Source organism: Coptis chinensis, chromosome 3 (assembly GCF_015680905.1).
Source record: "Coptis chinensis isolate HL-2020 chromosome 3, ASM1568090v1, whole genome shotgun sequence".
In the NCBI taxonomy this organism is placed as follows: Eukaryota; Viridiplantae; Streptophyta; class Magnoliopsida; order Ranunculales; family Ranunculaceae; genus Coptis; species Coptis chinensis.
In genome coordinates, this window is record NC_141458.1 from 108909495 (window position 1) to 109197852 (window position 288358).

General features: G+C 36.1%; 16 protein-coding genes, 2 long non-coding RNA genes and 3 pseudogenes across 41 annotated transcripts; 14 read left to right on the forward strand and 7 right to left on the reverse strand.

Annotated features, from left to right (window-relative positions):
* Nucleotides 1–44051: 44051 nt before the first annotated feature.
* Nucleotides 44052–56558, reverse strand: HUB1 (histone mono-ubiquitination 1). 3 transcript variants are annotated; one of them, XR_015215118.1, is made up of 20 exons: nt 56297–56558; nt 55450–55611; nt 55266–55347; nt 54528–54755; nt 54231–54392; nt 52791–52823; nt 52514–52707; nt 51806–51889; nt 51562–51681; nt 51277–51463; nt 51009–51169; nt 50865–50936; nt 49564–49640; nt 49045–49239; nt 48880–48952; nt 48699–48785; nt 46357–46510; nt 46088–46290; nt 45842–46007; nt 44052–44816 (listed from the first exon to the last, which is right to left on the reverse strand). XR_015215118.1 is itself a non-coding variant. In XM_086595852.1 (20 exons), exons 1-20 carry the CDS (start codon nt 56411–56413, stop codon nt 44685–44687), a joined length of 2673 nt encoding a protein of 890 aa, XP_086451978.1. In that variant the 5' UTR covers nt 56414–56558; the 3' UTR covers nt 44052–44684. The 3 variants fall into 3 exon arrangements, 2 of the variants coding, with proteins under 2 accessions (XP_086451978.1, XP_086451979.1); XM_086595852.1 differs by having other exon boundaries at nt 46373–46510; XM_086595853.1 differs by lacking the exon at nt 52791–52823 and having other exon boundaries at nt 46373–46510.
* Nucleotides 56559–57809: 1251 nt separating this feature from the next.
* Nucleotides 57810–61355, forward strand: LOC147512836 (pleiotropic drug resistance protein TUR2-like). 5 transcript variants are annotated; one of them, XR_015215120.1, is made up of 9 exons: nt 57810–57950; nt 58346–58489; nt 58798–58945; nt 59034–59193; nt 59301–59651; nt 59762–59852; nt 59947–60248; nt 60397–60678; nt 60776–61355. XR_015215120.1 is itself a non-coding variant. In XM_086595860.1 (8 exons), exons 5-8 carry the CDS (start codon nt 59565–59567, stop codon nt 60427–60429), a joined length of 513 nt encoding a protein of 170 aa, XP_086451986.1. In that variant the 5' UTR covers nt 57810–57950; nt 58346–58489; nt 58798–58945; nt 59034–59193; nt 59301–59564; the 3' UTR covers nt 60430–60796. The 5 variants fall into 5 exon arrangements, 2 of the variants coding, with proteins under 2 accessions (XP_086451986.1, XP_086451984.1); XR_015215119.1 differs by having other exon boundaries at nt 57844–58261; XR_015215121.1 differs by having other exon boundaries at nt 57927–58261; nt 60786–61355.
* LOC147512837 (G2/mitotic-specific cyclin S13-7 pseudogene) lies at nt 60948–62510 on the forward strand (annotated as a pseudogene).
* A 730-nt stretch (nt 62511–63240) lies between these two features.
* Nucleotides 63241–67910, reverse strand: LOC147512838 (uncharacterized). Of its 4 annotated transcripts, none has more exons than XM_086595854.1 (11): nt 67662–67910; nt 66515–66584; nt 65875–65933; nt 65718–65775; nt 65532–65568; nt 64995–65105; nt 64862–64914; nt 64713–64773; nt 64460–64551; nt 64153–64389; nt 63241–63750 (listed from the first exon to the last, which is right to left on the reverse strand). In XM_086595854.1, the coding sequence occupies exons 2-11, from the start codon at nt 66551–66553 to the stop codon at nt 63607–63609; spliced, it is 891 nt and encodes a 296-aa protein (XP_086451980.1). In that variant the 5' UTR covers nt 66554–66584; nt 67662–67910; the 3' UTR covers nt 63241–63606. The 4 variants fall into 4 exon arrangements, with proteins under 4 accessions (XP_086451980.1, XP_086451982.1, XP_086451981.1 ...); XM_086595856.1 differs by having other exon boundaries at nt 65010–65105; nt 67662–67802; XM_086595855.1 differs by lacking the exon at nt 67662–67910 and adding an exon at nt 67148–67559.
* Nucleotides 67911–72339: 4429 nt separating this feature from the next.
* On the forward strand, nt 72340–77789 carry LOC147512839 (sphingomyelin phosphodiesterase). Its single transcript, XM_086595865.1, has 4 exons — nt 72340–73951; nt 76039–76185; nt 76777–76893; nt 76980–77789. The coding sequence occupies exons 1-4, from the start codon at nt 72392–72394 to the stop codon at nt 77577–77579; spliced, it is 2424 nt and encodes an 807-aa protein (XP_086451991.1). The 5' UTR covers nt 72340–72391; the 3' UTR covers nt 77580–77789.
* A 1198-nt stretch (nt 77790–78987) lies between these two features.
* On the reverse strand, nt 78988–91994 carry MSH4 (MUTS-like protein 4). 5 transcript variants are annotated; one of them, XR_015215122.1, is made up of 25 exons: nt 91635–91988; nt 91001–91204; nt 90849–90884; nt 90626–90738; nt 89588–89633; nt 88520–88566; nt 88275–88382; nt 86707–86782; nt 86127–86199; nt 85880–86025; nt 85699–85784; nt 84937–85076; nt 84715–84854; nt 84568–84618; nt 83885–83948; nt 82638–82781; nt 82475–82542; nt 82242–82300; nt 81996–82152; nt 81787–81839; nt 81606–81704; nt 80560–80674; nt 80354–80476; nt 79297–79680; nt 78988–79180 (listed from the first exon to the last, which is right to left on the reverse strand). XR_015215122.1 is itself a non-coding variant. In XM_086595862.1 (24 exons), the coding sequence occupies exons 1-24, from the start codon at nt 91872–91874 to the stop codon at nt 79516–79518; spliced, it is 2547 nt and encodes an 848-aa protein (XP_086451988.1). In that variant the 5' UTR covers nt 91875–91988; the 3' UTR covers nt 79034–79515. The 5 variants fall into 5 exon arrangements, 4 of the variants coding, with proteins under 4 accessions (XP_086451988.1, XP_086451987.1, XP_086451989.1 ...); XM_086595862.1 differs by having other exon boundaries at nt 79034–79680; nt 86707–86776; XM_086595861.1 differs by having other exon boundaries at nt 79034–79680.
* Nucleotides 91995–92102: 108 nt separating this feature from the next.
* LOC147512841 (Cytochrome b561/ferric reductase transmembrane with DOMON related domain-containing protein) lies at nt 92103–95080 on the forward strand. Its single transcript, XM_086595866.1, has 4 exons — nt 92103–92914; nt 93029–93428; nt 94144–94430; nt 94684–95080. Exons 1-4 carry the CDS (start codon nt 92738–92740, stop codon nt 94912–94914), a joined length of 1095 nt encoding a protein of 364 aa, XP_086451992.1. The 5' UTR covers nt 92103–92737; the 3' UTR covers nt 94915–95080.
* A 1945-nt stretch (nt 95081–97025) lies between these two features.
* Nucleotides 97026–101294, forward strand: LOC147512842 (RNA-binding KH domain-containing protein PEPPER-like). Of its 2 annotated transcripts, none has more exons than XM_086595869.1 (8): nt 97026–97412; nt 97495–97596; nt 98313–98534; nt 99380–99438; nt 99517–99608; nt 99734–99846; nt 100637–100699; nt 100907–101017. In XM_086595869.1, the coding sequence occupies exons 1-8, from the start codon at nt 97137–97139 to the stop codon at nt 100916–100918; spliced, it is 939 nt and encodes a 312-aa protein (XP_086451995.1). In that variant the 5' UTR covers nt 97026–97136; the 3' UTR covers nt 100919–101017. The 2 variants fall into 2 exon arrangements, with proteins under 2 accessions (XP_086451995.1, XP_086451994.1); XM_086595868.1 differs by having other exon boundaries at nt 97028–97412; nt 100964–101294.
* Nucleotides 101295–101573: 279 nt separating this feature from the next.
* Nucleotides 101574–108822, forward strand: LOC147512843 (formyltetrahydrofolate deformylase 1, mitochondrial-like). 2 transcript variants are annotated; one of them, XR_015215123.1, is made up of 11 exons: nt 101574–101997; nt 102079–102191; nt 103200–103350; nt 103510–103583; nt 103669–103828; nt 104433–104531; nt 104779–104865; nt 105736–105893; nt 106811–107012; nt 107407–107657; nt 108242–108822. XR_015215123.1 is itself a non-coding variant. In XM_086595870.1 (8 exons), the coding sequence occupies exons 1-8, from the start codon at nt 101842–101844 to the stop codon at nt 105880–105882; spliced, it is 987 nt and encodes a 328-aa protein (XP_086451996.1). In that variant the 5' UTR covers nt 101574–101841; the 3' UTR covers nt 105883–106022. The 2 variants fall into 2 exon arrangements, 1 of the variants encoding a protein (XP_086451996.1); XM_086595870.1 differs by lacking the exons at nt 106811–107012; nt 107407–107657; nt 108242–108822 and having other exon boundaries at nt 105736–106022.
* On the forward strand, nt 105771–108822 carry LOC147512844 (putative aquaporin TIP5-1). Its single transcript, XM_086595871.1, has 4 exons — nt 105771–105893; nt 106880–107012; nt 107407–107657; nt 108242–108822. Exons 1-4 carry the CDS (start codon nt 105882–105884, stop codon nt 108632–108634), a joined length of 789 nt encoding a protein of 262 aa, XP_086451997.1. The 5' UTR covers nt 105771–105881; the 3' UTR covers nt 108635–108822.
* Nucleotides 108823–108947: 125 nt separating this feature from the next.
* On the forward strand, nt 108948–113401 carry LOC147512845 (uncharacterized). Of its 3 annotated transcripts, none has more exons than XM_086599489.1 (7): nt 108948–109274; nt 109384–109526; nt 110486–110618; nt 111442–111754; nt 111861–111975; nt 112072–112114; nt 112958–113400. In XM_086599489.1, the coding sequence occupies exons 1-6, from the start codon at nt 109081–109083 to the stop codon at nt 112086–112088; spliced, it is 915 nt and encodes a 304-aa protein (XP_086455615.1). In that variant the 5' UTR covers nt 108948–109080; the 3' UTR covers nt 112089–112114; nt 112958–113400. The 3 variants fall into 3 exon arrangements, with proteins under 3 accessions (XP_086455615.1, XP_086455614.1, XP_086455613.1); XM_086599488.1 differs by having other exon boundaries at nt 112885–113399; XM_086599487.1 differs by lacking the exon at nt 112072–112114 and having other exon boundaries at nt 112885–113401.
* Nucleotides 113402–118054: 4653 nt separating this feature from the next.
* Nucleotides 118055–119518, reverse strand: LOC147512846 (putative aquaporin TIP-type). The gene is made up of 3 exons (XM_086599490.1): nt 119307–119518; nt 118724–118974; nt 118055–118607 (listed from the first exon to the last, which is right to left on the reverse strand). The coding sequence occupies exons 1-3, from the start codon at nt 119431–119433 to the stop codon at nt 118233–118235; spliced, it is 753 nt and encodes a 250-aa protein (XP_086455616.1). The 5' UTR covers nt 119434–119518; the 3' UTR covers nt 118055–118232.
* A 4183-nt stretch (nt 119519–123701) lies between these two features.
* Nucleotides 123702–124994, reverse strand: LOC147512847 (uncharacterized; annotated as a pseudogene).
* Nucleotides 124995–138080: 13086 nt separating this feature from the next.
* On the reverse strand, nt 138081–142121 carry LOC147512848 (protein DYAD-like). Its single transcript, XM_086598804.1, has 8 exons — nt 142080–142121; nt 141609–141723; nt 141337–141440; nt 140591–141246; nt 140088–140471; nt 139737–139965; nt 138583–139212; nt 138081–138478 (listed from the first exon to the last, which is right to left on the reverse strand). The coding sequence occupies exons 1-8, from the start codon at nt 142119–142121 to the stop codon at nt 138287–138289; spliced, it is 2352 nt and encodes a 783-aa protein (XP_086454930.1). The 3' UTR covers nt 138081–138286.
* Nucleotides 142122–149391: 7270 nt separating this feature from the next.
* LOC147512849 (uncharacterized) lies at nt 149392–160636 on the forward strand. 2 transcript variants are annotated; one of them, XM_086599492.1, is made up of 9 exons: nt 149392–149752; nt 157084–157206; nt 157370–157429; nt 157542–157607; nt 157724–157786; nt 157899–157970; nt 158083–158148; nt 159820–160246; nt 160347–160636. In XM_086599492.1, the coding sequence occupies exons 1-9, from the start codon at nt 149714–149716 to the stop codon at nt 160391–160393; spliced, it is 963 nt and encodes a 320-aa protein (XP_086455618.1). In that variant the 5' UTR covers nt 149392–149713; the 3' UTR covers nt 160394–160636. The 2 variants fall into 2 exon arrangements, with proteins under 2 accessions (XP_086455618.1, XP_086455617.1); XM_086599491.1 differs by having other exon boundaries at nt 149396–149752; nt 157367–157429.
* Nucleotides 160637–170166: 9530 nt separating this feature from the next.
* Nucleotides 170167–176641, reverse strand: LOC147512850 (uncharacterized). 2 transcript variants are annotated; one of them, XR_015217275.1, is made up of 6 exons: nt 176521–176641; nt 176351–176438; nt 175738–176246; nt 173427–173512; nt 172384–172484; nt 170167–170613 (listed from the first exon to the last, which is right to left on the reverse strand). XR_015217275.1 is itself a non-coding variant. In XM_086599493.1 (5 exons), the coding sequence occupies exons 1-4, from the start codon at nt 176616–176618 to the stop codon at nt 173467–173469; spliced, it is 741 nt and encodes a 246-aa protein (XP_086455619.1). In that variant the 5' UTR covers nt 176619–176641; the 3' UTR covers nt 172221–172484; nt 173427–173466. The 2 variants fall into 2 exon arrangements, 1 of the variants encoding a protein (XP_086455619.1); XM_086599493.1 differs by lacking the exon at nt 170167–170613 and having other exon boundaries at nt 172221–172484.
* A 19332-nt stretch (nt 176642–195973) lies between these two features.
* Nucleotides 195974–197490, forward strand: LOC147512851 (uncharacterized). The gene is made up of 3 exons (XR_015215124.1): nt 195974–196303; nt 196839–197128; nt 197262–197490. It is a non-coding gene; the product is annotated as an uncharacterized LOC147512851 (long non-coding RNA).
* Nucleotides 197491–221499: 24009 nt separating this feature from the next.
* On the forward strand, nt 221500–223240 carry LOC147512852 (uncharacterized). The gene is made up of 3 exons (XR_015217276.1): nt 221500–221582; nt 222455–222564; nt 222992–223240. It is a non-coding gene; the product is annotated as an uncharacterized LOC147512852 (long non-coding RNA).
* Nucleotides 223241–225591: 2351 nt separating this feature from the next.
* LOC147512853 (expansin-A11 pseudogene) lies at nt 225592–226743 on the forward strand (annotated as a pseudogene).
* A 39310-nt stretch (nt 226744–266053) lies between these two features.
* LOC147512854 (uncharacterized) lies at nt 266054–266877 on the forward strand. The gene is made up of 3 exons (XM_086598805.1): nt 266054–266482; nt 266575–266778; nt 266853–266877. The coding sequence occupies exons 1-3, from the start codon at nt 266103–266105 to the stop codon at nt 266875–266877; spliced, it is 609 nt and encodes a 202-aa protein (XP_086454931.1). The 5' UTR covers nt 266054–266102.
* A 455-nt stretch (nt 266878–267332) lies between these two features.
* Nucleotides 267333–270770, forward strand: LOC147512855 (3-hydroxyisobutyryl-CoA hydrolase-like protein 5). Of its 5 annotated transcripts, none has more exons than XM_086599495.1 (8): nt 267333–267640; nt 267751–267839; nt 267929–267981; nt 268124–268187; nt 268466–268940; nt 269113–269684; nt 270453–270481; nt 270622–270770. In XM_086599495.1, the coding sequence occupies exons 2-5, from the start codon at nt 267770–267772 to the stop codon at nt 268708–268710; spliced, it is 432 nt and encodes a 143-aa protein (XP_086455621.1). In that variant the 5' UTR covers nt 267333–267640; nt 267751–267769; the 3' UTR covers nt 268711–268940; nt 269113–269684; nt 270453–270481; nt 270622–270770. The 5 variants fall into 5 exon arrangements, 4 of the variants coding, with proteins under 4 accessions (XP_086455621.1, XP_086455622.1, XP_086455620.1 ...); XM_086599496.1 differs by lacking the exon at nt 270453–270481 and having other exon boundaries at nt 268466–268519; nt 268615–268940; XR_015217278.1 differs by lacking the exon at nt 270453–270481 and having other exon boundaries at nt 267379–267640; nt 267913–267981; nt 268466–268519; nt 268615–268940.
* Nucleotides 270771–288358: the final 17588 nt, after the last annotated feature.

Genomic DNA, 288358 nt, shown 5'->3' on the forward strand with positions numbered 1-288358 from the left:
TTTATTCACTAGGACACCCTCTCGTTCAAAGATGAAACCTAAGGTGTATGCTTTCGGTTATGTTATAGGTCTATCGGCTTGGCTTTCATTCCACTAGGCTGCGTTGTCCTAGGAAATCTTGGTGCTTGATTGTGTTTGGATATGTTTTCTTTGTGATATTTATTTATGGAATGATCCACAACTATTTAGGTTGTTGATATATGATAAAATGCATGTTCATACATATGTTTAGATAAAGTCTCGGTATCGACTATAAGCGACTCAATTTTGTGTTTGGTGCACTTCCTTTCATTTCAATATATTATTGAGTGCACCATTCAGGTAACGGGCCCTCCTATGGAGTGTGTGGCTGTAAGTACGGATCCTAAGTCCACGTTTCACATAATTCCGTTTTCCACTCTTGCATGTTTTTCGGTTTTGAGTCATGTTTCTCTATGGTGTGAATTATGTCTTTCTTGCTTATTGTTTTCCTTTATATTAAACCTAATTCATAAAAAGTAAAAAAGTTTAAAGATATATAAAAATAGTAATCTAGCAAGTCTCGGGGAATCGACTTTAAAAGACCCGTTTTAAAACAAATTTTTACAAACTGTTTTCAAAAATTTGTTTGGGGAATAAGTGTTTGGTTTTCCATTCTTGATCACTCAAATTCCTATTCTTACCCCCACCTCGCTCCCTTGAAGAGTAGCTAGATTTCTACTTGTTTGTTGTTTTGATGTTGTCTTTTATTATTTTTAGTAGATAGGATGTTACGTTGTTAAATTCCGTAGTTAATTTTGACTTTTGTAGTGAAATGTTGTTTGAATGACAATATGAATATAATGTCGTTATTTTCATTTGTCGTGATTAGTTAATGTTGATCCCACCTTCCCAAACTGTTTGGGGGTGGTGTTATCTATTCGGCATGATTTTATATAAACTTCATTCATTCTACACTCACAACCCACACTACACCTAATTTCCATCACTTTCCTTTCACTCCCGCGTTTACGTCTCATTTTTCAATTTTTCAGCAACTCAACTTTTCGAGGGCTTTTCTCTGTATATTTTATGAATTTTTTCTGAATTTTTGCGCACCGACCCTCTCATCTTTGGACCTGGCCCGGCATCAGCATACAAGTTAAGCGACGACCGGCGCTAAAACACTGGAATTCTAAAAAATACAAAAAGGCGACTTCGCGCCCTATCTGGCGCTTCGCGCTGACTCCGTGGACGAGAAAAATTCGGTTTTTCTGCGAGTTGTGCCGGTTGTTTTGCATAGCTATTCGGGCGTAATTTTGAGATGACATCTCCTATAATAATACCGGAACAATCTTTCAAAGATTTGTTTCAAAGCACTACTTATGGTGCTTGGTTTTGTGAGTGATCACACCGCGTAGGCTAGGAACGCTTATGGTTCTTGCAAGCATTTGTTCTTGGACTTGCCATGCCGGCTAAAATACAAGACCCATGATGCTATTGGGTAGATAATATGCATGTCAGGAGTGGAGGTAAGTTTTAGTTTACTGTTAGTGTGCGCTTATGTCCCAAGCAATTTAATTACGTTAACCCCATAATGGGTGGAACTCTTATAGAGTTCGCGTCAATTTTTTATTTCCTATATTAGTGCGTTCTAACCTTGTTTTTCTGGATGTTCTGAATTTCCGAATTTCCATGGTATTTTTCCTACCCTCTTTATTTAAATGCTTTGAGGACAAAGCATGCTTTTGTTTGGGGGCATAGAAACCGCGTGTAATTAAGACATCTGCTAGGATATAAATATATAATATGCATTTGTTTTCTAGTTAAAATTTTCAAAATTTAAAAATATAAATAAATAAGTTATGCTATACACTTAGGAATATTGGTATTGTTTATTTCTCCATGCTTTTAACAATCTAGAAGTCTCACATAGTTGTTGCATCGAGAATAATTGTTAGAAACTTAGGTTATCGTAGGTAATAATCTTTGCATCTATCTATAAATATATTACATGAGTATCTATGATTGTTAGCGATAAGTTTCTGAAATCTAGGCTAGAGTACTTATTCTACAAATCTGTGAGAATATAGCCTAAAAAGCCTTATATGGCGAAACATTTGAGAAATGACACAAGGGAGAAGTAAAATCGGATAGAGAAATCCACCGTCCACTTGCTTGATCACTAAACCATATCCTAAGTGAGAATTTAGGCGCTCTTTGGATCGATATAGCGAGAAATTCAAACCTATGAATTTATTTTCGCTAGTAAGCCACTCACGAGCCTTTTCTTTAGCCTTCCATACACCACAATTCCTTTACCTGTTACAAAAACAAAAAAACAAAAAAAAAAAAAAAAATAAATCAACCTACCCGATTTAGAATAAGTCGAGAATAGAATGAGTGAAGAAAGAAGAAGAGAAAAAACACGTGTAAACAAAAATTGTTAGTTGCTTGAGAAAAAAAAAAAAAGAAGTTTCCATCAAAAAAAAAAAAAAAAGAAAAAAAAAATAGAAATAAAATAAAAACTCAAAAAAAATAGAATAAAAAGGAGTCAAAAGCCCAAGGAAAAAAAAAAAAATATGGCTAAGGATGGAAACAAAGTGTAGAAGCAAAAGAAAATAACAAGGTTTTCTCTAAGTTACATAATCTGAAGACTCTATTATCTCGGACTTGTCCTTTTGAATATCCATTTCCTTCCTTCTTAAACCATCTCCTAATCCCGTAACACCTAATAAAGACCTCTAGCTCGATTAGGAATAGGTTAGTGTGATAGTAAAGTGGCGGATGTGTTTGATTGACCCGGCTTCCTTGTTGTCATTGGAGATTGTAAGGTAAAGTGTGCCCACTTGTACACCTTTGAGATATGAAACTTGAGTGAAAAATCAGTGTTGTTTCTTGACTATTATTGTGAGAACTACTTAAGGGCTATTTATTAGGAGAGTTCGAGAAACAAACACGCTAAACATTTGATAGTACTACTCATTGTATATATGTTTATTGTAGATGATTGATTATTATGCATATATTAACTTAGGGTTTGATTTGGTTATTCTTATGTAATTGCTAGAGATGTATAGATAGTTGAGCATGAATAAAGGAAACAATAGTTTTATTTTCTTAGTCGTTGTAGTATAGATGAAGTTTGTGAGTACCTTCTTTGGAAAACTCTCCGCGAGGCTATAACTTCGTCCACTAGGGAATTCCTAGTGGTTTAAAGCCTACTGTTGCATATGGTTGATGCAATGCGCTCAGTGAAAGCGAGAGTAGTTAGAACTCCATTTTTGGTCACTTATTCTAATTTCTCATATTTGCTTGAGGACAAGCAAAATCTTTGTTTAGGGGGGTGGTTTGATAAGAGCCCAAAACTGTAGTTTTAACCCTTAATAATCATCTTTGTTAGACCAATTATGTGAATAATAAGTAAGAGTTAAACGATTACGCGTTTTTATGCATTTCGGGCTTCAAAGTCCATTATGTGCGAGAAATGTACCACTTTAGCGAGATAAAGGAGCAAAAGTCAGTGAGAACTTCAAATGCCGTATCTTTGGACTCGGACCTCGGAATTGGGCATACCTTATGTCAAAACGACCGGCTCGGAAAAGAGCTTTGCAATGGTCAAGCCTTGACCCAATCAGAGGAGCAGAAGTGGACGAAAAGTCTGTGGAAGTCAACTGCAGCTGAAGAGGCCTTTTGAATTTGAAAGAATTGGGTTTTGGGCTGATTCTACGGCCCAAAACCATGGCTCAAGCCCATGCACGAATTTTGGATCTGAATGTATAAAAACAAAAGCTTAGTTCTTTGTTAATGGTAGATAGTTAGGTTAGAAAATAAATTAGATTAGTTAGCCTCCATTAAACCTTAGTTCTAGATCTAGTTTTTTATATTAAAGTTTAATTAGTTTTATTCTTGTTTTAAATTTAGTATTGAATGATTGTTCTTCTTGATTGATTAGATAATAAAATAGTTGTTCTTGATTCAATTTCGATTTTCAATTACAATTGTTAGATCTAATTTCATTTACTACTTGTTATTCATTTTAGTTGTTAATTAGATTTTTTGTTATTGTTTAATTTAGATTAGTTAAATTTCATAAAGTTAGAATCTTTATATTATGTTTAGTTTAGATTCAATGGGAAATGTTAGTTTAATGAATCAAGGCTAAAACCTCCATTAGAGGGGTTGATGAAGCCTTGATGAAAACTTAGTTGTTAGTGTAGAATTGTTTGTAGATTCTATTCCACTCTAGAAAGTGGAGTGTTTAGCCATGAGAATGGGTGGGCGACTTCACATGCTAGTTAGTACTTTCGGTAGAAATGCCATGAACACTAGGGATTAGAACTTCGAATTTCTTGCCGTAGAGCGTGAGAATCGAGATACAAGAATCTATACTAGGTTATTAAGTTGGATTCGAGGTGGATTCAATTCCCCTATAATCCTTTATCTAGATTCAAAACAAGCATATTTCCATAGTATTAAGTAGTTAAATTCAGCGTAGACTCATTTTAGTTTCATCGTAGTATAACACCGCCCGTAAAGCTCTCATTGACTTAAAGGCGACTAGTTAGACTTAGAAAACAATCCATGCTAGGGAACTAGGAGTGGAGCGAACCCGTACTCCATTTAGTGCAATTCGCATTGAGTAGAAGCTTTGATAATAGACTTCGTAAAAGAAGTTTAGTTTACTTACGTTTTGGATTCATAGTTCATTTAAGTAGGTAAACTATTCATTTTATAGTTATCAAATGGTATTTATATCTTAGTTACACTTTAGCATTGTTTTCTTTGTAGAAGTAGTCATTTTAAGTCCCATTAAACCCCACCCACCCTTGTTTGATTCATCTTGTGGTTATTCGTTTTTGTCGAAAAATTCGGAAAAAAAATACGGGCATAATACCAAAGAAAAGCGACCAGCTATATTCTTGGAATTTTTCATCAATACTTTGGCAGCGCCAGCATACAAAGCGCGACCAGCTAAGTTCTGGAATTTTCTTCTGTAATTTTCTTCTACCACCACATAAGCGGCGCGAGGCCAGCGACCAATTTTAAATTCTTGGAACTTCGAATTTAAGCAGCTGGCGCCCGCAAGCCGAGCGGCGCCGGCGCCAGCAAATTTGAAATTTCCGGATTTCCCCGGGTTTGATTCGAACCGAGTTGTCAAGTTTTTGGTGTTCTAATCTCTTATATACACTGAACGAACAGCGTAAACAAGGCGCTATTCAAGCGTAGCAAGGAGGCATTCAGGTACTCCTTCTTCCTCCTCCGCATCTTACGTCCGGAGGAGTTTTAATTCTAGTATAATCGGGCTTGTTTTTCGTAGAAATAAATACAACACGCCTATCTAGAATTTCACACACTACACGATATTATGGGTGAAGAAAAGAGACTCCTCTCTCGACTTTTATAAAGCTTTGGCGATAGCCCTAAATCTTGCATCGTTTAGCGGACCAGCGGGGATTTTGAATTCCCAAACATATTTAATCTGTTACCCGTTTTCCATGGTCTAGACCATGAAAAACCTTACCAACATCGTAGGATTGAACAAGTCCTTACAACATTCCATCATCCTACCGTTGAGTGCGGAACAGATTAAACTAAGGGTATTTCCCTTCACCTTAGGCGATAAAGGCGTCTTGGTTAAGCGCCCTTGGCCTAGTGCAATGGACTCGTGGGCCAAACTTGTTCATTTGTTTATGGAACATTTTTACCCCCCTAAAGGCGGATGAGATGCTTTCCAAGATTCATTTTTTCGACAAAATCCTCATGAATCATTTTACGAGGGCTTGGAATCGTTTCACCCGATCTGCTTATAGAGTGTCCACACCATAGCTTAGCTAAAGACCGTTAGTTAGGTGCCTTTTCAAAGGACTTCTACACCACCATAAAGAAGTCCTTGACATAATGAATGGGGGTAGTTTCCTAAGTAAAGGAGCCGATGAGGCTTACAAATTTTTAGAGGATCAAACTAAAGCGAAATAACAAATTGGGGGTAGTGGCGATTACTCCCGCTCCGCTAGTTCTTCTTCCACGATTAAAGGCTACCGGTATGTTTGAGGTTAAACCCGATCTAGAACTTAAAAATTTAATCGAATCTCTAACTAAAAGGTTGAGGCCATTTCTGTACAACAAAAGCCTATCCCGTCATGAATGTAAATTCAAATCCATGTAGTTTACATTTGGAGTCACGAGCATCGACTCCCATTTGTCCTATAGCCTATGAACATTCTTGTTCCATTAATAGTGAACCTAAGCCCTTGGAGACAAAATCCCAACCGGTTGGAGAAATAACCAACAAGTCACACCTCGAGGTACAATAATCAATATGTTAGGCTGACACCACGGTTATAACCAAGCTCCACCACGGGACAAGGGCGAGTCGGGGTAATTATAATAATTATAACAACCAAGCCAACCTCGACAAGGTCAAGCACAAGGTCGATATAGTTATAATAATTATAATGCTAATAAATTATCGTTAGGTAAATAATAACTATCACAATCCGCCTATAAATAATAACGACATACAAGTCCACACCACCCGTGACTATTACACCCACACCTGCCGGATCGTCTTGACACCTTCATACAAGTGAGCCAACAACTTTTTCCAAACCATGGCTCAATCTAACCAACACATTCTACAATCCGTTAATAATTTAAACCAACGGTTAGCCCAAGAGAAAATGACCAAAGGTGTGTTTCGGGTGGCGATACTGACCCCTAGAGCGACAAACCACGGCCTTTGAGGTAAGCGGTAATACTAATGCGGAAACTACAAGCGTAGGTGAGCTAAATGCCATCACCACTCTCCGGTTACGGAAGAGTGGTTGATAATAAAGTAACTATGCCTATAGTTACCCCATCGATACTCCTACAGCGGATATCGAACTAGATGCGAAATAGAAGCCCTGAAGAGCCTACCTTTGTAGAGGTACCCGGTTAAACCACAACCTAAGAAACAAAAAGCCAAGGTTAAACATCCTGTTGATCCATATGCTAATTATAGAGAAAACACCGTTTCCCCAAAAATTAGCCATGTTAACTAGGGATACAAATTATGAGGAGATTAGGAGCGTTTTCAAAAATCTAACTATAAACCTTCCTTTCTCGAAGCTATTAAAAGCTACCCACACCATGCTAAGTTTCTTAAGGAGTTGTGTACTACTAGGCGTAAGACCAATATACCAAAAGGCGCCTTTTTAGCGGAACAATTCCCAACTTTATCGAAAATAATGGAATTGTTAAGTACAAGGACCACAATTAGATCCCTCTTGTACAATGCACCTTAGGAGATTCTCACCACGACGACCGCTATTTACTAGACACGGGGGCTAGTGTTAACTTACTCCCATTTTATTTGTATAAACAAATAGGTCTAGAGGAGATGCAACCTACTAAAATGACATTGCAATTAGGTGATCGGTCTATTAAGTATCCTAAGGGTGTGGTTGAAAGCGTGCTAGTTAAAGTCAAAATTTTTACTACCGGCCGACCGTTGTCCTAGACCGCGAAGTCACTAACGACTCTGTACCTATCATTTTAGGGGCGTCCCTTCTTGGCTCTTGCCATGGCGGCTCATAAAGCTGCGCGATGGTTCGATGTCCTTGTCCTTTGGCCATCTTTACGTTGAGGTAAATGTTTTCAAAACTAGGACCGCGGTATCGATTCATCTACAAATGGAGAGGTTAGCATGATCGAGAGCTTAGCTCAAGATTACTTCAAAAACATGTTTCGAGGAGAAGCAGTTAACAAATTCCTTTCCCGGAAATTCCGACTTTAACAATGACTCCACGGTAGTAGGCGAAATAGAAGAAGAATTCTGCAACTCTTTTGCACCGCTTCTTTACCGCCAGCGAGTCCCCTTGCCAACAACCATTCATCCTTTGATGCTATGGCCGGAAGATGAATTTTTCAATCTTTATCGGTGATCCTTTTGACCCACCTATTGAGGAATGTCTTGCGTATATCAAGATTTCGATGATATGGACTTGAGAGGCTAGGCTGAGAATCATTCACCTTCCATCACCAATATTCCCCACCCTCCACCTTTTCAAAGGAACCTCGAGTTTGCACTTTCGATCCTTTAGTTTCTCTGTGCTTCATGATTTTTTTTAAATCCACCTAGTAAACAAATACTTCCCGAGGATAAACCACTTGACACTTTCATTTTTAGACTTGAGGGCGGTCCCTAACTACACCATGAATGAGTTTTGTGCTAAACCACATCCTCATTTTTTCCATGCTTTCCCTCTAAAACTTATCCCAATCCACCATATCTTCCCTGACCATTCACTTTTCCACATTTATTCACTAGGACACCCTCTCGTTCAAAGATGAAACATAAGGTGCATGCTTTCGGTTATGTTATAGGTCTATCGACGGCTTTCATTCCACTAGGCTGCGTCGTAGGAAATCTTGGTGCTTGATTGTGTTTGGATATGTTTTTCTGTGATATTTATTTATGGAATGATCCACAACTATTTAGGTTGTTGATATATGATAAAGCTGCATATTCATACATATATGTTTAGATAAAGTCTCGAGTATCGACTATAAGCGACTCAATTTTGTGTTTGGTGCACTTCCTTTCATTTTCAATATATTATTGAGTGCACCATTCAGGTAACGGGCCCTCCCTATGGAGTGTGTGGCTGTAAAGTACGGATCCTAAGTCCGCGTTTCACATAATTCCGTTTTCCACTCTTGCATGTTTTTCGGTTTTGAGTCATGTTTCTCTATGGTGTGAATTATGTCTTTCTTTGCTTATTGTTTTCCTTTATATTAAACCTAATTCATAAAAGTAAAAAAGTTTAAAGATATATAAAAATAGTAATCTAGCAAGTCTCGGGAATCGACTTTAAAAGACCCCGTTTTAAAACAAATTTTTACAAACTGTTTTCAAAATTTGTTTGGGGAATAAGTGTTTAGTTTTCCATTCTTGATCACTCAAATTCCTATTCTTACCCCCACCTCGCTCCCTTGAAGAGTAGCTAGATTTCTACTTGTTTGTTGTTTTGATGTTGTCTTTTATTATTTTTAGTAGATAGGATGTTCGTTGTTAAATTCCGTAGTTAATTTTGACTTTTGTAGTGAAATGTTGTTTGAATGACAATATGAATATAATGTCGTTATTTTCATTGTCGTGATTAGTTAATGTTGATCCCACCTTCCCAAACTGTTTGGGGGTGGTGTTATCTATTCGGCATGATTTTATATAAACTTCATTCATTCTACACTCACAACCCACACTACACCTAACTTCCATCACTCACCTTTCCTCCCCGTTTCGTCTCATTTTTCAATTTTCAGCAACTCCGGCGGCCCTCTGAGGCGCTTTTCGGCATTCTGTATATTTTGTTCTGAATTTTTTTGCTCAAGCTGTAGCGCGACCAGCCCTCATCTACTTGGACCTAGAAGCGCAGCATTCAAGTTAGTAGCGACCAGCTAAAACACTGAAATTAAAAATACAAAAGCGACTTCGCGCCTAGTTATATGGGCGCCAGCGCCAGCGACTCCGTGGACGGAAAAATTCGGTTTTCAGCGAGTTGTGCCGGTTGTTTTCATAGCTATTCGGGCGTAGTTTTGAGATGACATCTCCTATAATAATACCGGAACAATCTTTCAAAGATTTGTTTCAAAGCACTACTTATGGTGCTTGGTTTTGTGAGTGATCACACCGCGTAGGCTAGGAACGCTTATGGTTCTTGCAAGCATTTGTTCTTGGACTTGCCATGCCCGGCTAAAATACAAGACCCATGATGCTATTGGGTAGATAATATGCATGTCGGGAGTGGAGGTAAGTTTTAGTTCTGTTGAGTAATGCGCTTATGTCCCAAGCAATTTAATTACATTAACCCCATAATGGGTGGAACTCTTATAGAGTTGCGTCATTTTTATTTCCTATATTAGTGCGTTCTAACCTTGTTTTGCGGATGTTCACGAATTTTGGCGTTTCCATGGTATTTTTCCTACCCTCTTTATTTAAATGCTTTGAGGACAAAGCATGCTTTTTGTTTGGGGGGCATAGAAACCGTGTAATTAAGACATCTGCTAGGATATAAATATATAATATGCATTTGTTTTCTAGTTAAAATTTTCAAAAATTTAAAAATATAAATAAATAAGTTATGCTATACACTTAGGAATATTGGTATTGTTTTATTTCTCCATGCTTTTAACAATCTAGAAGTCTCACATAGTTGTTGCATCGGAATAATTGTTAGAAACTTAGGTTAATCGTAGGTAATAATCTTTGCATCTATCTATAAATATATTACATGAGTATCTATGATTGTTAGCGATAAGTTTACGAAATCTAGGCTAGAGTACTTATTCTACAAATCTGTGAGAATATAGCCTAAAGCCTTATATGAAGCCGAAACATTTGAGAAATGACACAAGGGAGAAGTAAAATCCGGATAGAGAAATCACCGTCCACTTGCTTGATCACTAAACCATATCCTAAGTGAGAATTTAGGCGCTCTTTGGATCGATATAGCGAGAAATTCAAACCTATGAATTATTTTCGCTAGTTAAGCCCACCACGAGCCTTTTCTTTAGCCTTCCATACACCACAATTCCTTTACCCTGTTACAAAAACAAAAACAAAATAAAAAAAAAATAAACCTACCCGATTTAGAATAAGTCGAGAATAGAATGAGTGAAGAAAGAAGAAGAGAAAAAACACGTGTAAACAAAATTGTTAGTTGCTTGGAAAATAAAGAAAAGAAGTTTCCATCAAAGAAAAAAAAAAAAAAAAAAAAAAATAGAAATAAAATAAAAACTAAAAAAAATAGAATAAAAAGGAGTCAAAAGCCAAGGAAAAAAAAAAAAAAATATGGCTGGGATGGAAACAAAGTGTAGAAGCAAAAGAAAATAACAAGGTTTTCTCTAAGTTACATAATCTGAAGACTCTATTATCTCGGACTTGTCCTTTTGAATATCCATTTCCTTCCTTCTTAAACCATCTCCTAATCCCGTAACACCTAATAAAGACCTCTAGCTCGATTAGGAATAGGTTAGTGTGATAGTAAAGTGGCGGATGTGTTTGATTGACCGAGCTTCCTTGTTGTCATGGAGATTGTAAGGTAAAGTGTGCCTTATTTGTACACTTTGGATAGATGAAACTTGAGTGGAAAAATCAGTGTTGTTTCTTGACTATTATTGTGAGAACCTACTTAAGGGGGCTATTAGGAGTTCTCGAAACAAACACCTGCTAAACATTTGATAGTACTACTCATTGTATATATGTTTATTGTAGATGATTGATTATTATGCATATATTAACTTAGGGTTTTGACTTGGTTATTCTTATGTAATTGCTAGAGATGTATAGATAGTTGAGCATGAATAAAGGAAACAATAGTTTTATTTTCTTAGTCGTTGTAGTATAGATGAAGTTTGTGAGTACCTTCTTTGGAAAACTCTCCGAGGCTATAACTTCGTCCACTAGGGAATTCCTAGTGGTTTTAAGATACTGTTGCATATGGTCAATGCAATGCACTTTCAGTGAAAGCGAGAGTAGTTAGAACTCCATTTTTGGTCACTTATTCTAATTTCTCATATTTGCTTGAGGACAAGCAAAATCTTTGTTTGGGGTGGTTTGATAAGAGCCCAAAACTGTAGTTTTAACCCCCTTTAATAATCATCTTGTTAGACCAATTATGTGAATAATAAGTAAGAGTTAACACTGATTACAGCGTTTTTATGCATTTAGGGCTTCAAAGTCCATTATGTGCGAGAAATGTACCACTTTAGCGAGATAAAGGAGCAAAAGTCAGTGAGAACTTCGAAATGCCATATCTTTGGACTCGGACCTCGGAATTGGGCATACCTTATGTCAAAACGACCGGCTCGGAAAAGAGCTTTGCAATGGTCAAGCCTTGACCCAATCAGAGGAGCAGAAGTGGACGAAAAGTCTGTGGAATTCAACTGCAGCTGAAGAGGCCTTTTTGAATTTGAAAGAATTGGGTTTTGGGCACGATTCTCGGCCCAAAAAACATGGCTCAAGCCCATGCACGAATTTTGGATCTGAATGTATGTATAAAACAAAAGCTTAAGTTCTTTGTTAATGGTAGATAGTTAGGTTAGAAAATAAATTAGATTAGTTAGCCTCCATTAAACCTTAGTTCTAGATCTAGTTTTTTATATTAAAAGTTTAATTTTTATTCTTGTTTTAAATTAAGTATTGAATGATTGTTCTCCTTGATTAGATAGATAATAAAATAGTTGTTTTGATTCAATTTCGATTTGTCAATTACAATTGTTAGATCTAATTTCATTTATTACTTGTTATCATTTTAGTTATTAATTAGATTTTTGTCATTGTTTAATTTAGTTTAGTTAAATTTCATAAAGTTAGAATCTTTATATTATGTTTAGTTTAGATTTAATGGGAAATGTTAGTTTAATGAATCAAGGCTAAAACCTCCATTAGAGGGTTGATGAAGCCTTGATGAAAACTTAGTTGTTAGTGTAGAATTGTTTGTAGATTCTATTCCACTCTAGAAAGTGGTGTTTAGCCATGAGAATGGGTGGGCGACTTCACATGCTAGTTAGTACTTTCGGTAGAAATGCCATGAACACTAGGGATTAGAACTTCGAATTTCTTGCCGTAGAGCGTGAGAATCGAGATACAAGAATCTATACTAGGTTATTAAGTTGGATTCGAGGTGGATTCAATTCCCCTATAATCCTTTATCTAGATCAAAAACAAGCATATTTCCATAGTATTAGTAGTTAAATTCAGCGTAGACTCATTTTAGTTTCATCGTAGTATAACACCCCCGTAAAGCTCTCATTGACTTAAAAGGCGACTAGTTAGACTTAGAAAACAATCCATGCTAGGGAACTAGGAGTGGAGCGAACCGTACTCCATTTAGTGCAATTAGCATTGAGAGTAGAAGCTTTGATAATAGACTTCGTAAAAAAGAAGTTTAGTTTACTTACGTTTGGATTCATAGTTCATTTAAGTAGGTAAACTATTCATTTTATAGTTATCAAATGGGCATTTATATCTTAGTTACACTTTAGCATTGTTTTCTTTGTAGAAGTAGTCATTTTTAAGTCCCATTAAACCCACCCACCCTTGTTTGATTCATTGTGGTTATTCATTTTTTGTCGAAAAATTCGGGAAAAAATACCGCGGGCGCCATACAAAAAGCGACCAGCGCTATGTTCTTGGAATTTCATCAATACTGAAAGCGCCAGCATACAAAGAAAAGCGACCAGCTAAGTCACTGTAATTTTCTTCTACCACATGGCGCCATAATGAGGCGACCAGCGACCCGCTAAGTTTCTTGGAACTTCGAATTTAATTGGCGGCGAAAATTTAAGCGAATAAGAATTTATCGAATGGCCAGCAAAGCTGAAAATTCGGATTTCCCGGGTTTGATTCGAACCCGAGTTGTCAAGTTTTTGGTGTTCTAATCTCTCTTATACACGAACAGCGTAAACAAGGCGCTATTCAAGCGGCGTAGCAAGGAGGCATTCGGTACTCCTTCTTCCACTCCTCGCATCTTACGTCGAGGAGGGTTTTAATTCTAGTATAATCGGGCTTGTTTTGGTAGAAATAAATACAACAACGCCTATCTAGAATTTCACACACTACACGATATTATGGTGAAGAAAGAGACTCCTCTCTCGACTTTTATAAAGCTTTGGCGATAGCCCTAAATCTTGCATCGTTCTAGCGGACCATGAGGGGATTTTTGAATTCCCCGAACATATTTAATCTGTTACCCGTTTTCCATGGTCTAGACCATGAAAAACCTTACCAACCAACATCGTAGGATTGAACAAGTCCTTACAACATTCCATCATCCTACGTTAGTGCGGACGATTAAACTAAGGTATTTCCCTTCACCTTAGCTGATAAAGGCGTCTTGGTTAAGCCCTTGGCGCCTAATGCAATGGACTTCGTGGGCCAAACTTGTTCATTTGTTTATGGAACATTTTACCCCCCTAAAGGCGGATGAGATGCTTTCCAAGATTCATTTTTTCCGACAAAATCCTCATGAATCATTTTTCGAGGCTTGGAATCGTTTCACCCGATCTGCTTATAGAGTGTCCACACCATAACTTAGCTAAAGAACCGTTAGTTCGTGCCTTTTTCAAAGGACTTCTACACCACCATAAAGAAGTCCTTGACATAATGAATGGGGGTAGTTTCCTAAGTAAAAGGAGCCAATGAGGGCTTACAAATTTTTAGAGGATCAAACTAAAGCGAAATAACAAGCTGGGGGTAGTGGCGATTACTCCGCTCGCTAGTTCTTCTTCCCGCGATTAAAGGCTACCCGGTATGTTTGAGGTTAAACCCGATCTAGAACTTAAAAATTTAATCGAATCTCTAACTAAAAAGGTTGAGGCCATTTACGTACAACAAAAGCCTATCCCGTCATGAATGTAAATTCAAATCCATGTAGTTTACATTTGGAGTCACGAGCATCGACTCCCAACGTCCTATAGCCTATGAACATTCTTGTTCCATTAATAGTGAACCTAAGCCCTTTGGAGACAAAATCCCAACCCGGTTGGAGAAATAACCAACAAGTCACACCTCGAGGGGTACTGATAATCAATATGTTAGGCCAACACGGTTATAACCAAGCTCCACCACAACAAAGGGCGAGTCGGGGTAATTATAATAATTATAACAACCAAGCACAACCTCGACAAGGTCAAGCACAAGGTCGATATAGTTATAATAATTATAATGCTAATAAATTATCGTTAGGTAAATAATAACTATCCACAATCCGCCTATAAATAATCAGCGACATAGTTCGTCACCACCCGTGACTATTACACCCACACAACCCGGATCGTCTTGACACCTTCATACAAGTGAGCCAACAACTTTTCCAAACCATGGCTCAATCTAACCAACACATTCTACAATCCGTTAATAATTTAAACCAGCGGTTAGCCCAAGAAAATGACCAAAGGTGTTTTCGGTCAGCGATACCTGACCACAGAGCAACAAACCACGGCCTTTGAGGTAAGCGGTAATACTAGTGCGGAAACTACAAGCGTGGGTGAGCTAAATGCCATCACCACTCTCCGTTACGGAAGAGTGGTTGATAACAAAGTAACTATGCCTATAGTTACCCCATCGATACTCCCTACAGCGGATATCGAACTAGATGCGAAATAGAAGCTGAAGAACCTACCTTTGTAGAGGTACCGGTTAAACCACAACCTAAGAAACAAAAAGCCAAGGTTAAACATCTGTTGATCCATATGCTAATTATAGAGAAAACACCGTTTCCCCAAAATTAGCCACTGTTAACTAGGGATACAAATTATGAGGAGATTAGGAGCGTTTTCAAAATCTAACTATAAACCTTCCTTTTTTCGAAGCTATTAAAAGCTACCACACCATGCTAAGTTTCTTAAGGAGTTGTGTACTACTAGGCGTAAGACCAATATACCTAAAAGGCGCCTTTTAAGCGAACAATTCCCAACTTTATCGAAAATAATGGAATTGTTAAGTACAAAGGACCACAGTAGATCCCTCTTTGTACAATGCACCTTAGGAGATTCTCACCACGGCGACCCGGCTACTAGACACGGGGGCTAGTGTTAACTTACTCCCATTTTATTTGTATAAACAAATAGGTCTAGAGGAGATGCAACCTACTAAAATGACATTGCAATTAGGCGATCGGTCTATTAAGTATCCTAAGGGTGTGGTTGAAAGCGTGCTAGTTAAAGTCAAAATTTTTTACTACCGGCCGACCGTTGTCCTAGACCGAGAAGTCACTAACGACTCTGTACCTATCATTTTAGGCGTCCCTTCTTGGCAGCTCTGCCAGCGGCTCATAAAACTGCGCGATGGTTCGATGTCCTTGTCCTTTGGCCATCTTTTGTTGAGGTAAATGTTTTCAAAACTAGGACCACGGTATCGATTCATCTACAAATGGAGAGGTTAGCATGATCGAGAGCTTAGCTCAAGATTACTTCAAAAACATGTTTCGGAGAAGCAGTTAACAAATTCCTTTTTCGCCGGAAATTCCGACTTTAACAATGACTCCACGGTAGTAGGCGAAATAGAAGAAGAATTCTGCAACTCTTTTGCACCGCTTCTTTACCACTTTGGCGAGTCCCCTTGCCAACAACCATTCATCCCTTGATGCTATGGCCGGAAGATGAATTTTTCAATCTTTATCCGGTGATCCTTTTGACCCACCTATTGAGGAATGTCTTGCATATATCAAGATTTCGATGATATGGACTTGAGCGCTCTAGCTGAGAATCATTCACCTTCCATCACCAATATTCCCCACCCTCCACCTTTTCAAAGGAACCTCGAGTTTGCTTTCGATCCTTTAGTTTCTCTGTGCTTCATGATTTTTAAATCCACCTAGTAAACAAATACTTCCCAAGGATAAACCACTTGACACTTTCATTTTCAGACTTGAGGCGGTCCCTAACTACACCATGAATGAGTTTTGTGCTAAACCCACATCCTCGTTTTTTTCCATGCTTTTTCTCTAAAACTTATCCCAATCCACCATATCTTCCCTGACCATTCACTTTTCCACATTTATTCACTAGGACACCCTCTCGTTCAAAGATGAAACTAAGGTGTATGCTTTCGGTTATGTTATAGGTCTATCGGCTTGGCTTTCATTCCACTAATTTGTGTCCTAGGAAATCTTGGTGCTTGATTGTGTTTGGATATGTTTTTTGTGATATTTATTTATGGAATGATCCACAACTATTTAGGTTGTTGATATATGATAAAGCTGCATGTTCATACATATGTTTAGATAAAGTCTCGAGTATCGACTATAAGCGACTCAATTTTTGTGTTTGGTGCACTTCCTTTCATTTCAATATATTATTGAGTGCACCATTCAGGTAACGGGCCCTCCCTATGGGTGTGTGGCTGTAAGTACGGATCCTAAGTCCACGTTTCACATAATTCCGTTTTCCACTCTTGCATGTTTTTCGGTTTTGAGTCATGTTTCTCTATGGTGTGAATTATGTCTTTCTGCTTATTGTTTTCCTTTATATTAAACCTAATTCATAAAAAGTAAAAAAAGTTTAAAGATATATAAAAATAGTAATCTAGCAAGTCTCGGGAATCGACTTTAAAAGACCCGTTTTAAAACAAATTTTTACAAACTGTTTTCAAAAATTTGTTTGGGGAATAAGTGTTTAGTTTTCCATTCTTGATCACTCAAATTCCTATTCTTACCCCACCTGGCTCCCTTGAAGAGTAGCTAGATTTCTACTTGTTTGTTGTTTTGATGTTGTCTTTTATTATTTTTAGTAGATAGGATGTTCGTTGTTAAATTCCGTAGTTAATTTTGACTTTTGTAGTGAAATGTTGTTTGAATGACAATATGAATATAATGTCGTTATTTTTTCATTGTCGTGATTAGTTAATGTTGATCCCACCTTCCCAAACTGTTTGGGGGTGGTGTTATCTATTCGGCATGATTTTATATAAACTTCATTCATTCTACACTCACAACCCCACTACACCTAACTTCCATCACTCACCTTTCCTCCCGCGTTTCGTCTCATTTTTCAATTTTCAGCAACTCCGGCGCTTTTCATCTCTGAGCGCCTTTTCAGCTGTATATTTTTCTGAATTTTGCTTTCGCGCCTGAAAGGCGCGACCGCCCTCATCTCACTGGACCCTAACAGCGACTTCGACGACTAAACACTGGAATTTCAAAATACAAAAAGGCGACTTCAGCGCGCCCTAGTTAATGGCCTTTCAGCATGCTGACTCCGTGGACCAGAAAAATTCCGGTTTTCGCGAGTTGTGCCGGTTGTTTTCATAGCTATTCAGGCGTAATTTTGAGATGACATCTCCTATAATAATACGGAACAATCTTTCAAAGATTTGTTTCAAAAGCACTACTTATGGTGCTTGGTTTTGTGAGTGATCACACGCGTAGGCTAGGAACGCTTATGGTTCTTGCTAGCAATTTGTTCTTGGACTTGCCATGCCGCTAAAATACAAGACCCATGATGCTATTGGGTAGATAATATGCATGTCGGGGAGTGGAGGTAAGTTTTAGTTTTCTGTTAGTAATGCGCTTATGTCCCAAGCAATTTAATTACATTAACCCCATAATGGGTGGAACTCTTATAGAGTTGCGTCATTTTTTTATTATATTATATTAGTGCGTTCTAACCTTGTTTTGCGGATGTTTCTGAATTTCCGGCGTTTTCAATGGTATTTTTCCTACCCTCTTTATTTAAATGCTTTGAGGACAAAGCATGCTTTTTGTTTTGGGGGCATAGAAACCGTGTAATTAAGACATCTGCTAGGATATAAATATATAATATGCATTTGTTTTCTAGTTAAAATTTTCAAAATTTAAAAATATAAATAAATAAGTTATGCTATACACTTAGGAATATTGGTATTGTTTATTTCTCCATGCTTTTAACAATCTAGAAGTCTCACATAGTTGTTGCATCGGAATAATTGTTAGAAACATAGGTTAATCGTAGGTAATAATCTTTGCATCTATCTATAAATATATTACATGAGTATCTATGATTGTTAGCGATAAGTTTCTGAAATCTAGGCTAGAGTACTTATTCTACAAATCCTGTGAGAATATAGCCTAAAGCCTTATATGAATGAAACATTTGAGAAATGACACAAAGGGAGAAGTAAAATCCGGATAGAAAATCACCGTCCACTTGCTTGATCACTAAACCATATCCTAAGTGAGAATTTAGGCGCTCTTTGGATCGATATAGCGAGAAATTCAAACCTATGAATTATTTTCGCTAGTCAAGCCACTCTCGAGCCTTTTCTTTAGCCTTCCATACACCACAATTCCTTTACCACTGTTGTTAAAAAAACAAAAACAAAAAAAAAAAAAAGAATAAATCAACCTACCCGATTTAGAATAAGTCGAGAATAGAATGAGTGAAGAAGAAGAAGAGAAAAACACTGTGTAAACAAAAATTGTTAGTTGCTTGAGGAAAATAAAAAAAAAGTTTCCATCAAAAAAAAAAAAATAGAAATAAAATAAAAACTCCAAAAATAGAATAAAAAGGAGTCAAAAGCCAAGGAAAAAAAAAAAAAAAAATGGCTGGGATGGAAACAAAGTGTAGAAGCAAAGAAAATAACAAGGTTTTCTCTAAGTTACATATCTGAAGACTCTATTATCTCGGACTTGTCCTTTTGAATATCCATTTCCTTCCTTCTTAAACCATCTCCTAATCCCGTAACACCTAATAAAGACCTCTAGCTCGATTAGGAATAGGTTAGTGTGATAGTAAGTGGCGGATGTGTTTGATTGACCCGGCTTCCTTGTTGTCATTGGAGATTGTAAGGTAAAGTGTGCCCACTTGTACCTTTTGGAGATGCTTGAAACTTGAGTGAAAAATCAGAGTGTTGTTTCTTGACTATTATTGTGAGAACCTACTTAAGGGGCTATTAGGAGTTCTCGAAACAACACTGCTAAACATTTGATAGTACTACTCATTGTATATATGTTTATTGTAGATGATTGATTATTATGCATATATTAACTTAGGTTTTTATTTGGTTATTCTTATGTAATTGCTAGAGATGTATAGATAGTTGAGCATGAATAAAGGAAACAATAGTTTTATTTTCTTAGTCGATTTGTAGTATAGATGAAGTTTGTGAGTACCTTCCTTTGGAAAACTCTCCACGAGGCTATAACTTCGTCCACTAGGGAATTCCTAGTGGTTTAAGGCCTTGTTGCATATGGTCAATGCAATCGCACTCTCAGTGAAAGAGAGTAGTTAGAACTCCATTTTTGGTCACTTATTCTAATTTCTCATATTTGCTTGAGGACAAGCAAAATCTTTGTTTGGGGGTGGTTTGATAAGAGCCCAAAACTGTAGTTTTAACCCTTTAATAATCATCTTGTTAGACCAATTATGTGAATAATAAGTAAGAGTTAACACCGATTGGCGTTTTTATGCATTTCGGGCTTCAAAGTCCATTATGTGCGAGAAATGTACCACTTTTAGCGAGATAAAGGAGCAAAAGTCGTGAGAACTTCGAAAGCCGTATCTTTGGACTCGGACACCGAATTGGGCATACCTTATGTCAAAACGACCGGCTCGGAAAGAGCTTTGTAATGGTCAAGCCTTGACCCAATCAGAGGAGCAGAAGTGGACGAAAAGTCTGTGGAATTCAACTGCAGCTGAAGAGGCCTTTTTGAATTTGAAAGAATTGGGTTTTGGGCTGATTCTCGGCCCAAAACATGGCTCCAAGCCCATGCACGAATTTTGGATCTGAATGTATAAGAACAAAAGCTTAGTTCTTTGTTAATGGTAGATAGTTAGGTTAGAAAATAAATTAGATTAGTTAGCCTCCATTAAACCTTAGTTCTAGATCTAGTTTTTTATATTAAAGTTTAATTTCATTTTATTCTTGTTTTAAATTAAGTATTGAATGATTGTTCTTGATTGAATTAGATAATAAAATAGTTGTTTTGATTCAATTTCGATTTGTCAATTACAATTGTTAGATCTAATTTCATTTACTACTTGTTTATCAATGCTTAGTTGTTAATTAGATTTTTGTCATTGTTTAATTTAGATTAGTTAAATTTCATAAAGTTAGAATCTTTTATATTATGTTTAGTTTAGATTCAATGGGAAATGTTAGTTTAATGAATCAAGGCTAAAACCTCCATTAGAGGGGTTGATGAAGCCTTGATGAAAACTTAGTTGTTAGTGTAGAATTGTTTGTAGATTCTATTCCACTCTAGAAAGTCGTGTTTAGCCATGAGAATGGGTGGGCGACTTCACATGCTAGTTAGTACTTTCGGTAGAAATGCCATGAACACTAGGGATTAGAACTTCGAATTTCTTTTGGTAGAGCGTGAGAATCGAGATACAAGAATCTATACTAGGTTATTAAGTTGGATTCGAGGTGGATTCAATTCCCTATAATCCTTTATCTAGATTCAAAACAAGCATATTTCCATAGTATTAGTGTAGTTAAATTCAGCGTAGACTCATTTTAGTTTCATCGTGAGTATAACACCGCCCGTAAAGCTCTCATTGACTTAAGAGCGACTAGTTAAACTTAGAAAACAATCCATGCTAGGGAACTAGGAGTGGAACGAACTTCGTACTCCATTTAGTGCAATTCGCATCGAGAGTAGAAGCTTTGATAATAGACTCGTAAAAGAAGTTTAGTTTACTTACGTTGTGAATTCATAGTTCATTTCGTAGGTAAACTATTCATTTTATAGTTATCAAATGGCGCCGCTGCCATCTTAGTTACACTTTAGCATTGTTTTCTTTGTAGAAGTAGTCATTTTTAAGTCCCATTAAACCCACCCACCCTTGTTTGATTCATACTGTGGTTATTCATTTCAGCGTCGAAAAATTCCGGAAAAAAATACGGGCGCAAGGCAAAGGAAAGCGCGACCAGCGCTATATTCTTGGAATTTCATCAATAACTTGGCAGCGCAGCATACAAAGAAAGCACGACCAGCTAAGTCACTGTAATTTTCTTCTACCACATAAGCGCCCAATGAGGCGCGACCAGCCGGCTAAGTTCTTGGAACTTCGAATTTACCACCGCTGGCGCCAGCGCAGTCGAGCAGCGCCAGCGCGTAATAGCTGAAAATTCGGATTTCCACGGGTTTGATTCGAACCCGAGTTGTCAAGTTTTTCAGTGTTCTAATCTCTTATATACACGAAACAGCGTAAACAAGGCGCTATCAAAAGCAGCGTAGCAAGGAGGCATTCGGTACTCCTTCTTCCACTCCTCGCATCTTACGCCGGAGGAGTTTTAATTCTAGTATAATCGGGGCTTGTTTTTAGTAGAAATAAATACAACGCCTATCTAGAATTTCACACACTACACCGATATTATGGTGAAGAAGAGAGACTCCTCTCTCGACTTTTATAAAGCTTTGGCGATAGCCCTAAATCTTGCATCGTTCTCTAGCGGACCTATGGGATTTTTGAATTCCCCAAACATATTTAATCTGTTACCCGTTTTCCATGGTCTAGACCATGAAAAACCTTACCAACACGTCGGGATTGAACAAGTCCTTACAACATTCCATCATCCTACCGTTGAGTGCAGAACAGATTAAACGAAGGGTATTTCCCTTCACCTTAGGCGATAGGCGGCGTCTTGGTTAAGCGCTTGGCGCTAATTAGTGCAATGGACTTCGTGGGCCAAACTTGTTCATTTGTTTATGGAACATTTTACCCACCCCTAAAGGCGGATGAGATGCTTTCCAAGATTCATTTTTCCGACAAAATCCTCATGAATCATTTTCGAGGCTTGGAATCGTTTCACCCGATCTGCTTATAGAGTGTCCACACCATAGCTTAGCTAAAGACCGTTAGTTAAATTGCCTTTTCAAAGGACTTCTACACCACCATAAAGAAGTCCTTGACATAATGAATGGGGGTAGTTTCCTAAGTAAAAGGAGCCAATGAGGGCTTACAAATTTTTAGAGGATCAAACTAAAGCGAAATAACAAGCTGGGGGTAGTGGCGATTACTCCGCTCAGCTAGTTCTTCTTCCACGAGTTAAGGCTACCGGTATCTTTGAGGTTAAACCCGATCTAGAACTTAAAAATTTAATCGAATCTCTAACTAAAAAGGTTGAGGCCATTTCGTACAACAAAAGCCTATCCCGTCATGAATGTAAATTCAAATCCATGTAGTTTTGTTGGAGTCCACGAGCATCGACTAATTAATCGTCTATAACTATGAACATTCTTGTTCCATTAATAGTGAACCTAGCCCTTTGGAGACAAAATCCTAACCGGTTGGAGAAATAACCAACAAGTCACACCTTCGAGTACAATAATCAATATGTTAGGCCAACCACGGTTATAACCATGCTCCACCACAACAAAAGGGCGGTCGGGGTAATTATAATAATTATAACAACCAAAGCACAACCTCGACAAGGTCAAGCACAAGGTCAATATAGTTATAATAATTATAATGCTAATAAGGTATCGTTAGGTAAATAATAACTACCACAATCCGCCCATAAATAACCAACAAGTCACACCACCCATGACCACTACACCCACACAACCGGATCGTCTTGACACCTTCATACAAGTGAGCCAACAACTTTTCCAAACCATGGCTCAATCTAACCAACACATTCTACAATCCGTTAATAATTTAAACCAACAGTTAGCCCAAGAGAAAGCCCAACCCAAAGGTGTGTTTCCAGGTCAAGCGATACCCAACCCTAGAACAACAAACACAGCCTTTGAGGTAAACGGTAATACTAGTACGGAAACTACAACCGTAGGTGAGCTAAATGCCATCACCACTCTCCGTTCTGGAAGAGTGGTTGATAACAAAGTAACTATGCCTATAGTTACCCCATCGATACTCCTACACGGATATTGAACTAGATGCGAAATAGAAGCGAAGAACCTACCCTGTAGAGGTACCGGTTAAACCACAACCTAAGAAACAAAAGCCAAGGTTAAACATCAATTGATCCATATGCTAAGTATAGAGCGAAACCACGTTTCCCCAAAATTAGCCATGCTAACGGGGATACTAACTTTGAGGAGATTAGGAGCGTTTTAAAAATCTAACGATAAACCTTCCTTTTTCGAAGCTATAAAAAGCTACCTAACCATGCTAAGTTTCTTAAGGAGTTGTGCACTACTAGGCGTAAGACCAACATACCTAAAGGCGTCTTTCTAAGCTGAACGGTTCCCAACTTTATCTGAAAATAATGGAATTGTTAAGTACAAGGACCGGTAGATCCTCTTTGCACAATGCACCTTAGGAGATTCTCACACGACGACCGCTTTACTAGACACGGGGGCTAGTGTTAACTTACTCCGTTTTATTTGTATAAACAAATAGGTCTAGAGGAGATGCAACCTACTAAAATGACATTGCAATTAGTGGTCGGTCTATTAAGTATCCTAAGGGTGTGGTTGAAAAGCGTGCTAGTTAAAGTCAAAATTTTTACTACCCGGCCGACCGTTTGTCCTGACCGAAGAAGTCACTAACGACTCTGTACCTATCATTTTAGGCGTCCCCTTCTTGGCACGCTAACGGCGGCTCATAAAGCTGCAGCGATGGTTCGATGTCCTTGTCCTTTGGCCATCTTTACGTTGAGGTAAATGTTTTCAAAACTAGGACCACGGTATCGATTCATCTACAAATGGGAGGTTAGCATGATCGAGAGCTTAGCTCAAGATTACTTCAAAAACATGTTTCGGAGAAGCAGTTAACAAATTCCTTTCCGCCGGAAATTCCGACTTTAACAATGACTCCACGGTAGTAGGCGAAATAGAAGAAGAATTCTGCAACTCTTTTGCACCGCTTCTTTACCACCAGCGAGTCCCCCCTTGCCAACAACCATTCATCCCTTGATGCTATGGCGGAAGATGAATTTTTCAATCTTTATCCGGTGATCCTTTTGACCCACCTATTGAGGAATGTCTTGCATATATCAAGATTTACGATGATATGGACTTGAGGCGCTAGGCGAGAATCATTCACCTTCCATCACCAATATTCCCCACCCTCCACCTTTTCAAAGGAACCTCGAGTTTGCACTTTCGATCCTTTAGTTTCTCTGTGCTTCATGATTTTTAAATCCACCTAGTAAACAAATACTTCCCAAGGATAAACCACTTGACACTTTCATTTTCAGACTTGAGGCGGTCCCTAACTACACCATGAATGAGTTTTGTGCTAAACCCACATCCTCGTTTTCTCCATGCTTTTCTCTAAAACTTATCCCAATCCACCATATCTTCCACAACCATTCACTTTTCCACATTTATTCACTAGGACACCCTCTAGTTCAAAGATGAAACCTAAGGTGTATGCTCGGTTATGTTATAGGTCTATCGGCCCGGCTTTCATTCCACTAGGTGTGGTCCTAGGAAATCTTGGTGCTTGATTGTGTTTGGATATGTTTTCTTTGTGATATTTATTTATGGAATGATCCACAACTATTTAGGTTGTTGATATATGATAAAGCTGCATGTTCATACATATGTTTAGATAAAGTCTCGAAAGTATCGACTATAAGCGACTCAATTTCTGTGTTTGGTGCACTTCCTTTCATTTCAATATATTATTGAGTGCACCATTCAGGTAACCGGGCCCTCCCTATGGAGTGTGTGGCTGTAAGTACCGGATCCTAAGTCCACGTTTCACATAATTCACGTTTTCCACTCTTGCATGTTTTCTCGGTTTTTGAGTCATGTTTCTCTATGGTGTGAATTATGTCTTTACTGCTTATTGTTTTCCTTTATATTAAACCTAATTCATAAAAAGTAAAAAAGTTTAAAGATATATAAAAATAGTAATCTAGCAAGTCTCGGGAATCTGACTTTAAAAGACCCCGTTTTTAAAACAAATTTTTACAAACTGTTTTCAAAAAATTTGTTTGGGGAATGAAGTGTTTGGTTTTTCCATTCTTGATCACTCAAATTCCTATTCTTACCCCACCTCGCTCCCCTTGAAGAGTAGCTAGATTTCTACTTGTTTGTTGTTTTGATGTTGTCTATTCTTATTTTTAGTAGATAGGATGTTACGTTGTTAAATTCCGTAGTTAATTTTGACTTTTGTAGTGAAATGTTGTTTGAATGACAATATTAATATAATGTCGTTATTTTTCATTGTGCGTGATTAGTTAATGTTGGTCCCACCTTCCCAAACTGTTTGGGGGTGGTGTTATCTATTCCAGCATGATTTTATATAAACTTCATTCATTCTACACTCACAACCCACACTACACCTAACTTCCATCACTCACCTTTCCTCCCCCGTTTAGTCTCATTTTTCAATTTTCAGCAACTCCGAAGCTTTCGCTTCTACAGGCGCTTTCTGTATGTATATTTTGTTCTGAATTTTCCTCTCGAGGCCGCCAGCCTTCAAGTTGGCGTGACTTCGGCTCAAACACTGGAATTCAAAATACAAAAGAGCTGATTTAAAACTTCTAGTTAAGGCCTTCGGCGCCGCGACTCCGTGGACGAGAAAATTTTCCAGTTTTTCCGCGAGTTGTGCCCGGTTGTTTTGCAGCTATTTCCAGGCGTAGTTTTGAGATGACATCTCCTATAATAATACCAGAACAGTCTTTCAAAGATTTGTTCCAAAGCACTACTTATGGTGCTTGGTTTTGTGAGGTGATCACACGCGTAGGCTAGGAACCGCTTATGGGTCTTGCTAGCAATTGTTCTTGGACTTGCCATGCCCGCTGAAATATAAGACCCATGATGCTATTGGGTAGATAATATGCATGTCGGGAGTGGAGGTAAGTTTTAGTTTCTGTTAGTGTATGCGCTTATGTCCCAAGCAATTTTCATTGTTAACCCCATAATGGGTGGAACTCTTATAGAGTTCGTCGGTTTTTGTATTTCCTATATTAGTATGTTCTAACCTTGTTTTGCGGATGTTCCACAATTTGGCGTTTCCATGGTATTTTCCTACCCTCTTTATTTAAATGCTTTGAGGACAAAGCATGTTTCTTGTTTGGGGGCATAGAAACGTGTAATTAAGGCATCTGTTAGGATATAGATATGTATAATATGCATTTGTTTTCAAGTTAAAAATTTCAAAAATATAAATAAATAAGTTTATGCTATACACTTAGGAATATTGGTATTATTTTTTCTTTCTCTATGCTCTTAACAATCTAGAAGTCTCAACGTGGCTTTTGCATCGAATAATTGTTAGAAACTTAGGTTAATATGTAGGTAATAATCTTTGCATCTATCTATAAATTTATTACATGAGTATCTATGATTGTTAGCGATAAGTTTCGAAATCTAGGCTAGAGTACTTATTCTACAAATCCTGTGAGAATATAGCCTAAAAGCCTTATATGAGCGAAATATTTGAGAAATGACACAAGGGAGAAGTAAAATCTGGATAGAGAAATCACCGTCCACTTGCTTGATCACTATGCCATATCTAAGCGAGAATTTAGGCCCTCTTTGGATCGATATAGCCAGAAATTCAAACCTATGAATTATTTTCGCTAGTAAGCCCTCTCGAGCCTTTCTTTAGCCTTCCATAAACCACAATTCCTTTACCCATTGTTAAACAAAAACAAAACAAAAAAAAAAAATCAACCTACCCAATTTAGAATAAGTCCGAGAATAGAATGAGGAAGAAAGAAGAAGAGAAAACACGTGTAAACAAAAATTAGTTAGTTGCTTGAGAAAATAAAGAAAAGAAGTTTCCATCCAAAAAGAAAAAAAAAAAAAAAAATAGAAATAAATAAAACTCCAAAAAAATAGAATAAAAAGGAGTCAAAGGCCAAAGAAAAGAAAAAATATGGCTAAGGATGGAAACAAAGTGTAGAAGCAAAAGTAAATAACAAGGTTTTCTCTAGTTACATAATATGAAGACTCTATTATCTCGGACTTGTCCTCTAGAATATCCATTTCCTTCCTTCTTAAACCATCTCCTAATCCCCATAACACCTAATAAAGACCTCTAGCTCGATTAGGAATAGGTTAGTGTGATAGTAAGTGGCAGATGTGTTTGATCGACCCGGCTTCCTTGTTGTCATTGAGATTGTAAGGTAAAGTGTGCCCACTGCACACTGGAGTAGGGAAACTTGAGTGGAAAAATCAGAGTGGTTTTTGTCTTGACATTTATGTGAGGACCTACTTAAGGACGCTATTCCGAGTTTTCATAAACGGACCTGCTAAGCATTTCATAGCATTACTCATTGTATATATGTTTATTCGTAGATGATTGATTATTATGCATATATTAGCTTAGGTTTTGACATGATTATTCTGTATTCAATTGCTAGTGAGATGTATAGATAGTTGAGACATGAATGAGGAAACAATAGTTTTTATTTCTTAGTCGTTGTAGTATAGATGAAGTTTGTGAGTAACTTCACTAGAAAACTCTCACGAGGCTATAACTTCGTCCACTAGGGAATTCCTAGTGGTTTAAGGCCTTGTTGCATATGGTCAATGCAATCGCACTTTCAAAACGAGAGTTAGTTAGAACTCCATTTTTGGTCACTTATTCTAATTTCTCATCTTTGCTTGAGGACAAGCAAAATCTTTGTTTGGGGGTGGTTTGATAAGAGCCCAAAACTGTAGTTTTAACCCCTTAATAATCATCTTGTTAGACCAATTATGTGAATAATAAGTAAGAGTTAATACTGATTACGTGTTTTATGCATTTAGGGCTTCAAAGTCCATTATGTGCGAGAAATGTGCCACTTTAGCGAGATAAAGGAGCAAAAGTCGTGAGAACTTCGAATGCCATATCTTTGGACTCGGACCACCGAATTGGGCCTACCTTATGTCAAAACGACCCGGCTCGGAAAGAGCTTTGCAATGGTCTAAGCCTTGACCCAATCAGAGGAGCAGAAGTGGACGAAAAGTCTGTTGAATCAACTGCAGCTGAAGAGGCCTTTTTGAATTTGAAAGAATTGGGTTTTGGGCACGATTCTCGGCCCAAAACCATGGCTCCAAGCCCATGCACGAATTTTGGATCTGAATGTATAAAAACAAAAGCTTAGTTCATTGTTAATGGTAGGTAGTTAGGTTAGAAAATAAATTAGATTAGTTAGCCTCCATTAAACCTTAATTCTAGATCTAGTTTTCATTAGATTAATTAAGTTTAATTTCATTTCAATTCTTGTTTTAGATTAAACTCTCAAATTATTGTTCTTGATTGATTAGATAATAAAAATAGTTATTTTGTCAATTTCGATTTATAGATCTAAATTCCATTATTGTTTGTTATCATTTCATAGTTATTAATTAGATTTCGATTATTGTTTAGTGAAATCGCATAAAGTTAGAATCTTTTCATTATGTTTAGTTTAGATTTAATGGGAATTGTTAGTTTGATGAATCAAGGCTAAATCCTCCATTAGAGGGTTTGATGAAGCCTTGATGAAAACTTAGTGGTTAGTATAGAATTGGTTGTAGAATCTATTCCACTCTAGAAAGTCGTGTTTAGCCATGAGAATGGGTGGGCGACTTCACATGCTAGTTAGTACTTTCGGTAGAAATGCCATGAACACTAGGGATTAGAACTTCGAATTTCTTGCCGTAAGAACGTGAGAATCGAGATACAAGAATCTATACTAGGTTATTAAGTTGGATTCGAGGTGGATTCAATTCCCCTCTAATCCTTTATCTAGATTCAAAAACAAGCATATTTCCATAGTATTCGTAGTTAAATTCAACGTAGACTCATTTTAGTTTCATCGTAGTATAACACCCTTCGTAAAGCTCTCATTGACTTAAGAGCGACTAGTTAGACTTAGAAAACAATCCATGCTAGGGAACTAGGAGTGGAACGAACTCTATCTACTCTCCTATATCTCATAGAATTGAGAGTAGAATAATCTTTGATAAACCACGTATTAGATCAAGTTTAGTTTACTTACGTTTGGATTCATCGTTCATTTCGTAGGTAAACTACTCATTTTACATTTATCAAATGGCGCCGCTGCCGGTAGGTAGGTGGGTCAAAAGGATCACTGGGAATGCTAGGTCATTAAGTTAGATTCGAGGTGGATTCGATTCCCCTCTAATTCCTTTATCTAGAGTCAAACAATAGTATTTCCATAGCATTTGTAGTTAATTTCTAGTAATCATCTTAATTAAGTATCGTAGTATAATATTTAAGTAAAATCTCATTGACCCAAGAGCGACTAGTTAGACTTAGAAAACAATCCGTGCTTAGAGAACTAGGAGTGAACGAACTTCGTACTCCATTTAGTGCACCCGCATTGAGAGTAGAAGCTTTGATAATAGACACGTAAAAGATAAAGTTTAGTTTATTTACGTTTGGATTCTATATCTTAGCCGCTGGTCGCTCTTTGAAGCCTTGGATTTCGAGTTATTGATGAAATTCCAATTAACATAAGCTGGTGGTCTTTCCCGGCGGCGGCCATTTGATAAATGTAAAATGAGTAGTTTACCTCACTAAAATGAACGATGAATCCAAACGTAAGTAAACTAAACTTGATCTGTCATTGGTTTATCAAAGATTATTCTACTCTCAATTCTATGAGATATGGGGGAGTAGATAGAGTTCGTTCCACTCCTAGTTCCCTAGCATGGATTGTTTTCTAAGTCTAACTAGTCATTTCTTAAGTCAATGAGAGCTTTACGAAGGGTGTTATACTACGATGAAACTAAAATGAGTCTACGTTGAATTTAACTACTTAATACTATGGAAATATGCTTGTTTTTGAATCTAGATAAAGGATTAGAGGGGAATCAATCCACCTCGAATCCAACTTAATAACCTAGTATAGATTCTTGTATCTTGATTCTCACGTTCTACACGGCAAGAAATTCGAAGTTCTAATCCCTAGTGTTCATGGCATTTCTACAGAGAACTACTAACTAGCATGTGAAGTCGCCCACCCATTCTCATGGCTAAACACGACCTTCTAGAGTGGAATAGATTCTACAACCAATTCTATACTAACCACTAAGTTTTTCATCAAGGCTTCATCAAACCCTCTAATGGAGGATTTAGCCTTGATTCATCAAACTAACAATTCCCATTAAATCTAAACTAAACATAATGAAAAGATTCTAACTTTATGCGATTTCACTAAACAATAATCGAAATCTAATTAATAACTATGAAATGATAACAAACAATAATGGAATTTAGATCTATAAATCGAAATTGACAAAATAACTATTTTTATTATCTAATCAATCAAGAACAATAATTTGAGAGTTTAATCTAAAACAAGAATTGAAATGAAATTAAACTTAATTAATCTAATGAAAACTAGATCTAGAATTAAGGTTTAATGGAGGCTAACTAATCTAATTTATTTTCTAACCTAACTATCTACCATTAACAATGAACTAAGCTTTTGTTTTTATACATTCAGATCCAAAATTCGTGCATGGGCTTGGAGCCATGGTTTGGGGAGCTGAGAATCGTGCCCAAAACCCAATTCTTTCAAATCAAAAAGGCCTCTTTCAGCTGCAGTTGGCTTCAACAGACTTTTCGTCCACTTCTGCTCCTCTGATTGGGTCAAGGCTTAGACCATTGCAAAGCTCTTTCCGAGCCGGTCGTTTTGACATAAGGTAGGCCCAATTCAGGTCTGAGTCCAAAGATATGGAATTCGAAGTTCTCACGACTTTTGCTCCTTTATCTCGCTAAAGTGGCACATTTACGCACATAATGGACTTTGAAGCCCGAAATGCATAAAACACGTAATCAGATTAACTCTTACTTATTATTCACATAATTGGTCTAACAGTATGATTATTAAGGGGTTAAAACTACAGTTTTGGGCTCTTATCACCCATCTCATCAAACTACAAATTGAATCTCTTCAACAGGTACCCATTTCGATTACCAGTTCGTGTGTGTTAACAACCAGTCATCTTTAAGCTATTGATCACTTTAGGTTACTTGTTAACAACCAAACATCTTTCTTTTCTCTTTCAGAGATTTTGATTATAGGATCAGGAAGACATGTAGACCATGTAAATCCTGAAGTCTGACGTGTAAATCTAACAATCAATATATCTACAAGGTGGATTTTTAGCTCAAATGGCCGAGCACTTTGGAGATTTCCAAAGGAGATGGTGGTTCGAATCCATCATGATCCTCTAAAATTTTAACGTTTATCAAACAGGGAATCAAGTGTGTAATGTGATTAATTTTCAATGTTGATTTTCAAATGTTATAAAAAAGAAGTTCTTGAAATTCAGTTCCAAAAAAAGTTCATAGTTCAAAAAAACAGTTCATAGTTGTTGAGATATGAACAATCATTATTCATAGTCCAATAGGGGTATGAATAATTATTGTCCATACTTGTTCATATTCTAATAGGTTCTCACTGATCATTCATCATGTTGTTAAGGTATCAACAATGATTGTTCATAATTGTTCATACTTGTTCATATTCTAATAGGTTCTCACTGATCATTCCTCATGTTGTTAAGGTATGAACAATGATTATTCATAGTCCACTAGGGATATGAACAAAATGATTGTTCATAGTCCAACAGATATTCTTACTGATGGATCATTCCTCATGATGTTTCTGAGGTATGAACAATCATTGTTCATAGTCCAATAAGAACTGAATAATCGATTGTTCATAGTCGAATAGGTGTTCTCACTGATCATTCCTCATGTTGTTGAGGTATGAACAATGATTGTTCATAATCCAATAGGTGCTCTCACTGATAATTCCTCATGTTGTTGAGGTATGAAAAATCATTGTTCATAGTCCAATAAGGGTAATAGGTATTCTCACTAATCATTCCTCATGTTTACAAGGTATGAACAATCATTGTTCATAGTAGGGGTGTGCACAGGTCGGTTTGGGTTGGGTTTGGGTCTAAACCGACAACCGAACCGACCCTATCGTTTATACTTTTTTGGAACCGAACCAAACCGGCTATGTTATACTAATTGAACCAAACCAAGCTAATTTCCAGCAGAACCGATATCCAAACCGAACCGACTAGGCTATGGTTTAACTGATGTTAACCGACCCAAATCGACCGATTTTCATATATTTTTAAATTAAATCAATTAAATATATTTTTTTAATATATATTATATATAATGGGTCGGGTTTGGGACTAAATCGACAACCGAACCGACCCTATCGGTTTTCAAATATAACCGACCCTATTGGTTTTCAAATATACATAACCGAACCGAACTGACTCATAAACATAACCGACCTGAAACTGATCGGTTCGGTTCGGTCAGTTTTGTCGGTTCGTCCGGTTTTATGCACACCCCTAGTTCATTGTCTAATAAGTACTGAACAATCATTGTTCATAGTCCACCAGGAGTATGAACAACGATTGTTCAGTATGAACAATGATTGTTCAGTGTCCACTAGGGGTATGAACAATGATTGTTCATAATCCAATAGGTGTTCTCACTGGTCATTCTTCATGTTATTGAGGTATGAATAATGATTGGTCATAGTCCAACAGCTGCTCTCACTAATCATTCCTCATGTCATTGAGGTATGAATAATTATTGTTTAGTATAAACAATGATTGTTCATAGTCCAATAAGCGTTCTCACTGATCATTCTTCATGTACGTTGTTGATGGATGAACAATCATTGTTCATAGTCCAATAGGGGTATGAACAATGATAATCTAGATAACAATAGCACCAGTTATTCATCAGCCTTTTTTTAGATGGATTGTTAAGTGGTTTAATAGGCAAAAGGGATTTGTATTCATAACACCAAATAATATAATAGAAGATCTGTTTATTCATCAATCAAATCTAATAGGTAACAAAGTTTTAGCTGAGGGTGAATATGTTGAGTACCAGGTCGAGCAAGGTGATGATGGTAGGAGTAAGGTTGTTGATGTTAGTGGACCTGATGGTTCGATCTTCAGTTCAAGGTGCCCCATCTGGTGGCAATGGTCGTAGAGGCGGTGGCGGCCGTAGTTATGGTGGATTTAGTAGTGGTTAAAGTTCCGGTACGTAGCGGATACGGTGGATCTATAGGTGGTGGTTATGGTGGAAGAAATGAGTGTAAAGAAAGACGTGTCGCTGGTTTAATTTTCTTGTACAGGGGCAAACTTGAACTTTCTGCATCCCTGTCATTGAGAGTGATTATTAAAAAAGTTTGGTTCTGAAAGTGATGATTTCATCCGTTTTGTCCTTGAGAGTCACTCTCTATTATATACTAGTAATAGGCACGTGCATTGCACGTGGTACGAAATAAATATAAGTAAGGGATAAACAATTTTTTTTCTAAAGATATGTTGTGGATAAAATAAAAGGAACGCAAGTACATTGGAATGGTGACATTGTTTGTCTGATATATATATATTACATCTGTGTTCAATAAATTATGTAGTAGAAATCTAAAACAACATTATTTATATGAAACAATTGGGATTGAAAAAAGAAATGAAAGTGTAATTAAATTGATATAACTATTATCAAATTTGTTACTGAAAAAAAAATGTAATTTATTCATAAACTAACTTCAATACGCTATGTGTATTTTCCAGTGTTGAGCTTCCTCTTCGATCAATTTGAGTTTAGTTGTTGTTCGACGTTGCGAATAAATAATATATTTGAATAGTATGGAGACGTTAACTGTCATTGTTTCGTAGGCCAAGTACAACTTGAGTATGCATAGTTGCATACTATAGCTGCGGTTCCTGTTTAGAACCTAAACTGAGAAGATTCAATCCATTCAGTTTCACCTAGATTATCAAAAGACACATGTCTGAATGTAGATTAATTAGCTTCCAAAACATTGGACCTGAGAAGCATCAAAATTCAACAACCATCAAGGAACTATGCATTAATTAATATTGTTGATAAACATGTTGAACATTACTTTCAGGTACATACGACTCAAGTTAGAATGTAGCAAAGGAGTTTTACATGTTTAAGACAATAAATTACATGTGTGGGTGAATGTGAAAACCAGTTTGAAACTTCAAACAACGTTTAGTAATCTGAGGTTCTAGAAGACAACATTGAATTCCTGACTCCTATCAAGACTCCTATCGTTCTTTTGATTTATTTGCTTGAAAGGGCTCCACATGAAATGTCTCCCATGCAATGCAATCATTGTTGGGTGCTTTGGTTTCCATGAGCCAACTTGCACTGATGGACTTTCTAAATAGTTGTTTCTGCCGGTGACGGGAGTAACCTCTCCCTCTGTGTCGACTTCAACTACGGTATTGGTGGGAATAGCTTTGATATCCTTCTTGACTCCCTTGCAAATGATAGTTGACCCCTTACACTACCAGTATCAATCTGAGATTATAAGGTGTTTCGTGGTGACATTGAAGAGAATAACTGTGACCCTGGACACTCAGTAGCAAGAGAAACCCGCCTTTTGGGCAGTGGAATTATAACACTCCGGCTTTTTCTTTTGTTTTCCTAGTATAAAAAAATAATAATAATAATGAAAATAGATAAAATGGATAGATGATAACTATCAGTTAAGGATAAAAGTCCCGTAAGTAATAGATAAGGGTTGTCCTTGTTTTTCGGAAAGTTTTCTCACGTAGAGATTTTGGGGAAAAACACAGCGAGAGTTTTATACAGAAAAACGGGATTTTTCTTAAAGAAGAAAAGGAAGGTTTTTTCTTGTAGCTGGCTGATAATCAGAAAGCGCTACAGGTGATTAGATTTTATCTTTCACAAATTTTTATTTTATCGAAAGGTTTCTCTCGAAAACAAAAAGTTTATTGTTTATATAATTATATATAGATACTGTGTAAGGATTAGAAATTTTGAATGCTTAAACTACTGTGGAGAAGTTGTATTCAGTTCTGTGCGGTCTCATTGTTCTTATTCTCTATCAAAATGTATGTGTGCTGTTAAACAAAAGTGTTGATAACAATTCCAACTACGTACTGGTTTAAGCTAATAGTTATATACTATCGGAAAAAAAATGTTTATGCGAAATAAATTGAGTTTCACAGGTTATTATGTTGTAGTTGATTTGGGTTGGTTGAATTGGTTGTCGTTGATGTTAGGTTGATGTCGACGTGAACTAGGTAAGTATCTATGCGTAGATTGACTGCGATTTGTTGGTGTATTTGAGATGTGGGCTGTCGAAGCTTGGAGGGAGCATCAATGGAGTCGCCTGTTTGGATTGTTGCTTGAACTCTTGTGTTGTTAAGTTGTAATTCTTGGTCTAGTGTTGGTTGTAGTGGAAGGGTTAAATACTAGATTGGGTGGGGCTGTTGAAGCTCCAAAGAAACCATTAATAGCGTCGATTCGAATTTTTACAGTATAAGGAAATTATGATTTGTTGGTATAGGTAGGTGGGGTTTTTTGTGGGGATGAAAACCGTTGGGTTCATTTTGCTTATAGGTGGCCGGTGGTGGCTGTGGTGGTGGAGGCGTCGTGAGGGGAAGAAGATGAACAGCGTTTTCCTCGTCTGTTGGGCTTGGGCCGAACCATTTCTAGTGTGGGTTGGATAGAACCAACTCATCTTGAGTGATGGCCGATGGTGGCTATAGCTGGTGGAGGTTTTGGTGAGGAAGGAAGATGAACATTAAATCTCGATTTGGGCTTGGGCCCAATCGTGGGTGGGCTTATGGGTTTTAGTTTAGATTTTCAAATTTGGATTTTTGTATTAGACTTTGGGCCTTTGACTTTGGGCTTTTGGGTTAGAGGAGTTTGGGGTTGGTTGACTGTTGTTGACCCTTGGCAGGTCGACTTTGACTTTGACCAGAGTTGACTTTTGACCAGGGTTGACTTTGACCAGTTGACCCAATTTGACTTTTTAACTCGGATTATGATTTGGGTTATTAGGATAGGTCTGAAGCTATTAGCATGCTTGGCTTTAAGCTAAGACCTTTTTATATATACGTGTGTTAATAACTGTGTGATATTTTAGTTTTTATGTTATACAATGCTATGACACTTAGACATCGGTATATTAATAATGCGTAACCAAAAATACATAAATCAAGATACTCCTTTGTTCTCTGAAATAATATATGCAATAAAGTTCAATAATGTGTAAACAAATTTACCACCTCTTTTAGAACTCTCCACGCCTCAAGTTTTGGAATTTAGTTTTATGACTGTTGATGTCATATGTTAGGTGGGCATTTATTGAATGTGCCATAAATGGCCCGTTAGCGTTATCTATGGGTATTCATTGAATGTGCCATGAATGACCCGGGTATTCATTGAATGTGCCATGAATGACCAGATTCTTTTGGGACTAGAGAAGAAGAACTAAGGTATTCGCCTTGCGGGTTAGTTGTATTATTTGATTATGCGAGTGTTTGGGTTTACTTTTGAATACCTAATATAATATCTACGTAGGTTATATAGAAGTTCTAACTTCATGAGAAGTTCATGTTAATTAGCATAGTGACTTACAAAAGAATCACAACTTAATTAATTCATTTGCAGCAAGCAAGCTAAATGGACATAATTCTAAGGCACCTTCATTTCCGCCAGAAGATTTTGGGCGCTGAGACCTCTCTCCTACATTCTGCTCTTTCACCTGGTGAAGCAAGTGCCATTATGTCTGGTATTACAACCAACGTACCCGTGAAAATGACCCTGTGGAAGAGAAGAATTGCCAATTATCCAATCACAATCAAAATTCTCTCACTCCCCCAATCAATTATCATATAAATTAATAACTTCAAAGCCATAATAAACAAAACAAAGATCTTAACAATACTTAATTAGTTTTTGTGTGTCCCATCAGATGGTAGAAAGATCTTGGTTTACCAGATAAGTTGGGCCTTGCCAGAGATAGGTTGGTGGAAAGTTTCTTAGCGTCAGTTGGAGCAGCCTATAAAACTCAGTACCACTGTTGTAGGGAATGGATAACTCGAGCTATTTTTCTCATACTGATAATTGATGGTATCTATGAACTAAAACTTTTTACAGACTCATGTGAAAGGTTGGTGGCTACGTTATATAAATAAGTTCGAATGTCGCAACTGGTATATGACTAAAAACTTTCCTTCAGGTGGGATCTCAAGGCAATGGACCTAATGCCATACTACATGATAATATGTTTCTTGGCTCTTTTCAACATGCAGAACAACATTGTCTACTTGACATACAAAGAAAAGGGTATTGATATCTTACCACATTTGACTAAAGCGGTATTTCATCAGATTATATATGCACCTATCACATTCTAATTGGTATACATCATCTACACTTTGTAATTTGCGGTGTTTTTTTCTTCTTTATTATCCCAGTGGGCAGATTTTTGTAAAGCAGTCAAAACCTACACTTTTGTTAACTAAATAAACTATTAACATGATCAAAGGCCTACACTAGAAGGGAGACAAAAGTCCAAGACATTTATGGTGTCCTGAGTGCAGAACAGACCGTCATGTCCTTCGACTTCTTATGAACTTACCCTGCATTTTAGACAGAAGTTAAACAACAATAACTCATCAATCACTACGCCTACGCCAAAAGAGAACAATATAAGAGAGATTAGTTATTCTAGTTTAGTCTGAAATAAGAAATAGTTCTTCCTATGAATTATTATGTGGTATCCTCTTGTATATTCCAATTATCCCGCCTTAGGTTCTTTTCACTCCAAAGGAAGTGATTGATGTGAATATAACGCATCTAACAAGTTCATATATTCTTTTTTGGTATTTCATTTCATAAATGAATTTCTAACTCTGTTTTCCAGTTGTTATGAACTACTCTTTCTCAACACAGATTAAGAAATATATCCAGTTAATATGACTCCCAAAAATGAATATCCTCTCCTAGTCAATCCATTAAAGTTTGGGCCAATGTTTTGTTTCATTACTTGAGATCCATATCTCTAGAAAACACCGCTAAAGTAATAGTTCTACATTGACTATTTCATTAGTAGTATACTTATTTATAACAACCCATGCACTCCTATGTTATGGACAGAAAATGTGTAACACATGAATTGCATGTGCCAATCCACTAATAGTGTAATAGATCGTAAAACAGTCAAGTCAACAGAATTATATAAGCTAAAAAAAAAAAAATGTAATCTCTAAAAACAATTCATAGACGGGAAAAATAAAGTAACAAAATAACAGAAACGGTGGTATTACATGATAAGTTAAGCAATGAATATGCTGATAAAACATAAATAAATAAAATAATAAAATAATTATCTCAGCAATAATAAATTTTACCTTCTGCGAACACCTCTACCTAACTCAGCATCAGTGTTATTCACATGAAGTGCGGACACCTTTCTGCCAGACGAAGCAATGGACAGCAGTGTCTGGTGTGTGAGTGAGTTCACATCCCAAAGACTAATGGCCTCTGCTTCAGCTATTTCTCCACATCCCTCTGCTTCACCTTCCCTCTATTTCTCCAGTAAAAATTTAACAGATTTGCTATAGTAATTAGGTGCCCATAAATCAAAGGGAATGAAGCAACGTGAGCAGATACACAATACAACATGAGAACATTTAAACTAACTAAAATCTATCATATAAAAATGCAACCTTTGGCCATCGTTGACAAGTTATACCAATCTATTGTTAACATACACCCTGAAAATCTTATGTCAAGACAAACCCAAAAGCTAATTCCTAAATTTTCGAAAAATGGAAACAATAGAAATTGTAAATAAAAGATGATTCACTATACAAAACGCTACCTTGGACAATGAAGAAGCTTTCTTAAGCAGATTGAGCAATTGATTATGCAAATCCAACTCCTTAGCCAAAACCCTAACTGTTACAAAGAAAGAAGAAGAGAAGATTAAGAGAATTGAAGGAAAGAGAAGAGAAAGGAGAAGATGACGACTTGACTCAGTGGGCCACACTAGCGGCGGCAGTACAGTAGCAGTAGCGGTTTTCTCTGATGCTTACCTCACTTTTCTCTTTTTTATTGAAAGGGTGTGAGAGATGAGCACGAGAATGAAAAACATCCTCACCCTATTTTCATTTGTTTTCAATTTTTCTTTTGTTTTTTTTGGCAATAGGTGGCTAAATGTTACTAAATAAACCAAATATTTGCCTACAAAATATGTAACGGTTGTTACCATTTCCAACGGAAAGTATGTGTGACAAACATTGTAACGGATGAATAAGTGTTAGCAATCAATTTTACTAAATGTTGCAAAATCAGTGTTATGGTGTAGTGGAGAGACCAAGAGAATAGCGGGAATCCAATTTGAATGAGTTTCATACTGTGTTTTTTTTTTTTCCGCGTATTTGACTATTTGGCATAAAGTCATAAACCACGGTAGAAAGTGAAAAATTTATATACCACTGTTTATGTTTAAGGTAGTAGGGATGTGGAGTACTCTCATGCTGAAAAAAAAAAACTAACCATGGTATATGGCTCAACTTATCCCACGGTTTTCATGTAACTGTGGCATATACTAGTAAACCAATGACCAAAGAAATTTTCGCCGTGATATATAAGTATTTCCCACGGTTTTTGGAAGAACCGTAGTATAAACGTTCTTATTGACCGTGGTATATGTGTCATTCTGTAGTAGTGTTTCTTTTGCAGGAGGGTAGGACTTAATAACATTTTGTACAGGGACACGGTCCTACCCTTATCCAAAAGTGGATATCAGTAAGTTTTAAGTTAGTTACCTAGTTATAATAACGAGTTATGATAATGAGTTAATAGAATGGAAGTCTTGCTTGGGAAGACACTATGCCGGTTGAAATGACGGAACTACCTGTCTTCCAAGCTGAAAAAGATTAAGTTATGGGAAATATAAAGTGATTGTTTGGATAATTAAAGTATGATAATGGTTATATGTGGTTAGTCTACTCATACCAGCAAATTCCATTTTACTGACCCATGTTTGCTTTGTTTTGGCAACGTGGGTGTGTTCTTGGGAACATAGGTGGAAGGCAGTGGAACCGCGGCGTGTGATTTGGATTTTTGCCTGGAGCAGTCCGGGAGGTTATTTTATTAGGTCTGATCTTTTGGAAGTATGTAATAACGTAGTTTTCTTTTCATATGACATGAAAAATACGATGTTGAAGACCTGTTATTCTTAGAGTGGTTTGATGTTTTATTGAGACGGAAGATAGACTTTTTATAAAATAATAAAGAGAATTTTGGAGATTATTTTTGTTGTTAAGATTCTTTATGATGTGGGTTTTAGGTTTTGACATGTGTTGTATCCACTCCGTCATAGCCTGGGTTTTTAGACAATTGAACATAGTGATGTTTGAGATATTTATATTTCAAAATTTTTTTTTATTGTTTAGAAATTCGGGCTGTGACAGGAATCAAGGTCTGGACAGTTGAATAATCATTAATATCCTCCAAGACAACAGTAGGAGTTGGATTCCCGTAGGCATCAGCACCAATCCTCGTGGTTATTTCTCCAACAGTCCCTTTCAGAAGCTCAAGAACTCTAGATGAATTCCCAAGGATCTTCAAAGTGGCAAGTTTATGAACTGGCAACAAATTAAAGGAAAAATTGAATCAGAGGGAGAAACCAATATAACATATCCAAAATAAATTATGGTTACTTAACGAACCTGCAAGTTTGAAAACTTTATGCTTCAAGGGCAACGTAGCATCGGCAGATTCCCATTGCCCAGACACTATGATGGGATAGAGCGGCCAATTTCTATCGCTATCTAAATTTTCTCTTATATATAATGTCTTCCATACCAGTTTTGTTTCGTTTCTTAGGGTAAAAGTAACCAATATATTTTTCGTGACCTGTCGTTCTTTTCAAGCAAGTAATACCCTTGATAAAAGTATAATGGTTATGATCATAGTACAAAATATCAGGATATAAGTATTTATCTATATTCAATTTCTGGATATGTATCGTAGATATATCCCCCTCTTTGGGGATATTTGACATTGTTTCACATACAAATATCGTGGATATATCCAAAATATCGACAAATATCGTGGATATTGTAGATATTTTTTGATATATCATGATACATTATTTATATTTATTTGAAATATAATGGTAAATATTAAATAAAATTGTTATATATACAAAATATCACAAAATATCACAAATATCGCAAATATTATCAAAATATAACTGATATTTACAATCGTATATATCTCTAAACATATCGTGATATTTAAATATCTTTTTCTAAAATATAGATAGATATCCCCAAATATCGCGATATATCGGGATATTTTGTACTATGGTTATGATATCGGCTAACTCAATACTCCTAGCTCATCTATACACATCAGCAAATATGCATTAACCTCCAGAAGTTGCCCATGCCTTGGCCAGGAGAGATATCGAAATGATTTAAGACTTCACGATCAAGGTCAGTCAAGGGAAATCCCAAGTCTGCAGCTATTTGACCAACAGTGGCAATGATGGAACCAATATCGCCACTTTGGCATTTTGTATCTCTCCTCGCTCCAACATAGTGTTGAAGCTTAATGGTATTCGGTATTTAGTAAGCAGCTCGAACCAAGGCTAGATTTGGTCTCCTTGGGAAGCAAGAATTAAGCCCATATTGCTATTTGTTGGTATCTTCAACAATGTCACGCTCGGATTCGGAGCTCAGAGTGGCAAATGGATGACAGGGCAAGCCCTCAACGACATGATTAATCTCCCAGGTTTTTTCATCATGAACGTCTCTTTGAGAGGTTGAGGCCGAGGAGGAAGAATGGGCTCTTACGTCGGACTCGGTATCTTCACTCGACATTTTAGTATCACTAGAAACAATAAATTTATTAGAATTAAAACTATATTTCCTATCGGTATTACTATATCACTATATCCAGCACAATCATATATTACATTATTTATAATACACGTATTGAAGTTTCGAGGTGGTGGTGATGGCATTTTTAGAGGTGGAATCCAAAGCCAAGACCTTGGATTCGACGCCAGAAGTGTATAGAGGTGGTTCGTCTAAAATTACCACAAGTTTTTCTCCTAGCCATACTAAAACAAGTAAAAGCATCAATTTCAAAATCCCTAAAAGCTAAGACAGTATCGGCAAGCAGAATATTTCGAATATAGAACCTTACCCTAAAAACATTAAATTCGTTGAACAAAGAATTTGACAGTAAATTATGCTAGTAGTGTGCATGATAAGACTTGTGGTCTAACCTATTTGTCCTTTGCAGAGGTCGGAGAAGCTTTCGAGTTTTTGTCTTGTCCAAAAAGATAATTCATGCGGAAGCTTTAGAGTTTTTTTAAGGGTTAGTTAGAGTTATCCCCCCATTTGTAAGATCCAACGGTAATGATTCTTCATGTAAAAAAAAAAATCATCTCGTAACCGTTAGATCTTGCAATGGGAGGGAAGGGTATCACTAATATTTTTGAAAATGATGGGGAGTAACACTAATTGCAACTAATAATGGAGGGTATCCCAAGCTAACCCTTTTTTTAATGGCGGTAGAATTTTTAATGACGGTAGGGTTTTGTGTCTTCAAGTATGAATAAGTTAAGAGAGAGAAAGTGACAATGTGTTTTTATACTCGCGATATTGGGTTTGATTTTTCATTTCCAACAATAACCGCTTCATTATTTAAAAATTTTAAATTTTTTGAAATTCAAAACAGTTTTTTGCAGTTAATTCTCGAAATATTCAAATTTTCAAATTTGAAATTTAAAAGTTTCGAAAAGGGCAAAGCGTGGGCAAATATCGTCAAGCCAATATTTCAACCCATGATTTCATGGATAAATCGAGATATCAACATAATAGTCGATATCTCTATTAGGTTTAAGTGTTGCCAGTAAAAGCTGGAAAAGATGAAGAATGTAAAGGAAGATGGACACGCGTCAGGTAGTGATTGGACATCAGTCAAGAAGGAAGACTATAAAAGGACCAAAGAGAGAAAATTATTATATTTTTCTCCACCAAAAACTTGTAAACTAGAGAGAAAGAGAGATTTTGTAATCAATAAAAGTTCGCATTTCATTCATCTCAAATCAAATCCAAATCCAAATCCATCAAAAATGCATCAAGCAAACAACACATATCCTTACAGGAACTATCTTGATAACCAGTGTTCCCATTGTATAAACAGTTGTATAAAAAATATTGTATATTGGCGTTGGCCCCTACGGAAACATCAAAGTTAAAGTTAATTACTTTTTCATATTAAACCAACAAATTAGTCCCAACTGACATGACTATTAGCACGAAACACATATTTTCTGCACAGGATTTGCTCCTTGCTTACGGATGCAATTGGCCTCCACTCCTCTCTCTTTGAGTCACCAAAGAACAACTGATCCTTGTGATGCACCACAAATTTCAGGTTTTCTAGTAACTCACTACTGTCAACATCTCTAGGTGCAATAACGCAGACCTCGGTGGACAGTAAGTTCTCCAAAAAGGTACTAGGTTTTTCCCATAAGAAGTCACCAATAAATACTTCATCAGAACTGTCAACCCACTCATCGGTATTATCTCTGTCCTCTAAATCCAAAATACGCATCATTAGTTGATCATCTGAGAAAATTGTGAGGCACAACGACCCCTTAATAGGTGTCAAGAGATAACAACGCTCTCGAACCATTGGTATTGGATCCGCCCAAAATGGTGGGATTATCGTGCTTCTGAAATTGCCCGTTTCAACATTTAAAGAAACTAAGTAATACATTGGATCATCATCCCGATATCTCCCACTGTGTGAATTAGTGACAAGAATAAAAATATCAGCAACGACTAATAATAACCAAAAAAAATATATCTTATATATAATGGTAATTATAAGAACAGTAACAGCAATATTAATATTGACAACAACAACATTTACATTTCTTGTCATTGATAAATTAATATGAATTGCTGTACCTATTAATGTTAGAATCTGTTAATAGAAACAAATTGGAATGAGTTACATTGAGACTGAAACTTATAGATCCCCTTTGCATAGAGAATGCAAAAGAAAAAGGGAAAAAAAAAGAAAAGTATTCAGACAACTTTTAAGGAATCTGTTCACAGGAAGACTCGCTGTGTGATTTAGCACTCACACGGGGTTCAGAAATACGCCAAGCATTGCAACCGAAGTCATTACTTCATTCAACCATGTACACAACCTCCTTTGGACTTTATAGACACAAGGGTTTTCTGATGCATCTGCAAACAACAGATGTGATTCCAGGAGACGCTGATCAGTTATTGCAAAAACTAGACTTTACAAAATGGGCAGACAGTGCAGGCACCCTCAAATTGGAACATACAAAGGTGAGGCGATGGATGGATGAGGCAAGCCAGACAATCTCATACACAGATCCTCAGATGTACAAATAAAGAGGAAGCAGCAGTCACTAGGTACCATGTTGTCCATTGTGAGACCACAATTAATCACGGCCACAAAGGTAGCACAGAGAAATAACCTCATATGTAAACAGGTTTGACATCATTAGGGCCAAAGCTTGCAGCACAGACTGAGCATTTGCGATGACGAGATCCAAGAATTCTCTGGACGCAAGTATTGCAGAACAGATGGTAGCATTTGGTTATGACAACCTGGAAAAATAAATGTCATACAAGAATTAGTAACACCTTTGAGAAGGACCAAAGTAAATAAAAGACAGATATCCTAACTTGAATGAGCACAACTGCACAAGTGCAGATTCCTCACAAATAGAAATAATTAACCTTAAACCAAATTGGTCTAATAATCCCAAATCATTATTAAAAGATGGCAACTTCTAATTGTATCCACGAATAATCAAAAGAATAGCAAAACACTACGATACAAGAGTCAAGAATCAGAAGACTTGCATGCAAAAATGAACAGTGTCAAAGACAAGATAACAATATGAAACTGCATTGATGGCAGATACATCATAAGACACAGCCATTATCCTATGTCCCAATCAAACCATTTTTTGACAACGTAATGAGAGTTTTTGACAACGTAATGAGAGGCAAAATGTTCAATTTTTGTTAAATGCACCAAGGCAAAAGCGCAACATTGCCAAAGGGTAAGGAACATGTCAGGCTCATGCCACAAATTAAGCATAGGGAATGTGACTATGTCTACCAAGGCATAACTTCTAATTTGCATGCCATGAAACCACAAAATCCATAAGTGGTGGAGGTATAACATGCCATTCTTAGCTGAGGAGAGACTTATGAGTTTTCCCTTAACTAATTATCCCTAACTTTAAACCCCTTAGTCCATTACAAAGAGAAGGCAAAAAAATTCTAAAATTGGAAAAAGTAAAACCTAACTTTCTATTGATAGAATGTGCTCAAACACCACAATTTTAGTAAGTCAAACATCAGTCTACATAATAAGGATGTTTGACTGTCAGACTCCATGTGTCTACAAATGAGGACATGCTCGATATAATTGTATATAATATAAAATTAATAAATTTATTTGCATAATTAATAAATCTTCATTTTTCCTTTTTTTTTTATTGTATTGAATGGCCAAAAACTTAGCAATTCAATAAGGCTTTTGCAGGCGAATATTTGCTCTTTTCGTATTGCACATAGGTGCACAAATGTATTTGGTGTTGGCAATAAACTTCCATCATTACCTCCTTCGGCCTCTCATGGCAGATACTGCACTTAAGTATTTCTCTATATTCTCTGACTTCTTGCTGAAGTTTTTCCAAGGCAGATGATCCTTCAGTGAGTGCCCTTAGACGTCCCATTTTTCTTCTTGCTACTTCCAACTCCTCCTCTATCCTTTTCTTTTTAAATCTACAAATATGGCAAACAGTCCCTAGGAATTAAACATCCAAACAGGTTGTTAACGACAAGATAAGTGCATAATAAATTACCTCTCATTCTCTAATTCTATCTGCCGCTCTGCAATATGCATTCGGCTTCTCTCACACTTTGACTGTGTTTCCTCCAATGACCCCCTTAGCTTCTGAGATTCCTTCCTAACATCCAACAGCCTTTTCTGGCCATTTTCAAAAACTGCTGAACTCCGTCGTCTATCTTCTGCAAGTTTCTCACGCTGCTCTGAGAACATTCTCAACTGCAAAACAGCTATCAATTGCTATGAATTGAACTAATTTTGCAAATCAGTCTAGTTTGGACTTACCAAGGACAAGAAATACCTGCTCTTCGATCCGTGCACCTTTCAAGTGATAAAAATCCATCGATGCGTTTGCTTGCCACAACTCATTTTCCATCGCTTGCTTTTCCATGTGCAACACCACCTGCAGCTGCCTTGCCCTCACACCCTCTTGAACTAACTGTAGAAGCAATTATCATTCATGGTAATGCATTAAAGATGAAAAGGTCAAAATACTGATCATAAATAAGGTAATATTTAAAAATAACTACACAGTTTTCACTTAATCAATCACAGTAAGTCTATAAGCGTTCCAACTTTAGTATCAATATCAAGGCACATCCAATGCCTTAAATAGTTAATTCAACAGCCCTTGACAAGAGCAAAAGCCTGAATGGGCTTATTTTTAAACAGCACCTAGAAAAGTTTTGACTCAAGGCAGAATTACACGAGTTTTGAAACCAAACAACCCAAGCACAAGAATACACACAAGAATACAGCCAAAGATAAGCAAACCAAAAATTGCAATTATTGCCACTTATATTGTGAAATCTCTCCCATCTTGTAAAAAAATATCAATACACAAGTTCTAAATCCAACTAAAAATATTTCGTTGAAAACCAGTAAAATGTAAGTACTTTTAACCAATGGCAACCCGATTTCCTCACCTATATGCATGCCTTTTGGCATGGACCATACATCCAGCACAAATTTCTACCTAAGTTAACATTGACACAGACACGTGTTAGAATCAGAAACGGATACAAAGTGTCTGACACGGTAAAATATAAAAAAATGAGGTATATCACATACAATATGTGTGTGTGTCCGATACGGACACGTGGATACATCTCCGACACGAATTATTTTTGAAATATTGTGCCCATGTAACATTGATTTCTACACATTCAGCGGAAGCTACTCGTTCTTCCAAAATTAGTATGACTTCTAAGCATTAGAATTTGGAACCAATCATTAATGGCCTTCAAATCAATTGGCGAGCGCTTTCCACAAACACCAACCTTATCATGATCCAAGTTGTTTAATAAAAAAATAAGCTATATTGAAATCTATCCCATTTTCTTTCAAATCAATTCTTTAAGAAATGTCCAATACGGGCGCGCTTACAAATTTCTTATTTTATCTATAAAATACACCAACTGAAAGGGGGAATAATAGGCCTTCCTTGTCCAAAGCAATACAGAGTAAGTTGCTATATCCATATCCATGCAATATTGATACAAGCCTATGATGCATGGATACGACACTTTTCCCATTGCACACGTATCCACCAGGTATAATATGGATTCGGGTACAGGATACGAACGGATATGTTAGATACTTATCCCCTCATTGATACCGACTTTCAGGCCCATTCCAAATATCTGATCTCTGTATTTTTATAACTGATAGCCCAATATGAAAAATGAACATATAGTTGTTTTTTTACTGTAACAAAATAATATTAACAAACATAAAATAGTTGGACCCGTATCCTGAATTTATGAAAATCCTGCGTCATAGCCCGTACATGTGTCCCCGTATTGCTAACTGTATCTGTGCATCATAGATACAAGCTGACCAATTAAACAAAGGGGATTTTGTGACCTATTCTATCAATATAATATGATTCATTATTTAATTGTACTTTTCTGTGTGAAATATTATACATGTGTGCCAGGTAGGAGAGAGAAAGTAGATGCTTTTAATCCCATGTGAACTCTGCTGATTTTCTGATGATTGTCATCATGCCTTCTACTTTTTACTTTTTTAGGCAATTACACATCAAGATGCTTAAAAATACAACTTACACAAACACTAGTAAGAAAAACAGATATCATTCCGCATTTCAAAAATCTTACAAAGATAGAGATAAAGGTATGACATCTATGTATCATGCTCCTATTTAACTTTCTTGCATCAAATTATATGTGAGGGGGCATTGTTCTTGTTTGATGAGTAAAGATGAAGATATCGTAACACAATCAAAATGGCATAGGCGAGGTGACATTACAAAAAGACATACAACGAAATATAATAATATTAGGAGGATTACAAAAAGTATAAAAGTGATTTTATTGTAATGCAACAGGAGAAATAAGGCTACAGGTGAATACGTCAGCTATCCAGTATCAGTGTTTTTGTATTGCTATGTGGCCATATGCATCAAGGTATCCACATGTGTAGACACAATAAAGTCTTAATGCAATTTAAACTTAAGTAACTAGTTACAATAATAAAATTAATAAGAAATAATCATAGGAAAGAACTACCAAAACGATACTGCCATAACCAAAATCAAAGAAACATTACAAGCAAAAGAAAAGAAAGTAACAGTCAAGATAACTTGGTTTAAACAAGTTAACCACCTTAATGTTGTAGTCATCTCTCTCTGTGATCTGTTGCAGAAGGTGTTGGTTTTGAGTCTGCATATCTTCGTATGCCTGTCCAATTGTCTGCAGGAGATGTGAAGCAGAGAAACCATGTTTACTATTTTCCCTCTTAAGCTAATAGGTAACTATATCAAACGACAAGGAACGAAGAACCAACCTCAATCTCAGACAAGTAAGCTTCACCTTCCTCATGCTTAGACTTGAGTACTTCGGAAAGTTCAGATACATCACTGTAAGTGTAAAGATAGGGCACTGGCGATTAGTGTTCTCTCAGTCAAGTAATCCAAACAACAATGTCCAAGAAAACTAATTGAAAACTAACCTCCGAGAGCCATCCAACCTTTGCCGCAAATCAGCAATTTCAGCTTCTGCTGTGGCCAGCTTCTGTTGGGATATCGCTTCAGCTTCATTTGCAGCTTTAACTCGTGACTCTAAGCTGTGCTCATCAAGAGATGATTTAAGGCTTTGAACATGTGCCCATGCTTGATATTCCAAATCTCTAGCTTCTAGTGCCTCACTGCAGAACCAGCAAAGAAACTTCTCAGGAGGGAAAAACATATAAACTAATCACATTCTATATACAGCTAGTGTCAATTGCAAACACTAAAGTCAGCAGAAAGAAAACCGATGGGTGTGATGTTCTGTTGGGACTAACTTTACTGGGTTGGTGTCATTAACTTGTGAACTTTGTCAGAAAACATGAACAGTAAAATGCACTATTGTAAAAGTGCAGTGATTAAAAGATGGTTGAACGTATCACCAAGACTAAACAAAATGGGAGTCAGGAAAATAAAGTGGGGTAACACGAAAGTAGTAGACTACTAAAATAAGCTGTGCTAACCTGGACTCGGTAGATTCACGCCGATACATTTCAAGAAACAATTTTAACTCTTTATCACTCTCCCGCAGGTTATTGGCCTGCATCAAATACAAAAAAAGGAATAACATTATTGGAAGAAAGTAGGCCAAAATGACGAAACATAAAAGAAGACAATGGAATATCAGATAAAACCTTCTACGAAACAACTAAAATTTTATTAAAAACTTCAAATGACATGCAACGAAGAAGAGATTTATGATGGGAAGTGATATATTGAAATGTAGGACATGAGAAAAACATATAAAGAGGCAAAGAGCTAATCCTATCAAACACTAATTGTTATATAACGGGTAGCAGATTTTACAGATGCCGATATACTTCCTCTCATAATTGCTATACTCTTACAATTTATTTGCACCCTCGGAAAAGCAAAAAATTATAGAGCCAAATTGCTCAAAATATCTAATAAAATATTATCAAGCGCTATTCATAAAGAGCAAATAAGTAAAACGTAAAATGGCCTAAACTTTTGCATCTGTTCACTGCATATGGAATATAATTTGATCTAGGATATTGCACCTATGATAAGCTTGAGTAAGAAGGAGATGAGAAGATTGATGAATACTAGAATATTAGGTTGAAGAGAAAATGAAAGTTATGAAGAAGATGAGACAGAGATCATCAGTCATATAAACTTGAAACAGAATTGGGTATATTCAACACAATACAAATAGATATTATTCCTTCGACACCTTTTTTATTGATAAAAGGATAGTATAATTATATAATGGACTTTACATCAACACATACAGAATTAGCCAGGAAGTTTGTGATTTCTAATAGAATAAGGTGTTTTGATGCTCAAAACATAACCTAATAAGGATTTTTTTTTTTAATCTTTAAAGAAGTTATTTGGGGTAAGATGACATAAAACATGTAAAGGTTAAGCCTTAAGACGCTAAACCCATAACCACCATATCAGTGCACCTTGAGGCTTAAACTTTAGCGCGTTTTTTTTTAAACTTGACCATGATCACAATGATATGGTCTCTTGGACTCTAAGCAATACCAAAATAGAAACTACCATCTTTTTGAAATAATTCCTATCCTCTGGCTCAAGATTAGCATAGGTATGACGTCCATGTCCTATATCATAAATACACACATGCATATTAAATTGGGCTATATATTTCAATAGGAACCACATTTCCATGTTCTATGTCAAAGCTAGTACATCTAAATCCGATATTTCCTGTTCTTGAGCTACAATGTAAAGATGGTTAGACAGTGGTAAGATAAAATTAGACGATAGAGAAATGTACCATGGCTTTCAATCTCTGTAGTTCAGCATTCTGGTTAGCGCATCTACCGGAAAGATTTTCTAGCTCTTTTACCTGTCCAAAAGCACACATTTTCAGGCCTCCTCCCTAACACAAAAAATTTCAACAAAAGTTGAGATTACCAACCTTCCTTCCGAGTATAATGGAGAGAGATTGCACTTCAGCTCTCAATGAATGCACCCCTGAAGCAGCCGCTTTATATTTACTCAACTGACTTTGCATAAAACTCATCTTTTTGGGAAATGAAGAAACCAAAGCCTTGAATTCAGCAATAACTTCTTTCCTTCCTGATATAGAAAAGATGTGCACAAGGTTTTACGAAGAAGAAGAGAAATAAGTGCAGGGAATACTTTTCAAGAATTTACATATATTGACAACACCATGGGGGTCCCACCTGGTTCCTTTGAAGCCTCATCAAGCTTAATCTCAAGAAGATTCCTTTCATCAACTTGTTTTTGTATCATTTTCTGAAGATCGACTATTCGAGACTCGGCAACTGCAGAAGTTCGTTGGAAGATGTCAGCCATATCCATTTTCACATTTACTTCTGCTTCCCGCCAGAGAAGAATATCTTTCTCAACCTACAATTTAGATTTGAAGAAACCAGTCAGAAAGATCATAACACCTTAAAGGAAACAGTTGATACAGGCAAAAATTAGAACCACGAACCATTTACCACCTGTAGTTTCTCAAATAAAGCCTGATATCGAGCCACTTCTGCTTTTGATTTTTCAAGCTGATCACTAACTAAGTGGTAAGCGTTAGTTGATGATAGATGCTTGACATTCTTCATAGAGGTCTGCCAAAAATATTGTAATTTAAAATTCATAAGGGAAAAAAAAAACAGAAACTTTAATTCACCAAAAGAGTCAGTTTCCTAATTCATTAACACAGATTAAAGATAAATATATTAAAGGCCAGACCTGCATATCAGATAGCTTCTTCAAAATTTCAATCCTTTCCTCATGGAGAGTCTTGATTTCCAGCAGTCGGCTTGAAGCCTTCTCCTGCACAGAGCTCAAATGAACACATACTTATTAGCTCCATTTTGGACTAAAGCAATCTGCATCTTTCTGTTCATAAAGTAAGTGAGCATGCTTTGGCATCCAAAAGTGATGGTTTGTTTGTTATACTGATCACCACTATATACCCAACACATCCTTACATTTTATTTTATTTTTGAAGCACTATTTGAGTGACGATTCAGTTTATGCCAGTTACTCAACTGCTTACCAAGCAAAGCAGATAAACAGAAACCACAAAAAGATTAAAGATAAAATCATCTTCTTTTTCTTCTTTTTTTGATTGGTTGAAGATAACCTTGTCTAATAACATGATACAAGATCTCACGAGTGATCTATCCAATGTGTCACATTAGTATGGAACGGGGGGGTCTTTGTCACAGTTATCTATTGCTTACAATGCAGGAGCAAGGAACTTCTTAAATGCCAAACTTTCTTCCATAAATACCCTCTAATACAAAATATTACGACTCAATGCGCTGTATAAGCAAAGCGGAAAAATGTGAGCTGACATACTGTTTAGAAAAAATTATGATTTGATACTTCATATACATGTGCAATGCACGTGCTGTCCACTAAACAGGAAAAAAAAATGACATTGACATTTACCATCAAATCTTTAAGTTCAGACTCCAACTCTTGCAGGTCTTTTTGCCTATCTCGGCCCTTATCAGCAGAAACACGATTACTCCCCACACTAAAGACAGAGAAGGATGCACCTTTGGCTGCATCTCTTTGTGCTTTCAAAGCTGCCAGGTTATGATTGTTCTCTGCCAACTCCAAGATTGTACTTTCCAATTCACCTTCAAAATACGTGAAAAGGTAAAGTAACCATCAGAACTTTAACCAATTGATGCCTGATTGACTGCTCAAGTCGAATACTTACTACAACACAAAGAACAGCATAATGTGTTGAAAACTGGGGAGAGAGAGAGAGAGGAGTTAAAAATAAGCTTGCAGAGGAATAATGGCAAATAACTTAATACTAGACAATGCCACAAGATGAAAACATCTTCCAGAAAGGAGCAGACATTTCATTCTTGTCATTAAGCTGGCTCGACCAAACTTTGAATTCCTTAGTGTAGTGAACAATGAACATACACTTTTGCTTAATTATTAATAATAAAAAATATGATAAAATGAGTTGCCACTTTGAAAAACTTAACATTGTTCAAATTATATTTGCAACAAACCTTTCAAAATGCATATATCCTGAAAAAGTCAACACAACTCCTAGTTTAGTAGGGTCACAATCTGTCTGAGATAGGAAGAAAAATTTTCACGCCTCTTGATATGAAATAATGAATACAGTATCTTTTTTTTGAGCCTCGCCGCTACAGGCAATTCTCTTGGGCAGGATCCCAATGTTGTTTCCAGAGAAGTCAAACCTCACGGCTTGCAGACAAAAGGAACTAATGTTTAAGCATGCATTGGGTGTACTACAGCTATGGTTGCTGTTAGAAGTTGATCTTTGTTCTGTGTATATGTTGTTTTTCTTCCTGAATACTATGCTATGTAATAAACAGTGGATTCACGGAAAATAACGTAGCAAGTCTGAGCACACGAATTTTGGAAGACTAATTTTTTGAAAAGTGTGTGGGGAAACAGTTTTCTGTGAATATAAGTTGACATGAGGTAATTTTCAGTAACAGACATAATACAGCACATGATGTCGGAGCACACTTATTTTGGAAGACTGTATTTTGACTACTTTCATAAAAAGAATGCTGGAAAATATTTTCCAATGAAACTATGAAAGTATTGACAAACTTTCACGTTTCAAAAACGATAAAATTATAAATGAACAAATATGCTCTGTTAATTTTTTATACCACCAAAACGGCCATCACATCAAACAACACAATCATTGCAATTATATAAGTATTCATCGATAATAGTAGAACAATATTCGATTCCCCTAAATACCCAATCACACTTCTCTGTAAATTAGATACAGTCGATCCTATTTATAAGCATAATTAACCTAGACGTTAGAAACTTACTTGAGAGGCAACCATACCGTAATCTAGCTTATATAAACCATACCCTAAACTTACTTGACGTCATAATTACATAAAAACACTACATCGCCGGTTCCTACTAAATAGAAACCCCAGTAAACCACATCATCCATTTTTAACAAATACCTAATTCAAGATAAACCAAACCATCAGAGATCAACATGTAACACCAAGGAATCTTTTCCCTAAGCTTATATAAACCCTTCTGTTAGACGCAGAGTACAGCCAAGAGTTTGTAAGACCTAAGTACTTTAAAAATTCTTCAGATGATCAAATGGAACTCTTGTTGATGAAAAGGTGTTTACCTGACAAGTGCTTCAGTTCAGCTTTATTCTTCGCATTAATGTCTCGACGGCTCTGCAATTTCCCGGCCACCTGCTTATGCCTTATATGAAGATCACCAAGTTCCACTCTTAAGTTTTTAACCTCCATTACTAGATCATTTGATGTCTTTTGTCGGCTGGTATCTAATTAAAGGAGATACAAAACAGATACAGGTTGAACACCTGAGCACATAATGATAAACACAGAAGATCTCTCTCTAATTTGATAAACATAAGCACAAATGCACAATATATATCTCACTTTGTGTGATGTCTTACCAATGCCTGGAAGAGTCTCCAACACTGCAGCAGACAAACCACCCTCTAAATTCCAAATGTCATTGATGGAAGTTAATATATTTCGCAATATGTTTGTACTTTTTGCACTGCATGCTTCATGATCAACTTCTTCCTGATTACAGGAATTATCCGCTGAGCAGCTTTCAGTTGCACCAGTCTCCAGAAGCCTGCTAAAAAAGGTATCCTCGGGAGATGACAATTCCTTATCTACCAAAAAGAAGAAATTATCATAAACACCAATTCCGACCTAAAACAGATATGTGAGCGTTCATAATGAAGATCTTGAAGTGCTGAAATAACGAAGAGCTGTCTAAGAAGTTGCACCGATTTTCTTACACAGTTCCCATCTAAAAGTATTCCAAAAAGGATAGGAAAAAAAATGTTGCATTAACTTTGTTATGTTGTTGGCAACTAAGAAAGCAAAAAATTGCAGACAGCTTACAATGTGAGACAAGAAAAAACACACCAATATTGTAACAAGACTTTATTTTCCTCTTTTTTGGATAGGTGGGACATAATATGGTGCTGGCAGGTTTAGAACCGCAGAATGCGGTAACCACTCCCACAAAATTTACCACTAAGCTAGCTTACACACATACTGGTACAACCTAACATCTGGCCTCTTTATTGGCTAAGCAAACTTTCATAAACACTAAATTGTGCATGTGTGCAGACATATAAACAGAACAATTTAGAAAATAGAGGGGATTTTCTCACCAACAAAGACAGGGAATTCTTCGTGCCCATTTGCAGTGGCACCTTTTGTGCATATAGAGTGAGATTCCAAATTGTCTATCAACTGTCAAAACAATGCCACAATTTACCAAATAACATCATATAAATAATTGAAAGATAAAAAGAGATAAAGAAAGAGAACGGGTATTCAAACAATGAGAAGTACCTTATTCCAAGACTTCTTGACGACAATTAGTGTGTCGTCCGAAGCCTGCTGCGTATCTTTCAACTCACACAATTTACTCTCACAGGCAATACACTCTGCCTTCTGAACTTCCAACTGTTGAACAAGCTTTTGATTCTGATATTTCAGTACAGCAGTGTCGAGCTACAAGACAGGTGGGAAAAAAATAAACTAGATCACTTGAAAGAATTTGAAACAAACGGAAGACTTTGAGATCATTGCATACTAAAAGCTTTGCTTTGTAGGAAGTAACATGCACCAAAATTTTATTTTATTATCCATAATATGTATTATGCTTTATACAAACCCCAGAGTCGCTGTCTGTTAATTATGTTACTATATGTGTATTATATTCTACATGCCTTGCAACATTGTGGCATTGTAAGGGCAAAAGTTCAGCATCTCTCACTTGCAATTTATTACAGAAACTTACAATCATTTCAGTAAATTTTAACGAAAACTTTACAGTTTGGCAATTACTTAACTTAAAACCATTAGTCAAAACATTCAAAATATCCTCCATTCCTTTTAAAAGACAATCAGCTAGATTTCCATCATTATCTTCCGCCAATAAATAATTTAGCTACATTAACGGATATAACAAAGGTCATAATAACTATACTCCCAACAAGGCAATACACTCGTAAGACATGAATGTAATGCATTTCATTCCCATCACTCGAATTCATTAAAACATTTTCTTCTTTAATTCCCCAGTAACTAAACATGCTTTCGTTGTTTTAACAGCTAATATTGAGGTTGCAGGTATGATAAACTAACACACAGTAAAAGTAAAGCATTGATGTGAAATTAGATTAATGGAAATTACCTTCTTCTCCTCGGAAGTAGGTAAAAGAGGGTGTTTCTTAGCAGCAGCAGTAGCAGCAGTTGGGGAAATTGAACTGAAGTGACGCCGCTTTCTGTCTGTGGGTTCTGTACTTCCCATTGAAACCCTAACACCCAGACCCAAGCCCAAACCCGACTCAATTGTTTCAACTCACATTAATAATGAATCGTAGACTGACGAATTAGAGCAACGGAATTTGGAAAAGGAAAACAAAAAAGGGTAATTTGATTCTCCTTGCAAAACCCTAGAGTTCGGAAACAACTTTTTTGGTTTTTTTAATGTTTTTTTGGAGAAATTAAGGAGAGAGAAAGAAAGAGTTTGGTACTTTGGTTTTAACTTTTAAGGAGAGAGTCAGAGAGAGAAGTGCTGGTTTAAGGAAGAGGGAGAGCTAGTTGAGCAGTTTGAGGTCACGGAGGCACAAGTTAATTTTTTTTCATGTGGGGTGGGGTGTTTTCAAACATGTGCAGTCTTTTTTTTTTCTGAAAAACATTTTTAACAGTGGGATATATAATGAGTCGTATTTGTGGAAAGTTACCGAATCTGGCCTATTCCCTTTTTTCTTGGATGAGCTATAATAATCCTTTGATTTGACTCGGTTTAGAACGGTAGTGAGTCATTTGATTCAACTCATTTGCACCTCGAAAAATAGTACACGTCCAAGTTGAATATCCGCGTACAAAGAAACCCACCCTGCCCCTCGCATTTGCAAAACGTTGCATGACTGACATTTTATACAATTATCTCTACTACTAGTATATTTATAATGATCGTGGCCTCTTAAATTCATCCTAGACTTTTTCTGATGCATAATACCCTTGATGAATAATAAAATCAAATGACTAGCTATTTATTAATGAGGACTACTTACTCTTTTTATGTGTTTATAAATTTTCAGTACCGATATTGTCCTTAAATAAACCAATTGATTAACACCTTTAAATAAAGATAATCAGTTTTTTCATGTGGGAATATATTAAAAAACTAAATTCACGCCATTCTCATTTGTACGCATTACTATTAATGCTATTTAATTAGTAATAATTGCGTTATTTAATAAACTAAGACTTTAATTACCACAAATAAATTCACGAAAACCTTTCTGTTTCAATCTTGACTCTACGTCTCCCATGGACCAAAATATCACCGATATATCACCAATATATATCGGTATTTTGATACACCGATATCGATATTTCCGACATATATCCACTGAATATAGAACTTTTTTTCCCGATATATATCGGAATTTCTGATATAAAACATTATATCACCGATATAATCAATATATCCGATATTTATGATATATATCGGTTGATTTTTTTACTATTTTTTAATATAAATCCAATATTTTCAATATATTTCTGATATTATATTTTCGATATTTTAAATAATTTTGACTTATCACAAAAAAAAATATATATATCCGATATATATCGGTTTTTGGGTACACTGATATATTCATCGATATCGATATTTTGGGCCTTGACGTCTCCACCTCATTTGCAAACAGTAAAAGAGAGCTCGCTCTTAGATTTAAAACTTTTTCCCAATTCTTTGCTTGCAAATCCCCTGAAAAAGCCACTCTCCTTGAAATCGATAAAATCAGTTTTTTCTTTAACAGATGGATGCGAATTGGGTGAGTGAATTCTGACCATCACTTTTATAGTCTACCATGAAGATTGTCTACTGAGAATTTTAATCTTATTGCCCACAGTTCATGTAAATTCATCTCTTAACATACCTTTGTTTTTTCTCATATATCATTCCAATGTTTTTGAGTGTTGCTGTTTTAAAGGTTTGGTCCTAATTTTCAATGAACTGCTTCTCTTTTCTTAATGGTGATAATGGTGTCGATTTTTTGTATTTGCAAATAATTTCCAAAATACCCCGATGACTTCAAAATAAAATGATTACAAAGAGAAAGAAGGGATTCATATAAATCTGAAGGTACTTCTCTTATTGATTAATTATGAATTTGTTGTTGTCACTCCCAATCGTGGACCTACATAACCAAATTATGTGGCCAAACAGGGATTCGCCATTGGCAATGGACTTATTGATTCAGTAGTTCAGTACAAGGCTTCCATGGACTATGCCTTACAAATGAAAATTATCCAAGAGTCCGAAGTATTAATGGAATGGTTCCATAATGCGAGCGAACAGTAGAACTATGTGGTAAGTCTTCCCCACTTTCTTAATACTACTCCCAGTAATAACAATTCTCAGACTACATAGACATCATTGTAGTTTTAGTGTTTTGAAGTCCTAGATGTTTGTCCATTTCAAGATACATCATTTATGACAACGGGATTTGGTCGTTGACACCACTTCATTATTATTTTTTTGAGTTCATCCGAGATGAAAAGATTTTAGAAGGGAGCATCCAAACTGATCTCTCTGCGAATGAATATAGAAAGCTTTCTTCTATACTTTTCACTATGATTATGTTAGACTTGTAGATTAATCTTGAAGTGTTGTTGCAGCGAAAAATGGTGGAGATGATTGCATCAAATCATATGATGCTTGCACTTCAATCTTTAATAAGATTTTGGACATAGCTGGGAATGTCAATGCAGATTCACATGTAGTCAGGTTCACATGTAGAGTGGTTGCACGTAGTCAGGTTCACATGTAAGCAGATTTCTGAAAGGTTTTGTGAGCAGCTAATTCACGATACATTAAATGAATCAAAGTTTGGTTTCCATTCTCGTGGTTGCAGGTTTCAGGAAGAATAACCTACAATGGACATGGAATGGATGAATTTGTTCCGCGGAGGAATTCTGCTTATGTAAGCCAGGATGATCTCCACATTGGAGAAATGACAGTGAGAGAAACCTTAGCATTTTCCGCAAGATGCCAAGGGGTTGGAGCACGATATGGTAACTTCAACTTCTAAATAATTGTGTCAAGTGATGCAACAGAGTAACAGAAAAATATTTTCTCTATATGAAAAGAGTTCTCTGTTTCTAATTGGAATTGTTTACAGATATGCTGTCAGAGTTATCCCGAAGAGAGAAAGTGGCAAATATTAAGCCAGACCCAGATATTGATGTGTTTATGAAGGAGAAATCAGGATTCTTCTTTTTGTTTGTTCAAAGGCTCGTTTGATTGTTTCTTAAATTTTGCTGGGGGGAGAGACGTTTTATATTTAAGCTCTTTCTTATGGTGTCTTCAAGAAGAACTTTTCTGTTTGTTTGTTGTGCTGCGTCTTTTTTCTTAAGAATCCAATGGTTCTGAATCATTTTTCATTATGCTTGTTTCCATCCTCACCCCACTTGAGCAGGCAGCATCACTGGAAGGTCAGAAAGAAAATGTTATAACTGAATACTTTCTCAAGGTAAGTGAGGGGACAGGTTCTATATGCATTTCTCTGTTCTGATAAATGGTTGTTTTGGAAGCACCAAGTGTTATGAGTTTTTCCTCATTAATTTCGTCTTAAATCTTCAGATTTTGGGACTAGATATATGTGCCGATACCATGGTGGGAAATGTAATGATAAGGGGTATCTCTGGTGGCCAGAAGAAACGTGTTACCACAGGTAGAACAAATCAATCTGCTCAGATTCTTTCACTATTAAGCATGAGCTACTCCTTATTTGGGTCAATAATCTACACTATGATTGTTATATGTAGGAGAGATGCTTGTGGGACCAGCAAAAGCATTTTTCATGGATGAGATATCCACTGGCCTGGACAGCTCAACGACTTTCCAAATTGTGAACGCACTCAGGCAGTCCGTCCACATTCTTGGTGGAACTGCTATGATTGCTCTTCTTCAGCCGGCACCTGAAACTTATGACCTCTTTGATGACATTGTTCTACTCTCTGATGGACATATTGTGTACCAGGGTCCTCGTGAGAATGTTCTTGAGTTCTTTGAATCACTGGGATTCAAATGTCCTGAGCGGAAGGGAGTTGCAGACTTCTTGCAGGAAGTATGCTTCTGAAACTCAATCAATTATCTTCAACTTATTTTAATTGTCTAGAACAACATGGTACCTTATTTTGCAGTAGCCTTAGAGGAATTATATGTAAAAACCAAAAGTTTCAGTATGTGACAGCACTCAATTATTTTTATATCAGGTAACATCAAGAAAGGACCAGCAGCAGTACTAGGCCTGTAAAGATGAACCATATCACTATGTTTCTGTCAAGGAGTTTGCAGAAGCATTCCAGTCATTCCATGTTGGCCACAAGCTAGGAGACGAACTCAGCACCCCATTTGATAAGAGAAAGAGCCACCCCGCAGCTTTAACAACTTCTAAGTTCGGAATTAGCAAAAAGGAGATGTTCAAAGCTTGCTTGGAAAGGGAATGGTTACTAATGAAGAGGAATTCAATTGTATACATCTCCCAAATGGTGCAAGTGAGTAGTACTAAAAACACATCTACCATTATTAGTTTATAGTGCATCTGTTTGAATTACTTTCATTCAATTTAACAACTGCAAAGAACAAGAACAGTTATTTGCAGAGAGAAAGAAAGAGAGAAGTGGAGAAGAGAAAAGAAGGTGGCGAATTCAAGTTCTGAAGAAGGCAGTGGTTCCCGTCCACAGATTCTAATATCATCATTGATTTAAACTTTTGGAGGTGTATTTTTGGTGCGAAGCAATTTCAAGAACAAGAAAACGAAGAAATGGGTTCAAGACCTGTTGTTCCGAACCAACCCAGAGGAGGGGCAGTAATTGTAGGTGGAGGAACGCACAAGGCTGGTGCAGCTGAAGGAAATAATCGACGAGCACTCATAAATGTAACAAATAGAGGTGTTGATGGAAGAGGCATTGATGTGAACCCAATTACTCGCCCAGTAACAAGGAATTTCTGTGCACAGATAATTTCCAAACCACAAGAGACAGTCACTGAGAATAACAATAAGAAACAAATTGTTGTAGTTGTTGATGGTCATATTGTTGGAAAAGAAGTTGCTGCAATACGGAACTGCAATACGGAAGGTTGCTCTGAAGAATGTTACTGTGAGGCCAAAGCCTGAGAAGGTTATTGAGATTAGTCCTGATACTGATACTGATACTGATACTGATACTGATACTGAAGAAGAAAAATCAGAAATTCGTAGACAGTCTAGAGAAGCTTCGCCGAAGAAGAAGAAGGTTCATACCCTTACATCAGTTCTAACTGCTCGAAGCAAGGCTGCTTGTGGTATAACCAATAAGCCAAAGGATGCCATTATCGATATTGATGCAGCAGATGTTAATAATCACTTGGCAGCTGTGGACTATGTAGAGGATATATACAAATATTACAAGCTTGCTGAGAATTCGAGCTGAGTTCACGCTTACATGTATACTCAGCATGAAATTAATGAGAAGATGAGGGATATTCTTGTGGAATGGTTAATTGAAGTTCACAACAAGTTTGAGCTCATGCCTGAAACTCTATATCTTACAGTTCATATAGTTGATCGGTACCTTTCCATGAGATCAGTTTCAAGGAAGATTTTGCAGTTAATAGGCATGAGTGCCATGCTCATAGCAAGCAAATATGAGGAGATTTGGGCACCTGAGGTTAATGACTTTGTTTGCATTGCGGCAAAGCACAGATACTTGTAATGGAGAAGCTGATTCTGGGAAAGCTTGAATGGAGCTTAACAGTCCCAACACCATATGTCTAGCTTCCTTGTGTGATATATATAAAGGCTGTTGTGTCTGATTAGGAGCTGGAGAACATGATATTCTTCTTGGCATAGCTGGCCTTGACGCAGTATGAGTTGATACGGTACTATTCATCACTGGTAGATGCTTCTGCAGTCTATGTTGCACGTTGTACCTTGAACAAAACCCCTTTTTGAATTGGGATGAAACTCTGAAGCATCACACTGGTTTCTCTTAATCACAGCTTCTGGACTGTGCCAAGATGTTGGCTCACTTCCACTCAGTGACCAGCAAGGACAGGCTCCAAGCCATTCGCAAGAAGTATACACATCCTCTTCGGGGCGCAGTTGCTCTACTGCCACCAGCTAAATACCTTTTGAATTGATCCAGTTTACCAATAAATGGCGTTCGTAGTCGATGACAGGTCATTGTTTCTGTAATGACCAGAGTTAAGCTTGTGTCCTTGTGCAAGCAGTGACACTTTCTTTTTAGTATGATAGGCGCAACACCAGCGCTCTAGATAACTATAAGGAAGTAGTAGGTATTGAAGTGGATCATGGGTATTGTAATGACCAGAGTTTTCTTTCCCAGTGTGTGTCCTTTTGTGTAAACACTTCTTTGTGTATGTTTGATATCCAACTTCAAGATATAAAGGAAGTAGTTATTTGTTGGCTGTTCAAAAAAAATATTTGTGGGTGTTTCTTTACTTCATACCGGTTAATGGGTATGTTTTGGTTTTAATTTCAAAGTGCATTGCAGTTAACGCATTGTACTCTGTGTGCCAAGTACAATGGATTTCCCCTTTAGTTTTGCTTATTTGTCTAACCTTTGTAATAAACCTTTCCAAGGTAAAGACAGTCGTCACATAAGCTTCCATAAGATTTTTTTTTCACCACGTGCAGAGCATGTGCATGATTGCTAGTATAGTTAATGGTTACCGATCGAACCAATCTGTAGTATAATTTGAAACATATATTTTGATCGATCAATGTTGTGTTGCAATTTTTCGATTTGTACCAAGTGAAGCTTATAATGCAAAGACAAACTTTCTGACATATTAATCCACTTTTTTGCTCTATTAATCCTACTGGCCAGTTTTACTTCGAAATTCAATTCAGTAGTTTCTTAAGAGTTAAACTATGCCAACTTTTCATAAGGAAAATCAAGCCGGATGCAACTTACAGTGTACAAGACTTCATTATTTTGTGTTCCGTCTGAAGGAAAGACAGGCAGCTGCTTTTGAACTGGAACCTCTAAGATGTACCATTGGGACGGCAAATAAATCGAGGGGGAGAGGAAAAGAACAAAACAAAAGCAACGTTTAAGCATTTACAAGTATTTACCATGCCAATTTGTTTATGTCATCCAGCTGATGAAATGGAAAGCTATTACAGTATCCATATTCAATATTTCAATTACATAGAGATTTTTTCAAAATGAGAAAGGGAGAAAAATGAAATCCTCCTACATGAAAAAAAAAATTACAGACGCTGTACTTCTCTGTTCTCTACAGTCATCATCCTATTTGTATTTTTTTGTTTTTTTTTTGGGTAATTAAAATCGTCGTCATCCTAATTAGTCACATACCTAACTACATAAGTATTTTTGCAAAATAATTGCGTACTATTTGACAACACCGAGCCTGCACAACTTGTTATACCATTCCATCACAGTAGCCCAAGTTAGTCAGTCACACCCTTTTAAGAGGGAATCAACATTCGGGGTTATGACAGCTCGTTTGTCAAGTTCCCCTAAGTCACAACAATGCTTCTCTTTAAGATTGATTGCTGCAACGTTCTGGGCAAACACACAATCCAAACCGGGGGAAACCTGCAATCAGAGACATTAACTAAAATTAGATTGTTGAAGCACATTTATTTACCACTTAAAAAAACTTTCTATACAATTGAAGATTTTTTATGTTTTTTATTTTCTCTGACAAAATTCTAACGTTCAATGTTAACTCTTTGTCATATAAGACATCATGACCAAGATCATGACAACTGATAAGCTAATAACAAAAAAGTAAACTCAAACCACCAGGATACAAGGGTATTTTTTTTTTCATTCTCGATCTCCTGTCTTTCTTTTCCTCCAATTGTCTTATTCTTTCCAAGTAGTTTGGATAACCTTCAAGTTATACTCGCTCAAGCCATCAAACAGAACCCCATGGAATAAAACACACTAGTATTAATGTTCAAGAACAAGGTAAGATTAACGATATAAACTCACATCATAAATGATCTCTCCAAGTTTCAGCTTTACCGCACCACTCTTGTACACCAGCATTTTTCCCATGAAGCCCGCAGGCATATCACCCAAACCACAATCCTTTTGTGGCTGGGCCCCCCTTCTGAATGGTTTGGAGCTGTCAATTACTTCTTTCCCGTTGACACTCAAAGAACGCCTGACTAAAGGAAGAGTGGCAGGTAACTGAAGGAAAAGCATCCTTTCTTGTCCACATTCCTCCTGTCACCCATCAAACAATCATCAAACAAGGTACAGGTACATTCGAACATAAGTGGATCAGAGTACGAACCGTCAGGCCAAGTTCGGCAGCTGGACTTATAAAGCTTTCATCATACTCTAAGTCTGCTGAAGCCTCCCCAAATTCCTCATCATCAAGAAGTTCTGAGAGAAAATTGAGAAGCTGTAAGTAATCTTATTATACGAAATGAGAACATATGGTGCGCCATCACATTGTTGCACACTTGCACCCACCAGTGTAAAGCAACCCCTCGAGGAAAAGTTGGTCTGCACAAGAAATGACTCTAGACAAATTCAAAGCATACCAGGGTCTCCAGAATGAGGCCTCCTTATAGGAAGGGTCGCAGGATAGTAACTGTAGTAATCCTGCAGTGGCATCAGGGAAACAAAACGGAGTAAGAGACAACTGTCTCAGCGGTTCCATGAAACAAATCCCAGAAGACGGTATACCCACCCATGGCTCAGCATAATCTTTCTTTTTCTTCTCATATAATAAATACCGACCATCTGGAGAGGAGGAACACCAAAGTTATATTCACTAACTTCATCTGGTTAGATGGAATACAGTGAAAATGAAATTTGCCTACCATCAGAAACAGGACCTTCAATGTTGGATGCACTACTGCTGCTGCCCCTACCAAATGTCCTTATTGACGTTGATTCACCTGTCTGACCAAATGCCACTTGCACTGTTTCTGCTGCAAGTATAAAGAAAGCAAAATTGGAATTTTACAAATCAGGGTGTGTATAACCATCTGGCATAGTCTTTATCTTTTGCAAGATGTAAGAGAAGAAATTTTTTTGTATACAACAATGATTAAGGAAGGTTCAACTTTACGGGAAAATGATACAGACGAGGACTTTTGGTAGGGAATGGCTAAAGGATAGCATTAAATGCCTGCTTATACAGATTGTGTGTGTGTGTGTGTGTGTGTGTGTGTGTGTGTGTGTGTGTGTGTGTGTGGGGGTTGGGGGTTGTTGACAAAAGAGTGCAATGCCTAGTTGTCTGCCAACATTTTAAAAACCAAGCAGAGCGCTATCTAGCTTTCAGTGTTTCAGCAGAGCTTGATCTAACTAAGCTTAAGCACAAGAACAAAACCGGATCTACAGTAAAAACAAAGTACATTTTCTTTCCAGTCTGAGGCCACGCCTGGGACCTTCCTGTAAATGCAAAACAGCAGTGTAAATATGTATTTGGTATGTAATACATATAGTAAAAACTATAAACTTGATGTAAGACAACAACCAAAATCCTCGAGACACTAAAAGAAGATACACTAAAAGAAATGGAAAGAAAAACATTAAAGTACATTGACACGGCTCAACAACTCTTGAATCTGATGAGCATCAGCGGCAGCAACCACTTCACTGAGTATATCGAAAATAGCTAAATAAGTTTCAATAGTGTGCCATGAAAGACAGAAAAACAAGGTTAATTTATAAACAGTGGCGCAAAAATAATCCTACCTTTTGGGTTCAACTATTTTGTGTGTTTGGCGCACTTTAAGTTTTGGTGCAAATCTCACCTGTAGCTCAGAGGAAATCAGTACAGAACTTAGTGATGGAGCCTATCTCCCAATTTTAGACATTCATTCATAGAAAGTGTAACTTATTACAGCATGTACATGTAAAAACATTCTACATAATAATAATAGAGTAATAGACTGAGTTATCTTGGCACACTAACATCTAAAACATAATTGACTACATGCATTCAAGGATATTCTTCAGCTAGTCATTAGTTATATTACCTAAACAGTAGAGCAATTAAAAAAGGCACGCCTCAAGTTGTGCCATTTGATTTAATTGTGAAAAAAACTCAGGCAATGGAACTATAAATCATAAAGGTATCAGACATGGGATTCAGATTACTAACCTAAAAACCATACAGGTAAAAATAAAATAAAATAGCACTAGTACGGGTTGGTGACAATAATAGGTCTACAAGAAGTTAAAAACTCTATCTGCCGACATCGTAGATGAAACTTACTGGAATAACAATTACAACAAAAGTCTGAATGTGTTTGGGTGGGAGTGTGTGTGTGTGTGTGTGTGTGTTGAGGGGGGAGAAGTAATGAAATTCAGAAGTTGCAAAAATGAAACAAACCTTCCTAGCAGTTGCAGCGCTGGATGCTGCTTCATCCATTTGACTCAATTTACCTGAAGAGAAGAGATCCCTGCAACGCACAATACTATTTATAAACTGAGGTAACGGCAGTCATCCCCATTGACGCCTTCACATTGTATGGTGTGCAAGATGAAACCACAACCTACTTAGTTTCTTTTATTTTTCCTTGTAGTTGCAGTCGTTAAGTACACTATAAAACTGAAAATCAATCAATAATCCTTAGAATATTGAATGTTTTATATATTTTAGTTTTCCCCCCTCCGGTGGTACGAAAGAAATAAACTTAAAGCCAATGAACCAAATTTAAAAACAAAATTAGAAAGAGGAAGATCTTATTTAGTTTTATATCAACAAAGATATGAAGAAAGAGGGGCTTAAAACATGTCTACATCTAATCTGTCACTAAAGTTCATCCAATTTATAAGTACTCCAAGATATATTCTGATTACATGTCATAAGCCTTTCAAAATTTGATCTAAGGTATACCAACAAACCAATCAATCCTATTGAACTATTTTAGAAAGTAGAGTTACTTAAATTCTACAACTAAACATGAAAACTGCATGGCAAACTTCAATCTAAAGATTAGTTAGGAATGAAGCTCAGTAGTACCATCAGCTCTAACTCTCTTAAGGTCGTCCTGAGGCCATCCAAACTCCTCTCTTTGGAGTAGCCCACTTCATCCTTCAGGTTGCAGCTAGCATGCAATGATCATAGTTAGCATTTTAGCATTCACTTGAAGATTGTCATCTTGCATATAGAAGTTACAGGTTGAGATAGCTTGGCTTTTTATACCATATCTCAATCTTATGTTGCTGTTTCCTTCATTATCTTAGATAGTGCATTGACCAGTTTGCATGTGTTTCTGGGTATTTTAGTTCAATTATTCAGAGCAGCGCCGCTTGTTCGATTCCCGTAAAATGGATGGATTAATCCTCGAATAAAAGAACTGATATGATGAACACCTTTATAGAGTTATCTTGTTTTGCAATCATTGAAGATTATTAGATTTCAAGTTTACAGTAATAAAGCATTTGGAGTAAAATTGCAATTAGATATATGAAATATTCTGAAATTCCAAAATATCAAATGTTTAAATGATGATGACGGAAATATTAAGACTTACAGATGAGTTTCAATGCCCTCGATGACTTCTTTCTTCTGGACAAAACCCTAGAGATTGTTTTAGGGATAGGTTAGTTTAATAACTTATGCAATCGAAAGAATGTGTGATTCTTCAGCTCGACTGGTACAGATGTAAAAATAATACGCGAGAGGCTGACGAAGGTCAGGAGTTCGATTCCGCAGAATTTCGGTTTTAACTTTTTTCTTTTTCCTTTTTTTTTCCAATGGAACGTCATCCAATTTGGTGACTAAAAAGTCTAAAACAGTTGGACTGGTCAAGGCTGTCGTGGGGTTTGAGCGATTTGCATCGTAGCTTTATGCATGGTAGTGACTTCAACTATAAGATGGGGGAAATAAAAGTTGTAATTGAATAATGAGATCATAGCATGCTAGAGAATGGAGACTGGACCACAAACAGGGGCGTACCCAGGAGTCTCGTCGAGGGTATTCAAGCTAAGTCAGAAATTCAACAACCGCAAATTTTCTTTAAAAGTGTTATATAAACAAATTAAAAAAAAAATAAACTAGTAATTCTGTAAAATCTTGAGGACACTAAAAATAGAAGTTTAAGTATAAACATATGATTTTAAAAGGCAAAATGATACTCGCGAGAAATTGAATTGAGAATTCGAAATGGTTTGAGAAATGAATCCGATAAAATGTCCAAATAATAGAGAAGATAATTGAGAAATCGAAAAGGAAAGTTTACTAGAAAAAAAACGAAATAAATTACTCATTAGAGTAAAAGTAAAAGTGTGGACTTGGCCTACGTTACACAGTCCATAATCTAAAATGTTAAAAATAACTAGTGAACTAATGAGCCAAGGTTTTTTTTTTTTTTATATATATATATATATATATATATATATATATATATATATATATATATATATATATATATTTTTTTTTTTTTTTTTTTTTTGGCTAAATACTAATGGGCCAAGTTAAAAATCTAAAATGTTAAAAATAACTAGTGAACTAATAATGAGCCAAGTTTTTTTTTTTTTTTTTTGGTTAAATACTAATGGGCAAATTAAATATTAAGTTTTTAAGCCTACTATTTTTTTTTTGGACAAACTCGAGGGTATTCACTTGAATTCCCTGGTTATACACTGGGTCCAAAAGATGTTGTATTCTTAATTTTATATATTTTCAGATTTTTTAGTGGCTATGGCCTATGGATAACGATTTCTAGATTAGTAGCAAACTAACACCAGTAGTACTATTAAAATCAAACTTTAGAAAACACACATTTCGAGATCGATGCTATGTGTAAATGTGGGTCATATATATGCAAATGTGGATTGATATGAAATTCCGAGTATTTCATTCAAAAAATTTTAGTAGACTTACTCATATTTTTGTGCGTCTAGAATAAATTCCAAAAGAAAAATAAATGACTTTGGCGAATAAATGCATCATTGCACATTTGCACTGTAATGCCTTTCACACTTTGTTAGGGGGATAATGTGACATACTCGCACAATGTCATACTTTGTCTTTTGGGGCATCGCTAAGGATGTATTGGAAATGGTGTTTTTGTGTTCGGGGCGCTATATGTCATTTGAAAAGTCACCATATAGCAATCTCATTGGACTTTTTTTAAGGTTGTATTAATTTTTTTGAATTTAGCCTAAATATATAGTAGAGAATTATACTTCAAAATAGAACTTGTATTGTTTTTATAAAGAGTCCTAAATTACTAATCAACAAGACAACAACAACATTTTTTTTTATTATTGATCGATATCATCTCATAGATGGGTGGTGGACTTTAATGAATATTTGTGAAAAAGTTTGAGGTTGAACCACCTCCAAGACACATATACTTAAATGACGCATCATTTATATTTAACATTTTCATATATAGTATAAGTAATAAACATTTGCCCTTCTTTTTGTCGGTAAAAATGTATCATATTATAGATAATGAGTAGGAAAAACAATAGAAAGATTATTGTACATTATAGTGACTCATTGAGGGAGATCTTCGTATTGATAACATAAAAAAACCAAATACAAAATAGTATTTTATTATTTATATTTTTGTCTCTACTGCTAATGGAGTGCATGGAGGAAACTTTGAAAGAGGTTCAATTTGCTAAGCTGTTGGCATTCCCAAAGACAAAACCTCTAATTAATACTAAATGCGGGTGATGGTGATGATACTGCTTCGGCAAATCCCTCTGAATAATATAAAGTGGAAAGGTCGGTACAAATTTGTTTGGAGATCTGAACAAAACAATAAAAAATTATGGGGTGCACTCCAAGGTTTTAAATTGTTTTAGTTGATACATATCTAAATTTGTGATTAAGTAGCATTTTGAACTTGTGTGTTATTCTTTTATGTGCTTCTATTTCTTTGAAGTTCAGCTATAAATTTAGTAAAGCAATTCATTGATTATTCTACTAAATCTTTAATATCAACCTACTTTTTATTTGATTACACAATTAGGTGTTTATATTACAATGTTTTTTTCAAAATATTTGTTCCCTCCTCTAACTTTGTAGTTATATTGACTCCCTTATACATTTAGAGAATCCTATGAAAATGACTATTCAAATTCTTTATAAATCTGTTAGATATTTAAACATTTACTTCAATTATCATCCTCTTTATAGTCACTTCAATTTTTTTGTGGTGTTGTTCTAGGTGTTATCTATCAGGTTGTCCAAAACACTATTTTCAAAGTCTAATACTAATGATTCTACAACTAGCTAGCCATTTTAACAAAAATTGTAATAATATGGAGCTTGTATGAGTATGAGAAATAACATTTAAAAAAAAAATATATAACTGAGAAATAAAATAAAAATCGAAGCAATTATTTAGTTTAAATTGTACATTTGACTCATAAATATTTAGAAAAAACAAAAGGGGTGATTTTCTCGAGATTTATGATTTAATAGATAATTTTTCTCAAAATAAATTTTGTTTATTTCCTTAAAGAGTTGTATCGTATTTGGAAAATAAATTAGGGCGGTCTTAATTTTCTCAAAATTTGCATAGATTTACTTGTTTACTATTGAGAATCTCACTCAAAATAAAACTTACTTATTTCTTTAAAATCTTGAAAGTAGTGTAGATATCAATAGAGAATCATACTCAAAATAAAACTTACTTATTATGGGTATTATTTCCATCATTTCAATTTTTTTTTGTGATATAAACACAAAATATATTTTAAGACTTTAGACAATTCTTAAGCCTTAACATTATTTCATTTATTTGGTAATCATGGATGATGGTACAAAATTTGCGGTAATTTTTTAAGTGTCTCCGTTTGCTTTTATTTGTTTTTAAGTTGTTCATTATCATTGAAAATGAATGTTATAAACTCAATATAACTTGAAGGAGTGGTGTTAGAATAACTACACCAAAACGATTTCATTAATTTTATTGAATCAATTTTATGAAGTACCTATCACCAAAACAACAAAAAACAGTGATTGCATAAGGACAAAATAATTTTATGAAATACTTACCATGTTTGATTAATGATTAATATATTTTTGTGGGCGTAGAGTGGAGTAACTGAATCCCTAAAGTTGTCTCATATGATGGACACATGTCATGCATAATTAATGGTTTACAAAATGTGGGCTTATATGATGAAGTATCCAAATCCATATTAACATTTTGACAATTAGAAGATGTTTTCAATTATAGTATAATTTTGATGGAAAATTAGAATCACTGTCAAATTAAGGAAACTGTCATCTTCCATATACACATGCCTTATAGTTGTGTATTATGTCATGTCAAGAAAACACATTAGGGTTAGAGAAAAAGCTTAGGATGAGAAACAAGTTCTCATTCGCCGTTTTACACGTTTCATTCATCTAAAACTATGGATTAATGTATGTCTATTTATGTTTAATTATTGATTTATGATTGTTATGATGTTGGTGAGTTCATGCGATTCAAAATTCTTAGATTAAAGTTAAGAATATGTTTACAATATAGTCTAAATATATATCCACAATAGATAGCTTCATGTGATAAGCTTTTACGAATTTAAGAGATAGCTTAATGTGTTCACCCCGAACAGAACACACCGGAAATTAGAATCACAATGACCAATCTGGACTATATGCTCTTCTATGTAAACACGACGAACTCAAGAATATTATCCAATTTGGTGTGATAAAAGCATTGGACCTTGTTCTATTTGGAGCCGGACTAGATCAGTTGGACTTGGACTGCCCCCAAGGAGAACAAATACATCATTGCACATTTGCACTCCTTCCTTACTTTGTTGGGGTGACAATAATCACAATATATGTAACACGCTCACGTACAGTCATGCACTTGATACACCTCTGGGCCCAACGCTAACGCTAACGGATTACGGATGGATGAAAGTGTACGTGTCTTATTTGGCCCCCAGCATTATATCCCTTTTGAATTTTATATTTCAAACGAAACTAAAATAAGAATCAACAATGACCAAAATACCATTCTCACTCAACCGACTTAAAAAAAACGGTCAATCAATGAACCTAAACAAACGTTTAAACCCTCAAATACCGCCACGTGTCTAGTCACCTACACACTTCTCTTTCCCATTTCCCCCAAAATCATCACCTAAAGGCGCCATTCTATCCCACTCCTCATTTTAAACTCTTTTCACACCCTAACTCATTCTCACACCCTATAAATAACCCCCCACATTCCTCATTTCATTTCATTCTCTCTCTCGTTTGAAACCCTAGCTCAAAATCCCAAAAATGAATCCATTATACTCGATGGATTCATCAACGCACAAAAAATCAACAGAACTAGCATCAATGATTCTATCCTCATCCTCAAAACAATCAATCATTTCAACTATTAACGAAATCGAATCATTCTTACATAAACACACAACAGATCAGAAGAAATCCTTCTTCTCCATCGCTTTTCCATCTCTAATCTGTAAGCTTTTTGGTTTCGATGAATTCTCATCTTCTAAATCGAATAATAATAGTTGGATTGATTTGATTCAATGTAGTAATGACAGTGAGCTTGAAATTAGGGTTTTTAATTTGCTATCGCCGTCTGGTATTTTGTTTTCTAGTATTGGGAATATTGATAGGTGTAATTTGGTTAAGTATGTTTTTCCAGTGGAGAGATTACCTGAATGGATTAGGTTTGTGATTAATAGTGAGAAAGATTATTGTCGCTTGTTACCGGATTTATGTACTTTGTTTAGTGGTAGTAGAGTTAAAGAAGGTTCGAGTAAAAGTAGTGGTGGTGGTGGTGGCTATGTTCAAGTTCAGTTGAATGTTTTTGAATATTATATGTTTTGGTTTGCTTATTATCCTGTTTGTAGAGGGAATAACGAGACTTGTTCGAATAATGCTGTTGTTGTTAAGAAGAGTAAGAAGTTTAGGTTCGAGAATTGGACTTCTTCGTTTCATGGTTTGGCTGGAGTTAGCAGAGGAGGAGCAGGAGGAGAGAAGTCGGGTTATGGGTTGTATGTTCGTCTTCTTTATGCTTATTTACATGCTTTTGTACCGAATTATGGTTTTGAGGCTCATCAGCCTTATAGGAGCTCGTTGTTGCATTACTCGTCTGAGTGTGATGGTTTGGTTATGTTACAAATGGAGTTTGTGGTTTATACGTTGGTGCATTTTTGGTTAGTGGATAATGATTTTTCTCCGTTGCCTGTGAATGTGTGCAAGTCTTTTGGTGTGTCATTTCCTTTTCGAGCTGTGTTAGGTGAGACGCCTCCGACTTCGGGTCTTGGGGAGGTTTTGATGGTGTTTGTGGAGTATCTTAATAGTAGCTTGGTTTCTGTTAGTCATGGGTTTGAACCTGCTGAGCGTACTGGGAGTCCTCGGTTGAGAAGTGGGGGTTCTAATGATTTTGTGAAGTCTAAGAGTGGTGTATCACAAATTGCTAATGGGTGTTCTGTTACATCTTGGAATTTGTTGATTCAGAGGCCGCTGTACAGGTTCATACTGAGGACATTTTTGTTCTGTCCGGTGGAAACTTATATTAAAAATGCTTCTCAAGTATTTTCTGTATGGATTACTTACATAGAGCCTTGGAAAGTTAGCTCAGAAAAGTTTGCAGATCTTGATGCATTCATAGATCAATCTGCTGGACGAGCAAGAGATGGGAAGACCCATAACCGGGACTTTGTTAAAGATAGTGGCCAATCAACATTAGGGTATACATCTTCTTGGGAAGGATATGTGCTGTCCAATTATCTCTTCTATAGCTCTATGGTTATGCATTTTCTCGGGTTCGCGCACAAATTTCTTCACAATGACGTTGATACAATAATCCAAATGGTGTTGAAGGTATTCTTTTATTTTCTTTCTGTGGTGAAACTCATTTCTCTTCCACAATCCCTTGGATTATTGTTTTACTCATAACCAATATTATGATTTTATTATTAATCAAACACTTTCAACTTTCCACACATTGTTTAGTTCTGTTAGCTTGATATTTGTTCTTATCATTCCATTTGCCATGTGTTATACTACAAATGGTATTTTACTGCGGATGCCTAGTTGACTTACATTTCAATAGATCTGTTATTTGCTGTGGAACCAGGAGATACTCTCATTTGACAGTTTAGACATTTAGTAATAGCATTGTAGTGCGATTGTAAAATATAGATGCCATATCTTTGATTGTGGGCATGCCACATATACTTTTTGTGAAGTTTATAGTGTCAGTGTGGACTGCAACGTTACTGTCACATCTATCTCATCCTTGGGGATTTAAGATTCTGGATGCTAGCAGCTCACACTGTGCTGTGGGGATCCCAATAGCTTCTTATACCCAGTCCATCCTTGTGGGAAACTTGGTTCAGGTCATAAATCTTGTGCTTCCCATCAGGCCACCATGCACGTGACTCTCAACCCCTTTTGAAACAGTGATCAGGTTCTACACCTGTGGCTCTGTGAAACCACTGGAATTCGTGCTTAGTATAGATCAAATGGCATTTTTTAGGTTTTTAGCCATAGGCATTTATAGTCTGTTTGGGTAACGTAAGTCAGGGAACCTTGACAGGTATAGACATGCAATTGTGTTGCGATAACAACCAACTTATTTTTTCACTGGACTAAATTTAGATGTAGATACCAAAATTCATGCCCAAAATGTGGCATCAGCAAAGCTGACCAGCATGCCTACGAGCTGGACAAAAATCAGGGCGGAGAAGAGATTTTTAGTAGTTTGGAGAGCCACAGATGCCAAGAATGTCTTGAATCATTTTTGAGATCTAACTCAAAAACAAAAATTAATAGGAGACGCAGAATTTAACCCCATCACCAGCGTCTGTACACTGTAATTAAGAGTGCACTAACTGCTCCGGCAAAACTTTCTTTGTGCCTGGAAGTTCAGATAATTGTTTATTTGTGCCTAGAAGCTTGATAAACATTTCTTTGTGCCTAAAATTTCTGCTAAATGTTAGGGGGTGCCGGAGTGCCTATAGACGTGTGTAGTTGCTGGTCAACTGCCAACAAGGCCTGGTGTAAGATAGTCCTGATACTGTTTCGCACCACCAAACAATGGTTACTGGTAGCAATGGTTGCACTTGGTATGCCAGAAAAAAATAGCAAAACTTTACTCGTAATGCTATAAACAGTTAGGTGGTCTCACTAGCCAATGTTTCTGATGATATTCAATAACAACGTGCTGCCATTTTGTAAGCCAAAAAAAAAAGAAAAAGGTTGAATGGATTCTGCATCCATGGTGTGACATAGGAATTTTTGTTTTATGATAAATCTGTGAGTGGCCTCAAAGTCCGTTTCTTATCATATATTCTCTGCTATTTTTTTCTTTTGCATGAAGCAGAACAAATGAGCTGGTGTTTCAACCCCAATTTTGTTGTCCCTTCAAAAAGTAGGGAAAAACTGTTTTGAAATAATACAGTTGAAAAGTAACATTCAGATTTGTTACCAATCGAAAGATTTAGCTGCTACTTGTACACAAGAATTTATTTGTGGAGTTATGCTGAGTTATATGAAAATACATGGTCCACTTTTAAGGTTATGCTCTTAGGCCAATTAATATTCATCTGTCCTAATTATGGAGAAAACACCTTTTGGCTACTATTCTTTGATCAGAAGTTGCGATTATAATGGAAATAACATTCAGACGACTGATAGAAATATGTAGATGCTGTTCATGCTCATAATGTTAAATTGTGCTATTGTGGATAAAATTAGATGATCCTTTGCACCTCTTTAAATTGATGTGCCTAGGTCAATAATGGTGTAAATGTACGTTGGTTAAATCTTTTTATAAGTGGTTTGGATGATTTAGCATATATTTTTGGAATGCAGGTTCTCCGATTGTTCATGGTTTCGTTCTTCTTTTGAGGATGTTTAACTGGGGTGTGTACTAATATTTTAATTTTTAAATCTTTGGATTGTAGGTACTAAATGTTTTGACGTCATCAAGGGAGCTGAGAGACCTCATAAAGAAAGTTGATGCCACATTTCATTGTAGATCCTTTGGGTCTTCCTCTGTAATGGTTGATAGTTCATATAAGTTTGTCCCGTCCATCCGTGAACAACTGCAGGTATTATTTCCCATTAATTAAATATCCTTACTTAATCGTCAGTGGCTATTCTCTCGAGTAGAGTGGACCCTTCCCTTAGACTGAGCAAGTCAGTTGCAACCTTCTTTCATGATATGTGAAAGCTTAAAGTGCCGTTTTTAGTAGGGGTGGAATTTGGGCTCGTTCATTTAATAAATGAGCCAAACTTGAGCCTATATTGTAGCTCGCTTAACAAACAAGCAAGGTGAATCTCTGCTCAATAAGCTCAAATACCATCATCACAGTGTAAAATAGCCAAGCTAATTGGGCTCGGCTCAGGCTTGGCTGGTTTAAGCTCGGCTCGGGATCATTTATATAAAATACGAGCCAAGCGTGAGCGTAGTGAAGCTCGGCTCGTTAAGCTCAAATTCCACCCCTAGTTTTTAGTTGGTCAGAAAAATTAAAATTTGAAATTGGCCGCCTTCCAGAGATGCCTATTCAATTACATATATGTCTATCTATTTTGTCACAGTTTGGCATGTGAGATGTTTTAATCTACTCGAAGAGTTCATTTACTGGTATTGATGCCCAGTGTTATCCCTTTTGCTCTCTTAACATATTTTGTAACTTTAGGATTGGGAGGATGGCTTGTGTGAGGATGATGCTGATGGATCCTTTTTGCATGAGAATTGGAATCAAGATTTACGGCTCTTAAATGATGGTGAAGATGGTGGGCAACAGCTACTTCAGGTATTTCTTTATACTCTACTCTTTTCAAGGATTCTGCATATCAGCTCTGTTGTTCTCAAACCAATTCTATGATTCCCTGTTTGTAGCTGTTGATTTTGCGTGCTGAGTCTGAGATTCATGCTATATCTGGTGATAATCTTGCAAAGAATCTTCAGAATTTGGACTCTCTTAAAACCCAGGTTGAAATCCTTTTTGATGGTGTGGGTGGAAGTCCTAAATCGGTTACCCCAGAAGTGAAGCAACACCAACATGCCAGAGATGATTTATTCAAACCTAGGTGGGTTGGAAATCATAAGCTGGCTGACGTAAGATACAAAGGTGACTGGATGAAGAGACCGATATCCAGTGGTGAGGTTTCATGGTTAGCAAGGCTGCTTGTAAGGTTGTCTGTTTGGTTGAACGAGATCCTTGGGCTAAACAGTGGACAGTGCAGTGACGTGAATTCATCTGTATCATATGTGGACGTTCATAAGGATGGCGTGGCTAAAGTAGGTGGTTCAAAGGAAGCAGTCAAGGTGGTTTTAGGTTCTGTTGCGTCTTTTATTCTCTTTTTGGGCATGACTATCTTGAGGTTCACGAGGGAGCATGGATATAGAATTAACTTGAGAGTTTTGGCGTCAAAGAAGTTTGTAATGGTTTTGCTATTAGCTGTCCTGATTAGTGTGATAAAGAAAGCTTTTCATTAACAACCAGGTTCACCAGCCTGCAACTCCGTTTTATGCTAGAAATCACAAGGCACATCAAGTTGCTATGTTGGTAAAGAAATAGTGGAATGCAGGCACCTCAACACGACTTTGTTTTTGCGCTGACATGTAGATGAGTGTAAATCAGTAGAAAGTTTTGTTACCACTAATTCTGTTGATACACGTTATACTGTTATAGTTGTCTTTATTGTTTGAGGGTTGTTAGCACTTAGCAGCATCTTCAAGGGGTCAAAACCGTTCGGGGTAAAATGTCCCACAGCCAGCTTCAGAATCCAATGGCAGTATGGCACAAGGAGATCGATGGTTTTCAGGCAATTATGTGTCCAATATGTACAGGCCCAGTATGATTAGCACCTATCTAAGTCCAGGCCTGGCCCAATACTGAAATTGTGTAATGCGTTTTTCGTCGGATTTTAACCCCACGTCCACCTGACCACCAGTCATGCTCACCTCTCTCCTCTGCACTAGAAATATCCACCCTCTTTCTCGCCTTGCCCTTAGTGGTTCATAAGTTTTCATCTAGCAGTTGAACCAATTTGATTCGCACGTGTTCGAACCTGAAACAAGAAAGGACTTGGAAAAAAATAGCCAATAAGAGCTGATTAGCCGAATCTTTCGAGGGTCCTTAAAAAAAAGGTTTGAGGTCCATATAAATACTCTTTCGGACGTAATTGCGCTTCACTACCCAGTCCACTCATCATACCAAAAGTAGACCCTTGGGTCGGTCCTTTATGGGGCCAGAAAATATTATGCAACCGACCCTTCACCAGCCGTTGACCTTAAGCCTAATTGGGCTTCAGAGTGGTCCAGCCCACTTATAGTCCTAAAACCTGCAGTCCTGCACTACACTCAGTGAAGTTTTCCTGTACAAATTTATACGTTGTCTCAAGTTAGTGGTTTTTTCGGTTCTTTTGCGTTTGATCACCAATTCTTCAGATTGCTGGTAATGCCTAATGAGGATAAGATTCATCTGCCTGTTAGCAGTCCATTCCAACCAAGTTTTTTCTAGACGCACCAATTCCGTTTTGACTTTGGAGATTGAACAACATACCAATTCGGTCAACAGTGCGTCCGTAGGGATACAGACGGACAGTCACGGACTGTAACCTTGTAGGATAGTGAAAACAACAGAAATTTACTTTTGTCAAAGGGGTTTCTGTATAGTAATTGTGAGTCGGTGATCAGTTTTGCGTCTTTTGCGAAATCCAAATGAATACATTGCAAGGCTTTCCTGCATCGTTTACAGGCAATGAATTATCTAAGGAGAATATACAAATCGGATTTTTTTAGGAACGTATCGAGAGAGAACTGTATTTGGTTAGACAATGTTGTTGGTAAACAAGGATCGGTTTTTTAGCAAGGTACAGAATGTATCGTCAAATATGCAATATGATTCCACAAGATCTATTTTCGTTCAAGTAACGGATGCTAGCCAATTGAAAGGATCAGAGATCATTTTGATTCCATTAGTAATGAGGATTCGGAATACTATGTCACTTACACCATCTTGGTTATGCCAATTGGTCTTTGCGCTCTACCAGACGAACTTGGTACTGAGCCTAATAACATAGCCTGGGGAGTTTCTGTAGAACAAAGACATTAGAACGAAAAAATCACCATAGTATGGGTATGATACTAACATGTTGGATCTATTCTAGTTGAATGTGAGTTGGCATAAGGACCCTTGCTGACGTTATACCTAATCATCCTTGTGACGATCAAGACTGAGTATGTACTTGCGGCACCCTTCATTTTCTTGCCTTGGCACAGTTTAGCACATAAAAATCAGCATAGCTGTGTCACGAAGATGATGGTAACAACACATACAGGATCCTGTTTTCACGTAATCGTTTTCATGCTCAATTCGGCCACTGTTTCACTCATGTCCCATGCAGAAATTGAAGCCTGAGCTGATTGATTACAGCCTTCCATCAATGTAGCTTTCCTTGAGATTCTGCAATGCTTCCCGAATTGAACCCTCATCCTGGCTAGAGTATTTTAAGCATATCAGTCGCTGAGCAACATGATATGCCAACTGAACTGATTGATACTGCTTGCAGTTTACTTCCATCCTTCTCACATCCTACAAGAAAAATAAAAATCAACAAGTAATACAATCCACAAATGAAGTTCCGTCTCACTTCCTATGATTTAGAAAAGAAAATAATGGAAATATTACAGAAATCTAGCAAGAAATTCTGAAACAGAACAGAATTGTTCAGCAAAACCTTAAGATTAACTCCAGAAGATACTTTCTCTCGCTTCATAATTTGACTCACATAAAAAGAGCAGAAAGGAATATCTGATGGACTGAGATCACCTTATCCATGAAATAGTTGTACAGACATTAAATTGATAACACACCTTAGATCTAACAACTTAGAGCTTTCTAATAGCAAAGTACTAAACAAGATGCATATATAGTCAATTTTTGCAGAAGCGTAGCTTCCTACTGGTAGTCATTCTCCCTTTGAAAAAGGTAAGGAAAGGGTTTGAATTTTAAAGCTTGGTAGCGTGGTGGGAAGATTGTTTATGCAAGTTGAGGTTTTATCTGCTTTCAGGGAAAAAAAAAAAAAAAAAAAAAAAAAAGGCCACGACTTTGGGTTTTTAATGCTACCTGCTGATTATAAATCAGCAAAAAACTGTTTTTAAGCATTGCCAAAGGGGTCTAGTGCCTTTCACTTCAATTAAGACTCAATAAATCACGATGAAATAAGGTATAATAGAGAGTACATCTTTTACATTAAATATACTACCTTTTCTGTAATCTTTGAAGTGATACTTTTTGCCGATTCAATAACTGAGCAAGGCAATCCTGCGACCCCAGCCAATAGTAAGCCATAATGTGGTATATATTTTGGGCCGTCATTGAGATGAAACTGGTTAAAACAATTGGACTATGAGCCGATAAACTCCTCTGAATATGAAAACTTCTCTAATCAGTATGAATTCAAGAGGCTACCTTGAAGTCCAAGCGGTTGTTTTTGACATCAACGTCAAAATGGAGAATCTTCACATTTGGGTAAACTGTTGCTAATTCTGATAGATTTTCCATATGAGTTGCAAAGATGGTATACCTGAAAATTAAGGGATGGAATAAATCAGTTAGCTGCATATAGACTCAACCCAATTATCTCCAAAATGAGTGTAGGTATCGGGATAATCTAATTGAAAGAAAACCAGAATGACAGGAAACTGTATGCCTAGTGATCCTGTGATCAGCCCTTGCTAGATTCATCATCAAGGATCAAATCAACGAAGCAGATTGTCCATTAAATGGTCAACATGACAACATCTAACAATGTAACAATAAGGTAAAAACTGAACGCTTCAATCTCCTCCAATGTCTTGATCCATTCATAGCAACGAAAACAAACAGTAAACAAACGTTAAAGGAGAGAGAATATGTCAAATACTTTCTTGAATTCATCCAGCTATATTTTAAAGTGACAGATGTATTGCAGTAGTTAGAAATTTAGCTCCGCTAAGACCGCATTCAATGACATTGTTCAAGAGTATCTCAAAGCGTATTGTCCAAAATGCATGGCCATCCACACTAATAATTTTGCTGATCCCAGTGTCTTGTTAGTTACACAAAAATGTAATTAATAAATGAACTTATATGGTAGATGAGGAATGAGGCGAGCACTTGACTAAAAAGTAGCATTCGGGTATAACAAATAACATTCACCATGTTTAGCACTGGCACCATCAAACAAGATTCACTTGATCGAAAGAATGGTTGACACTAGGGAAATGGCCTGAAACCAATTCAAAGTTACACTACTTCCTTTTCATTTCTTTAATGTAGGCTACAACATGTCATATGTGGAATTCATAATTTAAAATGACTGTGATTCACTTTAGTTCTTTCAACTATTTCCTAGCTGGGGCCAATCAGGCCATAATAGAGTAAAAACTGCTCATTACCATTTAAAACAACTGATTAGCTAAAGTTCATCACAGAAAACTTAAGAGAAATGGCAAAATTGTGATGCAAGTACTTACGCCTTGAGTGATAACAGATGCTCACAACAACTCCACGCAATTGCTAATCCATCAGAAGAAGAAGTTGCCCTCCCAAGCTCATCCATAACAATCAGACTCCTGATCATATCTCCAACTTTGTATATAAAAACATTTTTGTAATTTTAGGTCAATGCAAGCATAAATTTACAGGTACACATACCTTGAGGAAACATTTTGCATAATAAAAGCCGTCTCTTTCATCTCTGTCATGAACTGCAATCCAAAAAGGGATATAAAATAATTAGCCATTATGCTCCCAGCCACATCATTGCATGGGCAGAAGAATTTCCAAAGAATCACTCACGTGATAGTCAAAGAAGGTGACCCACAAAACTTAATAGAGAGAACAACAAAGTTGGGGAAACAGACCGTGCTAGAGTTGGATTCAAGATTGTCCCCAGTTCCCATCCGAGTAAATATACGATCTGCCACCCTTAAAGATGAGAAACGGGCAGGAACATAGCAACCTATCTGTGCAAGAATGACCACTAGACACACTTGTTGAAGGTAAGTGCTCTTTCCACTCCTGAAAGGACCTTCATGTTTGAGATAACTTTAACAAATTGAATGTTAAAACCACAGACAGGAACAACTTTCCATGCATGGAATACCTACATATTTGGGCCCATGACAATCACCATGTTCGATGCTTCAGAAAGAAAAACATTATTTGGCTGCAGGATAGGAAATACAGTATCAGCTTTAATTGTATTGACGAAGTTAAACTAAAACTCAGGGACCCAAAAAGAGAAGTAGCTGTAGATGCTATCTACATAAGAAAACGAAGATGTATGAATAAAACCGAAGTCCAAAGAAAACAACCTAAAAAGGCCAGAAACAATACTTACAATAAAATCAGTGTGTAAGCTTTCCAGAATAGGGTGCCTTCCAGCATCTATTGCCAATGGACCATTCTCTGAACAGTAATTTCAAAATATCATGCATCTAACCGAATACATTACACATTCTTAAAATCTGGACAGATATGCAAGGGGAATCTCAAATATCTACCTGTAAATTTGGGCCGAGTATACTGGTCGACTGGTTTAGTCGATATTGTATGAGCAAATGAATTCACAATCATGTCTAATAGACATAATACCTCCGCAAGTAGTGTAAGTACAGATACATCCTTCCGTACCCCATCCATTAGTGCTGCAAACCATTCTATATATATTTAGAATAACAATAACACTGGAGTATATGCAAAGAATATAATACTAGCTGAAGTATGCAGAGAGAAGAAAGAAACGTACATGTAGTTTTGAACTTTTGAGGCATATGGGAAAGAAAATTTTGCAAAAGCAACTGAGCAGATAAAGTATATTAAAATGAGAGTGGTGCTAGGAATCAGATAGTGTCGTCATCATTGTACTCTACTTTATCATTACAATCATCCATCTCAGCATCCTTAGAGCATCTCTAGGTGGAGGCAAACATGGAGGCATCAAGTGTAGCCGCATCTGTGGAGGCAAATTTGCTGTTTCGGATGCGGATGTGGATGTGGCGCGGCACTCCCACTGTTGCGCGACAGTGGGAGTGTTGCATGTTTTTTTTTTTTGACTTTTTCAACTTGGGGCTACAGTGGGAGTGTTGCGTGGGGTTTTTTTGGGGGCATCTCTCGCCACTTTTTTAGGCAAAACAAAGTTTTAATAATTTTAAAAATTAACTTGGGATCTACTTTTAACAAAAAAGATATTTAAAATAAGAATGGGTCCACTATTAACTAGATTTGCTTCTACCACCTAGAGTTGGTCATTGTTTGTGGATGCTTGCCTCAAATTTAGCCTCAACATGACACTTGATGCCTCCACCACCTAGAGAAGCTCTTACATCATTTACGCTCTCTACAGAAAATTCTCTAGATTGCTCATCATTTCTATTTCCCAAAAACTGGTTCCAACACTATCTTCCTAAAGTCTCTGCTAAGTTTTGTTGATTAGCACTTCTGACGTTACGAAGGCCACCTCCACTTTGGTCAAACCCGAATTGTTTATAATCAAAATCTCAAGATTCGTACCCCATCTTGGATAAGGGTTTATGCACCATTCAAGTAAAAAAGAGAAACTGGGGAAGAACAAAAGATACAAATTTTTTAAAGGAATTCCTTATTATAAGAAATATCCACATGCAATTGTCAAAAGCTGAAATCCTGACAAGTTTAGAAGACTGTAATCACAAAATTTAATGTTGTGCAATCGTTTGAAAGATTCATACTTTTAAAGTCCACTATACTAGAAAGTAAAATAATTTATAACCTTCCAAGCATATTTCCGTTCTTGTGTAACACTCAGCAGCTGCAGACTTGTTCCTAACATTTAACTGTTATTTTTAGGAAGTGGATCAGAAGAATGCAACATTTTTATACTACGTCAAAAGGAAAAAAAGATAAGAGATTCCGAAATGTACGAAGTTAGAGAACTGAACAATAGGCTAGGTTTGCTATTTTGTTGACTACAAATAAGAAGCATATTTTGAGCATTTTCAACTACTACTGCCTTCCTATATCACCTTTCTAAAACAATGGGGCATCCAACTCAAAACCAATTGGTGATGAGTGGAGATAACATATATCCCACTTGTTGATAGTTTCCACAATAAACAGATAATTAATACAATTGTGGATGAAAGTAGAAAACCATTACTAAATAAAACTTTTAACTGTTTTAAGTAGAAGTAAAATAAATTATAAAAAATATAGATAAGAAACTCGGCAAAATGAAACACATGAAGAAAGAAACAAAAAAGCTAACTAAAGATGTGCAAGTTATGCAGCAACAGATCTGGTAGAAGAGAGAGACAAATATGTATATATGAAAGGTAGGGATACAAAGAATATTATTTTGTACATGGACACATTGACAAAACCTTGAAAGAAAACCATAAACTCTGGAAGGGGAAATCAGAAAGGTATAGAACTTCTGAAAAAATAATCACTCACAGAAGCAAGTTCAAGAGTTGAGCAATGTACATTGTTCCCATGTTTCACGACCTGAGATTTTTCCTTGTAAGAAAGCGTTAAAAAGAAAATAAAGATGAAATATACAGACACGCATGTAGATACTAGATAGCAATCCCTATTCACAACCTGAATAAACTTGCTGGGAAGCCTTCCCTTTATGTCTTTTTGTGGAATGCTCAAGTAAAATCCCTGCCTATTGTTGAATGGTATTTTCAAATTCGGGAGCTGAAAATCTTCACGGTATGTGTTGGCAAGGCTGTGTATGGCTGTCAGTTCAATCTTAATTGGCATCCTGTTGTGATAATCATTTTATATAAAAACAATCTAGGTGAGTGGTAGATAGAGCACCTTCACTACTGTCACAGAATGATCTACGTGCAACATCTAAGAGTCCATCTATTCCCGCCTTAACAGCAAAACACTGCTGGGTGCGAGCAACAAAAGGAATCCGTGCGTGAAGTACATCATCATCAATTACCTCGCCAATTCTGAAAGACAAGCACAGGTCTCTCAGAGATTAAGCCAAATACTTCTAGTCTTGAATGTTTAGCAGTTTCAGCGTGTGGAGACTCAATTACATTGAATATAAAGAGCCGCCAAATCAAGAAAAACTTAGTAAAAGATCTAGTCCCCACGGAGAGAACACTCAGCCTCAAGGAAGCCCCGAAGCAATCGATTTTAAAAAATAGATTTATTAACACTGTCTACTCCCATATTTTCAACCCTGCCTGAATATAATTTGGAAGAATAAGATAATAACACAACCACGATAATAGTAATATATTTGACAACTTTGATTATTGAATGATTTCCATAACATCAACCCAAACAATTAGGGCATGTGGTGAAACAGTTTCTTAACATTTACCATTTATTGAGTTAACCTTTTTTATATCTATATGGTCTTTCCTTTTCACTTTTATTAGCTTCAGTGGTCATTCTTAAAACCCGGTTACTCGGTATCCTTATGATCCCAGAAAGACATCGTACATTTCATGCTTCAAAGTTTAAACATATACAAATATGTAAATGGAACCACTTTTATTATCCCAAAAAGTTTAGCATAATCAAGACACAAAATGATGATGCAGAACCAACATAAAGTTTTACCTTTTCCTTATAGATGCATACTTCTCGTTTTCGCAGATAGACTTGTAAATGTTTCCAAGAAGGAAACTTTTCGCATCCTTAAGCACCTACAACAGTCCAAGGTTCCACTACTATTGCATGAGATACAAAGATTACAGAAAATGAAGCTAAGTAAAGAGCAAAGTCCATCCCAAAAATGTACCTTCGACAGTAAGGGAAGGGCCTCCAAAGCAGTTTTAAGAAGAATAATGCTTGATATCAACACTTGACTCCTTTTCGCATCACCAACTCTCAAGACCTCATTTGTGACTTTTTTTGGTTTGAAGCAGAAGTGACAGAGCACCCTATCTGGAGAATGAACGCGTGAAATTCATTTTTCCTTTATCAAAAACTCCTACAGCACTGAAATATTTAACCAATTGAATAATTGATCATTAAATTCCACTTACCAGTTTCTTTTGGAAATCTACGGAGAACCTGTGTAAGCCCAAAAAATAGCTCCTCGTTGCTCATCAACTCATCCTGATACGGTATATAACAATATTCAAGCCATGTTTAGAACAGTTTAAAAACATATTGTGACTAAGAATGGAAATTATATTAAACACCTCTAATCACACCAAACTATTTTCCAAAGAGGTTGCTATTATAAAGATGTTGAAATAAATAAGTGTATAAAAATGTGATTCCTTCCATCATGAAAATACTGTAAGTGTTCTACTTACTTCAAAGCCTTCCTGTTTGTCCTCTTGTTACAATTTCATCTTTAACAACATTTCTGTACTATCCTCTAGTTGCTCATGTCATCATTATATCCATGCCTCTGTCCAAATACGTTACTGTCTCTTGTATTTATTTAACAGATTCTAAACCCCAAGTTGTATGTCCTACCTCACTAAGAACAGGTTATACTGAGCAATCCAGACTAGCAGCCCTTCCAATTTCTTTCTTGATAGTACTAGCCCTTTCATACATAAGATCAAAGCTTTAAATAAAAAAATTCATATAGAAACAGTAAATGATACTGACCAGGCAGTCAAGACGAGCATTAATAGTCTCAATGTCTTTCAATGGCTGCAAAAGATTAGCCCGAAGAAGTCTGGTGCTGGAATTAAGATTTAGGATACATTAATGTTGTCTGCTGCAAAAGTTCTCAAATTCCTAAGTCATGCACCACCACAAACATCTGTAATGGCATACACATATCTAAACATCCACTGAAGACATTTACAGGATGCATATGTTCAAATATGCATAAACAAGGCAAACACATACGTATACACTTATTTGATTTACTCCAGCCCCCAAAAGAGAATACCAATAAGATCTATTCTTATTCCACAGCAGACACCAATAGGCATCTCGTATGCTATCAAGATTCCGTTCCTCTCCTTCGTCTCAAATCTCAATGTATGCTTCCTGAGTGTTCTCTCTCTTTTATATTTATATTCACAGAAACTTTTGTTTTTTTTCCTTACTTGGCTGAGAGATTTTTTTTTGCAGATTTTATACATTTTGCAGCAAGTAATAGTATTCACTTCTTGGCTTCTTGCACAGGTCATTCAGAGGTTACATATCTGAATGTTTCCACTAAATTGGAGAACTCCTCAGGCCATACTCACCATGCTTCTCCATCTCTTCATGCCATTTCCATCAAGAAAAAATAGGCGCATTATGGACTGTCATGCATTAGGGGATGTCAGATACTTTGAAACTCTGGAAAGTGGTAACTTTTCTTCTAAGAGGAGTTAGCTTTGTTCTCCAGTTTCTTGGGTATATCATGCTTGGCCGCTTGGGCTATAACATCATAAAATAGGTAGTTTTGTTTTGGCTCTTTGAACTATTCCTGACCTCGAGGTCATATGCTTCTTTTACTTGGTTGCTCCTATTTCTCCTTATAAAGTTTAGTTTTCTTCTAACAAGTTCAGCAATCTTCTAAAAATGCCACGGACGGAAATGAAATGTCATATTATTAATAGCAATAATTTGGAACACCAGTTTAAGTACCTTAACTACTTTATATATATAAATATAATATGGAATAAGCATCTGATTCTTTGCAAGTTCCAAAATACTTTTGTTTGTGGCAGTCCTTTAACCATTAAAAATGTATTGGCATCTCTTATGGTGTCCTATATTCCAATGAAAAATGGAAGTTATCCAATCATCCTGTCTCATGTATAGAGGGACTCATAGAAGAAATATGTATAATATGTATAATATAGGATATAGTATGAATAGAAAATCAGTTCACGTATCTCAAAATGCATAATATGGACTCCGGAATAAGCTTTATTAAAAGAATAATAATTCTGTGTAATGCATTTTACTTTGTAAACTTCGAAAACAAAAGTTTTTTGGCTTTTGTTGAACCATAGCAAAATTGTAGCATCTCTTATGCCGTCCTTTAGTCCTCTGAAAGATGAAATTTCTCCCATCATTATGTGCTTTGCCTAAAATAACAGTGCTAATGAGATGTTTCCTTTAGGATAACTAAACCGCAGTATGATGTATAAAACAAGAGTGCTAAAGATGATAAGATAAATATAAAATTAAACAAGAACTAACAGATCTCCCACCGTAAATAAAGAACTTACCCCCCAATAGTTCTGGTCGTCTTAAGCATGTGAAATAGACTTCTCTTTTTGTTGCTTGAACCCCAAAGGTTTGAGTGTAATGGCTCAATAATCTCCAAATTCTGAACACTGGCATGCAAATTAAGTTGTACTTTTAGAAGTGCATCGTCGCATCAAAAGACATATCGGTATTAATAACTTCATAGGCCCTATAAAGAGAAGTTGCTACATATATAATTTACAATTCATTGGATCAAGGAGGGTACCTTGTAGCATCAATATTCATATGGTCAAATGAGCCATTGAAGGTAACCTGGGAAAGTTAGTGATATATCAAAAAAACCAGTTAAGTAAGCCCACCATTTACAAAGAGGCAATCCTCAACAGTCAACACAGAAGACATAACATAATGTCGACTTGTAGCACAGATGAATGCATTAAAGCTTAAAATGGACTCAAAAGATTCAACAGAAGTGATACAGGAACTCTATCGCCGCTCAACAAGAGAAACTCCACGCTCTCACTGGCTTTCTTTAAATGATAAAGTGAGTCAACCGTGCTGGACAATTTCGAATCCAGATCATTCACCAACTCCGACAAACTTTACCAACTAGACTAGTTTTTTTTATATGGAGATCAGGATTTTAGGTTACATGAAAGAAAGAAACATTAACAAGTTAAGAAGAATATTGACGAAATTGGAAAAATAGGAAGGTGTAGGTTTCACACTTTCACCAAGGCAAGGCATTCTAAAAACTGTATGACAATACATTTATAGCTTGCTTCAAGGGATAGTCTTTACAAGCCTGAGACTTGGGACGTCATCAGAAGCCAGTAAACACAAACAAAAATTTAAGATGAAGTGTCTGCATATCTCATTATTATAAGAATAAAGTGTACATTGGGCATCTAGAAGCATTTGCCAAGAACCAAAAATGTGAAATTTCAGCAGATGCACACATAACATTAGAATGCCAGACAAAATTCATTTTAGCAACAGTATACGATCACCCTTGTGTAAAAAAAGGAATGTTTAATCCCGATTATATGGACACCACTCCTCATTGACCTTAGCTCAAGAGTGAGATCTATCTGACCACTTTTAATCATCTTAAGTCATTTATGACAAAAGGTAGCAATATGAGCAACCACGCATTACAATTCTAAGCAATATGACACAGCCAAGCACATTGCGCTGCACTTCATTAGCGAGTGCGCAGTTGAAGAGGACAATGTATGGTGCTTTTATTTAAATGAAATTAAGATTTGAACTCTAACTCGAAAACTAAAATATACAACCATAGTAAAAGCACAAATAAGAAATGAAATCATACCAACAACGAGTGGTTTGTAACAATGACTCCTTTCTCAGCCTCTATCCTGCATGTGATATATATGGAAGAATCTGATTTAGAAGCAGACCAGTCATATAAGCTGTCTTATAAAATGCAACCGAAAAAACAGAGAGTGATAATTGACCCTCAAGATGAAAATATACATCACTAAAGTTTGTAAATAAATGAGAATTTGAATGGTGAGCTGATTTCATGAATAGGCTAACCTGTTCTTCTAAACATGACTAACATTTTTTTAAAGGATATGTTAGTCTGTGGTGACAGCTCTCGCAGACTTAATTAAAAAAATTAGCTGGTTTATATCGTTGCGCAAAGAGTAAGAGTTATGGGCACAAAACAAAACCGGTCCACTCATCAGTATCTACTTAACAATCCCACTTTCACAACCATCCACTAGTATTGTGAGTTTTATATATTTTGTTTGTCCAATCTACATAATAGCATATGGATCAAAGAAGATGCTACTGAAAGATCTCCTAAATCAAGATAGACTGCTTTTCTTTCAACTTTGATTTAATAACTGGTATAGAAGAATCTTCTAGAGATAACAAAAAAGTTGAGACCAAGCATTTATATCAACTTGTTCCCAATCCAACAGACACACTGGGACCTTAATGATTTTATAGTTGGACAGGACCGTATTATACCACATACATATTGTTTTTAGTTCAAGGACAAGGCTTGATAGAAATTTAAAATATTTGTTGGCATTGTTCTCTATGATGGCTGGATGGTAACACTTGTCCCTCTCCCTAAGTTGGACATGGACATTGGTTATGAACAAGCATATCCAACTAACTATTTCGTGAAACTTACAACACTAAATTCAATACTACGGTTACTACCTATAGAAAAACTCGCTGCATACCCTGTACCCACAACATAACCCGCAGATACACAGTCTCTGGCCATGTGAAGGTATCCTTTTATCAAAGTGTCCATCTTTATTTCAAATCCTTTGCAAAATACTAAATCAAAGAAAACACATGATAGTAGCTTTATAAAAAAGTAAAGTACCACTTAATAGTAGCGGCAACTGCAGCCAAGCAAAGATAATACTGCTTGTAGTAAGTATCCAAACCAAGTGCCGATGGCTCTTTGGCTGCCAAACTTTTTACCAGGACACTTCCCTGTAAACAAAGAAAACACAAGAATAGATCCATCAATCCATACATAGATATAGAATTGTATTTATTTATATAATGGCACAAAAATCAGTCAAGGAGACTTCTCCAAGGACCTTGGTGTCATCAAAGCAACCACGAGCCATAATGACCTGCACAATCCATAGGTGGCATTAGAAATTAATGTAATTACAAATTAGATTAACAGTTTGTATCGGGAGGAAAAAAGCATTAACAGTGCGTGTATTCAACCAGTTTAAGAGCCAACCTTCTTGGAAGCTGAGTAAGATTTATCCACCAGCTCAGAGACTCCAACCATACCATCCGCAGCCAGCTTGTTTGGTGGGACAATGATCACGATAGGATCATAGAAGTGAAGCAACGTCTTTGTATTTTGGTATGAACTACTAGTTTCAATATACTGAGAAAGGTGCAGTGAAGCTGACCTCATGTCAAAAGCAGCCACTCCCACCTGTAAAAAGTTTATCATGACATTCCGAATCCAGCCTTATACTTTTCAAACTCATTAAGGATCAACACTTGTAAGCTCAAATCTAACTCAGATGCAGAACACAAATTATATCCATCCAAAAAATTTCTTCTGATTCAATTTATCACAATCTCTACTAATTACCATCAATTAAGAGAGCAACAAAGAAATTCACCAAATATCACGTTAGATCTACACTTAATTCAAAAGCATAACTATGATTACTTGTCTCGTTTAACACACGATCTGAAGCTTAATTTCAACTAAGTAAGTTAGAGACATTTCATTTCGATCATGTAATATTACTTCAATTCATCAAGATCCACAGAGATCTAAACATAACCCTAGTTTTATTACAAACGATTCATTCACCAACAAAAACCAGAAGAAAGTAGGAATTTGAGAGGCGTACCTCTTTAGCTCTGTTTTCAATTAAACCGATCACGATGCTAGATCTTTCGCCTCCTCCTCCGCCTACTTCTTCTTCCATTTTCTCGTTTCGAGAGTTAATTATTAGTGCCGCTCGTTTTTTGGTTTTTGGAAATGTGCCTTCTTTGAGCGCCAATGTCATGGGGTATTTATAGACGGTTAGAAAGAATATATTTTGACATATGCCGAGATTGAAGAGTTGAAATTCCACACATCTCGACATTTATATTTGGTCGAAATATAGACCTCTGAATTCTGAAATCCAACTGGTCAAGGCTTTGGGGGATCAGAGTGCATGAGCTAACGAAAAGTCTACCCATGAGGCCATGATCTGAGATTCCGAGTAATGCGTTATACAAAATGCAATTCAATCCATATAGCGCTGTAAAATAAGAGTGGACCCAAAGCAATGACTAATGATCACCACTAGGGCAGGTTTCATATAATGGACAACATTAATCTAAATTCTAAATTATCAGCAGAAACAATTCAAACAAATAAAATAGCTTCCTCCCCCTCTAATTTTTAACCATTCTAGTGAAGCCGTGGGGCCATTCCCAACCACTTCAAATATTTATGAATTATGATCAATAGAGCGAGAGAAGAGGAGGGCCCTGTTTCACAAGTTTACCTCTCAACAACTTTTCCATCTCTGGGTCCTGTAGCAGAGGAACTACGACATTGCTTGATGCAAGTTTGCATCATATAAGTCGTGGTTGGTGCAAACTCTTATTTTTTAAATTAACTTGGCCTGTTTAGTGTTTACCGGTGTTGCATATTGCTTTTGACCATCAAACAAATTTTAGCAATCAGATCACGGCAGAGGATTGCTTTTCTCTTTAAACTTTCTAAATGACCCATCATATGAATAGATAGTCAAACTTTAAAATAATATTCCTTACGTTCGCACCTTAACTACGTTCAATAACTTATAGTGTTGTACATAATTTTAATGTTTTGGTTGGTTTGAAAATGATAGTAGTAACTGCCTCGTCTTTGATAGACATGGCCAGCCTACCACCATTGCTGTCTTTATACTTTACCTCCAAAGCAAAATAAAACAAGAGAGAGAAAAGGAGACTTAAGATGGGGATCAAAATTTATTTCACTTCTATCTTTTTGTTATCTTTTGTTTTGTCTTCCTTAGTGAGTTCACAATCTGACTCATGTAACTCAAGTCCCAATCTCAATGGCGTTGTTCCATTTGAGACCACTTCTCTTCAATGCCATCCTGTTTGGACTGCTCAAGACTTCATTCTCAGAGTAAGTTGTAGTTACTTGTGTTATAAGTACTAGTTAAGTTTGTTACTAATGGCAACATATACATAAAAACTATTTTGTGATGACCACTGAAAGAATTGTTTTCCCAATTTTCAGTATTCGCAGGTTAGTTCAAATTTATGGAGCTTTGTCTTGTCGACGCCAAATACAAATTCATATGTCGCAATTGGATTCTCAACAAATGGAAGGATGGTTGGGTCCAGTGCTATAGTTGGATGGATTCCAGGTGATGGGATGGGTGTTGTTAAGCAGTACTACTTGGGAGCAACTAATCCAAGCCAAGTTGTTCCTGATCAGGGGAGCTTACAACTTGTGAATAACTCGACCGCTATTATAATGGAATCGTCGCGTCTGTACATGTCTTTCCAATTGAATACTACGCAACCTGAATCTAGGTTGCTTTATGCAGTTGGCCAAACAAATATAATTCCTACGTCGAACAATGTATTGACACAGCATCAGGATAAAGTCTCTACTCGTTTGAATTACGCATCAGGTGAGTTTTTTTTTTTTCCCGGTAAAGTGAGGGTGAGAGCATTACATAGATGCATACATGCTCAACTTCAATCAATTTTAAAAAAATTAGACCATGTAAATATTACATAAACTCAAATTTACACACTGCCTTCTACAGTTGCACTAGTTTAATTTTGAGTTCTTCCAAGCCCATATGATTTCATTTAGAAATAGGCAATTTTCTCTTTTTTTTTCTAGGATTGACTATCTTCGCACTATTTTTGAACGGCTATTAGGATTTATACTTGAAAACTTGCTATTATGGTCTGAAACTTTGAATAAGAGTATAAGACACACCTGATTTCTCAGTGATTTTAATTGACATTGCGTCTTTCGGACTCTGATTTCTACATCATTTTAAGGCAGTCTAGCACTTCATCCCTTGGTTATAAATTATAATCAGTCATAAAAGAATTTTGAATCAGATGACATCAAAATCCATGAAAAATCATTTTAAATTCAGGGAGCCATTCGATCGGAAGCATTAGGATTATGAGACTGTCGATAATTTGACACTATGATCATTGTATTGACAAATATAATTCGGTGGGGTCGATAAGATTATAGCGTTGCAAACTGTAACATAATCGATCAACTGGTAATATAATATGTATTTTGCAACAACGATTTTTTCTTCAATCCTGATCTGAATGACAGAATGAGCTGAGGTTCTTGTCATCTTGTGTCATATGCAGGCCAAATTACAACAGAAAGCAGGCCATATACTAGACTGAGAAGGGCCCATGGGATATTAAACATGCTTGGATGGGGTATTCTTTTGCTAATTGGAGCAATGGCTGCTCGCTATCTTAAGCACTGGGATCCCATATGGTTCTATTCTCATAGTTCTATTCAATTAGTTGCTTTCATGCTGGGAGCATCAGGTGTGATTGCTGGATTTGTCTTAGAAGATTTTCTAAGTACCAACGTCGACAGACATAAGACCCTTGGGATCTTCATCCTCGTACTTGGATCTCTTCAGGTCTGTATATATCCATCTGATTTCATCACATTAGCTAGTTACGTTGTTGAGGGCTGGGGTTACGTAATTGTCAGAAGTTATTCTTATACATAATAGAGAGATCTTATGGAAAAGCCGTATGGACAAAAAATATATTTTATAGTAGAAAATTTATCATTCAATTTAGAATTTTTATCTAAGACTTTAATTAAGGGCAATTAATTTAGGGAACCTTGTGCTCCAACATCTTACATTTCTTCACCCGACTGTGTAGGTGATGGCATTTCTAGCTCGGCCTGGAAAGGTTTCTAAGGTGCGAAAATATTGGAATTGGTACCACTACATTGTCGGAAGAGTACTGATCATTCTCGCACCAGCAAACATTTTCTATGGGATTCATGTAGGTAATGAAGGGAATGGATGGAACGCTGGTTATGGGGTTGTTCTTGCAATTTTGGTTCTTGTCGCCGTATGTTTGGAAATAAGGATGTGGATGAGAAAATAAAACATAGATTATTACCAAGAATGTTCGTGCTCTGGTTATTACAGTTTTTCACTAACTTGACCTGGAAAAGTTTTATGGTGAAAAATAGATTAATGAAGATTGTTAATATTGTGGATATTCAGAGCATATGACATTATATTGAATGGTATTTAGGGTTATGGGAACAGTGTTCATAGCTATCCTATTCTCTATACTCATTTTCCCACTTCATATTCACCTTTTGGACAAAGTAAGACTTCACTCTACAATAACATAATTGTACATAGAAAATAGGGCAATTCACTTCACTCGCTCTCTCTCTCTCTCTTAAATTATATTGAATAACACAAGTTAAAAAAAAAATCGATAACATTAACACATATATAGTCACATTCTATTGTCTTGCTTTAGGCCACCAAAATATCAGAACCCTGGCACTGGTTGCATATACTAAAATTGACCAAACCAAGAAATTGGTTAGGTAGTGGCATTTCGTTCTATGCTTGTGACAATGCTCTATAGGGGTGCTTGTGACAATGCTCTATAGGGGTGCTTTATATGGTGCTTTATAAGGCAAAAATGAACATGGTAAAACTTAAAAAGTAGGTAGATGTATAGGAATATGCTTAGGGGCCATTTGTTTTTGTTTATTATAAGACCTTTGAGGTCTTATAACCTCTTATAAGATGTGACCCAATGATTTAAGACATTTTTTTGGTTTGTTTTGTGTCTTATAAGAGGCATTATATTATAAATGTCTAGGCTCCAATTTTATAAATATCAAAATTGGATCTACTTCAATTCTATAAGTTTTATAACTTGAAAAATAACTCAAACACCCCCGTCCATATACCCCTATTCTCATTTATCTATTTTTCTATTTTCATTATTTTCTTCTCCAAATCAAGGCCTAAAATATCACCGATATATCGCCGATATATATATATATATATATATATATATATTTATATATATATATATATATATATATATATATATATATATATATATATTTTTTTTTTTTTATTTTTATTTTTTTTTTCCGAATATTGAATATTTTTTCCCCCGATATATATCAAAATTTCCGATATAAAATTTTATATCGCCGATATAACCAATATATGTGATATTTATGATATATATCGTTTGATTTTTTGACCATTTTTCAATATAAATATTTGATATTTATGATATTTTAGATAGTTTTAACTGATCATAAAAAAAATAGATATATCCGATATTTCCGATATATATCAGTTTTTTGGTATATCAAAATATTCACCGAATTCGATATTTTGGGTCTTGCTCCAAATAACTCCATTGCCCTAGCCACCACCACCACCACCACCACCACCACCACCACCGCCAAACTATTAAAATCATCACCACCATTGCCGCCACTACCACCACCACCATCACCTCCATCACCACTATTACTGTACTATTAAGACTATCGCCACCACCACTATCGTGCTATTAAAATCACCACCATTTCTACTACCACCACCACCACCATCATTACTATCGTGCTATTAAGACCAATATCATCACCTCTACTACTACTACTACCACCACTATCACCGTACTATTAAGACTATCACCACCACCACCATAATGCTATTAAGACATCCACCATTTCCACTGCCAACACCACTACTGTATTATTAAGACAAATATCATCACCTCTACTACCACCGTGCTATTAAAACCACTACCACCACCACCGCCAATTAAGGTAGTTTCTTAAAATTGATATTCTAATTATCAAAATTGTTTTGAAACCGAAAATCAAACTATACGCTTATTTAAAATTAATATATTCAAGTTAAATGTGATGTAAATCAGGGTTATATTTATCAAATAACCATTTATAGGATGTCTTGTATTTGTTTTTTTTATTTTTATGAGTGATTGTAAGAAAAACTTAAAATGAAAAACAAACCACTTTATAAGACCATCTTATAATACCTGTTATAACACATGGCCCTCTTATATAACTTAATCCAAAAAAACAAGTACCTACCACTCAAAACGCTAAACTAGCGTCCTCTCATGTTAGATACTGACTTAAAAAAAAAGCCCATTTAAAACCATACGGGCCCATATAATGGGCCTATTTCCTTCGTCCATTTACTCCCTTCGCCCCAAAACCAATTTTGCCGCTGCACAAGGGGTTGCTCTTCCTCGATTTTTTATATATAAAAAAACCCGGTCAATTTTCTATTTCATAATCAGTCTACAAAATGTCAGAAGAGCAACAAAACCAAAACCCAGATTCTATTCCTCCTTTACAACAACAAGGACAACTCATTGCGAAGCGAACTTGGAGCGGCGCATTTAATGCAGAAGAACAAACCGATTCCCAATCATTGAAACGAAGAACGATACCACATGACGTGTTGTTTAGACTTGTGGTCCCATCAAGACATATTGGAAGAGTAATTGGTAAAGAAGGTACTCGAATTCAAAAAATCAGAGAAGATACTAGAGCTACTATTAAAATTGCTGACGCAATCACAGTAAGTTTTCCCCATTTTTAATTAGGACATAATTTACTTCAGTAGAAAAATCTGTATTTAATTAATTGATTGATTGTTGCAGAGAGAGGAGGAGCGTGTTATTATTATTAATTCTGGTGGGAACGATTGCGAAATATCTGATGCGGAGAGAGCACTTCTTCAAATAGCTAGCCTTGTTCTTAAGGTGATGTGACTCGTAACAAATAAATGGACATATATTAATATGTCGAAAATGTGTATATGATTAAATATGTAAAGTTGAACTCTGTTGAAGTACTAAGAGGTCAATTTCCAACTTAGAGCGACAGTTTGTTATAACAAGGTTAGGAATAAGAATTAAACTTGGTAGGTTATAGTATTTTTCTGATTGGAATATGTTATTGTAAGCTTGCACAAGATATCCTTTCATTTGTGGTATACGATTAACGAAAAAAATGAAAATAAAATTTGTGGTTACATAATGTAGGATTTAATGCACCCTGCTTCTTGCTTGCACAAGACAGTTCTCAGAATGATATTTTGCTTGCATTTGATAAGTAAGTGAAAACAATAGCTAGGAAATAACTTTCTTTTAAAGATAAAAAGCATAGAAAGTAGATGTTGAAACTCTTACTTCAAAGATGAATAGTTGAATTGAAGAACAGAAATATGGAAGTTATACTTAAATCTTTGGTTTACATTTCAGTTGGAAACAGTTTTCTTTTCCTTTGGCTACTCGGTTATGCATTGTTTGTATTTTGATGGTGATTGTCCGTAGCACAACTGCAAGCAACTTTTCTTTTATTCTTATTATGGTTAATAGACTTCGTATGCTTTGTAGGGAGGCCTTGAGTCTGTCTGTGGTTTGTTTTACTCTTATGCAACAATTTACTGATGAACTGTCTCATTTTCTGTGAGTAGGAAGAGGATGTTGGTGTTTTTATATCAAATATGGGTATACAGCATGTAACTACAAACATGGTTCAGCTTTTGATTGCTGGGTCGCAAGCTGGCTGCCTGATTGGAAAGTCTGGTCAGAATATTGAGAAACTTAGGAACTGCTCTGGAGCCACAATCAGTATAATGCCTAAAACGCAGTTGCCACAATGTGCTTCTGCTCACGAATCTGATCGACTAGTACAGGTGATACTGTCTTTGTAATTGGTTACAACTTAAAACCAATGGATATATGTTTACGTCTTTTCTAGTTGTTCCATTTCTCCATGTTTCTGCTCCTTGGGTATTATTCAGCGCCAGAAGTGAAATGCAGATTTATTTAGAACAAGTACAGTGTACCCCCAGCTTTTTTTTAGCCAAGTTATGTTGACATGGATACGTGTGTATGTATCTGACACGGATACGAAGTATCTAACATAGTAACACGGCGAAACATAAAAAGCTGAGGTATATCACATACAATATGTGTTCGAGACTTGTGGTTTTTACCTAATTGTTCTTGCCTTAAAATATTTGTTGACAGGGTGTTTGGTTACCCCTGCAATTGGAGAGGCTGTCTCCATGATTCAAAATTTTGACCCTCAGGTCACAATGAGCAACCTTACCGTTGCGATAAAGCCTTAGCTCAGACCCACATTGAGAATATCTATATTTGTGACAAATGAGCACTTGAGCAGCATGTCATTGTTACAGTAAGAAGTTAATTAATAACATATTGACTTTCTTAAATACTCATTACTGAGACCAAAGGCGCCCAACATTTTGACGAGGCACAAGCAGGTCCTACTACATAATTTTAGATCAGATCTTTATAGCTATGTCAAATATTATGATTTTTTCTTTGTCAGGTCTCAATGTCACTAAGATTTTTTCCAATGTCCATGAACTTACATTAACCTGCTTTATCTCTTCTATTCGTCACCATTTGCTTTTAAGAGGATAACCCACTTCAGACCTCAGAATGTTGCAAAGACCTATATATTTCATTCAGGACACTGAATATATGCTCTCTTTTTGCATGCAAAACTCAGATATTGGGTGGTATACCACAAATACTCAAAGCCTTGGAGATAATTAGCTGTCAAATAAGGTATGGTGCTGGTATTTGTTTATCCTTTTTATTATTGTTAAATGCTAAGATTATAACATTTCTTTTCCTGTTATGCAGGGAAAACTCGCCCAGCAAAGTAATTTCCATCAGACCAACACAGAATTTGAGCTCAAATTGTTCAAGTCAGACATTGCTGGCCCAAACTTCAGGTTATTTAGTGATTGTTCAGATTAACATGATCGTATCTTTATCTCCCCACATTACGCAAAGTCTGCAGCGAATCATATTTTTTTGTCTAATAATGACATCATCCTTAGGAAACCCAATCTTGCAGCTGATATTTTAACCTCGGAGATGTTTATTCCGGAAATATTGGTTGGTGGTTTAATTGGAAAGTCTGGGTCCAACATATCAAGGATCCGAACTGAATCTGGAGCAACAATCAAGGTATGTACTGATAATGTTTTTAGTTTTTAGTTATTAGTGATTCTCTTTCAAGAATTTGCAACCAATGATCTTGGTATTAGGAAACTACCACAAATGAGTTCACCGCAGAGAACAGTGATGTGTAATTTGTTACCTCTTACATGGGACCAAAACATGCCAACATCATTGGCCACTTGTCTTATAAAAAATCAGAAGGTGTTCTCTACGCTATCCAAAATGAAGTGGCTAGAAGAAACAAAATAGTTAATGAAGTGACTGAATGGTAGGATTTGGGCCTTAGATTCACGATGGATGACCCTACTGTTCATGGGACGCAAAGAGGCAACTCCTTTGATATTTTTTAACTTTGCTGTCAAAAGTGCGCCTATGTGGCTAGGCCCATGCCCTAGACTCTAGACTCACACTCTTAGTCTTCACGCCAAAGCCTGCCTAGGCTCATCTCTAGCAAGTAGCACTTAGCGAGCTAACTGCATTGCTGCCTGATATATATTGAGTCTAAAAGTCAGTAGAACTCTGTTATTGGCCACTTGTCAGTTAGCTTTATATTCTCAACTGTTGAGAAAAGTGCACCTGATACATCTACAAAACCTAATCATGACATGTTAGTTGATGGTCCTGACTCTGGAAGACATGCCACATGGATGACACTGAGAGGACAGGTGTCTTATATTCTTATTGAGAGATGTCAGAATGTTTACTTAGCAAGGTTCTGATGCTCAGACGTGCAAATTATAGTTAAATAAGGCTCATGTTTATTTATTATTTTTCTTTTGCTTCTGTGTTTTCCCAGGTTAGTGGTAGTAGAGGTGAGCAAAACCTGAGGCATATTTTCCTTGGTGGTACTTCACAGCAGGTAATTTGATCTTCAGTTTTGAGAGTGGGTTTTAAGTCTTGATGCTAGAGCGCGGTTTGGCTTTAAATTTTGTGTAATTAGTCTGTTTCTTGTGTTTTCCGTAAATGTTGACCCATAAGGATACCTCTAATGGTTCTGTTGGGTCACATAACTTAGCTGGCTGCGTTCACATTGGTGGATTTCTTTTCTTTTGTTTTTGAGCTACAGTTCAGCTACTGAATCCCTGCAGTCTCTCATCTTTATAATTTGCTACGGCAAAAGCAGGTAGCTGTGGCAAGGAAATTAATTGACGACTATATATATTCTCAAACATCACAATATCAAGGAAGTCAATTACCACAATGGCAAGGAAGTCAATTATCACAATGGCAAGGAAGTTGACTGGCGCACATTCCAAATTGCAATTTATTACAAAATCAAGTTTCCGATCTCTTATATATCTACTTGTACAAGTAACTTTTAGTTTATGTAGTCTGGCACACTGCGTAGCACATGTTTTCAGTGGATTCTATGCTCTATGCAGATTGCTGACACTGTTTGCTGGAAAACTGATTGTACAATTTTGAGAAATTATTGAGATAGGAATTGTATTCAATCGATCAGATCTCTAATATAATCCTGCTGGAAGTAACCATCTTATTCTTAGGCTAGAAACATACGCATTTGACAATTAAAACTGCACAAGAGTTCACGGCTGCCAAAATTTCCTAGCCAATTCAATTGGGGTCGAGGGTCCTATTTCACACACTGACACACTACTGTGTCAGGATTTGAGGTGGCGTGCAACCGGCCAAACGCATTTGCTATAACAACAACTTACATCTTGCAACGTTTTTTATTTCTTATAATGGCACCCACACGGCCACAGGTGAGCAGTGAACACAAACATTTTCTTTTCGTTGTGAGCTGTGAGAACATAAACAGCATAACCTCGATTTGGATTAGAAAGACCAAGACACTTTTCCAGGTCAGAGGTCAAGGAAGCAATTGAGAAATTCTTACAGAAAGGGAGGAGAGAATCCTGATATATATATAGTAAGTTAAATAGCTAGGAAGTATAAACTATAAACTAACTAACTTAACAGTAAACTAGTGTAGCTAAGGTTGCAAAGTGGTTGGCGTGGAAGTGAGAGAGAGATTCCATGACCCTCTTCCAAAGGGTATCTTCAAGGTTCCCAAGAATTGTAGGATTCCCAATAAGTGCCTTTGATTCATCGAAATTCTTCAACAAGTCCCTCTACTCCTCTTTCTCTTCAACCCCAAACACTGCTCATGGAATTCACGTCTTTCAATGCCCCGTAAGTTCCCTATACAATCTTCATATTTCGGTAAATTTAATCGGAATATGTTGAAATATTGATTGTTTTTTGTATCACTAGGATGGAGTGGGGATTGTGGCGAAACTTTCGGAATGTATTTCATCAAGAGGAGGAAACATATTGAGCGTGGATGTATTTGTTCCTGAAAACAAGAATGTTTTCTATTCCAGAAGGTTTCTACTCTTTTACTTGAAAGCTATGCAATGTTTGAACTCCTGTATGGAATTGTTTTTGTATCACAGATTAGTGTATGTCTAATATGAGAACATATTAGAATCTAATTAAAGGCAATGTACGCACCATTAGTAATCACTTTTTATTGGTAATGTAGGTGAGTTTTTCTTTAGGTTTTAAAAGAGTCATCTGTATACATGTTAAATTATAGTAGACATATGTGTCAAAAAGTAGGTGTGATTTAACTGCCGAACCATGCATGCTAGCTAAAAGCTCTGCTATGAATGGCAGTTGTCATATTCCATACTTGTCAAACAGAAGAGCACTTTGTAAAAAGATGAATATTGTTGTTTTCCAATGGCGCATCCCAGAATGAACTTGACTTTGACCAGAGATTTTTACCTTCCACACTAGCTTGTAGAGAAAGAATTGAAGCTCACTAGTCACCACTCTAGTGTTTCGTTCCTCCTTGAAATGTTGATGGGAGGTCTTCACCCTGAACTTATCACTTCTGCTCCAGCTCCATTCTCATCTAATCTCTATTTCCCCATTTCACATCTTCAATGATGAGTGCGAAAGAAGCTATAATATTAATGCCCTTAAACTTGTAGCCTGGTCAAATATTGAGGTCCTAAGGCAGCACTTACTCTCCCTTATCAAGGACTTTTTTCAGGAACTTGCCTCTACTGTAAGTCCTGTTGTAAATTAGAGGAAATTTTATAGCAAAGAGGTAGAATGTCATACCATTTATCAAGCCAAAAGCAAGTGTAGTTACGTACGCCGACCTCGCAAGTGGCTCTCTCCATGAATTTCTCCTTTGCTGCCATTATACTGTTTCCATAGACTGTTCTGCAGAACCTGAACAGCTGCAGCAGATTGCACATTTGCACCTCTTCTTGGTGTTGCGATCCTGCAGTTGTATCCTGTCATAAAAGCTGTAATCTGGTTGAAACATAAGTTATATATAACAGTAAGTTAGGGTACTAACGTCTTGTAAACTTTTGCAGTGAGTTTGTCTTTGATCCCAATAGATGGCCACGGCCGGAGATGGATGCAGACTTCCTTAAACTATCGAAGCTGTTCAATGCTATGAAATCTGTTGTGCGAGTGCCAGCTTTTGACCACAAGTATAAGATTGCAATTTTGGCTTCGAAACAGGTACATCCTGTTTCTTTTCCATGTTTTTTCTTTTTTCTTTTTCCTTTTTTTTTCATTTTTTATGCAAAAAAAGAAAAAGAAAAAGAAATTGAGGCTTCTGGTTGACTCACTGCGTACTGCAATACTACATAATATAATAGTTCTACTATGCCATTGCAGGATCATTGTCTGGTGGACTTGTTACATGGATGGCAAAGTGGGAGGTTCCCTGTAGATATAACTCGTGTAATAAGGTGATTTTCTTATGAGTCTGCATACTTGGTCTAGTTTTTCTTACTTTTTATGTGTTTACTTATCAATCCCAGTCTGTTCTTACAGTAATCATGATAGAGGTCCAAACACCCATGTGATTCGGTTTCTTGAAAGACATGGCATTCCATACCATTATTTGGGCACGAAAACAGGAACTGAAAGAGAAAGTGATGTCTTGGAATTGGTTCGAAACACTGATTTTTTAGTGCTTGCTAGGTACATGCAGGTATTTTGATGTTTTGTCTTCTGTTTTGCTTAGTATGCAAGTTTAAAGTCTCAATCACCCGATATTCATTTTTGAAGACTTTATATTGCGTGTTTTCTGTTGCAAGTATTTTTAGATTCTAAATGTTGCGGAAAATATGGTGTGGATTATTTTGGACTAGTTTAGTAGGTTTCTAAGGAGAAGAAAAAGAACATTGTTGTGAAAGTTAATCAATGCGGTTCTTCTTGAAGATGGATGATCAATTTCATCTCATTGTTTGATTAACCTGACATTCTCTCATTATGTGAATTAAAGAAAGTACTTTGTGGAGGATAATATGTCAATAAGGCTCGTTGAGTAACTATTTTTATTGACTATAAGAATTACATTACTGGTTAGCCTTTTAGATTTGTTTGTTCACACTGTCTGTAACAAGAAGTACTGAGGACAAGTTTCTTAGAGTCCTGAATGTTTCTGTCTGTACACATAACTCAATAGCAAGCCACAGCGAAATCACCATGCTTTACCCGGTGTGATATTATTCTTTAGCTTATTGTAGGACTGATTCAGTAATATCATCGTGTATGCTATGTGTGAAGTCAAATAACATCAATACTTTTTTCAGATAGTATCAGGCGACTTTCTGGATAGCTATGGGAAGGATGTTATTAACATTCACCATGGTCTTTTACCTTCATTTAAGGGCGGTTACCCTTCTAAACAGGTATAGTTCCTAACAATGTCTTTTAAATTCCTATGACTTTCTCATTTCAGGCCTTTAATGGCTACTTTTCCTTTATTAATTAGTTCTTTATATTTACACTGGCATCCAACCTGATGAATTCCTGTTTAACACTGCTTGTGACTGGTCAGTTCGTCCTTACTGCTAGAAAAACTAAGCTGGGAAGTTGGTTATGTCATTTAGTTCATGATTATGTTCTGATAATAATTCACATGAACAAACTTTTCAGGCATTTGATGCTGGTGTAAAATTGATAGGTGCGACAAGTCACTTTGTAACTGAAGAACTTGATGCGGGGCCAATTATCGAACAAATGGTAATACTCTTAGCTACAGTAGTAATATTAGTTATACTGTGTGTACAACTTTTTAGTTTTTATATGACCTTGCCAATGGGTGAAACACTGAAACTCTAGAATTATGGGTCTTGTACAAATTGAACTCTAGATGATTTAGCTTTTTGTCGTAGGGTCTTGTGTAAAACTAAAGAGTCTCAATCTTCTCTGTTAGTTGTTGTCTTGGCTGAACAAGGATGTTATTTAAGTTTAAAGTTGTATATGTAAGAGTAAGACTGAATAGCAGGAAAGTTCAATTCATTGCAAACCATACTTGAAAGGAAAGAGCATGGAAGGTTCTTGATTTCATTTATGGTTCCAATGTGTGTCATCAAAGTTGAAGGGACTTGAGTTTTGCATCCATGTCGTCTATAACTAAAAACCTTGCTGTAGAACGAGATCTTAAGCATAGTGGAAGTAACTAATACAAAGTAATTTAAGGAAATCTTTATATGGAAATATATTTCTGTCTACATTTATTTTGGTAGACATTGTTAAGTTCATGACGCCTGAATATAAACGAAGTCTGCTAGTCTCATAGTATTAGTAGTGTCAGTGATCACAGTTCTGTCTACGTTTATTTTGGTAGACATTGTTAAGTTTGTGAAGCCTGAATATAAGCGAAGCCTGCTAGTCTCGTAGTATTAGTAGCGTCAGTGATCACAGTTAACTCAATTTCGGTTGTGGTTGTCCATTTATGCTAAGTATTTACTGTCTAGTATATACCCACTTGAAAACATTAAGCTGTATGCCGTCATGTTAAGTAGGTGCTGTTTTTGTGTGCAATGGTCTCATTTATAATAAGCAAATGCCATACGAGGAGACTAAATATCTTTCACCATCATTATGCAGGTTGAAAGAGTTTCCCACAGAGATAACCTGCAGAGCTTTGTGCAGAAATCTGAGAACCTAGAAAAACAGTGTTTGGCAAACGCAATTAAATCTTATTGCGAGCTTCGGGTGCTTCCTTACGAGGACAACAAGACTGTTGTATTCTGATGAAGCAAAAAGTATTAGAATTCCTCTTTTTCTTTTTATTATTATTTTTTTAATAAGACACTTTTTAGTTGATAATAGGCCAATGTATATGCTTCTATTTCCAATATGAAAAGCGGCTCATGGAAGTTTAACACAACAAACTGACAAAACTTATGGTCATCAAAACGTTGACAGTCTTACAGCTCTGTTTGGACCCAAGGACCAAAATATCACCAATATATCCGATATAAATCGGTATTTTGGTACACCGACATCGATATTTTTGATATATATCTACCGAATATAGAACTTTTTTTTTCCGATATATAATGGAATTTCTGATATAAAATTTATATTGTTATAGGATATTTATGATATATATTGGTTGGGCGATATTTCCAATATAAATCTGATATTTTTGATATTATATTTTTAATATATATGATATTTCTGATATTTTAAATAGTTTGGACTGGTCACCAAAAAAAATGGATATATTCGATATATATCGGTTTTTGGGTACACTGATATATTTATCGATATTTTGGGCTTTGGTTTGGACTATGTTCATTTACTGTTTAGGCTTGTGGGCTGTTGGTTATGAGTGGGCGAGTGGCTGACCCTTCACTTCTCATTCCCGCTTCTCAATTGTGTTATCCGGGAAGGCCCATGATGGAAAAAAATTGGCCTTAGGGCCCCAAAAATCGAAAATTCCAGGTCAATCTTCAAATGGTATGGATATGTCCGGGCAGTTATTAGTTATTACATGGTCTAACAACGGTCTCGCTTGCCATGTAGGCTGGCGGTTACAATTTAAATTCCTCTTTCTACACGAGTCTTATTAGAAAAGACGCGCCTCTTTGGAGAACAACTCATGGTTCTCTATATAACTGTATCAACTTCCTCTTTCTTTCTTTTTCACTACGCACTCACAGTTATTATTTTTCAGAACTCACAAATGAGTAGGCATTCATCAAACACATTGCACACTGATTCTCCTCCGTGCTGTTTTGATAAGATGGCTTCGTCAACTACATTGAAAATCCAGTTTCAGCAGTCCTTCACGCCAAACGCTCTTCGATCTTATCTTGCGGAGTTTATCTCCACGTTCATCTTCGTCTTTGCTGTTGTTGGTTCTACTATGGCGTCACGTACGTTAGTTTTCTCAAACACCATTTCTTTCCATTTTAATGGATTTAAATATATAGTTTTAAAGTTAAATATTTCACATTCATTTGTGTTTGTATATGTTTACCATACGATGTACCAACCCTTTTGTAACAAGCATTCACAAAAAAATAAAATAAGGGAGATCCACTTGATTCATAATGGAACACAAAATCAAATTTCCTGCAACCTGATAATACACATTTCTTGTATTTATCAGAAACGTTGTAACGTTTATCATTGCAATTGAGTTTACTGTGAAGTGTGAACACAGTGTCTACGTAATTATTTATGCAGTGAATGTTGTTTCTTTTGCTTTTTCATTTCACATACACGTTTCAGTAATTACGATTTGGGTTTGTTATTGCGCTTGTACAGAAAAAATGATGCCCGATGCCACATCAGATCCAACGAGTTTGGTTGTTATCGGCATTGCAAGTGCCTTGGGATTATCATCAGCAGTTTATATTGCAGCCCATATATCTGGTGGTCACGCTAATCCGGCTGTTACTTTTGGATTGGCTATAGGAGGTCATATTGGTGCTGTAACTACCATCTTCTACTGGGCGTCCCAATTACTTGGTTCTATCTTAGCATGTTTTCTATTGAAACTGTCTACCGCTGGCCATGTAAGTATCATCTAATTTTTATCTATTTCACAATTTAGGTTAATACGTACTTTTTCCTATCTATTTCACAATTTAGGTTAATACGTAGTTCTTCCTAGTGATCGATGTATGAACAATGTGGCTTTCATCTAATAATATAGTTGTTGTGCATAGGGTTTCAAAAAGTATGAGTTGTTGTGAATAGGGTATAATGGGAGATAGAAATAATGTGTTATTTTTGTACTTGTGGTGAATTTATAAAGTAACCATGTTGTTGTACACTTGTACATAGGGGTATGTATGCAGTAATGCACACAATGTAGCGCATTCACGAAGAATTAGGTGATTGTTATTTACGTAAGGAAAAGTATGAAATATTGCCACGATGGGCAGTAGCAGTGCAGCACCACGCAGTGTGACGAATCACAGACATATGCTGCCTTGATTTTTCGTATCTAACCTTTTACATCGGAAATTTATGCTGGAACAGAATTGTCGAATAATTATTCACCGCAGTACATTTCTTACTATAGTATGATATAACATGGAACCATATCAAAGTATGCTATATATGTTAGACTAACGTGAAAACATTATTTTGCCAGCCAATCCCTACACATGCAATTGCGGAGGAAATGACCGGATTTGGAGGAGCAATTCTGGAAAGTGTGCTAACATTCACTCTGGTGTACACTGTGTACGCAGTAGGAGACACAAGAAAAGGTTCACTTGGTGTTATTGGGCCCGTCGCTATAGGATTTGTGGTGGGAGCCAATGTATTAGCAGCAGGACCTTTCACTGGTGGATCCATGAACCCAGCTTGCTCATTTGGATCTGCTCTCGTCAGTGGAAACTTCAAGAACCAAGCTGTTTACTGGGTTGGGCCTCTGATTGGAGCTACAATTGCTGGGCTTTTATACGAGCATGTAGTGTTTACTCATTCATCAGATTCTTCTCCGCCTGGTTCACCCGGAACAGTCGAAGGACCTATTGTTTGACAACATTTCTACCTTTGAGTTTAGTATCTAACATTAGTACATGACGTAATTGGTTGTTGTAATGAAAAATATGAAAGACTTTTACTGTAAAACCTATGTTTGTTGAATTGAACATGTATTTATCTTTCCATCGATTTATTCATTTACTTTGTAAACATGGTTCAATCTTAAAACTCTCATTTTGGTCCGTGGTCTGTGTCGCGATAATATTTGATATTTGTGCGTGCGTTACACATTTTTTTACCGCGGATATACAAAAATATTACCAAATGGGTCACCCTGAAAGTTACATTACCAAATGGGTCACCCTTTTCCCTTTGCTGCACCAATGGCAGAAAGCATCAATAGAGAAAGTAGCATAACCCCTTAAACTACCAATATATCCGTTAATCCAAATTCGTCAGCATTCAAGTCTCCACTATTTGCATGCTGGAGGGTAAAACAATATGTCAAAAACTCTGCAACAAAAACTGGATAATCAAGGCAAAAAATTCTTCTTCACCGAGTATCCCAACATCTCTACAGTATATCAACAAAACGTGAAAGCATTACCTTCTCACATTACACAAATACCACCTTGTCTGGTGGGTTCAACAGATGTTGTGTATAGATTTGCAAGGCCTTTTCAAGAGATTCTTAGGTAAATTTATTTTCAATGTAACAAAATTCAAACATTTACATTTAAAAAATACTTCGTGTATTGATTAATAGCAAACGTTTTTTTTTTTTGTGTGGCTCTGGTAATATAGGGCAATTGTTAAAGCTTTGCGTAAGTTCCATAATTCAAATTTGGTTTGTGGACATGTGGCTGATTTAGGAAATATTTATTTCCTCAATGATGATGACTCTACAAAAGTTCATTTCCACTACATTGATGATTCTGGAATACCTGGTATGGTTTTTAATTTAATTTAATTTCTTTTGTTTATGGTTTAATGTCCAGACCCCATAGTATATTAGGATTTTTAGTGTCAATGTTACTTAGATGATACAACTACACCTGGAAAAGGTTAAACACAGAATCATCTATAACTTACTAGCATTTGTAACTTGGGGCATTGTGTTATACTTTTATCTTCAAACTGTAGCATCTCGCATCTGAATAGCGATGGTCCAAATCCCCACATTTCAATCTTGCATGATTGGTTTTCTGAGGTGTGTTTTGTTAATGACGCCTAACTAGCATTGTGGTAAATATGTAATGTGCTTTCTAATCTGGAGTAACAAGGAACCCATCAGGTTGAGACATTGACGGAATTTCAAAAGATTAGATGTTGTGAAAATTCAGTCTGCTACCAGGATCTCCATCGTCCATCAGCTCAGGTCTTGTTGCAGCCTTGTCTAAATCTTGCATATTCGTAATTTGGACTCTGCATAGTCTCTTGTATTCGTACCTTATTACATGCATACGTCTCAGATCTGAGGCACACCTTATTGTAAGAGTGTTTTTAACTTTTTTTTCCTTTTTCTCCCACATATAACTCCAGACATTCTTACAACAGCATGAACTTACCCTCGTCCTCAAGTGTTGAAGCGAGATGTTACCGCTGAAACATCATAAGCAATGTTTGTTGACTGCCTTAAGCGAGATTTCGCTAACAACCACGATAAAAGCGATTATTTTGCTTGTAGGAAATTTATGTTAAGTTGTATTTTACCCCATGTTACATGGACACACCATATTTTGAAAAAAAATCTGTGTCGGACACATATTGTATGTGATTTACCTCAATTTTTGATATTTCGCGTTGTCGGAGATTTCGTACCTTTCCTGTTTTTTTTTTGTCATTATAAGTTACGTCTAATATATGTTACATCTTACAATTTTATTTTTCTTTATATTATGTTTAGGTGATGATTGGAGGAGAGACTATCAAGATTTGAAAAGGTTAATTCTCCACATTATGGATCACTTCAATATTCCAACTGGGGGAGAACCAGATGAGATTAAACATCTATTCAGCCTTCTTGATGCTCCTGAAGGGTAAGAGTTATTAATGTGAATATTTTAATTGTTGCCGTATACATGAAATAATAGGAGTTACTTTTTATTTAATTGGACGGACTACGCAGTTCTTTGGTGGGTTGAATTTAGTAAGGACTCTTCTTGTTGTGGCTTAAATACATGACTCACGTTTTTTAACTTATGTCAGCGAAGAGACGAAACTAATTTTTAAATTCAATACTACCACTTCACATAAATAGTATCACTCAACCGGAAAACATAAAACCACAACAGAGTAGTACTTAGTTTTACGTTAACATGGAATACTTGAAAGTTCAACTTGTATTTGCTATCATGTCTATATTACTAAAGTTTTGAAATTTTCATTTGCATATGACTAAATACAAAGGGGTAGCAACAGTAGAAGTTATGTTGATTTATCTGTGGTACTTCACTATGTAACTCCAACAAAAAAATTCTGGCTTTACTACTTAAGCAAACTACTGCCGGAAAAGGAAGAAACACTTTGTCGACAATGCTTGTTATCTGCCTTTAGTTCTGCATTCTCCCCATATAGTTCTGAAAGAAATTTCGGCAATGCACAAACCACTTATCTCTTGAGTATGATAGATTGTAAAAAGTGCAGTTACTAATGGACTGATGGCTTATCATACACCAAAAAAATGGGAAAAAAAGAAGATTGCATAGGAAGTTAAAAAGGTTTATTTTCATGCATCTTATTATATCCTTAAATTACACCTGTGTTAATTGACCCCATTAGCCCTCCTATATGTGCAGTTAAACTATTATTGTTATTTCCTGTGGTTGTTAATTTTAGCATTTATTGGTATTTTTTTTTCAGGAAAACAATGGAAGTGGAGAACCATTTCTCCCTTTGGGATGCAATTCAAAGAGCACACTTTTTTAAGACTTTAGACAAGTTTCTTAATAATAAGGACTTCGTAGATGAAGTTAATTATGAATTTCGTATGCAATTTCCTCTCGACTTCAATTTTCATTTGTACGTGTTTCGTAATTCCTATATATGCGAGAGATTGTGGACCTCATCTAAAGGAAAAGGAAAGAAGGCAACTAAGCCAAACTTCGCTAAAGATGTAATTGGGATGTGTAAGATTTTTGGGGACTCTTACGAGAATGGAGATGTTGATGCTATGGTACAAAATACTAAAACTTGTTTTTTTCATTTATTTTTTTGTTTAAATCAATTTTAGGTTTTCAAATTTATATTTTGTTTCCTCTTTTTTTCTTACTGTTTTGCAGGGTAGACAGTGGAGCTTAAGTGTAGTTGATAAATGTTTGCATACGGCATTCCCATTTGCACTGGGAGCATTGGGTTGTGCCTTATCAAACATGGGCTCGATTTCATTGTTTTGGGGTAAGCTATTACGCTGTGTGGTGTATTACTCATCTTAGTGTCTGTCATTTAGAATTAACAGTATTTACTCTGATTATATGTGGAACATTATTGCAGGTCCTACGTTGCAGTAGATTAGACCTGATTTACTGAAGTTTTGGTACTTTTACTACACACTTACTATGATATTTAATTCATCCTGCATACTCTTCCTAATCCAATTGCGTTACTATAAGAGGAAAAAAATTGTTTCAACATAATCTACTGGATGTAACTTTTGCTGGCGATAACATTTTTTATCGTGTTAATACATTTGTAGATAGTAGTTGGAATGCAAGAACTGTAGTATAGAACTTCTGATTTTCAGTTGTGATCAATGTTTGGTCCGCAAAATAGCAGCTTGGGCGTGGGACATGGTGCTATTGATTCTTTACGTTTTTCATCATATTAAAAAAAAGAAAAGATCTTTTTGAAGTGCTATTTCGATGTCACACAGTAAAAATTTCAGAGTTTTCTTTTGAGTTTGAATCTCTTTGACTATTGTGTCATAAATTAAATGGAAGAATATGGAGATAAAATTGAGGTATCTGAGCCACTACAAGAATCTTTTTAACATTTAAGGAATCATTATTTCATGTGCTTGAGTTACTGAGTTTATGCAACCTACATGGCTATATGTTGTTTGGTAGTTTAAAAAAGAAACCTAAGGAGGCTTACTATGACTTATCAAAATCTTGTTGCAGTCATCGTATGTTGTGTTCCAGGAAAGGACTGGATTGCAGATGTTAACTATATACATGCATTTGCACGCTGAATTCTTGTTTGTTCCCAAATGTACCTCATTTGCTCGACTTGTCAGACTCACTTTTGTAACACATGATTCTCCTTGGTGAAATAATCTGTTTGTCATGTTTTCATTTGTGATGGCAGTGGTAGTCAGAAAGCCACCTTCACCAAGAGGAGCCCATTGATTTGATTTCTCTTTGTGCTTTGCCGTTGGTAGTTATGTTGCAGGGGAACTGGTATGTCACGTCCAAAGCCACCTAAAGAAAGTGGTGGGCCACCAAATTCTCCTTGCATACCAAGTGGGCTACTTAAGCTGAAGCTCCTCTTCTAGGAAAGGGTTCCAAACCAGCCTTAGAACCAACCAACCTTCGACTGGCCGGACCCAGAAGCAACCAGAAGAGAAAGCCTCCAAACTCAACTCCCCAAGACAGTGCGGTGACCACCCCTAAGATTGCTCTTGCTAGTCTTGCTCTGTGGATGAACGAGGGAGATGGGACGTGTATAGTAATTGGGCGCGAGAAAATGTTAATGTTCCAGACTTGCAATAGTTTTATGCAAGTGGGTTAGGCTTTGGCTTTTCTGTTGTAAATTGTAATTGATTTGGATGGAAGGAAAGTTGTTACTTGTACAAATTATTGATGGAAGGAAATATCTTACCCAAATTTCAATCTACTGTTATTAGTTCTCATTAAATGCTATCTTGTTTGTATTGAAATGTACTTTAATATCATTCTTTGTAGTTTGTACTGTACGGTACAGGTAATGCAATTCCATATTGTACTCTAGAATCTAAATTGACAACTTGTTAGGATTTAGAGCATCTTCTAGAGTGTGTCAACTTCTCAAGGTAATTAAGTGTCCCAAGGTTGGCGGAGGAAGATGAGAAATAACAGAAAGATGAGTGTTACGTACTTACGTTCGTCGATTGTTCATGATGTGTTGGGCTGTGTCTTGGCCTCTTGGGTTCAATGGTCGTGAACTTGGGGTTGGCTGAGTTGTGAACCGGACCCTACCTAATAACCATATCCCAAACTGTAGTGGTTTTGTTCCCAAGTCCTAACCACTTTGGCAGCTGATCCGAGAAAGAAGAGGGAAAAAATCCTCCCCATTTTGAGATTTCTATTGAGAAGATGAAGAAGAGCGGAATGAGCGAATTAAGGAAGAAGATCACAGCAACTTCGACCAGTGATCATCAGCCAAACTACCTAAGGGCGACAAAAACGTCGTCGTCGAAGTCGAAGGTGGTCCAGAAGAGGGAAGATCATAAGATGACAACCGTGAAGAATAAGAAGAAGAAAGAGAATATGATTATCTATCTTGCTGTCCTTGCCTTGCAACCATCAGGTGTTACTGATACTCTTTGGTACGCAATAGATCTTAGCTCCGTAGCACTACCAAGAAGACAAACAAAAACTAAAATCAAGCTCTCTCCACTTTTCAAGTTACCCAATTCCCACATTTCTTATGGTTGTGCTGCCTTAGACTCCAAGTTATACGTTTTCGGCGGTTTTGATCAGTGCTGTCGTACTGCTATAAACCGTGCTCTAGTTTACGACACAGCTGGGAAATGGACAGAGCTAACTCCTATGTTGTCACCCAAGCTTTCTCCCACAGTTTATCCTACTGCTGATGGCGGTTTGTATGTGCAGACTAACAACAATCCCTTGGCTCGCGACGACAATGGTAGATTAGTCAGGGACGAAAATGGTGATAATGTACCTTCTTATGTTATGTTTGCTGAAACCTACTATCCATCATCAGGAACATGGACACCCCATTACTCTGTAACTGGTGGCTGTTCGACAAGACCTCACCCTCCTGTTGTTGTTGAAGGTGTTGAGTATACTCTTTTTAATGGTCTGATTTATGCCAAAGATTTAAAAACTAGGCAACGCTCTGCAGTAACTGGTCTGGAGGATGCGTTTTCTTGTGCGCCTGATAGCGAATATAGTGGGACATTTCTGTTTCATACAGGAGAAGATCGAAATTTCTGCCTTGTTTGGTCTCCCAACTTTGATCTCCCTTACGACAATGAGAAAATCAAGATTCATTGTTTAAAATTTCATTTCCTTCCTTGCAATGGTTCAGAAGACATAAGCCAACACCCCCCTGCTGCTGTTATTGATGGGCACTCACGTTATACTGCGGATGGCTACTATCTCCAACATTGCTTGGCTATGCCTATGTGAGTGAGTGAGTGTGCTTAGCTTGATACCCTTTGTGTTACTTAAATCTTGTCTCTTATTGAAACTTTGCATATCTGTATTGGGTTATGTTCCTGATTCTGCATTCTCGAATATTTATTGGTGCATCTCCATAACGCCGCAATAGTACTAAACGAGAGGGGGCACAACATAAATCCTAGGAGGCTTATTGAAAAAAATAGTCTAATGCATGTGTTGATAAAAACACGAAAGGAACCGTAGATTGTACTGCCGAGCTCCACATTGGGTCGGTTGAAAAAAAAACTGAGAAATACAAGCACGTCTTCGTAATGCCCAGCGATATACATAGACTTAGGGCTGGCAATGGGTTGGATCGGTTCGGATATAGGCAAATCCAAAACCGATCCGCTTTTCAATAATACAGACCTAGAACCGGACCTGATCCGAACGGATATTTGAGTTAGAGAACCAGAACCGAACCGAAATTTTTTTTTTGATTCCGGATCCGATCCGTTCCGAACCGATAAGTTCAATTTCAACCCGGTGAACCGAGTTTTTAATAATTGGATCCTAATTTTCGTTATATAAATATTAAATAATTTTTTTTCCTAAACACAAAAACAAGATATACAAATAAAAAAGGCATAATGAATGATTTGAAATCCAAATTTGTAATAGAAACCATCTTTTTATTATGTAAAAAAATATCGTAATATTACATATGTATTTTGCATATCTTATTTTGGAACTTTAAATATTGCAATGTTGTATAAGGTAATAGAAATATATGGTGGAGGAAAATTAGAAAGAATAAGACTAAAAATTTTAATTGGATTAGGCCCATAATGGTTCGGTACATACTTAATCTAGAACCAATCCAATAAGAGTCCGGTTCTGATCTTCAAGACCCAGAACCGGTCTAATATGCTAACTACCTGTCCCAGACCCGTTTTTATTGGTTCGGACTGGATCGGGTATCGGTTCTTACCCGACCCATTGCCAGCCCTACATAGACTGCAATAGGTAGGGGCAGGTGCATGGAAAGGGTTGTTTGTGGGTAAGAAAGCGTTGTGAACTATGGCTGAAGCACCACTGAGGTTTGCAAACAGGCGTGCGTGGACTGGATGGGCTTCTAACACAACCCGAGGCTCCGAGGTAGCAGTGGATAGGTGCATATTACGAGCATGTCTACTCATCTTTTCACGAGTTTTATGGGTGTTTTCAATTCATATCTCTCATTCCAGTTTGTAATTTTTTTTCCACCACAAAAAGGCTGAACATAGCATGGACCAAAATATCGCCGATATATCCGATATATCGCCGATATATATCGGTATTTTGGTACACCGACATCGATATTTCCGACATATATCTACCGAATATAGAACTCTTTTTTTCCCGATATATATCGGAATTTTCGATATGAAACTTTATATCGCCGATATAATCGATATTTCCGATATAATCGATATATATCGGTTGACTTTTTGACCATTTTAAAATATAAAACCGATATTTCCAATATATTTCCGATATATATCCGATATTTCCGATATTATATTTTCGATATATCCGATATTTTAAATAGTTTGGACTGGTTACCAAAAAAATGGATATATCCGAAATATCCGATATATCCGATATATATCGGTTTTTGGGTACACCGATATATTGATCGATATCGATATTTTGGGCCTTGGAACATAGCACGACCCTCGGGTGGGAAACTAGACCGAAACCCAATGTTTTGCTATGTTACCCGACCCAATGACCCACCATGGATCGATTTACTTAATATATAATTATAACTAGCAAAATTGCATGCTAAGGAATGAAGTCTTTAGGTCGGGTAACAATACAATCATATTTTTTTTTCATCAAAAAAATATTATTTATTGATATGAAAAATAAATCAAACAAAAGATTTAGTCAAGCGTCGCGGTACAAATTGTGCCGCTAGCCCCTTCTAATTAGCAAAACCAATCCTCCTAAATACATATTGGAGAGAACCCGCTCTCTATCACATTGGCTATCTAACACTTTTTGCACCCTCTAATATATATTTTTTTCCCAATAAACAAGGTAACAATACAATTATACAAATACCATCATTTGACAATTAAGTTTAAACTTAAAGTCATAAATTTCATTTGATATTTAGATATAAGTTTAAATGATACAACAAAAAAATATGAAATCCGATAATTGTTGTTGTTTAGATATGAGATTGACGACGCTTCATTAATTGAAAAAAAAAAAAAAAAAAAAAAAAAAAAAAAAAAAAAAAAAGAAAAAAAGAAGAAGATTGTGTACTCATTTGAAAATCTATGAATTGCGTATCTTAGAAAAACAAAAACAAAAACTTATTATTTTCATCAAAAACAATATCAATACAATTGCCATTAGAATTGGAACATATTGACTGAATTGGTCACTTAACTCCCTCTTGTTCTCCATTTACTCCAATATAATTTTAGTTATCGAGATATATATATATATATATATATATATATATATATATATATATATATATATATATATATATATATATATATTTAGGGTTTTGAGAAAACAGAATGATGTAGTTTAATTGTGCAACACAAGATCTCTCAACTCGTGTGAAAAGTCCTGTTTTGTTATCTTTATTGGCAAAATTTGATTGGGAGAGATAGAGTCGCTCCCTTATAACCACTCCACTTAGAGCCACTCCACTTCAAAACCAGACCCTACAAAATGGTAATAATTGAAGGGATGATTTTTCGGTAGAGATGATGTCCATGACAATCATCTTCCTAAATATCATCTCATTTCAATATGTCTATTTATGCGAAAAATTGTGTTCAAATTCTAAGATTTCCATCAATGGTCCGAAATTCTACAACTCTTTTATCAAGGTTATACATTTTCAAATGTTTGACTCGCTATATCCCTCCCTAAATTTCATTTAGTACTGTTCTAAACTTCTAAAGTATATATACGACAACTCAAGACTAGGCTTTGCATATTTCTTGAAAACCTATTCTTATTAACCCAGTCAATTGTGATATCTAAAATCATGCATCATGCTCACTGAAATATTCTGGACAAAGAAAAAGAGGAACAATATAACAAATTCAAAAACCAAAAAAAATATTTGTGCAAATTTTAACTTTGATCTAGAATTTTCTCTTAATAAAAAGATCATAGAAACTGAACAGCCCATACACATTTGAAGAAGAGTACGAAAAGCACAAACATACTGTAATTTACATTTGTTATTCACTAGATAGAGAAACCATGAACTCAAAAATCACAAAACGCCACCAACTCAACAGATGACTTAAGCAGTTAAGCATAGTCCTCTGAAGCGGGTAGTGGAGCATAGGAACCAATGAAGACATCACCATAAATCAGTCCAGCAAGCCCACCACCAATCAATGGGCCTACCCAGTAGATCCAGTTCCCAGAGAAGTCACCACTTGCAACTGCTGGGCCGAATGAGCGGGCTGGGTTCATGGATCCACCACTGAATGGACCAGCAGCAAGTATGTTTGCACCAACAATGAATCCAATTGCAATTGGTGCAATTGTTCCTAGTGATCCCTTCTTTGGGTCTGCTGCTGTAGCATAGACGGTATAGACAAGAGCAAATGTGATGATGATCTCCATGATAACACCCCCAATTGAGGACATACCATCAGCAACACCATGAGTTGGAACGGTCTGCAAAAAGATTTGAAATGCTTGATTAATATGTAATGTAGCAAAGGGTCAACTAAATATGCAGAAATAAGATTTTCACTCGGAACAATCTCAAATATATTAAGGTGCTTAATTACCGCGGCGCTCGTGACAAATTTCAGGAGGAAACAAGCTATGATGGAACCGAGCAATTGGGCTACCCAATAGAAGATGCCAGTGAGGATGGTGATGTGGCCTCCAATTGCCAATCCAAAGGTGACAGCTGGATTCAAGTGACCCCCTGAGATGTTGGCAGCCATGGAGACCCCAACAAACAATGCAAATGCATGTGCGAGAGCAACGGCAACAAGGCCAGCAGGGTCCAATGCAGCATCCGATGTTAGCTTACCTGTAACAAGAAACCGTTAATATGCCCGCTCAACATTTTTATCTATTTTCTGATAAGGAATTTAAGTGATCTTGAATTTTCAATTCCATCCCATTAACTAACTCTCTGAAAAAATCTATAATTTGCCACCTTTGTTACGTTTTAGTTCTTAAAAAAAGTATGTAGTAATCGAGAGACAATCTTCATTTCTCAGAGATTTTTTTTTCCCAAGACTCTAGGAGTGGAAAAGAAAAAATGCCTTTAAGTTAATTTCCTGTCAAATACCAGAGAAAAGAATATTGTCATTGTCATTTTCTAGTAGACATCTAGGCAATGGGCTCAACAGCACTTACTGTAAGCAATTGCAGATCCAACACCAGCAAACACAAAAAGAAGTGTAGAGATGAACTCCGCCAAGTAGGCCTTAAGAGCCCCACCACTGAAAGAGTCACCAAAACTTCCAAGAGCAAGCTTCACCATTTTCGATTACTTACAATAGGATAAAGAGCTAGCTTAGAAGAGTTGATCAGGAAACTTTCTTCCAAAGTTATTTGTTTTGTTTGAGTTTTGAAGGTCAATTGTCCATGGTTTAAATAGTGCCTAAACATCACATAGGCTTACTAAGAAGGGCCATAGCCGGCACCGACCAGTGGCCCATTGTAAAATAAATGGTGATTAATTTGTGTTAAGACCAAATGATTGGGCGCCGACCCACCGCCCCCCCACTTTTTTTTATCTATTCCCTATTATGAACATCAGGACAACTACTTAACATATATTTATAAGCCCGTATACACCAAACCCAAAGTCATAATGAATAATTAAGATAAGCATGTCTAAATAAAATGGATTAATTGAGTATGAATTATAGTCTATGCTCCATGATGCAAATTATAAAAATGGAACAAATTTTAAGTGATGGTCATAAGAGATTCTACTTGATCAATATTAAACAGGCTACATACAGCAAATTCGAAGTCATAGGCATTGAAGATAAGCATTTACTAATAGAATGATAACTACTACACTATGCTCAGTCACATAAAAGTGTAGATTTATTTGAATGGCGATAAGGATGTTGGCCCGTCATACATTCAAATAAATGTAAACTATGGATGAACAATGAAGAATGTTTGTTATTTTATTTGAAGGTGGGTTGATTGAGTTGTTTGAAAATGCATTTAAACTCAGCCTTGGGATCCACTTAGAATTACTTATGATTTATGTAGCCAACGTAGGTCATTGAAACAGCTTCGATCTGTTTTCTTTGAGTGATGAGTGAAACATCAAGTGTAGACGTGTAGACGTGTAGTCGAGTTGCCAAAGATAAATTTTCTGCCGCGTCTCGGAAATGGGCTCAAGCCCAAAGCTATCAAAATTGAACAAAACCGATAATATCATCACTAAATTCCGTCTGCCATTTCAGATATGGGCTCAAGCCCAATGGGAAAAATGGTCAATGGTGTAAAGTAAACATGGGCTAACCCTTTCTACTTACAGACTGTGCAGGAAGTCAGGAACTACATGACTCCATGCTGTTTCCAACTTTAATTTTATGTATACTACAGTTGGTTGGGTTAAAAAATTTATGATGAACTAGCCTCTTTGTACATGTCTTTGCCACGTAATACACGTAATCAATACAAACAATTTCCAATTTTTTTTTCTCACGTGGTGGACTCTACCCGAATTTAATTTATTTTTCTTTAATAATTTATTTATGGTCGTGAAATTACAATAAATCTACTATCTACTATCTATATACTAAAGCAGAGACCTCTCAGAGAGATTTCTCTCTCCTAGGTGGCATTCTAATATGAGAGATAACTTTTTCTCTCTTTTACGTGGCTTTCTACATGCCATGTGGATTTTTAGAGAGTTTGATTTAATTTCCATTTTCCAATCCGAGGTGACATTCTAATATGAGAGATAACTTTTTCTCTCTCCTACGTGGCTTTCTACCATGCCATGTGGACTCTACCACATGGTTTTCTATTTTAGTACAACTCTTCCAACTTAAGTGTAATTCAAATTAGTCCCCATAAATTCCGCAAATGTAATTATATTTAATTTTAGTACAACCTTCCCAACTTAAGTGCAATTCAAATTACTCTTCACAAATTCTGCACACATAATTATGTTTAACTAGCAATTATCTCCTCATAAACAGGAAAGAAATTACCACACAAATTCCATATGTATAAAGAATATATCAATTATTTCATAAAAAATAGGAAACATGGTCTTATTACCCCCAAAATTATGTACTTATAGATTTTTCTTCAATGTTGGAATTAAATATCAACATCAGCCATTTAACAAGACGTACTACTTTAGTACAGCTCTCCCAAATTTAGTACAAAAAACAAAGTTAATATATAGTGTCTGACCACCACATCAAGACATAAATAGTACTATATACCTACTACGACATACGTAATTTTGATGTCCAGAAATTATAGATTAATTTTATGAACAACACCACCAAAAACACAACCAAACAAGTAGAAGACAAGTCAATAAGCACAAGTTAATAACTAACATGTTGGGATCCTATTTTCTGAATAATAAGAAATAATAAATTGCTCCAGATGCATAAGTGGACAACATGCAATGATTGATTAAGTATAGTTAGAGCACGCAAAAAACAAAATCTACCTACAATTCCAGGAAAGTATTACAAGAGATCAGTTATATTGCCTGTTCAATTTCAGAGAACTTCACAAAAGAGTCTTTAGGATTCGACCAATCAAAACAGTAAAGATTCTCCATCATCCATGCCACTTAGGCATCACACTATTACCCATTTGGAGTCCCCAACTAAGAGCAATTTGTGCAGGAGTCTTCAACAATTTCTCTGACACCATACTTAATCTTAGATGCTTACGCACAATACTCTTTAGCCATGCTGAACTAGGCGAACCTAATGGTTAATATCCCTACAAAGTGAAGGCCATGAGATCTAGAAAAAAGCTCTGCAAAGAGGGGTATAATATTAAAGTCAGAAGCTTAAGTTTTTTAAAACTTATAACTCATGGATAGGTGTACTTCGCTCAATTGGCAAAAGGCACGCAACTGAGACTGTTGCCAAGCTGGGTGGCATTCCACCTGATTGACACCAACAAGGACACTTGAAACTTCCAAAAGCTCTCCGATCCCAACTTTTTTGAAAAAAAAAAATCTAATACCAATAACACGAGACTTGCCAAGACCCTCCATTGCTTTCCAAGGTACTAGGAAATTCAGGTTGGAAATTCATGTGAATTTATTATAGTTTTCACACATGGGCAATTATATGTGGCGGTTTTAAGAACAACATCTAGATAGGGATTGAGATAAATATGTAAATTATCTGGACAGTGTAGTTGAATCATTTAAATGTGAGAATAAAACCTCATTAATGATTTGACCTTATTTTGGATGTAGAAACTGGAGCATGTATACTGATTACTCAAAGCAACATACATGCAAATATACAATGATATACACTAATACTGTGATACACAATCACACATGACCGAGTACACTAAAGATTGGAGAACAAAATTTTCTTTCTCTAGAACATAAACAACTTATCTAGCCTATTAGTTTAAAAATCTCAACAAAAAAAAAAGAATGGGCTTCTCAGAACATCCCATAGCATCAGTGTTACTTAAACAATTCAACAACCGAACCGTTACCTATATCATATTATTGTGAACTAAAATACTGGACAGGTTAAAAAGGTGATGAGGTGGGATGGTCAATGAAGTAGTATATTTCCAAGGAAACAATAAGCAATGCAACAATATACTATACATTACTACGTACATATTTAATAAATTACCAATTCTCTATAACAGATTTACTCATTGCACTAAAAAATATATTTAAAAACAAATATATCAAATAAATACCTATAATAACACTGTCAATAACAAAAATGAACTATTAAAGGAGACGAATGCAACTGATGAAGAACATAAAAGGAATTTAAAAATCCAAAAAGAATATAATAACTTCAAATTAATCCAAAGAGAAATGAAGTAATAACTTCATTCTCAGTTTTAAGTTTCAACTAAAAAATTAGACACGGTTTTCACGAAAAAAGGTCGAAATAGGAGACACCATGACACATATTTTAATTCAAGAGACATGTACTCTTCACTCTAATAACAACTAAGTTTGGACCAATTACAATAGCCAAGCCCAAAACCCATTAAAGTACCAGCTATTAAAGTCAGTTTATATGTAAGTCGAATCCGGTATAACTCTCAATAGTCTCAATTTAAACATATGAAACAAGTTGGCATTATACACGTGCAATGTTTTTAGGGTTTGGATGGATGACATATCTGGCTGCAGACCATCTTTCCAAGCAATGTAAGTCACAAAAATAAGCATAATGGTTTTGAAAGTTTTTTTTTGTAAACTCTATTTCAACTTGGAAACTTCAAGTGATGATAGTAAAATTAGTAGTGGGTCACTGCCTCATTGGTTGGGTTAGTTGCTGGATACTCTTAGGAGCCTTAAGCGAAAAAACCATACACATTTTGTGCTTGAATTAGACCATAAATTTTTTAAATATAAAAACTATAATAATAAAATATTTCATTTACATCACGAAAGATACCTAAAAGATCCCGGGCGTATGCCCGGGTTCAAAATCTAGTCTATATATTAAAGTAGAGACCTCTAGGTGAGATTTTTCTCTCTCCTAGGTGGCACTCTAATATCAAAGCTTTTGAGTCTGCTACGCCACGTGGCACTCTAATAGCAAAGCCACGTGGATCTCTAATTGAAACCCTTCCTACTCTAATTGAAACACTTCTTACGTGAAACCCTTCCTACTCTTAATTGAAACACTTCCTACGTGTAATTAAGGAATAATACTACTCTAATTGAAACACTTCCCACATGTACTTAAAAGTTTACAATCAAACAATAACCGTGTATGAATGCAACAACTATGTTATGATTTCTGCTTTTTTGAATTGAGTCTTGGTCCTGCAAGTTTGATGTGCTAGACGATTTCCTGACTCCATCAAATAAACTGGTCACTATAGAGTCTCCAAGTCCCACTGGGACTGCATCAGCATCTGCTACAAGGGCAATTCAACTGATGGACTTAGGCCTCAGGGCTAGACCTTTCCTTTTTATAGATGAAAACATACTGCCCCCACCATTGTCCTCCATCAATGGTATATTGAGGGTGTGAGAGCCAATGTCGGTTGCAGCCTTTTGACGCCTACGGACAGACTTCTTCAATTTCTCAAATTCACCATCCCTTACTTCAACAACTGGCACATCCTCATCTAATCCACCTTCGTCTGACAAAATGTCGTTGACCAGGCTTCTAGACTTTCTATGTCGATTTGGAGGTGGCTCAGAAAACGAAAATGGTCCATCGTCTAAGTAGTGAGCTTTGACTGTGCTATAAACTGCCATCTCTGTTTCCTTTTCCGTGTGTTTGTTATTCTATGGTTTAAGACGGTAATAGCCCTGTAAACTGCTCATGGCTGGAGAAACCTTACGTTGGGGTGACTCAAACTTGAGGGATTGTAATGATTCCAATATATCAGAGCATGCACTTCGGGATTGGGTTTGCTCGGCACTTCTTTTCCTGTAATAAGTTCCAACAAAGTATTATGAAAAGCTTGCCTATTTTTTAGGAACTATATAAGAGTCCTGCTAAAAAATAGGTATAGATTGTTACCGAAATTTTTTCCATCCTGACAACACAGAGTCAAGCAATTAAGTGATAATTACAACTACTAGAGTTACAATAATTCCTTCCAACCCTACCTTAGATACAAGGAAACCAATAACTGAAAGAAGATAATGAATTTGCTTACTACAACAGCAGGGGAGTGTATGCCAAAAAATGGGACAATGTCCACCTGCAACCAGTTCTCAACTGCCGATCCCACCACATCACCCACAACCAGTCCCCCAATAGTTATCACAGTTGATTTTCCTGCAAGATGCACAACAACGCACTTCTTATATACTCTCACAAACTGAAAAACTAAATGTCTAGGTGCATTTGGAAACATATTCATATTAAGATAACAATCAGCATAATAATCTTAACAATTTGACCTCAAGACGTACCCCGACTTAATTCCTGAAACATATGGCCCCCATTTGGAAGGAAACTATTCACGTAATATAAGCTTACTACAGAATACAAATACTCCGACAAAGGTCATTTGAAACTTCAAAAATTGCTGCAACAGTGTCCTCTTGCAAAACACCTGGAGATTGTTAGAGGAAGGCACCTAGAAGATTTCATTTACTCTTTTATGACATGGATGAAGTACCCAAACACTAAACAAAGTATTAAACAACCGAAAAAGCAATAAGAAAAACAAACAGTCTCTCCCCAGATCATGGCGATAGTCTAGAACAACGAGTTTTAGTTTTTAAATGCATCAATCAATTGTGTATGTACAAGCACGAAACTAAGTTTCCAGGCCACACCCATTATTCAGAAATTGCAAAATGTGCACTGTAACGTACTAATGTGTGCGGGCGTGAAGTGCAGTTAAAACTTCAAAAATGTCATACTAAAGCGCGAATCAAACAATGTCACACAAAATAGAGCCCAACAATGTCAGACTAAAATCATGTCAAAAAATGGATATGAAACGTAGACTTCCAACACTTCTACCCAATCAAAACCACAATAGCGTCTTAAGAGGATGATTATGTAATCACAACACAAGCCTTAACTTCAATTTCAGAGACAAACTTAATGAATAAAATCAAGTATTGATATACCATTAAGCAAGGAATAATAGATGAGACACCTATCGTGCTTGGTACAATATGGAGGTACTTTACAACTATGCCTGTTTGCAGATTTTCCTTGCAATGCATGTTTTACAGGAATTACACCTATTTATATCCAGTTTGCTACTAGAACTAGGTATGTTGGTACTTTACAAATAAAAAAAAGGCATGGGTACGCATACAACTACAAAAATTCAGTAGAGATGAAAGACTCAACACTTGCAGTTCAGATAGTGAGGGGAGCTGAGGGGTGAATCCACCTTGGTACATCCTAAACACAGTGTTCTCCATTAGGAACAAGGTGCTCATGCCAGACCAATGATTTTTTTTTCCAAGTATTTAGAGGTTTAGGTTGACCTCAACCTACAGTACTACGTACCACACAACAAAAAGCACTTGAAATTGACCAAACTCTATGGGGGAGATACAAAATGTAAAAACGGACAAAAATATAACAAACTCACAGAGTTTGACAGTGTAGGTAACATACTTGGATATCAAGACTTAATGAGTTTGGCAAAATTGTACCAACCCTGTTAGTGTATACTCACTGTTTACCCAGATCTAAACAGATATGCAAAAAGTTGGTATCATAGTCAAACAATCAAACTCTTTCAACCATATATAAAAATCCCAAGAGTTTGATTGTATTTCTATTTCCGCAAGAGAGTCTAATTTGTATGATCTATAGAACTGACCTGCTAAAATATATAACATATTCTTTAGGGAATTATCCAACAAACAGTGAGTAACTGATCTACTGCTTCTATGTATATACAACTTTGTAGCATCAAGTAAAGGAAGCATTTGAAAGTTTGAAACCTTGCAATAGGCATACAGTACTACGTACCACACAACACATAGCACTTGAAATTGACCAAACTCTGTGGGGGAGATACAAAATGTAAAAGCAGACAAAAATATAATAAACTCATGGAGTTTGGTAGTGTAGGTAAAATACTTGGATATCAAGACTTACAGAGTTTGGAAAAATTGTACCAACCCTGTTAGTGTATACTCACAGTTCACCTAGATCTAGACAGATATACAAAGAGGTTGTAACTATTCCAGAAATAAAATTGACGCTTCTGTAACCGAAGTGAGCCAAACTACCAATATAGTTTAGGCTCAAATCTTCAATGGTATTGTAAATCCACTAACACAATAAATCCAATTGGTGATAAACTTAGTATTGATTATTATTCTTTTCAAAGTTCTTATAGAAGCGTGAGTTTTTTTTTCATGTAGAGTTCTCAACGGCTTTGGTGAGGTAAGCCATGATTAGTTATTTTTTTTATCCATATATATTTTTATTAGGTGATGTTTGACATGGTTTTCGGATTGATCTGATAGAAAGCAATAAAACTCAAATGCCAATCCCTATTTCTGACGTAATTATTACATGTTGTATTTTTCCTTATACATGAATATTGTTTTTTAAACAGGTAGCCATTTGGACTGCACAATGATTTTAATAGACTGTTTTCTTCCAACGTAATATATGCCGGAGAAGTTTCTTCAATGATTCGAGTGTTCAATGATCAAATGATCATAATCTTGGAAGTTTTGCTCCATCGACTATAGGGGTTTCCTCAATCGTACAAGATAACGCTCTTCAGCTCAAAACTTAAATGGATGTCGCACCCTCTGTTCTACCTTTAATGTATTCCCTTGGAATTGATTGTCATTTTCCATCAAGTTATATTCAAGTATTCAAGAATCTAAATGGTGCTTACCTATGAGTCTATGACCAGAGTGATCCTAAAGGCTGCTTCATCACGTGGATGCCAAATTCAAGGCGACTATAGGAGTTTCGTCAAACAAGATAACGCTCTTCAGCTCAAAAGTTAAATGGAAGGCAAATCTTTAGTATCTAACGTTCTAAGTGAGTGGGTACCTAGATGATAGGGAGGGTGTTAATAAGACGAATATAAGAACTATATGTATTTTTGTTTTCTTTATTTTTTTTTCTGATAAATAACAGAAGAACTGTATAGACATTAGAGGGTTACTTTCAAAAACGTTTTGTTAGTAATTGTAAAGTAACTTTTGTATCCATTTAAAGTATACTTGCATATTTTCTAAAATAGATTTGCTTAGCAACCTTGATTCTCGATCTAACAGTCCAAGAGATGTAGATCTTACCAACTGTTCATTTGTTATTGTAATTCCAAGATATTAGCACACTGTGGAATTTGTAAAAGTAATGTATATCCATTACGGTGTAGCATTTGAGTTCTCTCCAAAAGCTTTGTAGAAGGTAATTTTCTATTACGAATCAAACACTTTTAGTGTTCCAATTCTTATATATATTTGATCAAATAAAAAAATATTGCTAAAAAATAGGTGATTTGTAGAAGCTAATTCCCTATTACAAATCATACACTTTTAGTGTCTATGATAAAGCACCGACTTATTTCTATATGTTCTTCAGTTAATAATTTATTATAGGGTGTAAAATCAGCTTCCGACGGTTCTCCACATTCTTTAAGGATTATATGAGATATACCGAATTAGAACACTCTAAATGTTATTCGCATAACCCTTTCATATACCTAGAGTTTGCATTTGTTGTTGGTTATTAACTTCTTAAAAAATAGACCAATATACTTCCCGAGTAAGTGCCCGAATACCCATCACGCACTCTCACATTTTTAACATATGCACTTTTCTTCCTTTTCATTTTTCTTTCTTGGATCTCATTCTGATTTTCAAATACATGTAGGCTACAATATGATAATACATATTAAAAGTGTAAACCTGTAAAAAGAACACCGGCTTATTATGAAAGGGTGCTTTTATTTGCACATTTGATTTATGTTTCTTTGTATGATATTGTTTCTTTAGACAATCTAATGATATATCTAATAATCATCCAAACACAACCTTTAATATACATACACTCGATTCAGAAAATGCCAAAATTAACACGAGATCAAATACCAAGGTGCAAACTCTCCCAAGTTCTTTCTCATTAATGTAGAAAACTGTGTTTCTATCAATTTAAGAACACTATGAAAGGATCGAATGATCACTGATAGTCATATTTGGAAGACAGGTAGATGTAATATATAGTTATGCATGTGATGTTGTTTTTCTATTCAATGTATATTGAGCAATAGAGTACGTTTACATGTGAATCCATAGAGCTTTTTCCATCACAATAAGAGCTAACTGTAAAAATCTAGATTTTGTATTCGGATATCATTAGGAAACACAAATGAACTCAAAAGCAAAATTATATTTGGCACTTGGGACAGTTTCTTTTATTGCCCAAATGGTAAGCAAAACCTTAAGTATATTTACTTAACTAATTTCATTTATAAACAATATATTAGCTTTCTTTGAACTAAATATATACAACCTTCTTACATTTCATTTCAGCTCCTGGAACAAAAATTGGAACTGACTCTTATAACAAATACAAGATACGATGAGTGAAATCACTTCATTCAGGAGCGAGGATTAAATTAACTGATCGAGGCGGATGCCTTTGGTTTCCTAAGTTTTGTTATTTTTTTTCTCAAGTACAGAAAAATGGGATAGTGCTAAAAATAAATATTCCAAATTTGTGCTCATTCTGAGTGCAAGAAAATGTGATAGTGCTAAAGATATGGGTCAGGATGCTTATAGAATGTCCATATCTTGGAGTAGGATCCTACCAAGTATGTTTCACCCCTCTAACTTTATAAATGGGTGTGGATGCTTATAGAATGTCCATATCATCATGGAGTAGGATCTTGCCAAGTTGTATAATAATATGATGTCTTATATGAGCTACTCTTGGTATTGTATAAGAAAGCTATTATTGATTTTGCATTATAATGAGCATTTCAAAGCGATGGAACTACAGTTGAACTTGCAATAGCTCAACAACCTTTATTCGATACGCAACAAACTTCGCTTGCAAAGAAAGCCACCTAAACATTTTTTTGTTGTAGGAATTTTAATAATTTTGGAGTAAAATATATCAAAGCTTGAAAATTCTTACAATTGTTCTACTGATAATTGATGATAATTCTTTGGTCCAAAAGAGTGAAGAGTGTTTGTGTGAATTATTGTTATACTTATTTTTGTGACACTTTATTGATATTATCAAATTTAACCCTTTCAACACTTTATTGATATTGGAAGAACTTTGTGGTACTATTTCTTCATCCGAACTTTGTTTTGCAATGTGCTTGCAAAAACATTGAGAATCGATAAATCTACTATAAGAAATAAGTAAAAATGTGGAATAAGATGGAATATTTGAGCATTTTATTGTAAGTTCAAGGTGTGTGTTAGAAGCTTCAAATTTGGAAAATGAATGTTATTTGAAAGGCACGCTATTTTTCCATTCATTTGATTATTAGATTGTTCAAATTTGAAAATTAATGGTCATTATTCATTTAACCCACCCAATTTTACGTTAACACTTTGACATGTTCACATTGACGAAAGACATAGAACGACATGATATTCTCTGTTATTCATGTTGGAATTGAATAAGAATATTTTGCATGTATACAAACAATCACCTAGAAAAAGAGAAAATACTTGGGGGAGTATTCTAAGTAGGTGAACGCATTTTTTTGAAATATAATTTTTTTTGTATTCATCAATTCATCGTAGACATGTTCATGTGATAAATTTTTTCAAGTGAGAGTAGTATATTCTTTGAGGATATGGAAACAATCAATCTATTTTAGTGATTTGATAGATATTTTAGTGATTTGTACACATTAGTACGTAAGCTAAGCGGTGATGATTTACCGCTAAATCACCATAAATCTAATAAAACTATTATACAAGCTAAATTGAGTTTAAGATAATTCTATTTGAAAATTACGAATTAATATCCTAAACCACAAAGTGAAGAGGTTATCTCAATTTGATCATTTAGTTTTCAAGTACGTATGCACCATAATCGTTGCTCATTAACGTATTTCGGTTTATTTTCAATAAAAATATATTCTAATTTGAAAATTTATGTGAGACATTTTGTAAAGTTTTTTCAGCACACAAAATATTTAATAGATCCCGGGCGTATGCCTGAGTCCAAAATCTAGTAATTAATATAAACAAAGACAGCTTGGACAAAAAATGGTCTGGACCATGGGCCTTGACTATCTCCCGAGTCAACTCTCTTCGTTGAGCCCAACAAATTACATTTCCAAACTATATATATAAACTAGCCTTTTTGTACGAGTCTTCGCCACCTAATCAATCCAAACAATTTCCAATTTTTTTTCTCACGTAGTGGACCCCACCCAAATTTAGTTTATTTTTCTTTAATAATTTATTTATGGACGTGAAATTATAATTTTACCCCTTAAAAAAACAAAATAAAAATAAAACAAAAAATGACATGAACTGTAATATTGGCATTTGGCAAGAGGCAAAGTAGAAAAGAAAAATTAATAACGTGATTATTATTTACAGTAGAGCCCCCCATTTTCTTTAAAGAAGTAAGATGTACGATCTCCTAACCATCTTCATTATTATTTGTGTAGTAAGAATCAACTCAGTCTACAAGGCTCCACCAGGTTTACCCTTGTAAGCGGAGTAGCTGTTTCCAAACTAGAATCCTTGATCTCCACGTCAAACTGGAGCACCTCACCGTTGTGCCTAGACTAGGGGTGAGAATTTGGCCCTAACGACCCTAACCCGGCCCTGACCGACCCGACCCTAAGCCCTATAAATCCCTCACAACTAAAGCCCTCACAGAGTTTAGGGCAGGGCCGACCCGGCCCTAATGCCTTCTAAGGCAGGGTCAGGGCTAAGGTTCTGAAACATAGGCCCGACCTAACCAAGCCTTAGTTATAATTTCACTATAAAATACACAACTAAAACTATCCAACTCCTTGTTACATATTTTCAATTAAAATAACATTTGTCCTTGAATTTATCACTTACCGTATGGGTACTTCTAATAACTTGTCTTATATCATAAAAAATTGTAAACCTAATTGTTTCTATCTCACAACTCACGTACACCTCACAACTCCCCGTCTAACCTAGTCACCAAGAACAATAATGAGCACTAGGCACTAGCCTAATGAAAAATAGGTTGACGTCTGTAAAAACTCATTCCATACTCTTATTTGTCTTTGTGTTCTTCAATGTTAAATGTAATTTTGGTGAGATTTGAGTACAAGAAATAACGGATTTATGTCAGTGAAAGCTCATTCCAAAATGTGTCTTGTGCATTTTAACTGTTATTTTGAAATATAAATATGAGTCTCTATGTACTTCAGTTTATTAGATTGTGGATATGCATTTTAAATTGTTGGACTTATCAAGAATTATTACTAGATTGGTTGTTATTCAAATTTCAAAGTGGTGGGACTTTGAGTTTGCAAATCTTTGAAATTTTTTTGTAATATAAATGAGATTTAAAACTGATGCAGTAAAAAGAAGAAAATATATAGGCCCGGCCCGACTCGACCCTAAACTGTTAAAAAGGGCTTAGGGTAGGATTAGGGTTTGAAATTTAGACTTATGACCCGGCCCTATGGGGACTTTAGGGCCGGGCTGGCCCGACCCTAATAATTAAAAGGCTTTAAATGTTTTAGGGCCGGGCTAGCCCGACCCGGCCCATTGCCCACCCCTAGCCTAGACCCACTATCATTCTTCATTTCTTTGTGAAGTCCAGCTTTAGTATTGTCAAAATTCTCAAGACCCGAAGATAAATTTAATTGTTCATACTCAGTGGGACTTCGAGGCCAACAAAACCCAAATCAAATTTGACATAGTCTCGATCATAGTACAAAAATATCGTGATATTTGTCGATATCTATCGAGATTTCAGATTAAGATATACAAATATCATGATATATTCAGAGATATATACGACTGCAAATATCGGTGATATTTTAACGATATTTGCGATATTTGGGGATATTTTGTGTATGTAACAATTTTATTTAATATTTACCATTATATTTCAAATAAATATAAATAATGTATCATGATATATCAAAAAATATCTACAATATCTACGATATTGGTCGATATTTTGGATATATTCACGATATTTGCATGTGAAACAATGTCAAATATCTTAAAAGAGAGGAATATATCCACGATAAATATCGATAAATTGAATATTGATAAATACACATATCTTAATATTTTGTACTAGGGTCTCGATAACAAAATACATACCGTTCAATATTTATTGTTGGCCCACCTAATTAGGACCCAAAACCTGGAGTGTAGTCCAAAAATAAACCCGGTCATGCGGTCATTGTTACTACAGGACAACCTCATCGTTCAAAGCTTCGAAGAGCATATTTGTGAGGCAGATTCGCAGATCCAACGAAAAGACGCCGTGAGTTAGGACTTGGGGTTAAATAAGCTAAGTTCTGATTCAAAATATGAAATCAACTGTTAAAACTTCAACGACTCAAAACTTATTGTTTTCTAGGAGATCGGTACTCAAGATGAAATAGTATGAACTTTTATTGTGGTACAACCTTTTTAGCATGCCCATTTGGCCATATAGCATGTCCCCATTGGACTTCATTGGACTTGCTCTTATAATTCACTGAATGTAGCTTGATGACTTGATCTTAGCATCATGATATATAAGTTTAGTTACCTGCATTTCTACTGGGGGTGGGCAATGGACCGGGTCGGGTTAGTCCTGTCCTAAACATTTAAAACTTTTCAGATATTAAGATCGGGTCGGTCCGACCCTAAAGTCAGTATAGAGTCGGGTCGGATCAGGCCGGGTCACAAGTCTAAATCTCAAGCCCTGACTCTATCCTAAGCCTTCTTTAAAGGCTTTAGAGTCGGGCCTATATATTTTCTTATTTTTACTACATCAGTTTTAAAACTTATTTATATTACAAAAATGTACAATGATCTACAAACTCAAAGTCCCACCAATCTAGTAATAATCCTGGATAAGTCCAACAATTTAAAATGCACATCCACAATCTAATGAATGGAAAGACATCGAGAGTTCGAATTTGTTATTCCTTGTACTCAAACCTCACTAAAATTGTATTTAACATTGAGATACATAGACAAATAATTATATTATCATTTTAAATGAAGAAGTAATAGATATAAAGAAGAAACATAATAGCTTTGGTTAAGAGCCAGGGAAGTTGTTAAAATGTTTCCAATATCATAAATTATTTTCATAATAGATTCAAACAAATATAATATTACCTTTCTTCTAATTTAAAAGTGATTCAAGTTTTGTATGTGGAAATAAAAAAATTGGCTTTTGAACAAGTGATGGAGAAATGTTTGAGATTACAAATGCCATTTTTCTGACAAAGGTTATTTTTTGGTTTCTATGTTACAAATGTTTGCTCTGTATTTCGATTTAATGGTATGGAAGGAAACCTTTAGTTCTAGACTTGGCTTGGATGTGAATAAAAATATAATTTATAAGAAGTAAGTGGGAAAAGAAATTGAGAATAATAAGTTCTGGACTTTGACTTGATGATCAAAAGAATAAAGTCTTATTTTTTATTAGGTTAGTGCTCATTGTTCTTCATGGCTGCTAAGTTGACAAGTTTTTGTTATATAAGACAAGTTATTGAAAGTACCCTTGGGTGTAAGTGATAAATAAATTACAAATGACAATGTTATTTTAATTGAAAATATTTAACAAAGAGTTGGACAATTATGATATGTGTATTTATAGTGAAAGTGTGAAACAGAGCCGGGCTAATGAGGGCTGAAACAGTCGGGCCTATGTTTTAGAACCTTAGCCCTACCCTAGAAGGCATTGTCCTGCCCTAAACTCTGTGAGGACTTTAGTTGTGAGGGCTTTATAAGGCTTATGGTGAGGTCGGTCAGGGCCGGTTAAGGGTCGTTAGGGCCAAATTCCCACCATTTTCTACGCATTGCTTGTTCATGCAAAGCAATTACGATTCAGGCATTTAGCAACACGTACGCGTTCAAATTATGTTCTACAGTGCACATGACTAGTGTAAATGTAAAATAATTAATCTGCTCCAAGCCCCCAACATTTGTTTTTTTCGATAATCTAGCCTCCAACATTTTGCTACTATCCAACGAAAGCTGACTAATTAGACAGAAAATAATACAGGTCCCAGCTTCTGTACTTGTACGCTTCTAGACAAAAATCCAAAGCTACCCCATGACATCCATTTCACCAACGAAGTTTCAAGGAACTTTCCTGGTGCTCTTGAAGTTCTATAATAGTGTTTGTAGGGCCACTTTCTCCTATTGCCTTCATTATCACAAAAATATTGGAGACCTTAATACTTGATAGGTAATTCATGAACCTAATTTGCACTTCTCATGTACACACTGACATACAGTATAACTATATAAAGGAGTCTAGTATATATCTACTCTAAATCTCCTTCTTCATCCCTCAAAAACCAATGGGCCTACACATGGTTGCATTAACAAAGCTCCATCTTCTGACTACAACACATAGTTCTAGTCCATTGATCACTGCCTTAGGAATATTCATTCTCAAGGTTCCCTTCAGTATTAGACATATTAATAGAGTTTATACTAATGCTTTCACCGCTTCAAGACTCTTTCTTTTCCGACTGGGTGTTATTATGTTTGGGGAAGAGCTCGAAGCATACAATGGGCAACGATGGGAGAGAGCACTTCGATTGGTTCGTGAGAGGCTGATCAATGCTCGACGTAGTTGGACCACTCAAATTCATGAGGATAGTCTTCATGTCGCTACCATGGTTGCACTTTGATTAATTAGTTAGGCACTTCTCTCGTTCCCCTGTTGTAGCTCATTTTAAATACTAACACGTAAGTATACCATATATGGAAGTTGTTTTGTGAACAGCAGTTACATTTAATTTACTGTATGGAACGAAAGTGTCAATCGTACTTGTGCTACTGTTGTTCATCAACATGAATATTGAGGGTTTCGCTCTCTCACGTAGCCCTTCGATCTTTAGTTTTGAATCACATTAGCGAAAAATTAATACAAGTCTTGATGAGTTTATTATGCTCTTAAGTTAATTGTATTTATTTTTATTTTATATTTTTGGATAAGGAATTGTATTTAAATTGATCACACTCAAACAGCATATATAGGTACGTTTGTCCCTTATTTGTTGCCACTTGAAGTTGCTTCAGTGTTAACAATACATTTCCACCAGCCACAAGGGCTACCTCAAGAGAATTGGAGTCATAATTAAGGAGAATACGAAAGTTGGCCATTGTTGTATTAATTGTATACTTGTATACGAGTGAAATTTTGAATATATACATAATTTTTTTAAGATTCTCGGGGCAATTTTGGATCGGACCGAACTATTGAAACTCCTTTTTTGATAATCAAATATTTTATTAATATCAACTTGGGGTTATATTTGCATTGTCATGCTTCAGGCTTTGTTTCAGCCATATTGGAGCTATATCACAACGCATACTGGGAAATATATACTGATAGTCCACCTCTAGGTGTTGAGGGATGAGTGTCCAGTTGTTAGAGTGTGGATTTCTAGAAGCGTAAGCGGCTAGCTTGTGAGCAACTAAGTTTTCACTTCTGTGTACATATTTAATATCTACATAACAGAAATGTTCGTTCAAAAAGTTTTGCTGCATCTGACAATATCATTTGTGTTGTCCAAGTTAGATTGGTTGCTTTGTTTTCTAGAAATTCGACTGTAGCTTTCGCATGCATCTCCACTTGAAGCTTTATGGAATGGTTGTTAGAGCACCAATTGAGGGCTCTAAGAAGTCCTCGACATTCCGATTCTTCTGCATTGGATGACCAGCTTGTGTTTGTTTTTGTAGCAACCAATTTCCCTATGTGATCTCTCAAAACATACCTATAACCTGCTTGTTTATTTGTTATATTAAAACTAGCATTTACATTTAACTTTAGATGGTCAGGAGGAGGTAAATTTCAGGTAACAGGGAGGGAAAAAAGCAGATTGTTAGAGTTTGGAGTAGGTATAATAAGTTCATCAAAAAAATTTATGAGGACTTTTCTTATTCTAGTCAGAGAAGGTGTAGTCGAGCTTGTTATGAAGGATGTTACATCTATCAATCCAGATGTTATAGTATACAAGAAGGCAGAATTTTGTCCACTGTTTAGTCTCTATTGGCCAATCAATAGGTGGCTTGAACCAAATGTCAACCACTTCTTAGAGGAGTATAGTTTGAACTCCTCAAGTCGAAATAGTCAAGGTGTTTGAAACCACAAAACTCTAGTGAAAGGGCAGACCAGGAGAAATTGGTGAACACTTTCTAAACAATTTCCACATCAAAGACAAGATTTATCTGATATAAACATAATATACGATAAGTGATCTCTAGTAGGGATAATATCATATGATAGAATTTCCATGCCAGGAGAGTTTGTCTAGGTAAATTAGCATTGTTCCATAAAGAAAGAATGGTAGAATGGTTTACATACATATTTATAGGCATGGTTAGTTTATCCGTGAGCGGAGCGAACATTTTGGGAGAAGGGGGGGGGGCTTATGGGACAAAAACCAACTTGGTTGGTTTCTGTCTGTCTGTCCTCATCTTTTCCACTCCTTCTTCTCCATCTTCCTCTCCCACTCCTCCATCTTCCTGTCTGTCCTCATTTTTTCCACTCCTCCTTCTCCATCTTCCTCTCCCACTCCGCTCACCCCCACTGCTTAGCAGTATACTAGTTATACATAAATTTAACACTATATGCATTTTTTTGTAAGGTTCCAGTGTAAAGAGTCTACTAGATTTCTACTAGATTTAACACTATTGAAACTCTTAGGGTCTTGGCTAGACTTCTCGGCCACAACTCGAACTGATAATCAAATGGAACATTTTTAGTTGTTACTCTATGCTTGGGTGTCCTACAAACTATGGAATTAGCTGGTCCGATAGGTTCAGGAGATTGAAAATCCGTTAGGTCCGGTCTAAGCCCATCTACGCTTCAACCCCGAAATTTTTTGTTCTGGACTTTGGTGGTAAAAATAACTTACTAGTAAAGGTGTAAGATTTAACATGCATGGTCCAATCCAAGAAGGGCCCAACTTGAACTTTTTCTTTGGTAACTTGAACTGAAATCAGTGAATGTGTAAGCTCTAGCTCATTGCCGCAAAGGAAGATAAGCAGTCAAGTTAGTTCATGGTACCACTCATACTTGGTACGCCTAAAGGAAACCTTTCTGAATGATATTGGATTTTCACTAGGGATTAAGCAATTCAGTAGATCAGTTGGTTTAATTTAACCTTGATTCCTTAATTAAATCATGATGAATTGGTGACGGGGGCCGGTTATAATCCAACATGTTGAACGTATGTAATATGATCTAACTCGTGATCAACGTACGCGTTGTTGATTCAAACGACACCTTGTGGGATCATATTACAATCACTAAATTCAGTGCAAACAATGCTTCAGTAGCAGTCTAGTCGATCAACACGAGATATTTAAATTTCCCAAATCAGATACACTTGAATACTTGATGTGTGATTGGAAACTAATTTGAACATGAAAATGTCTTAGGGTTGAAGTAAGAATATATATCTATATTAAGGTGGGCCTTCTCCCGTTGTCACAGAATACAGAGACCACACCTTTTACATAAGAACATCCTCACCCTTAATTAAAGTTCTTAGAAATTGGGTTCAGATTTAGAACAAGGAGTAGCAAGAGCTAGCCAGGAGTGACCATAATATGCCTCCTGGTTCTCAATCTGCTGCTGTTGCTGTTGCTGCTGTTTCCTACAATAAGTCCTTGTTAATGGTCTACTGCTCTCCATTGCTCCCCAGCTTGCCTCATTATCACCACCTGCAGCACATGGCACCTGTCCAAAACAAACAAACAAACAATAAACACAAATTCCAAGGGTGTCCTCGTAATTTACTCAGAAGTGAAGTAGAGTGAGAGTATATTCGTAGGAGTACGTACGGGTGGGAGTACGAGAGGAGTACGTTGTTGTTGGTGAGTGGAGTATGATGAGGGGGTCCCACAGTATTCGTTATTGTCGTTTGTGAATTTGTTAACATTATCTCCCTCACAAATCGTGGAAGTTGAAACGGTAACAATAACGGGACGTTTTTCAGCTATGGTTTTAACGGGGGAAGTTGGTTGTTGTTCAAGAGTTATTGAAGGAGGGATGAGGAAACGAGGTGGTGACGTGGCAGAAGAAACAGACGGTGGAGTTGGGACCACAAGAAGTTGGTCAGCAACGAAAACCTGAGCAGGCGACAACACGTTACTGGTAGTACTATTGTTGCCGGCGCTGCTACTGTTACTGGCACCCATGTTGGGCCACAGAAACGTGCCTTGGGGCTTGCAGATTCTGAACCCACTTCTTAGCCTTTGTCTCATTTCAGCTCTAGCTGCTTTTGCTGTTTCTGCCTCTTTTGATTCCATGACAGACGCTGATGAGGGTTGCACCTGCTGCTGCAGATCATCAACGTTTTCTTTCACTTCATTTAAGTCTATGATTTCGTTGATTTCTTCTCTATTTGCTTCCACTACTTCGGAATTTGCACCACCCTCTTTCACTATAAAACCACTTCTTTTCATATCCTCCTGCACACATCAGGACCATCAATCAAACATCTCAATAAAAATGACAATAGATCGAAGGTCCAGAATAGTTTTTCAACACATGATTACATGTCTCCTTTTTAATTGTCAAACACTTGCACTGCTGCACACATGCCTAGAAGGATTGCCTACCAAATGAGGAATAAACATATCAAAACTTTAAGCTCATACTGGGCCCACTAAACAAATCCTTTGGGATTGAGGTATTGTCATAAGGCTTGAGTTATCACGGAATAATCTGTGATTTTATGTGACCCCGTCACATGCCCACGCGCACAAATAAAATAATTAAGAAAACAAATCAGATTTACACTTGTACGCCATCAGTTTTTTAGTCTTTTAGATGGTATCTTAATTAATTAAACAAAAAAAATTCTCTCTCCTCTTCATTGTTTGATTTTCTTTTTTCTTTTTTCCTGTGTTTCTAAATTTTAGCTAAAACCTGAACAAACCAAAATAACAAGCAAGTAAGCAGTAGACACAAAAAAAAGTGACTGTTCCATTACCTGCATTTCGTTCAAAGATTCAGAAATTTGAATAAGTTGGCGTTCCAGGTCTGATTTCCTCTTGACCAATTTCTCATAATCACCCAGTTCAACTGATGCATCTTTATTATTTGCTTCTGATGACTCTATGAGGTTATTGCAGCAGTTTCCGTTGTTAGTGTTTGAATCAATCGCCATAGGATTATCAGCAGCCTCTTTGTCCCTCTTCAATAACAGCTCTTTCACATCACTATCCAATGAAATAAACATAGAAAGAGTTAAATAAACGAATGAAACTACAAACATGCATTTCTATAAAAATTAATGGTACTCTACGCTCAAATTGAAGTAGTATTAAGTAAGGGTGTTTACTTTCTGATGTTGTCAATCTGTTCTTTGAGCAATTTCAACTCCCTAGCACAAATTGGATCTTGCGATGGGCAATCACCAAGCTTCCAACCAGGTGCTGGAGTCCAATAAGAATCCCTCACACCAGCTTCTTTCCTTACACTCATTAAATCAGCACTCTCAAGCCAGTACTCCATTGTTCCCTCGGCATTGTGCCGCCTTCTAAATCGATCTTCTCCATTTGGTGCCACTTTACCAGCCATGTGTTTCAGTAGGTGGTCAAGTAGTCCAGTATCCCCAATGTGTTTCCTTGCTTCTATTCTAAGGTTGTTTCTTATCACTGGGCTCCCAATCACAGCTCCTTTCTCCTTCATTATTTCCAACATCTTCTGTTCAGCATTCTTATACCTAGAATCATGCATGAAAACATCAACATCAACTACAAAAATTAAACAACCCCCAAGTCCAATGTAGTAAACAATGAGCTAATGACAATAATAGAATTGAACAGCTATCAATTCAATCACCTTTCTTTGGACCATCTGTCATATGAGAGTATCAGTTTCTTCTTAGTGATTTTGCTGCTGGGTTTCTTGACATCAACTTTTGCTGCTTTAGACTTCTTGTAGCCAGACTTTCCACGTTTTCTCTTTCGAGTGACCCTCATGGTCGTCTCCTCGCGATCGACTTCTTTGTCCCTGTTCACTGTGTTCAAAACTTTTTCTTCTTCTTCAGCCAAGGTTGAAACAGATGGAACTCTTGGGGTAATACTACTCTTTTTTCTCTCTTTATGTTTCCCAATGAAAGTGATTCTTTTCCGATAACCCCACTTCAGTAAACCAGGAGTGTCATTTAAAGACGACATACACAAACTAGCCTTCACTGAAGTTTCATCTTCTGAATCTGGATTAGTTAGGGATGTGGAAATTTCAGCTACTTTTGAGGGTAACAACCAAAAGCTTTGGAGGTGACGTTGCTCGGTAAACTCCGGTGGAAAAATCGGTCTAACTAGGACTTCTTTCGCGAGCTTCGATCGGAAAACAAATTGTTCATCTAATTCTGGGTTCTTTTTCACACTACTATAACTAGTACCTGCTTCCATTTCGTTGCTACTGAAATATTTACGCAGAGAAAGTGTACTTGGGAATCTCACTGTTACATTAAGCTCGTTCTTCTCAGTTACCTGTTACTCAAATCAAACAAACACCACCATACTCAATATTTATCATTGGGCTTAACAACATGTATGATGATTTAATTGATTAGAACTAACCATAACAACTCTGATTGATTTGAGTTGGATTGGGGATTTGGGGCGAAGTAATTTTTGGTCAATTTCATAAAGAAAGCCCACTTTCAAATCTCCAGGCTCTGGACCTAAGACATTTCCCAAGGTAACAAAAAATTAGATGAACATAGATATCTGTTTGACAGAAAACATATCTCATCGATCTGTCTATAGCCAGAAGAGAAGACTGGAGCATTAATTTGTAGCTAGAGAATCATATCAAATAAAGAGAGATTTGTCATCAGGTTTACTATTACCATTGCATGCAAAGTTGCCATCCACTGTGACTACCTCTTGTTTTGCCAATAATGGCATTTGAACAGTTTCCTCATCCATGTATAATGATTCATTCCCTTTCCAACACTTGATTTCCTGCATAAGAAAAATATATAGCAGCAAACAAAACACAACTCACTGTCAATTCAGATTATTTGCTCCCCACTACCAACTGACCAACTCCCCTCTTTCTCTTTCCTTAAAAAATATATCTGATAACGACTTCAGTGAAGGTATTAAAGTAATCAAGTAATGTTATTTACACCCCAAATTATCATTTTCAATTGTAATTAATTTCATCAATCATTAAAATTGGTTTGATTTGAATTTTTTAACCAAGCAACTACACACGTGGCAAAAAAATATCAACACATTCAGAAATAAAAAATAAAAATAAAAGTTTTTTTATATTCTAACAGCACGCGGAAAGAAAGAGAAAGAGAAAGGCTTACCCTAATGGTGATATCTCTAGCCTCATTAAATGCTGCTTCCATAGTTGACGCTCTGCTAAACCCTAAAACCAGAAAAGAACAAGACATTTATTTTCTGTTAAAAAATGTAGAATAACGAACAAATAAATGTAAGAAAATGGACATGTTCATTTATTTCAAACTGAAAATCCTGAAAAGGAAAATTTTGAGTGAAAAAAACAAGTGTGTTTTATGAGTGTGCTTGATTTGATCTATAGGTTGGAAACCAAAAAAGGAATCAAATATCAATAACTCCCATTCAAGCAATGCAAACTTAACATTGATATAGTAAACTTAGATACATACCAACATTTTTCACTACGTACAAATAGGTAAAAAACAAGCCAGATTTCAAACGAGAAAACCACCACAAAATAACAAGAAAGTGGACTAGAAAACATAGATCTATTTTGTGTTGAAATAAGAAAATATTGGTCTAGACTTCAAAAAGTATAGTAGTCTCAAACCGGAAAATCTCTTTAGTTTACTGTTTGAAAATTTGAAATGAAGTTGTGAAGGAAACAAGAACAGAAACAAAAGTTAATACCTTTAGTAATGAAATTATTTGATCTAAAAGGCCAATCACTTTAATAGAAGCTAAACTTGCTCTTTCATTCAGAAAAGAGAAAAATGTAAGTCAAGACATATTATTGTGTTTAGAAACGAAATATGAAGATGGTGAAATGAGAGTGGAGAGAAAGAGATGCTTTAAAGCAGTAGTAGTGCAGTGGAACCTTCTCTCTGTGCATCAGCTACGTGAGTGAGAGAGAGAATGAAATGATTTCGTTTGCGTAGAAGCACGTGCCGTTGTTGGTCACGTGTCTGGTGTTTGTTAAGATGATGAGCTTTATTGTTGAGTTTTAATGACGGATTTACCCTCAAAACCAAAATCATGTCTCTACTCTCTTGGCGTCCATGTAATAGCAGAGAATAAACCTACACTAATTTGTGACTGGAGCACGTGTCCATACCCGCCCAGTGTTAACTGATTTTACTCTATGGACTTGTGGTCCTCAGTTTTTCAAATTGGTCATGGAGTCATGGTTGGTGATATGTGGTTCATTAGTCATAAGTCCTCTCATTAACCACTTCACATAATTTGCCATAGCACATCCAGCACATACGTGGTTCTAATTGGTGAACTTTTTTTTGGTAACTTAATTAGTAGTTGCCTTGCAAATTGGCACATGATTATGTTACATGCAATTAATCAACTCGATCAACAGCGCACATCAAAATGTTTTTTTTTTGGCCCACTGAGATTAGCAGTATGGATATGTACCAATCGAGCGAGTATGCTGATAGTATTCTGATCAAGTTATCCTGCTAGATAACCCCAAATAAGAAATTCAATTTTTGACAGGGTACCTGAAGTGAATTTACAGATCACCAATAATACCGAGAGTGATTTTTTCGCACCTGAGTGCCCACTGGATATCGAGTTGTACGCGCTATTCTTTCAGTACATTGACGACAATTGTGACATTACTTTCACTTAGCCTCTTATCTACGATTCAACATTCGACCAACTTCAATTTTGTGGAATAGTAATTTCGTCTAATAGACACACAGTAAAAATCATTCACCAATTATAGACACAAAGTAAAAATCATTCACCAATTATGGACACAAAATAAAAATGCAAGAGGCCACATTATGTTAGTGGTGAGCAAGGCACAATTTTTCCATATCGACCCATAAATCGGACCCACAAAAACAGAGATATATCTGTCTATATCAATATATCGGAGATATCAATTATTTTGGCGAAACAAGGCACAATTTTTGCATATCGACCCATAAATCGGACCCCCAAAAACAGAGATATATCTGTCTATATCAATATATTGGAGATATCAATTATTTTGGCGAAACAGTGAAAATATCGATACATATCAGAATTATCGATCAACAGTCAATAAAATCAGTCAAACAATTAACAAGTCAAACAAAGTCAATTGATACATATCAAATATATTGAATATATCACTGATATATGGGTCAATATATCTCACCAATATATTGCATTATTTATCTACTCTGTATTCTGATATATATATATCACTGATATATTGGACGATATTTTGGGCTTTGGTGGTAAGTACAAATCATATTTTTGAGTTTTAATTTTTGCATTATTTTTGAGATGTTTGTGAGAAGGCTTTTGGTTAGAGTAAGTCCAACGGAGGGCTGCTAAAAGGAGTTGTTAAAAAGGTATCACATTAGATTTTTGGCGTTTTTAGCTAGAATGTCAAATTTGCCATGTCAAAAACTTGAAAATTGTTCCAATGAGATTTTTAAACTTTGAAGTGCTAAAGAGATACAGATGGCACAATTTGTGTCGTCCATCCATTAGTTATACACATGGGTCGAAATTTATGGAACAGGCGACACAATATCTACTGTCTGTCATCATATTTTAACACTGGCGATAGAAATAGTGTTGTCTGTCTCCCGCAAGTTAATTATGGTAGTTGCTAGACAAGGGTACAATTTTAATTGGGTTTATAACACCAGCCAAATTTAAGACCCTTCTAAGCAACTCCATTAGAACGGTCATTTGGTGTTTGGGGTGGCTATATGAGTTACCATATAACTAGTGTTCAAGATTCATTCCTAACGGAATATCAGAATTCCGCTATATATTTTGGTTTTAAAAAAAATCGGGAAATACAATAAAGAGTTGAAATATTAATTATTCCGAAATCGTATCGAAATCAAAATTTGACATGCGTTGAAATATTGTCAATTTCGGTTTTTTTATTTGTCGGAATTCTGAAATCCCGAACTATGCATATAACATCTCCATTGGACGAGACTTGCTCTTATGTTTATACTTTAAAAAAAAAATTACTACATGACAAATTAATTGGCTGGTGTTAAACACCACTTCATTCACTAGGTGTTATATATATATATATACATGAGCAGGTTCCGTTTGCCATACTTTATATATATATATAATAGTGAAATGGTTAATAAGAGGACTCGTGAAAATTGAACCGCATATCACCACGAGTCCACGAACAATTTGAAAAAGTGAGGACAACAAGTCCTCAAGGTAAAAGTATAGTCACAAATTCGGAATTTGGCATCAATATAATTCGGCAAAGAAGAAATCGTTAATTCGTAAAAATTCGTTAAAAAAATCGGAAAAAATCGAGAAATTCTTAAATAATTAAAACATAAAATAGTATGTAGTGTGTGACTGTGCATCATGTCAGGGTTACTTCGAGCATATATCAAATTCAAATTTTACAAATATATATGTAAAATCTTGTTATATCTTACGATATCCTCAAAATAATTGCAATTTAGAAAGTAAAATATTAAAAAAATTAATATAAAGCTATCCATTATAAAAAAAATCGGAAAAAAATCGTTAAAAATTGCTAAACATAAAGAATTCGGAGACTTTTACCGTTTTTATTGTTTATTCGTTTTGAAATTCGGTAATCTGTCAATTCGGAGACTTTTTACGTTTTTTTTAAAAAATCGGAGATTTTTGTGACTATCAGTAAAACCATAGTTCGGGATTTCAGAATTTTCAGAATTCTCAAAATTCCGACAAATCCAAAAACCGAAAATCATCAAATTTCAACCCTATTATATTTGAACTTTTGACTTATTTCAGAATAATCAAAATTTCAATTCTATATTCGGAATTCCAATTTTTTGAAAACCCAAAATATTAGGCGGAATTCCGAGATTTCGTTCGGAATCACGAACACTGGGTAAAACCAGTTAACACTGGCTGTCGCGCTGTGCTGGCGTGCTGCTTCTATTACCTAGAGGCGTGGAGACACGATTTTGTTTTGGAGGATAAATCCGTCATTAAAACTTGTCGTCTTAACAAACCCCAAATACGTGACCAACAAAGGCACGTGCTTCTACGCCAACGAAATCTTTGCATTCTCTCTCACTTCTTCTCTCACTCACTCTGCTGATGTAAGAGAGAAGTTTCCACTACACTACTACTGCTTTAAAGCATCTCTTCCTCCTCATTTCACCATCTTTATCTAGTCCTTTGTTTCTAACCAGAAAATTTTCCATTTCCTATATTAGTCTCTTTTAGCAGGCTTAGCTTCCATTACTAAAGGTATAAGCTTTTGTTTCATCTTTTAGCCATGGTGGTCTAAACAAAGGCACGTGCTTCTACGCAAACGAAATCATTTCATTCTTTCTCTCACTCACGTAGCTGATGCACAGAGAGAAGGTTCCACTACACTACTACTGCTTTAAAGCATCTCTTTCTCTCCACTCTCATTTCACCATCTTCATATTTCGTTTCTAAACACAATAATATGTCTTGACTTACATTTTTCTCTTTTCTGAATGAAAGAGCAAGTTTAGCTTCTATTAAAGTGTTTGGCTTTTTAGATCAAATAATTTCATTACTAAAGGTATTAACTTTTGTTTCATAAAACAGTTCTGTTCTTGTTTAATTTCCTTCAAACGGTAAACTAAAGAGAGTTTCCGGTTTGAGACTACTATACTTTTTGAAGTCTAGACGAAGAGTTAAAGAAACAAATAGATCTAGTTTTCTAGTCCACTTTCTTGGTATTTTGGGGTGGTTTTTTCGTTGGAAATCTGACATATTTTTTAACCTATTTGTACGTAGTGAAAAATGTTGGTATGTATCTAAGTTTACTATATCAATGTTAAGTTTGCATTGCTTGAATGGGAGTTCTTGATATTTGATTCCTATTTTGGTTTCCACCATATAATTCAATCAAGCACACTCATAAAACACACTTGTTTTTTTCACTCAAAATTTTCCTTTTCAGGATTTTCAGTTTGAAATAAATGAACATGTCCATTTTCTTACAATTATTTGTTCGTTATTCTACATTTTGCTCAGATATTAAATTTCTTTCATTTATGTTTTAACAGAAAATAAATGTCTTGTTCTTTTCTGGTTTTAGGGTTTAGCAGAGCGTCAACTGTGGAACCAGCATTTACTGAGGCTAGAGATATCACCATTAGGGTAAGCCTTTCTCTCTCTCTTTCTTTCCGCGTGCTGTTAGAATATAAAAAAACATTTATTTTTATTTTTTATTTCTGAATGTGTAATTAAGTGCTGGTGTTGATAGTTTTTTGCCACGTGTATAGTTGCCTGGTTAAAAATTTCAAATCAAACCAATTTTAATGATTGATGAAATTAATTACAATTGAAAATGATAATTTGGGGTGTAAATAACATTACTTGATTACTTTAATACCTTCACTGAGGTCCTTATCAGATAATAGGGGTGGGAATTTAGCCCTAACGACCATAACCCGCCCATGACCGATCCGACCCTAAGCCCTATAAAGCCCTCATAACTAAAGCCCTCACAGAGTTTAGGGCAGGGCCGACCCGACCCTAAGGCCTTCTAGGGCAGGACTAGGGCTAAGGTTCAAACATAGGCGGGACCCTAATTCAAATACCTAACCAAGCCCTAGTTATAGTTTTACATTTTCACTATAAATCTGAAAGCATTCATAATTGTCCAACTCTTTGTTAAATATTTTAAATTAAAATAATATTGTCCTTTGTAATTTATCACTTACACCCAAAGGTACTTCCAATAACTTGTCTTATATAACAAAAACTTGTCAACCTATCTAGCAGCCATGAAGAACAATGAGCACTAGCCTAATAAAAAAATAATATTTTATTTCTTTGATCATCAAATCAAAGTCTATAACTTATTATTCTCAATTTATTTTCCCATTTACTTTTTATAAATTATATTTTTATTCACATCCAAACCAAGTTTAGAACTAAAGGTTTCCGTCCACACCATTAAAGCGAAATACATAATAGACATTTGTAACATAGAAACCAAAAAAACAACCTTTGTCTGAAAAATGGCATTTGTAAAGCGAAGAAAATATATAGGCCCGGCCCTAAAACCCAACCCTGAAGCCTTTAAAGAGGGCTTAGGGTAGGGTCAGGGCTTGAGATTTAGACTTGTGACCCGGCCCGACCCGACCCTATGCTGACTTTAGGGCCGGGCCGACCCGGCCTTAATATCTAAAGGGCTTTTAAATGTTTAGGGCCGGGCTATCCCGACCCGGCCCATTGCCCACCCCTATCAGATATATCGGATTCAAGTTGTGATATTGTCAAACTATTCGGATTCGGATTTAGATATAGCCATATCCGACCCGTTTCCTGCCATAATTCCAGTAGTACCTCTTAGTAAGACTCAGGAATTTGAATGAGAGTTGGTGTTGCCAGTTTTTTGTTTCCTCTTGACCAATAATATATCTAGTCATAGTACAAAATATCAGACAATTTCTTGATATATATGTATCATGGATATATCCCCTCTTTGGAGGTATTTTACATTATTTGATATACAAATATCGTGGATATCTAAAATATCGACAAATATGGTAGATATTGTGAATATATATTTCTTGATATATCACGATATATCATTTATATTTATTTGAAATATAATGATAAATATTAAATAAAATTATTATATAAGCAAAATATTGCCAAATATATTCAAATATCACAATATATCTTAAAATATCATAAATATTACTGATATTTGTAGTTGTATATATCTCTAACTTATCGCGATATTATGTATCTTTTGCTGAAATCTCGATATTTGCAGTTGTAATTAGATATGGAGAAAATCGAAGAAAAAAATATAGGCAGAGTCATTGAAGAGCTGAACCTAATTAGAGTGAGTTGCAATTATATGCTTTAATTTATATATATATATATATATATATATTATTTATTTATTTATTTTAGTACAAAATAATGTTTTTTTCTACTAACAAAACTTACATGCTTTATATTTTCAGGATGAGATACAGCTGGGGGATAATGATGAGAAGGCTTTGCAAAGGGTAAATATTTTTAGTTTTTACAATTAAGTTTGACCAAAACCAGAATTCGACACATGTCAACCCACTTTTGGAAGTAACGGACAAGAATACCCTTTTTATTTATTTGTAACTACTGGAAATAACGAGATTTCCTCCTCTATCATCTCTTAAAATTTTATAAATATTAAAATGCACTTGATTTAATACATTTTAACTCGATAATTAAGTTATTTGAACTCAACATTTTAAAATAAATAGTTGAGAATTCACTTATAATAACATACTTTACATTTTAAAATGTATATGGTGTAAAACTTAAAAAGTGCTAAAATGCATATTGTGTAAAAACTTAAAAATTGCTAGGCCCCCATATAGGCACTTGCATTAGACCCCAAGCATAAACTGTAAAACCCCATATTATTGGGCTTAGGGGTTAGACCCATGGGAAAAAAGCCCACAAAAAAAAGAGAGAAAAGGAAGAACAGCACCATCGCTGGCTCGAGGCATTCTCTCTCTCGGACTTCGATCTCTTCTCCTTCTAAAGTCTTAAAAAAAAAGAATATGGTTTTGTTGTGGAGAAGAATTTACTCAATTTATCGACTAGTTGTGAGATTGAAGGTCTTCTAATCATCACTATTTCTAAGAAATACAAAGTAGGGTTTTAATTGGTGGGGGTGTTAAATTGGAACCATTTTGATGGGGAAAATTGGGGGTTTTACTATATGGTAGTATGGAATTTTTGGGAAAATCTTTAAGAACTGTGGACTTTGCTTGGAAGGATGCATCTTAAAGGAGCTTATTCGACAACTCAAAAACAAGTAAATATTTATTCTATTTTTTCTCGAATCTAATGAGGAATTTGTCACTGACTTTGAGAAAAAGGTTATATATATATTTCTCTTTACTGTTTCACATGTCTAGAACGATTTATGTTCGAAATGATTGTTGATTGTTTTACTTTAAGTTCGTATTGGTATTGAGTGTATAATTAATTTAAGTATATAGATCCATTGTTAATGGTGTGTTGTGATTCGTTATTGTCTTAATTAGGATGTTAATCTATCTGATTTGGTGTGTGTCTAAACCTTTTTGAGTTACTAAAGTGTTTAATTGTGTTATTAAGATGTGATGATGGATTAAGCTGCTTTATGCATGCATTTAGCTAAGTGTTTGGAAGACAGAGGACCTTGGTGATTATTTTACGTTTGACCATAACTAGTTTAATCTTATATACTCGGCATAAACATTATAATACTCATTATGGTCAGTTATTGGTTGCCTAGCTTAACATGCACATCATTTTGTTGAGTGCCGATGAAGTTGATAGTACACGTTATTATCTCATAGTTCTTGCTACATTAGCTTTGATGAATGAATATTATGGTGTGATACATTTCTAAAGTAAATGTATGTGTTACATGGTGTAGACCTTTTATTTGCATTGTCGGGTTCTAGTGTTGAACTGATTAATGTTAATATTGCGTTGTCAAATTCTAGTCTTGGCTGTGCAGTTAAATCGCTACTCGCTCTTCAGCGAGTAGGTGTAATAGGTCGGAGATTAATCGGGATTAATCGGACAATTTTTCATAACACTAGATTTCTTTACAAATAATTATTAAATAAATTTATTTAACTTTAAAATACCAACATAATTAAGCCAATTAAGAACCCACTTAATCAATAAACAATTAAAACACTCAATCAACTAAAATAAATATGATTAAAGTGTAAAACTTTACAAAATCGAGGGTTGGTCGAATCGGCGAAATGTCGAGTTCAATGTTTAACATTGAAATAGTTGAAATAGTGAACACAATTACTCGGCTAATCGGGACTAATCGGCCGAGTACTTGGGGAGTTTTTGAGCCCGATTGTGATCGGGGATTAAATTGTTAGTCGGAATTGCGGCTAAGCGTAGTATGAAGTACTCACCCGATTTCGAAAGTACTCAACGATTTAATAGCCCATAGTGTTGGATTGTCGAGCTCTAAAGGAAGAACTACGTATGGCTAGATCCCTTGAAGGGTACGTAGGTAGCCACTTGGCATAACCACTTTATGATAAGAAGTATTGGTTGTCTTTGTAGATATTTGATCATTGTTTGATTTCGTGATAACGTTGGTTAATATGCGTACTTAGGAGACGTAGTACTCTTATTTGTAGATTGTCATTTGGCTGTGGATAAAGTCTTCATGTTGACCCCTGGTGGCCCGAATGATGTTATGTTAAACCCACTTTGACGAAAGTGGCATGACCATGTTGAACTCATGGTGTTAGAATGGTGGTTGATGCATGTGACCATGTGGAACCCATGACGTTAGCGTGGCGGTCAATGCATGCGACTAAGTAGAACCCATTTAGCACATGACGATCAAACTCATTGAGCATGTGGTGAAAGACTTATCATGACCTCATTGAATGCCTTGGTTGATATTGTAGCCCTTTATAAGAATTACGGTTGGGGTGATTTAGTTTGTATAGATTTGGTTTAGGTTCTCTCACCAAGGCTTAAAACAAAATCTAAAAAGCACTACCTCAACATTATCACACAATTCTTATAACACCTTAACAACACCTCGTCCTTACCATGATGATTTCCACAACGTATTAGAAAGGTAGAACAACTACCACTCAAACACCCATAGTGTAATGAGTCATCCATTTTTCCAAGTGAATTAAATGTAGAAAACAATATCTAAACACTACCAACAACCCATTTCCTTCATAAGAACAAATTTAGTTTGTAATAATTTCTTTCGGCAAGGCAAGTAATTTCTTATTTCTAATGACAAAAAAAAGAGTACACAAAAAAGTAACCTTCAAGGGTATTAAAAGAACTTCGCTACACACTCAAGATTTAAGCAAGAACAATACCTGAAGGTGAACTTGGATTTCATTCTTCTAAATCTGATGACTCAAAACTAAATTTACCATGTCTAGACATAATAGATTATATCAACGTAAGAAGTAAATATACCATGTCTTTGGATTTCATTCTTTTGAATTTGATGACTCGAAACTAAAATTTTGCCTTGCAGTCATCTCATAAATAATCATTGTTTTCCACACCCTTTAAAACATAAGAAAAGCAGTCAGTGTGCCAATTCTTCATCCTATTAAGGAATGAAATAAGAGAAAGAAAAACAAATATTAGAGGCACACACACTAAATCATTCATACCAAGTTATTGTAGTGTAAGGAATTTCATGCGGTCATAATAAATGAATACCAAAATGAACAGTACATAATGACGGAATATCAAGTACTCAAATTGCAAATAAAACTAACTAGTGAAACTCTTGAAACTGACATTGATACAAACCCGTTACTTGCTAAATGAAATTGACTACAGTCTATAGACAGTGATATAACCCCGTTACTTGCTAAATTCATTGCAGAATACGAGACTAGCTAGTAACATACTAACATGGTCCATAGACATAGTTCACTGACAAACTAGTGGCATACGGTCAAGTCGCTCCTAAGTCGTGTGTGTACAAAAAATGAAAACAGTCACGACTGAGCCATTACCACACACTACTCGAGCTGCGTTCACACTAATAAGGCACTCGATGTCTAACTTACTTGAAATTCAAATCTCAATCTTGGCAATTGCTAGCAACTTGTTATTGGGTCATTGCAATAAGCATTAAATTAATAAATTAAATAAACTGCTGAAAAATCGTAAACAATGATCTTAAAGCATGGTCCAATTTTGTATGGACCTGATTTCATGACCATACAGGCATAGGACTAATTAGTTACAAGTTACAACTACATGTCGATGTGTAATATAATCAAGTAAACTAGACAAAAATCAGCTGCAAAGGTATAAATACATATATATTGAAAATGAAATTTACATATAAATCAAAGTGGAAGCAAGCAATTGCTTATATTGAAATGAAGTTACTTGATCTTCGCACACTACTTCAGTCCCAAAAATCAAAATCAAAATAGGAAAGAAGAAAGCAAAACGAGTTGCGTGTGTCCTACAACAAAAATATAAAATTTTCAGTGAGTAAAAAATTTAGCCATTCAATGATAGATGTGTCAGGTTCTACATGGCTAGAAGTGAACATGGATCCAATTTATTTGAATAGGCTACTTAGCTTAGATCAATCAATAAAGCAACCCTTGCTATTAAGTATTAAACCAACAAAGATTTAACCTTTTACCTCAAAGTTAAACTTAGTCGCAACAGGAAACCATTGTAAAACCAATAGACAATAGTTCCTCTTGCAAACAAAAGAAAAATGATAGATGGAAGAGAAGAAAAAACTGTACCTAAAATTCCAAAGATACTCAAATTGAGAAACCCAAAAAGAAAAATATTTATAATTTTGTGTGCAAACAAAAGGAGAGAGAAATTAGACTGAAAGGGGGTTTACCTGATTCATCTTCCTCCTTGATCTAGTTCATCTGGTTCATCGTCCTAAACCACAGAAGAAAGAGAGAAGGGTTGCTCCAAAGTTCGAATAAAACTAGTCATCTTCCTCTTTGACTGATGGATCTGGAACCCTAAACTTCATTGCACTGTTACAAAATGGCCATTCTGGTGTAGTGAATCCCAATGAGCCATTAAGCACAAATAAACTTTTTTCCTGAATTAAGAAAGAACTATCTGAACTACTTTATTTGCTCCATATGTATAAGCTAAAGCTATGAGCCAATGTCTTAGAAACTAGATCGACATCATTCACTTAGAACTGAAAACCCCAAAGCAACTACTTCTCTTAACATTTATATTTCAAATCCAACAATAACTAATGAAAACAGATAAAAAAATAACAAATTGATACCGGGTGTCTTGAGAAGAGATTCTGAGCCAATTTAATGGAGTTCTCTTGTATGGCAAAGAAGAAAAACCCAACTGTAAACACAAATACAAATAAATGAGATACAATGAATCAATAAAAAGGTGAAAAAATAGGAGAGATTAAAGTTACCTTTTGAGAGTGTATTCACAACAACAGGAGGGCAAGGTAGGAAGATAAATGCCAGATGAGGAATCTATGAAAGGGATTGAAATACTTGGTGAAGATTCCCCCGATTAACCCAGAGATGGGCGCCGTCTTCTTCTACCTTCGAATGTGCCACCAAAAAAAAAAAAAAAAAAATCGATCTCGTGAGAAGAAGATGAGTTGAGTGTTTGATGATTGAGAAAAACATAGGGGTTTTGAACGATTCTTCTTCAATTCAGAATTTATCCCTATGATAGCGAATGATAGTTATTCACCCAAATCTCGGGTTGATTTGGGTTAATTGAGCGGCTTCAGCAACAGAAAGGGAAAAGTTGAGTTTTTTAGGTTGCTTTGTTGAAGTGAAACAATGCATATAAAGGGGGATTTTGGATGGCGACGACAAATGGTAAATATTACAAAGGCTTTGATTTGTGTGAAGCTGAGAAACACAGGTTTGAAAGAGGATTGAAGAGAGAGAGACGAGAATGTGGAATTTTGATCCGAGCAGGTCATTTAAATTTATCTTATGTTTTTGGCCACAAAAAAAAAAAAAAAAACTGGTGTTGCTGCCCAGAATCGAACTGGGGACATTGAGCAAGTAAACTATCGGTGCGACCAGTGCACAACAAAATTCGTTGTACTCTCAGTGTTTTCTAACGGATATTAACGTTAGGTTATATTAGAAAAAGTTTATAAAATAATTTAAAGAATAAAAAGAAATAAAATAACTGGATAACCTGATCACTAACGCTTATATTCGTGACAACACTAGTTACAAATATATCCGTTGGTAATGAAAAATTTGGTCTGTTACAAATTTACCATTCTGATGTAGTGTACCTTGTAATAGCTTACAATTATTTGCTCGCGAGTTTTGAAGGATTCGGATGCATAGGCAACTTTGTTTAAAGTGCGGCCTTTATATTAAATATATAATGTATCTTATTTTGATAAGCTAGTTCGCAATAGAATGTGTTTATTTACTAACAACATTATTAGTAACGTATAACTTTAATTTAACGTAAAACTTTGTTATACCTGTGTTGTGTATTAACTTTCTCTTCGCAATCATTTTCCTAATTTTTAAAGATTAGTTGGTAGATGCTATTTGCTAGGAGTGTGGTTATTACACCCTTACGGGTTTTGCAGGAGTGCTGGTTAAATATACTAAAAAGCTACTAAGGTCTATAAGTATTGTCTTTGTACCCCTTTCGTATCTCTTTTAGAAAGTTTGATAGTAAATATCATTTGTTAAGGGTGTAAACCTTTCGATAGCTATGGGACTCGGATGTATGTATTTTACTCGTGTTTTCGGTAATGACTTGGTATGAGGTACTTGGATGATTTGGTATTAGTTGAGACATTCAAGTACTTTGGTGTATTAAGTCCTAATGTTGAAGTGATCTCATTTTGTATGCCAGTTATTTAACTGCTCTGGCATCGGTCGAGATGGTTAAGTAGCTGGGTTAACCAATGAGAAATGTATTATTGTGATTTTCAGGTTATGACAGGTTTATATATATGAAATGTCGAAAATACAGAGGAGATGTTGCCGAAATTTTACTATAAAAACCACGTGTCATAGACTCATAGGTTTGTAATTGTTTGAGTTTTGGGGCGTTACCTAAACCCTACACATCTAGACACTAAACCCAAAATTCTTATAAACTAGATATTAAACCTAAACCCTAAACCCTTACAAACTAGGCCTTAAGCCTAAACCCTAAACCTTAAGACATTAACCCCTAACCCCCTGTAAACTAGGCCCTAAGCCTAAACTCTAAACTTCTAAACACTAAACCATAAACCAACTTGTTGCATTTCATAGTAGTTGGTCGAACTCACATCATAATAAAATGCATTTTGTATCTGCATTTTAAAATGCATTGTGCATATGCACTTTAAAATGTGTAAGCAAGTTTATAATGTGGGTGCATATGCATTTTAAATGTGTTGTGCATCTGCATTTTAAAATGTGTTGTGTTAAGTTTATAACGTAGGTGGTTTAATTTTTGTGGTTTTTGTTTGTGATATACCATATTAAAATGCAAACCACGTGGTTATTTTATTTTTAGTGAAAATATTTGGTAGTTATTTAAAGGTAAAAGAGAGAATAAAACGGTTATAAAACTCAATAACTAAATTGTCCACTTCCACAAAACTTTGTGGGTAGTTATAGTCAAAGCTTGAAAGTCCTATTTTTGGCCTTGTCTACTGTGTTCAAAACTTCTTCTTCTTCTTCTTCAGCCAAGCTAACCGATGGAACTCTTGGGGTAGTACTCTTTTTTATTTCTTTATGTTTCCCAATGAAAGTGATTCTTTTCCGATAACCCCACTTCAGTAAACCAGGAGTGTCGTTTAAAGACGACATGCACAAACAAGGCTTCACTGAAGTTTCATCTTCTGAATCTGGATTAGTTAGGGATGTGGAAATTTCAGCTACTTTTGAGGGTAACAACCAAAGCTTTGTAGGTGATGTTGCTCGGTAAACTCCGGTGGAAAAATAGGTCTAACTAGGACTTCTTTCGCGAGCTTCGATTGGAAAACAAATTGTTCATCCAACTCTGGGTTCCTTTTCTCGCTACTATAATTACTACCATCCATTTCGTTACTGCTGAAATATTTACGCAGAGAAAGTGTACTTGGGAATCTCACGGTTGCATTAAGCTCATTCTTCCCAGTTACCTGTAACTCAAATCAAACAAACACCATCATACTCAATATTTATCATGTATTGGGCTTAATGTACGTTAAATAACAACAGATATGATGCATGATAGATTTAGTTGATTATCACTAACCATAACAACTCTAATGGATTTGAGTTGAATTGGCAACTTGCGGGGTAGTAATGTTTTGTCAATTTCATAAAGAAATCCCACTTTCAATTCTCCAGGTTCTGGACCTAAGACATTTCCCAAGGAAACAAAAAATTAGAACATACATATCTGTTTGACAGAAAACATATCTCATCCGTCTATAGCTAGAAGAGAAGACTGAAGAGCATTAAATTGTAGCTAGAGAATCATACCAAATAAAAAGAGAAATGAGATCTTTGTCACCAGGCTTACTATTACCATTGCATGCAAAGTTACCATCCACTGGCTACTTGCCAACAGCAAACCTACTTTCAGATTTTTTATGCCTTTCGAAATATTTACTAATTGTGACTTTTTTGCTATTAGAGAGAAGCACTTAATACCGCTATTGAAATTTTGAAAGAACACAAAGAAGTTGATTTTAAGAACAAGATTCAAAGAGAAGTTTTATTAATGCTGAAGGACTACGCAACAAAATCTGATATTCAGGTAAGATTACAATCGGATATGAAAGAATGTGGTACATGTATTACTCTAGTCACGTATACTTGTATTATTCTAGTCTTGTATTGAAAATGGATATTGGTAACTGCTTAGCTTCTCTTTCCATGTTAGCATTATTACTAAAATCTTGGCGTTTTCATTTCAGGAGAAGGTGGATTCTTTAAGGGAGAAGGTTAACAATGACCTCCAAGGAAAGCCAGATATAAAGGTGTTTGTCTGCAAAATTCGTACACGATTTAGATTGTGTTAAGGATTACGGAATGCTAAATAAGTACAAAACTAATAAGTTTATACCTTTCTGACTTTGGCAAATATCACAGCATTTTGAAGCCACAACAAATCTTATAAAACTGCAGCTAGGGTGTGACTTTGAAAGCAAGATGACGGTAAGTTACTATTTTTTTCTCCCCTTTTTTGTATTTAAATTAGAGAGGAATTGGTACTGCTTAGCTTCTCTTTCCATGTTAGCATTATTACTAAAATCCTAGCGTTTTCATTTTAGGAGAAGGTGGATTCTTTAAGGGAGACGGTTAACAAGGACCTCCAAGGAAAGGCAGATATACAGGTGTTTGTCTGCAAAATTCATACACGATTTAGATTGTGTTCAGGATTACGGAATGCTAAAAAAGTACAAAACTAATAAGTTTCTACTTTTCTGACTTTGGCAAATATCACAGTATCTTGAAGACAAAGTAAATCTTATAAAACTGCAGCTAGGGCAGGACCTCCAAGGAAAGGCAGATATACAGGTGTTTGTCTGCAAAATTCATACACGATTTAGATTGTGTTCAGGATTACGGAATGCTAAAAAAGTACAAAACTAATAAGTTTCTACTTTTCTGACTTTGGCAAATATCACAGTATCTTGAAGACAAAGTAAATCTTATAAAACTGCAGCTAGGGCAGGACATTGGAAGCACGATGATGGTAAGTTACTATTTTTTTCTCTCTCTAATGAAGATATTTTCTCATTACTCAATGCAGAATGTTTACAAGTATTTACAGACACAGCGTAACCAACTATACAGCTGTCATTTAACTAACCGACTACAAACTGCTGGGCTTCTAGAATTACATCAGTATACCTTTTACAATACTTGCTAAACAAGGCTATAACTTATTCTATGTTATCCTCTCTCAAGCACTATCCCTCTCCCAATCTGAAATGTCAGAAACTTGAATAATCTTCATTATCCTTTCTCAACTAGATATGGTCTGATGGCCAACTTGTACGGTAGAGTTTGAAACCTTGATGCAGAGAGACCCTTAGTAAAACTACCAGCTAGTTGATCAAGTTTACATAGATATTTCACTTAATTGCTTTGTTCACAACAAGTTCTCTTATGTAGTGGTAATTAACCTCTACATGCTTAGTCATGGCGTGAAAATTGGATTGGAAGCAAGTGATATAGCACTTATATTATCACACCAGTGTTGGAGGATCCTTTAGATAGACCTTTAAACTTGATAAGATCAAACACAACCAATATAACTCTGCTGCTGTGTGGGTATGAGATCTGTATTCAGACTCCGTTGAAGACCTTGCAACCGTAGATTGTTTCTTAGCTATAGGACAATTGTCTAGAAAGACAAAAGCCACTAGTAGATCATCTATCAGATGGGGAGACTGCCCAGTCTGCATCTGAGTATGCTGTTAGAGACATAGGCCCTTTTGTGAAGCAAATACCCTGATTTAGAGTGCCTTCGACTTATATCAAAATCCTTTTAACTGCAGAAAAATGTGGAGTTCTAGGAGAGTGCATATACTGTGATATTGTAAATCAGTTCTTGTCCAAACAAGATTTGTAAACCACCCACCAAGGATATGTAGAACTTGAATAGGGTGTTTGGTAGCAATGAAACGTTTAGGCTTGAAAATGCCATTTTTGGATCTAGTGGTCATTTTGTGATTGAGGTTTTCTTGTTGAATGGCAGTTTTGGATCTTGTATTCATGGAATGCACTGGTTGATGTTGTAATTGGTTTATTGTGGATCGAATTCGTTGTTGATGATATATGAGATTGTGTGGAGTTTGAATGAGCTACATAATTGGATTGAGTTTCAGAGTGAACAGGGGAATTTATTTGACAAGTTGAGTCTGAAGATTAAGAAGCATGAGAAGTAGGACTAGGTGATATCGGAGGAGGTGGAGGTGTATAAGATTGGAAAATGGAATCAAAAGTTGGTACAAGAATATCATTAGACTGAGTTATAGAAGAATGTGAAGACATTGAAATTTTTGGTTTGAAAGGAAAATGTGCTTGCTTGGTCCACCTTGTTCACAGATTGCTGTAATGAATTGGAACCATTCTGAAAACTGAAGAGCTCAGGCAACCAGGTCCAGTACCAAATTAAGTACTGCAAGTCTTCTTTCTTCTCTCCACACAGATAACACCTTGTAGCTCCTCAAGTATGCTAGAGTTGTAACTTTGAAATATTGTGTATTTGGTAAAAGATACTAGCATATAATATGAGGACACACTGTTGTGGGCATCTAAAACCATCAAATGAGGTTAAATTGTTAAACATACTATTAAGATGCTTTTATTCTTTATTCTTTATTTTTTATTCTTTATTAATTGTATTTTTTTTTTACAGCTAATGGGAGAAAGAGTAACAAAGATGGAGGCTGACCTTGCCAAGAAAGAAGGTTTGGACTTGTTGGAAGCCGAGATAGGAGTGAGGACAAGAGCAAGGGAATACGTAAACCGGTTTCTTCAATCAACTCCTCTGTTTATTGGTTTACTAACCGTGTTATTTACTATTACGATTCCTTGTAAGGCACGCACTACGTTAACTAGGTTGGTTTGGGGGATTTTCTTTGGAGTTTTAGCATTGGCCTGTACAGCTGCCTTTGATATTTTGGAGTCGAAGAAGGAAGTCAAGAAGTTGAAGAATTCTTTTTCAACAATTGTTCCTTGGTGGAAATTGGTGCTGCCCGCTTTTATTGAACTAGCGGTGCTTTGCGTATTGACTGCAATCCTCTCTTTTGTTTTCGGCTATTTCATGGATGAAGAACATTGTGGTAAGACTCTTAACATTGATTTCTTAAGTTTGTGTTGTATTGTTTAAATGCTCTGTTTAATAGTTCTAACTTCTTCTTTATTTGTGTTTTTTTTCGAAAGTTGGGGCACCTCCTCCAGCTCCAGGTCAACTTCCTCTCTGGATGTGAATGTTGGATGATTGCAAACTGAATAAAAAGGATACGAGTTCAGAGTTCTACAGAAAAAAATTTGTCTATTTTTTATTTTGTCTCATTTCTGTTTCTTTTAAATGTGGATTTATTTCTTTTATTGTTTCCAGTATGTTATCCTTAGATATTCCTCTTGGCTCTATTTTTCAAGGCTTAACAGAGTCTCCAACTTTTTGTAAATTCTAATACTAATTACAAAAAAAAAGGAATTCACAATCTTTAGATATATATTATAGTTATACCTTCACCAATCAATCTATTTTTTGGAGCACTCACAGAGACTCTAGTTTTTTCAAAACTCTATTACTAATTATGAAAAAGTAGGATATAAATAAAGAAACAATCCCATCTAGAGTTTCACAGAGTTTTCAATTTTTTCTAAACAATATAGTTAATTACGAAAAAAAAAATACTAAATTGCAAAAAACATTATTTTCAACCAAAAATGATTTTCCTAAAATGCTGACATAAAAAAGAATAGTTTCCATAAGTGAAGTTTAACATAACAAAGTTTTTTTCTAGAAAATGATAATGAAACTATGAAAGAACAAAGGAAAAAATGATAAATTGAGTTGCTTGAACATTTACTTTATGCATTTGTTAATTACAAAAAGGAAAAAAAAGTAAACTAATCACAAAATAAGTAATAGTGTATACCCAAAACAATAAAATTGTATTATATGCACTATATATATGGCCCTAACAAATAAAGTTGGATCAATTTGAGGTGTCATCCACTGTGGGATTTAGACATTTAGCTATATTTAAGGATTTAAAAAAATCATAGGCCATAATAATTATGACATATTCTAATTAAATTTATGAATTTTATAATTTCCAATTTTAGCGGAATAACCGGATTCAGTTAAAATGGACGTTAGCTTAAATAAATCATATAACTATTGATTTACTTCAAGTGGACGTTGGGCTTAAATAAATTATATACCAAACCAAACCAAATCAAAACAAATTACATATGAAAAATTAAATTATACAAAAAATAACATCACAAAATATATAATAACAAATGAACCCCCTCCCAATAATGACAAATATTTTAAAATATATATAATACTGAAACTAATGTCAAAGATCAATTGACGAGAAACAGAAAACTAGATGCAAATGCATCGAACTAACTTCAAATAATATTTAATGGGAAATCGAAAATTGGATGCAAATACATCAAACTAATACCAAAAAATAATTGTCGGTAAATCATAAATTGGATGCAAATGCATTGAACTAACCTTCAAAGATTAAATTAACGGGAAGTCGGAAACTTGATGCAACTGTATTGAACTAACCTAAAAAAAATAACTATAAATTGGAAACATGATGCAAATGCGTGAAACTAATCTTTAAAAATAATTAACGGGAAATCGAAAACTGGATGCAACTACACTGAACTAATTTCAAAAAATAAATTGGATGCAAATGCACTGAACTAACCTCAATAAATAATTAACGAAAAATCGAAAACTGAATGCAAATTCATTAAACTAACCTCAAACAATGATTAACGGGAAATCAGAAACTAGATGCAAATGCAATCTCATCGAATAATAAACGAGAAATCAGAAACTGGATGCAAATGTATTAAACTAATTTCATAAAATGATTAACGGAAATCGGGGCGGATGCAAATGCATTGAACCGAGCTCGAAGAATAATTGAGGAAATTGGAAATTAGATGCAAATGCATTAAACTGATCTGAAAAGAATAATTAATTAAATCGAAACCTGGATGCAAGCTGCATTGAATTAACCTTAAAAATAAATAATGAGAAAATTAGAAATTGGATGCAAATGCATTGAACTAACCTCAAAATATAGTTGTGTTATATATTATGGGAATATCCCGATAAGTATAGTTTTGCATTTAAAAGCGGTGTTTATCTTATCTTTTTTCGTATAATTGGGGACACCTTGCTATTTAAGTAGCTTCAATATGAATTTCGTCTTATTAGACAATCTCATGAAAACTTCAATCAAACTTCTATTATTAAACAACAAATGAAGTTGAAGGGTTTTATCAATGGCGAGTTTTTTTTAATAGAATGCGTGGGGTTTTCATGTTATAAGAAATTTGGATGAGTGATCAATATAATATTTGTATATAATTGTTATGCATATATTTTAAGAATAATTAATATGACAGGACCGTTAAGTAGATAATCTTTGAAGATCCCACATAGTGAGTCGAGGTATATAATTTAAAAGAATAATTAACGGAAATTGAACTGAATAATCTTTGATGATCCCATATAGTATATCAAACATGATTTATTTTTTATGTCATGTTTGCAAAGGACTACCTGAGATAGATAGGTAGAAAGTTGGTATTACACACCACATTGAATAATTAAAAGGAAATCGAAAACTAGATTCAAATACATTGAACTGAGCTCAAAGAGTAATTAATGGAAAATCAGAAACTTTATGCAAATGCAATAAACTAAACTCAAAAAGTAATTAACTAGAAATAGGAAATTATTAGATGCAATTGCATTAAACTAATGTCAGAGAATAACTAATGGGAAATTAGAAATTGGATGCAAATTCTTGAAAAATATTTAACGGGAAATCGGAAATGGTATGCAAAAATGCATCAAACAAACCTCAAATAATAATTAACGGTGAATCAGAAACTGGATGTAAATGCATTGAACTAACCTCAAAATATAATTAATAGGAAATAAAAAACCAAATGCAACTGCATTGAACTAACCTCATAGAATAATTGATGGGAAATTAGAAACTATATGCAAATGTATTGAAATAATCTAAAAAAATAGTTAATGAGAAATCAGAAACCGGATGAAATTGCATCGAACTAACCTCAAAGCATAAATAATCATAAAACATAAACTAGATGCAGATGTCTTGAACTAACCTCAAAGAGTTATTAATGAGAAATCGGAAGCTGGATGTAAATGCAATGAACTAATCTAAAAACTAATTAACGAATATAGAAACATAAAAAAAATGGATGTAAATGCACTAAACTAACCTCAATGAATAATTAACGGGATATCATAAATTTGATACAACTATATTGAACAAACCTAAAAAAAAATTAATGGGAAATCGAAAACTTGCTGCAAATGCATTAAACAACTAACCTCAAATAACAATTAACGGGAAATCGAAAATTGGATGCAACTGCATTGAACTAACCTCAAAGAATAATTAATGGAAAATCGGAAACTGGATGCAACTGTATTAAACTAAAATTATATATTAACTAACAAGCCGGGAAATCAGAAATTAGATGCAATATCCTTGATAAATATTTAACGGAAAATCAGAAACTGGATGCAAATGCATTGAAATAATCTCAAAGAATAGCTAACTAGAAATCGGAAATCAGATGTAACTACATCGAACTACCCTCAAAGCATAAATAACTGGAAATTTGAAGCTAGATGCGAACTAACTTCAAAAAATAATTAACGAGAAATCAGAAACTGGATGCAGATGTATTAAACTAACCTCAAAGAATAATTAACGAGAAATTGAAATCTTAATGCAAATACAATTAACTAATCTCAAAGAGTAATTAACGAAACATTTAAAACTAGATGGAACTACACTGAATTAACCTTAATGAATAACTAACGGAAAATCGTAAACTTGGTGCAACTTCACTGAACTAACCTCAAATAATAATTAACGGAAAATCAGAAACTTGATACAGCTACATTGAATTAACCTCAAAGAATAATTGATGGGAAATCGGAAACTAGATCTAACTACATTGAACTAGCCTCAAAGAATAATTAACGTAAAATCGGAAACTTGATGCAAATACATTAAAATAACTTCGAAACATAGTTGTATTATATATAGGGAGAATATAATATCTCAACAAGTATAGTTTTGTATTTTAAGTAGTGTTTATTATAATTATTTTATTATGATTGGGAATGCCTTGCTATTTAAGTAGTTTCAATATCATCTTCGCTATATTGGGCATTCTCACAAAATTTCAATCAAACTTCTATTATTAAACATAACAACAAAAATAAATCAATGAATTTTACCAAAGTTTGGTGCTTTCTTTTGATAGAGAGTGGTGCAAGAAATTTTGAACAAGTGATTAATATAATTTATATATCTCATAGTTATGAATAGTTACTAATATTTTTTAGAATAATTTAATATAACGGCACCCGTTTGTAGTCTTCGCTATATTGGGCATTCTCACAAAATTTCAATCAAACTTCTATTATTAAACATAACAACAAAAATAAATCAATGAATTTTACCAAAGTTTGGTGCTTTCTTTTGATAGAGAGTGGTGCAAGAAATTTTGAACAAGTGATTAATATAATTTATATATCTCATAGTTATGAATAGTTACTAATATTTTTTAGAATAATTTAATATAACGGCACCCGTTTGTAGTACGGATTTGAAAGCTAGTTTTTATTGAAAGCAACAGTGGATTGTATGGTTCACTTCCTAACGTATTTGCAATCTGAATTGTAAGCTTTGATTGAAAGAGTTATCAGTTTAACGTTTCAGTTGGTTCGTTCACTGTATCCGGCTCGGGTTCGAGATCCCTACATCTTTGTTTTGCCTTCTCAATTTTCTCACGGAGATTTACTTTTCTGTAAAAAATTACCTTAAGGTAAGACGAGAAGTTACTTAAAGAAAAATTAAAAACTGAAATAGTCAAATGCACAACACAAATAGTCACATATGGAGTATGGACTATGGAGAACACTGGTTAATACCGACAGATTCTTAAACATTCTAAGTTCTGAACAAGCACCACTACACCCTTTCACAAAAAAGAACAAGTAACTTTTTGAACAGCGATCCATATTGGGGTTCAATTGTTTCTGATTACTTGATCATCAGGTTTCTTATTTTTTAGTACCCAGCTTTTCTCATGCACAAACACAAATTTCCTAGGACTACAATGAAGTCATACGAATCTCAGTACTGATTGGAGAATCCGTGTGAAGAGATCAACTGTAGCAGTCTCACAAAAAGTGAGAATAGTAATACAAATAAAAATAACTAAATTATCACCAGTATTTCCTCGTCACAATGGTCTCCATGAAAAAAGAGAGATACTAATCAAAATCAATAACCAGGGTATTTAAGTGAGGGACTGCAACCACATGCAAATCATTCTTAACACGCTTACCGACTCTTCTGCAAATACCAGTATGTAGATGGTTGGCGGGTGAACATAAAACCCGCAAAGACGAGATCCAAGAAGGTAAAGCAACAATTACATATCGTTCTGACATGTGATTCCACATAAACACCATGTCTTTTTTATTTTAACTAGATTTTTGGACCGTTAAACGAATGAGGACCGTTTTTATATAATTTTTTTTTTCCATTTTTTAGAGTCCTATTATTAACAGACCCAAATTGTGTTGGGCAAACTCCGGCCCAACTCGGCTCAAATTTGGAGTCTGTAATTATGTTGGGCACAACATAGAGTTCAATACACCCCCCACATCCAAAACCTATTTTCTTTTGCGATTGAGGTCACTTGCTTTTAGAATTAGATGCAAAAAATTACAATTAAAAATGATAAAGTTGTTTTCAATTAAAACAAACACATTTATATTAGAATGCAAAGAAGAAGGTGTGGAGTCTTTGAAGATAAGGCCAATAGGAGGTTGTAAAAAGTTATTTTTGATGTAGTTGGGGGAGGAGAGGACACATCATGTTTTTTAGAGTAATGACAAAGTTGTAATAATTTTTTGTTTTTGGAGTCTGCCCAACACAAAATGGAAGGTGCCCATAGCGAGTACCTTTTATTATTATGTATCAAAAATCTTAGTTCCAAACTATATTGAAACTCAGACAGTAAATTAATTTATCAAAGTTCCCATCGCCAATAATTTGTTATACTAAAAGGCTGTTTTTTTGCATCAATGGGCAGTGTAGATCAGTTATGCAACTTAGGCTGAGTCCAATGGCTCCCCATCCTTTTAAAAGTAGTGTTAAAGTCAATAAAGTAGAGCTAAAGTCAACAAAATAGAGCTAAAGTCAACATATTTTACTCTATCATTATTTTTCTATGTATATATACAAAGGATTCTACTCTCTATCTCTATTTTACTCTCTTTATATAAAGGGATAGGGAGCCATTGTATATATAAAGAGGAAATTAATGATAGAGAGTAAAATTTGTTGACTTTAGCCCTACTTTTAAAGGGATAGGGAGCCATTGGACTCAGCCTTAATATACACTTTACTAAGCATTGAATGGGTGCCGTTTTACTTAATTTATGCCAGGGAATAAAAAAATTAATAAATATATTTTTTTGTAAAAAATGTGAAGTGAACAGGTTCTACTATAAAATCATTTCAACAGTTAAATTTTGAATTCAATGACTTTTCCAATTTGAATGTGTGCATGAGAGAAAACCTTTATAATTTTCTCAGAAAGGTATAGACATAGATCTGAGAAATTTCCTGTGCAAAGACTCGTATAAACAGATTAATACATACAACACATTTATAATTTGCTTGTGGATGTATGAGTAAGTTTTTTTGGTTTTGGATGCATTTAGTTACCACTCCCTTGGAATCGCCTTTGTTTTGGTACGCTCTGTTTTTGGCATGAAGACCCAAAATGGAAGGTGCCCATAGCGAGTACCTTTTATTATTATGTATCAAAAATCTTATTTCCACACTATATTGAAACTCAGACAGTAAATTAATTTATCAAAGTTCCCATCGCCAATAATATGTTTTTTTTTATTGCATCAATGGGCAGTGTAGATCAGTTATGTAACTTAATATACACTTTACTAAGCATTGAACGGGTGCCGTTTTACTTAATTTATGTCAGGGAATAAAAAATTAATAAATATTTTTTTTTGTAAAAAATGTGAAGTGAACAGGTTCTACTATAAAATCATTTCAACAGTTAAATTTTGAATTCAATGACTTTTCCAATTTGAATGTGTGCGTGAGAGAAAACCTTTATAATTTCCTCAGAAAGGTATAGACATAGATTAGTGAAATTTCCTGTGCAAAGACTCGTATAAACAGATTAACACATACAACACATTTATAATTTGCTTGTGGATGTATGAGTAAGGTTTTTTGGTTTTGGATGAATTTAGTTACCACTCCCTTGGAATCGCCTTTGTTTTGGTACGTTCTGTTTTTGGCATGAAGACCCAAAATGGAAGGTGCCCATAGCGAGTACCTTTTATTATTATGTATCAAAAATCTTATTTCCAAACTATATTGAAACTCAGACAGTAAATTAATTTATCAAAGTTCCCATCGCCAATAATTTGTTAGACTAAAAGGCTGTTTTTTTGCATCAATGGGTAGTGTAGATCAGTTATGTAACTTAATATACATTTTACTAAGCATTGAACGGGTGCCGTTTTACTTAATTTATGTCTGGGAATAAAAAATTAATAAATATATATATATTTTTTTGTAAAAAATGTGAAGTGAACAGGTTCCACTATAAAATCATTTCAACAGTTAAATTTTGAATTCAATGACTTTTCCAATTTGAATGTGTGCGTGAGAGAAAACCTTTATAATTTCCTAAGAAAGGTATAGACATAGACAAGTGAAATTTCTAATGCAAAGACTCGTATAAACAGATTAACACATACAACACATTTATAATTTGCTTGTGGATGTATGAGTAAGTTTTTTTGGTTTTGGATGCATTTAGTTATCACTCCCTTGAAATCGCCTTTATTTTGGTACGTTCTGTTTTTGGCATGAAGACCCAAAATGGAAGGTGCCCATAGCGAGTACCTTTTATTATTATGTATAAAAAATATTATTTCCAAACTATATTGAAACTCAGACAGTAAATTAATTTATCAAAGTTCCCATCGCCAATAATTTGTTAGACTAAAAGGCTGTTTTTTTGCAACAATGGGTAGTGTAGATCAGTTATGTAACTTAATATACATTTTACTAAACATTGAACGGGTGCCATTTTACTTAATTTATGCCAGGGAATAAAAAATTAATAAATATTTTTTTTTGTAAAAAATGTGAAGTGAACAGGTTCTACTATAAAATCATTTCAACAGTTAAGTTTTGAATTCAATGACTTTTCCAATTTGAATGTGTGCGTGAGAGAAAACCTTTATAATTTCCTCAGGAAGGTATATACATAGATCAGTGAAATTTCCTGTGCAAAGACTCGTATAAACAGATTAACACATACACACATTTATAATTTGCTTGTGGATGTATGAGTAAGTTTTTTGGTTTTGGATGTATTTAGTTACCACTCGCTTGGAATCGCCTTTGTTTTGGTACGTTCTGTTTTTGGCATGAAGACCCAAAATGGAAGGTGCCCATAGCGAGTACCTTTTATTATTATATATCAAAAATCTTATTTCCAAACTATATTGAAACTCAGACAGTAAATTAATTTATCAAAGTTCCCATCGCCAATAATTTGTTAGACTAAAAGGCTGTTTTTTTACATCAATGGGCAGTGTAGATAAGTTATGTAACTTAATATACATTTTACTAAGCATTGAACGGGTGCCGTTTTACTTAATTTATGTCAGGGAATAAAAAATTAATAAATATATTTTTTTTGTAAAAAATGTGAAGTGAACAGGTTCCACTATAAAATCATTTCAACAGTTAAATTTTGAATTCAATGACTTTTCCACTTTGAATGTGTGCGTGAGAGAAAACCTTTATAATTTCCTCAGAAAGGTATAGACATAGATCAGTGAAATTTCCTGTGCAAAGACTTGTATAAACATATTAACACATACAACACATTTATAATTTGCTTGTGGATGTATGAGTAAGTTTTTTTGGTTTTGGATGCATTTAGTTACCACTCCCTTGGAATCGCCTTTGTTTTGGTACGTTCTGTTTTTGGCATGAAGACCCAAAATGGAAGGTGCCCATAGTGAGTACCTTTTATTATTATGTATCAAAAATTTTATTTCCAAACTATATTGAAACTCATATAGTAAATTAATTTATCAAAGTTCCCATCGCCAATAATTTGTTAGACTAAAAGGTTGTTTTTTTTGTATCAATGGGTAGTGTAGAACAGTTATGTAACTTAATATACACTTTACTAAGCATTGAACGGGTGCCGTTTTACTTAATTTATGTCAGGGAATAAAAAATTAATAAATATTTTTTTTGTAAAAAATGTGAAGTGAACATGTTCCACTATAAAATCATTTCAACACTTAAATTTTGAATTCAATGACTTTTCCAATTTGAATGTGCGCGTGAGAGAAAACCTTTATAATTTCCTCAAAAGGTATAGACATAGATCTGTGAAATTTCCTGTGCAAAGACTCGTATAAACTGATTAACACATACAACACATTTATAATTTGCTTGTGGATGTATGAGCAAGTTTTTTTTGGTTTTGGATGCATTTAGTTATCACTCCCTTGGAATCGCCTTTGTTTTGGTACGTTCTGTTTTTGGCACGAAGACCCAATTATTTAGAGTCTCTTTAGCAAGTCAACTTGTAAAGGTGGAGCTTCATGTTGGAGCTTCACATCGTCTTTAAATTCCATCAAACGGGTTTCACATTCCTCATTCAATATGTATTTAAAAAATAAAACAAAACAAAACAAATCAAATGTGCATTAAAATCTATATTTCAATATGAGAAGAACTTCAAGTAAAATCATGCGACAAAGTATTAAACCCGAGTCCACACTTTCTCAGTTAACTAATAATTGAACAAATACAATAACCCAATATCAGTAGCATCAAACATTGCAAATAGATTTCTTTGATGTTACCCATCCAAAACAATATTTCACAAATTGTTGTAATGACAAATATATACCTACACGTAAAAATCGTTGGTTGTTTATTAAGAAATGACTAAAATAAACTATTCATGGACTAAAATACTAATACTAACACTAAAAATGTCCAGTTACTTGACACACGATTGTAAAATAAAAATCCTTTAAATGTTAGGTAGACAACATTCAGCCAAATACACGGATAACCCAGTCCTTGTACGTATTAGTTGAGAATTGAGATTAGGGTAGTAGCCAAACACGGTTATACCAGCCCATGCACATATTTCCCAGGAGTAAGAAATCACTTGTCATCATAATAGAATAAAGTAGTGTTCAGAGATGACTGGATGAGAAGGTCGCTCAACTCACTCCACACTCCACAGTTGAATAGAAAACAAACTTGGTCTTGAATGCGCTTATGATGTAATCAACCTGCAGAAGACGTCGAAGGTAAGCAAACTACATGATAAAAAAAAAATTATACACATAATTCAATACCTACTTCATATGTTAATGGACTTGAACGTACAAAATTCCAACAAAACAGAGTGTACTATTAGCACAATATACCTTTATAAAGATTAAGTTTAATGAATCCAATAAATATTAAAACTTATGACCAATAACAAGTCCACAAAAAGAAAACATGTTTCAAAAGGATATTGAAGCGCCCAACAACAACATGAGAAGGCGTTTATAAAGGATTGCTAGAGTTTTGGCAATACAATTCTCCAAGATATTGTAATGATTTTCGGTTAGTCTTGCTTTCTTTCATAAGAATTGTCAGGAAGATAACATAATTAATATTTTAATAGAAAAAAAGATAAATGCTCAAGGCGCAACACGTGTTTTTACAAATTAGTAGCAAGAATGTAGGCCGATTTGTAAGCAGTTATTGGGGTAGTTGGTCAGGTAAAGCTGACCAAGACAATTATGCTTAGCCGGATTTTTTGGATGATCTGCCACGTAGTGATGTCGTGATGATACATTACGTTATTATTGACATTGTTTCTTGATGGTTAAGGCTCAAAGATATAGGCATATAAGGTCCTTGCATAAAAAATAATGTCACACATACACACATGAAAAATCAAAATCCCTTAATAACAAAAATACTTATATAGATGAAAAAATCCCGATTAAAGAATAAAATATCTCATCCTCACTTGGCATGCAAAGAAACAACAACAAAGAGAATAGTGGATTACATGCATGAGTAAATAAACCTATATTATTGCTATGTCGTTGGCATATATTTAGGGTTTATCTAAGTTTGGGCCCTTGCTAAGACAAAAACATTCAGAACTTCAGACTTGGGAGCCTTAAGCCCAAGATACACTAAGTTACCATTTCATACAAACATAATAAAATAACTACTCCAAACAACCCAAAGACAATAAACGAAGTGAAAAAACATTCAGAACTTTAGACTTGGGAGCCTTAAGACCAAGACACACTAAGTTACCATTTCATACAAACATAATAAAATCACTACTTCAAACAACCCAAAGATAATAAACAAAGTGAAAAAAGAGCCACTTAAATATCAATATATAAGTTGTTCATTCTACATGTCGAGTGCACTCCCAAAAAAAGAGATTTGAGATTTGATCAGTTTCCCTCACATCAAAAGTGCCTAATTAGTCACACCACACACTTACAATACAATCATCAAATCTTTTATAAAAAACCAAATTTGGTCTCAACGAAATTCAAACCATAAAGAAATAATCAATCTAAATGCACCATTAGACACCACAACTCCTCATTTTATATTATATATTTTTTCTACTTTTCATAAACCAATTTAAAAGATACTAACATTGTCTATGAGTGTAAAAGAAATTAAACAATCTACGAAAACTTTAATCCAAATACCAAAGATTAACCATAAACCCATAAAGAACACAATCAAACACAACAATTGAGAACCCCAAAAATCTAAGAAGGCATTAAGCAATCAAGAACAATATGCTAGAACAGTACCTTGAAAAAAGAAAATGCTCTATGGAGTCGTGAAGAAGATATGATGCACAACTAAAAGAAGATGTAGATCAAATAAAATGTGGTCGTGTAGAAGACAACACCTCTTAGAGAACATATTGGCGGTGCTTCAATTTGAGGAGTCGACGTACTGTTGACCTGACATTATGGTATAAGAAACCTAAGTGAATGATCAATGCCTATAGTTATTCATGTTACCTTCTTGATTAAATCGAAGCACAGACAAATCTTTGTTAGCTCTATCTCATCTCTTCACCAATTGGTTCAACAATTATATTTACAACGCCATTCAAAACAACCTGAAAATAGAATGAAAACCATTTAAGTACACATACTGAAGCAAATGCAACTACCACTCAGCACATAAGCAGTTTTTCAGTGCCGCTTTAGTGGTGGTGAAAGCTTCTCATATTTATAGTTTAAACATATAGGTCATCAGCACAACAGGTGCACATCAATTTCTATATTATGTAAAAAAAAAATATGAAAGAGAATGTGGGAGCAAATAATCGTGTGAACATAAATGTGTTATATATAAAAAATATAATGGTCACTGCACCTTAGTGAATTTGCACTAGTGTGAACGTTTCTCGAGTCAGTGAAATTAAAGTTATTTACTATGAACATTATCACTATTATATATTGGTTAAGGCATGAAGCCACCTTTTGGTCGTAAGAGTTAATTGGTTACCCTGATAATTTATTCCTCATTAGGGAGTAAATAAACACGTGGAACAAAGCAAAAAAACATCCAGCTGAATACATCACACACCATACCTACAAATGGTGTGAACACCCAACTTGATGGAGTATACTCTAACACTAAACTTTCACTACCCTTCTCTTTTGCTTTCAATATATGATAAGCAATGACCTTTCATATTAAAAAAAAACCCCACACACAGTAGGGCTTGAACCCACAATAACCTAATTAAAAGTCCTTATCCAGAGATTAGTATCTCTCAAGTCCCAACCTTTTTTTTCGTATATGAAGTTTACATTAAAGACATGCATGGTTGATATTTTTATATAATTACCAGAGAAGTGAAAGGAAGTGGAAGTTGAGAACAAATTAAAGTATAGATATCAACATAGATTTGAATTATATAACTTGATCCTTTGTGTAGGTTATTTTGTGACCAAGAACTTGGAATGTATAGAAAACATCCTAGCTATATATAATTCAAATTTCCTCATACAAAGAATAGATATAGGGAAGAAATAAAGATAGTGTAACTTACATATCAGTGCTATGAGCTTTGAGAGAGCGTAGTGGTCTGGTTAACAGTAGAGAAGAGTCTTTCTATCTCGAAGCACTTTAAACACCCTGTTTAACAACGTGGAAACCCCACAACAAAATCACAGACAAAAAGATATTTAAAAACAGGTTTTCAAGCCCAGTAGTTATATCGAACTGCTGCTACTTAGTAAGAAATAGTAGAAACCACACAATCACATTCTACAAAAGATTAATTCTGGCTCAATAAGTTGTGATTCTGTGCGTGGACTAATTTATCCATGGTTTAATATCGCCATACCAACCAATATCTCTAATCCAAACATGAATTCGTACTATTGACTTTATATCGGAAAAATACATTCATAAACAAAGAATATATATAGAAACAATTAAAAGAAGATGAACTTGAATGCAAGCATGGTTGTTGCTTAAATTACAGATAATAAATAGTGATGGAGTGTGTTGGATTCATTGTTCGGGTCCAATAATTAATTTCTCGAAGCATTGAACTTCCTTTGATCAAAAGGAACTTAAAGATGTATAAATACCAAAAAAATATAAACATCTTAGCTGTAGTGTGTTAAGAGTACTACAACATTTGAGTTGGTATGAGCTCGATCCATATAAGAGCAAAAATTGTGAAAGGCTATGCAGTCAAAAGTTGTTGATTCCATTACAGTTTAAATGGCCGATTATAAGAACAATGCAGTGATTAAGCTCAACATACCACAAAATGATTTTATTTTTGTCACATTTTGTCTAAAAAAACTGCATCTTCCATTGAAAGAAGTTCAAAAGTTATTGAGCCTACTTGCTCAAAAATCCCAACCTATTTGTTTTCCTCTAATTGCATTAATGTAAACGTAGATGAGAAACATTATTTACCATGCTAGTTGTGCTAGTAAAATAATGCAATTCTTTTTCCTTAGCAGTCGTGTGCTAGAGTACTCTTGGTCATATATGTCGAAACCTCAACATTGAGCCTCATTGTATGACATTTCAGTAAGAAGAAAACGTGAACAACTCAATCCAAACTCTTTAGAAGACCTCTTCAACATCACACCCACACCAAATCTTTTTCTTGTCTAAAATTAAAGTCCATAAGTGTTTCATTAAAGTGAAGTTGGAGAGATCAAAGGTGTAGGAAGTTTAGAACAAATATATACTAATTATATTGTGAAACTCAAAGCATTAAGTCCAATTGCTCAATCAAGTGTGAAACACTCAAATCAATTATTCCTATGGGAAGGTTTCCCTAGACTTGTACTATAGTTATGTGGAAACCTTACAGAGGCCTTAGAGCAAGATGGAAAGGAAATAGAGATTTGTTTAATCAACGGTATTTTGGAATATTTGATCGGTCATTGTTACAGTTACTATGACTACAATAAAGTTACCAATGCATTCTTATGCATCTATAATGTTGAATATGAGCTAATTTCTGAAGGGTGAAAATGCATATTGTATACTTACCAATGCATACTTGTATAAGTGCTACTATGCTTGGTGTGTGTAAACCTACTCATAATGCAATGAAACACCTAAATATAAATAATTAATGTCATGAAACTACAATATTTTTTATCTCAAAATACAACTGTAAGGAGATGTTCAAACTTTAGGCAGTAGCCAAATAGTTGGTACTACTAATATCATTTGAACACATTTTGTCATCTAACATATTAAGACGTGTCTATTCAACGATCATCATAACTATAAAGGCGTTCAATCTCAAATTTACAAAACTGTCAAACCTGTTTCACATGAAAACTATAAACCTAATTTTTGCATTGCATCATGATCAATAGGTATAAATCCAAATTGGACACGGCCTATATCCTAATTTTTGTTACGCAACAGATTCCTGGATTACGTAAACTTTTTTCAGAGAAATATTTAGGGAATTAAAAAGATATCATAGAGATAATAACTAAACCTTGTAAAGTTTAGTACAACAGAGACCCAAAACATTTAAGTCAACAAAAATTGTGGAAATTCTACTCGTATTGTACCACAATAAATTATATTATATCAAAAGTTATGAAAAACATAAGTTTGTAAAATATATATATTATACCAAAAATAAATATTCAACGATCTTAATGATAATGTCTTTGATAAGGATTATGCCAGTTGACTGAAATTGTTTCATTACTCAAAAAAAATAAAGAAACAACCAATATAAAGTATTGAATAAGCAAGAAAATAAAATAAATGCAATGAAAAATACGATCAACAAAATGATATTGAAAAGGCAGACCATGCAAAATTAAACAACAAATTTTCAGTAGAAGTTGTAAATTTTTTGGTACCTGGCGGTGCTTCCACTGGTACTTGCTCCATTGAGTTTTTGAAAGACATAACCAAGACGTTGTAATGCTAGGGCTCCATGAGTTGGCAAAGCTTGACGTTGAGCAGACCCACTTTTCTCAGGAATTTGAAATTTCGTTTCATTGTTGTTGGTCCCAACTGCAGGTAAACTGTCAACCTTTGCAGCATTTTGAAACTTTCTTTCGTTGTTACTACTCCCAAATATTGAACTATTCTCTGTGCTACGTAGACCAAATGCAGGTAAATTGTTTGGGCTCAAAGCAATTTGAGAATTTGTATTGTTGGCGGTCCCAAATACTGACTTATCCTCAGTGCTACGTGAACCAAATGCAGGTAAACTGTTTCGGCTTGAAGTATTTTGAGACTTGGTTGCATTGTTATTGGTCCCAAATACCGACTTATTCTCAGTGCTATGTTGGCCAAATGCAGGTATACTTTCTGCCTTTGCACCATTAGCTTTTAGCCAATCAAGAACATCTCTGAACGTATCCTACAGTATAGGGTGAGTGCCAGAAGAAAAATTAAAGCCACAACGGGGAATACAAAAGAAACAGGGTTTATAACCAACAACATAATGTGTTTGAAAGAGTTTACCATAATGTCTGAAACATGAGTTAAATAGTCTTGAAGACCATCTTCCCAAAGCTCGTCAGGGTGATTCTGTAGTTGTGATTGAACCCAACTAATGATAAAGAAGAAAATAGTAAGAAACTTATATTATTAGATTAACATGCTAATAAAGTGAGAATAATAATAATAAGGACCTCGCGAATTGGGTGTTGAGAGCACGCACATGCTGTCGAGAAGATTCAGCACGCTGGGGATCCAAAGATTGAGCATTATCAAAAGGGGATGCTCGCATTATTCTTTTACTCCCAAACTGCCCACCAATAACAAAACAAAACAATCTTTTACTTCATTAACCCTAGCTGGAAAAAATATAAATTAAGACAGAAATAATAATTACAGGTGAATCGGCACAGACATTATAACACCCCGTGTTTTTTTATACGTATTTTTCTATTTAATTAATTAATTTAATTGTTTATTTTAAAAAATTCGGATTGGATTTCGGGATCGTGGGCTTGGTTTTGGGCCGAAGTGGGTGTTGGGCTTGGGTTTGGACCCAAAGATATAAAACACATTGTTTAGAGAATAGGGTTTTGAAGATAATAAAAATATAAAAATGGAAGCGAGAAAAAGTTTGGTTTTTTGGAGAGGTGGAGCACGACGATTCGGGCTAGGAAAATTCGTCCCGTCCGAAGTTAGCTAAAGGTGAGTAGAATTAACTCTCACCACTACTAGAACTATGATTTAAAATACATTTTAATATTTCTGTTTTACTTGTCCATAATATTGTTTTGATTCGGACGTCGTGTTGTCGAAGTTGTTAAAACTCGAAAGTGAAACTTCGGAGTTGATTTAGAACTGTCGAAACTCTGTTGAGGATTTGAAATTTTATCAATGGAGGCATGAGCCCTCAAGGCCCAAACAAAAACAATGGTCCCGCATATATTAGTATTGTTGTGTTTTATTTTTCGGTTATACACCGATTGTGGGTTTTTTTGAAATCGCATTGATTGGGGATTAGTGGGGATTAAATGCCGGATTTGGGGTGGGATTGTGAAGCTCTACTTGAGGGGTTAATGGAGGCGCCATCATCTTTTTTTTTGTAATTTATCTTGGATTGTTATTTTTGTTTGGATGTTGGTTGTTGGGTTGTGTAGTGGGATTATGATGGGTCGAATGGGTCTTTGGGAAGCTCGGTGGAAGCTCCCAGGACTTGTTAATAAGCGTTCTTGCCGGTAATCTTGGAACTTAGGGTTATCGTTTTTAAAAATTGTTTGAACCGGGTTTGTTTGGATTTGATGTTTGTTTGTATGTTGGATTGGTGTGGAATTTGTCTGAGGTGTTGAAGCTATCATCAATGGTAGCGATTTGGCTTGAAGTCGCTACAGTGGTGGTGAGGGGAAGATGAAATCGAAGTTTTTCATATATTAAAGGTGTGGGTTTTTCTTTAGGAGTCCAACCGCTTGGTTGGAATGGGTAGCGATCGGTATTTGTGGTGGTCGATTTGAGGTGGTGGTGGTGGAGGAAGGAGCCCGATAGAGAAGATGAACAAATGATTTCGGTGTGGGCTTGGGCCTTGGGTGAGATTGGGCCGATCCAAATCTTTTAGTTTTGGGCGGTTCTATTTTTAGTTGGGGCCAGTTCTAATTTTTAGTGGCTGGGCCGAAATTTAAATGTTTGGTTGGGCCCGGATTGTGTTTAATTTGGGCCAGTTTAAGTTAATTTTTGTGGACCGAGTTCAATTTAAGATTTTTGGACCGAACCACTTTAGTTTTGGGCGGTTTAATATTGTTGGGCCGGACCATTGGACTTAAAATAGATCTAATTGGGTCTTTAAATGTTTATACTTCCGGGTTCTAAGGTTTGGGCTTGGCCAGTTGGGTCCGAACCATGACCTTAGCCATGAGCCCATGAGCCATGCACTGTTGACTTTGACCATCGACCTTTGACTTTGACCATGATGGGTTGACTTTGACTTTGACCATGATGTGTTGACTTTGAGCCATGCACCTTTGACTTTGACTTTGACCATGATGTGTTGACTTTGAGCCATGCACCTTTGACTTTGACCATAGTTGACTTTGACCGTTGACAAGAGTTGACTTTTAACTCGGATTATGATTTGGGTTATTAAGATAGGTCTAGGACTATTAGCATACTTGACTTTAGGCTAAGACCTCTATATATACGTGTGTATGTGTATTAACTACTATGTGATTTTTGCGGTATTTTATGATATACTGGCGTTATGACACTAAGACATCCCGAAATTAATAACGCAGTAAATCAAAAATACTGAGGAATCAAGATACTCATTCGTTATCTTAAATGATATATAAAATAAAGTTCAATAATGCATAAATAAATTTACGCGCTCTTTTTAGAACTCCACGACTCAAGTTTTGGATTTGAGTTTTACGAGTGATGATGTCATATGTTAGGGGCATTTATTGAATGTGCCATAAATGGCCCGTTAAGCGTTATATAGGGGTATTCATTGAATGTGCCATGAATGACGGGTATTCATTGAATGTGCCATGAATGACCGCAGATTGTTTGGACTACCTAGAGAGGAACTAAGGTATTAGCCTTGGGGTTAGTTGTATTCCTGAGTGTGCGGGAATGTAGGGTTGGGTATTCCTTGAATGTGGCGGGGAATGACCTAAGGTACATAGGTTGTGAAATGGGTGTATAAGATAAAGTAATTGATTAATCGATAAGAGAAATGGATTTGTTTATACGAGTGTGCTTGGGTTTACTATTGAATACATATAGAATATCTACATATGTTATATATACAAGTTCTAACTTTTTTTGCGGGAGGGTAGGACTTAATAATATTTTGTGCAGGGGAGGGTCCGGTCCTACCCTTTATGGCGGATATCGGTAAGTGTAATTCAATTATTTAGATATTAAAAGGAGTTATTAGAATGAGTTAATAAGATGGGCGTTAATAAAATGGAAGTTTTGCTTGGGAAGAAATTATGCCAGGTTAAAATGGCGGAACTATTGTCTTCCAATTTTGTGAATGATTAAGTTATGGGATAATATAAAGTGATTGTTTGAATAATCAAAGTATGATAATGTTTATATGTATTTAGTCTACTCATACCAACAAATTCAATTTGTCGACCCATGTTTGCTTTGTTTTGGCTAGCGTGGGTGTGTTCTTGGGAACATAGGTGGAAATGAGTGGAATTGCGGCGTGTGATTTGGATTCTTGTCTGGAGCAGTCCGGGAGTTTATATTTTAGGTCTGTTCTTTTTGGAAGTATGTAATAGCGTAGTTTCATATTCATATGGAATGAGAATAAGATGTTGAGGACCTGTTATTCTTAGAATTTTATATTGATGATTTTTTAATGGAAGAGAGAATTTTTTTGGAGTTTTTGTTGTTAAGATTATTTATGATGTGGGTTTTAGGTTTTGACATGTGTAGTATCCACCCCGTCATAGCCTGGGTTTTTAGACAATTGAACCAAGTGATGTTTGAGATATTTATATTTCAAATATTCATTTTTTTAATTGTTTAGAAATTCGGGCTGTGACATTTAAAAATAACAATCCAAGATAAATTACAAAAAAAAATAGTATGAGCGTGCGCCTCCATTAACCCCTGTTAAGAGCTTCAACAGTCCACCCCCAAATCCGGCATTTAATCCCCCACTAATCCCCAATCAGTACGATTTAAAAAAAAACCACAATCGATTAGTATAACCGAAAAATAAAACACAACAGTACTAATATATGCGGGGACCATTTTTTTTGTTTTTGTAGGGCTCAAGCTCCATTGACATGACAAATCGCCTCAACTAAATGAGTTTCGACAGTTCTAAATCAACTCCGAAGTTTTCTTTCGAAGTTTTAACAACTTCGACAACACGTCGAATCAAAACAATATTATGGACGGTAAAACAGAAATATTAAGCGCATTTAAAAATCATAGTTCTAGTAGTGGTGAGAGTTAACTCTACTCACCTTTAGCTACTTGGCTCGGCGAATTTTCCTAGCCAATCGTCGTGCTCCACCTCTCCAGCAAACCAGCTTCTTTCTCTGCCTCCATTTTTTTATATTTTATTATCTTCAAAACCCTATTCTCTAGAACAATGTGTTTATATACTTGGGTCCGAAACCCAAGCCCAACACCGACTCGGGCCCAAAACCAAGCCCACGTATCCCGAAGTCCAATCCGACCTAATTTTTAAAATAAACAATTAAATTAATTAATTAAATAGAAAAATACGTATAAAAAAACACGGGGTGTTATAGACATAAAATCAATATTAATTTCTAATGAAAGAAATGAGATTATACCCAAACAGCAAGAACACCGAGAAACTTATATCGAAGAGACTCAGCTTGAGCAATATCGCAAAGACCCCTATTGTTAACCTTCTCAGCATAAAGCTCAACACTGTTTTTAGGAAACTTGAACCTTTTCTGAACGACAGATGTCAGTTCCCTAATCCTCCTCCCCTTCTCACCTTTAACAAACCAAATGACCCAATAAACAAAATATAAATATCGGGAAAAAATGAGATTTTTATTTTGATTTAATTTACCAAGAACGTTTTTGTTACTGGTGGCACGGATGATGATTTTAGTACGCAGGAGAGTGACCATCTTCAACAAATTCTCTTGTCAATACTTCGTTCAGTTCGTCGAAAAATACTTCGTCAGCCATAAACTGTTAACCCAAAATGAATACATTAGAAAAAAAGAAAAAAAATATTAGATCTAGTAAGAGAATGGGAAAAGAGGGAATATACATTTTTTTTTTCTTTTTTTGCTCGTCTGGGTTGTCATGATTGGAGGATGAGATTTAGTGGTGGTGAAAGAGAGGAGGTTTGTTAGTAGTCGTCAGCTGGAACTTTTTGGTTTCTTATTCGTGGTTTGTTTTTGTTTGTTTTTTTTAAAGTGGAAATTTTATTGATAATGATAACGAGTTTTACAAATGATTAGGACAAGCGTGTAACAAGCTGCGGTGGAAGTCCTTTCTGAATGACAAATCCTATCCTCCTAAATATAAGTTCGTTTTTTTTTTTTTTTTTTTTTTAAGTGAAAATTTTATTGATACTGATGAGGAATTTTACAATTAATTAGGACAAGCGTGCAACAAGCTGCGCCACAAGTCCTTTCTGAATAGCAAATCCTATTCTTCTAAAAACAAACTCGTTAGAACCTGCTGTCATAACGTTACTGCCCATAACTTTCTGAAGTCTGTTTAGAAGCTCAACAGCCTGTTGTTTCAAGAAATCGAAAGTGTCGAAACTAAACGGAATGAAACAATGCTGGTTAGCCGTGCAAGCTTCCTCATGCTTCTCCATCTTCCCCTGTCGCTGCTCTCTTAGCTGCTTCTCCCACCTCAAAGACTCCATTCCCAAGCCTTACCAACGGAGAGGCGCCAGTTACATCAACACATGCATGTCTCCCCTCAGACCAACTGTATATCAATACATCCGCAGGCCGAAGTGTAGATCTTCCCTCATTTGTATCAGTGAGAAAATTCATGGGAGCCTCCTTCTTCACTTGTACCCCAGCCCTCCAAAATGCATCACATAAAATATCTCTGACATGATCATGTCGGTATTTGATTCCTGGAAAATGTCTACAATGTGTTGCATGGTCCCCGAAAGCATCTAGTATACTATTTTTGCAAACAGGGCATAGACCACCATCAGAGTACAAAGGAATCATGAGGCTGTATGCAGGAGAATAACGATACTCCACGGGACATCACGCCTAAGTCCCTCCATCAGAATAGCAAATAGAAAATCATTTGCGTGTTCTGACTGCAAGCATCCAATGACTACTTTCTGACGAGCAGATAACACAAACTCCCTCTTAAGACCAGCAACAATCTTACCATAGAACGCTTCCGCCAAAACTTTTTGTGGTTTTGAGGGGACGGTAGCATTCACAGCTATAGAACTGAGGTCAAAATTGGGTAGACAAAGACTCAATGCACTGCTAGCAATATCAAGAATCTCATCCAAAGGCACTGGCCCACAACTCCTAAGAATGTGGTTCTGAAGCTCAGATGTCTAACAACGGGATGCCACGAACGCAAAAGTAGAGACATCAGTGGCACAATAAATACCTAACCCACCCAGACGTAATGGGAGTGTCGATAAACGCCACTGCAAATCACCGAAGTTAGGACCATCAGAAACCACAATACCCTGGAGAACACTGAGGAGATGCCGATAAAACGTTTTAGCTGCCTCTCTAAAAAGGGATGGTGGACAAGTACGAATCGCAAAGACCAACTTAGAGATCCCAGCACAAGCACGTAAGAGAGCTAACTCACACTGTGGATCTTCTAATATATCTAAACGGTCCATCAAAGTCACAACCTTTTCAACATGCTTGCGAGCAAGCCCCATGACAAAGGATGAATTAGTGCTGACCGCACCTCCAAGTAACTTGACTCCCTGCTGAGGACGGGACAAATCTGAAGGAAAGAGACCAGGAGTGGAGCGACGTGGATCTAGTGATGGCCAAAATATCTCAATTTTAGCCACATTAAGAACTAGCCCGTAAGAATGTCCTTTTTCCTGAATCATACCCAAAGCTGTCGCCACCTGTTATGTATCTCCAATCAGAGTCCCATCATCTAGATACCAAGCCTGTAGCAACAACTGACAACTGGACGGATCCGCAGACTCAAGGGATGCAACACCAGTGCAAATAGAAGGGGACCCAAAGGGTCACCTTTGAACGGACCCCAAAGAGGACCATATGTAGCCATCCCTATATATATAACCTCGCAGGTTGACAATACAAGTACTCAACCCAAGGGGCAATAGCTGGGCAACGGATACGAACCTCTCTCAACATGGTGGTCTGATCAACCATGTTAAAAGCATTCTAAAAATCAACAAGCAGCATCGAAAGAGAGGTACTGTCACTGTTAGCATACACTATGTGGTTGACAGCGTGCAAAATAAACCGCTTTCAACCGAAACACCAACCCCATCGCGAAAAATCACGTAAGTATCCTACCACATCTTGGGAAACTCCTTTCATTGCAATCTTGGAGACTAGACGACGCCAAACCATCCCTACAGCTATAGGACAAATACTATTATCTGGCTTGAGAAGTGGAGTAAGTAGAGCACTCGCAATGAATTTTGTTAACGGCTGTGGACATCGACCCCGTAACCAAAGATTCACCATAGGGGTCAATGCATCTAGCAAATCAGACAATATAGCTGCTGCAGCACAACTCATGGTATCCAACAAATGCTGAGCTCGAAGACCATCACGGCCACAAGAAGTACCTTTCGGAAATGACCTAATACATGATATTAGGGCATCTATCTCTACCATTAGAGGGGGTTCAGCAAAAGGAACAGTCGGTCTCATAAGTGGTTGTCGTATCGGGTGCTTCTCCTCTAATGCACATATAGTCTCCGCAGTATTAGAGGCAACTCCTGATGATGATAACACTTTAACTGCTGCAGCAAAATGTCCATCAGGAACTTTCTGTAAGCAGCGACACACATTCTGAGTGGAGGCAGATTTCCTAGTTGGCTGGATTGAAGGAGGCTCTATTACAGATTCTAAGAGACGAAATATCCCGCCAGGCTCATTCCATGTCGTCAAAGCATGGAGAATTTGTTTTTGCTGAAAGTTTTTCCTAGTTCCAGAACGACGTTCCTGACTATTCTGTGGCTGGAAAACTTGCAGAGTGCAACGCGGCAACAGGAGGAGACGAACCCAAGGCATAACTGAACTAGGATCAGTTGTAATATCCTAGAGAGCCGATTTCAGTGCACCAGAAAATGCCAATCGACAAGCACGTGGTATACTTTTCACGGTTCGAAAAGGCATATGAAATGCATTATCCAGTAATTTCTCATTAAGAGAAGAAGGAACAACAAGCAGATCAGGTATTAACCGATTTTTTTTGAGTGGAAATTTTATTAATATTGATAACGAATTTTACAAAAAAATTAGGACAAGTGTGCAACAAGCTACGCAGCAAGTCCTTTCTGAATAGCAAATCCTATCCTTCTAAAAACAAACTCGTTAGAACCAGCTATCATAACGTTACTATTCATAACTTTATAAAGTCTCTTGAAAAGCTCAACAGACTATTGTTCTAAGAAACCGAAAGTGTCGAAACTAATCGGAATGAAACAATGCTGGTTATCCCTGCAAGCTTCTTCATGCTTCTCTATCTTCCCTGTCGCTGCTCTCTTAGCTGCTTCTCTCACCTCAAAGTCACCATTCCCCAACCCTACCAACGGAGAGGCTCCAGTTACATCAACACATGCATGTTTTCCCTTAGACCAATTGTAAATCAAGACATCCGCAGGCCGAAGAGTCGATCTTCCCTCATTCGGATCAGTGAGAAAGTTAACAGGAGCTTCTTTCTTCACTTGTACCCCAGCCCTCCAAAATGCATCACATAAAATGTCTCTGACATGATCATGTCGGTATTTGAAACCTGGAAAATATTGACAATGTGCTGCATGGTCCCCGAAAGCATCCAATCTACTCTTTTTGAAAACAGGGCATAAACCACCGTCAGAGTACAAAGGAATCATGAGACGGTATCGGAGAATAGAACGATACTCCACCGGCGACATACACTGTCCAAGTCCCTCCATCGGAATAGCAAGTAGAAAATCCTTTCCGTGTTCCGACTGCAAGCATCCCATGACTGCCTTTTGAGGAACAGATAAATCCAACTCCCTCTCGAGACCAACAACAATCTTTTGACAAGACTAGACATATCCGATTGAGGTGATTTTTTGTGGAGATACTATCCATAGTAGGTAAGTCATATCTACAAAAAATCAGCCCTTAGTTCAATATGCAAATATGCTTTTGGAATGCATATGTCAATTTTGTATGTCGACGTAGCGAGCCCGTATGTATATATATCGGGCTGGCTATGTCGACATACAGAAATGACATACGGAATTGACATACGCAATCCTACCTACTTACACAATGAACTAAAAGCCAATTTTATAGGGATGTGATCTCCACAACATGGAGATCATCTCCACAAAAAATCAACTCCTTTGAACATGTCTAACCCTACCAAAAATTGAGTTCAAATTAGAAATTTATCTGACGGTCCAGAATTTTAACACTCTTTTGACAAGACTAGACACATCCGATTGAGCTGATTTTTTGTGGAGATACTATCCATGGTAGGGAGATAATGTCTACAAAAAATCAGCCCTAAGAACAACGTGCAAGTCCACTTTTAGATTGCGTATGTCAATTTCGTATGCCATTTCTGTATGTCGACGTAGCTGGCCGGATAGGTTGACAACCGAAAGTCTAACAACAACCTTACAGCCGAAACTCACCGTTGGATCACCCAATCTAAATTAGAAATCAAAGGCCCAAATATTGCCTTAACTAAATAGAACAGGGTATTTTGGTAAATTATTTTCTTTCTCTCCCAATTTTCATTTCTATTTTGCGATCAAAACCCTTACCTTCTTACTCTCTCTCTCTCCAAAAACTGAAAATTTCCATTTAAACTATCAAAAATCAAAATCAAACCATACTCAAAACAAACTCTTACCTTCTCGAGTGCTCTCACTCTCTCCTCCACTACTGAAATCAAACCCAAAACCAAACCCAAAATCAAACCAAAAATTGAAATTCTAAAAATCAACTTTAACAGAGCTTTGTGAATAATCTATTTTACATTTGAATTTTTTGATTAAATAATTTAATCAAACTGAAATACGTGTATAATGGAGTCAATGGCAGAAAATATAGCCATCAGTATGGAAGAAGACGTAGTTGTTGGGTTTTCCTCCAATAAATCCCCGGACAGAGAAATGCATAAACTAGTTGCTCCGTTTGTAGGTATGGTTTTTAGTAGTGTTGACGGTGCAAAGACTTACTACAAACAATATGGTCAACAAGAGGGATTTGAGACTCGTGTTTGGTCGACGGATCAGAAAAAAAGTGGTGTGGATTTGGCTACGAGCTGTTTAATGGTTTGCTCTTGTGAAGGGCTCCATAACAAGAGAGAAGTGGGAGAAGTGGGTGTTTCTAGAAATACTAGCACTATCAGGTGTAGTTGACCCGCTAGAATGCGTGTTACGAAAAGAAAACACGAAGATATATACTATGTAAGTTATGCTGAAAATGAGCATAGCCACGGTTTGGTTAGTCCAGTAAAGAGAAATTGCATGAGATCAAACAAAAATATGCCTGAAGTGGCGAAGAGGTTGACTAAATTTTTTGGTGAAAATGGTTTACCAGTCGGCAAAGTTGCAGCTATTTTTAATGGGGAAGAACTTGGGTTTACAAAGAGGGATTGTTGGAACCATCATTACGGTTCGACCATAAAAATGCCTAAAGAAGGTGATGCAACTGCCGTGCTTAACTATTTTATGTAGAAGAGTGCCGAGAATCCCCAGTTTTACTACGCCATTAATCTAGATCAAAATGGGACTGCAGTAAATATTTTCTGGGTTGATGGGAGGTCTCGAGTGCAGTATGAGTATTTCGGGGATGTTGTCTCTTTTGATACCACATATCGTACCAATCCATACTCTATGCCTTTTGCCTCTTTTACTGGAGTCAACCATTATATGCAGTCGATTCAGTTTGGTTGTGCATTGTTACTTGATGAGACAGAAGATATATTCATATGGCTGTTTAAGGTCTGGCTTGCAGCCATGGGTGGCCGTGCGCCAACGGCAATCATCACTGACCAGAATAGAGCGATGACTGCAGCTATTGCCAAAGTGTTCCCTGATACTCGTCATCGTTACTGTCTTTGGCATATTATGCAAAAATTTCAAGAGAAGCTGTCATTTACTAAAATTGAGACATTGGTAACTGACTTGAAGAACACTATTTCTTTCTTGTATAGGATTAGTGATTTTGAAAGAAGATGGTGTACAATAATAGAGAATAATGAGTTGTCTGAAAATCCTTGGTTGACAGAAATGTATAATATACGGGAGAAATGGGTGCCTTGTTATCTCAGTGACACATTTTTTGCTGGTATGCATACGACTGGGAGAAGTGAATCGATGAATTCTCATTATGACCAATTCGTAAATTTGACAACTAGGCTGATGGAGTTTGTACATGGTAATGAGAGGTCTTTGGCTTTGATTGCTAGGAATGAAAGAGATTATGATTACCGCACCGAGCATAGTTCACGAATTGTGCCTAAAGATGCTTTTCTCCTTATATATGCTGCGAAGGTCTATACAATTAATCCATTCAATAAATTTAAGGAGTAATTAGAGAAGGCAAAGACGGAGTACAAATTTGATGGGGACGAGATTGTCAACAATGGAACCGGAAGCTACATGGTGAAATTCAGAGACCCGCAGAAGAAGTCCGTTTGGAAAGTGAGTTTCAATAGAAAAACCTTAGAGGGAGACTGTGAATGTAAGCATTTTCAGTTTATGGGGTTACTTTGTGGTCACATGTTAAAGCTTTTTCAGTGTTACGAGCTCGAAGAGATTCCAATGCATTTTCTTTTAAAGCGGTGGATGCAAAAGGCAAACACGTATAGAGCGGAGTTTGATACTGGATTAGTGGTTGGCCATGAAAACCATAAACCTTTGAGAGTGGCTCATTGTATTAAGGTTGGTTCTCAAGTGGCTTATGATGTAGGGAATATTGTTAAGGCTTATTCATATTTTATAGAAAAGATGGGTGAAATGGCTATTGGAGTTTCAAAGTTGAATGAAACTTCCGAAGGAGTCGCATATAATGAAGAGCCTCCAGTTGAAGAGCCTTCGATTGATACCTCACAGGTTAATTGATTTTAATGTTTAATTTGATATAGGTTTAATGTTTAATTTAATATTAATATTTATTTCATTTTGACTTTCAAATCTTTATTTAAGATATTGATTTTGAATCCTAACATTTCTCAAACAAAAGGGAGAAAGAAGAACGCAGAGAGATTTAAATCCCCTAGGGAGATAGCCCTAAACAATCCAGAAAGAATGTGTAGAAACTGTGGAAAGATTGCTAACCATGACTCGAGAAATTGTCCAGAGAAAAAGAATATGTAATTTGTAAAATGTAAGTATTTTTTGTTATTGATTGCGTTTTCATGGTCTATTATTAAGGATACTGATGCAAGCTGAAGTCTGTCAGAGTTTTGAGTTCTATCAGAGTTAAGGGTGTTAGAGTTTTGAGTTCTGTCAGAGTTAAGGATACTGATGCAAGTAGAGTTAAGGATAATGATTATTAAGAGAGTAGATAGAAATAGTTTTCGTTCATAGTATACATATCTTGTTTTCTTTTGAACTTGTGATGTGGATGTTTGTTTTAATTATGATTGAGATGGGAAATGATAAACTAGATCTTTGAGTTGAATTGAATTGTTGAAACTCCATTGCCCAAGATACAAATGAAGGTGCACTATGGGGGAAAATTCATTGACTATGGTGACTACTGCTAAAGATTATATTAATGGGTCTGATTATTGAATTTTCAATGTTGATGCAAAAAATTTGTGCTTGGTTCGATTGAATGCATTGATTCTTACACTTGTCCCGAACCCATTTCGTTATGAACTTGAGATTGGTGGTGACCCAATATATTGCTTAAATGGGGATAGACTAAATATAAAGAATGACAATGATTGTATGATGTTTGTGAAGGATTCTGATGTTGATAATACTGGGTTTTGAATTTATTTGTGGAATTTGTTGTTGTGCCTCCTAAAAGATTTTCAATTGGGGATGGTGAAGTGTTTGAAGTAGTATGTGAAGGTAATGGGGTGGAAGAGATAACAGAGGGGTATCTCAAATTGACCCATGAACATTCAGTGTTCATACTCCTAGTGGACTATGAACACTGAATGCTCATACTCTTGTTAGACTATGAACATTCAGTGTTCATACTTCTAGTGGACTATGAACACTGAATGTTCATACTCTTGTTGGACTATGAACATTCAATGTTCATACTCCAACAAGAGTATGAACATTCAGTGTTTATAGTGTATGAACACTGAATGTTCATACTCTTATTGGACTATGAACATTCAGTGTTCATACACTATGAACACTGAATGTTCATAGTCCAACAAGAGTATGAACATTCAGTGTTCATGTTCATAGTCCACTAGGAGTATGAACACTGAATGTTCATAGTCCAACAAGAGTATGAACATTTAGTGTTCATAGTTGATGCAGTACAGTTTGCCAATGCATATGTCAATGAAGTTGGCATACGTCAATGAACTGGAAAAGTCGGTAACAAAGTCGGAAAGACATGGATGTAGCCATATTTGATTGGAAACGTCAAAATAAGCATAACCCACAGCTTTGCTGTGGGCATCACCCTCTCAGGCCCTAAATCCATCGTTTAGGCTTTCAAAATCACGTTTTTGCCGTTTTAGGAAAATTTTGTTTTTGCTATATCTTTTGATAGGAGAGTCCGTTTTCGATTTGGTAAGTTGGGTTAGTTATATTTTGATTAATAGTTTCTTAATATGTGGTTATCCCAAAACTTTCCATTTTTGAAAAATTTCGAGTTTTGTGGTAATTAGGGTATTTCGGGTAGTTTTTTAATATGAATGTTCGAGAGTATGAACATTTATTGTTCATAGTCCAATTGCCACAAAACTCGAAATTTTCCAAAAATGGAAAGTTTTGGGATAACGACGTATTAAGAAACTACTAATCAAAATAGAACTAACCTAATTGACCAAATCGAAAACGGACTCTCCTATCAAAAGATATAGCAAAAACAAAACTTTCATAAAATGGCAAAAACGTGATTTTGAAGGCCTAAACGATGGATTTAGGGCCCGAGAGGGTGGTTCCCACGGCAAAGTTGTGGGTTATTCTTATTTTGACGTTTCCAATCAAATATGGCCACTTCTATGTCTTTCCAACTTTGTTACCTACTTTTCCAGTTCATTGACGTATGCCAACTTTATTGACATACGCATCATATGCCAACTTCATTGACATATGCATTGGCAAACTATATTGTATTAACTATGAACACTGAATGTTCATACTCTTGTTGGACTATGAACATTCAGTGTTCATACTCCTAGTGGACTATGAACATGAACACTGAATGTTCATACTCTTGTTGGACTATGAACATTCAGTGTTCATACACTATGAACACTGAATGTGCATACTCTTGTTGAAATATGAACATTCAGTGTTGATACTCCTAGCTAGTGGACTATGAACACTAAATGTTCATACTCTTGTTGGACATTCAACTTCCAGAAACCTTTAAGATTCTGTGCGTCCAAAACCAAGAAAGGTGACCATTGCTTGAACTTAGAAGAAGCGCACATGTTTGTATCGTTTAAGTTCATCTCTAAAACAACAATCGAACCGAGCCCGCTTCAACATCGAAAACACAATTCAAAGTTTGGTTTTCTCGTCCTTTCCTCTTCTCTCTCTCTCTCCTGTTTCTTGATTTTTCTTTCTCACCATGCTTTCTTGAAACTTGAAAGCCAGCCACGACAAACAACTTTGATCCTAGGTTATGAACTTCGTACATCATTGAAAAGAAACTTAGCTGTGACAATGTGACATCGGAAGTACACCAAGCTAAATTAAAAGACCAAAACGCTGCTAACCTTGCTATCAAGATTCTTGACCTAAGCCAAACTGCTTCAAACTGCTTCAACTTTCTACTCGATTGAAGACCTACCACCACAAACCCCAACATTCTTCCTCATTTACATATCAAAATCACTGAAGATAACTATTGGGTAGTTATGCCCCTAATGAACCATGGGTCTTTCAGCAATCTTGCATCAAAGTTGAACTCTGGGTTAACGGAAATTGAGGTTTGTACGATTTTGAGAGAAGTTGTGAAAGGGGTCCAGTTCTTGCATGAAAATGGGTGTGCACACAAGGATTTGAAGATGAGGTCCACAAATCAAAAATGGGTTCTTCAAATTTGGATGCTGAAAATCGAAAATAGGGGGTTTTGGGATCTTTTGATTTTAAATTTGGGTACGTGAATGAAATAGAATAGTTTGTTGGAGGAGAGGCGTTTGTTTTGGGTACGGTTTGATTTTGATTTTTGATAGTTAAAATGGAAATTTCGGTTTTTGGAGAGAGAGAGAGTGAGAAGGTAAGGGTTTTGATCGCAAAATAGAAATGAAAATTGGAAGAGAAAGACAGTAATTTACCAAAAAATACCCCTGTTATATTTAGTTAAGACAATATTTGGGCTTTTGATTTCTAATTTAGATTGGGTGATCCAACGGTGAGTTTTAATTTTGTAAGGTTCTTTGGTTAGATTTTTCTTTCGTCAACCTATCCGCCCGATATATATATATATATATATATATATATATATATATATATATATATATATATATATATATATATATATATATGGGAGGGATAGAGCCATTGTGCAATCTTGTAGCCACATTATAGGCACAACAAATCCCGGCCCTTTATCTATTCCAATCCAACGGATATGACATAAAGTCCTTCTCCAGCCATCTCCAGTTTTAAGTGAGGAAATAAGGGAGGGTAGTTTTGGAATATAAATTTGACCGAAACAAAAAAGAAAACATTTTCACCCAAAAATTTGATCGATCATCTCTCTTCCAAACATTATCTTCTTCACTCAACCATTGACTCTCTCTCCAAAATCAATCCGTATACACCACCCTCTCTCCACCATTCCAAAACTAGGCGACTCCACCACTCTTCACTCTCCAAAATCAGGTGATTATTGAGCTCCACTTCTCCCTCTCTCTTAATAGATAGTAATTGATTTCGATTATGACCAAAATTTTACTTCGTTTTTAGTGAATTTTTCTTATAAGAGTTTGGAAACATAGCAATGTTTAGTTTCTAATTGACAATTACTCATTCTATTGTAAATTTACTGTAATTGAAAATTATGATATCTATACATACTCTGATTAAAAGGATTCAAGGCCTCTTAAGGTTTTTTCTTTTTTGGTATTTTGGGGGTATATAGCGTCTTGATAGACTGACAAATAAGCTATATAAACTCTAAAGAACCACGTCTCCAAGATGATGCAGATTGTTAATTGTGTGGATATCCCTTTTTTGTGTTTGTGGTTCCGAACGCTTTGTGAAGAGCGTTACTTTTTGGTTTGAGGAATAAATGATAATTTTGACTTGGAAGTTGGAAACCTAAAGTATCATGCATTCAAGATGATAACGATGATGACAAGGCTCAAGGACTGGGTTCTTCATAGTTGTATACTTAATTAATTAATTATTTATTTTCAATCAATTAATTTCTATCAAGTGATGTTATTCTACTTGAACCAAGGCATCAATTATTGTATCATGGTTTCCGCAGCATATTTAAATAATTGTTAGAGTGATTTGTATTCCCACAATCCCCCGTTTGTGTAGTTGATGCATATCATTAATTATGTTTTTCCCTCTGTTTTGTGACACGAGGTATAACCTTTGCCTTCAATATTTTAGGTGACTAGCCCACGAGGAGATGAAAATAGGTGAGTGCTTCTTGCTTTTTCAACTTGTGATTACGCTTTGACGTTGATTTCAGTGCTTGCAAAATGCTTAGTTGGCAACTTGGCATGAGTAATCCGATCTGTAATGAAATTTAGAACACAAAATATATGACAAAATATTTGAATCAAATTTCCAGTAATGAAATTTCATTTATAGTAATTAATTTACAATTATTGTAAATTAATTATCCTTGAAATGTGTTTGTTGGTTTTTGATTTTGAGTATGGTTTGTTGATTTAGAGTAATTAATATTGATTTATATGTTGGTTTGTAGGTTTTGCCATAGGTGGAAAGAAATCTCTTTAACAGGTGTGGTGATTCCACTCATTATTCAGAGAAATGTCGTTCGGTGACCACACCGTGTTGTAATCGACGAGGAGGAGAACGAAGACGAGGACACAAATGATGATGAAGATGATTGAAATTGTTTGGAGCTTGTATTTTTTGTATTAGAGTGTTGAGCGTTGGAACTTGTGTTTGTCTATTCTAGAGTGTTATTGGATCTTCCGTAACTGTTAGTGTTATGGGATCATTTTTAGTTTACTTGTTTGTTAAGGCAATAAAATCTTGTGTTTGAGCTTGTGATTGTTAGTGTTATGGGGCGGTTTGTGACTGTTAGAGTATTGGTTTTAACCTGTCAGAGCTTGTATTTTGAAGCTCACACACAATCTTGTGACTGTTACAGTGTTATGGGGCAGTTTGTGATTGTTAGAGTATTGGTTTTAACCTGTCAGAACTTGTATTTTGCAACTCAAAATTGATTTCCATTATATTTGCAGCTTGAAACCTAAGATTCTTCTTAGCAGCTCAAAACTGGTTTGCTATAATTGGAGCAACACACAATTAACAACACATGTTAGAGCACTTATAAGTAAAACATGGCACAATATTGGTTTGGTAATCTTGTGATCTTCACTCTTGTTATTCTAATGAAAATGTGAGCACTTATAAGTAAAACATGTCAGAGCACTTATAAGTAAAACATGCTAGAGCACTTATTAAGTAAGGGGAACATGTTAGAGCATTGTTTGGTAATCTTGTGATATTTACTCTTGTTATTCTAATGAAAAAGTGAGATCGGTGGCCTCAAATATTCTACACCCTTTGGTATTTTCAGTGTTAGATTGTTAGTCAGTGGCCTCAAATATTATGCACCCTATGTAGGGGGTATAATGCCAACAAGTCTTGCAAGCCTATTGGGAGTTTGTTAGAAAGACTATTAATGTCTCTCTCTAATTGACACATAAATGATTGACATAGATTTTGGATGACAAGGAAAACACTTGCTGCTAGAATCATATGCTGTATTTGAGAAATTGAGAATCTAGTTAAGATGATCCACACTATAATGTTGTTCAACATCAATTTGACATCAATAATCTAATAGTATGATATACTTTGAACTCTGAACTGATTGCATGAAAAAATGTCAGAAACTATGCTGCTCGCAATACACACCACTTACACATATAAGCAGCAACCCACACAGTAACACAACAACAACCCACACAGTCACACATCAGCACACGCCACCAACACACACCAACAGCCCACATAGTCACACAGCAGCCCGCATAGCAGCACACACCTACACCACAAGCACATTGCACACACCACACCTACACCACCACTTGCAGTACACCTTTGCACCATCAAAATAGAATTGGATCCCGATGGATTCGAACCATCAACCTCTCAATTATTTGAGCGCTCTGCCATTTTGAGCTTATGGATCCATTGTATCACATATACGCATCAACAAATTACTAGAGAAAACACATGATTAGCTCACAAAAAATATGTAAAGAAGCGAAAAACCTATATATATGCAAACTCAAGGTTCTAACTAAACCACTACCAAACCTGACTCAAACATACCCATTTGAGTTAAACTAAGTACAAGATATAAAAACAATGAATACCCGAGTTTTTGTTTGACAACAACAACAACAAAATTAGAAAGAAATGCACGCAGACTTGCATCTAACTAAATGGATCATGAAAATTTTGGAATAAGGGGTGACAATCATACATTTGAAAAAATAGCAAACACCCATATAATACAAAAGAAAATGTGAGAAAAAAGAATCCACAAGATCAAACATATAACTAACCTTTAAGATCACTAGACCCGACCCACACCTTTATTTAGAACCTAGGCCATCCCAATAAGAAACTTCTTACTACATGTACGAAGGACCTGGCCATGGAAAAATGACTTTTTATTATAGACCACAAACCAACAAGAACAATATGCATTCAGGTTTGCTTTAAATTTCCTCCTAAATACCCACTTAGGAAAGCTAAACAAAATACAAAATAAATTCATTAATCCTAGATAAAACCAATAGAATCATATTTTATATCATAGGACACCATAAGCACAAGAACTATATTTATGGTAGCATGATAAAATATGATTCTGTTATGCCCTTGATAATTATGGTCCATGTTATGCCCTTGATAAAATATGATTCTTAAAGGCATTGAATAATTGATTTTAATTCTGAATTGCTTAAGTTGTCATGAGAGATGCATGTCCGTAGAATCAAGTTTAGGTGCATCTGAAATACTTTAGATTTGAATCCATGCTCTAGCAATTCAGTTACTTGAACCTGTTTTGTTGTTGTTTGTTATTCCTTTTTTTTTATTCCCTTTTTCCAATTTCTCTTAAATTCTCATTATTTTTTTTCAAGTGTTGAATACAGTTTAACATGAGCCACAATATTAAGTATTGTGTAATATTAAGAACTACATGACTGTGCAGGGAAATCTGGTAAGCTGTATAATCTTTGGTGACTTAATTGTAAGGCATGTGTTCTTCATGTGAAATATATTGTGCATGGTCATAAATGGACTGGAATCCCCCAATGGTATGGCCGTATGGGGATTGGGGATTGACACCATCTGTTCATTGGTGGTTTGGTTATCGTGTTGTCCTTTTTAAGTTACTAATTTGTGGTCTTCAATGATACAAGAGTTTCTGAATTTTTTGAATAGAATCTGTTTTGCTTGCATTGGATTTTGCGTATTCATTCTTGGCTAAGGCCCTCTTTCATCTTCTGTTTTTTGGGTTTCTCTCAATTAATATTACACTTGTAATTTTCTCTATGCTGTCGACTTTGGATAGGGTCATGCTTAGAAATATGCACTAAGAATACCATTATTTTACGTAGGATCGGATCTTCGGGGAACTATGGCGACAATAAAACACGGTGAAGTCGATGCAAAATTTAAGAAGAGCTGGAATGACCTCCCACAATTTGTTCCCAAAGGAATTCTTAAGGCTTCACATGGTTCTTTATTAGCACCAATTGGATGGCAATGAAAATTCCCGATGCCATTCGTTCTCAAAAGGTCATTGCATTCTCACGAGAGACGATGCGGACATTGAGTCTCTTGCGGTGAAGCTCATGGAAAAATTGAAGTCAATGAAGGACATTGTGAACGACAGTTTATCCGTAAAAGAGTACTCACCTACACCTCCTAAATATACTGCTGATGAGGTACATCAACAAACATACTGATTAACTCTTATCGTTATTTACAACAGCCTATGCCAGTTCCTAAAGTACCATGTTATTACTAATGTCAACTGTCAAGACCGATTTAGGATACTAGCTAATTAACATGTTGTGTCCAAATTATCAATTCAGAAGCATCTTGAAAGTGAAGATATGGATATAGCACTAAGCTGATGACTATTGACAACCCATGTGTGCTATCATCACAACCACCTTCATAGTTTTCACATCAAACTGAAGCTATTTAATACTATGGGACTCTAGCAATTCAGTTACTTGAACCTGTTTTGTTGTTGTTTGTTATTCCTTTTTTTTTATTCCCTTTTTCCAATTTCTCTTAAATTCTCATTATTTTTTTTCAAGTGTTGAATACAGTTTAACATGAGCCACAATATTAAGTATTGTGCTCCAGTTAACCATTGAGTAAACTTGGCAATTCTCTGTTTTGAATTCCATTTTTTGAGTAAATGAGTGCATTTCTTCTTAATCTTAATATCAGTTTAATTTCTTCTTGCAGTTGCATCTTCGGAGTAAGATGACTCACTGATGCAAAAGGCTTAGAATCAGCGGTCAAGCTTCTGAGGATGAATTACAAGCAGCAAGGAACTTTCCATTAGCACTTCGTCGAGTTTGTGCTGCTGGTGAAGGTGGGAATTGGAAGATAATGGGAAGTAGTTCAAAAATTTATGGCAAAGATGGGAATGTCGGGTACAAGAAGCCGTTCAGTTTTTATAGAGAGAGGCCTGGTCGTGATGAAAAGACAGAAAGTTACTGAAACTTGAGTTTTCGTACCTGGTTCATAAAATAGTGAGTTGTCTTTTAGGGATTTTTTAGTTCTGTTAGCATGTCTTAATGGGAAAACAGGTCGTATCTGGGTATCCGTTAGTGTGAACTTCTTTTGATTCTTTTGTCCCTTATTTTAAGTTTTGATCTGAAGCAGTTCTTCCTCAAATTGAACCAGCTGGGTGAGCCTCGGGCTTTGATCTTTGAGGCAGATGTTGAAGGAATAAGGGCTGCTGTAGTTGAACTAGCTGAGGGAAACTAAGCCGTTCACCACCTTAACAATAACTTGATTTTCGAATTTAAAGAATCTGAACTCTACAATTCCGAACTATACGTCTGGGAAGTTGAATTAATGGGTATTTGAATGAACTGATCCACTTATACTATACCAGTCCGATCTCCTTGGGTATCTCCATTTCCGCATCTGAGATTCGCAAGAACATCAAGCCAGAGACAGAAGTCACAAATATTACAATTGTCACTCACTTTGTGCACGAAACCACCATTTTGCCAACTTGATATGCGCTGACCATTAGCTTTTAAAGTCGGGTTGGCAATCCATAGTTTAAAACGTCTTGATTTCGCTCGAGGCCTGCGATCCACTATTACCATGCCCCAAGCTGATCTCCCTTGCTTAATCTCATTAGAGAAGTCGCAACTGCCTTCAGATCTATGGCACTGTAACTGCCTTGATCCGACGGAGGAAGTAGCAGTGGGGTTTCATGAGCATTGGTTAAGGACAAATTAAAAATATGATGAAAGTATACCAGTTCAGTGTACTGGACCTCAACTGGTTTCTCTAACACCAACAAAAGATACATCTTTTGTAAAAGGTTTCCCTTCTGCTATTAAAACTCACATGGAGAGCCAACATAACGGGGGATTACTTATTGAAAACAATTACGCATTTGTGAACTCTCAGTCTGAAGTCCCCCATCGGTGGGAACGAGTTAGCACACCGCAAGAGGCCTTTACGCTACAGGACCAACCACAGGTATGCACATTTACTCAGCTACTCATCAGTAAATCTCATTCATACTTGAATCTGTACGTACCTTGCTTTATGCCTTTCTATAACTGTTTTTTATTTACTATACTTCATCTAAATCCATTAGCCTGCTGTTAATCGAGAGATCCTGAAGTTTCATATATTGTCACAACATGTGAGTAGAATCAGGTTTCCCGTTTAATTAGGTGGCCTAATTATTGAGAGTTCAAGACACAACACACGTACGTACACACTCTCCTACAAAAAAAAATTGTGTGCTTTCTCTACAAATTTGCTAGCTTCCAAAAAACCCAATTTGAAGATTAATAAAAAATGGCGAAGTAAAATTATGTTTACACTTTTCGACAATTTTTTTTTAACATCGCGTGCATAGCACGTGCATCTTGCTAGTTTTTATAGTTAGTATATCCCACAAAACTGATTTTTGTAGTTCCCAAAACTGATCTGGCTCATTTCTCTCTCATGTCCGTTTGCGGAGAGTCCGCTTAAGAACCGGACTGCCAACTATAGATAGATAGATAGATAGATAGATAGATAGATAGATAGACTAGGCTTCGTGGAGCGATTTTCAGTCCCTTTAAATAGATAGAACTATAGAAGTAGCCCACTGTAGGAACAATAAGGGACAGGCAAAGCAAACTCCTGTAGGGACACACATTTGGAGATCGTCCTACCCAATTCAAGACTTCATCCGTGAAATGAACAATAAGTTTTACGCGATATGGAAAATCACATTTCCCATGACAGGAGCAAGGGCAATAACTGGAGTAGGAATAAGGTGCTTGTCAACAAAAGCAGGACTTCTTGCCAAAGCACGAAGGGGTTTACATGCATGAGCACAACGGACTATACACTCGGCAGGAAGTCTACTAAAGATGTCAACAATGATCTCATTGGGTAGTTGCCTATCAGTTGAACTACTCGGATAGAATAGTTGATATACCGTTTCCCAAAGAAACTGAACGCATGATTGACATGAAAACCCTACCATGATATCTGTAGCGAAAAAATCGGAAGTAAACAAATTAAACATTAAAAATATAACAACATAGCCCAGCACATACAGTTAAATAAATACTAATGAACATGAAAAAGAAAATGATTGCGAGATAAGAGAAGCCTAAGCTAAGGATAATCAATTATTTTAATTCAGTCTAGAAACAAATACAAACTCAAGGATTATCAATTGAAAGCATCAGTGGATCAGGTAGGGTTCAATTCCTAAGGTACTCGCAACCCAAACATCGGTTTGGTGGTGGTTTTTTTTTTTTGGGAAGTGAGCAGATTGTATTGATGTGTTGAAATATACATAACTATATTACACATCAAGTTCAGGGGCGGCTCAAGGCAATCGGGGCCCTAAGCAAAGTTCGAATATGGGGCCTTCTAGTATTAATATATACCAATAAAATTATTACATCTTATGGATGTGTTTACATTATTTCATATGAATGCAAACCTCAATTTATTTAACAAAAAATTTAGAAGATAACAATTTGTAAAAATTGGTCCCAACATTTTTTTTTCTTGAATAGTCATTTCATAAACTTAAAACTTCAATAGATTTATTTAACTAAAAAATGCACAGGAGAGAGAAAAAGAATTCTACACCAAATAAAACAATATATGTAGAAAGAATGAGGGATTATAGGGAAAAACCAAAGAAGACAAAAAAAGGATAGAGGTAAGGTTGAAGCGTTGGATTCAATGCCTCGCTCATATTTGATTATTTTGTTATAGAGTAATGAAGAACTTTAATAAATTATAGAGGTGTATATGTTTTTTTGTTAGAGAAGGCGAAAATGTGAGGGAAACAAAGGGATTTAACATGACTTTATAGTTTCTAATTTTCCAATGTAAAAACGTTTATCTAACAGATTAAAATAAATGAAAAACAATAATGGGTTTTTTTTTGGCTAATAAAGCAATAGTGGGCAATGAGCCAAAATATATTGGGGGCCCCTTGGGTTGCGGGGCCCTAAGCGGTTGCTTATTATGCTATGGGGTAGAGCCGGCCCTGATTAGGTTAGTTGAAGGGGATGAGGACTGCATCATTGTAAATAACATTATCTCTTCCCTACTAGGTAGGTCCAATATACATTTACCAATCATATGCACAACACCCTTGGGTTAGTTCACAAATCTATAGATCGACATAAAGGGCATTTCCCATTTAGACATTTGGTGACCCAGTTGGGTCTCCCTTCAAACAAGAATGTCATAGTGCTAGCCATTGTAAACACATAGTTTGATGCTGTGTGAGTTGATGTATTAGCTTCTCTCCAAGTGCTGGAGAATGAAGATCCTTAGCTCTTGTATTGTCTTTTTGCACTGCTTCCACCTTTGTTGCATCTGCCATGGTAACATATCTGAGTTAAACGCTTGTACTGCTGCACCAAAATTGGATTCTACCAGGAGTTTCCTCCATCCTCTTGCCACTGCCATTTCTACATACACTCTTGAATATAGCCATACATTCTGCGAAATAATTGGTATTGACACCAATTTTCCTCCATAGAACCAGATGAAAGTCTCCATTAGAGTTTTTAAAGGTTGCTCCAATAGATGCCGGACCTGGGGTTCCCCCTTGCAACACCATCACAGTATAGTGGATTTTGATGGTGCCATGATTAGGGGATTTCCAAAAGCAAGTTTTGATATGATTGAGGTGCTTTGGGAAGCTTGATCGTAACTCCCCAACCCCTCAATATTGCTTGATCAACTGAGCTCTTTACCGTGCCTTTAGAGAGATGCTCACTTTGTCGAATGCTTTTCCAGACTTCATTTTTACAGAAATCCAAATTTCCTTTCTTGTCTTCAAAGATCTACTATTTCTACGCTTTCACAAACCAACAAGTCTCCAATGATGGTTGTGATAAGCGCTAAAAACTGTAGTTTAAACCCCTTAATAGTATTCCATTTAGGCCAATTATATTTATAATAAATAAGAGTTAGTACTGTTTACATGCTTTTGTGTATTTCAGGTCTTGAAGCTGTTTATATGCTTAAAGACGTCATTTTGTATGGAAAACGAGTCAAGATGATTGCTAGAAGAGTCCTATGTTTAAAGCCCAAGAATCAAGAAGAAAAAGCCTTTTCAAACCCAGTCAAAGCTGGGAAGTCAAAGTTAATTCGGTAGAAAAAGGACAAAAAACCACCAGAACTTAAAAAAGGCATATCTTTGAACTCGGCCTCGGAATTGGGCCTACTTTATGTCCAAATGACTGGCTCAGAACGAGCTTTCCAATGGTCCTAGACGTGCCCTAATCAGAGCTGTAAAAATAGGAGAAAAGGGCACTGAAGTATTTTCTAGCAACATTGGCCCTTTTAGACTTAACCTAGTGGACTTTGGGCTCACTTTAGAGGCCCAAAGTCTAACCTCCAGGCTTATGCACGAAAATGTAAACCTAATCCTTTCCTATATAAAGAGGATTAAGGATAAACTAAAGACTTCTCTCTCCATCATTAGTTTAATTTTAATTATGGTTCTTATTATTTCTTCTCTCCTATCTCTTCCCCCATGGTTTAATATAATTTAGGTTTTATGTTCCTAGCTTAAAAACTCCATTAAAATACCTTCAAGTTATTATTTAATTCAACATTCAAGTTATTCTTTACATTATGTCTTCTTCTTATTCTTTATTCTATGATAGTCTAATGAATCATAGCTACACCTCCATTAGAGGGGCTTGATTGAAGCTTTGATGAGGAGTTGATTTATGTCAGTGTAGAGTAGTTGCTATTATAGAGCTTCAAGCCTAGGTTTCTCTACTTAGACATAAGTAGAATTAACCTAGGCTAGAGGATAGTTAATCCGCCATGAGAATGGGTTTAAACTTCATCTTATGTTAATTATTATATGACTAGAGATACCATAAATAATTAGGGATCATGCATTAAAGGCCTAACCTTTATGTATAAATCTTGTGTGAAAACATAAAGATTAGGGTTTTTGCAACAATCTCTCTGCTAGAATAATTCAATTGTCTCAAATAGGAGAGGTTCTCCTAGACTTTATCAGGTTCTTAAACTAACCAATTCCAAGTCCACGTAGAAGAACCAAATCTTAGTTTATAAGAAATAATGTCAGAAACCACTGACTTTTAGGTAGTAAACAAAGAGGTCTGCACTGATCAAATGATTAATTAAGTCGTAACACTACTACAGAATGACACATATACCACGGTCAATAAGAACGTTTATACCATGGTTCTTCCAAAAACCGTGGGAAATACTTATATACCACGGCGGAAATTTCTTTGGTCATTGGTTTACTAGTATATGTCACAGTTACATGAAAACCGTGGGATAAGTTGGGCCATATACCATGGTTAGTTTTTTTTTTCAGCATGAGAATACTCCACACCCCCACTACCTTAAACATAAACAGTGGTATATAAATTTTCCACTTTCTACCGTGGTTTATGACTTTATGCCAAACAAGGACCAAAATATCGCACATATATCCGATATATCGGTATTTTGGTACACAGATATCGATATTTTCGACATATATCCACCGAATATAGAACCCTTTTTTCTCGCTATATATCGGAATTTCCGATATAAAATTTTATATCGCCGATATAATCGATATATCCGATATTTACGATATATATCGGTTGACTTTTTGATCATTTTTTAATATAAATCCGATATTTCCAATATATTTTTGATATATATCCGATATTTCCGATATTAATTTCTGATATTTTAAATAGTTTGGACTGGTTACCAAAAAAAAAAAGGATATATCCGATATATATCGGTTTTTGGGTACACCGATATATATCCATTTTGGGCCTTGATATCGATATTTTGGGCCTTGATGCCAAATAGTCAAATACGCCAAAAAAAAAAAAAAAAAAAACAGCGAAACTCATTCAAATTGGATATTCCCGCTATTCTCTCGGTCTCTCCCCCACAACTTCTACAGTTCTACGACTCTTAGGATTCCCGCGGGTTTACGATTCTCACAGCCCGTTTGGATAAAAAACTGCTAGAATTAGAATTGCCGTGGACTCCCACAACCTTATCTCGTGAGAAACGGGAATTAGATTTTGGGAGAATTATCGCAAAGTTAGTTGTGGCCTATAAAACTACAACTCAACTCGTCTTCTTCACATCAACTCGTCATCGTCCTCACTATTCAATCACTCGAGGTAACCATTTTCATAGAAATAGTAACTTTTTTTTTGCTGATTTTAACCATGTCTTCTTCACTTGCTTCTTTTAACATCTTCTTCTTCACATTTGTTTTTGTTGAAGGTGACCAACTAACCAAGTTCAAAGGATTCTGGTAGTCTCTATTTCAGGTATTTTTTTTATGTATATATTTGTTTTTTGCGATGAGATGTGATACCCTATAGTTTCAAGTATTTTTTTGCGATGATTGTATACCCTCTATTTCAGACAAGCTATATTCACTATAGTAACGACACTAGTTTCCGCTTGGTTACTGAGAACGATCCTCTATAGGAGGAGTGAGCCCATCTCTAGATTACTCAAGGAAACAGAGGTATTTCCTTATAGAACAGATCCTATTCAAGTAAGGTCGTTTCTATTTTATTGTTACCTAAAATCTCAATGAGATTATGATCCTAGTTTACATTCCTCCTTAGCAAAGTTTACATTCCTCCTTAGCAAAGGTTATGATCCTAGTTTAATACCCTAGGACTCAGTATTCTCTAAAACGTTAAACAAAAACCTATGGTTTTATTGAGCAAGGTTTCCTATTATCACTGTAACAAAATCAAACTGATGAGGGACAATAGCCAGGCATAGACAGTCGGGAAAAACTAAGAACGCTCGTGAAGTCACATCCAAATCTGCCCCTAGAAAGTGGAATGTGATGGTCGGTAGTATATTGTCATTACCCACTTTTCATTACCCGAATTTGAAGTAGCACAAATCCATTCCATACATTGGTAGGAATGGCTGCTTTTAGGGGTAAGAAGTACCATGCGAGCCATTTTCACAGAATCATAGGCCTCTGTTCCATAAAAACTAAAGGGCTTCCATCGTCAGGACGATTACCACCTTTACCATCACTTCTAATTCGAAATGTCCGGTGGGTAGTCAAGGGAGCAAGTCAACATAGTAGAAACTTTGATATCTTGGTCCTTGGATCAATTGAGTAGTAAGTAGTTGTGCATCGGTTTAAACCGAAAGCATTTCGCGAATCTTACAAATGTACTACTTGCTGCTGGATTGTCTCTATAATGTGGTATATGCAGAAGACATGCGATCTAGACTACTGAATAGGACCTAGTTGATTTAAGTGAATCTCCAATATTTTCATATGGAACATCCGAATGAGCGGCTAAAGCTCTAGGCAACTTTTGTCTTTCCTCTGGGAAGAGAATAGCGTAAAAGTATTAGGGCTATCTGTTAGGCTAAACAACTGGAGACCAAAGCCTGCGTATAGTCGGGATTAGCCTGCGTAATCGAAGGGTTTATTTATAGCTTGAGCGTTTTTCATCATGAATTAGCGGCCCGGTGATTTAGTGACTTGCTCGCGAGTACCCTCACTCTGGAAAGATTGACTTCACGAACTTATGGAAGACTAAAAGTGCGTTTTTCATTCACAAGAGAGCTTGAAACAGATAGCTTTGGATTTGCAGAGCTTGAAACAGATAGCTTTGGATTTGCAGAGCTTAAAATCGATTGATTGATTACACAGATGGAGGAGCCGAGGGAGGGCAGTGTTGCCCTACCGGTATCCAGTATGCGGGATAAGATTCCGTTCATTGGGTCTCCTCCGGTTTATGAATGGGGTAATTGGTCTAAGCCTCCCGCGAGAGGTTATGATCCTCACCCATGTCATTGAAGCCGGTCAACCATCCGGTGGCTTAGTGACACAACTGCTTTAAGTCGGGGAAAGCTAAGATTACGAAGAAATAGCTGCATAGGTTTAGCAGCCCTTGCCGATGTGTGGCTTCTTTTTTGAGCGAAATGAATTTCTACTAAAGATAAATTGCCATTGTTGCGGGATTCTATAAAATAGCTACTATCGAGGTCTTTGGCGGAAGAACTGTGTTAAAGGAGAAAGTAACTTCGTCGATAAGGGTTGAGTTATATTTGTAATATAATACTTATAGTCCTAAAACGCGGCGTTTGTTTATATCTGAAATAATTTAGAGAAGCTTGTATCCGCTCTCGGTGCCTTACCCTAGGACTCGATAGTCCTAACTATACAACAACTTTGTTAGGACGGGCTAAACATCTAGTGTTTGAATATGAGGAACCATTTTATTTACTCTCGATCTAAGTTCGGATTGCAATGCTTATCCTTGCTGTGTAGACCTTCCTTTTGTAGAGTAATCTCTTGAAAAGAGACCTCGTATTTGTTTAGTACGGGCTATAGGTTCTAATTTGGTATTTGGACGCGGGATGAAGGAAAGGTAAAAGATTTACCTTTTATTCTTTTAGAACTGAAAAACTTAATACAAAAGCGGATACGGTTGCGGCGGTTTGAAGTTTGTTAACAAGTGGGAGGAGCTTTTCAGTTAGTTACCATGAGGGATGTTTTACTCTAATGTGTGGCATACTTGTAGAGGGTATAAAAAGCTTACATGTTAGGATTTTACTTTGTTTGATACCCGATGGCTTTCGGCGGTTTGAAGATCGTTAACATGAGAGCTGTTTTTTTTCCTCTATACTATGATATAGTTAGTATTGGTATTTCATCTACAATTAGATATTTCTTTGACTCTAAAGTGTGGTATACTTTATAGGGTATAAAGAAGCTTACATGTTAGGATTGACCTTTTGTTTGATACCGGTAGCTCGGCGGTTTGAAGATCGTTAACATGAGAGCTGTTTTATATCTATAGTATGGTATACTTCTATAGGGGATTTTGAGTTGATATTTGAATTCTATTTATGGAATAGTCATCAGTTAGAGTTGTTTATAATTATAGAATAGTATGTTTGAAGTTATAAATACCATGATTATATAATAGTAGTCATTTATAGAATAGTCATAAATACCATTAGTTATAACTCTCTTTTTATCTAAAGTGGTGCATATTGTATAGGGTATTGAGAATAGTAGTAATTTATAAATACCATTATTATAAAATATACTATTATATATATATATATATATATATATATATATATATATTATATATATATATATATATATATATATATATATCTCTTTATTTCTCCTAAATTAGTTCTCTGGCAATTGGGTGGTAAGGCTTGACAGAGACTTGAGTTGTCTTGTTGGTTCGTTGTGGGTAATTCAAGAGAATATATTCTGCACCTCTATGCAATGATCCATTCTTTAAAACTATTTTAAAAGTTAATAATACAACTGAAATGTATTGCACTCTGTTGCTTGATCAAGAACACTACTTGATATATGACGTTTGGATTTTAGCTATAAGCTAGATGCTACCTAAAACTGAATGGTCTAGAGTGATGCACAGATAGATATAGTACGTGTTAATTTGTATGTGAAGTCACCATGGATATCCATTGCCTACTACTTCCAACAGACTTAAAAAGGATCAAGAAAATGTGGACTTCAAACAAGTAGAAAATTAAGAAAATAGATGGGAGCTTATGGAAATTTTGAACTACCTAAACTCATAGAACCTGACTCCTGACGATTTAATTGTTCCATTTGACACAAGGATAAAATACGAGTTTAATAGAAGTTTTTTATCCACCTACAAGAGCGGTGGTTCAAGATGCAAGATTGGTCCTTGGTGTGGCCACTTGGAACACTTCAACCTGCAGAAGGATCATATGGAAACTACTTCCTTTTGCTAGTGTGTTTGTTGTTTGCGTTCGACCATGCCTTCAACAACAAAGCAGTTAATGCTGGGAAACTAGTGATTGGCATGAAGGCTACTTTCAGCTGGTACTGGTCATCACAGTTGGTTGAAAGGCATGGATACAGGTTTGACATTTGAGAACCTTATAAGCAGCTGAACTCTACTGTTAGACCACTTTAAGTCATAAGCTTGATTTGAGATTCCCAAAGTAGTAATTGCAGTAAGTAACTTGAGAGTTATTGTAAACATTCTTCCTTTGTCTTGCAGATTCTTGGGAAAGCTCTTGGAGTTCTTGAGAATAGTACGTGTAAGGACTTGAGTGGAAACCAGTATTCTTGCTAGGTATTGTTTTCGCATTCAGTTCTCGAACTTTTCTTTGTACTTTTCTCAGTAGCTCCATGTAGTTGCTTGTTTTATTTTTGTGGTTACGGTGTTTAAAATGACTTATCTTTATGGGTTTTAGGTTTTTGTTTACTTGCAATAGGAATAAGAATGGATAGGTCATGGATGACTATGGATAGAGTAACGAACGAATTCGAAGTAGGGGTCTTGTACTTTCTTAAATGTCTTTGAAAAGAGTGTAGGCCGAAGATGCTTCATTGGATAAGATGCCCATGCTCGTTTGTGGGAATAATCAACACCGGACTTTGGTGGAGATAAAAATCATCTATATGAAAACGGTTTTGAAGAAACCTATACAACATGGATATTACATGGGGAAAATTCTCCTAGTGATCAACCCTTGAAGTGGTGGTAGTACATGTCAACCTCTTTCTCAAGATTTTGAGACCCACGATGATTTTTCTTGACACAACTAGAATGGTTGAGGATGCATATGAGCATTTCACAGGGGATCTGAAAAACTTTGTAAGTTGCACGAAGATCGCGGAGAAGCCTCTCGTACAAAGGTTGCACAACATTTACAAAGTTGTCATTCCTTGTCGAAATGTTCAATTTGAAAGCAAGAAGCGGGTGGTCAGACAAGAGTTTTAGCCTTTTATTGAAGTTGTTCGGAAAAGCCCTTCCGGAAATTAATGAGTTGCCAAAATCCATGTCCAACGCTAGAGATATTTTGTCTACGTTTGGAATGCGATCTGAGAAAATACATGCATGTCCCAATGATTGTATACTTTATAGAGGTAAGGAGTACAAGTCTAGAACTACTTGTCCGACTTGTGTAGCGTCAAGATACCAAGAAAACAAGGGTAAAGCGCCTGCAAAAGTATTGTGGTACTTTTCACCTATCCCAAGATTTGTAAAGATGTTTCAATTGGCTCGGACAGCAAAAGATTTGGTATGGCATGCAAATGAGAGAGAAGTAATTGATGGTCAAATGTGTCATCCTGCTGATTCTCCTGCGTGGAAAGAGATCGATAAGTTGTGGCCAACTTTTGCTTCAGATCCAAGGAATCTACGACTAGCTCTTTCGATAGATGGAATCAATCCACATAGTAACCTTAGCAGTAGGCATAGTTGTTGGCCCGTTATGTTGGTCACTTACAATCTTCCTCCATGGTTGTGTATGAAGAGAAATTTTTTGATGTTGACAATGTTGATATCAGGTCCACGACAGCCGGGTAATGATATTGACATTTACCTCGGACCTTTGATTGAAGATTTCTGACTCTGTGGGGTCGATGTTGAGGTTTTGATGCCTACAAGCAGCAATCTTTTACATTGAGGGCTGTACTAATGTGGACAATTAATGATTTTCCCGTTAGGAAATTTAGCTGTTGTAAGCGTCAAGGGGTATTTTGCTTGTCCGGTTTTGCATGAAGAAACAGATTCCATCAGATTGAAACATTGAATAAAAACATATATCAAGCACATCGAAAGTGGCTTCCAAAACCATCGGTTTAGGAAGCAAAGAAAGAGGTTTAATGGGCATCAAGAATGTCGATCAAGTCTAGAGTCATTAGCGGGAAGAAGATTTTAGGAAAGGTCAAGGGGATCCAAGTCAAATGGGGAATTTTTTTTTTGGTGATTCCGAAGCCAAAAGCATCAAAAAGGAAGTCAAAGGTATCCAATGAAAAGTCAGATACACGAAAGAGGAAGCGGCTTGCCTCGACTAATGAAAGCGAAAGTAGAACTTGTTGGAAGAAGAAGTCCATATTTTTTGAGCTCGAATATTGGGAATTTCTGCTTGTACGGTACAATTTGGATGTTATGCATATTAAGAAGAATGTTTGTGATAGTATTATTGGCACACTCCTCAACATGAAATATAAAACGAAGGATGACCTTAAAAGTCATCTTGACCTTGTTGAGATGAATATTATGAAGGAACTGGCACCAGAAGCAAGAGGAAATCGAACTTACCTTCCACCAGCATGCCATACATTAACTAGAGAGGAGAAAGCAAAAGTCTGCAATACTTTGCTTGAGCTGAAAGTGCCAGATGGATATTGTTCAAATTTCAGGCATCGCGTGCAGTGCAAGATTTGAAATTGTACGGTCTCAAGTCTCATGACTGTCATACATTGATGCTGGCAACTTCTTCCGGTGGCTATACGATCGGTGTTGCCAAAAAATGTGAGATATGCCATCATTAGGCTGTGTTTCTTCTTCAGTTCTCTTTGTGCCAAAGTGGTGGATGTGCCTAAGTTGCAGGAAATCCAAGACAATTTGGCGGTTACATTGTGGTTTTGCTGGAAATGTACTTTCCACCATCATTTTTGACATTATGGTGCATCTCACAATTCATCTTGTACATGAGGTCGAGCTTTGTGGTCGAAATATTCTTCGGTGGATGTATCCATTTGAGAGGCAAGTACAAGCTAATTTCTTATATTTTTCAATAATTCAACGAAGCTTCCCTTTTTCTCTAACTCTTTATATATATATATATATATATATATATATATATATATATATATATATATATATATATATATATATATATTAAATTTTAGATTCATGAAGATATTGAAGGGATATGTTCAAAATTGAAATCGTCCAGAAGGATGCATTGCAAAATTATCTTGTTGAGGAAGCTGTAGAGTTTCTTACTGAGTACTTATCAGTTCTGCAAACCGTGGGAGTTCCTTTAGGAAGAAACATGGATACCAACAACAAAGAAAAAAAAGATACAATATCCAACGGGAAGCCTCTTGGTGGTACGAAAGTTGTTGGAGTGGAACAATACTCTTGGGAGCAAGCGCATCAGTGTGTTTTGCAAAACACAGATGACGTACAACTTTATATTGAGTAAGTTGGCATTAATTATACCTAACAATGTCGTCTACAAGAAACTATGAAAGTTTCTTGCTTAATTTGGACAGTTTGATGGTTATTGTATTTTCCTAATTATGTCTTTGTAGGAAGCATATGGAGCACCTAAGACGTAGTAATCCCCTTAGGTCAGGGAAATGGCTACAAGATGAGCACCACCACACCTTTATTTACTGGCTTCGTAAAACGGTATACTAATTGAACTTGCATCACATTTAATACCATATTATAAATGTGACTAACAAGTTCCCAAAACCTGCATAAGCAGGTTGAGGAAGAGGAAATGATTCCCGGGAACGATCTCTCAGACATCTTGAAAGTTGTAGCTCAAGGACCTCGTCGAGACGTTATAAAGTGCTCTGTCTATGTTATTGGCGGGTTTCGCTTTCATACAAAGGCTCATGAAGCATCACTAGTAAACCAGAATAGTGGTGTAAGCTTAGTGGCTTCAACAATGCAAATTGCTAGTGCCAAGGATAAAAACCCAGTCATTTCGGAGATGTGTTATTACGGTGTTATTCAAGAAATATGGTTGCTTGACTATATGACGCTTAAGGTCCCAGTATTCAAGTGTGATTGGGTTGACAGCAGAAATGGCGTCAAAGTGGATGAATTGGGTTTCACATCTGTTGATCTTGGTAGAATAGGCTATAAATCAGACTCTTTTGTTATGGCCTCCCAAGCCAAGCAAGTATTTTATGTACCCGACCAACTCGACCCAAGATGGTCAATAACATTGAGGGCTCCTGAAAGAGACTACCATGAGGAGGAGAATGAGGATGAGATCAACGTTGGTTGCTCTATTGACCATACAAACAGTAAAAGTTTGCCAGAAGTTGACTCTTTGGGTTCTTATGCTCGTGCAAATTGTGAGGGGATATGGGTCGATTCGACCTAAAACATATTTTCTTTCCTTCCAAAGGAGTTGGTTTATCTTGTATTAGATATTTTATCATTTTAGTTTATCACTAAGAAAAGTTTGTTTCATTAATTTTTTTCCACAATAAAATTTATTTGGGTTTATTTTGATTTGTTATCTTCTGCTTAAGTAAAATTGTGTAATCATTTTAGAAGTTATAGTTGTTATCTTATTTGGCTTCATGTGCTTTTATTCATGTCTACACTCTACAGGAATTTAACATGGATCCAGAAGAAAACTTCAATCCTAACACGGAAGTTGACTAGACTCTTGACTCAGACATGGATCCAGAAGAAAACTTCAATTCTAACATGGAAGTTGACGAGACTCCCGACTCAAACATGGAAGAAAATGTGACACAACGTACTGGAGAGAAAAGGAAAGGTAGAGGAGCAGTTGTATGCTCACGTCTTACAAAGATGAAAGAGAATGAACGTGTGGATGTTGTATTCAATCAAAATGGTCAATGTATTGGTGAAGGTGGGAAAGATTTGGCTAGCTACTCAGGTTTGCTAGCTGCTTCTCGAGTTTCCATTGCTACTTATGACAATTGGCATGATGTCAAAGGAGAAGCGAGAGACAGATTATGGAAATTTATAAAGGTAAAAAGTTTGAAAATAAAATTACTTAATTAGATAGTCTTAATTCTTTGCTAGTTTCAAAATCTCTTGTATGTGTTTAAGGGGAAATTCAACTTGGAAGACCATGAAATGAAAGGTACTTTTACAAGATATCGATGAGAAATGGAGAGAATTCAAGAGCGGTGACCGGGTTCTACATCACACCATTTAAAGACCAACTCGAATTGCTTAGAAAACCTCCCAAAATATCTGAAAAATATATCAGCCAAGAAGATTGGGACAAGTTTGTTAAATCGAGATTGGTGATGAATTTCGTGTATACTATTTTAACTTGAATTTCTGCTTTAGTTTTTTTTTTTGCTTTCTTTCTTTCTCTACTTGCATGAATACCATTTGGTTGTATATGAGTGTGGAAATTGGAGTCACTACATAAGAATATATGATGCTCTGCTTCAAGCTAGGATGAGTTGTTTCATTTAAGTCATAGAAGAGAAATGATGGGCTTATCTGCTTTTTTTGATCTAGGCGGGTGTCGGCTTTTGAACCGGAAGGAATGCCAAGTGCTTTAGAGCGTATTACTTAGGAAGTATAAACTGGGGCGGGGATCAGCCCTAACGAGAATAGAAGCGACTTCGGCTTCGGGCCGGGCTTGTAGTTAAGTAGTATTTTAGTTTCTGTAGTCGGCATTCCCATAGAAGATCTACAATGTTCGACAAATGTAGTTGTGCCGAAATCATAGTAACATAGAAAACTTGGAAGGGTGGACAATTAGCTATAGCACTCGGTTCTCTGGGCTTTTTATTTGAGGAGGGTCTTGCTCTCTCTGCTCTTCCTAAAGCTCTTATTCCTTAGCTGGCCGTTCTCACCGACCTTTACATTCTGAGGCTTTCTTTCTAATGAAAGGGTAGAAGAAGAAAGCGGGCGTGTGTGGGTCACATCAGTTTAGTTTGGTCTTAGCTTATCGTTAGGGTACTAAAATAAAAGGCTTGAAAGCCGGCTAGCTCGCGACTTGAAATGTGCGGGCTTCTATAACAAGGGCATTACGGGATTGAGAGCAAGTGGTACGATAAGAGCTGCAAGAAAGGCCCCGAGCTCACGTATCTATCGTGACTAAAAATCAACTGGGCGGGAGCGGAGTTGAAGAGCAGTACTCCTTCTCTTGAAAACTCACTTCTTAAGGTTAGGAGATGCTCGCCCGTCTACGGGATTGGAGAAAGAGAAGATCTCGACTAGGATTTGAGAGGAATCTCTAGCGGATCTTTTCTAAGCCGAGGAAGATGCCTCTGGCTGAAGTATTGGGGTTTCAAACGAGATTTTACCTTTTCTAGTAGGTTTACCGGATCGAAAAGAATCTCGTGAGCAAAGCGGGATTGATTCCACTTCCTTGCTGTTAAGTATGTCCCTCTTATCTCTTGCTGATTCGAACTCGGGGAGGAGAGCATTCGACCCGACTAAAGCTAAAAGCGAGTTGGAGCTTGGCAATGCAGTTGATCTTCTTGCACTTTAGAGAGAAACCTCAGACCTTAAAGTGAAAGTCAAATTGCGTAAGAAAAGAAGATTCAATTCAAAGAAAACAAAACCTCAGATTGATATAATAGAGAAAAGAACAATAGAGTACCCTTAGGTAAGGGGTGAACGGTCCTAAAGTAAAGAAAGTCCGGGCTTGCTGCAAAAGCGAGAGTGGAGCTGGCTTCTACTTGACTAAGGGTATAGGATCACAGCTAGGGTAAATAGCTACCAAAGCTTTAGAATATGGTTCACGACTGATCGGTGTTTATCAATAGGCCGATCCATTAAAACTTGCGGCTCTAGTAGAGCCACCGGTTCTTATAGATATTACAGAGGCCGTGGAGATGCATATCTTGGATATGTTGGAAAAATGGCCTCTGAATTCATAAAGAAAGAATGTTCTCGGTTCGCCCTTGCTCTCGGTCGATGATTGAGATGATCTTCCTTGTAATAGGCTAAAACGTCCTAACAACACTTGCCGTCACGCCCACGGGGAACTTGTTCAAGAGCCTCATCAATAATGATAAAATAAAATAAGGTAGGTGCTGATAAGATACAAATTGATTAAATAACCGGTTTTAGGAGGGGATTTTGGGAAATGATGAACTTCAGAGGAAATAATTGAAAAAAATAGGAGGAATTGTAGGGGAAATAGAGACTAGAGAGGTCCTACACACATGCCATTTATGCGGAAGGCTGTGATTAGATCAGTTAATGCAAGTCAAATCTACTTAAAATTCTATTTTCATGCCATTGCTTATTTTATAAAATGTAATAAGCCAATGAGCTTAGAAAACTGATTTTGAGCAGATATGAATATGAAAAAAGCTCGTGGAATTTCAGAACGAACCAATCAAAATATTTCAATTAACATTTGTGAATTAATTATGTCAGAAGATAAGCTTCATTGGCTACTACAAGATTCTTTATTATCATAAGTACAAGTGTAGGAGAGTCGAGGAGTTCGTATCTTAGGCGCATTGTGTTATCTATTTATCTAATAGTATTCCAGTTAAGAGAGTTCTGACTAATACAGTTTTTTCTCTGGACTTTTGTATATATATAATTGCTAGGGTTTGATGAGGAAGTGTATTTTTTTTAGAGCCTGATATATGAGCATGCATCTTAGATAAACGCATTATATGTCCTTATATAGAAAAAATTTAATGCCATTTAATCAAATTAAATTAGAGAACGAACGTAACAACAATAGGTCTTAGTTATCTACTAGGTGAGACTAACCTATTATAAATTTGTGCATGTACAAGAAGATTAGAACTGTTGAAAAATTTAGCATAATGAAAAATTTGCACACAGAAAAGTAGAGTGTAGTGGAAGAAGACTGAAATTGCATAGTGATTAGCCTGGCCCATGTAAATTGTTATCCTGTACATAGTTCATTAAAAACATAGAAGTTGTGTTAGATATGGTTGACAATAGGCTCTGATAAACGTAAAAATAATAGAACACTAATATTAATGTTAACAACACTAATACGTAATCCTACCGTTCTTACGTTTAAATCAATTCTTCTTACTCTCAAAACGTAATCATGCAATATAATGAGTAAGGATTAGATCCACTCTTAACTCTCTAGACTTCAATCGAATTCAACTAATCAAACCCAAAAGGAACAATGGTGAGAGTAATGATTTGATGTGAAATTTCTATACTACCATTCCCAACACAAGAACAATAATAACAATAAGACATAATTAAATTAAACTGAAATTAAAACTAATTTAGAACTAAGATTGTGAATAACTAATTATGAATTTAAGACAACTAAATCTAAATAAGAATTTAAGCAATAATCTAAATTGAAATGAAGAACTAATACTTTATTCTAAAAACTAAAATATGATTCTAAACTAACTAATTGAATGAATGTAAAAAAACTAGATCTAGATCTAAAAACTAGATCTAGATCTCTCTTTTTCTAACCCTAAACTCCATTAACATTAGCTTCCTAACCTAACTGCCATTAACAAAGAGTCAAGCTTTTGTTTTTATACTTTCAGATCCAAAAATCGTGCATGGGCTTGGAGCCATATTTTGGGCCGGAAAATCGGGCCCAAAACCCAATTTCTTTAGTCCAAAATGGGCTCTTCAGCTATAGTTGGCTTCGACAGATGTTTCGTCCACTTCTACTCCTCTGATTGGGCCAAGACTTGAACCATTGGAAAGCTCTTTCCGAGCCGGTCATTTTGACATAAGATACTCCCAATTTTGAGGTCTGAGTCCAAAGATATGGCCTTCGGAAGTTCTGCTGACTTGTGCACTATTTCTGCCCGTGTTGACTTTTCAGCTTTTGACCGGGCTTTACAAAGGCTTTGTCTCCTTGAATCTTGGCCTTTATTCACAGAACTCCTTAGCAACCGACCTTTGCTCCTTTATCTCGCTAAAGTGGCACATTTCTGCACATAATAGACTTTGAAGCCTGAAATGCATAAAAACACGTAATCAATATTAACTCTTAATTATTACTCACATAATTGGTCTAAAAGTATGATTGTTAAGGGGTTAAAACTACAGTTTTGGGATCTTATCAAACCACCCCCAAACAGCATTTTGCTTGTCCTAAAGCAAAGATGAGAAATTAGAATAAGTGAAAAAAATGGAGTTCTATCTACTCTCGTTTTCTTTGAGTGCGATTGTATTGACCATATGCAACAAGGCCTTAAACCACTAGGAATTCCCTAGTGGACGAGTTATAACCTTCATTGAGAGTTTTCCATGAAGGTACTCACAAACTTCATCTATACTACAACGACTAAGAAATAAAACTATTGTTTCCTTATTTATGTCTCAATTATCTATACATCTCACTAGCAATGAATCTGAGAATAATCATGTCGAAACCTAAGCTAATATATGCATAATAATCAATCATCTACGAATAAACATATATACAATGAGTAATGCTATGAAATGCAGTAACAGTCCGTTCTGAAACTTTGGAATAAGCGTCCTTAAGTAGGTTCTCACATAAAAGTCAAGACAAAAATCACTCGATTTTTCCCCTCAAGTTTTGCTACTCCGGTGTAATGCGTGGGCATACTTTACCTTACAATCTCAATGACACACAAAGGAAGCCCGAAGTTGATCAAACACATCTGCCACTTACTATCCCACTAACCTATTCCTAATTGAGCTAGAGGTCTTTATTAGGTGTTGCGGGGATTAGAAGATGGTTTAAGAATGAAGGAAACAGATATTCAAAAGACAAAGTCGAGATAATAGGGTCTTCATATTAATGTAACTAGAAAACCTTTGTTCTTTTTTTCACACTTTGTTTCCATCCTTAGCCTTTTTCTTTTGGCTTTTCGACTCCTTTTATTCTATTTTTTGGAGTTTTATTTTATTTCTATTTTTCTTTTTCTTTTCTTTTCTTTGGATGGAAACTTCTTTTCTTTTTTTTTTTAAAGCAACTAACTAATTTCTGTTTACCGGAGTTTTTCTCTTCTCTTTTCTTCACTCATCCTATTCTCGGACTTATTCTAAAATGGGTAGGTTGATTTTTATTTTTTTTTTTTTATTTTGTTTTGTTTTGTTTTAACAGGGGTAAAAGGAATTGTGGTTTATGGAAGGGCTAATGAAAGGCTCGATTGGGGAAGACTAGCGGAAAATATACTTAGGTCTAAATTCTAGCTATATCGATCCAAAAGGGCCTAAATTCTCTCTTAGGACATGGTATAGTGGTCAAGCAAGTGGGCGTGTGATTTCTCTATTCGAATATACTTCTCCCTTGTATCATTTCTCAAATGTTTCACTCATATAAGGCTTTAGGCTATATTCTCACGAGGATTTGTAGAATAAGTACTCTAGCCTAGATTTGAGAAACTTCTTGCCAAACAATCATAGATACTCATGTAATATATTTATAGATAGATGCAAAGATTATTACCTACATATTAACCTAAGTTTCTAAAACTATTATAATGCAAAAGCTACATTGAGACTTCTAGATTATTAAGAGCATAGAAAAAAAAACAATACCAATATTCATAAGTGTATAGCATAAAATTTTTTTTTTTATTTTTATTTTTATTATTTTTAAGACAAATATCACGTAATATCGACCTAATATGTGCTTAACATTTACATCGTGTTTCTATACCACCCCCAAACAATTTGGGAGAAGGGGTTCATGAAACAATTCAATAGCACAATTAAATTATGTAACTAACTAATTTTTATAATTTTTAACATTTTATAAATAAAAGTCGTAATTTACATCCTAAAAAAGTGTCTAATTTTTGCAAATGTTTCTATCCACCCCCAAACAATCGAGGCGCTTTGTCCTCAAAGTGTAAAGAGATAAGGAAAGAATTTACCATAGAAGCGTGACAAAATTTGGCGTGCAGAATATGAGAAATATTGTAAAGATGATATGATAATATGAAGCACAATTAAACTGGTATGCGTCTTAACTAACACAAACTCTACTTGGAGTAAACATGACAGGCTTAGGGTGGCAACATGATTTGAAATGAATACCAAAATCGCCACCCCAAACAAAATTGGAAAACTCTTTTTAAGTTTGAAAATTTTGTTTGGCCTATACCTGAAAAAGTTTGTATTGTCACGAAAACTTGGGTCTTTTAAAAGTCGGATTCCTAGACTTACTAATATATGTTTATGTTTTTATTTTATTTAGTTTTATATGTTTGATTTTTAGAAAAACAAAACAAAATTACGATAAAGAAATAAAAATGAAACTCACTCCATAGAGAAGCACTACTCAATCCATGAGAAAAAGTGCAAAGAGATAAATCGTGAGTCACATGAAGCGTAGACTAAGAATCAGACACTTACAACCACTCACTCCAAAGGAGGTCCGGTTGCCTTAATGGTGCACTCCCATAACATAAGATTGGAATGGAGTACAAGAAGAATAAAATGAGTCTTTTATAGTCGGATACTTTCGAGACTTTTATCTAATATATATGTATTAAAATGCAGTTTACCATATATCAACAATCGAAAAAGTTGTGGGTCTTTCCACAAATAATTAACATGGAATGCACCATCAAAAGAATTAAGCACCAAGATTTCCTATGGCGTAGCTTAGTGGAATGAGAGCAAAGCCTTATAGATCTAAAAACCTAATCGAGCATCACGGTTTCTTCTTTGTCCTCCCTACTGAAGGGGATGCCAAGTAAATGAATGTGAGAAAATTGATGGTTGTGGAAGATCATTAGGATGTGGATAATTTTGAGAAGGAAAAAATGGAAAAAATGAAAAAGTGTCGGTGGCTTGTCCTTGGGTATTACTTCTTCACAGTTGGTTTTAGATAGTTATGAAGCATAGGAGAAACACCAAGGTCAAATACAAACTCAATGGTTCTTTGAAAAGGTAGAGGGCGAAGAACATTCGTGATGGAAGGTGAATGAGTGACATGAGGATGTGAGGTGGGTGAATGGTGTTCAACTAGTGTTCTTAGGGTCTATATCATCGAGGCCTTGAGATATGCAAGACATTCCTCAATAGGTGGGTAAGAAGAATCACTTTGGGATAGAGGGAAAAATTCTTCTTCTTCGTCATGGTAGTCAAAGAGATGAATGGATGTCAATAGAGAGAACTTCCTTGAGGCTGACAAAAGAAGGGTTGCAAAAAAGTCGAAGGAAATCCTCCTTGATGTTATCTACGTCTAGGGAGTAGAAATTGTGATCCTTGTCTTCTTCCATAAGAGGGGTATCTACTAGTGTGGGGACTAAAGTGTCGGCCGCACTAATGTTAGGTACAAAACTCTCAATGGACTTCACTTCCCCTTTGAGGCAAAACCTAGTTGTCCCCTGTTTTTTGTCTAAACATGTTAACTTCTACGAGAAAGATTTCCAAAAGAAAGAGTCATTGAGCCATCTCGACAATTGATTTGGGCATTGGCGGTTGCCAGAAAGGGCCCTAAGATGATGGGAATGGAATCATGAGCAGACGTGTCAAGAATAACAAAAGTAATTTGGATAGTAAAAATCACGAACTTTACTTGAGAATATTTTCAACTACACCCTTGGGATACTTAATAGAGCGATCGACTAACTAAGCGCAAAGTCATTTTGGTTGGTTGAAGTTTTGTTAGACCTAGTTGTTTATATAAATAAAAAGGGAGTAAGTTAACATTAGCATTCGGTCTAATAAAGCAGTTGTTATGAAGGTATCACCTAAAGGTGCATTGTATAAGAGGGACGACCGGGATCCTCAGACTTAACAATTCCGTTATATTAGGATAAAGAGGGATATTGTTGATTAAGAATGCTTCGTGGGGTATGTTGGTTTTCCTCTTCTTGGTGCAATAACTCTTTTAGAAACTTAAGCGTGTCCGTAGTAGACTTTTTATAGCTTCTAGAAAAAGGTAGGTTTATAGTCAATTTTTAAACACTTCCCTAATCTCATCAAAATTGTCGTCCTTTTGAGCGGAAGGGATAAAAGTATTATTAGTCTTTGCTTTATCTCTAGCGTTTTCCATCTAGGTGTCCATATTGGAACCTCTACAGGTGTAAGTCTTCACTTTCTATTATTGGGTATTGTAATGTTTTCCCTTTTGGTTGTGGTTTAACCGGTACTATACAGGTTGTAGGGTCTTGGTTTCTATTATAGTATTTAGTATGGTATCATTTTTAGTTTTCGGGTAATCTTTAGGCATAGTCACTTGGTTATCAACTACTCGCCCTGAGCGAAGGGTAGTGACTGCTTTGTAGGTCCCCCTGGTTTATATTACCATTACAAGAAATCTTGTTTATTTCAAAGGCGGTGTTTGTTGACTTAGGATTAGGCCTTTGCCTGACTTGGAAACACGCCGGTTTGGGTTATTATTTTGGTTAGAGACATATGTCAATAACCTTTTTGGCACAAAGCTGCATCATTTGCATCATTTGTTTCATCATATTAGAGTTTTGATCATGTTGATCTTTCATCAAGTTGGAGTTTTGTTGCATAATTTGATTTTGTTTTTCTCAACAAGGTCACTACTACTTTTGTCTGTAGATGGTTGTATTGGAATTAAAGCTTGTTGGCGTTCATGTCTTGATGTTGATAGTTCTGGGTTATGGGTACTAAACCTTCTATTCTGGTCACCTAAGTTCCCTTGTCCTTGATGTTGGAGTTAACCGGGTTGAAGTGTGATGGTTGTGGTGGTGTTTGTGCATAGACAAAGAGAGGATAGAAGTCGGAATGCTCAAGACTACAACCCGGACATTACAGCCAGTAGAAGTTAATGTTCATGGTGGAGTGGGTTGTTGTTGAGCAGAGATGGCATCTACCTTTTAGTGAGGGCATCGACAAGAGTTTTAAGCTTCGGGATCATATTTAACCTCGAGAGAAAGAAGGAGGAGGAGGGAGGGAGGAATCGTTACCTCCCCAATTGTTGTTCTTCTTAGATTGATCTTCTAAGAATTTATAAGCCTCTAAGGCTCCTTCTTAAGAAAACTACCAGGTCATGATATCTAGAACCTCCTTCGACGCATGTAAAAAGCCCTCGCTAAGGTATGAACAAAGCGTGTCTTTCTTAAGATTATGATCGGGCATTCAAATGAAAGATCGGTGAAAAGATTCCGGGTGGGAAAAGGATTCATGAGGATTATGGCGGTAAGAAATGAATATTTTTGAAGCATTTTATCCTGCTTCGAGGGGTGAGTCAAAACTGTTCCATGAACAATTGAACAAGATTAGCCCAAACTTGTTCTAGTTTTTCTAATTTATCGATATATTTTATCCATTCAACTATTTGACTTGCTTGTATAACTGAAGTTTTAGTTGCTTTACTCTTGAGGAAAAGGAGTTATTTGTTTATGGAGTTCTTGTTCTCTCTATTTTTTTGGCTGCATTTTGCATTTCATGAGTTTGGATTTAGATTGCCGAATCACGGAAGGAAATTTCGCATCCGCACTCTCTTTACGCAGATTTCAAACATATATTAATTGATTTTTGTTTGTTGTTTTTACGTTAGTAAGTTTTGATAATGGATGGTGTTTTTTTTTAATGGATGTGTGGTAGCACAATGACAATTTGATATTTTTTTCAATTTTTCATAAGTCTTTGTAGTGAGAAATTTCTTTCTCGTAGATGACACTCATGGAATTCAAATATTTTAATTAAATGAGCCCCATAATGAAGAGACAAGGCATTTTCTGTTTTATTTCATTATCTCATGCTCTCTGTTTTTCCTTTTGGGTCTGGGATTAATGATTTGCAATATCCAGGAAGAGGACATACACGCATTGAGGATAAAGGTTGCAAACATTGCTATTGAAGAAGGTCAAAATGCTTGAAATTGTAAGTCATGCAGGGTGATAGTAACTATTGAATAATAGTAAGCCTTCAATTTGTTTTGACCATGTGCACTTTATTGTTGGCAGTTTTTGTGAGTGCTTTGCTACTGGAATATATTGTGCTGAACCTTGTGCATGCCAAGGATGCTTTAACAAACCTGAATATGAAGGTATTGTTCTTGGAACCCGACAACAAATTAAAACACCCAATCCACTTGCGTTTGCTCCAGAAATTGTACGTCATGTGTCGGCATCCCCATCAAACAGTGGAGTAAGGACTCTATTTCTATTGTCTTAAAAAGGAGCATACATTTGCAAGATGTCCATATGTACGTCTTGAAAATATTGTGACTGCTTTCTGGTTTATGCTTGTTAACTAGCTAGTTGAAGTGGATCCGTATTTGTTACTCAAGTTATTAGTTCTACTGTCTATGTTATGTTACTTAAGTTATTAGTTCTACTGCCTATTCTTACTCCCTGTTGTGGCACCCACATAAAATGCACAACGGATCAGTAATTGTACATTAAAATTTGAGCCCATAATGAAGATCAAGTTAAGAGGAAATGCCTAACCTATATGAAACTTCAACCAAAAATGAAAATTCTAGAATGCTGAATTTTACCAACATAAAGAGTTTGGCTTTAACGGCATAAAGAGTTTGGTGAACGGTTAGATTGACTAATGTCGGTGCAACTAGAGGGAGTAAGTATAGGAGTATATACAGAGGGAGTCATGTGATACTTTATTGCTATAGTAATATTCGCGGTAATCATTTTTGTAATTTAATTGTCTTTATTATTGTTACAAGATTTCCATTTGCTTATGTATATGTATTGTTGTTGCTTCAGCCAATTTATGGCTTTGCCTCGGGAGATCCTTTGTGTTTCAAAAGAGCTGTGGGACACAAGGATTTGTTTTATATTGATGACAATTATTAAGGATGTTGAATTTAAAGATGTAAGATGCTCTTATTTTAAGAGTGCGTTCAAAGGCTTTCCATACCATTTTGGTCTGACGGTGTACTTTCTTTGGGGTTTGCAGGTGATCAAAGAACCTATACCAAAAGTACCACTTGATACAGCAGGAGCTGCCCATTGGTTAGCTATTGAAGGAGTACAACCTACCATTCCAGAAAATGCTCCAGTGGAAAGGTCCGTGTCTTAGTTTTTTGCATTTTTTTAGTTTTTCATCGATAAAAGATACTGCACTCATACAAACATAACTATTACAAGATCAATACCAAGATTAACCACAAAAGGTGAAGATCAAGGACCACAGCCTCATTACACCCAAAATGGTGTAGTGACTGCTTGGGACATTCCTCATTCTTGCATTATTTTCTTTATTTTTGGCAGGGTGCATTTTCTTTACGTTGGTTAGTATAATGATGTTTAGTTCTAGTTCACGTTAGCTAGTTCAATGGTGTTGAATTTTGGGATGGTTGTATATATGCTTAATCTAAGATAGTTGCAATGATGTTTAGCCAACCAGGACAAAAATGGTAAATATGCAGATGATGCCACTGGGGAAGTTGGATCCCTGTTATGTAGGCACCACTGATTTCTCTCTATCTTGTAGGATGAATAAAAAGCAGGTTGAGGAGGGAACTATAGAGGCTGTGGGCAATTAAGACGTCCCCACTCTAGTGTTGGGTGCTCCGGAATGCAGTGGTCATGTTAATTAGAGGCTAGGAGATGGAGTTTGAATGGATTTTAGTTACATTTCCGTGGGTGTAATGTTTTCATTCTTAACTTGAAGTGCATTGTTAGCTGTAAGAGGGGTCCAAAAGGAAGCTGAGAAGTTCTCAATCTCCAAGTTGGCATGCCATCACGGTAAACAATTACAGTCACTATATATCTATGTACTCATTGATTTAACTAAGTATCACATCCCTAATTTTCAATTTCAAATGTTGTTTATATATATAGGGCCTGAGCAATCAGACAATATACAATGCGGTATTCATGCGAGAAATAATGGATGATCCTTCTCCTCCATTGAAAGTGAAAACAATAAAATTTCACATTTTTACTTTAGTCATGATATCTATACCAACGGTGTTTTATCTTTCTTTTTATCTCTACCAATTGTATTTCATATATAATGTATATGTTGTTTCTTATATTTCAGATAAAGATTAATCTTGATCATGAAAATGCTTACACCTACAAGGAGAGAGATAGATGAAGTTTGAAAAGACTTCGTTCAGTTCATAGAAGAATGTATTGTGAACTATCCTCATGATGAACAACCACAACGCTAAGATGACGTGAGTGATCGACTTTGGTGAGATTAGGTTCTTCTTTTCATTTGGATTTGGATTTGGATTTGGATTTGGATTTGGATTTAGATTAGGATTAGGCTGATTTATATATATTAGATTGGGAATGTATTATTTACTTTATTGTGTTTTATGAAGAAGTACAAATATATATTGGTTATGTTATCCAGTTATCCAAGGGGATTGGAATGTTTTAATGGAATTAACACTTTATGAGTATTACTTGAAAATTAACGGATAATAATATTCAGGTATGTAGTTTATTCAGGTGTACGTGTAGTTTATTGCAGGTCCCCAATTTTGTGAGTTTTCATATATATATTCACATTTTTTTTTCTTTTTTTAATAAAAAAAACAATATATACATATCATGGTTTTACCCAAACCGTCATGACTAATGGTACTTTTTATGACCGTTAAAGGATGAATGTATAACTGTTTATTTAAAACCGTCACAAATGATATGATTTGTTGTGACGGTTTTTGAGCAGTTGTTACTGTTTTTTATGGTAGACATATGCTAGTCTGGAACAAATATTTGTGACGGTTTTGGGAAAAAAATAAATGACTCTCACTCCGTCACGGTTTTGGAAAAAAAAAAAAAAACAGTGACAAAAGACTTTTTGTCACTGTTTTTAACAGTGATATAAAGCCTTTTTTCTTGTAGTGTATTAAGTAGCATAATTTTCATCTGATAGCAACATGGTGTATGCTTACAAAAGAAAATTATACAAACAGTGAAGCAGAAACTAACATATAAAGAGTACTCAACATATTAAATTATAAATGAATATACGACTTTGAGGGTCGTCCTATTATTTAAAAAATAGATTGATGTGGTTTTTCATATAACTTAACCAATAAATGGTTGACAAAGGTGTTCAGAAATAGGGAACAGGAAAATGAGACTTAGATATAAATATAGATAAGATAGATGAAGTAAGCTCATGAGCAATCTCAAACTCTCAAATGCTTTTCTACATTGCTTGTGAGCAATCTCGATTTTTATCTAAATTGCACGACACGGATTGTAGGAACTCGGACCCTTAATATACATACCTGTTAAAACCAACATAAACATGTCCAAATGTGCCTTTTCCTAGCAGCCTTCCCTTCTTCCAAAACCCGAACCGGGACTTGTTGGATTTTCTGCTCTTCCGGACTTAATGGAACCCGAAGGTGAGGTCGCTTCTTTGTTAAATTTGAAGGAGAATAAAGAGAAGAATTTGGAGGAAGTGGCTTTGTTGTTTTCCGTCATCAAGCCCGACTTTGCCGATGATTCTCAGAAGTTGCTCCATTTGCCAGCGGATGCTTGAGGGATTCTGACACCACTCTGAATTCTAGAGCTGGGTCCCGGACTTGTCATTCTAGAAATGGGTATAGGAGAACATTCAAGACTACCCCGCATTGCTTTGCCAAAATAGTCGTCCCATATCACCTCCCATTGAATTATGTCCAGAATTTTGACTGAACCAGATCGAAACAGTGACTTAACCCAATAGAGCAACATCCGGATAAGGTTTTCCGCCCGGAAGGCAGAGCTGTTTGCTTAGGGCTGAAGCCTCTCATAGGACTCCTAGAAGGACTTGACATTGAGGCTATGCGGAGCACTTGTGAAAGCACCATGGTGAGGAATTTGTAAGGAGGGGTGCATAGCTGCTTAAAGCCCCTCGCCTAGGCGATGTAGATGGATTTTGACTATTGAACAAAGGAATAACTGGTTTTAGCGACTCTCTTGAGTTCTTTTTATGATGACAGGGGGATTGAGCCTTGTGCAATGGCTCTTCCGCTTGGGCAAGCATGTGGGTGTGGGGTGTAAGGAGAGGAGAACGGGGAATAATTGAATTAGCTCCATAAATCTTCAAAGCCTGCAGAGGTAATAGAGATGGTTGAAGAATACATTTATTATTAATTAAAAACAAAAACAAAAACAAATATAACTTTCTCTAGTTGCAGTTGTCACATGTGAGTTAATGTATCAACTATCAAATGTGAATTTCCTATTTATAGAGGAAGAAAGTGTTACAAACTTAACATAAGCCATCTTCTATCGTCTACCATTACATTTGAGTCAGAGAAATGGCAATGAAGATCGTTCTGGCATTGATAGTAGTGTATGGCTTGATATCCATTGTTGATGCCTTTTCGCGCTCGGATGGACAAAAGCCCATGCTACCTTTTATGGTGGCGATGATGCCTCAAGAACAATGGGTAAGGAAAAATTTCACTCTTTATATATACGGTTAAGTTTTTCCTTTCCTTATTTAAAGTCGAGAAAGACATGTAGCTCAATTCTCGGTTGTTTACGAGGAGGAGCTTGTGGGTATGGTAATCTATATTCCCATCGATATGGGACCCGGGACAGCAGCATTAAGAAATCTTGCTTTCTGTTCAACGATGGGGCTTCTTGTGGGCAATGCTATAGGATCATATGTGACTATAACGCAGATTCAAGGTGGTGTTTGAGAGGAAAGTCAGAATCACATTGCCACCAAAATTCTGTCCTCCAAATTTTGCCCAAACAGCGATAACGGTGGATGGTGCAATCCACCACTCCAAAGATTTCGATATGGCTCAAACTGCATGGGAAAAGATTGGTATTTACAGAGGCGAATCGCGCCCTCATCTCCAAAGGTTGGTTACTTTCATCTTTCCTACAATTGTTTCTTCTCTTGTATTAGCCTACCATGTAACTCACAATTTTGGCGTGTGACACTGCAGGTGCCATGCAAGAAGCATGGAGGTGTAAGGTTCACAATTAATGGGAGAGACTACTTTGAACTTGTATTGGTAAGCAATGTGGGAGGAAGTGGATCAATTCAGTTTGTGTCAATCAAAGGTTCAAAAACTGGATGGCTGACAATGTCAAGGAATTGGGGAGCTAATTGGCAATCAAATTCCTATCTCAATGATCAATCACTCTCCTTCAAGGTCATTACTACTGACGGAGAGACTCGATTCTTCCCCTAACATTGTTCCATCTGGTTGGCAATTTGGTCGACCTTCTCTAGTCGGGTACAATTTTAGCTCACCGGAGATCTTAAATTAAGAGGCGCTTTAATATTTTTTCAATGAAGCAGCCCACCACTCTTACATGCTCTACTTGATCATGTAAAAGTGATGAAATTTCTGTATTCTTGTTTAAAGTCGGATTGAACCTCGTGAACCAAAGGCTATCATAAACCCGATTAATCGTCCAAACCGAGGACATGGGTTGATCTCAAAATGGTTAACATATGTGAATTAAATCTATTTTAAAAACACAATTGTAGATTAGAGAGGTGTTGGTGGTTCTGTAAAGCATTCTAAAAGGATAATGATCATAATGTGGAGTCCTGGAATAGGTTGAAAGTTGCAACACAGGGTGACTGGATCAACTTCTCCTCTTCATCAATAGGGAGCTAATTCTGGTGCCTATCATTGTGGAAAAGAAGGTTCACGATCGGGATCGAAGCCATAGTTACTTCGAATCCATGCGGATGCACCTTTAATTAGATTCATCTATCAAGTATTAAATGTAAATTCTAAATCTCGACCTTAGTTTCTAGGTGCACCCACAAAATAAACAACAAATATAAAATAGAAAGAAACTAAATCATAAAAGGAGCGATCACCGATGGAGATATGACCTACATACCTTGATTCTTGAATCAACACGGATGGGTTCCATGTTTTGGTGGGAGGTATTAGGAACCATACCGGTCTATAGGATTGAAGGTGTTTCACATATGAAGTGCTTCCGTGGTCAACCATTCATGTGTCTGCATCGAGATATCTTATTCTCGCTACCAAAACAACGGAAAATCAATCGGAGTTGACTATATATATATATTTTTTTACCGTCTTAATGAATCATGTATAACTCCATCACTAAAATTTAAAATCAAAGTAATCAGTTTTTATGCTTCACGATTTTTCTACAAAATTAAAGTGGTTTCCTATCACACACATTGAACTCAATTATACATGCCACCATAAACTCAATATCAAAACATACCATGAGAAATTGCTTTAAGTTTCATACATGCCACATGCCACGTTACGTAGATAACCCAAGAAGCGATTAACCTCAAAGACCAATTGAGACACCTATATTGGCAAATAACTCATCTGGCAAACGAACGCGAGGCACTTTTGATGGGGTCCTATTTCAACAAAAAAGTATATCTATATAACCACTGGACTTTTCATAATTATTTCATTCCAATAATGGGAAATGTAATCATACATTTACTTGAGTGTTTACTAACCCTGATGCATTTGACCAAGCGAATTGAGCAAGCATACCAATAAGCAATGCAAAGAAAACCATAGTCAAGAGATGGTAATTAAGCCATTCAAATATCACCCGGGCAGACGCGTGGTTTCACTATATGGATCAAATCCATCCTTCTTTCGAATAAAAAATAATAATTGTTCGCCAGAGATGGAAATCATACCTTTGATCATGTCAACTTTATCAGAATTGCTTAATGCTTTTGACATCTTGGCGGCATCTTCATCAAATGGTATATTGGTAGTCACCGTCTTGGAAACCGAAGAGCTTCAAATGGCTGTTTAGAAACAGAAATCTTGAAGATGTGGATCCAAGTTCTCTGTGCTATCCAGCTTGACATCAATAAGTGCTGAAGACAAATTACTGGCCTTCCCTCCAGGTTGATCCTCATTTCCATCAGTCCTCACTTTAGTGTCAGGTTGCAAAAAGCATGGTGACGTGCTATTATCTGAATCTTGAAGAAAACGACTTCACACTATCTACTTGATGTTAAAACATTTGGTGCCTAAATTGGGATGCAACTGGATCTTAATAAATTCTACTAAAGATTTATGTACACCTGATTAACTTCCAATCTAGCTCCCAATTTATTATTGACTCCAATTGAATTTTTGTCGGCCAAATTATATATTCAGCAACTAATACATAAATAATCTGTCACCGTTTCATGTGTTCTAGTCATGATCATGCGTGATGGGACTTAGACATTTGGTCTCCAGTTTCTTTCTATTAAAGAAAGGTTTCACAATCCATGCAACTGTCCATATGAATTAGAAAAAATGTCTCGCGACTTTCATAATTAATAAAATGTGAGTATCACGCATCATCGAGTATCGGTATCATTTCTGAGACTGCAATCGCAATACTATAGAAGTATCAATAATCATAGCTTTGATAAACATATACATAGTGTGAGTTTCATTACATCCCTCCGGTTCATCAACAATATTCTTGCAGTTCACATCCCTTCGTTGTCTTCTATTGTTCCTCGGTGTTAAATTACCTTGGACTCGAGATTCATGGCCTAGACATGAAATTGAGTTTCTTTAAATGTAGCTAAGTTAAGTATACTTGAACCTTCGGTACATTCAGATCAATAATACACGATGCCGGTATCCACAAATATCAGTTAGTAAATCAATCTTTATAATCAAGTAAAGCAAAAGTAGTGCTGAAATGAGTAGATATATAAATCTCTTTCTAGCATGATGAAGGAGAAGTCAAAATCTATGTTATCAAAGACCAAAAATATTTCTGTGATGAGATTGTATTCATCGCCAAAATCTAATACATTGTTTACATCCATTGAATTCAAATGTGAATGAAAATGTGTTGATGGATATTTACATTGTTTACATCCATTGTTTGTGGAATCAAGCTCATCGGCTGTGTCGTTGTATTCAAATGTGAATTCAAATGAATTCAAATGTGAAATAAAAAATTTCACTTTTGAAACCAAATTGGTTAATTATTCAACTTCCGAAACCGAATTCTAAACCCAATTTCACTTCCAAAACTGAACTCATTAATTATTCTACTTCCGACAACGAATTCTAAACCCAATTTCTTGGTCATTGTTTTTGATTTCTTCGATTTTGATGTTTTGATTTATGGAGAACTTACTGTGTTCTTGACATTGGTGGGGCTTGATATCTGATAAGACAAAATCTTCTTTGCAGCCGAGGGCCTGCCGAATAAGGAGTACCAGGAATAAGCATCAATTTCCAAAAGTAAGATCCACCATCACCTTGAAAGCTACAGCATACAGGCTACAACATACTCAAGAAAGAAATAAATATACAACTTTCATTTAGAACTTTCTTTCATAAAGATTGCACTTTCTTCACTCATAACAAAGCGCTTCTGCATCTTCCAAGGAAATTGAGAATGATGATTCCTCGTAGTAAAAGCGATATTAATGCATTGTTGTCCGAGGAGATGAGTGGAGAAATTATGGCGGCGTTTGTTGCTTTGCCTTGTTAGGCAACATAAATATATCTTATCAGTCAGGCACACAAAAAAAATCTTGTGGAACATGAAAGTGATGAAGACGACAACGAAGACAACGAAAACGGGAGGAAAAAAAAAACGAACCTGTTTTATGTGATTGCCTGCAAAAGGAAATCAAGAACTTCATGGACAACTTTGATGCTGAGAGAGTTCTGCTTTAGAAGAAACAGTGCTAGCATTGGATCGATGGTTCCATTAGTGTTTTTTTTTTTTTTTTTTTTTTTTTTTTTTTTTTTTATGGCGAAGAGTTTTGTTTTATTATCTTAATTTGTTTGGGTTACGAACAATTGAAATATGGAAAAAGGGCGTAGATTTATTTTTTTTAAGAAAAATCTGATGTGTCAGTCTCAGAGAAAAAAAAGGGGCTGACGTGGGTCACTGGGAGCATTCTCAACTACTCAGTATTAATGGTCTTTGATGGACTGTTAAGTCGGCCTAACAGTAACCATCATTTTAACAAACTAATCGTTGTACAATAATAGCATTCAGTCGTACTGCTGGTTTAACCAGGGATATGAACAATCATTTATCTGTACATGATTATGTGGCCAGGATCAATGGGACGACATATATGTTTCTTCGTTATCTTTAATTTGTATGTCATGTTAAGTTTATGTTGATTTTTTTTTTCCTCGACACTAGCTACCCAGCAGTGATTGTCCGATTGAGTACCAGATCAACAGGACCTACGTCATGGGTCCATGTAACTTAATCTAAAGTCTGTTTTAAAGTGAAGAAAATCAACATAAATGCTGGAGTATTGGTATCGGTTGGCGTAGTTGACTGAACGTGTTAGGGACCAAGAGCAAGCGTTTTGCCATTATAGTTGCTGCTTTGATCAATTTGTCGCTGATAGACGTGTCAACAGATGGTCGTTCACCTCTAGTAAGAAGTAGTTTAGCTATTGGAAGTTGCACTCTGATTAGGTTTATGATACAAACTCAAAGAGTTCGATGGTAAGAACATGGAATTGATTGTTATCAACCTGGCCAGAATTTGTTGTCTTGCTGTAGTGGGTAGGATGACTAGCATCATACGTTATTCATACTTACATTACTAGCTCAGCCGACGACCTTGATGTATTATTATGATGTGTGAGTTATTTCTTTTTAGGACTTTGTCATCGGATTGTGAATGGCGTCACATCGAGTTTCTATCTGAATGTGATTGAATGGGAAAGTTGTGTTGATTTGGCAAATTCAATTCCAGAGAACTGTTTTTAAGACTTTTGAGGTACATAGTTGTTGTGCGGAGGCTCCTGTAGGTATGCATTTCATGCCCATGGGTCATTTGCCTCATTGGATTGGCACTTGTTTGGCTGCGGCTATACTCTTGGACCATGCCAACTGCGAAATATCCATGGTATAGGCATATAGCGGAAGCTCACTAAAGGCAGCCGAATTAGCAAGCGGCAGTTTTTCACTTTGTATATTTTGTATGTAATGAGTTAATGACAGTTTTCAGAAAGCGTCTGCTGATTTATCTCTTAAATGTGCTTATTGTCAAAATTAAACTCTTACATAATTACTTGTTACAAGTATGGAAGTAGCCACAATTACGATTCCTATGGGTTGGTTGGATAACATGAAAATAAGTACTTGGATTAAAAAGGGAGAACAGGTAAATTTTATACTAGAAAAACTGCATCGCTGTGAGGTGTGAGCGGAGAGATGGTGAAGAGAAGAAGAAGAAGAAGACAGGAGAAAAAGAGACAGAAACGGTGAAGAGAAGATGAAAGAGGAGAGAAAAGCGAGTGAAAGAGAGACAGAAACTGACCAAACTAAAGTTGCCCCCCTCAACGCAAGAGTTTCTGTTAGCTCACGGATAATGCCATGTAACAGGAATTCTCAGAATATCCATCCCTAATAACAAAGCATCACAAAGAAAATCTAACTACTTTGGATAACATTCTTAAGTATTCTCAGTTAGGTAACCATTGTCAATCAACTGAAAAAGAATAATACCATGTGAGGCAGCACACTTTATTCCATCAGAATTGTTATCACATTTGAAAGGATTTTGAAAGCTACCAAATCAATAAGAAATAGGATGAGCTCAAGCTGACATATATGAAATGTTGTGCCCAAAAACTATGGAGCACACCAATCCAATCCAACAGAAGTGAACAACCAATATCAAACGTGGTAGAAACAACAATCCACAATTATGGTATATGAAATCAACTAAATAACTTCTAAACAATGTAAATTACTCACCAATTCAAACAAACAACCAAGAGAATATAGACAAAGATTTACGGTTTTAGCTTGTACCTAATCCAAATCAAATAGAGAAATTTCTAATAGAGAGAATATTCAAAAGAGTACAATAAGCTCTCACCTTGATTCCAAAGAATCCCCAAAGTTTCCCAAGAAGAAACTCACAAATCTCTCTGTCTCTCTTCATAATAATCTCATAATAATGTTTTCTCAACTCTACAACTTTCAATGGCGTAGACAACTACCAAAAAATTTGGGCATAAGCAAATGAAGAAAAGACTCAAGTTTTTTTTTTTTCTTTCAAAGCTCTTTCAAGAGGCACCAAATCCCAAACTTTAATTAGCAACCAATTTTGTCTCACACTTCTCTCTTCTAAACCCTAACTTTGTTTTAAAGTGTAGCTTAAATTTCGGTGGGTTCATTTCGGCAAATGGTTGCCAAAATATCAAGGTCCATTTAGGCCCATCCCAACAATTCTCTACCTCGGCGAGAATTTCTCAAATTCGAGCCGACCAATTCATTACACCAAACCAAACTGACCAAAGCGCTACACCCAACCAACCAACAAACATCAAAGAGAGAACTAACCAATCCAACCATCAATGTCCCTAAGGATTAGGGGTGACTTCGGATCGGATCGGATAAAGGACTTTCGGAAAAATTTCCAATTTTTTTCGGATGACAATATCCTTTCTATATCCGATCCGATTATTTTTGGGATGGTAATTTTTTTTCCGAATTCGGAAAGTTCGGAAAATCGGAAAATTTTCAGAAATTTTGGAATTCACAAAATATGGAAATAAATCGGAAATTTAAAATATATAATCTGATTCTCTTTTAGAATAACCATTTTTTTATCCAGTTAATACATTTATTTAGCAATCATTTTGAAATGTATTATTTCAGTAAACAACTTAGACCTTTTAACACGTTCATTCAGCAAATTTTTTCATCATGTTAATGCATTAATTTAGTAAATAGGAATATGGGATAAATTGAGACATGTACTAGAATGACAATATTGATTTCTTGAAGTTGTGAGAGAGACAATGTTCTACTTCTTTAGGGTTTTTATTTGGTTTGTAAACTATATGTAGTTTTAATTTAGTAACTATATGAAATAAACTGCTATATGTTAAAAATTTGGAAATTAATCGGAAATCGGATCGGATCGGATTTTGAAAACACATCCAATTCCGATCCAATTATTTTTCGAAAAAATTGGATATCGGAATTTAGGATATTGAAACACAAATATTATTGCCAAATTCAGAAAAATATCGGATCGGAATTCGGAAAAATTGGGTTTTCGGAAGAAAGAGACACCCCTACTAAGGACCCAACAATGACTGCACCACGAAATGGTTACCTACGTACCCGGTAAAGGGATTAAGCCTTCGTAGTTCTTCCATACCCCCAAAAAAGGGGTCAATCAACAATCATGCCCATATCAAACTTCAACACAAAGGGGTCAAAAGTACCAAATATCATCTCCACTTCCATGTCAACTAGAGAAGTTCCAATACCATCTTTCGGATCATAAGATGTTTTAATTCCATCTCTAGGATTTGGAGATATTCCAATACCACGAAACCTCGTATGGTTTCCAACAACAACAAGTGGCTTCGTAGCTACAATATATTCATGGACTTGAGTATTTTCAACGATAACAGTGGATTCTTTACTTTCACTAGCTGCATACCCAACCAATTTCTCATAACAAGGAGCGGCATCAATCTCCACTTCTTTCGATATCTTTTCCACATCCGAATCAAAATGCCTAAATTAAACAATCTTCAGTTTCTTTCCAAAGCCACAACTTTTTCTCCTAGTAGCATTTCCAACAATCGAACAACAAGGAAAATGATCTCCACCTGCCCCAACCACACTTCAATTTAGAAAGTACAAGCTCTCTCGTCGTGTGCCTCTCATTACTACACATGCACCGGCAACAACCTTTAGAGTTCCGTCAGATAAAACAATTTTCAACCCACAAGACTCTAAAACACCCAATGAGATGAGATTATTTTTCAAATCAGGAATATACCTGACATTAACCAAATTTCTAATTGTTCCATCTTCTAACTTCAACAGAATTGTTCCAACTCTACCAATTTTGTAGACATGACCATTGCCTAACAAAACATCACCAACTAACTCCTGAAAGTTAGCAAACCAATCCCTATTGGAACACATATAGTAGGAGCAACCCGGATTCAAAATCCACTATGACGTGGAGCAACCAATAGAAGATGTAACCGACAACGACAAATTTTCAACCACAATCTCATATTTACAACAACGTGCACGATTCAACTTTTTCTTCAATTTGGGGTACTTATTTTTCCAATGTCCCTAACGATGACAATATGCACATTCATTCTTCGCAAGAGCTCTTCTACTTCTCGACTTCTGCCTAGAACCAACCAAACTATCAGTGTTTAAATAGAGGCGGTCCTCTACATTCCTTCCCAAGTACTTATCTTCTAATGTCTTGAACATATCCTTCGTAAAGTTAAGGTTTTCGAAATGACATAGTATTTCCATTCATTTGAGAGATAGTACCGGATAACATCACAAGTTTTCATGTTCAACATCTCCTAAACGTCTACTTTCATATCTCTTGGCTTATCGCCAAGAGCATCATCCAAACCATTTACAGTCAACATATCAACAACCTCCATTTTCCACATATCAAAGTTGATGTTCCAATCTAAACTCTCGATATCAACCATTACAATAGGAGTCCCAACCATAGAATTTGACATACTTGTCACATTCTCAATTTCTATAATACCCAACCACCAACAACCAAAGAAACACACTCTTGAAAATTTCTTCAAACATTACCAATGCGGAAACAACCAATGAAACCAAAATATTTGATTTCAACCAAACTTTCACCACAAACAACCACCAACTATGCCAAGGTAGAACCTTTGGCTCCGATACCAATTTGTTGTACAACGAAAGCAATAACAACTACAAATGCCGATAACAACAACAACTTGAGAGGAGTGGTGAATCACTAAGAACCGAAACAAACAAAGTATCAACTATGCAACAAAGTAGTAGAGACACAAAGATTTACTTAGTTTAGCTTGCGCCTAATCCATAACCAAATAGAGAAATTCTCAATATAAAGAATATTCAAAAGAGTACAATAAACTCTCACCTTGATTCCAAATAATCCCTAAAATTTCCCAAGAAGAAACTCACAAATCTCTTTTTGTCTCTCCTCACAAAAATGTTCTCTCAACTTTCCAACTTTCAATAGTGTAGACAACTACTAAAGAGTTTGGGCATAAACAAATAAAGAGAAGACTCAAGTATTTCTTCTTCTAAAACTCTCTAAAAACAGACACTAAATCCTAAACTCTAGCAACCAATTTTATCTCACACTCTTTCTTTTAAATTCTAACTTTGTTTTAACGTGTACCTTAAATTTCGTTGAGTTCATTTTGGCAAATGGTTACCAAAATATTAAGTCCCATTTAGGAACATCGCAACATCAAAAACATTATTCTAAAATGTTGGTAGAGTAAAGCATAATATAGAATTGATTGGGTTGTCCTTTCTTTCTGCTAATGATCAATTTTTTTGTTATAGTTTGTTGCAAGTTGAGTTTGTGACCTAAGAAAGATAACTTCGATGTTTGTACTCTCGTGTTGAGATATATAAAAAATAACCGGCCTGGAGCTAATAGCTTTGTATTCTCGTACATAAGTGCCAGCTGGGGCGGCGCTTCACTCATTGCTACCTGCGACATTGTATGTAAACGAAAAATACCAAGAAAATATTTTGAAGCGTGCAAAAAACTATATACAAAAATGTTTTTTTGAAGAGCTTCTACCATGTCACTGCTTTTTTTGTTATAGAGTGTTTCTAGTGACAAAAATCGCCATCACAACCTACTTCAAGGTGGGTTGCTAGATTATAAGGATTTATAGCATTCGTTTTCGCCTTTCTACAACACCGTGTCATGAAAAAAAAAGATAAGTTAGAAAAAGCGTTATGATAAAAGATAAGGCTGCTGTTATGGACGTAAGAGCTTCCCACTAAATTCAACAGAATTATATGATCCCTGCGTTAATCTGTTTTTCTAAAATATTCCAAGTAGACACTGCACTAAGACAAAAAGTATGTATGGTTGTTTGAGAAAGACCTCTGCTTTTGGCTCTTTCGGCTCTGGGGACTGTGTTTTCTTTTCACCTTTTAATAAAAGAGTGCAAAGAGCTTATTAGGATCACATCAAAATGTCTAAGTGAGAATGTCATTTGGGGAATTACAATATAATTGACTGGCTTTGGATCTCGCACTTGGTAAATTTATCAGAGGCCGAAGCCCCATGGCTCTAATATGATTAAAGGTAAAAAATTTAACGGACTGGACACTGCTCAATGCATCTCAAGTGTCAACTACTTTACTTTTCGAATGATACAATGACCATCCGAATTCCGAAGAGTAATAGGCTCATCACACAAATATGTTTTTCCCTTAACTATATATTTTCAAGTGTATCATATATGATTTGTATATTTTTCCTTTAAAAGTCCAGTTTTCTAGTTTTACTCCCAGAACTTAGGCCAATTAGCTTTATCCTCGAGTTCTTTCATCTAGAAGTTTATCCCTCGAGATCACACCGCATCCAAGTCAACTGTTATCTTTTTAGTCAATGCATGTAAAAAAACTTCATTGTTCTTTGTCCTTTTAATAGTTTTCTGGCTTTACCCTTCCAGAACTTAGGCTAATTAGCTTTATTCTCCCAGTTCTTTCATCTAGAGGTTTACCCCCAGAACTTAGGTCAATTAGCTTTACCTCTCTAGTTCTTTCATTTAGAGGTTTACCCCCCCAAGACCACAACACATCTAAGTCAACTGAGTTTGACCGTAGTGTTTTTGGTCAATACAAATGAAAAGACTCTAATGCCCTTTTTTAAGTATAATTACATAAATACTATGTGACTTTGGCAAATACAAAATTCAAATTCAAATCATCTAGGACACATGTCATGATTTTGTGAACTCTATCCGACAGTCATACACCACTCTAAGGGTGTGGATGTCATTTGATAAGGATTGGTATATAACAAAATATATAAAATATATAATTTATTTTTTTTATTTTTTATTATATAAAATATTATATAAAATCATAAACTAATAATATAAAATTGTAATAACAAAATAATAATAATAAATGATAAATATATATATTTATACTAGTTTTTATAGTGGTAAAATGAATTATTCAAAGCAAATAAAATTTTAATTAATTTTAATTTTCGGATCGGATATTATCCGATATCCGATTCGGATATCCGAAATCGGATTCGGATAAATTTTTTAATCTTTGTCGAATTCGGATACGGGTTCAGATATCGGTATAAATTTTCGGATTCGGATTTGGATACAGCTATATCCGAATCCAAACCTATCCGTTTGCACTCCTAGATGGTAGTGATGGTGTATAGCCGTCGGATATAGTTCACAATATCGTGACATGTGTCCTAGATGATTTGAATTTGAATTTTGTATTTGCCAAAGTCACAGGGTATTTATGTAATTATACCTAAAAAAGGGCATTAGAGTCTTTTAATTTGTATTGACCAAAAATACTACGGTCAAACTCAGTTGACTTGGATGTGTTGTGGTCTTAGGGGCAAACCTCTAAATGAAAGAACTAGGGGGGTAAAACTAATTGACCTAAGTTCTGAGGGGTAAACCTCTAGATGAAAGAAATGCAGTCTTTTTACATGTATTGACAAAAAAGATAACAGTTGACTTTGATAGATGAAAGAATTGGGAGAGAGTAAAACTAATTGTCCTAAGTTCTAGGAGAGTAAAACTAGAAAACTGTTGAAGTTCATGTGTACACTCGTAACTTTTCCTTATAAGAAACATATTTTTCAATAGCTTGATGAGGACTCTTCTTATCTCCTTCTCCATGGCTCAATACACACACGCCACATTGGAAAAGAGAAAAGAGTTTCTTTATTGATATGATCGTTTAGACAAGAACATATCTTTCTTTATAGCGCAAGCAAAAATATTAGGTGCAGCAAAGATTCCTTTTGCTTCTATTTGTTGCCTCAGCTCATACCTGTATTGAGAAAGGTTGGATGAGAGGGGGGCCATGAAATGTGACCCCCTTGAACATTTTCATCACATGCTAATGAATATGATTATGAAGAAAGTAAAGAGGAATTCTTTATCAACTGTCTTTGTTCTTTTGGGAGTTCAATTGGTTTTAGACCTTATGTTTGGTCAAATCTCCTAACTTCACATCTATTGTACCCTCAATCCAGAGTTGCGGTGCACCACCAACACCACCGATAACTATATGGAGGAATTAATATTGCCACTGGTGAAACTCATTATCCATACGATGTTACTGACAAACTAGTTATGTGGATCACATGTTTATCGGAAAAAAAAGAAGTTATAGACTTATAGGGATCACATGAAACAATAGTTTTTTTTTTTTTATGAGTAAAATTGAAATTTTATTAATGTCTTGAGATAACATTATAGACATTGATTCCTTTCTATCGTAACAGAAGGCCTAGCCACATGCCCAGGAATGTTTACCTGTGGGGATGTGGGAGCCATTGAGTAAGGTCAAAAACATGATATTAGGATCACCACACCCCACCTGTGAGAGGGAAAAACAGTGAGGAAGGTCCTCATAAAACAGACACAAAAACGTAGCAATGCAACAAGCTACAGGCCGCACCCCAAATCAAATGATCCAAAACTTTCACTTCCCACCTATACCTTGCCTTAGCCCTTAGATGAAGAAGCAGGCAACTATATGGGACTGAAATGAAGAAACCGCACCATTTCACGAAAGCTAAGTTTCAGTAATCAGATTCACCCCAAATCACATGAAACAATAGTTATGGCGTGAACTTGACATTTGTTTTTCATTTCCATTCTCTTGATCAGATTCAGCTATGTGCACTTAGACTTCAGTTTCAATTTTCTAAATCCAGCCAAACTCTTTTTGTTTAGAGCTAGAATACCTAAGCTCATGAACAGAACCAATAAACCAGCTAAGTTATTCTGGAATGAAACGAAAACAAAATTGTATAGAAATTAGATACTATTAATGGCAATTACCAAATACTAAACTTTTTTCTAATATTACCCATCAAAACATTACAGCTAAATATATGACTTTGTCATACTTTTAAGAAAAAGAAAATATGAACATGACTAGTTCTTCTCTCTCACTTCTAAAATCATCCATTCATCCCCATCAACTCACTGATATATTTCTTTGAAACAGCCTCGAAGGATCAGCATACCGTGCAGAGAAAGACCTTGGAAGGTTATCGGGCTCAGTCCATGCAATTCCTTGATCGAAGTTTTGCGAGTAAGTGTAAGGATCATAAGGGACTTGAACCGGAACTGGGGAGAAAAATAGCCTTTTCTTTTCTTTCTTAAATTTCCTCCAAAACAGTCTCCACCTTGGCTTACTGGATTCGGCAATCGAAAAATTGGACGCTGCAAGCTCGTCGAACTCGCTTTCCATGTACCTTTGATTTACTCTGAAGCTTCTCCTGCCTGAATTCCACCAGTTTCCAATGTCCATGGCAAGACAAGCACAATCACAACTTCTCTCCTTGTGAAGCTTGGAATACCAGTTCATCTCCTAGCTAGCAAGGTGCATTTCTGACGATGCATGTGTGCTACTATATATAGTAGATTGACACCAAATATTAATTATAATAAATTGACTTGGAAGGCTCATGAACGGTTCAGAGTGGCTAGCTATCTTCAGTTGGCTGGCTAGCTTCGATTGTGTTTTCAAACTTAATTGCTCGTATTGTGTTTTCAAAAGTTTGACAATTACTCAACTTGGGCTCAAGGAGTCAAGGGTTTGATTATTACTAAAGTAAGACTTTTCAGTGAATCAGTGATGAGTCAACGAATTTTATCAACAGAACAAAGAAGGGTGGTGTGGGGCGGAGGGCCTTCATCCTACGGCTCTAACAGTCTAATTCTGTTTTCTAGATTTATGACGTGGAGGAATGTGGCGTTATATGGTGGTACCCTATTTTAGTGATCTCAAATAGGCCCATAGAATCCCCTCTTTTATTTTCTTCACCAAATAAACTCCTTTTGTTTTCTTCTCCAAACACAGCCGTCATCACTTCTTGCCTTTGCACCGAAGGTGTCACAGCCCGAATTTCTAAACAATAACAAAGTGAATATTTGAAATATAATTATCTCAAACATCACTAGGTTCACTTGTTTAAAACCCGGATATGGCGGAGAATCTACACATACAAACCCACAATATCAATGTCATAAAAGAAACAACTTAAATAACAATAATCCCAACAATTATCCGAAATCTCTTTATTAAGATAACATCCTTCCAAATAAAACATCAAAACAAACTCTCCAAATAAAATTCATCACTACCATGTCCTTATGCCATGAAAAAAAGTAAACTACGTTATTACATTCTTCCAACCAAGAAAATCAAACCTAAAAGAAAACTAACGGACCGCTCCAGGCACGAATCCCAATCACACGCCGCGGTTCCACTGCCTTCCACCTATGTTTCCAAGAACACACCCACGCCAAAAACAAAGCAAACATGGGTTGACAAATTGAATTTCTTTGGTATGAATAGACTAAACACATATAAACATTTTAAACTTTTCTTATCCAACTAACACTTTAAATTTATCATAACCTAATCATTCTCTCGACGGAAGACAAGTAGTTCCGTCATCTCAAAGCGGCATAGTTTCTTCCCAAGCAAAACTTCGAAATTTATTAACTTCCATCTCATTAACTCATTCTAATAACTCGTTTTAATATCTACATAATTGAATTACAACTTCACCGATATCCATTTCTTTGTATAAGGGTAGGACCAAAGCCCCCACTGACAAAATATTATTAAGTCCTACCCTCCCTTAAAAGAAAGTTAGAACTTGTATATATTACATATGTAAATATCCTATATGCATTCAAAAGTAAAGCCCAACACACTCACATAATCAAATCAATTTCTTTTATAAATTAATCAATTACTTTTCTTATACACCCACCCTTTAGTACCTACTCCATTTTGCACTCCACACATTTGCCAAATCACACATTCCTGTGCCTCTTTCCACCGAATACCACAATATTATAGCCATCTCCGGGCTTTCATACACATATTTCAACTCTTTTGGGCCAAAACTCGAGTCATTCATGGCGCATTCAATGAATACCTATCATATCACTAACGGGCCATTCATGGCACATTCAATGAATGCCCTGGGTCATTCTCCCACATTCAAGGAATACCCAATCCTACATTCCCGTACATTCAAGGAATACAACTAACATGGCTTAATACCTTAGTTCCTCTTTTTAGGCGATCCACTCACAATCATCGGTCATTCATGGCACATTCAATGAATACCCGGTCATTCATGGCACATTCAATGAATACCCTTATATAACACTAACGAGCCATTTATGGCACATTCAATAAATGCCCACCTACATATGACTTCATCATAAAACTCAATTCTAAGACTTGAGGCGGAGAGTTCTAAAAGTGCGCGGTAAGTTTTGTTTACGCATTATTGTATTTTATTGCATAGATTATTTCGAGGAACGTAGGAAAATCTTGATTCAATTATTTTTTGGTTTACGCGTTATTAATTTCATGAATATATAAGTGTCATAACGTTGTGTATCTCAAAAGACGAAAAATCACCAAGCAAAGAAAATACACGCATTACCAAGTATATTTATAAAGGTCCTAGCCTAAAATCAAACCGTTAATAGTCCTAGACTTATCCTATTAGACCGAATCATAATTTTAGGAAAAAGTCAAATCTTAGGGTCAATCGGGTCAAAGTCAACCACGGTCAAAGTCAACAATCAACTCTGGTCAAAGTCAATAAATAACTCGTCAACCCGGTCTAAACTCCTAAAACCCAAAAGCCCAATCCTAAGGCCCATAGTCTAATCTAAAAGTCAAATTTTAAAATCCAAAACCAAAAAGAGAATATAGCCCACGATTTTGGCCCAAGCCCCAAAATCGTTTTTAAATCTTGTTCATCTCCTTCTTCTCTACTTTCAAACAACCACTACCGACCACCACACATCCACCACCATCCACCCATCGCTAAAACAAACCCGGCGGTTTGGTTCAGTGGAGAAAAAACCCTCTCTACCCATATCAAAAATACTTGATTCTCGTTATATCTTTGAGAAAAATCGACCGACTCCATTAAAAGGTTGATTTCAAGCTTCAATCACAAATTTCCAACATCCAATCCACCACCAACAATCCCCTCAACCCAACAACATATCCTCACAACAAAATCTAAACAAAACGCGATCCAAACCCGACAACGGTTAAGCAACAACAACACTAAATCGGTTATGTTCTGGCAGAACGCCATTAATGGCTATTCAAGCTTCACAAAGACTTCCCCTCATCCGAAACAACCACCTCTACTTCACCACGCCCAAATCAAAACTCATTCATGACATTCACAGCAACAATTCAACAATACAAATAAAACCATACAAAAGAAAAAAGACAAGGAACGGTTTGAAGATGCTGGCGATGGCGACGCCATCACCACCGATCGTCCGGACTTCGCGGTTTAATTGCCAAGAGTCGCCCCTAATTGATCGTGGGTTCAAAATGGTGTTTAACCATTAACAGAGTTGACAAAAAGAATTTGAGAAAGAACGGCATTCTTGGTGTGTTTAAATCAAACGCATAAAAAAATATGATACAGTATGACTACTCACTGTTAAAATCGAATAGCTCCCCGAAATCAAAAACCTCCAAAGACCGAAGTCGACAACGATCTTTCTTGTTCAAACCCCCCTTTTTTTTTTCTCTCAGTAAAACTCTCACCTTTTTTTCTTTCCTAAAAACTCTACGTGAGAAACCCTTATTTTCTAGTTTTTCCAAACCTCTCCTAAAACCCGGGTTTTAAACCTATCTACTTACTTTCACGGGCTTTTTTTCAAAACTACCGATATCCTATTTCTGTTTTCTATTTACATTATTATTATTATTAATATTTATATTATTATAGAAAAAGCAAATAAAAAGACGGGTGTTATAGAAGGTGTGCGATTTTTGTGTGGTGCTTGGCAAATACTAGTGTTATTATAAATACTTGAAAGTTGGACTATGCCCCGCCTTTTCATAACTTGTTTACGATGCGGATATCACGAGTCATATATATCCCAGCTAGATGACCTATACACCAAATACCAAAAGAAAAAAGTCAATCTAGTTAGGAGTGATTATATATTTTGGTGATTCCATTGGGCACTCATCAAATTGGATTGGGCAACCCCTAAAAAAAAAAGAAATTTTACAAATTTGCCATATTACAAGTTTGTCATCAAAGCCCAAGCCCAGCAACCAATTTAACCGGTATCGCCAAAACGAACCCTCCGGTCGTTTCTTTACACTTAAACGACTTGGCCAAGTCGTTTCTGTTTACACTCAAACGACATGACCATGTCGTTTGAGTGTTAGTTTGAGTTTTAGTTACACTCAAACCACATGGCCAAGTCGTTTGAGTGTATACTCAAACGATATGGACAAGTCGTTTGAGTGTTACTCACACTAACACTCAAACTACGCGTCCATGTCGTTTGAGTTTACACTTAAACTTCACGCTACACCCATGTCGCTTTGAGTGTACACTTAAACTACGCTAGCCTTTGTCGTTTGAGTGCACACTCAAACTACATGACCACGCCGTTTGAGTGTACACTCAAACTACATGGACACGCCGCTTGAGTGTTACTCACACTAACACTCAAACTACGCCATGTCGTTTGAGTGTACACTCAAACTACGCGGCCTTGTCGTTTGAGTGTGCACTCAAACTACATGACCACGTCATTTGAGTGTACACTCAAACTACATGACCAAGTCGTTTGAGTGTATACTCAAACTACATGGACACGTCGTTTGAGTGTTACTCACACTAACACTTAAACTACGCGGCCATGTCGTTTGAGTGTATACTCAAACTACATGACCGCGTCGTTTGAGTGTACACTCAAACTAAATGACCAAGTCGTTTGAGTATACATTCAAATGATATGGCCACGTAGTTTGAGTGTTAGTGTGAGTAACACTCAAACGACGGGTCCATGTAGTTTGAGTATACACTCAAACGACATGGCCGCGTAGTTTGAGTGTACACTCAAACGATATGGCCGCGAACGATATGGCCGCGTAGTTTGTGTGTTAGTGTGAGTAACACTCAAACGACTTGTCATTGTAGTTTGAGTATACACTCAAACGACTTGGTCACGTGTTTGAGTGTACACTCAAACGACGTGGACACGACTCAAATAATTCCAAAGCGACTCAAACGATTTCAATTGAATTAGAAAAATTGAAATCCGATTTAAAAATCGTTAGAAACAACACAATTACATCAATAAAACTACATGCACTCTGCACTCTTTATCTGTTATGACATAGTATCTTTATAACCAAGTTAAAACATGTAATCAAACATGCTAAAATCTAAAATAATAATGTGTTTTATATCTAAACTTGTTATTATTATTATTTTTTCAATTGTTAATCATAAACTAGTTTGGGGTTTGGAGTTCAGAGTTCAGGGTTTAGAAATTGCGTGACATAGTATCTTTATAACCAAGTTAAAACATGTAATCAAACATGCTACATGTAATCAAACATGTTATAAAATCTAAAATAATAATTTGTTTTATATCTAAACTTGTTATTATTATTATTTTTTCAATTGTGAATCATAAACTAGTTTGGGGTTTGGAGTTCAGAGTTCAGGGTTTAGAAATATCGTACCAACATATTTCACTTAATTATTTGAAATAATAATTTGTTTTATATCTAAACTTGTTATTTTTTATTTTATTTTTAAAATTGTGAATCATAAACTAGGTTGAGATTTAGGGTTTACAAACTAGAGTTGTTTACAAATTTCGTGGTAACATATTTTACTTAATTATTCAAAATAATAATTTGTTTTATTTATAAACTTATTATTTATTATTTTCTTTTTCAAATTTTGAATCATAAACTAGTTTGGGGGTTTGGGGTTTGGGTTTAGGGTTTAGGGTTTACAAATTTCGTACCGACATAAAAAAAAATTTAATTTCAAACATATTTCACTCAATTATCCAAATCTAAAATAATAATTTGTTTTATATCTAAACTTGTTATTTTCCATTTTTTTTATTCAATTGTAAATAATAAACTAGTTTGGGGGGTTTACAAATATATTTCACTCAATTATTCGAAATATATCAAAATTTCAAATATATATAGAATACTCATTCACTCAGTTTAGAGTTTAGGGTTTACATAGAATACTCAAGTTTCTCTACATACTCAAGTTTCTCTAAATGGAACATGAAGATGAAGAAGAAGTATTTGAGGTAATGTTTGAGGTACAACAACAAATTAGAGAAGAACAACAAATTGGAGAAGAACAACAAATTAGAGAAGGAGAAAATAGAAGATATGTTGAAAGTGAAGAAGTGGAACAAAATGTTGAAGGTCAAGGTGAAGAATTTGAAGATGCGACAAGTCGAGCAAATGAAATGCCGAGAAATCGTCGACGACAAAGTGCAAACCTAAATAATGAAGTAACACTTGATTAAAATGAATACAAAACACTTGATTGATTGAATGAATGAATGAATGGATGCAAAATGAATAAATGCAAAACCCGAGCCCAAACGACATGGCTGGGTCGTTTGGGAACACTATCAAACGACATGGTCGTGTAGTTTGAGAACACTACAAAACGACATGGCGGTGTAGTTTGAGAATACTACAGAACGACATGTCCGGGTCGTTTGATTACACTATAGGACTACATGGCTGGGTCATTTGGTAAAACTATAGAACGACTTCTCCAGGTCGTTTGGGGACACTATAGAACTACATGGCCGGGTCGTTTGGACCCTCTATGAAACTACATGGCTGGGTTGTTTGGACTAAATTTAATTAAAAGTTTTTTTTTGTGACTTCGAAAGTAAATGCAAATTGTTTGAGACTCTTGTTTTATTCTTCTATATGTAGAATTCTTTGCCGCTATCCGGGAACCGATCCTCTGCAAACTCGAATGATGTGGATTGTCAACCAATTTTAAGTGATACAACAGAAATTTTTACTACGAAAGAGGTATGATGAGTAGGCATTGATTTCATTTTTTTTAAAAAATTTTCTAAATATAATTTTATTAGTGTATTAATAATAGTTGTTCTTTTTTATGTGTTTAGGTCTTTCATACACGTAGCGAGGCAATCAGTTGGGCAACCGCTAAAGGAAGACAAGTTAATGTTGTTGTGGTCATTGAAAAGTCGGAATGTGCCAAAGGAAACCGAGTAGCAAGATTGAATTTGGCTTGCGAGTGCTCGGATGTGTATCGGTCACACAAGAAGGAAGGTGAAGAGAGGGCTAATAAGAGAAGGTCGGGAACCAAGAAATCGGGATGTCCATTTAAGTTAAAAGGTGTTTTCCAACGCGGCACTATCGATAGTTGGAAAATTGTCGTTCTTAATGGTGTTCACAACCATCCATCGGGCGAAGACCCTGAAGGACATGCATTTGCTACTCGACTAACCGCTCCAGAGTTCGAAAGTATTTGTCGAGATGAGTAAGTGTGGAATAAAACCTAAACAAATATTGGATTCCATCAAGAATAGGTATCATGATAACATCTCTAGTATATCCTAAGTCTACACCGCAGCGTAAGGTGAGAAATCGATATGAACGGTCTCACACAATTGCGAGATTGCGTGAGTTGTTAGCAAAAGAACATTATTTTGAGGAGTTGAGACAGATGAGAATACCGAGGAGATAACGGGATTGTTATGGGCCCATCCGTAAGGTGTTAAGTTGGCTCGGACTTTTCCAACAGTTTTCATGTTAGACGCCACCTACAAAACTAACAGTGTATCGGTGGCCCTTTCGTGCATTTTTGGGGTGACTTCAACGTGGAAATCTTTCACCGCGGTGTCGTGTCGCCACCAAAAACAACAAATGACTATGAGTGGGCCTTGCATCATTTTAGTGGCTTGTTGGTGACATAAGCCCATCTCGCGGATCGTGGTTCCGACAGGGACTTAGCCCCTCCGAAAGTGCGACGACAGAGTTTTCCCCTAACGCATTACAAGCATCTATGTAGATGGCATATCGCTACGCAAGTCCTTTCAAAATGTTACGATATTTTTCCAACTACAGAACTTGTAGAGAAGGCCCAGTTCTCGGAACACCAGAGTCAAATCGAAGACAGAGGTTATTTTCCAAATAAGAGATGGGATGCTTTGGAAAAATATTACGGGGTCGAAGTACTCCAATTTTGTTTGTTATTTGGCGAGAGACTTGGTTTCCTCACAGGGGATCGATTCATATGTTATTGGACTGACCAACACATTCACTTTGGGGAGTACAACGACCAATAGAGTTGAAGGGTCTCATGCTCGGTGAAGCGTGTACTAGGAAATGCAAACCGCCATAATTTTTTTGAGTATGTTTAGCTTAATCCACCCGATTCTAGAGATCCGATGTCCGAGATTAGAGCTACCTTCGAGAGAAGTATGATTGTAACTTCAAAGACCACCACCGATTCCTTTGTTTCGCGAACTCGAGGCCTTGTCTCACGCAAGTGGTTAGACTTGTTATTTGAAGAAATAGATACTGCAAAAAGCGTGTTTAAAGATGGAGAGATAAGGTGTTGGTGTTATTTATGCATCTGAGCCATGGACTGCCATGTGCTTATGAATTAATTGAGTTTGAAGAGCAAGAGCGGTCCATCCCTTTGATCGCTATCGACCCCTTTTGGAAAACATTGTCCGCTTCTCCCAATGTGTCACTGGGTGTTGGTCCCGATGTTGCACCTTCACGGACTTGTTCATGAATAGGTTTGCAATGGTTTCAAGAAGAAGCGCGCAGGTTATGATTAGGAAGCTTATGGAGATTGCCGCATGCAGAAAAGTACATGGCTAGTACCGCCTTGTGAGGAAGCAAAACCAAAGATCGGCCGAAGGTAGCCGCAGCTGAAAAGCTTCAAACCGAGATGATAACTCTTCAAAGCGAGATCCATCTCATTTTGAACATTCTCAACGTGACCATGAAGAGTGGGTCTCACACAACCAAACACTACCCCACCCAAAACACCCACACTACACCAAGAAAGAAGTCTTCTCCAAAACTACCAACCCAAAACATTCACACCACACCAACAAATAAGCCTTCTCCAAAACACCAAAACAACCACACCAAGAAATAAACCTTCTCCCAAAACACCAAAACAACCACACCACGAAATAAACCTTCTCCAAAACCGTCACACCACCTAAAATGTGAGAGATGGCTTAGACTTTGGAAAGACGAGGGGTCCTAAGGATTACGGGTTGGATATTCCCCCAAGAAATGCATAAATACATTGTTAGAGTCCATGACCACGTTGATGGCAACCATGGGTTATAGAGCTTTCTGCATTGCATTAGGAAGAAGTCAAGAAGAATGGCCACGCATTTGATGAGAGTTGTACGAAAGAGCTTATCGACAACCTCCCCTTTATTGTACTTTGTACAATCAAAGTGAGGTTTTTATTCGATGAAGGAAATCCTACATGAAGAAGGTTTTTATTCAATGAGCATGCCTTTTGGTTTGGATACTTATTTGCTTCAAGATTTAATGTTGTCCTTGTGCATTTAGGAGCTCGTTAGCTTCCTTCTCATGCCACCCATTTGATAAAAGTAATTTTACGTGATTCTAACTATCTACGTAAACACAAAATAATCAATTTACGTAAATACGTGTTTATATCAATATTCCTACTCTCAATAACGAAGTAATATAAGAGAGTCAGGATTCGTTCCACTCTTAACTCTCAAGACTTAAACAAATTCAACTAGTCAAACCCAAAAAACAATGTGAGAGTAATGATTTGATGTGAAATTTCTATACTACCATTCCCAACACAAGAACAATAATAACAAGAAGACATAATTAAATTAAACCAAATTAAAACTAATTTAGAACTAAGATTGTGAATAACTAATTATGAATTTAAGACAACTAAATCTAAATAAGAATTTAAGCAATAATCTAAATTGAAATGAAGAACTAATACTTTATTCTAAAAACTAAATATGATTCTAAACTACTAATTGAATGAATGTAAAAAAAACTAGATCTAGAACTAAGGTTTAATGGCTAGTTTTCTTATCCTAACCTAATTTATTTTCTAACCTAACTATCTACCATTAACAAAGAGCTAAGCTTTGGTTTTTATATGTTCAGATCCAAAAATCGTGCATGGGCTTGGATCCATGTTTCGGGCCAGAGAATCAGGCCCAAAACCCAATACTTTCAGTCCAAAAAGGCCTCTTCAGCTGCAGTTGACTTCGACAGTATTTTCGTCCACTTCTGCTCCTCTGATTGGGCCAAGGCTTGAACCATTGGAAAGCTCTTTCCAAGCCGGTCGTTTTGACGAAAGGTAGGCCCAATTCTGAGGTCTGAGTCCAAAGATATGATATTTGGAAGTTCTGTTGACTTTGTACACTGTTTCTGCCCGCGTGGACTTTGACTTTTCATCTTTTGACCGGGCTTTACAGAGGCTTTGTCTTCTTGAATCTTGGCCTTTAATTACAGAACTCCTTAGCAACCGACCTTTGCTCCTTTATCTCGCTAAAGTGGCATATTTCTGCACATAATGGACTTTGAAGCCTGAAATGCATAAAAACACGTAATCAGTATTAACTCTTACTTATTATTCACATAATTGATCTAAAAGTACAATTGTTAAGGGGTTCAAACTACAGTTTTGGGCTCTTATCAAGTGACCCAAGTGTTGGGTAGCGCACATGTTGGTGGAAATCATTTTGTCAATGTTGAACTTGTTGAAGATTGTTCGGTTCCTCCAGTAATGCGCCAATGGCTTAGAGCTCGATATGATATTACTGAAAGTTGGAATTTGGCCTTGACAGCAAGGCAATTGCAATTTATGGCATTGAACATTCCCAATTTAATATGGGAAAAGGAGGTTGTTGAAGACCCAACAGTACATGTTATCGACTAAGTTGTTTGTATGTTGTCGATATGATATTTTGATATAATTTGTATCTTGATGTAATTTGGAACAAGTGTAATTTGATTTGATTTTTATGTTATCAATGTTAGGGCTTTTATTTGATTTGATTTGGAAATCGAGTAATCGACTAAGTTGATTCGGACGGCAATCGAGTGATTTTGAAATCGAGCGATCGACTAAGTGATATATTGATGTAATTTGATATTTTGATGTAATTTGGAACAAATGTAATTTGATTTGATTTTTATGTTATTTGGAAATAATGTTAGGGCTTTTATTTGATTTGATTTGGAAATCGAGTGATCGATTAAGTTGATTCGGACGACAATCGAGTGATTTGGAAATAGAGCGATCGACTAAGTTGATTCGGACGTCGATCGAGTGATTTTGAAATCGAATGATCGACTAAGTTGATTCGGATGGCAATCGAGTGATCGACTAGTTGATTCGGACGGCAATCGAGTAATTTGAAATAATGTTTGTATGTTGTCAATAATGACCGAAACTACACAGTCAAGTCGTTTGGCTTTAATCCCAAACGACCCAGCCACATCGTTTGGGATTAAAGAAAAACGACATGAACAAGTCGTTTGGCCTTTAGACCAAACGATGTGGCCATGTCGTTTGGTATAAAGGACAAACGATGTGGGTGGGTCGTTTGATATTAAAAGAGAACGATCTGCCGAGGTCGTTTGGTATAAAGGAAAAACGATCTGCTGAGGTCGTTTGGCCTTTATGCCAAACGATGCGGCTGGGTCGTTTGGAAATTTTTTTTTCAAAATTCATTTTGTTTTTACAACACTTTCATATTCATCAAATTCCATTTTTCCATTCAAACATCAAATATCAAACACTCTCATTCATCAAATTCATCCATTCATATTCATCAAATTCCAGTTTTCCATTCAAACATCAGATATCAAACACTCTCATTCATCAAATTCATCCATTCATATTCATTAAATTCCATTCAAACATTAAACATCATTCATCCATTCAAACATCCAACATTCATGCAAACATCATATCCATCAATTCATTCGAAGTTAACAAAATTACAAACCCTAAACTCAAAACAAATTACATCCATCAAACTAAATTACAAAGTTACAAACCCTAAACTAAAATAAATCAACTATAGCCCCCACCAATGTACTTTGCACCTAGTCAAGTTGTGCGCTTTGCTCAAGGAGGACCTTGCTTCCTCCTCGGCATATCATTCCCAGCCAATTGCGAGACCTCTCTCTAGCAAACGACTGGTTTCATGGATGACGCCGCTCATTTAAAAAGGAAAATCAAGATAAGTTACCAATCAATGCAAAAATCACGCTTAGAGAAACTCAATTAAAAATCACAATACTTACAATCGGGTGAACAGCTAAGGGCGTTGTCTCCGGGAGGGATGAATAGGAAGAAGCTCGGGGTTCACCAAAACTACATGAGAATTCCTCGCATACCAAGTCATGTAGTTTTGATGACACTCCCATGGATAAGACGAAATAGGTCCTTGGTTGCGAGTTGGATCACGGATTTTGCCACGACTCCCATAAAGTGGCCCAATATTAGTCCAAATCACCTCATACCCGTCCCCGCCACAGTTCTTGTTCTCCAATTGGGTATTGGAGGATCTTTAGGTACAAGCCGACGCGGACCTAACCGACGCGACCACCCTTTGCGACAGTAAAAAGCTCTCGACAATGTTGAAAAACATAGCAATCCCTCAAAAATGCAATGTCATCGATCGGGTTTGTATCTCTCGATATTTTTGTAGGGATGCCAAACAACCTCGAAACAAAATCAAATGTGTCATTAACAACTCTAATGATCAATTACTAAAAAAAAATATAAACAAACTTAAATACCAAATTGTCATTGAATTTAATACTTACATTGAACTCATTCAAATCATCAATTATCGCCGATAAAGCTGCAATGCATACGTTGTATCGTAATAGTGTGGAGCCGGCCGGGATGTCTATGATGAGCACGCCGCTGAGACGAGATATAGTTGAAGTTTGGGACTCATGAATACCGAAAATACTCATAGATCCATGCCTAGATATACACAAATAGTTAACATATTGATAGAGTAATAAAATTAACATTAAAAAAATAAACTCTAAAATACTTAAGTTTTAGCTATAGAAGAGTCATATAGCCTGTAACCCCTTTCACCTTCGCACATGTGGCAGCCCTGAGACCTCTATATAAAAACGCCAAAATTGCTGCACCCCATGCATACTCTTCTATCTCACTGAATTTCAACAACGGCCTCAGATAACATATAGGCACTCCAGTCCTAGACTTGTCAGTAAAAACGGCACATCCAAAGAAAAACAGAATAAAAGCTCTAACAGTCCGTTGAACATCCTGGAAACTCGAGGCCTTCTCTACCACATTCCCAAAGAAATAGCCACATATAGGGCTATCATGAACCTTGTTCGCAAAATGCTTCCGGATGAATTCTAGCCTTACTTTTGAAGTGAACCTGGCTAGCTTCCATCTCCGCCCTAATCAAATCAATAGGAGCCCCAGACCAAGATGTAAGAGATTTATCGATTGTTGTAAGTTCAGCTCACTGTCCCCTTGCACCGCTCTTCCTCTAAACTGTGACTCCACAGATTTGGACAACATCGTCCAAAGTCACAGTCATCTCCCCAACTGGCATATGGAAGGTGTTGGTCTCCGAATGCCATCTCTCCACAAACGCAGAGATCAATGGTGGATCCATATGCTCGTGATAACCTTCCACGAGATCAAACAACCCAGTCCTTCTCAACTGCACGGCAAATCTCGGAGACCTTTCACATTCATTTTTGAAATTCCATTGGGATAACTTCGCTAAGTGTGAAACACACTTCAACGCTCTGCAATCCTCCTAAAACAACCGAGCACGCATTAGATATATATGAACAGAAACAAAAGATTTTGTAAAAGAAAATCAAAGTACACAAGAAAAACAAAATATTACCCTTCTCTCCCAAACATCGCGAGCGACATGCACCGCATAGTCATACAACAACTCTGACTCATACGGGCCTCCCCCATACACACCTCTTTGAAACTCCAAATCATCATTGGATTTTCTTACGAAATCCAATACCGGAGGTGCTTCTTCCACTGGTGGTACATCTTCTACCACATATTCTTTAACATCATCATCCTGCTCATCCTCCTCCTGAGTCTCCTCCTCACTCTCCTCTTCTACTATACTCTTCCCTTTGTCCATATTTACATCTAAACCTACATTAGTATCACTATCTACACTATCTACACTATCTTCACTAAACGAATCAACCTCAGGAATCTCTTTTTTCCAAATGGTCCCCTCTACGCTACCGATGCCGTTAAAAGCGTCGCCCTATGTCTTTTTCTTCCAACTGCGTCACCGCTAGAGGAACCGCCACCAAACAATTTCTTAACACCCTTGAATGTAGTTTTCGCTACATTCTTCACATTCTTTGATCGAGGACCCATCGCTACAAAGAAAAATAAAACAAGTATTAGTAAACCATATTTAAATAAACAATGTACAAAGAAAACCACTAGAAAAAAGAGATCATCCCAGTCACGTAAAACTAATATACTTATAAGCTTGCTATGATAACTCCAAGTATATATGAAGAAATAGAATGAGGCGTTACACTATCCAAATTCTATCGAATTTTGGGCAGAGTTTGCTTTGTTTAGTCAACATTTCGTATACTTAAACCTGTCATAACCTGGAAATCAATAATGACATCCTTCCAACAACCATATGTACATAACACCCTATAAAATATTTAACCCACAATACAATTTCTAGCCGCATAATAGGTGGACGCAAGTAGAAGGAAAAGATAGACTTCCAAAAGAAAAGTTTTTGTTCTTTCAAAACGCCATGGTTATATGTCTTGTAACTTGTTAACAATATTAACAGTATTAAGAAAGGACAACCACTACAAGTTTGATAACATACATTCAGTAAGTTTGATAACCAAAGAAAGAGCTTCTCACCTATAATGCTTTACCACTTCAGTTTGTTTCCCCAGATCCGACCTTATGCAAGTACTCGTAAAAGCTGCATGTGATCAAGGTCATTACTCATTAGTTAAGACTCAAGAACATAAACATTACTCTAAAGGGTTATAAAAAAAAATCACTTTTCGAATACTCAGTACAAATTACTAATCAGCTCTAGTTATACTATAAGTTTTCATGTCAAACTGATATACTTTGTCGAGACGTACGTGAAAAGGTAAAAAAAATACCAATTTCCGTATGTCTTTATACAATTCAAATATCTTATGATTTACTTAATCCATAATGTCAATTCCGGGAATCCTACATTTTGTGGTTTACGCTCAACACTCTGCACCAATATGATTCTGACACTAATATCTCACTTTACACAACACATACAGGAATAACAAAGCACGCTTACCCGGTCGATAGTTCAAATGAAGTTCTATACCATCGCGCAAATGGATAGTTCAAATTGACACTCCTAACACATCCAAAACACTTTACCAGATATGCGAAATGAAATGACATGATTATAACAAGCAAATAGATCATAGGAGATAACTAACAACAAAAACATTTTTTTTGCTCAAAATAATGTCTTCAGTTTTCAAATTTCACTTGAACTATCACCTTCAGTCTGACCTTCTTCGATGCCAACTTAGTTACATGATGCTTTTTATATAACTAAACTAGTCGGTGCCAAACAAGAGAAAAATAAAATTTACACTGCTGTTACTTTATAATGATATTTGCTACACTAGCAAATGACCTCTTTCACTTTACTATCCAACTGACAAGTTTACGAGAAAATGAATTTTCTAAAGTACAGTTGGACATAGTATATCTTCTCTTTGCTACTTATTTCCTTTTTGTCGACAAGAACTCGTAAGTTTACACAAAATATTATGAGCCTTGTTCTTACTAAGTATAGACTCTGGCTAACATAGTTTAACGTGAGTTAAAGCTCCCCACCGACTACAAATATCACAAAGAAAAGATTGATGAGAATCATCTCCGAAGAAGGATTATGCCAGAAAAAAAAAAGCCTTCAAGAGTCAGCTGGTGCAATTTGAATACTTTAGGCAGTCTAGAGTCTGTTGAACTCAAAGCAATGAATTTTTCAGTCATTTGAGCTACGGTGTCACGGATGTGACCAAGACTAGTTCCTATACTCAGTCTCTGGAAAATAATTTCCAGTGTTCCCTTTAAGTTTATAGTGGAAATAGTTTTCCACCTATATAAGGAGTTCAGACAAGCAATATATTGATGGCACAAAGACCAAGCCAATATGCATAGCGTGAAACGCTAGAACTTTGTCTTAGGAAACCTCGCTACCCCCAACATATCCAAGTAGTCAGGCTCCAACTGAGCTATGTCCAAGACCTATCCTAAAGTCGTTGGGAACCCATGACGCACCCTGGCCCTGGTATTGCACCAAGAAAGTTTCTTGATCTCTCATTCAATACTTTCAAATGCTACACTTGATCTCTCATTCAATACTCTCACAGGGGAAGTTCCTAACTTTGTTGCCATTTGGAGTTAGAAAAAACACTCAGCCATCCTAGTTTATGGCCTGTGCTTCATAAGTCATGACTACACGCTTTGATGTGCTTCATACTTGCACTACAACTATAAACAATTAATAAAGAACTTCAAGCTAAATAGGGGATCTGCTAAGGAGACATGGTAAATAATGGTAAACCTATAAGTCAAGCTATGTTTCTAACAACACTCATAGACAATGCTCATCAATTACAATGGACTACAACTTGATTCAGCAAAGAAAAACTCGATGGCTCAATTTGATTGGGCGATTTTCAATTTGATTGTGCGATTCTCAATTACAATTGTATCGATTCTAATTGAATTGGGCGAGAATTGGAATGGTTTTTGGATTGGGCGATTCTAATTGGATTGGGCGATTTTAATTCATTTTTGGTTACGGTTCGAAGGCCGAGTGCGCGAGAGAGATGACCGGCTAGAGAAGGTTTTTCCGGTTTCACGATGGAAGTGGGGGGTGTACTGGGCTTTTTGTTGGGCTTCACAATTTGGGATTGAGCTGGAGGCTGCCCAATCCAATTTTGGTGGTGCCCAATACAGGACCCATTTTAAAAACCTGGTTGCTTGCCATTGCTCATTTTACCCCCGCTCTACAACAGAGGTGACCGTCCAAAGACAAAAAGTCAATAGCACGAAACGAGCAAGGATTTTTGAAAGTACACTGGCGACCAAAGTTTCTAAGCCAAATTTAGCCAAGAACATACCCAAACTAAGGTATCATGTGACTTATGTCACACCAAGTATTTGTTCTTACTCAAGGAATAAGGCTACGATTACCATACGCTACCAAAAATAACTTAGTTAGCCTAATTACACCGATAAGCATTCCATTGGGGATAGAATATCCCAACACGACAAGTGCATGAATTCAAGAATTTGTTGGTCTAAAACTCTAAATGCACACAGCCAAGAACGATGTTGGTACTTAGGTAGTCTAACTAATGCAACAATGAACTGTTACTCTTAATTGTAGCTACGAAAGTAAGAAGAGCCCACATACTTTCGAATTCAAAACGCTTGGGTGGCACTATGGCAAATGGCAAAATGGAGACTCTAATCATAATTACATTATCCGATGACAAGCCAAGGATTCTGGCGCATGAAATCAATGCATATGGGTAAGACAGTTTCCTCAATAGGAATCTATGGTGGATGAATCTACGTTTTTGAAGATCACCATTTTTAAGTCTTCCAAAAAAGTACATATAACCAAAGAAAACATGGCAAGGAGATTATCAACTGATAATGCACACTACACACCAACTAGATATTACTTAAAATTTCCAATAAACTGAAACCAAACAAATCCCAGGATTTCAATGAAACAAAAGTAATCAAGTATCTCAAGTTGCATTGAATAAAAAAAACATAAAAGTAACCAGCAATAAGTAGACTTCTAAGATGAGGTAAACCAAACCATCACTGCAGGACCAATAAGTACTCAGTTAGAATGAGTTTCATCCAATATAACAAGATTCATCACAAACTTCATCTAAAAATAACAACACTAGTTTAACACTCAGTTCAAACACAAATAAATCAAAATGATAACTGAACCAAATCAAACACTCAGTTCAAACACAAGTACACTTGCATCTGTATTACCTCTTCTTGGACAGAGTCATATTAATAATCCATATATAACATTTCAAAGCAACAAACCATGATCATATCACATATATATGATTACATAATAAGAGAAACTCGCAAATTAAGAAGAACCAACCTGAATTTCAATTGAAGAACTCGCAAATTTCAAGCTTTCACCGCTTTTCCAACTTGCAATTTTGATAAAGCTCGAATTGAGAAACTTGAATTGAGAAACTCAAATCTAGTTTTCAGTGACAAACACATACAAACTGTGATCAATGGTGGATCAATGGTGGATCAAACTCAAATTGTTGGAGATTTTGATCAATGGTGGAGAGATTGTGTTGGAGATTTTGATCAGTGGTGGATCAAACCCAGTCGAAGGCTTTGCAAACTTGAGTTTGATCAATGGTGGATCAAATTCGAATTGTTGGAGATTTGTTGGAGAAACTCGAATCGGGCACTCGAAGGTTTGCACTCGAATTGAAATTCGAATTTGGGGTTTTTTAGTTAGGGTTTCAAAGGGTTTGGGCGAAAGAGATGACCGGTAAGGGTAGGTTTTCCCGGTTTCGATTTGGTGGGGTGTATTGGGCTTTGTTGTTTGGGCTTGGGCTGGAGGCTGCCCGATCTAATTTGAGTGGCGCCCAATACAACACCCTATATTTTCTGATTCTTTACAACAAATTAACATATTGTGGACGGTGACCTTAATTGCAGACTGTCTCATCATGTTAGAAATTTCATGTTGATATAATTATTTGTTATCAGGGCTGTTGATGATATATACCGGATCTCCCCCCCTATCGAAACCGGAAAACCTTTTCCACCGGTATCATCTCCCTTACGAAACCCTTCGAGCTTGGTAACCTCAAACCCAAACTCGTGAACTGCGAACTCGCCCAATCCAATTCTCGTGAACTCATCAGTGGATATAAGTTTTCTTCTATTGTCTCTTTTCATCTGTTGTTTGAGTTAGGTTTTGTTTTGATATGTGCTGTTTATATGTTTTATATTGCAAATGCTTATATGATTAATGATTTAGAACGAATGTTAATGTTTGATACCTTGGTTCAGTTATATGATTCAGTTTGCCCATTCCGTAGAGTGTTGATATGTGTTGTTTATATGTTGTCGATAACCTTGGTTCAGTTGATTTAGAACGAATTTTGTTATCACTAGCGTAGTATAACAATGATTTTTTAATCGTTGTTATAATATTCCGTAGTATAATCGTAGTACGATCGTAGTATAACAACGAATTTTTTAATCGTAGTATATATAACAACGAATTTCTGATTCGCAATTGTAGTACATAAATCTTAACTTTTGTTTCCTCCAGTTTTGTTGTTTATTGATATTGATTTTTTATTTGGGTGTGTAAGGTTGTTGGTGAATCTAGAAGGAAAGAGGAGTATTTCTATTTCGCCGAGCATTATTGTGTTTGCTATTTGTTTTTCTACGATATAGTTAACAGGGGAGAACAACTTTGTGTATGTTTTCTGTCCTAAGTGATTTCGTATAACTCGGAAACTGTCCATGTGATTTTTTTTTTATCATGTGGATTTTGATTCAATTTTTCTTTTCTACTTAGTGTAAGCATCAGTTAGCTGCGAGGCTTGCTGCATATGTTGGAGCTTGTGTGGAAGTGAATGTGTTAGATGAGCAGCTAGCAATACTGCTTTCCAAGCTTTGAAACCTTAGTCGTAAAAGCTATATTCTGCATTTTTCTGAAAAGTAACTACTAACTGAACTAATAATTGAAACTGAATGTTTTAAATTATGAGGCTCATTATTTTAATTCTGACCAATGGACTTCACTCACTCTGTATATTTCTCTCTTTATTGCGTTTATGAATTCTTTAGCATGCATTTTAAAATGTAATGGCTTGTGTTTCATGCGTAGGATTTAAAATGTACATATATTTAGCTAAGATTGATCTATACTTGGGTGTCGGCAGAGTAGTTGGCTTCTCTTTAAGGAGAAGTTAAGTAGCAAAAGCCGAGCTTTAGATATTATAAACACTTACTTGTTTTATTACCTCTGCCAATGTAGAATGTTAGACCCAAAAGCACATATGACAGCATTAGGCTCTGATTCTACCCAAATTGATGTTAGCAATGCCATATAACTAAACCCAAAAACCGAGTGTGTTATTCCAGGGGATTGTGGTGTTTTTTTACTGTTTGCCCTTCCTTCAAACTTATTGAATGTATGTTATCAAATTTCCACATGAAAATAGTTTTGACACTACTAAAGTTGTTAGGTTGTGGTGTAAATATATCTAGCTATACTTTTATTGTAGCAGTTGAATTGGTCGAAAAAGGAATTTTGGTCTAGTGGAAGTAAATGATTATTTGTTGTCAACACGCTTATCTGCATCATCTGATTGAGCACCAATTGCTGCCCTATAGTCTTTGTCAAGTTTCTCTTAAAATTGGGCTGCTCTGTGCAAACTCTTTTACAAATAAAAGGTTTTTGACCCATTAGAGAATATCAACGTATTCATTTAAGTTCATTACTTTTTGGTATTTAGTTTGCAATTAGAGACATTCAATATTATAATTGATCTCACTGGTCTTTTGAGAGTCGAAATAAGTTGGCTAATAAGTCAGATCATTTCATATCATTTAAAGAGGTGAAAGTCTCTTATATTCATTTTCTTTTTAATCTCGAGTTCAACCAAGAGATTTACACACACGCAATGTAGGCAATATATAGAACACTTGTTGGGCCATTTTGTATATTGGTCAATTCTGATTGTTCAACTTTTGTGCTTTACTGATTAAAGACTCTTTTTAAACAGTAAAATTTTTTCCCCCAACCGGCTCCATTACTGGTTAGTAGTGAACCCAGGTTTGTGGTAACAACTCCCTAATCGTTTATCGGCCAAGCTTGCTTGGGGTATGCTTTTTGAAAAAAAAAATAGGAACATATGCCTTAACATTGACATCACAAGCTCAAACTTGTAGAGTGGGTGGAAATAATGAATGTCAAGAGGAGGGTAGGGGATTTAACATAGGTGGGCCACATGGCCCACACCTGGAACTCTAGAAGCTGAGATTTCTTAAGAGACCCCTTAACTCTTGAACCCGTAGGATGCAACAAACTCCCCTATAAACCAAAACAAAGATGTTTTAAACTCCCCTATTATCTTTGTTAAATTCGTTGCTGTTAATTTGGGAGTGATGTTTTTAGTGTGTTTATGTCCTTAGTGTCTGTGTGTGTGTTTGTAATCGATCAACACTTAATTAGGCACCTATCCATTCAACTTTCAGTATCTGTTATCTTGTTTTTCCACAAGTTTGAAATGCAGGAAATAATCGTCCATTACTACTTTGTTGGACGTCAAATTATTGATCAACTTGATTGTAATATAGAAGCTTATTATTATGTTTGACACGACTGATAGATAATATGATATAGCTACCATGGACTTATAGGCTAACGATTACTTGATTGAGATTTCTCTTTTATATATGTTCAGCCTCGATTTGATTTATATAGCTACCATGGACTTATCGGTTCTTCCCAGTGTTGTATTTTACTGTTTCTAACATAGGTGTAGATTTGATTAAACTTATTATAGTTACTAATACTTGTTTTATTTTTCTTTGTAGCAATGGGTCCTCGATCAAAGAATTTGAAGAATGTAGCGAAAACTACATTCAAGGGTGTGAAGAAATTGTTTGGTGGCGGTTCCTTTAGTGGTGACGCAGTGGGAAAAAAGAGGCAAAGAGCAGAGGGCTTAACGACAACAACGCATAGAGGGGACCCCAAAGAAAAAGAGGTTCCTGAAGTTGATTCATCGAGTGAAGATAATGTAGATAGTGATAACAATGTAGGTTTAGATGTAAATATGGATAAAGGAAAAAGTATAGTGGAAGAGGAGAGTGAGGATGATGATGATGATGGTGATGAGGAGGGTGAGGAGGGGGATGAGGAGGATGATGATGTGGAAGAATATGTGGTAGAAGTCATACCACCAGTGGAAGAAGCACCTCTGGTATTAGATTTTGTAAGAAAATCCAATAATGATTTGGAGTTTAAAAGAAGTGAGTATGGGGGTGGCCCGTATGAGTCAGAGTTGTTGTATGACTATACGGTTCATGTCACTCGCAATGTTTTGGAGAGAAGGGCAATATTTTGTTTTTCTGTAGTACTTTGATTTTCCTTTACAAAATCTTTTGTTTCTGCTCATATATATCTAATGCGTGCTTGGTTGTTTCAGGAGGATCGTGGAGCATTGAAGTGTGTTTTGCACTTAGCAAAGTTCTCCCAATGGAATTTCAAGGATGAATTTCAAAGGTCTCCGAGATTTGCCCAACAGTTGAGAAAGACTAGGTTGTTTGATTTCATGGTAACTTATCACGAGCATATAGATCCTCCATTGGTCTCTGTGTTTGTGGAGAGATGGCATCTGAAGACCAACACCTTCCATATGCCATTTGGGGAGATGACTGTGACTTTGGACGATGCTGTGCAAATCTGTGGAGTCACAGTTAGAGAAAGAGCGGTGCAAGGGGACAGTGAGTTGAACTTACAAGAATCAATAAATCTCCTACATCGTATTCTGGGTCTCTCTATTGATTTGATTAAGGCAAAGATGGAAGCTAGCAAGTTCACTTCAAAAGTAAGGCTAGAATTCATCCGGAAGCATTTTGCTAACAAGGTTCATGATAGCCCCATATGTGATGCTGCTGGGAAGGTGGTGGAGAAGGCCTCGAGTTTCCAGGAAGTCTAACGGGCTGTCAGAGCTTTCATCCTGTTTTTCTTTGGATGTGCTGTTTTAACTGACAAGTCTGGGACTGGAGTGCCTATATGTTATCTGAGGCCATTGTTGAAATTCAGTGAGATAAGAGAGTATGTATGGGGTGCAGCAGTTTTGGCGTTTTTGTATAGAGGTCTTAGGGCTGCCACATGTGCGAAGGTGAAAGGGGTTACAGGCTATATGACTTTTCTACAGGTAAAACTTTAGTATTTTAGAGATTTTTTTTAATATTAATTTTATTACTTTATCAATATGTTAACTATTTGTGTATATCTAGGCGTGGATCTATGAGTATTTTTCGGTACTCAGAGGAGTCCCAAACATGGACTATAACTCGTCTCAGCCGTGTGCTAATAGACACACAGTAGTCACTCTACACTATTACGATACAACGCATATTGCAGTATTATCGAGCGATACTTGATGATATGAATGTTTTCAATATAAGTATTTAAGTTTGTTTATATATTTTTTTTAGTAATTGATCATTGGAGTTGTTAATGACACATTTGATTTTGTTTCAGGTTGATTGGCATCCCTACTATAATGTCAGACAGTCAGAGATACAAACCCGATCGATGACATTGCATTTTTTGATGGATTATTTTGTTTTTTCAACATTGTCGAGCTTTACGCTGTTGCAAGGGTGGTGCGTCAGTTAGGTCACATGCAGCTTATACCCGTAGATCCTCCAATACCAAATTGGAGAACAAGAACTGTGGCAGGACGCAGATATGAGGTGAACTTGACCAATATTGGGCCACTTTACTGGGAGTCACGGCAGAATCACGAGATCCAACACCTACAATCGAGGACCTATCTCGTCTTATCCATGGAAGTGTCATCCAAACTACATGACTTGGTAGTCTTCCTATTTATCCCTCCCTGGAGACACTGCCTAACTGTTCACCGATTGTAAGTATTGTGATTTTTAATTGAGTTTCTCTAACTGTGATTTTTTGCATTCGATTGGTAACTTATCTTGATTTCTCTTTTTTTGACAGAACGACGTCATCGATGAAACTAGTACCATGCTAGAGAGAGGTCTGGAATTGTCTGGGAATAATATTCCAGAGGAAGTAAGGTCCTCCTTCAAACAGGTGTACAACTTGACTAGGTGCAAGTACAGTGGTGGGCGTTATAATTCATGATTTGTTTATTGTAAGGAATGGATGGATGTTTGATTTTGAATGATGTTTGATTTTGGAATTAATGATGTTTGGAATTTGTTGTTATTTGATTTTGAATGAATAGGTGTAGTGCTTGGAATTTGTTGTTATTTGATTTTGAATGAATGATGGATGTTTGTGTTTGTTGTTAAGTGAAATTTGTTGTTAAGTGGAATTTGATGTTTGTGTGGTTGTATGAATATGAAAGTGTTGTAAAAATGAACTTTTTAATTTTTTTGTCCAAAACAACCCACCACATTTTTTTTTTTTTTGTCCAAACAACCCTTCCAAATCGTTTGGCATTTATACCACAAACGACCGCTTCAGATCGTTTGGCTTAAAGCTCAAACGACCCAGCCACATCGTTTGGTATAAAGGTCAAACGACTTTACCATGTCGTTTGGGGGTAAAAGCAAGTAAAATCAAATCAAATCAAATTACACTTATTCCAAATTACATCAAAATATCATATTGACAACATACAAACATTATTTCCAAATCACTCGATTGCCGTCCGAATCAACTTAGTCGATCACTCAATTTCCAAATCGAATCAAATAAAAGCCCTAACATTATTTCCAAATAACATAAAAATCAAATCAAATTACACTTGTTCCAAATTATACCAAAATAACATGTCAAAATGAATTTACAAATTACATCAAAATATCATATCGACAACATACAAACAACTTAGTCGATAACATGTATTGTTGGGTTTTCAACGGACTTGTTTTCCTATATTAAATTGGGAATGTTCAATGCCATAAATTGCAATTGTCTTGCTGTCTATGCCAAATTCTAATTTTCAGCAATATCATATCGAGCTCTAAGCCATTGGCGCATTATTGGAGGAACCGGATAATTTTCAACAAGTTCAACATTGACAAAATGATTTCCACCAACATGTGCGCTACCCAACACTTTTTTCACTCTCTCAGGATTTGCTTGGGTTCTCAGTGGCATGATAAGGAAGCACTGACGAATTCCTAAATGTAGGAGGACAACATTAAATCTTGAAGCAAATAGGTATCCAACAAAGGGCATGCTCATCCACTTATTTAAGGGTGCGTAACCTTCTTCATGTATGATTTCCTTCATCACATAAACAACCTCACTTTGATTGTACAAAGTACAATAAAGAGGGAGGTTGTCAGTAAGCTCTTCGTACAAGTCCTTTCTCATCTGCGGCCATTTTTCTTGACTTCTTCTAAATACAATGCAGAAAGCTATATAACCGCAGTTGCCATCGCCAACAGGGTCATCAACTCTAATAGCGTATTTATACATTTCTTCAGGAATATCCAACCCATAATCCTTAGGACCCCTCGTCTTTCTAAAGTCTAACCCATCTCTCACATTTCGTGGTGTGGCTGTTTTTGGAGAAGGCTTATTTCTTGGTGTGGTTGTTTTTGGTATTTTTGGAGAAGGCTTATTTCTTGGTGTTGTTGTTTTTGGAGAAGCTTTATTTGTTGGTGTGGTGTGGGTGTTTTGGGTTGGTATTTTTGGAGAAGGCTTCTTTCTTGGTGTGGTGTGGGTGTTTTGGGTGGGCGTAGTGTTTGGTTGTGACGAGACCCACTCCTCATGGTCACGTTGAGAATGTTCAAAATGAGATGGATCTCGCTTTGAAGAGTTCTCATCTCCAGTTGGAAGCTTTCTGCTGCAACTACCTTTCGGCCGACCTTTGGTTTTTGCTTCCTCACGAGGTGGTACTAGCCATGTACTTTATGGTACGACAATCTCCATAATCTTCCTAATCATAACCTTCTACTTTTCTTCAGAAACCATTACAAACCTTTTCATGAACAAGTCTATCGAAGGTGTAACATCAGGACTAACACCCACTGACACATTGGGAGAAACAGATAATGTTTTCCAAAAGGGGTCGATAGCAGTCAAAGGGATGGACCACTCTTGCTCTTCAAACTCAATTAATTCATGAGCACATGGCAGTCCATGGCTTGTGCGCAAATAGCACGAACACCTGATCTCTCCATCTTTAACATGCTTTACACGGGTATCTATTTTTTCAAATAGCAAGTCCAAACACTTGCGTGAGACAAGGCCTCTGAGTTCACGAAACAAAGGAATCCGGTGGTGGTGCTGAGTTACAATCATACTCCTCTCAAAGGTAGCTCTAATCTCGGACATTTGGATCTCTAGAATCGGGTGGATTAAGCTAAACATACTCAAAAAATCATGACAATTTGCATTTCCTAATACACGCTTCACCTGAGCATGAGACCCTTCAACTCTATAGGTCGTTGTACTGTACTCCCAAACACTACACCATAATAGGATATTTGCAACACATACCTTTTTTGCTTTGCAACGGTTATTTACCGTTGGCAACTTGCCAACGCTATATAAGCGTTAGCAATGTTATTAAGTGTTACTTTATTTTGATGAATTTGAGGAATTAATTGCTAATGCTTAAAAATCGTGTGAGAAGTGTTGCAAATTAAAATCTTGAAATATAAAACATAACTTTACTTTCTCTCCTCTCTCTCTCTCTCTCTCGCTACACTCTCCCGGTCTCTCTCTCCTCTCTCTCACACACACTCCACCAACTTCGGAAGAAGAGTTTTTAGATCCAGTTATTCAAAGTAATAATTTATCTCAGATGGTTAATAATCCTTCCTTTGATTACTTTTCTTTGAGTTGTATACAAAGGCTACTCTTGTGAAATTGTTTGTGTAAAAAAATAATGGGGGATTATCATTTTGTGTATAAAGATTTAGAAGGAACATCAACACAATGGGATGACATACAAACTAAGCTTGGCAATTTACCACCAAAACCTCCAGTTTTCAAACCACCCACTTTCACTCCCTCAGAAGATGAAGATTCCAAATCATGGATAGACAATAAAATTGAAGACAAATTAAAAGATCTAGAGGACGATACTAATCTAGATGAAGACCACTTTCTAGTAGAATATCGGAAGAAACGGTTGGCAGAAATGAAAGAAGTTACAAAAGTCTCCAGATTTGGATCTGTTATTCCGATATCCGGTGTCGATTTTGTATGTGAAGTTTCACAAGTGGAATCTAATGTTTGGGTGGCTATGTTTCTTTATAAAGAAGGGTAAAGGTTAAGTCTTTTTTTTTTCTTTCTTTTTTTAATAGTTTAATTACAACAACTCATTTATTGTTTTATTATTTGTGGTTATTGGGTAGGATTGCGGAATGTGGGGTAGTTTTGAATTGTTTGGAGGAGTTAGCTACCAAGTATCCAATGACAAAATTTGTTAAGATTGTGTCGACTGATTGTATTCAGAATTACCCAAATCGGAATCTTTCTACTCTTTTGGTGTATAATAATGGTGCTGTTAAAGCTACTTATGTCGGGATGCATCATTTTGGAAGGAGATGTACTTTAAGGTATGTTCTACTTTGTTATTTGAATTGTTCTTATTAGCCAAGTTAAATAATTTTATCATGCACAATACTTATAGAATTATAGTAAATGGAAGAGAATAATGAGAAGGGATTGTTTTCTTAGCGTCCTGTCGGTGCTTGAATTCGTTTATTCACTCGGGCTAGGGTGTAATGTTGTTCCTTTATAGCAAACTCATTTCAACAATTAGTCAGTGCCTCGATGGTCTTTCATTAATGGAATCATTCATAATATGTGGTGTACAATATGGTGGAGCAAACATCAAAAGGAGTTGGTGTAAGTTGAACATGAATAGTGAATAATGAGGTGTTTATTATACCTTCTGAATGCTCATTAGAAATGTAGTCTACTTATGAAACCAGCTATCATAACAAATAGGTTGTTTGGTTAGGATATTTGTACTGATTTTTGTCTCTTATATTTCTGACTAATAGAATCATAGGATACAACGAGTTAAGAATTTTATAATGTATATTACTCGTCTTATATAATATATACTATAAGGAATCTACCTACCAAAATTGTAAAAAGAAGACAACAAGGAGAGGGATCTCATTTTCCTGTTGCTATGTGGTTGCTTGAGTTAATTCATTCCCTGGACCAGGGTATAATATGTTCCTTTAAGCGAACATATTTCAACAGTGATCATGAGGTATAATAGTGGGCAGCTACTATTTCATAAGTAAGATGCCGATTTATCATAAAGATCAAGTTATGGCTCATCCAATTGTTTTCTAAGTAGGTGATATGCCATATGATGTTTAACATGAGGAAAAGAGGATAAAAGGAGGTTTGGTGAGGAGAAAAGTGTTCACCTTGATATATCTAACTTTGAACATCGTTGCGGTAAAAGATTCTATCTTTACTACTTTTTTTAACAGTTGATTGTTTTATTTTTACTGTTTTGATTGATAAAGTTGTTTTTGTTAACCCATTTCTTTTGGGTAATGATATAGAGGGAATACTTCAACCAAGATGACTAATCCATGTGAGGTTGATCACCTTGAACAGACCCCGTCAGTTGAATGTCATTTCAGCCAAAGTGGTATGTTCAATCAATTCACTTACCAGATATATTGTCTACTTAGAGATCTTATGATTTATTTCATTGTGGTTAGGTTTCTCTCTTAGCAGACTACCTAGAGAAATATGAGAAAGACAACAATGCAGAGCTGGTCATATTCAAGGCTAGTATTAGTGTATTACTTTTCCATATGAGACTTTGTATAATGATTTTTCAATTCCAATGGGAACGTTGACCTCAATAAAATTTTGATTAAGTTTATCTTGCAATTGTCATGTTATTTGACCTTGATTGTTATTTAATAGGGGGTTGGGTGTGCTTTTTCGGCTGGTGGGGACTTAAAGATGTTCTATGATGGAAGGAATTCATGTAAGTGCAATATCTTTCTTATCAATGTACTTTGATGTCTTCTAGGGACGATGAGCCCAGGTTATTGACCTCTATTGCTCTTTCGGAGAGGTGCTTGCCAAAGATATCCCACGTCCCCAAGCATAGTCTATACTTTAAAGGATAAGTAGTAGGGTGGCTCCTGAAAATGAAGAAAATAGTTACTGTTGAACATTTTAAACTTCGACTTTTGATCTTGGTGAAAATTTTATAGGTCTCCCTAGTTGTGTAAGTTGAAACATTACCTGTTTTCATGGCAGATGATTCTTGCCTTGAAGTTGTGTTATCACAATCACACTTACAAAAAAATTTAGGTACTCGATTTAAATGCAATTTCTTCTCTGATTTGGAAAACACAAAAATATTGGCCATGCAATTGTTCCCAGGTCAGCTAATGGTGTTGTTCCAGGTGGCTCTTGCTCATGGGATTGACATTGGGGGAGGTGCATCTCTAATGGTTCCAATGAAATTCTCAGTTGTCACAGAGAAAACTATGAGTTTATGAGTTTCGCTTACAATTATATAGATCCAATTACTCGAGTTCTTTTACATTGCTTGCATCAGTGACGCTTGTACGCTGATTGTTTGTTTTTTATTTTGTTGTTTTGGAGGCTATTCACAAAGTTAGAGATAACATTTTCCATGTGTAGGTTTTTTCAATGCTAGAAGTCAGTATTGGGTTCCACATTGACTGCAATTTTTCCTACTTACTTTCTCACCTTCCGGGGCATATGGGTAAGCATGAAATTATTTACGTATTAGGTGGATTTTTTTGGTGACAATCTTACAAGCGGCATATTCAACTATACTCCACCAAAGTGTGTGTGGGCTGGGTAGGATTTCCTTTGACATAACTTTTGTCATTTCCTATTCTGAAATCTCAAGTAGCATATTGGTAAATCTGCAGGAGATTATCTGGCCTTAACAGGAGCAAGATTGAATGGGAAGGAATTGGTAGAAGTTGGTCTGGTAACACATTTTGTCCCTTCTGAAGTAAGCCATAAACATTTATGGGATGAAAGATAGTAGTAAACATGCATACCGTCAATTTTGGGTCTAAAAGATATTTAGCTTTAGCATATTATAATATGATAAAAAAAAGTAGGAAGTCTCATAAAATCTTTAGATCGAAAATTTACACCTTCACGCAGACTAAAAATCCACAAATCATGACTTCTTTACATGGCCGAATTTGCTCAATCTGGAGAAGCGTCTGCTTGAATTGAACTCGGGTGATGTGCATGTTGTCAAATCAGTGATCCAGGGGTTCTCTTCTGATGTTAGCCCGGATGACAGAAGTATTTTACACAAGTAATGCGTATTTGTTGACGACGGATGTTTTTGGTTATTCTATGGGAAAGAAAAGAATTTTATTTAATGTCCTTAGAGTATCTTCATGTCATGTTTTTTTATTGCAGGCATGCTATAATTGACAAGTGTTTCTCAAAGGAATCTGTAAAGGAGATTATACAATCTTTTGTAAGTACACTAATCCTCAAATATTGTCACTTTTGCATTATGTTCAGTACTCATAACATTTGTATACATATTCTAAATGTATTTGCTAATGACAGACAGTTTCACTGTCCCATATCCATGGCGATTCGAGCTGCATCTATAATTAGGACTGAATTTTATGTATCTATGCATCAAAACTTATGGCACCTTTTACCAATTATGCCAAATTCATGATATAAAAACATTAGAAAAATAGAGCTTCATAAAGGAAGAAAAATTGATTGAGCTGTGCATGTCCATCAGTATCATTTACTCAAATCACTAACTGAGGTCTAATAGATGAAATTAAATGATTGTTATAAAAATTTTTTTAATCATATTATGCCGTCATCTTTATGTAATCTCATTTTTGTAACGAGGCATGTTCTTCTTGATGAGGTACTCTCTATTGGCCAAAATAAATATATGTTAATTATATTGTGGCTTGTTCCCATAATATCTTGTATAGTTAACCCCTAGCATTCACTGTCTTTTTCCTGGTTTGCCCTTAAGATATGCTATTGTTATCCCTATGTCTAGCTCAGGCATGCTTGTAATAGTCCCTTATCGAGGCTGTGGCCTTTGTGATATATCTTTGTTATACGTGCCAGATTGCTTGGTGTTCTGCTTCATCATTTTGGAACATCTTCTAGTTGCATCTTATATACTTCATTGCTAAAGTTGCACTTCATCTACACTCGTCATGAGTCTCATCTTCTAGCCTATGGTAATCATTTTATGGTCTCACAGGCACGGAGTCTTCTTAAACCATATGTCTGGTGGGTATAGTTTATGGCAAATATTGTTTCTTTTTCTTCTTTAATCTCAATATAGTTTTAGTTATTCATAAATTAAATAGTTGAACAATTTTTACATATGATGTCTCTGACTGATTTATGATCATATTTTAACTTTGCAGGGAAACTGGAACTATTTTGCTGCCGTCCGTTTGGGATTGCTTGGAAAATCGTATAGAAATTTGTAACCCTTAGTAAATCTGAATTTGTAACCCTCAAAACTCTTTTGAAGTTATATATATGGTTCAATGAATATAATATTTTTTTTCAAGCGTTGGCTTGTGTTTATTTTACTTGTCAAATGGTATGAAAAAGCATAGGTAGTTTTATTTGCTTATATATGAAAATAGGTGTAGGTTTAGGGCAAGAAAATTTTTTTTTACCATATCAACACATTAGTAACGGTTATAAACCGTTGCAAAGAAAAATATAAATATTAAAGCATCCATCAATAATCGTTACAAATCAAATTACGCAACGCTTTTTAGTCGTTAGTAATTGTCACTCTGCAACAGTTAATAACCGTTGGAAAATTTGGTTTGCAACGCTTTTTAACCGTTAGTAATTGTCACTCTGCAATAGTTTATAACCGTTGGAAAATTTGGTTTGCAACGCTTTTTAACCGTTGCAAAAATTTCCAACACTTTACCCACGCCATATTTGTAGCTGAAAAAGCGTTGTGAAAATTATTATCAACGATTTTTTGCCGTTGCAAATAGCCTGTTATGGTGTAGTGAAAGTGAATGTGTTGGTCAGTCCAACAACATACGAATCGATTCCTGTGAGGAAACCAAGTCTCTCGTAAATAACTAACAAAATTGGAGTACTAAACCCTGTAATATTTTTCCAAAGCATCCCATCTACGCTGGAAAATAACCTCTGTCTTCGATTTGACTACAGTGTTCCACGAGAACTGGGCCTTCTCTACAAGTTCTGTAGTTGGAAAAATATCTTAATATTTTAAAAGGACACACGTAACGATATGCCATCTACATAGATGCTTGTGTGCGTTAGGGGAAAACTTTGTCAGCGGCACTCATCAGGGCCAAGTCCTTGTTAGACACGATCACGCACTACACCATAACAGGCTATTTGCAATGGCAAAAAAGCGTTGCAAATAATTTTCGCAACGCTTTTTAAGCGTTGCAAATATGGAGTGGGTAAAGTGTTGGAAATTTTTGCAACGGTTAATAAGCGTTGCAAACAAATATTTCCAACGGTTATTAACCGTTGCAATAATGATTTGCAACGCTTTTTATAACTATTTTGTCACAAATTTAAAGCCTTTGCAACGATTTTTGATTTCACAAATGCTTTTTAAGCATTGGTAATTTGTTAAAAATATTACCAACGATTTTTAACCGTTGCAAAGTTGTTAGTTAATTTAAAAATCGTTTGTAACAGTTATGAACCATTGCTGATGGGTTGCTGATAAAAAAAAATAATTTCTCATATTTTGTAGCGACCAGCTTAACCTACAAAAAGGTGCCCCTCATGCACCATATACAGAAATCATAAATTTTATTTAAGCTAAATTTATCCTGTACACAATACATTTTCATACCATTTTACAAAGAAACCATAATATACATGGGAAAAAAAATTGATAAAGTACAAAACTAATCCAACCATATACATTCACAACTTTGAGCGATTTTCTAAACCTCACAAACTTATTGTTGGACTATCACCATAAAAAAAGTTTTCGTACTATGATCCTAAACAAGAGATAACAGCTTGCGTTGTTGAAAACCCTATGCCCATTTAGTTCTACAAATGCTCCAAAAGAGGTCCTAGCATTAAGATAAAATAGTCGACCAAGAAAATATCATGAAGCGGGCAATAAGGGGATTAAGACCAATTCCAATGCTAAATACTGATAATCTAAGGTATCGTGGATTGAGCTTAATAGTAAAAAAGGACTAGGGATTCTCACCTCTGCATCAAAACCCAAATGGAGATTCATGAAAGATTCACATTATCAAGCACGAACTTATCTCTCAGCAGCAACATCTGGAACCGGTTAATACCCTACAATTGTAGATGATAAGGCTACAATATTTTGCTTCTTACCAGTGAATATGCCAAGATTAGCAGCTAAAAACTGGATTATAAGCGCAAAGATCAATACAATGAGAATTACCCATAAAAACTGGCGTAATGGAGCAAAATATAATGTTATTGTAACTTCAATAATATTTCAACAATTAAAAGCAAAACTTTGTTTAATCTTATAGTATATTACCTCATATCTGTGTTTAGCTCCAGCTTGTAAATCAGTTTCCACTGCACCACAAACACATCAAATTCCTTAAGCAGATAATCCCAAAACAAATCAATTAGTTATTGCAGGTATGCATACACATAATGTTTATTTATCTCTCTTAAGAAAATTGAACAGAAAATGACATCGAAATTCAATCATTTCTGTTTTGTGTCAGATGGATCATGGGAGTGAGCTCAGAAACTAATAATCATCAATATTATAATAAGAATTCAACTTTAATACCCTACTAAGTACTAACTAACATGCAATTTTGACAACTAATAAATGCAACTGTTTTACTTAAATACAACATATGAGATCAGATACTGTCTTTGTATTCCATAAAAACTAAAAATGAGAATAATCTCAATTCCATTTCAAGTCCTACATTGCCTCTAGAATTACAATCAACTTCCAATACTAACCCCCTAAAAAATAAAACAATCCTAATAAGACTATCTAGCGAGCTCATAACAAAACTTACCCACATCATAATAATTTACTCAGTACCAAGAAGAGCCAAAATTTTTACATTTAACTTTAACATTGCAAAATAAAGGATATGGAAAACTTACAATTTCCAGGATCCAAATATGCCAGTGATACTAAAAAACCAGGCCCCACAAACGACAAGGCAGATTTCTAATCATTTAACCAAAAAAAGAAACAACATCAGTACATAGCACTTTCCACAGTACAATTGTAGCCCATTAGACTTGTGACAAAATTTAGACGATTAATACCAAACATATATGATTAAAATATTGATTTTCAGAAGTTAGATTAACTTACACATTTAAACCGGGTGAACCTTTTCTTAAAAGTGGCTCATAACAAACTGGGCATGCAAACAAATTGAATCCTAGAGAACTGCTCTCCTGAATGCTAGAATTCTGAATTGCAAATACAAAAACCATCCATTCATTATACCACTGGCCAAGACAAAGAATATTGGAACAGGTAAGAAGAGGGAAAAAATGAGTTCTTACATTCCTTAAAGTTAATTAAAGAAACACAATGAATAAGGCTGCAGTTATTGCTAAGACTATAAGTTACATTTCCTTAAGGTTGAGGTTAGCTAGTCTAAACTAGGAGTGTAAAAAAAAACCGTTGACCCATCACTCAGTAGGGCACCCGGTCTTCACCCGCAACCCAAACCCGCACCGACCTGAAAATAGACCCGCCCCGCCCCGACACTGTTTCTATGCGGTCGGGCTATGGGTGTAGGTTTTATGCTCAAACCCGACCCACACCGTGGCATAAGCCGTTGACCAAACCCCGTTGAGCCATACCGTTTCAAGTCTCTAACTCCAATATTTTTATATTTTGTTTATATTTTCTTTTAACTTTTCTAGGAATTTGAAAGATATGAACACAAACTTATGAGTTCAGCATTAATTTCAAATGTTCAAGTTTGAACATTAGGCAAATATCAAGAGTTCAAATTCAACTTTTGAATTTTGGGGAAGATGAATCATTCATCCTTGTATTAATTTTAAATTCTTTTAGTTTATATTTTATTGTTTTGTACCATAGACCTTCCCATCTTCATTTTATCTTGCTATGGAAGATAATCAATTTACAAATGGTAAATCACGATAAAGAAGTTTCAAATTTTCAAATATATATGGTTTTGTGTTCAAGTTATAGTTTTTCATTTTTGTTTATTTTTCATTGATTGATTCCATTAATTTTCTCTATGTTGTGAATTGGAAAGATATTACTTGCAGAATTAGGAAGTTTTTTTTTTTTTTTTTTTTAAAATTGGGTTAAAATGACAATTTCCACTAGACTCGAATGACCCGCCTGAAACCCGCCCGGTAAGCTAACCCAACAGGCCAGGTGATGGTACTAAGACATGACACTTCAATCAGCCCCGCCCTAAGACATGGGACTTCAACCAGCCCCGCCCCGCCCCATCGGGGACCACTGGATTTGTATTCCCTAGACTTTCCCTACCCCGATCCATCACTATTTGACCCACAGTTGACACGACCTGCCCCGTATTACACCCCTAGTCTAAACAAAGACTATTTACACAGTCAATGTCCTTGTCTCCAAGTGCTTTCAAGAGGCCATGTAAAACACTTCATGCCCGTCTAGAAAACCAACCAGCCCACTCATCTCAATGTCACAAAGGGACTGCAGAACCTAAAATAAGTCATTCGGATTATTCAAGGAGAGGTACTTGAATGACATAGTGATATAGAATTATTGACATACACACAAAGCGATAACACAGCAACACATCCAACACCAAGGGAAACAGCTAACAGTTGCAATGAGAAGTTCATTTCAACATCTAATGGGAGGATAACGAGGCTAAACCCACCTACCCTGCACAGCCTTCAGATTAACCCGCCATCGAGCCACCTTATATGGGTGAAATGACCACTCAAACTACTGACACAATAAATGCACCTTAAGATTGTAGCTTTGTTATAATAGCTTGTAGCTTAGTTCCCACTCCTAAGATTGCCTGCAAGCAGTTTAGGGGTGAGATTGAACTTCAGCACTAGTTAGGAAAGCTACTACCATAATACATAAAATTCCTTACAAGTAGAGGAAACACGGCTATCCACAACAACACCTGCCATCCTGGAAATAACAATATGATCCAATGAAAAGACTGCAACTTAAATTGAATTTGAATTGAGAATATAAATAACCAAAAAAATGTTTGATTAAAGACATGTGAGCTCACCAGCAACATTTAGAAGCAAAAATACCACAACCGAAGCCCATAGCAAAGGGCTGTTAACATCATGGAGCAGTTACGAAATTAAAATGCATAATTAGAAATCCATTATCAGAAACCAACACAACTAGAAAATTTTTTAATAGAACCACAACCAGTAATGTCATACCTAATTCCAACAACTATCTTGAAATCGTCTTCTAATGACCTTTTGATATATTTTTGAAAGTTAAAATTACTTCCAGGGGATAAATGAACTTATAAGAATAAAAAATTAGGACAATACAAACAAAAAATGAAGGAACCTGACGATTTGTTGTAGACAAAAACTCATACTAATGAATCCATGACGCATAGCTAAGTAGTCAGACTTGCATACATATCTGAAAAATAAAACTGCCGAAAGAAGGCACCCTGGAAAAAGTCACAGGAAAAAGTCAGTCAGTTTCATAGCTAAAACTAGTAGTAGTATAAAACTTGGTCGATTAATCATTGTATAGAAAATACTTTAACTGAACATTTATTCCATGTAAAAATGGGCCTGATCTTATAAAGATTCTGAAAAAAGTTTCATGTTAGAACTTGTAAATTCAAGTGCTGGCCTGTTGCAACATAATAGTTCGAGAATAGACAATATGTGACCAACATGATGAGGAAGGAATTACATAAGGGTACCTTTACGTAATTACAGAAGACATACATAACGAGATGCTTAATAAAGAACTTCGAGCGCGAGGGTTTAGGAACACCGAATACCACTTCCTGTTTATTTAGATATTAAAAGAGAATACACCTAAAAATGACAAATGCAATGAATCCACGAAAGTATATTAATTTATGTCTAAAACTTGTACATTATAGGGTTATTTAGCTTTTGGCCCCACTTTATATATAGATATTAGCGTTTGGCTCTCCTAAGTTGGTTTATTCGTTTTTGGCCCCAATTCTGTCATTTGACTAGGTCAACTTTGTGTAGACTATGAAATTAACTTCTCATATTTTCTTAATGGCTCAAATACCCCTTAACAATATTTACCAATATGCCATTAAGAAAGTGGTCCACTAACTTAAGTGTAATGGACACGTGTTTTTATCAAAACAATCCAAAAGTTTCGGCCTCCAAAAGTTTATTACCTGTTTTAGTTTCGGCCTCTCTCTCCAAAAGTTTATGCTCAAGTTTTGTCTTGCTCTCGGCCTCTCTCTCTCTCTCTCTTTTTTTTTTTTTTCTAGTGCCCTACTTCCTGATCAAGGAATGGGGTCAAGTGCTTACCAACGGTTGGGATCCAAGGGTTATTAGTAACTAGCTGACTTGCTCAGTTTTGGCCAGAGGACTCGACTTGCCTAAAAGCCGGCTCGACGGACCAGAACCACCCCCCCTTCGATCATCTATGTGGCCTTTGGTAGCTTAACGGTGTTCCACAAGCGGAAAATCGAAGAATTAGCACTTGGGCTTGAACTTTCCGGCCAACCTTTTCTATGGGTCGTGCGACCGGACCTCATTGATGGGGGTACTGATGTGTTCCCTGATGGGTTTGAAGCAAGAGTGGCCTCTCGCAGAAGGATGCTTTGTTGGGCTCCACATAGGGAGGTGTTGGCACACCCTTCTATTGCTTGTTTCCTGTCACATTGTGGCTGGAACTCAATTATGGAGGGACTTAGTGTTGGAGTTCCTTTTCTCTTTTCTCTGTTGGCCATTTTTTTACGATCAGCCCCTAAATAAAGCATGCATTTTTTATGTTTGGAAAATTGGTATCGGTTTCAACCAAGATGAAAGTGGGATCATCTCAAGAGAAGAAATCCAAACAAAGATTGTTGCATTGCTTGCAAACGCAGAGATTAAAGGAAATGCAATGTGGTAATGTCCATCGATTGGAGGCGAGCCGGCATATGATGATGATAGTTTGTAATTGGAGGTGGTGTACTAGTACCCTTCCATGGTGATGGGGTTGGCAAATTGGTAGCAGGATTAGCTGATGGTGGTGGAGTTCTATGATGATAATGTGTTGGTGGAAGAGGTGAACTCCCAGTAGGAGAAGGAGGTGCTGAACCAGGCTTTCCTAGCGCATGGTTGTGGTTTTATGGACTGGAGGGGACGTTGGTGACTGATTCTTACTAGGTAGAGGCGATGACACTAGCGCCCAAATCGTTGGAGGTGGTGACACCGGTGTCCAAGTCGTTGGAGGCAGTGGCAGTGCAAATAGAGTGGAGTGATCAGAAGGTGAATAGTGATAAGAAAGGGAGTGATCTCCTGATTTGTAAAATCCCCAAACCTTTTAATCCAAGCCGTCAATGTTTGTAACATAGATATTTGCCACGTGGACTTTTAAATCGATATCATCGAAACGAAATTTGTATTGTATTTCAAAATCGAAATTTTATGAAACTAGTATTTACGAGATTCACGCACAACTCACGTGAAGGGTAAAGTTGCCATTTTGAAAATATGCTACTGAACAGTTAAAGTTGACCGAGTCAACTAACGGAACTGGGGCCAAAAATGAATAAACCAACTTAGGAGAGCCAAATGCTAATATCCATATATAAAGTGGGGCCTAAAGCTAAATAACCCTACATTATATATGGGATATATTAGACAATAAAAGAACCCCAACATCAGAAACACAAAGATATTATGATATATGAAGAAACCCCAAAATATCAGTACCACTAAAACATGATCGAAGGATTATCGAAAAAAAAAAAAACTTCAACATGATCGAACAACATACCCAAAACCCAAAAAATGAAAAAACCCCATCAGAAACGTTGGATCAAAAACCAAAACAAACCTGTAATAAAACATACCCATAACCAATATACTTCATATATATATATCCCCATAACATGAAAGAAACAAGTAAAAAAAAATCATTATCAGCATACCCCTTTCATAAAAAAAAACAACAAATATACCATTACAAGATTAGACATGAAAGAAACATGAAGAATATCTCATTATTATAAAACCCCATTCATCAAACACTTATAATAATATACTTCATCAACAACCCATTTACATTATCATAAAAAAAACAAACAACATCACATATATTAACTGAAATGAAAACAAAGAAAGTATATATAGTAGTACTACCAGCAGAGAAGGTTGGTGAAGTAGCAGGACGAGAAGGACGTGCATCAACAAGACTAATAACACGTAGAAGATCAAGAACACTAAGTTCATTGTCATTAGCAGTAGTTTTTTTGTCCATGTCATGATAATCTTTCATAGCAGCATTTACATGGTGAAACATTGGATGAATAACACCATGAAAAATCCCCAATCACGGAAATAGTAGTTAGCAAGGTCTTGGATGACTTGTTCTTGTGCTAAAGTTTGATCGATATCAGTATCATTTGGTGGAAACACTTTCATCTCCAATTAACTTCACAACACAACAACAACAAGATAAAAAGGTTGTCACTAACACTTTCATCTCCATTGTAAGCTAATTAACTTCACAACATGACCTAAAACAGTAAGATGGTTAGAAAGTGAGAGAAAGGCGATATACATACCTCAACCGATGAAGCCATCTTAAAGGAAAACCAAATTAATAACATTGGTCTCTTAAAGTTTCAAAATTTGGTAGTTAAAGTTTGAAAATCGAGCGAGGCGTGAGAGAGAAGATAACAAAACCCTAACATTGGTAGCGGCTGTGAGAGAGAAAGAGAGGTTTTCTATTTTGACATACTGATAAGAGCTCAAAACTATAGTTTTAACCCCTTAACAATAATACTTTTAGACCAATTATGCGAGTAATAAATAAAAGTTAATGCTGATTACGTGTTTTTATGTATTTCAGGCATTAAAGTCAATTATGTGTAGAAATGTGCCACTTTGGTGAGATAAAGGAGCAAGGGTTTGGTTGCTAAGAAGTTCTATGATTAAAGACCAAGATTCAAGGAGAAAAAGCCTTTGTAAAGCCCGGCCAAAAGCTGAAAAGTCAAAGTCAACACGGGCAGAAACAACATACAAACGTCAGCAGAACTTCCGAAGATCGTATCTTTGGATTCAGGCCTCAGAATTGGGCGTACCTTATGTCAAAATGACCAGCTCAGAAAGAGATTTCCAATAGTCTAAGCCTTGATCCAATAAGAGGAGCAAAAGTGGACAAAAAGTCTGCTGAAGTCAAATCCGGCTGAAAAGTGGTCTGTGGACTGAAGAAATTGGGATTTGGGCTCGATTTTTTGGCCCAAAACATGGCTCCTCAGCCTATGCACGAAAATGTGGATCTGGTCTCCTCCATTTCCACACACAAGACTTAACTCTTAAGAATAAATTAGGTTAGGTAGCAAGTAGCCATTAGAGATATTTTCTAGATCTAGATTTTTAGATTGAATTAAATTAATTAGTTTTCAATCATAATTTTAGATCTAGATTTTAGTTTTCATTCCATTAATTAGTTTTTCATTATCTTGTTTTAATTTAGTTATTTGAATCATTGTTTTATTATTCATTAGATCAATAAAATAGTTAGTTCTTCATAATTTCGATTATTGATTTATTTAAGTACTTAGCTCTAAATTAAATTAATTGTTTGTTATTCATTTCTTAGTTGTTTAATTTTGAATTGAATTCTTGAGTAGATTGATATAGTAAAGTTATAATCTTTATATTATGTCTTATTCAATTTCATATGGAAATGATAGTTTGATGAATTAAGGCTAAACCTCCATTAGAGGGGGTTGATGAAGCCTTGATGAAAACTTGATTGTGTAGTATAGAATCGTTGTAAGAGTTTATTCCACTCTAGAAGGGAGTTGATTCACCATGAGAATGGGTAGAACTTCCTCACATACTAGTCATTAGTTGGTAGAGATCGCCATGAATGATTAGGGATTAGAACGACCAATTCTTATCATAAGAACGTAAGAATTAGATTACAACAATCTATGCTAGTTTATTGAATTGGATTCAAGGTGGATTCAATCCCCCTAATTCTTTATCTAGATTCAAACCTTAGTATTCCGTAGCATTTCGTAGTTGAATCATTATAGCTAGTATCTTGTTATTTGAATTCACATCCTAGTATAAATTCCACACCATTACTCTCGCTAACTTTGGCTAGTACTGATAATATTAGAAAACATTGAATGCTAAAGAACTAGGAGTGGAACGAATCTTTTACTCCACTCTATTTTGATAGATTCGAGAGTATAGAAATCTTTGATAAATAAGTACGAGTTCAGTTTTAGTTTTACTTGCATTTAAGTTCATCGCTTATTCGTAGGTAGAACTATTCAAGTTTTACCATTTATCAAATGGCGCTGCTGCCATCTTAGTTCCCTTTAGTATTGTTTTCTTTAGAATTGTTAGCCTTCCAAAGTCCCAAAACCCACCCACCCTTGTTTGATTCTAACTGTGGTTGTCCGTTTCAGCATTGAAATTTTCCTCATAGAATTACACGGAGCGCGACCCGTGCCCTAGGCAGCCTAAATTGGAGCGCCACCCACGACCAAACGCCTGGAACTCCAGCTTTTAGCTGAGCACGACCTGCGCCTTTCCAAAGAAAAACTCGAGCGCCCTCCGCGCTGAAGCGCCTGGACCTTGAGTTTTTCCCTGAGCGCGACCCGCGCCCTACCAAGGCTAAGTTTGAGTGCCCCCCGCTCCCAAACGCCTGGAACTCCAGCTTGACCTGAGCGCGACCCGCGCCCTCTGCTGATACTGCCCGATTTCCACAGGTTTGTTTCAAACTTCCATTTCTTCAAGGTTTTCAGTGTTCTAACTTGTTATATACACTGAGCACGCATATACAAGACGCTATTCATAAGCGAAGCAAGGAGGCATTCATGTACTTCTTTCTTCAAACACCTCGTGTCTCCTGTTAGAGGTCCATACTAGCATATCAGGATTGTTTGGAGTGTTGTCGTGTTTAGTTAAGATTGGTCTTAGCCTTGCATGAGATTAAGGTCAGGCCGAAGAAAAACGCCTAACGTAATCAACCAGTAACGTCAACAAACACGCCTTTCTAGTATACCACTCACTACACCTCTAGCTAATATACCACACACACCACCTGAAATAATGGCTGAAGAAAGAGAGTCTCCTCTCTCTGAATTTTACAAAGCCTTGAACGATAGCCCTAAATCTTGCATCGTTCTATCAGACCTAGTGGGGGATTTTCGATTCCCCCCAAATATATTTAATTTGTTACCCATTTTTCATGGGTTAGACCATGAAAAGCCTTATCAGCACACATCGTGGGATTGACCAAGTCCTTACAACATTCCAGCATCCTATGGTTGGTGCTGAACAAATTAAACTGAGGGTATTTCCCTTCACTTTAGCCGATAAGGCGACGTCTTGGTTAACTGCCCAAGCGCTTAATTCTGTAGACTCGTGGGCTAAACTTGTTCAACTATTTATGGAACATTTTTACCCACTATTGAAGACCGATGAAATGCTTTCCAAGATTCATTTCTTTCGACAGAATCCTCATGAATCATTTTCAGAGGCTTGGAATTGTTTTACCGATCTTCTTATAGAGTGTCCACACCATAACCTAGCGAAAGACACGTTAGTTCGTGCCTTTTTCAAAGGACTTCTACACCACCATAAAGAAGTCCTTGACATAATGAATGGGGGTAGTTTCCTAAGTAATGGAGCCTCAGAGGCTTATAAATTTTTAGAAGATCAAACTAAGCGTAATAATAACTGGGGGGGTAGTGATGATATCTCCCGTTCCGCTAGTTCTTCTACAACAGTAAAGGCTGCCGGTATGTTTAAGATGAAACACGATCCTGAACTTAAAAATTTAGTCGAATCTCTCACTAAAAAGGTAGAGGCTATTTTTGTTCAACAAATGCCTATCCCCGTCATGAATGTCAACTCCAATCCATGTAATTTCTGTTTGAGTCCTGAGCATCCAGACTCCTATTGTCCTCTCGCCTATGAACAACAACAATTACAACAAGATAACATTTGCTCAATTAATAGTTATCCTATTCCTAACGCCCCTTGGAGACAACACCCCAACTTCAGTTGGAGAAATAATCAACAAGTAACATCTCTAGGGTTTAATAATCAAAATATTAGGCAAGCAAACAATTATAACCAAGCTCCAACACGACAAGGACAAGGACAACGACAATGTCAGAGAAATTATAATAATTATAACAATAATAATTATAATTCTAATAGAGGTATCGTTCTGGTTAATAATAATAACTATCACAACCCACCCATTAATAATTAACGTAACATAGTTCCTGTCACACAACCAGTAGCAAATCCTACTCCACAATCGGATCGTCGTTTCGATACCTTTATGCAATCTCAACAACAAATTTTACAAGCCATCCAACTTTCCTTACAGCAGTTAGCTCAAGAGAAAGTACAACCCAAAGGTGTATTTTCAGGTCAAGCAATAACTAATCCTAAAACAACAAACACAGCCTTTAAGGTGAACGGTAATACTAGTACGGAAAATGTAAACATAGGTGAGCTGAATGCCATCACCACTCTCCATTATGAGAGAGTGGTTGATAACAACGTAACTATGCCTATAGTTACCCCACAAGTAGTCCCTACACCGGAGATTGAACTAGATACCGAAATAAAAACTGATGAGCCTACCCCTGTAGAGGTACCAGTTAAACCACAATCTAAGAAACAGAAAGCAAATGTTAGACATCCAGTTAATCCATATGCTCAATATAGAGAGAAATCACAGTTTCCCCAGAAATTAGCTATGTTAAACAAGGATAAAAACTTTGACGAGATTAGGGAAGTTTTTAAAAATCTAACGATAAACTTACCTTTTCTGGAAGCAATTAAAAAATTACCTCACCATGCTAAGTTTCTCAAAGAGTTGTGCACTAAAAGGCGTAAGACAAATATTCATAAAGACGCCTTTTTAACTGAAAAATTTCCAACTTTAACGAAACATGGAATGGAATAAGTCTAGGACCACAAGGACCCCTCTCGCCCCATCTGATGCACCTTAGGAGATTCCCACACGTCGACCGCTTTACTAGACCTAAGGGCTAGTGTTAACTTACTCCCGTATTATCTATACAAAAAAATAGGTCTACAAGAGATGCAACCTACTAAAATGACGTTGCAATTAGCGGATTGATCTATTAAGTACCCTAAGGGTGTGGTTGAAAACGTGCTTGTTAAGGTCCAGGATTTCTACAATCCTGCTGATTTTGTTATCCTCGATACAGAAGTCGCTAACGACTCTGTTCCAATCATTTTAGGGCGTCCTTTCTTGGCAACTGCCAACGCGCTCATAAACTGCCGCGATGGTTCAATGTCCTTGTCTTTTGGCCATCTTTCTATTGAGGTAAATGTTTTTAAAATGATGAAACTGTTACCAGATTCGTCCATAGATGGGGAGGTTACCATGATCGAGAGCTTAGCTCAAGATTATTTTAATAATACGTTTCCAGAAAACCAAATGCATAAATTCCTGTCTTTTGGAAGTTCAGATTTCACCGATGACTCCTACTTAGAGGAAGTTAACACCATCTTCGAGTCTACACCTATTGTAGACCCTTCTGTTACTCCATTTACAGAGTTTGAAGACCTGCTGCCTAAGCAAGTTTTCATTACTCAAGATGAGGACCCCCCAGAAGCATTTATCGATATTCCTTCCACCCCGGTGCTTAAACCTCTTCCTCCTGAGTTAAAGTATATTCAACTTGATCCAGATGGTAGTCATCCGATAAAAATATCTTCTCTGTTATCTAAGGAGGAAGAGACACGTTTGATCAGGGTGATTAGGGAACATCGTTCTGCGATTGGTTGGTCCCTAGTCGACATTAAGGGAATTGACCCTAATGTATGCACTCATTATATACATTTGGAGGATAATGCAAAGACTTCTCGCGAACCTCAACGTCGCTTGAACCCTGCCATGAAAGAGGTGGTCAGGGAAGAGGTCTTACGGTTACTCGATGTGGGTATCATATACCCAATCTCTGATAGCCAATGGGTAAGTCCCATTCATGTACTTCCTAAGAAATCAGGGATTACCATGGTACGTAATGCCAAGGGTGAATATGTTGCCACGCATGGTCCTATGAAATGGAGGATCTTTATTGATTACAGATGTTTAAATGCCATGACACGAAAGGATCATTTTCCTTTACCCTTTATAGATCAAATGCTTGAACGTCTAGCTGGTCATACTTTTATTGTTTTTTGGATGGCTACTCTGGCTATTTCCAAATTATTATTGATATTGATGACCAAGAAAAGACTACCTTCACATGTCCTTTTGGAACATACGCCTATAAATGAATGCCTTTTGGCCTTTGTAATGCTCCTAGTACCTTCCAGCGGTGTATGCTTCATATATTTAGTGACATAGTAGAGGGTTTCATGGAAGTATTCATGGATGATTTTTCTATCTATGGAGACTTTTTCACAAACTACCTGTCTAACCTGTCTAAAGTTTTGACACGATGTGAAGAGAAGAGTCTGGTTTTAAATTGGGAAAAATGTCATTTCATGGTGAAAAAAGGAATAGTACTAGGTCACATTGTATCTAGTGATGGCATTGAAGTAGATAAGGCCAAACTAGATAAGATAGCGACTCTAGCAATACCATGGACTGCCCGTGATATTAGAGCCTTTCTAGGCCATGCAGGTTTTTATAGGCGCTTTATCAAAGATTTTTCGAAAATAGCTAGGCCATTAACTAATATGCTTTTAAAGGATGCCATTTTTTATTTTAATTTTAACTGTAAACAAGCTTTTGAAACTTTAAAAGCTGCCTTCACATTTGCATCCATTATACAGCCTCCCGATTGGTCTAAACCTTTCGAACTCATATGTGACGCTAGTGATTATGTAGTTGGTACTGTCTTGGGACAGAAACTAGATAATAAGTCCATTGTTATTTATTATGCTAGTAAAACTCTAAATGATGCTCAAAGGAATTATATAACTATTGAAAAAGAATTATTAGCTGTCGTTTATGCTTTAGATAAGTTTCTCCCTTATTTGGTTGGTTCTAAGACTCTAGTTTACATGGACCATGCAACCCTTAGGTACCTTCTCGCAAAGAAGGATGCTAAGCAGAGATTAATCCGATGGATTCTTCTTTTGTAAGAGTTCACATTAGAAATAAAGGACAAAAGAGGGGTCGAAAACGTAGTTGCCGACCACTTATCTAGACTTACAAATGACGATGATAGTGATTCTGAGTCCATACCGAACTCTTTTTCTAATGAGCATCTGTATGCTATTTTTTCCGCACCATGGTATGCTGACATTGTGAATTATTTAGCATTTGATGTTATTCCTTATGATTGGTCAAGAAATGAACGTAAGAAGTTCTTGGCCAGAGTTAAGCTATACTACTGGGATGAACCCTACCTTTTCAAGTATTGTGCGGATCAGATTATTCGTCGTTGTATTCCCCAATGGGAATATAATGAGGTTCTCTCATTCTGCCATGACAAAGAGTGTGGTGGCCATTTTAGTGGTATGAAAACAGCTGCTAAAATTCTTCAATGTGGGTTTTATTGGCCTACTCTCTTTAAAGATGTCCAAGTGCATTGCAAGATGTGTGTTCGTTGCCAACAACTTGGGAGAATCACGAAGCATAATATGATGCCATTAAATCCAATCATGGTGGTAGAAATATTTGACGTATGGGGCATTGATTTCATGGGTCCATTTCCAGTTTCCCACGGTTTCATTTATATTCTAGTTGCCGTGGACTACGTGTCTAAATGGATAGAGGCCATGGCGTGCCGTAGCAATGACCATAAGACAGTTGTGTTTTTTGTTAAAGAGTATATTTTCTGTCTCTTTGGCATTCCCGAAGCCATCATTAGTGATGGCGGAACACATTTTTGCAACAGAGTTGTTGCATCTCTCGTGAAAAAGTATGGAGTTACACATAAGGTAGCAACTTCGTATCATCCACAAACTAGCGGACAAGTAGAAGTTTCTAATAGGGAAATCAAAAAGATTTTAGAAACAACTGTTAATCCTGGTAGGAAAGACTTATGACTGCTTTCAAAACTCCTATAGGGTCTCCCTTTAGACTTGTATTTGGAAAACCTTGTCATTTGCCCGTTGAATTAGAGCACCGTGCTATGTGGGCTATAAAAAGCCTTAACTTCAATTATGATGAGGCGGGTGTCAAGCGCAAGTTGCAATTGAATGAGATTGAAGAAATCCGTAGCAATTCTTATGATCTTGCGAAAGATTATAAAGCTAACATGAAACGTGTTTCATGATAAACAAATCTTGCGCAAAGAGTTTGTGGTAGGTCAAAAGGTCTTACTTTACAACTCCCGTCTACATATTTTTCCAGTGAAATTAAAAACCCGTTGGTCTGGTCCTTTTCTGGTTACTGAAGTCACCCCTCACGGGGCAATCACCTTGGTAAATCCCAAGGACAACATTACCTTTCAAGTCAATGGCCAACGGTTGAAACATTTCCACAAGCTTTTGTCCCCTGATGTAGAGGAAGTCCTTTTACAGGACCCTGTCTATGAGGACTGACCTTTTCGTTGGTGTACTTCCTTTTATTTCTATATAATGGTAAGTGCACCATTTAGGTAACCGGGCCCTCCCTATGGAGTGTGTGGCTGTAAGTACCGAATCCTAAGTCCACGGTTAACATAATTCAAGTTTTCCACTTTTGCATGTTTTCTCGGATTTTGAGTCATGTTCCTTTATGGTGTGAATTATGCATTTATTGCTTTCTTGTTTTTCTTATATTAAATCTTATTCATAAAAAAATAAAAATTGTTAAAATCACAAATAATAGTAATTTAGGAAGTCTTAGGAATCTGACTTTAAAAGACCCACTTTTAAAACAAATTTTCTAAACTCTCTTGTCTAAAATTTGTTAGGGGGTGGGGTGTTCGTTTTTTCATATTGGATTGTTCAACTTTCCATTTGTGTTGCTTAGGCCATTTAATCGTATTTCGATTCAGGTTGACATTATCTATGAATTTAGATTTCATTCGTTCGCATAACTTACGTCATGCATGCACTTTGTGGCGTTTTCATCTTCTTATATGTCACCCATGGTCAGAATAGAGTGTTTTATAGATCATTGGATTGGAAATTCTCTCATGATAATTTCCATATCTCATTTGCATAAATCAAACAGGTAACAAAGCGGCAAATTTAGTTTGAAGTTGTGTGAAAAATTGAAAAAATTCAAAAAATCAAATTGGGCTTGGGCCCAATCTCGCGCGCACATGCCACGCACGTGCGTCTCCATCTTCAAACCAACAGTCGCGAGTTTGTCTTCCCTACCGCCATTAACAAGCTTTAAACCCTAGAACAAAATAAAAAAAAGAAAAAGAAAACCAAACTTAACCCACGCCCAAATTCATTCCCACCCCAAATATTCTCCAAACCTCTCCCACCATCATCCCCAACATTTGCAACCACCGAAAATTAGAAAAAAACCAGAAAAAAAGTGAACTGCCGCGCCACCACCATTGTTTTGTTAGTGAGGGAGTCTCAAACTCCATCCCCACATTCCATTTAAACCCCCAAATCATTCCCAAATCTCAATGGCTCAAAGACGGAGGATTTTGCCAGAGCACGCGATTACTGCCGACCACTTCGCGCCATTTTACGGTGACGAGATGGTTAGGAGAGATTGGAGTGGTTTGTGGTACTCGACAGATGATTTTTACCACGAAGATTTGGTCCGACAGTTTTATAGGACGAGGGAGTTGGATGAGAATAGAATTTTTGTTAAGGTGGCCGGGAGGAGGAGAGAAGTATCTACTGGGTTATTGGCTGAGATTTTAGGCATTCCGCCTAGACGCCATCTCGATGCCACATTACAGGAATCCCAATTTACTGGGATCGAGCCTTTGATGAATGCGACTGCTTTGGAAGGGAACTACAATGCGAGATCACATTGTGTTCACCAGTCGTCTCTGCGAACCAACCAGCTGGCAG

What these genes read in the sequence shown, in the direction of transcription:
- LOC147512855 (XM_086599495.1), top strand. Translation starts at nt 267,770, where the DNA reads ATGACTAATCCATGTGAGGTTGATCACCTTGAACAGACCCCGTCAGTT. An exon ending in CAGAGCTGGTCATATTCAAG is followed by an intron (nt 267,982 to 268,123) that starts GCTAGTATTAGT and finishes GTTATTTAATAG; the next exon opens with GGGGTTGGGTGTGCTTTTTC. An exon ending in CTATGATGGAAGGAATTCAT is followed by an intron (nt 268,188 to 268,465) that starts GTAAGTGCAATA and finishes TTTTCATGGCAG; the next exon opens with ATGATTCTTGCCTTGAAGTT.
- LOC147512836 (XM_086595860.1), top strand. Translation starts at nt 59,565, where the DNA reads ATGCTTGTTTCCATCCTCACCCCACTTGAGCAGGCAGCATCACTGGAA. An exon ending in GAAGAAACGTGTTACCACAG is followed by an intron (nt 59,853 to 59,946) that starts GTAGAACAAATC and finishes TGTTATATGTAG; the next exon opens with GAGAGATGCTTGTGGGACCA. An exon ending in TTGCAGACTTCTTGCAGGAA is followed by an intron (nt 60,249 to 60,396) that starts GTATGCTTCTGA and finishes TTTTTATATCAG; the next exon opens with GTAACATCAAGAAAGGACCA.
- LOC147512845 (XM_086599487.1), top strand. Translation starts at nt 109,081, where the DNA reads ATGTCAAAAACTCTGCAACAAAAACTGGATAATCAAGGCAAAAAATTC. An exon ending in CTTCTTGATGCTCCTGAAGG is followed by an intron (nt 110,619 to 111,441) that starts GTAAGAGTTATT and finishes TTTTTTTTTCAG; the next exon opens with GAAAACAATGGAAGTGGAGA. An exon ending in CTCGATTTCATTGTTTTGGG is followed by an intron (nt 111,976 to 112,884) that starts GTAAGCTATTAC and finishes TTGTGATGGCAG; the next exon opens with TGGTAGTCAGAAAGCCACCT.
- LOC147512849 (XM_086599491.1), top strand. Translation starts at nt 149,714, where the DNA reads ATGCATCTTAAAGGAGCTTATTCGACAACTCAAAAACAA. An exon ending in AAGGAAAGCCAGATATAAAG is followed by an intron (nt 157,430 to 157,541) that starts GTGTTTGTCTGC and finishes CAAATATCACAG; the next exon opens with CATTTTGAAGCCACAACAAA. An exon ending in AAGGAAAGGCAGATATACAG is followed by an intron (nt 157,787 to 157,898) that starts GTGTTTGTCTGC and finishes CAAATATCACAG; the next exon opens with TATCTTGAAGACAAAGTAAA.
- LOC147512839 (XM_086595865.1), top strand. Translation starts at nt 72,392, where the DNA reads ATGAATCCATTATACTCGATGGATTCATCAACGCACAAAAAATCAACA. An exon ending in TAATCCAAATGGTGTTGAAG is followed by an intron (nt 73,952 to 76,038) that starts GTATTCTTTTAT and finishes TTTGGATTGTAG; the next exon opens with GTACTAAATGTTTTGACGTC. An exon ending in CCATCCGTGAACAACTGCAG is followed by an intron (nt 76,186 to 76,776) that starts GTATTATTTCCC and finishes TTGTAACTTTAG; the next exon opens with GATTGGGAGGATGGCTTGTG.
- LOC147512844 (XM_086595871.1), top strand. An exon ending in TGGTTCTACTATGGCGTCAC is followed by an intron (nt 107,013 to 107,406) that starts GTACGTTAGTTT and finishes GCGCTTGTACAG; the next exon opens with AAAAAATGATGCCCGATGCC. An exon ending in AACTGTCTACCGCTGGCCAT is followed by an intron (nt 107,658 to 108,241) that starts GTAAGTATCATC and finishes TTATTTTGCCAG; the next exon opens with CCAATCCCTACACATGCAAT.
- LOC147512838 (XM_086595854.1), bottom strand. Translation starts at nt 66,553, where the DNA reads ATGGATGAAGCAGCATCCAGCGCTGCAACTGCTAGGAAG. An exon ending in GCGCTGCAACTGCTAGGAAG is followed by an intron (nt 65,934 to 66,514) that starts GTTTGTTTCATT and finishes TCTGAGCTACAG; the next exon opens with GTGAGATTTGCACCAAAACT. An exon ending in CTGCCGAACTTGGCCTGACG is followed by an intron (nt 64,390 to 64,459) that starts GTTCGTACTCTG and finishes GATGGGTGACAG; the next exon opens with GAGGAATGTGGACAAGAAAG.
- LOC147512850 (XM_086599493.1), bottom strand. Translation starts at nt 176,618, where the DNA reads ATGCGAGCATCCCCTTTTGATAATGCTCAATCTTTGGATCCCCAGCGT. An exon ending in CTCAACACCCAATTCGCGAG is followed by an intron (nt 176,439 to 176,520) that starts GTCCTTATTATT and finishes CTTTATCATTAG; the next exon opens with TTGGGTTCAATCACAACTAC. An exon ending in CTCATGTTTCAGACATTATG is followed by an intron (nt 176,247 to 176,350) that starts GTAAACTCTTTC and finishes CCTATACTGTAG; the next exon opens with GATACGTTCAGAGATGTTCT.
- MSH4 (XM_086595861.1), bottom strand. Translation starts at nt 91,874, where the DNA reads ATGTCGAGATGTGTGGAATTTCAACTCTTCAATCTCGGCATATGTCAA. An exon ending in ATGAATATTGATGCTACAAG is followed by an intron (nt 88,383 to 88,519) that starts GTACCCTCCTTG and finishes TTTGCATGCCAG; the next exon opens with TGTTCAGAATTTGGAGATTA. An exon ending in TTCCCAGCAAGTTTATTCAG is followed by an intron (nt 84,619 to 84,714) that starts GTTGTGAATAGG and finishes GAAAAATCTCAG; the next exon opens with GTCGTGAAACATGGGAACAA.
- LOC147512854 (XM_086598805.1), top strand. Translation starts at nt 266,103, where the DNA reads ATGGGGGATTATCATTTTGTGTATAAAGATTTAGAAGGAACATCAACA. An exon ending in ATGTTTCTTTATAAAGAAGG is followed by an intron (nt 266,483 to 266,574) that starts GTAAAGGTTAAG and finishes GTTATTGGGTAG; the next exon opens with GATTGCGGAATGTGGGGTAG. An exon ending in GGAAGGAGATGTACTTTAAG is followed by an intron (nt 266,779 to 266,852) that starts GTATGTTCTACT and finishes CAATACTTATAG; the next exon opens with AATTATAGTAAATGGAAGAG.
- LOC147512848 (XM_086598804.1), bottom strand. Translation starts at nt 142,121, where the DNA reads ATGGAAGCAGCATTTAATGAGGCTAGAGATATCACCATTAGG. An exon ending in GACAGATGGTCCAAAGAAAG is followed by an intron (nt 140,472 to 140,590) that starts GTGATTGAATTG and finishes GCATGATTCTAG; the next exon opens with GTATAAGAATGCTGAACAGA. An exon ending in CAGATTGACAACATCAGAAA is followed by an intron (nt 139,966 to 140,087) that starts GTAAACACCCTT and finishes TTCATTGGATAG; the next exon opens with TGATGTGAAAGAGCTGTTAT.
- HUB1 (XM_086595852.1), bottom strand. Translation starts at nt 56,413, where the DNA reads ATGGGAAGTACAGAACCCACAGACAGAAAGCGGCGTCACTTCAGTTCA. An exon ending in GGAGACTCTTCCAGGCATTG is followed by an intron (nt 54,393 to 54,527) that starts GTAAGACATCAC and finishes TCCTTTAATTAG; the next exon opens with ATACCAGCCGACAAAAGACA. An exon ending in ATAGAATTAGAGAATGAGAG is followed by an intron (nt 46,008 to 46,087) that starts GTAATTTATTAT and finishes CCATATTTGTAG; the next exon opens with ATTTAAAAAGAAAAGGATAG.
- LOC147512842 (XM_086595868.1), top strand. Translation starts at nt 97,137, where the DNA reads ATGTCAGAAGAGCAACAAAACCAAAACCCAGATTCTATTCCTCCTTTA. An exon ending in TAGCTAGCCTTGTTCTTAAG is followed by an intron (nt 97,597 to 98,312) that starts GTGATGTGACTC and finishes TTCTGTGAGTAG; the next exon opens with GAAGAGGATGTTGGTGTTTT. An exon ending in AATCTGATCGACTAGTACAG is followed by an intron (nt 98,535 to 99,379) that starts GTGATACTGTCT and finishes TGCAAAACTCAG; the next exon opens with ATATTGGGTGGTATACCACA.
- LOC147512843 (XM_086595870.1), top strand. Translation starts at nt 101,842, where the DNA reads ATGACCCTCTTCCAAAGGGTATCTTCAAGGTTCCCAAGAATTGTAGGA. An exon ending in CAATTTTGGCTTCGAAACAG is followed by an intron (nt 103,351 to 103,509) that starts GTACATCCTGTT and finishes ATGCCATTGCAG; the next exon opens with GATCATTGTCTGGTGGACTT. An exon ending in GCGGTTACCCTTCTAAACAG is followed by an intron (nt 104,532 to 104,778) that starts GTATAGTTCCTA and finishes CAAACTTTTCAG; the next exon opens with GCATTTGATGCTGGTGTAAA.
- LOC147512846 (XM_086599490.1), bottom strand. Translation starts at nt 119,433, where the DNA reads ATGGTGAAGCTTGCTCTTGGAAGTTTTGGTGACTCTTTCAGTGGTGGG. An exon ending in TGGATCTGCAATTGCTTACA is followed by an intron (nt 118,975 to 119,306) that starts GTAAGTGCTGTT and finishes TTCTTGTTACAG; the next exon opens with GTAAGCTAACATCGGATGCT. An exon ending in AATTTGTCACGAGCGCCGCG is followed by an intron (nt 118,608 to 118,723) that starts GTAATTAAGCAC and finishes ATCTTTTTGCAG; the next exon opens with ACCGTTCCAACTCATGGTGT.
- LOC147512841 (XM_086595866.1), top strand. Translation starts at nt 92,738, where the DNA reads ATGGGGATCAAAATTTATTTCACTTCTATCTTTTTGTTATCTTTTGTT. An exon ending in CTCAAGACTTCATTCTCAGA is followed by an intron (nt 92,915 to 93,028) that starts GTAAGTTGTAGT and finishes CCCAATTTTCAG; the next exon opens with TATTCGCAGGTTAGTTCAAA. An exon ending in TCGTTTGAATTACGCATCAG is followed by an intron (nt 93,429 to 94,143) that starts GTGAGTTTTTTT and finishes TGTCATATGCAG; the next exon opens with GCCAAATTACAACAGAAAGC.